Consider the following 271,659-nt stretch of genomic DNA (forward strand, 5'->3'; position numbering starts at 1 on the left):
CGGGATGGACCGGGATAAACGGAAACGGGCCGGGATGGACCGGAAAGGACCGGGATGGACCGGGATAAACCGGGATGATCTGGAACGGACAGGGATTACCCGGGATAAACCAGAACTGGCCGGGATAAATCGTGATAAACCGGACCGTACCGGGATAGACCGGGATGAACCGGAACCGACCGGGATGAACCGGAACGTACCGGGACGAACCGGGATGAACCGGGATGAACCGGGCTAAGCCGCAGCAAGCGGGGCTCTGGGGTCGGGTCAGGCTCAGTCCCCGCTCAGGGGGTGAGGGGGGGCCGGGGGTCATTGGGTCACTCCCAAGGGTCATTTTGGGGTCACTCGGGGCTCTTGGCCCGGGTGGGGGAGGGGTGTCACTGGGGGGGGGGAGGGGGTGGTGTCCCCTGTTGCCCCTCCCCCACCGCGGGACACCACGAGAGAAACGGAAAAAACCCAAAACCCCGGATTTTTAATAATTAAACAAAAAAAAAAATCAGCGCCGAGGTGGGAGCGGCCCCGGGACACGGCGAGGGTGGCACCGGCCCCGCGTGTCCCCAGCCCCGGGGCCACCGGCCCTCCTCACCCCGGCTGGCCCCGGCCGGCGGCCGGACCCGTGCTGGCCCCGGCCGGGGCTCAGGACACGTCCCCGGGGCTCAGGACACGTTCCCGGTGCTGTCCCCAGGCTCGGGCCGTGTCCCCGGTGCTGTTCCCGTGCTCAGGACACGCTCCCGGTGCTGTCCCCGTGCTCAGGACACGTCCCCGGTGCTGTCCCCGTGCTCAGGACACGCTCTCGGTGCCGTCCCGGGGCTCAGGACACGTCCCCGGTGCCGTCCCGGGGCTCGGGCCGTGTCCCCGCTGCTGTCCCCGCTCCCGCCCCCCGCTGCTGTCCCTCCCGGTCCGGTGCGTGTCCCGGTGCCGCCGCAGGTGCGGGGCTCCCGGTGCTCCCGGTGCGTGTCCCGGTGCTCCCGGTGCGTGTCCCGGTGCTCCCGGGGCTCCCGGTGCTCCCGGTGGCGCTGCAGGTGCCGCCGCAGGTGCGAGGCTCTCTTGAAGGCGCTCCCGGTGCGTGTCCCGGTGCTCCCGGTGCGTGTCCCGGTGCTCCCGGTGCGTGTCCCGGTGCTCCCGGTGCTCCCGGGGCTCCCGGTGGCGCTGCAGGTGCCGCCGCAGGTGCGAGGCTCTCTTGAAGGCGCTCCCGGTGCTCCCGGTGTGTGTCCCGGGGCTCCCGGTGGCGCTGCAGGTGCCGCCGCAGGTGCGAGGCTCTCTTGAAGGCGCTCCCGGTGCTCCCGGGGCTCCCGGTGCTCCCGGTGGCGCTGCAGGTGCCGCCGCAGGTGCGAGGCTCTCTTGAAGGCGCTCCCGCAGCGCGGGCAGCCGTGCGGTTTGTGCGGGGAGTGCGCGATGCTGTGGCGCCGCAGGTACGACAGGTACGGGAAGCGCCGCCCGCACTCGGGGCACGCCAGGCGCGCCCGGGGGCGCTCCCCGGGGCTCCCGCCGCCGTCCCCGGCCAGCAGCACCGAGAACGGCCGGCCCTGGCTGTCGATCAGCAGGAAGAGACCCCCGCCCGCGGGGGGAGGGGCGGCGCCGGGCGGGGGAGGGGGCGGCGGGCGGGGGGAGGGGCGGGGGGCGGCGTCCGGGGGGCTGCGGAGAGAGAAAGGGGGGGTTAGGGGGGATTTGGGGGGGTTTGGGTGGATTTGGGGGGGTTTGGAGGGGTTGGGGGGGGATTTGGGGGGGTTTGGAGGGGTTGGGGGGGGATTTGGGGGGGTTTGGAGGGGTTAGGGGGGGATTTGGGGGGGTTTGGAGGGGTTAGGGGGGGATTTGGGGGGGTTAGGGAGTTTGGGGGGGGTTCGGGGGGTTTCAGTCACATTTGGGGGTCCCAGTGGGGATTTGGGGGGGGTTCGCGGGGATTTGGGGGAGATTTGGGTGGGTTGGGGGGGGTTTGGGGCGGTCGGGGGGGATTTCGGGGGGTTGGGGGGGTTTGAGGGGATTTGGGGGGGTTAGGGGAGTTTGGGGGGGGATTGGGGGGGTTTGGGGAGACCCCCGAGGCTGGCGGGAATGGGGGGAGGGGATTCCCGGGAATGGGGGGAGGGGATTCCCGGGAATGGGGGGAGGGGTCCGGGGGGGTTTTGGGGATCCCAGGGGTGAGGGCGGATTTTTGGGAAGGGAAAAGGGGGGAGGGGAGAAATGTCCCGGGGGTGTCCCCGCCTCCCCCTCCCCTCCCCCGGTACCTCCCGGTGCCTCCCCCTCCCCTCCCCCGGTACCTCCCGCTGTCTCCGCCGCCCGGGTCCCCCTTCGGGCCCTTCATGGGCCCCGCTGCGCTCGCGCCGCCGCCGGGGGGGCTCCGCCGGCGGGGGGGGGCGCGGGGGGGGGAGGGGCTCCGCTCCGGGGTCCCGGAGGGGGGGGGGAGGGGCGGGGAGGGGGGGCTCGGGCCGAGCCGGTGTCGCAGCGTGTGGGGTCCGGCTGGAAACAACGCGCGCGCGTCCGTTCCTACCCCCCCGACACCGCCGGGACCCCCTCCCCAAATCCGGGACCCCCTCCCCACATCGGGGATCCACTCCCCAAATCGGGGACCCCTCCCCAAAATCCGGGAGCACCCCCAGGCAGCGGCGATCGGGGGGGGAGGGGCTGGTCCCTGTTTTTGGGGAGGGGTCTCCGGGATTGGGGGGCCCCGGTGTCCCGAACACCCCCTGAGACCCCCGGAGTTCCCCCATTTTCCCCAGTTTTCCCAGTTTTTCCCCCATTTTCCCCGTTTTTCCGCACTTCGGGCCGCTCCTTCGGGGTCCCCCGCGCCCCCAAATCCCCAATTTTCCCATTTTCCCATTTTCCCGTTTATTTCCCTCACTCCGGGGATCCCCAACATCAGCCCGGGAACACCCGGGAGTCCCAGATCCGCCCCCAGATCCCCTCCCGGCCCCCCGGGCTCACTCCGGGGGTCCCCGGGGGGAATTTTGAGGGAAAAACCGGGAAAAACCTCCCCAAAAAAGAGGCGAAAAGCGGCGAATAAACGGCGGCAAATCCCGCGAGATTTGGGCACCGCGCGAGAGTTGGCGGGGGCCGCCAGGGGGCGCCATCGCGGCCGCGGCTTCCCGCCAAAAGCGGCCCTGAGGGGAAAGGGGCGGGGCCAAACCGGAGCGGGCGGGGCCAACCGGGCTCGGTGTTACCGGCGGCGGCCGCCGGAAGTTGAGCGGGCTGGAAGTGACGTGGGGGACCGGGGGGGGGGGAAATCCAACAGGGACGGAAAGCGGCGAAAAGTGACGGAAAGCGGCGAAAAGTGACCCGAAAGGGGCGAGGAGTAACGGGAAAGCTCCGAGCGTGCGAACCGCGGCCGAAAACGGCGACCGGTGACGGAAAGATCCGAGCGCGGCCGGAAAGCGCCGAACCTCGGCGGAAAGGCACGAGGCGTGAGGGAAAGCGGCGAGCGCTGACGGAAAAAGCCGAGCGTCGCCGGAAAGCGGCGGAAAAACGCGAAGCGTGACGGAAAAGGCCGAGCTCCGGCGGAAAGGCGCCGAACGCCGGCGGAAAGCGCCGAGCGCGGCCCGAGCGGCGCCGGAAGTGGCCGAGCGCGGCGGCCGGAAGTGGCCGAGCGCAGACGAGCGCGGACGGAGGCGCCGCGGCCTGAGCGGGGCCGGGAGGGAGCGGGAGGCACCGGGAGGGGCCGGGAGGCGCCGGGAGGGCTCCGGGAGCGCCGCGCCGCGCCCGCCGCCATGTCCGACTTCGACGAGTTCGAGCGGCAGCTGAACGAGAACAAACAAGGTACCGGCGGCCGCGCCCCGCCCCCCCTCACGGGGACCCCCATTTTGAGGGGGGGGGAGGCCTGAGGGAGAGACCCCTCCCCCGCCTCCTCTGGGGGGGCTTCCCCTCCCTCACACCCCCTCCCCAATTCGGGGGTCCCCCCGGTTTGAAACCCCCCGGAATTTGGGGAGGGGGCGCGGCGCCCTCGTTTTAATTTTGGGGGGTCTGGGGGCTCCCCTCAGAACCCCCGGGGGGAGGGGGCGGCCCCGGTTTGGGGGCTCCGGGCCGGTTTGGGGGTTCGGGGCCCGTTTGGGGGTCCCGGGCCGGTCTGGGGGTGCCCGGGTGAATTTTGGGTGATTTTCGGGGTGATTTTGGGGTGATTTTGGCGGGGTTTCGGGGGTCGCTCTGGGTTTTTAGGGGAATTTCGGGGCTGTTTTTGGGGGCTCCTCCCGGGGGGTTTCGGGGTTCATTTGGGGCCGGTTCGGGGCGGTTCGGGGTTTATTTTCTGAGGGGATTCCGGGGTTATTTTCTGAGGGGATTCCGGGGTTATTCCGGGTGGGATTTTGGGGTCCTTTTGGGCCGTTTCGGGGCCGGTTCGGGTCCGTGCTGTCCCGGCCCGAGCCCCCGGTGCCGCTGGCGGAGCGGGGCCGTTCCGGGCCGGGGTTTTTTGGGGGGTTCGGGGTTTTTTGGGGGGGTTCGGGCCCCGCTGAGCCCCCGCTGCCGCCGGGCAGAGCGGGACAAGGAGAACCGGCACCGCAAGCGCTCCCACAGCCGCTCCCGCAGCCGCGATCGGAAACGCCGCAGCCGCTCCCGGGACCGGCGGAACCGAGACCAGCGCAGCGTGTCCAGGGACCGCCGGCGGCGCCGGTACCGGCAGCGCGGGGAGCTCCGGGAACCCCCTGGGAAATCCCTGGGAACCCCCCGGGAACCCCCCGGCAGCACCGGGAACCCCCTGGGAACCCCCCGGGAGCACCGGGAACCCCCTGGGAACCCCCCGGGAGCACCGGGAACCCCCCGGGAATCCCCCGGGAGCACCGGGAACCCCTCAGGGACCCCCTGGGACCCTTCCGAGAGCCCTTCGGGACCACCGAGGATCACCAGGAACCCTCTGGGAACCCTCTGGGACCAGCAGGATTGGGGTGGGACCCCCAAAAATGGGACTGGGACCCCCAAAAATGGGACTGGGACCCTCAAAAATGGGACTGGGACCCCCAAAAATGGGACTGGGACCCTCAAAAATGGGACTGGGACCCCCAAAAATGATAATGGGTACCTCAGAATGGGGTTGGGGACCCCCAAAAGAAAGCTGAGACCTCCAAAAATGGGAGTGGGACCCCCAAAATGGGAATGGGCACCCTCAAAAAGGGGTGTGGGACCCCCCTTGATCTCCCCACATCCCCTGGGATCCATCACAGAGCCCAAAAACGGGGCTGGGGACCCCCAGACAGGGCTTTGAAGCCCCCTAAAAGCACCTGGGACCCCCGGAATTGGGGTGGGGACCCCCGGAATTGGGGTGGGGACCCCCAAGTCGGGCTGGGGACCCCCAGGCCCAGGTGTAAAACCCCCTCCCCTCCTCACAGGTCACCCCTGAGCCTCTCGGGCCCCCTGAGGTGAGTCCGGGGGGGCGTTTTGGGGGGGTTTGGGGGGTTTTTGGGGGTCGGGGGGTGCAGCCCCCTCCCCAAACGCCCCCTGTGCCCCTCCCCAGCCGCTCCCCCCGGCACGAGAAGAAGAAGAAAATCCGCAAATATTGGGATGTGCCCCCCCCCGGCTTCGAGCACATCACCCCCATGCAGTACAAGGCCATGCAGGGTGAGACCCCTCCCCAAACCCGGCCAGGACCCCCAGACCCCCGTGGGACCCCCCCAGACCCCTCTGGGATCCCCCCATAACCCCTGGGACCCCCCCAGACCCCTCTGGGAGCCCCCAAATCCCTGTTAGAGACCCCAGACCCCTCCAAATCCCCACAAATACCTCAGGAACGCCCCCCAAACACCCTCAGGACCCCCCTGAAATCTCTCCTAGAAACCCAAAACCTTCTCAGGACCTCCCAGAACTTCTCCCAGACATCCCAAATCCCCCCCAAATTCCCCCCAGGACCCCCCAATCCCCCCTGAACCCCCTGTGACAGCCCTGTCTCTCAGCGGCGGGGCAGATCCCGGCCAGGACCCCCCAAATCCCCCCCAAACCCCCCTGAACCCCCCTGGTGACGGCCCTGTCTCTCAGCGGCGGGGCAGATCCCGGCCAGGACCCCCCCAAATCCCCCCCAAATCCCCCCCAATCCCCCCTGAGCCCCCCGTGACAGCCCTGTCTCTCAGCGGCGGGGCAGATCCCGGCCAGGACCCCCCCAAATCCCCCCCAAATCCCCCCCAATCCCCCCTGAGCCCCCCGTGACAGCCCTGTCTCTCAGCGGCGGGGCAGATCCCGGCCAGGACCCCCCAAATCTCCCCCAGGACCCCCCAATCCCCCTCAATCCCCCCTGAGCCCCCCGTGACAGCCCTGTCTCTCAGCGGCGGGGCAGATCCCGGCCAGGACCCCCCCAGGACCCCCCAAATCCCCCCCAATCCCCCCTGAGCCCCCCGTGACAGCCCTGTCTCTCAGCGGCGGGGCAGATCCCGGCCAGGACCCCCCAAATCCCCCCCAAATCCCCCCCAAATTCCCCCCAGGACCCCCCAATCCCCCCTGAACCCCCCTGGTGACAGCCCTGTTTCTCAGCGGCGGGGCAGATCCCGGCCAGGACCCCCCAAATCCCCCCCAAATCCCCCCAAACCCCCCTGAGCCCCCCGTGACAGCCCTGTCTCTCAGCGGCGGGGCAGATCCCGGCCACGGCGCTCCTGCCCACCATGACCCCGGACGGGCTGGCCGTCACCCCCACGCCCGTGCCCGTGGTGGGCAGCCAGATGACGCGGCAGGCGCGGCGCCTCTACGTGGGCAACATCCCCTTCGGCATCACCGAGGTGAGCGGGGGGCTCGGGGGGCTCGGGGGGGTTCCTTGGGGTTTTTGTGGGGTTATTTGGGGTTTGTATGGGGTTCCTTGGGGTTTGTATGGGGTTCTTTGGGGTTTTTATGAGGTTTTTTGGGGTTTTTATGGGGTTATTTGGGGTTTGTATGGGGTTATTTGGGGTTTGTATGGGGTTATTTGGGGTTTGTATGGGGTTATTTGGGGTTTTTATGGGGTTATTTGGGGTTTTTATGGGGCTATTTCAGGTTTTTATGGGGTTATTTGGAATTTTTTCGGGGTTATTTGGGGTTTTTATGGGATTATTTGGGGTTCTTATGGGGTTATTTGGGGTTTTTATGGGGTTATTTGGGGTTTTTATGGGGTTATTTGGGGTTTTTATGGCATTATTTGGGGTTTTTATGGGGTGATTTGGGGTCTTTATGGGGCTATTTCAGGTTTTTATGGGGTTATTTAGAATTTTGGGGGGGTGGTTTTGGGTTTTTACGGGGTTATTTGGGGTCTTTATGGGGTTATTTGGGGTTTTTGGGGGTTTTGGAGGGTTATTTGGGAATTTTATGGGGTTATTTGGAATTTTATGAGATCATTTGGGAATTTTACGGGGTTATTTGGGAATTTTATGGGGTTATTTAGAATTTTGGGAGATGGTTTGGGGGTTTTATGGGGTTATTTGGGGTCTTTATGGAGTTATTTGGGGTTTTCGGGGGTTATTTTGACTTTTTATGGGGTTATTTGGGGTTTTCAGGGGTTATTTCGATTTTTTATGGGATTACTTGGTGTTTTTGTGGGGCTATTTGGAATTTTTGGGGGTTATTTGGTGTTTTTATGGGGTTATTTGGGGTTCTTTCAGGGTTTTTTGGGTTTTTTTGGACTTTTTTTTAGTTTCTGGGCCATTTTTTGGGGTTTTTGGGCCATTTTTTGGGGTTTTTGGGCCATTTTTGGGATTTTTTACCAATTTCCCGGGGTTGTTTGGGGTTCTGGGGGGTCCCAGAGCTCAGGGGAGGTTTTTGGGAGTGGAAATTTTTTGTTTTTCTGTTTCTTTTCTAAGTTCCTGTTTTTATTTAATTTGCTTTTTACTGTTTCCTTCTGCTGCTACATTTTGCACCTATTTTGGTTTTTATTTAATGACTTTAATTTATTTTTGTTACATTTCCTTGAGCTTTATGTTTCTTTTTTTGTTTATTTTTAACTTGTTTCTCTTTTTCCTGAGTTACTCTTTCCGTTAACTTTTCCCTTTTATTTCCCTTTTTTTTTTTTTTTTTTTTTCTCAAATTTCACATTTCTTTGTTTTTCTCTTTTTTCTGTTATTTTTTACCCTTTTTCCCGCTTCTCCCCCCACTTCGGGGGGGTCTCCACCATCCCAGAGGGGCCCAAAAACCCCAAAACCTCACCCAAAAATGCCCAAAACTCCCATTTTTCCACCCAAAAATACCCAAAACTCCCATTTATTGACCCAAACCCCCAAAACTCCCATTTATTGACCCAAACCCCCAAAACTCCCATTTTTCCAACCCCAAACTCCCCAAATTCCCATTTTTTTACTCCAAACCCCCCAAACTCCCATTTTTAAACCCAAAACTCACATTTTTCTGACCCAAATTCCCATTTTTTCCACCCAAACCCCCATTTTTTGACCCAAATTCCCCTAAATTCCCATTTTTCTGACCCAAATTCCCATTTTTCCCACCCAAATTCCCATTTTTCCCCCCAAACCCCCATTTTTCGACCCCAAACCCCCAAAACTCCCATTTTTAACTCCAAAACTCCCGTTTTTCCCCCCAAACCCCCATTTTCCCCCCAAATTCCCGTTTTTCTGACCCGAATTTGCCGTTTTTCCCCCCAAACCCCCGTTTCCCCCCCAAATTCCCATTTTTCTGACCCGAGTTTGCCGTTTTTCCCCCCAAACCCCCGTTTTCCCCCCCAAATTCCCATTTTTCTGACCCGAATTTGCCGTTTTTCCCCCCAGGAGGCGATGATGGATTTCTTCAACGCTCAGATGCGCCTGGGGGGGCTGACCCAGGCCCCCGGGAACCCCGTCCTGGCCGTGCAGATCAACCAGGACAAGAACTTCGCCTTCCTCGAGGTGCCCGGGCCGCTTTTGGGGCAAATCCGGGGGGTTTGGGGTCGGGGGGGAGCGGGGAGACGGGATCGGGGTGCTCGGAGCTGGGGCTGGCCCAAAAAACCCAAAAATGGCACCAAAAAAACCCCAAAAATAGCACCAAAAAACCCAAATCTGCACCAAAAAACCCAAAAATGGCACCAAAAACCCAAAAATGGCACCAAAATAACCCAAATCAGCAGCAAAAAATCCCAAATCAGCACCAAAAAACTCCAAAAATAGCACCAAAAACCCCAAAAATAGCACCAAAAAACCCAAAATGGCACCAAAAAAACCCAAATCAGCACCAAAAACCCCAAATCTGCACCAAAAAACCCCAAATCTGCACCAAAAAACCCAAATCTGCACCAAAAAAACCCAAAATGGCACCAAAAGCCCCAGTTCTGACCCAAAAAAACCCCAATTCTGTCCCAAAAACCACAATTCTGACCCAAAAACCCCAATTCTGGGGTGATTTCGGGGTTCCTGGGTGGATTTTGGGGTGATTTTGGGGTTCCCTGGGTGTATTTCGGGGTTCCCTGGTCGGATTTCGGGGTTCCCTGGGTGTATTTTGGGGTGATTTCGGGGTTCCCTGCTGGATTTTGGGGTGATTTTGGGGTTCCTGGGTGTATTTTGGGGTTCCCTGGTCGGATTTTGGGGTTCCTGTGTGGATTTTGGGGTGATTTCGGGGTTCCCTGCTGGATTTTGGGGTGATTTCGGGGTTCCCTGCTGGATTTTGGGGTTCCCTGCTGGATTTTGGGGTGATTTTGGGGTTCCTGGCTGGATTTTGGGGTGATTTCGGGGTTCCTGGCTGGATTTTGGGGTGATTTCGGGGTTCCCTGGGTGGATTTTGGGGTTCCTGTGTGGATTTTGGGGTGATTTCGGGGTTCCCTGGGTGGATTTCGGGGTTCCCTGCTGGATTTTGGGGTGATTTCGGGGTTCCTGGCTGGATTTTGGGCTGATTTCGGGGTTCCTGTGTGGATTTTGGGGTGATTTCGGGGTTCCTGTGTGGATTTTGGGGTGATTTCGGGGTTCCTGTGTGGATTTTGGGGTGATTTCGGGGTTCCCTGGGTGGATTTTGGGGTTCCTGTGTGGATTTTGGGGTGATTTCGGGGTTCCCTGTGTGGATTTTGGGGTTCCTGTGTGGATTTTGGGGTGATTTCGGGGTTCCCTGGGTGGATTTTGGGGTTCCTGTGTGGATTTTGGGGTGATTTCGGGGTTCCCTGGGTGGATTTTGGGGTTCCTGTGTGGATTTTGGGGTGATTTCGGGGTTCCCTGGGTGGATTTCGGGGTTCCTGTGTGTATTTTGGGGTGATTTTGGGGTTCCTGGCTGGATTTTGGGGTGATTTCGGGGTTCCCTGGGTGGATTTCGGGGTTCCTGTGTGGATTTTGGGGTGATTTCGGGGTTCCTGGCTGGATTTTGGGGTGATTTCGGGGTGTTGCCGGCAGTTCCGCTCGGTGGACGAGACGACGCAGGCGATGGCGTTCGACGGGATCATCTTCCAGGGGCAATCGCTGAAAATCCGCCGGCCCCACGACTACCAGCCCCTGCCGGGGATGTCTGAGAACCCCTCGGTGTATGTACCGGGTGAGTGACCCAAAACTGCCCAAAATCACCCCAAAAACTGCCCCAAAATCACCCCAAAAACTGCCCCAAAAACTGCCTCAAAAACTGCCAAAAATACTGCCCCAAAATCACCCCAAATCACCCCAGCCGCTGCCGGGGATGTCTGAGAACCCCTCGGTGTATGTACCGGGTGAGTGACCCAAAATCACCCTAAAACTGCCCAAAATCACCCCAAAAACTGCCCCAAAAACTGCCCCAAAACCTGCCAAAAACTGCTCCAAAAACTGCCTCAAAAACTGCCAAAAATACTGCCCCAAAATCACCCCAAATCACCCCAAAACACCCCAGCCGCTGCCGGGGATGTCTGAGAACCCCTCGGTGTATGTACCCGGTGAGTGACCCAAAACTGCCCAAAATCACCCCAAAAACTGCCCCAAAATCACCCCAAAATCACCCCAAAAACTGCCAAAAATACTGCCCCAAAATCACCCCAAATCACCCCAAATCACCCCAAATCACCCCAGCCCCTGCCGGGGATGTCTGAGAACCCCTCGGTGTATGTACCCGGTGAGTGACCCAAAACTGCCCAAAATCACCCCAAAAACTGCCCCAAAATCACCCCAAAAACTGCCACAAAACTGCCAAAAATACTGCCCCAAAATCACCCCAAAAACTGCCCCAAATCACCCCAAAATCACCCCAAAAACTGCCCCAAAACCTGCCCCTAATCACCCCAAAAACTGCCAAAAATACTGCCCCAAAATCACCCCAAAACACCCCAAAAACTGCCCCAAATCACCCCAAAAACTGCCCCAAATCACCCCAAAAACTGCCCCAAATCACCCCAAAATCACCCCAAAAACTGCCAAAAATACTGCCCCAAAATCACCCCAAAATCAGGGATACTCCCAAATCCAGGAGGATTTTGGGGTTTTTGGGGATTTTGGGGGATTTTGGGGTGATCCAGGTGTGATTTGGGGTGATCCAGGTGTGATTTTGGGGTTTTTTGGGTGATTTTGGGGATTTTGGGGTGATCCAGGTGTGATTTGGGGGATTTTGGGGTGATCCAGGTATGATTTTGGGGTGATCCAGGTGGGATTTTGGGGTTTTTTGGGGGATTTTGGGGATTTTGGGGTGATCCAGGTGTGATTTTGGGGTGATCCAGGTGTGATTTCGGGGTTTTTGGGGGGATTTTGGGGGATTTTGGGGTGATCCAGGTGTGATTTGGGGTTTTTGGCCCCCCCAGGTGTGATTTTGGGGTTTTTGGGGTGATCCAGGTGTGATTTTGGGGATTTTGGGGTGATCCAGGTGTGATTTGGGGTGATCCAGGTGTGATTTTGGGGTGATCCAGGTGTGATTTTGGGGATTTTGGGGTGATCCAGGTGTGATTTTGGGGTGATCCAGGTGGGATTTTGGGGATTTTGGGGTGATCCAGGTGTGATTTGGGGTTTTTGGCCCCCCCAGGTGTGATTTTGGGGATTTTGGGGTGATCCAGGTGTGATTTCGGGGTTTTTGGGGGGATTTTGGGGGATTTTGGGGTGATCCAGGTGTGATTTGGGGTGATCCAGGTGTGATTTAGGGGATTTTGGGGTGATCCAGGTGTGATTTTGGGGTGATCCAGGTGTGATTTGGGGTTTTTGGCCCCCCCAGGTGTGGTGTCCACGGTGGTCCCGGACTCTGCGCACAAACTCTTCATCGGGGGCCTCCCCAATTACCTGAACGACGACCAGGTGAGGGGGGGAGGGGAAATTCCCAGGGTTCCCAAAAAAACCCCGGGAAACCGGACGGGAGACGCCCCAAAATATCCCAAAATTATCCCAAAAATACCCCAAAAATATCCCGAAAAATATCCCCAAAAAATCCCCAAAAATATCCCCCAAAAATCCCAAAAAATCCCGGGAAACCGGACGGGAGACGCCCCAAAATATCCCAAAAATAAATCCCCAAAAAATCCCCCAAAAAATCCCCAAAAATATCCCCAAAAAATCCCAAAAAATCCCGGGAAACCGGATGGGAGACGCCTCAAAATATCCCAAAATATCCCAAAAATCCCCCAAAAATGCCCCCAAAAATCCCCAAAAATATCCCCAAAAAATCCCCAAAAATCCCCCAAAAATACCCCAAAAAAATCCCAAAAAATAACCTTAAAAAAATCCCAAAAATATCCCAAAAAATCCCGGGAAACCGGGCGGGAGACGCCCCAAAATATCCCAAAAATATCCCAAAAATAAATCCCAAAAAAATCCCCCCAAAAAAATCCCCAAAAAAATCCCCCCCAACATCCCCAAAAATATCCCCCAAAAATCCCAAAAAATCTCAAAAAAATCCTCAAAAATATCCCCAAAAAATCCCCAAAAATATCCCAAAAAATATCCCCAAAAATATCCCCAAAAATATTCCAAAAAATCCCGGGAAACTGAATGGGAGATGTCCCAAAATATCCCCAAAAAATCCCCAAAAAAATCCCCCCAAAAATCCCCAAAATATCCCCAAAATCCCAAAAATCCTCCCTGGGGGGGGGGTTCCCCCATTCCAGGGGATTCCCGATCCCAGGGGGAATTCCCAAATCCCAAGGGAACCCCAGATCCCTTGGAATCCCCGGATCCCTCTGGAATTCCCGAACCCCCTGGAATTCCCGGATCCCCCCAGAATTCCCGAACCCCCGGAATTCCCAGATCCCTTGGGGGAATTCCCGAACTCCCGGAATTCCCGAACCCCCCGGAATTCCCAGATCCCCTGGGGGAATCCCCGGATCCCTTGGGGGAATTCCCGAACCCCCCGAATTCCCGAACCCCCAGAATTCCCGGATCCCTTGGGGGAATCCCCGATCCCCCAGATTCCCGAACCCCCGGAATTCCCGGATCCCCTGGGGGAATTCCCGGATCCCTTGGGGGAATCCCCGGATCCCTCTGGAATTCCTGAACCCCCCGGAATTCCCAGATCCCTTGGGGGAATCCCCGGATCCCTTGGGGGAATCCCCGAACCCCCGGAATCCCTGAACCCCCCGGAATCCCCGGATCCCTTGGGGGAATCCCCGGATCCCTTGGGGGAATCCCCGGATCCCTTGGGGGAATTCCTGATCCCCCCGGAATCCCCGAACCCCCCCGGAATTCCCGATCCTCCGGAATTCCCGTATCCCCGTATCCCGGTGCTCCCGTCCCCGCAGGTGAAGGAGCTGCTGACGTCCTTCGGGCCGCTCAAGGCCTTTAACCTGGTGAAGGACAGCGCCACCGGGCTCAGCAAGGGCTACGCCTTCTGCGAGTACGTGGACATCAACGTCACCGACCAGGTACGGCCCCCGGACACGCCTGGGACACCTGGGGACAGCTGGGGACAGCTGGGACAGCTGGGGACACACCTGGGACACACCTGGGACAGCTGGGACACACCTGGGATACACCTGAGATACACCTGGGACACACCTGGGACAGCTGGGGACAGCTGGGGACAGCTGGGGACACCTGGGACACACCTGGGGATACACCTGGGACAGCTGGGGACACACCTGGGACAGCTGGGACACACCTGGGGACACCTGAGATACACCTGGGACACACCTGGGACACCTGGGACACACCTGGGACAGCTGGGGACACCTGGGATACCTGGGACACACCTGGGACACACCTGGGACACACCTGGGGATACACCTGGGGACACACCTGGGATACACCTGGGACACACCTGGGGACAGCTGGGACACACCTGGGATACCTGGGACACACCTGGGACACACCTGGGATACACCTGGGACACACCTGGGAACAGCTGGGGACAGCTGGGGACACACCTGGGAACAGCTGGGGACACTTGTGGACACACCTGGGATACCTGGGATACACCTGGGACACACCTGGGAACAGCTGGGGACAGCTGGGACACACCTGGGACAGCTGGGGATACCTGGGACACCTGAAACACACCTGGGGGGCAGAGAATCCCTCTGGGGGAGTCACTGGGGGTGGCAGCCCCCCTGATTTGGGTCTGGGGTCCCCCCTGATTTGGGTCTGGGGTCCCCGATTTGGGTCTGGGGTCCCTGATTTGGGTCCAGGGTCCCCGATTTGGGTCTGGGGGCCCCGATTTGGGTCTGGGGTCCCTGATTTGGGTCTGGGGTCCCCGATTTGGGTCTGGGGTCCCCCCCCGATTTGGGTCTGGGGTCCGTCCCTGATTTGGGTCTGGGGTCCCCAGGCCATCGCGGGGCTCAATGGGATGCAGCTCGGGGACAAGAAGCTGCTGGTGCAGCGAGCGAGCGTCGGCGCCAAGAACGCCACCCTGGTGAGCCCCCTCCCCAAATTATCCCCCTGAGACCCCTCCCCAAATTATCCCTGAGCCCCCTCCCCAAATTATCCCTGAGCCCCCTCCCCAAATTATCCCCCTGAGACCCCTCCCCAAATTATCCCTGAGCCCCCTCCCCAAACCGCCCTGAGCCCCCTCCCCAAATTATCCCCCCTCAGACCCCTCCCCAAATTATCCCCCTGAGACCCCTCCCCAAATTATCCCTGAGACCCCTCCCCAAACTGCCCTGAGACCCCTCCCCAAATTACCACCCCTCAGACCCCTCCCCAAATTATCCCTGAGCCCCCTCCCCAAACCGCCCTGAGCCCCCTCCCCAAATTATCCCTGAGCCCCCTCCCCAAATTATCCCCCCTGAGACCCCTCCCCAAACCGCCCTGAGACCCCTCCCCAAATTATCCCCCTCAGACCCCTCCCCAAACCGCCCTGAGACCCCTCCCCAAATTATCCCCCTCAGACCCCTCCCCAAACCGCCCTGAGACCCCTCCCCAAATTATCACTCAGACCCCTCCCCAAATTATCCCCCCTCAGACCCCTCCCCAAATTAATTATCCCCCTGAGACCCCTCCCCAAATTATCCCTGAGCCCCCTCCCCAAACCACCCTGAGACCCCTCCCCAAATTAATTATCACCCTGAGACCCCTCCCCAAATTAATTATCACCCCTCAGACCCCTCCCCTAATTACCCTGAGCCCCTCCCCAAATCCCCCAGGGACCCCCGCAGGGGAGAATCGGGGGGGATTTGGGGATTTCGGGGAGGATTTGTGGATTTTGGGGAGGGGGTTTGGTGGGAATTTGGGGTTTTGGGGGATTTTGGGGAGGGGATTTTGGGGGATTTTGGGGTTTTGAGGGGAATTTGTGGATTTTGGGGAGGGGGTCTTGTGGGATTTTGGTGTTTGGGGGATTTTGGGGTGGGGGTTGAGGGACCCCGAATTTGGGGATTGTTTGGGTTCAGGTGGGGGCTCTCGGGGCCGGTTCTGGGGGGAATTGGGAAGATTTTGGGGTTTTTTGGGGGTTTGGGGCAGTTTTTGGGGGGAATTGGGATGATTTTGGGGTTTTTTGGGGGTTTGGGGCAGTTTTTGGGGGGAATTTGGATAATTTTGGGTTTTTTTGGGGGGTTTGGGGCAGTTTTTGGGGGGAATTTGGATAATTTTGGGTTTTTTTGGGGGGTTTGGGGCAGTTTTTGGGAATTTCCTGCAGGGAATTTGGGGCCGTTTTTGGGGGTCCCCGGGGTTGTTTTTTGGGGGGTCCTGGGGTGGGAGGGGAGGAGCCTTTGGGGGGGCCTCACCCGTGGGAGGGGTCCTGACCCCGGGGGGTTTTTTTATTTTCTCTGTTTTTTATCATTTCTCTCATTTTCATTTTTATTTTTTATTTCTTTTTAATTTTCCGCGATTTTCTTATTTTCCGTGGGGTTTTTTTTTTTAACTTGTTTTGTGTCTTTTATTTCCCCGTTTTTCCCCGTTTTCCACATTTCCCTGCATTTCCCCGTTCCCATCTCCATCCCCCCATCCCCATCCTCCCCATCTCCATCTCCCCATCTCCATCTCCATCTCCCCATTCCTCCCCATCTCCTCCCATTCCCATCTCCATCTCCCCATCCCCATCCTCCCCATCTCCATCTCCCCATTCCTGTCCCCCCATTTCCATCTCCCCATCTCCATCTCCACATCTCCATCTCCCCACACCCCCCATCTCTCCCCATTTCCATCTCCCCATCTCCATCTCCCCATTCCTGTCCCCCCATTTCCATCCTCCCCATCCCCATCTCCCCATCCCCATCTCCCCATCCCCATCTCTCCCCATTCCCATCTCCATCTCTCCCCATTTCCATCTCCCCATCTCCATCCTCCCCATTCCTCCCCATCTCCTCCATCTCCCCCATCTCCCCCATTCCCATCCTCCCCGTCCCCATCTCCCCCCATTCCTCCCCATCTCCTCCATCCCCCCATTCCCATCTCCCCCCATTTCCATCTCGCCCATTTCCTCCCATCTCTCCATCTCCCCAATCTCCATCTCCCCCATTTCACACCCCCATTTCCATCTCCCCACACCCCCATCTCCCCCCATTCCCATTTCCATCTCCCCCCATCTCCCCCATCCCCATCTCCCCCATCCCCATCTCCCCCATCCCCATCTCCCCAATCTCTACACCCCCATCTCCATCTCCCCATTTCCATCTCCCCCCATTCCCATTTCCATCTCCCCCCATCTCCCCCATCCCCATCTCCCCCATCTCCATCTCCCCATTCCCATCTCCCATTCCCATCTCCATCTCCCCCATCTCCATCCCCCCATCTCCCCAATCTCTACACCCCCATTTCCATCTCCCCGTCTCCATCTCCCCCCATCTCCATCTCCCCATTTCCATCTCCCCCATCTCCCCATCTCCACACCCCCATCTCCATCTCCCCCCATTCCCATTTCCCATTTCCATTTCCATCTCCCCCATTCCCATCTCCATCCCCCATCTCCATTTCCCCCCATCTCCCCCCACCCATCTCCCCCCACCCATCTCCCCCCATCTCCCCCCATCTCCCCCCATCTCCCCATCTCCATCTCCCCCCATCTCCCCATCTCCATTTCCCCCCATCTCCCCCATCGCCCCCCATCTCCCCCCGTCTCCCCCTCTCCCCCCGCGCTCAGAGCACCATCAACCAGACGCCGGTGACGCTGCAGGTGCCGGGGCTGATGAGCTCGCAGGTGCAGATGGGCGGGCACCCCACGGAGGTGCTGTGCCTGCTCAACATGGTGCTGCCCGAGGAGCTGCTGGACGACGAGGAGTACGAGGAGATCGTGGAGGACGTGCGCGACGAGTGCGGCAAGTACGGCACCGTCAAATCCATCGAGATCCCGCGGCCCGTCGACGGCGTCGAGGTGCCGGGCTGCGGAAAGGTGAGATACGGGGTTACCTGTGCTCAGGTGTGCTCAGGTGTGCTCAGGTGTGCTGGGAATGGGGTGGGAATGGAACAAATCCATCGAGATCCCGCGGCCCGTCGACGGCGTCGAGGTGCCGGGCTGTGGAAAGGTGAGATGTGAGGGGTTACCTGTGCCCAGGTGTGCTCAGGTGTGCTCAGGTGTGCTCAGGTGTGCTCAGGTGTGCTGGGAATGGGGTGGGAATGGAACAAATCCATCGAGATCCCGCGGCCCGTCGACGGCGTCGAGGTGCCGGGCTGCGGAAAGGTGAGATGTGAGGGGTTACCTGTGCTCAGGTGTGCTCAGGTGTGCAGATATGGGGTTACCTGTGTGCTCAGGTGTGCTCAGGTGTGCCAAGGTGTGCTCAGGTGTGCTCAGGTGTGCCCAGGTGTGCTCAGGTGTGCTGGGAATGGGGTGGGATGGAACAAATCCATCGAGATCCCGCGGCCCGTCGACGGCGTCGAGGTGCCAGGGTGCGGAAAGGTGAGAATTGTGAGATGTGAGGGGTTACCTGTGCCCAGGTGTGCTGGGAACGGGGCTGGGAGGGATGGGAATGGAACAAATCCATCGAGATCCCGCGGCCCGTCGACGGCGTCGAGGTGCCAGGGTGCGGAAAGGTGAGATACGGGGTTACCTGTGTGCTCAGGTGTGCCCAGGTGTGCAGGTATGGGGTTACCTGTGTGCTCAGGTGTGCTCAGGTGTGCTGGGAATGGGGTGGGATGGAACAAATCCATCGAGATCCCGCGGCCCGTCGACGGCGTCGAGGTGCCGGGCTGCGGAAAGGTGAGATACGGGGTTACCTGTGCTCAGGTGTGCCCAGGTGTGCCCAGGTGTGCAGATACGGGGTTACCTGTGCTCAGGTGAGCTCAGGTGAGCTCAGGATGTGCCCAGGTGTCCCCAGATGTTCCCAGATATCCCCAGGTATCCCCAGGTGTCCCCAGCTGTCCCCAGGTGTTCCCAGGTGTCCCCAGGTGTTCTCAGGTATCCCCAGGTGTCCCCAGGTGTTCCCAGGTGTTCTCAGGTATCCCCAGGTGTCCCCAGGTGTTCCCAGGTGTTCTCAGGTGTCCCCAGGTGTCCCCAGGTGTTCTCAGGTATCCCCAGGTATCCCCAGGTGTTCCCAGGTGTCCCCAGGTGTCCCCAGGTGTTCCCAAGTGTTCTCAGGTATCCTCAGGTGTCCCCAGGTGTGCCCAGGTGTCCCCGGAACAGGAAAGGTGACAGGAGCGGACAAAGGCATCACCTGAGTGCCCGGGACCTCCTGAATCCTCCCAAATCCCCCCAAAATGACCCCAAATTTTAATTTTTCCCAGATTTTCGTGGAGTTCACCTCGGTGTTCGACTGCCAGAAGGCTCTGGGGGTTCACCCATGACCCAAATCCCCCCGAAATGACCCCAAAACCCAGGAAATGACCCCAAAACTCAGGAAATGACCCAAATCCCCTGAAATGACCCAAATTCCCGTTTTTTTCCCCCAGATTTTCGTGGAGTTCACCTCGGTGTTCGACTGCCAGAAGGCTCTGGGGGTTCACCCATGACCCAAAACCCCCTGAAATGACCCCAAACCCCCCTGAATCCCCCCGAAATGACCCCAAATCCCCCCGAAATGACCCCAAACCCCAGGAAATGACTGAAATCCCCCGAAATGACCCAAATTCCCGGTTTTTATCCCCAGATTTTCGTGGAGTTCACCTCGGTGTTCGACTGCCAGAAGGCTCTGGGGTGTCCCCCTGTGCCTGTGTCCCTTCCCAGTGACCCCAAATCCCCCTGAAATGACCCCAAACCCCAGGAAATGACCCCAAAACTCAGGAAATGACCCAAATCCCCCGAAATGACCCAAATTCCCGTTTTTTATCCCCAGATTTTCGTGGAGTTCACCTCGGTGTTCGACTGCCAGAAGGCTCTGGGGGTTCACCCATGACCCAAATCCCCCAAAATGACCCCAAACCCCCCTGAATCCCCCCGAAATAACATAAATCCCCTGAAATGACCCAAATTCCCGTTTTTTTCCCCCAGATTTTCGTGGAGTTCACCTCGGTGTTCGACTGCCAGAAGGCCATGCAGGGCCTGACCGGCCGCAAGTTCGCCAACCGCGTGGTGGTCACCAAGTTCTGCGACCCCGACTCGTACCACCGCCGCGACTTCTGGTAGCCCCGGGGGTCCCCGGACCCCCCAGAAACCCCCAAAACCCCCCCAAAAAACCCCCCCACCCCCCCTCCCCCCGCTGGGTTCTCGTTGTAGCCGCCCCTCCCCCCCAAATCCCCTCCCCCACCCCGGTTTGGTATTGGAGAGAAGGGGGAGCGCCCCTCCCCCACCCCCAGACCCCCCCCCAAATAAAATAAAGGAGAAGGGGGAGGGGAAGCGCCCCCCCCTCCCCTCCCCCACCCGCCCCTCCCCCCCCCCCCCCCCCGAGCCCCCAGCCCCAATTAAATGATTTTTCCAGTTTTTGGTGTTTTTGTGGAATTTTTTTGGTTTGGGGTGGGGGAGGGGAGGGGGGATTGGGGATAAATCCTCTGGGTTTGGGTAAAAAAAAAATCATTCAGATTTGGGGATAAATCCTCTGGGTTTGGGAAAAAAAAAAATCATTCAGATTTGGGGATAAATCCTCTGGGTTTGGGTAAAAAAAAAATCATTCAGATTTGGGGATAAATCCTCTGGGTTTGGGTAAAAAGAAATCATCCAGATTTGGGGATAAATCCTCCAGATTTGGGGAAAAAATCCTCTGGGTTTTGGGGATAAATCCTCTGGGTTTGGGTAAAAAAATCCCCCAAGTTTGGGGATAAATCCCCCCAGGACTGGGGATAAAATCTCCCAGATTTGGGGAAAATTCCCCTGGGTTTGGGAAAAAAAAATCCTCCAGATTTGGGAAAAAAATCCCAGGGTTTGGGTAAAAAATCACCCAGATTTGGGGATAAATCCTCCAGGTTTGGGTAAAAAATCCCCTGGGTTTGGGTAAAAAATCCCCTGGGTTTGGGGATAAATCCCCCAGATTTGGGTAAAAAATCCCAGGGTTTGGGTAAAAAATCACTCGGATTTTGGGGATAAATCCTCCAGGTTTGGGTAAAAAATCCGCCAGGTTTTGGGGATAAAATCCCCAGATTTGGGTGTAAAAGCTCCGGATTTTGGGTAGAAAAGCTCCAGGTTTTGGGGAACAATCCCACCCCCCTCCGGATTTTGGGGTCCCCGAGGCGGCGCCGCTCTCCGCGCTCGGGGGGGGAATTGGGGGGAATTCTGGGGGTCCCGAGGGGGGCTGGAGACCCCCGGGAACGGGGGGCGGTGGGGACCAGGAGGAGCGCCCCGATTGTCCCCTGGGACCCCCAAAACCTCCCCAAAACCTCCCCAAAACCTCCTCGGGACCCCTAAAACCTCCCCAAAACCTCCCCAATTCCCTCGGGACCCCCAAAACCTCCCCAATTCCCCCTCGGGACCCCCAAACCCGCCCCTCTCACCGCGCCCGCGCGCCTCCCGCCGTTTGTCCCCTCGCGGCCGCCGTACCTCCCGTCCCCTCGCGCGCTCGTCCGTTACTTTGTCCCCCCGCGGCCGCCGTTGCCCCCGCCGCGCGCCACCCCCCACCCCCGCGCGCTCCCATTGGCCGGCGCCGGCGGCGCCAACCGGAAGCGGCGCCGTGAGGGAGGGAGCGCGCGGGCGGCGCCGCCATCTTGGCCCGGTGGCGGCCGTCGCGGCGCTCGGGATCCGCGGCGGCCCCGCCATGGCCGCGAACCTCGGCGACCAGCGCGAGTGGTGAGAGCGGCACCGGGAGGGCCGCGGGGAGGGAGGGACGGCGGGCAAGGGGAGCGCCCGGGCCGGGCCCGGCGTTGGGCTTTTCCCAGCGCCCCGTCCCGCCGCTCCCTCAGGGCCGCCCCGTTCGCGCTCGGGCCCGGCGCCGGCCCCGCGCGGGAGGAGCCGCCGGCACCCGCCGAGAACCCCGAGTGGGAGAAGGCCCGGCAGGCCCTGGCCAGCATCAGCAAAGCCGCGGCCGGAGGAGCCAAAACGGCGGCGGCGGCGGGCGGCGGAGCGCAGGTGAGGGCGGGGGGGGCTGAGGGAGCCTGAGGGGCTGGGGGGGATCCTGAGGGGCCGAGGGGTGTCTGAGGGGCTGGGGGGACGCTGGAGGGGGTCCTGAGGGCATCCTGAGGGGCCGGCGGGGGTCCTGAGGGGCCGGGGGAGGCGTTTGGGGGGGGTCTAAGGGGGCCCTGAAGGGTTGGGGGGGCTCTGAGGGGCCGGGGGGGCGCTGAGGGGATTCTGAGGGGCTTGGGGGGGTCCTGAGGGGCTGGGGGGGCGTTTGGGGGGGCTCTGAGGGGCCGGTGGGGTCCTGAGGGGCTGAGGGAGGTTCTGAGGGGCTCAGGGGGCGCTGGGGGGGATCCTGAGGGGCTGGGGGGTCCTGAGGGGGCTGGGGAAGGTCCTGAGGGGGTCCTGAGCGGCCGGGGGGGCGTTTGGGGGCCGGTTTGGGGGGCTCTGAGGGGTCGGGGGGGTCCTGAGGGGACCCTGAGGGGCTGAGGGGGGTCCTGAGGGGGCTCTAAGGGGCCGGGGGGTCCTGAGTGGGTCCTGAGGGGCTGGGGGGGCGTCTGGGGGGCTCTGAGGGGCTGGGGATGGTTCTGAGGGGGTCCTGAGGGGCTGGGGGGGCTCTGAGGGGCTGGGGGCCGGTCTGGGGGGCTCTGGGGCTGTCCGGGAGGGTTTGGGGGTCCCCAGAGGCCTTTGGGGGGAGCCGGGGGGGTTTGAGGGGAGGTCTCGGTGTTTTTTGGGTGTTCTGGGGGGGTTGTAAGGGCTTTTGTGGGGTTTTTGTGGGGTTTTTATGGGGTTGTCCGGGGTGGGGGTCTCTGGGGGGGGGTCTCTGTGTTTGGGGGGGGGTCTCTGTGTTTTGGGGGGGGTCTCTGGGAGGGTCTCTGTGTTTTGGGGGGTGGTCTCTGTGTTTGGGGGGTCTCTGTGTTTGGGGGTCTCTGTGTTTGGGGGGGTCTCTGACGTGCCGCCCCCCCCCCCAGTACGCCCCCCCCGCGCAGGGGGACCCCTCTCTGCAGCCGCAGCCCCCCCAGTACTACCAGTGGTACCAGCCCTACGGGGGGGGCTACTACCCCTACGGCTACTACTACCCGCTGGTGAGGGGGAAATGGGGCTGGGGGCTGGAAATGGGGCTGGGGGCTGGAAATGGGGCTGGGGGCTGGAAATGGGGCTGGGGGCTGAAATGGGGCTGGGGGCGCGAAATGGGGCTGGGGGCGCGAAATGGGGCTGGGGGCGCGAAATGGGGCTGGGGGCTGGAAATGGGGCTGGGGGCTGAAATGGGGCTGGGGGGGCTGAAATGGGGCTGGAGGAGGATCATTGCTTGTTCCATTTATTTTGGAGGGAGGGGTCTCTGATTAATCTGGGGAGGGGTCTCTGTCCCACAGGGGGTGTACCCCGGCTATGGGGGGGGGGGGTCTCTGGTTAATTGGGGAGGGGTCTCTGGTTAATTGGGGAGGGGTCTCTGTCCCACAGGGGGTGTACCCCGGCTATGGGGGGGGGGGTCTCTGGTTAATTGGGGAGGGGTCTCTGGTTAATTGGGGGGGTCTCTGGTTAATTGGGGAGGGGTCTCTGTCCCACAGGGGGTGTACCCCGGCTATGGAGGGGGTCTCTGGTTAATTGGGGAGGGGTCTCTGGTTAATTTGGGGGGGGTCTCTGGTTAATTGGGGAGGGGTCTCTGGTTAATTGGGGAGGGGTCTCTGTCCCACAGGGGGTGTACCCCGGCTATGGGGCGCCCACCGCCCCCTACGCCGCGGGGGGAGGGGGCTCCTACGCCGCCGCCCCCCCCCAGCAGCAGCCCCCCGCCCCCCCCCAGCAGCAGAGCGGCCTGGGCCAGGTGAGGGGGGCTCGGGGGGGGGTTTGGGGAGGGGTCTCCACCCCCGGGACCCCCCCCTGACCCCGTCTGTGCCCCCCCAGCAGCCCCCGGTGCCCGGCCTGGAGGAGGCGGCGCCGTTCGGGACCCCCCAGCCCCCCCCCGCCGCCCCCCCGCAGCCGCAGCCCCCTCCCCACGGCGCGGGGGGGGCGGGGGGGGGCGCGGGGACCCCCCCGGGGGGCTCCACCCCCTACCCCTCCCCCCACTACAGCGAGGGGCCCCCCCCGAAGGGCAAGAAGGGGGGGGGGCAGCTCTGGAGCCGCATGAAGCGTAAGAGACCCCCGGGGCTGGGGAGGGGGCTGGGGGGCGGGGGTCCTTCCCTAAACCCTCCCGAATTCTCCCCAAATTCCTGCCCCAAACTGCCCCAAATTCCTGCCCCAAACTGCCCCAAATTCACCCCAAATACCTGCCCCAAACTGCCCCAAATTCACCCCAAATTCCTGCCCCAAAGTCACCCCAAATTCCTGCCCCAAACTGACCCAAATTCCTGCCCCAAACTGCCCCAAATTCACCCCAAATTCCTGCCCCAAATTTACCCCAAATTCCTGCCCCAAACTGCCCCAAATTTACCCGAATTTACCCCATATTATTTTCCCAAGTTCACCCCCAAATTCCTGCCCCAAATTTACCCAAATTCACCCCAAATTCCTGCCCAGATTCTGCTCCCAAATCCCCCAATCTCCTCCAGTCTCCCCCAGACCCCCCAAATCCCCCCCAAATCCCCCCCAATCCCCCCCATCCCCCCCCAAATCCCCCCAAATCCCCCCAATCCCCCCCAGACCCCCCCCCAAATCCCCACCAAATGCCTTCCAAACTCCCCCAAATCCCCCCCAAACCCCCCCAGCCCCCCCAAACCCCCCCAGCCCCCCCAAATCCCCCCAATCCCGCTGTCCCCGCAGAGGCTCCGGGCTCGGGGGGTCTCAAGTTCCAGCTGCCCAAGCGCCCCTTCGTGCTGCCCCCCCCGGCCTTTGGGGAGCAGCCCCGGGGGGGCGGCGCCTTCGGGGGCCCCCCCGGCCCCGAGAAGCTGCACGGGGGGCACGGGTGAGTCCGGGGGGGACCCCAAAACCCGCCGGGGGCTGCGCAGGGACCGGCAGCCCCCAGACCCTGCCCTGACCCCACCCCGGGGACCCCAAAAATCCAACTGGGAACCCCAAAATACTGCTGGGAGCCCCAGAATCCACCCTGGGAACCCCAAAAATCACCCTGGGAACCCCAAAATACTGCTGGGAGCCCCAAAATCCACCCTGGGAACCCCAAAAATCACCCTGGGAACCCCCAAAAATCCTCTCTAGGAACCCCAAAATCCCCTCTGGGAACCCCCAAAATCCACCTGGGAACCCCAAAATCCACCTGGGACCCCCAAAACCCCTCTGGGACCCCCAAAACCCCACTGGGAAGCCCAGAAATCCCCCTGGGAGCCCCAAAAGCCCCAATGGGAGGCAACGGGAGCTCTGTGGGGTGACCCCAATTCCCCGTGGGTCACCCCAGCTGTGTCTCTGCCCCACAGGGAGCCCCGTGGGTCACCCCAAATCCCTGTGGGTCACCCCAGATGTTTCTCTGCCCCACAGAGAGCCCTGTGGGTCACCCCAGATCCCCGTGGGGCAGTCCTAGACATCTCTGTGCCCCATAGAGAGCCCTGTGGGGCGCCCCTGGAGCTCTGTGGGTCACCCCAAATCCCTGTGGGTCACCCCAGCTGTGTCACTGCCCCACAGGGAGCCCCGTGGGGCGGCGGGCAGGGGCAAGCCCGAGGACTGGCCCCCCGAGATGAAGGCTGTGGGTCACTGTGGGTCACCCCAGATGTGTCACTGCCCCACAGGGAGCCCCGTGGGGCGGCGGGCAGGGGGAAGCCCGAGGACTGGCCCCCGAGATGAAGGCTCTGGGTCACTGTGGGTCACCCCAGAGCTCTGTGGGTCACCCCACACATTTCTCTCCCCACAGGGAGCCCCGTGGGGCAGCAGGCAGGGGCAAGCCCGAGGACTGGCCCCCCGAGATGAAGGCGTACGTGCAGCGCTGCTTCACGGCCTGCGAGTCGGAGGAGGACAAGGACAGGACGGAGAAGCTGCTGAAGGAGCTGCTGCAGGCGCGGCTGCAGGACGGCTCCGCCTTCACCATCGACTGGAGCCGCGAGCCCCTGCCCGGGTGAGAGCCCCGGAGCACGGGGGAACGGGGCTGGGGACCCCGAAAACACCGGGGAAACGGGGCTGGGGAACCCCGAAAACACCGGGGGAACGGGGCTGGGGACCCCAAAAACACCGGGAGATCCTGCCCAGGATCCCCCCAGAAACACCGGGAAATCCTGCCCTGGGAACCCCCAAAAACACGGGGAAATCCTGCCCTGGGAACCCCCAAAAACACCGGGGAAGCAGGGCTGGGGAACCCCGAAACAGCGGGGAAACTGCCCTGGGAACCCCCAAAAACATCAGGAGAGGGGCTGGGGACCTCAAAACAGCGGGAGAGGGGCTGGGGACCCCAAACACTGGGAGAGGGGCTGGGGAACCCCCAAAACACCGGGAAATCCTGCCCTGGGGACCCCAAAACATGGGGGAAACTGCCCTGGGGACCCCAAAAACACCGGGAGGGATTTGGGGGGTCAGAGCTGGAATTCCAGGGGTTACAAGTGACATTTGGGGGGGATTCTGGGCAGGATTTCCCCGGTGTTTTTGGGGTTCCCCAGGGCAGGATTGATGGCAAGTGACCCCAGATCCCCCCAGACCCCCCAGGCTGACCCCAAACCCCCCCTGTCCCCCCAGGCTGGGCCGGGACGGCTCCTCCAGCCCCAAGAAGAAGCGCTGGGAGCTGCCCCCAGCCCGGCCCGGCCCGGCCCCGGGGCCGCCCCCGAGCCCCTCCCAGCGCCCCCCGGGCTCGGGGGGGCCGCCCCCCGCCCAGAGAGGGGGTCCCGGGGGGTCCCGGGCCCGCGGGGGCGGCGCCTTCCCCACCAAGTTCGGGAACCGGAACGTCTTCATGAAGGAGAACAGCTCCTCCTCCAGCGGCTCCCGCTCGCGCTCGCGCTCGTCCTCGCGCTCGCCGGGGCGCCGCTGCCGCCGCAGGTCAGACCCCAAACACACCCCAAACCCACCCTGAGACACCCCAAAAACACCAAACCCACCCCAAACACACCCCAAACACACCCTGAGACACCAAACCCACCCCAAACACACCCTGAGACCCCAAACCCACCCCAAACCCACCCCAAACCCTCCCGCTCGCGCTCCTCCTCGCGCTCGCCGGGGCGCCGCTGCCGCCGCAGGTCAGACCCCAAACACACCCCAAACACACCCTGAGACCCCAAACACACCCCAAACCCTCCCGCTCGCGCTCGCGCTCCTCCTCGCGCTCACCGGGGCGCCGCTGCCGCCGCAGGTCAGACCCCAAACACACCCCAAACACACCCCAAAAACACCCCAGAGACACCCCAAAAACACCCTGAGACCCCAAACCCACCCCAAACCAACCCCAAACCCACCCCAAACACACCCCAAACCCTCGCGCTCCTCCTCGCGCTCGCCGGGGCGCCGCTGCCGCCGCAGGTAACACCCCAAACACACCCTGAGACCCCAAACACACCCTGAGACACCCCAAACACACCCCAAACACACCCCAAACCCTCGCGCTCGTCCTCGCGCTCGCCGGGGCGCCGCTGCCGCCACAGGTGACACCCCAAACACACCCCAAACCCACCCCAAAAACACCCTGAGCCCCCCCAAAAACCCCAAGCCCTCCTCCCGTGTCCGGCTCCAATCCCGCTCCACCCCAGAACCCCCTCGGGACCGCCCTGAACCCCCCCAGTTCCCCCCTAAACCCCCCCAGTCCCCCCAGTCCCCCCAGTTCAGTCCCCCCAGTCGGGTCCCCCCAGTCCCCAGCTCCGCTGTCCCCGCAGTGACTCCGACTCGGACTCGTCGGCTTCGGGGGCCGAGCCCCGGCCCGGGGGGCGCCGGGGGGGCCCCCCCAAACCCCGCGGCCGGGGGGGACCCCTGGAACGGGGCCGGGCACGGGCCCAGCGCGGGAAGAGGTACTGGGGGGACTGGGGGGGACTGGGAATGGACTGGGGGGACTGGGAGGGGTTTGGGGGGGACTGGGGGTGACTGGGATGAACTGGGGGTGACTGGGATGAACTGGGGTGAACTGGGATGAACTGGGAGGGACTGGGGGGGTAGTGGGGTGAACTGGGATGAATTGGGATGAACTGGGATGAACTGGGATGAACTGGGATGGACTGGGATGAACTGGCGGGATAGTGGGGTGGCTGGGATGAACTGGGATGAACTGGGATGAACTGGGATCAATACTGGGATGGACTGGGATGGACTGGGGTGAACTGGGATGGACTGGGAATGAGCTGGGGGGATAGTGGGATGAACTGGGGTGAACTGGGATCAATACTGGGATGGACTGGGGGCACAGTGGGGTGTCTGGGACGAGGTGATTCCCCAAATCCCCGTTTCCCCCAGTCCCTCCCAGTTCATTCCCCGTTCCCGTCCCCCCCAGGCCGGAGCCGGGCCCCCCCCGCCGCGCCCGCCGCCGGCCGCCCCCCGACCCCGAGGACCCCGAGCGGGAGCTGCGGCGCCAGCGCCGGGCCCAGCGCTTCCAGGGGGGCGGCGCCGGGGGGGGACACCCCAAAAAGGCCCGGCCCAACCCCCCCCCGGCCCCGGGGAGCCCCCCCGGGCCCGGCCCCGCCGAGGGCCTGGACTGGGACCAGCTCAAGATCCTGGGCACCTGCCAGGAGGTGACCAAACGGTACCTGAGGCTGACCTGCGCTCCTGACCCGGCCACCGTGCGGCCCGTGCCCGTGAGTGACCTGAAACACCCCAGACACACCCTGAAACACCCCAGACACACCCCAAACCCACCCTGAAACACCCTGAAACACCCCAAACCCACCCTGAAACACCCCAAACCCACCCTGAAACACCCCAAATCCACCCTGAAACACCCCAAACCCCACCTGAGGCTGACCTGCGCTCCTGACCCGGCCACCGTGCGGCCCGTGCCCGTGAGTGACCTGGAACACCCCAAACACACCCCAAACCCACCCTGAAACACCCTGAAACACCCCAAACCCACCCTGAAACACCCCAAACCCACCCTGAAACACCCCAGACACACCCTGAAACACCCCAAACCCACCCTGAAACACCGCAACCCCACCCCAAACCCCACCTGAGGCTGACCTGCGCTCCTGACCCGGCCACCGTGCGGCCCGTGCCCGTGAGTGACCTGAAACACCCCAAACCCACCCTGAAACACCCCAAACCCACCCTGAAACACCCCAAACACACCCTGAAACACCCCAAATCCACCCTGAAACACCCCAGACACACCCTGAAACACCCGAAACCCACCCTGAAACACCCCAAACCCACCCCAAACACACCCCAACCCCACCCCAAACCCCACCTGAGGCTGACCTGCGCTCCTGACCCGGCCACCGTGCGGCCCGTGCCCGTGAGTGACCTGAAACACCCCAGACACACCCTGAAACACCCCAAACCCACCCTGAAACACCCCAAACACACCCTGAAACACCCCAAACACACCCTGAAACACCCCAAACACACCCTGAAACACCCCAAACCCACCCTGAAACACCCCAAACACACCCCAAACCCATCCTGAAACACCCCAAACACACCCCAAACCCACCCTGAAACACCCCAAACACACCCTGAAACACCCCAAACCCACCCTGAAACACCCCAAACCCACCCTGAAACACCCCAAACACACCCTGAAACACCCCAAACCCACCCTGAAACACCCCAAACACACCCTGAAACACCCCTAACACACCCTGAAACACCCCAGACACACCCTGAAACACCCCAAACACACCCCAGACACACCCCAAACACCCCAAATCCATCCAGATCCACCCCAAACCCATCCCAAACCCCCCAGACCCCCCCAACCCCACCCCAATCCCCCCTGACCCCCCGCCCCGTGCCCCCAGGTCCTGCGGCAGGCGCTGGCGCTGGTTCGCTCCCACTGGCAGCAGCACCGCGACTACGCCTGGGCCTGCGAGCAGCTGAAATCCCTGCGGCAGGACCTGACGGTGGGGACGGGGGCTGGGGGGGACTGGGGGGTCCTGGGGGGGGATTGGGGGGGGATTTGGGGGAGATTGGGGAGGATCTGAGGAGGTTTGAGGGGTGTTTGGAGGAATCTCAGGAGGTTTTAGGGGGTCTCAGGGGGTTTGGGGGGTCCAGGTGATTTTGGGGGGGGTCCCAGGTGATTTTTGGGGGGGTCCAGGTGATTGTGGTTGCCCTGGGTTGGCTCCCCTGGGTTTTGAGTTTCCCTGTTTCATTCTGGGACCCCTCCCCAAATCTGGGACCTCTCCCCATGTCCTGAGCCCCCTCCCCGTGTCCTGAGCCCCCTCCCCATGTTTGGGACCCCTCCCCATGTCCTAAGCCCCCTCCCCATGTTCTGAGCCCCCTCCCCATGTTTGGGACCCCTCCCCATGTCCTGAGCCCCCTCTCCGTGTCCTGAGCCCCCTCCCCGTGTCCTGTGCCCCCTCCCCGTGTCCTGAGCCCCCTCCCCATGTCCTGAGCCCCCTCCCCGTGTCCTGAGCCCCCTCCCCATGTCCTGTGCCCCCTCCCCGTGTCCTGAGCCCCCTCCCCGTGTCCTGAGCCCCCTCCCCGTGTCCTGAGCCCCCTCCCCATCTCCTGAGCCCCCTCCCCGCCCTGTGCCCCCGCAGGTGCAGGGCGTCCGCACCGAGTTCACGGTGGAGGTTTACGAGGCGCACGCCCGCATCGCCCTGGAGAAGGTGGGGCCGAGCTCGGGGGGGCTCCGGGGGGGCTCTGGGGACCCCCCCGGTTTGGGGAGGGGTCCCTGAGGGTCCCGGCCGCCCCCCCAGGGCGACCACGAGGAGTTCAACCAGTGCCAGACGCAGCTGAAGGCGCTGTACGGGGAGAACCTGCCCGGCTGCGTGGGCGAGTTCACGGCCTACCGCATCCTCTACTGCATCTTCACCAACAACTCCGGAGGTCAGAGGGGTCCCCGGAGCCCGGGGGGGTCCCCAAAACCTCGGGGGGGTCCCCAAACCCCTGGGAGGGGTCCCCAAACCCCCCAGGGGTGTCCCCGGAGCTCCAGGGGCTCCCCAGAGTTTGGGGGGCTCTCAGTGACCTCGCCAGAACCGTCCACTGAGGCTGGAGCTGCTGCCCCCGATGAGCTCAGGGTGACTTTGTCCCCAAAAGTGACCCCGACCTGTGACCTCAGTGACCCCAGAGTGATCTCAGTGACCCCGACCTGTGACCTCAGTGACCCCTGTGTCTGACCCCAGTGACCCCTGACTGACCCCTGTCTCTGACAGAACTGACCACGGAGCTGGCCCTGCTGCCCCCAGTGACCCCAGAGTGACCCCTGAGTGACCCCTGACCCCTCTGTCCCCCCAGAACTGACCACGGAGCTGGCCCTGCTGCCCCCCGCGCTGCGCCAGGACCCCGCCGTGTCGCACGCCCTGGCGCTGCTGTCCCCAGTGACCCCTCAGTGACCCCTCAGTGACCCCTGAGTGACCCCTGACCCCCCTGTCCCCCCAGAACTGACCACGGAGCTGGCCCTGCTGCCCCCCGCGCTGCACCAGGACCCCGCCGTGTCGCACGCCCTGGCGCTGCTGTCCCCAGTGACCCCTCAGTGACCCCTGAGTGACCCCTCAGTGACCCCTGACCCCTCTGTCCCCCAGAACTGACCACGGAGCTGGCCCTGCTGCCCCCGGCGCTGCGCCAGGACCCCGCCGTGTCGCACGCCCTGGCGCTGCGCGCCGCCTGGGCCCTGGGGCTCTACAGCCGCTTCTTCCGCCTGCACGGCTCGGCCCCGGCCATGGGCCCGCGCCTCATCGACCTCTTCGCCGAGCGCGAGCGGCGCCGCGCCCTGCGCGCCATCATCAAGGCGTAGGTGGGGCCGGGGGGCGCGGGGGGCGGGGGGGGCGGCCCCGAGGTGAGTGGGGGGCTCGGGGGGGGGAGGGGAGGGGATGCCAGGGGTTGTGTGTGAGGTGGGCGTGGGGAAACCCCCATATATGGGCATGGGGAAATCCCTGTGTGTTCCATGTATGGGCGTGGGGAAATCCCCCCTGTGTATTCCATATATGGGCATGGGGAAATCCCCCCTGTGTATTCCATATATGGGCATGGGGAAATCCCCCCTGGGGTGTCCATATATGGGCATGGGGAAATCCCCCTGGAGTGTCCATATATGGGCATGGGGAAATCCCCGCCTGTGTATTCCATATATGGGCATGGGGAAATCCCCCCTGTATTCCATATATGGGAATGGGGAAATCCCTGTGTATTCCATATATGGGCATGGGGAAACCCCTGTGTATTCCATATATGGGCATGGGGAAACCCCTGTGTATTCCATGTAAGGACATGGGGAACCCCCATTTGTGCCCCACATTGGGGTGAGGCTCCTGCTGAGCCCCGGCTTGTGGGGCTGAGCCCCCGTTAATGGGGCTGTGCCCCCACTGATGGGGCTGAACCCCAACTTATGGGGCTGGACCCCCAGTTATGGGGCTGTGCCCACACTTTTGGGGCTGTGCCCCAGTTACGGAGCTGAACTCCCTGAATTCTATGGGGCTGGACTCCCCGATCTGGGGTTGAGACCTCCTTTATGGGGTCCCAGTCCCCGCTGTGGGGTTGGACGGTGCTGAGCCCTTCTCTGTGGGGCTGAGCCCTCATCTGTGGGGCTGAGCCCTTCTCCATGGGGCTGAGCCCTCATCTGTGGGGCTGAGCCCTTCTCCATGGGGCTGAGCCCTCATCTGTGGGGCTGAGCCTTTATCTGTGGGGCTGAGCCTTTATCTGTGGGGCTGAGCCTTTCTCTGTGGGGCTGAGCCCTTCTCGGTGGGGCTGAGACCTCCTTTGTGGGCTGAGCCCTTCTCCATGGGGCTGAGCCTTTCTGTGTGGGGCTGAGCCTTCCTCTGTGGGGCTGAGACCTCCTTTGTGGGGCTGAGTCCTCATCTGTGGGGCTGAGTCCCACTGCTGTGGGGCGACGTGGGACCGGCTCCCTCTCCATGGGGCCGAGCCCCTCTCCATGGGGCCGAGCCCCCGCTATGGGGCCACAGCCCCGTCCCCGGGGGCCGCGGGTGCCCCCCGGGCTCCCCCGGCCCCCCGGCCTGACTTCCTTCTCTCCCCAGCTACCGCCCGGCGCTGCCGACGGCCCAGCTGGGCCCACTTATGGGGCTGGAGCCCCCCGAGCGCCGCCGCTTCCTGGGGGGGCTGCCCCTCACCTTCACCGGGCCCGACCGCGGCGCCATCGACTGCCGGCAGAGCCTGGCGGCCCTGCCCCACATCTGAGCCACCGCGACCCACGGCAGCCTCGGCGGGGCCGTGGGCACAGGGAGGGACCCGTGGGGCGCGAATCTGCCCCACGGCCGCTGCGGCTGCCCCACGGCTGCGGCTGCTGCCCCACGGCCGCTGCGGCTGCCCCACGGCTGCAGCTGCCCCATGGCCACAGCTGCGGCTGCCCCACGGCTGCGGCTGCCCCACGGCTGCGGCTGCTCTTCAGCCGCTGTGGAGGAGGAGATTTGGGGTGGGGGATTGATCTGTGGGGCTCGGATCTGCCCCACAGCTGCTGCCCCATAACCGCTGAGTACAGGATTGGGGGCGGGGGATTGACCTGTGGGGCCCAGATCTGCCCCACGGCTGCTGCCCCACGGCTGCTGCCCCACAACGAACCGCTGAGTACAGAATTGGGGGTGTGGGATTGACCCATGGGGCCCAGATCTGCCCCACGGCCGCTGCCCCACGGCCGCTGCCCCACGGCTGCTGCCCCATGACCTTCTCTTTCCCCCTCAGCAGCCACAGGAGGGGGGATTTGGGGTGGGGACCGACGTGTGGGGCCCGGATGTGCCCCATAACCACCTCCTGCCCCTCAGCAGCCGCCGGGAGGATGTGGGGCGGGGAGAGGGGCCCGGAGCCACCCCACTGCCCCCGGCTGGGGCGCTGCCCCATAGCGGCTGCCCCATAGCGGCCGCCCCATAGCGGCTTTGGGGGGGTCTCAGGGCGGGGCAGAGCCTCTGCTTGGGGGGGCAGAGTCGCCCCACATTTCCCCCCCCCTCCCCTCCCCCAGCTGCGTTTTTAACCGTGCCTCAGTTTCTCTCTCTTCTTCCTGCTGCCGAGGTCTCGTCCCCCCCCCCGGCGCCGCCGCCCCACGGAGAGACCCCCGCCCCACGGAGGAAGGAGAGACCCACGGAGAGACCCCCAGGCCGCGGCCCCGCCCCACACGGAGCCTCGACCCCACGGAGAAACCCCCCCCGGGACCCCCCCGCCGCCGCCGCCGCCCGCGGAGCCCCCCGCCCGCTCCCAGCCCCACAGCAGACTCGGGGGGCTCCCCCCGCGCCCCACAACCGCCCCGGGGGGGCTCGGGGACTCCGCCGCCGCCGCCGCCATCGCTTCTCCTCCTCCTCCCCTGGGTCTTTGCGCTGCTCAAACCCCCCTTTTTTTGGTTCGTATTTAATTTATTTCCACCCCTCCCCCCTCCCCCCTCCTCCTCCACCCCTCCCCCCTCGAATCCCTCTCCCCTCCCCCCACGTCTCTTTGCAGGTAAAAGTCGCCCCTCCCCCCTCCCCCTTTCCCCCCGCCCCCCTTCTCTCTCTTTTTTTAACCTTTTTTTGGACAGAATAAAGAAGGAAAAAGGACAAAAGTCGGGGTTGGAGTGATGGGTGGGGGAGGGGGCGGGGGAGGGGCGGGCTGTGGGGGAGGGGAATTTGTACCTACAGAGCTCTACAAATATATTTATATAAAAAAAAGGTCTGCGCCCCTCCCCCGCCTTTCGCCCTTTTTTAATCATTTTCCTCTTTTTTTACACAAAAATATTCGCAGGGGTGGGGGAGGGATGGGGTGGGCGGGGCACGAGGCGGCTCCGCCCCCCGCGGATCTGATTGGATGAACGGCATGTGATTGGCATGCGGGAAGAGGCAGGGGCGGGGCCTGGTGCTCACAGACCACACCCCCCTGGTTTGGCCACGCCCCTTTTGGCAGCTTCCACCTCAGTGCAATAAAATTGGCTCCGCCCCCCCCGCGGCTTTGGCCATGCCCCCCTCGGCACAGGCTCCGCCCACTCCTTCTGGCCACGCCCCTGGCACGTTTGGCTCCGCCCCCGCTGGGGGATTTTGGGCAGATTTTGGGGCGGATTTTGGCGGATTTGGGGTCGGGGTCACTTGGAGAGTTTGCTGATGACCCTGATGAGCGCCGCGTTCTCGTCCTTGAGCCGCTGGTTGTCGGCCCGAAGGTCCGACAGGGCCTGGGGAGCGTCCGGGGGTCAAAACCCGCCCCCCAAAACCCCCCAAAATCCCCCCAAAACCCCCCCGGGGCACACCAGGACCCCCCGGGAATGGGGAATGGGGGGCTCGGGGTCCCCCCGGTCACCTTCAGCTCCTCCTCCAGCTCAGCCGCCTTCAGCTCCAGCGCCCGGCGCTCCTGGGACACAGCAGGGCCAGAGGGAGGGGAAACGTGAGGGGAAATGGGAAACGGGGGGGGAAACGTGAGGGGAAATGGGAAACGTGGGGGGAAATGTGGGGGGAAATGTTGGGGGAAAAGGAGAAATTGGGGGGAAACGTGAGGGGAAACGCGAGGGGAATGTGAGGAGAAACTTAGGGAGAAAAATGCGGGAAACATGAGGGGAGAAAATGGTGGCCGGCGTGAGGGGAGAAAAAGGCGGGAAACCGTGAAGGGAGAAAAAGGCGGGAATGGTGAGGGGAATGGTGAGAGGAATCATGAGGGGAATCGTGAGGGGAAATGGTGAGGGGAATTTGAGGGGAATCATGAGGGAATGTGAGGGGAATCGTGAGGGGAAATGGTGAGGGGAATTTGAGGGGAATCATGAGGGAATGTGAGGGGAATCGTGAGGGGAAACATGAGGGGAATGGTGAGAGGAATGTGAGGGGAATGTGAGGGGAGAAAAGGGCGGGAAACCATGAAGGGAGAAAAAGGCGGGAATCGTGAGGGGAATGGTGAGAGGAATCATGAGGGGAATCGTGAGGGGAAATGTGGGGGGAAATGAGAGGGGAAAAGGGCAGGAAACGTGAGGGGAGAAAATGGCGGCCGCCGTGAGGGGAGAAAAGGGCGGGAAACCATGAAGGGAGAAAAGGGCGGGAATGGTGAGGAGAATGGTGAGGGGAATGTGAGGGGAATGTGAGGGGAATTGTGAGGGGAATTGTGAGGGGAAATGGTGGGGGGAAATGAGAGGGGAAAAGGGCAGGAAACGTGAGGGGAGAAAATGGCGGGAAACCGTGAAGGGAGAAAAAGGCGGGAATGGTGAAGGGAATGGTGGGAGAATCGTGAGGGGAATTGTGAGGGGAAACATGAGGGGAATGGTGAGGGGAATGTGAGGGGAGAAAAGGGCGGGAAACCATGAAGGGAGAAAAAGGCGGGAATCATGAGGGGAATGGTGAGGGAATGGTGAGGGGAATGTGAGGAGAATCCTGAGGGGAATCCTGAGGGGAATGTGAGGGGAATGGTGAGGGGAATGTGAGGGGAATCATGAGGGGAATCCTGAGGGGAATCCTGAGGGGAATCATGAGGGGAATCGTGAGAGGAATGGTGATGGGAATGGTGAGGGGAATCGTGAGGGGAATGTGAGGAGAATCCTGAGGGGAATCCTGAGGGGAATTGTGAGGGGAATCCTGAGGGGAATGGTGATGGGAATGTGAGGGGAATGTGATGGGAATGTGAGGGGAATGTGAGGGGAATCGTGAGGGGAACGGTGATGGGAACGGCGCCGAAGGCCGCGGGGCAGCGGGCGGGCAGCGTGAGGCGTTTCGTGTGGCGTTTTTGGGGTGACTCACGAATCTCTCCAGCTCCAGCCGTGCCGGCCGCTCGGCGCTGCGCTCCTGCCGCTGTGGGGAGGGAAAAGGGGGGGATGCCGCGAGTCTGGGGGGTCCCGGGCAGCCCCCGGGGCCCGAGGAGGGAGCGGCCACGGACCTGAGTGACCCTCTCGAGCTCCAGCCGGCTCTGGGTCAGCGCCAGCTCCGCCTCCTGCAGCTGCTCCCGGATCCGCTCGTTCTCCTCCCACAGCTCCTGGAACAGCTGGGGCGGCCGCGGGGAAGGTTCCGGAATGCCGGAATTCCCCCCGAAACGCGGCCCCGCCCCCCCGGGCCAGGCCCCGCCCCCCCAGCCACGCCCAGTTACCTGCTGGTAATCGAAGGGCGGGGCCGGGGGGGGGCGGAGCCCGTTGGGGGGAGCAGGGGCACGGCTGTGGGGGAGGGGAGGGGGTTGGGGGAGGGGCTGCGACTGCAGAGCCCCCCCCAAATCCCCCCCAAATCCCCCCCAAATCCCCAAAATTCCCCAAAATTCCCAAAAATCCCCCCTGGAATTTTTACCTGGGTGGGGGAGGGGCGTCCTCGGGCCCATCGCTCTCCGAGCCCTGGGTGGGGGAGGGGTGCAGAGGTTGGGGGGGGGTTCAGGGGGGTTTTGGGGGAGGGGGCTCCTCCTCCCCTCCCCCACCCCCCACGCCCCCCCCTCACCTGGGACAGGCTCCGCCCCCCCGGGGGCTTCGGCGGCTCCGGCCCTGAGGGACCCAAAGGGGGATTTTGGGAATGGGGGAGGGGTCGGGACCCCCTCGGGACCCCCCAAATTCCACTGGGGGGGGGAGGGGAGGGTGGGGGAGGGGGGCATCACTCACCTTTGGTCACCTGCGCGGGGGGGGCGGGGGGGGCGGGGAGCCGCGGGGGGTCCTGGGGTGGGGGAGGGGGGGTGAGAGAACGGGGAGACCCCAAAAACCTCCCCGGACCCCCCGAATCCCCCGAAGACCCCGCCCCAAACCCCAAAATCCCCCGGGAATCTTCCCAAAACTCCCCCCAAAATCTCCTGGGACCCCCCAAAAACCCCAAATCCCCCCCCAGGACCCCCCAAATCTCCCAAATTTCCTTGAAATTCCCCCAAAATCCCCCCCAGGACCCCCCAAATCTCCCCCAGATCTCCCAGATTTCCCCCAAAATCCCCTCCAGGACCCCCCAAATGTCCCCAAATTTCCCCCCTGGGGAACTCACGGCCGGGTCCCGCCTCCCCTCGTCCCTGATTGGCTGCTCCTGGCCACGCCCCTCGGTGGCTCGGCCAATCCCCTGCTCCGCCGCCCTCAGCTCCGTCAGGGTCACGCCCTGGGTGGGGCCGGGGTCACACAGGGGTCAAAGGTCACCGAGGGGTCACTGAGGGGTCACTGAGGGGTCACTCAGGGTCACTCAGGGGTCACTCTGGGGTCATTCAGGGGTCACTCAGGGGTCATTCAGGGGTCACTCAGGGGTCATTGGGGTCACTCAGTGGTCACTCAGGGGTCACTCAGGGTCACTCCGGGGTCACCTGGGGGTCACTCAGAAGGGTCATTTTGGGCTCACGGGGTTACTCGAGGTCATTCAGCGGAATTCGTGCTCGGGGTCACTCGAGGTCACTGCAGGGGTCACTTGAAGGTCACTCAAGGTCCCTTAGAGGTCACGGGGTTACTTGTGGTCATCCGAAAAATTTCTGATTTATTTTTTGGTCACTCGAGGTCACTGCAGGGGTCACTTGAAGGTCACTCAAGGTCACTTAGAGGTCATTCAAGGTCACTTAGAGGTCATGGGGTTACTTGAGGTCACTCGATAAAATTTTTTATCTTTTGGGGTCACTTGAGGTCACCCCAGGGGTCACTTGAAGGTCGTTCAAGGTCACTCAAGGTCACTCGAAGGTCATTTGGAGGTCAAGGGGTTACCTGAGGTCGTTCAGTAAAATTTTTGACTTTTTGGGGTCACCCCAGGGGTCACTTGAAGGTCACTCAAGGTCACTTCAAGGTCATTCAAGGTCACTTAGAGGTCACGGGGTTACTCAAGGTCATTCGGTAAAATTTTGGATCTCTTGGGGTCACTCGAGGTCGCCCCAGGGGTCACTTGAAGGTCACTTAGAGGTCATTTGGAGGTCACGGGGTTACTTGAGGTCGCTCGGGGTCTGGGGGGGATTTTGGGGAGATTTGGGGGGTTTGGGGGGGCCTGGGGGGGAACTGGGGAGGTTTTGGGGTGTCTGGGTGGATTTTGGGTGGATTTCAGGTGATTTTGGGGTATTTTGGGTATTTCAGGTGATTTTGGGGTGATTTCAGGTGATTTTGGGGTGATTTTGGGGTGTTTCAGGTGATTTGGGGTGATTTTGGGGTGTTTCAGGTGATTTCAGGTGATTTTGGGGTGTTTCAGGTGATTTGGGGTGATTTTGGGGTGTTTCGGGTGATTTCAGGTGATTTTGGGGTGTTTCGAGTAATTTCAGGTGATTTTGGGGTGTTTCAGGTGATTTCAGGTGATTTTGGGGTGTTTCAGGTGATTTCAGGTGATTTTGGGGTGTTTCAGGTGATTTGGGGTGATTTTGGGGTGTTTCAGGTAATTTCAGGTGATTTTGGGGTGCTTCAGGTGATTTCAGGTGATTTTGGGGTGTTTCAGGTGATTTCAGGTGATTTTGGGGTATTTTGGGTAATTTCAGGTGATTTTGGGGTGCTTCAGGTGTATTTCATCCCTCACCTGCGTGGCTCTGGGTGTATTTGGGTGTATTTGGGGTGATTTTGGGGTATTTGAGGTTTTTTTGGGTGTTTGGGGTGTTTTGGGTGCATTTTGGGTGTTTTTGGGTGCCTCACCTGCGTGGCTCTGGGTGGCTCTGGGTGTATTTGGGTGATTTTGGGTGATTTTGGGTGATTTTGGGAGATTTCAGGTGATTTCGGGGTGATTTCAGGTGATTTCAGGTGATTTTGGGTGTTTTTGGGGTGTTTTTGGGGTGATTTTGGGGTGATTTCAGGTGATTTTGGGGTGATTTTGGGTGTTTTTGGGTGCCTCACTTGCATGGCTCTGGGTGTATTTGGGTGTATTTGGGGTGATTTTGGGTGAATTTGGGTGTTTGGGGTGTATTTGGGTGATTTCAGGTGATTTTGGGGTGATTTTGGGGTGATTTTGGGGTGTTTTTGGGTGTTTTTGGGTGCCTCACCTGTGTGGCTCTGGGTGGCTCTGGGTGTATTTGGGTGATATCAGGTGATTTTGGGGTGATTTGGGTGTATTTGGGTGATTTCAGGTGATTTTGGGGTATTTTGGGGTGATTTCAGGTGTTTTTGGGTGTTTTTGGGTGCCTCACCTGCGTGGCTCTGGGTGTATTTGGGTGTATTTGGGGTGATTTCAGGTGTATTTGGGTGATTTCAGGTGATTTTGGGGTGAATTTCGGTGATTTTGGGGTATTTTGGGGTGATTTCAGGTGATTTTGAGGTGATTTCAGGTGATTTTGGGGTGATTTCAGGTGTTTTTGGGGTGATTTTGGGGTATTTTGGGGTGATTTCAGGTGATTTCGGGGTGATTTCAGGTGATTTCAGGTGATATCAGGTGATTTTGGGTGTTTTTGGGGTGATTTTGGGGTGATTTTGGGGTATTTTGGGGTGATTTCAGGTGATTTTGGGGTGATTTTGGGGTGATTTTGGGTGTTTTCGGGTGCCTCACCTGCGTGGCTCGCCGTGCCTGCCGCATCAGGCGGCTCCGGGCCTTGCGCTGCGACTCCGACTCCTCATCCCGGGCTTTGGGGGGCTGGAACGGCCTGGGGGGGCAAATCCGGGGTTTGGGGGGGAAAAATCGGGATTTGGGGGGGCAAATCCGGGGTTTGGGGGGGAAAATCCGGGGTTTGGGGGGGGCAAATCCGGGGTTTGGGGGGGAAAAATCGGGATTTGGGGGGGAAAAATCGGGATTTGGGGGAGAAATCTGGGATTTGGGGGGGAAATCTGGGATTTGGGGGAGAAAAATCGGGATTTGGGGGGGAAAATTCCAGATTTCGGGGTGGGATTTGGGATTTGAGGAGAAAATTTGGGATTTGGGAGGGGAAAATTTGGGATCTGGGGAGAGAATCCGGGATTTGGGGGAAAATCTGAGATTTTGGGGGGAAAAATCAGGATTTGGGGGTGGAATTTGGGATTTGGGGGGGAAAAGGGGATTTTTGGGGTGGATTTGGAGAAGGAAAGGCGATTTTGGGGAGATTGGAGGGGATTTTGGGGCGGTTTTGGGGATTTTGGGGCGGTTTTGGGGATTTTGGGGGGTTTTTGGGAGGGTTTGGGGGTTTTTGGGGGGGTTACAGGGGGATTTGAGGGGATCCCAGGGGGTTTTGGGGAGGTTTCGGGGAGATTTGAGGGATTTTTGGGGGTTTTTGGGGGGGTTTTTGGGTGGGGGAGGGGCCTCACCTGCGCAGCCGCTGCTCGGGGGGGTCCTGGGGGGGTGCGGGGGGGGCGGGGGGGCTGTGGGGGAGGGGCGGCAGTGTCAGCTCCTCCCCCTCTTCCAGCCCCTCCCCCTCTTCCAGCCCCTCCCCCTCTTCCAGCCCCTCCCCCTCTTCCAGCCCCTCCCCCTTTCCCACCCCCATTGAAGCCCCGCCCCTTTCAGCCCCTCCCCCCTCCGGGCTCACCTGGGGGGTCTCCGGGGGGGGGAGGGGCGGCCGGGAGCCTCCGGGGCCTGCAGGGGGGGGAGGGGCGTTAAGGGGGGCGTGGCTTGGCGGGAAAAGGGGGCGTGGCTTGGCGGGAGAAGGGGGCGTGGCCTCACCGTGGGCGGGGCCTGCAGCCGCGGGGAGGAGGCGGAGCGGCGCACGGGGGGCGGGGCCTGCGCGGGGGGCGTGGCCCGGGAGTGGCCTGGCCACGCCCCCAGGGATCCGGACCTGCAGAGAGCCCCGGGGGGGGGCTGGGGGGGCGGTGGGGGCGGGGCCGGGCCCAGGCCCCGCCCCTTTCGCCCGGCACTGGGGGGAGGGGGAGGGGCCTTACCGGCAGCGGGGGGGAGGGGCCGTTGGGGGGCGGAGCCTCGGGGGGTTCTGGGGGGGGGAAGGGAGAGGTCAGAGCCCCTCCCCCCCCCAAAAATCCCCATTTTTTACCCCCAAAATCTTCGGTTTTCCCCCAAAATCCCAATTCCCCCCCAAATCCCCATTTTCCCCAAATTCCCATTTTTTCCCCCAATAATTTCCATTTCTTCCCCCAAAATTCCCAATTTTTCCCCTCAAATTCCCATTTTTTTCCCCAAATCCCCCATTTTTTCCCCAAAATTTCCCATTTCCCCCCCCTCAAATCCCTATTTTTTCCCAAAATCCCTGTTTTTTTCCCCTAAATTCCCATTTTTCCCCAAATTCCCAATTTTTCCCCCAAAATTCCCATTTTTTTTCCCAAATCCCCCATTTTTTTCCCCAAATCCCCGTTTTTCGCCCCAATCCTCACCCCCCGGGGGGGGCTCCCCGTCGCTGCCCCCCCCCTCGTCGCTGTCGGGCTCCCCTCCCCCACCCGGGGGGCAGAGCGGGGGGGGCAGCGCCCCCTCCCCCACCCTGTCCCGGGCCTGCAGCGAGAGCTTCTCCCGGGAACTGCGGCGGCACACCGAGCTCCTGGGGGGAAAAACGGGATTTGGGGTGAAAAACCGCGATTTTGGGAAAAAAAATGGGGTTTGGGAAAAAAACGGGGAAAAAAACGGGGGAAAAACGGGGATTTTTGGGGGAAAAATGGGGATTTTTGGGGTCAGAGCTTCTCCCGGGAACTGTGGCGGCACACCGAGCTCCTGGGGGAAAATAAACCCATTTGGGGTGAAAAACCGCGATTTTGGGAAAAAAAATGGGGTCTGGGGAAAAAACGGGAAAAAAAACGGGGGAAAAATGGGGATTTTTGGGGGAAAAACGAGGATTTGGGGTGAAAAATGGGGATTTTTGGGAAAAAAACAAGAAAAACTGGGAAATTCAGGGAGAAAACAGGGAAAAATGGGGAAAAAATGGGAAATTCGGGGGGAAAAATGGGGGAAAACGGGAAATAATGGGGGGAAAATGGGGATTTGGGGAGAGAAAACCAAAGTTTGGGGAGAGAAAAACGAGATTTGAGGAAAAAATGGGATTTTAAGGGAAAAATGGGAATTTTGGGGGGATTTTGGGGGGATTTTGGGGGGATTTTGGGGGATTTGGGGGGTTTTGGGGGATTTTGGGGGATTTCGGGGTCTCACCGTCGGTGCCTGCCCCCCCCCACAGCCGGGGGGGCTCCGGAAGGTTCCGGTGCCGGGGGTGGGGGAGGGGCCCCCGGGTCCTTCTGGCTGCGGAGCTGGGGGTGGGGGAGGGGCGGTCAGGACCCCCCCCCCGGGACCCCCAAAATTGGGGGAGGGGTCCTGGGGGGGAGTTTGGGGATTTTTGGGGGATTTTTGGGGAAATTTGGGGTTTTTGGGGGGAATTTTGGGGATTTTGGGTTTTTTGGGGGAAATTTGGGTTTTTTTGGGTGAATTTTGGGGATTTTGGGTTTTTTTGGGGAAATTTGGGGTTTTTTGGGTGAATTTTGGGGATTTTGGGTTGGATTTTGGGGGTTTTGGGGGGGGTTTTGTGCATTTTTGGGTGGGATTCCGCAGATTTTGGCTGTTGTTTTTTGGGTGGGATTCCGCAGGTTTTGGGTGTTGTTTTTTGGGTGGGATTCCGCAGATTTTGGCTGTTTTTTGGGTGGGATTCCGCGGGTTTTGGGTGTTGTTTTTTGGGTGGGATTCCGCGGATTTTGGCTGTTTTTTGGGTGGGATTCCGCAGATTTTGGCCGTTTTTTGGGTGGGATTCCGCGGGTTTTGGGTGTTGTTTTTTGGGTGGGATTCCGCAGGTTTTGGCCGTTTTTTGGGTGGGATTCCGCGGGTTTTGGCTGTTGTTTTTTGGGTGGGATTCCGCAGGTTTTGGGTGTTGTTTTTTGGGTGGGATTCTGCAGATTTTGGCTGTTGTTTTTTGGGTGGGATTCCGCGGGTTTTGGCTGTTGTTTTTTGGGTGGGATTCCGCAGGTTTTGGGTGTTGTTTTTTGGGTGGGATTCTGCAGATTTTGGCTGTTTTTTGGGTGGGATTCTGCAGATTTTGGCTGTTTTTTGGGTGGGATTCCGCAGGTTTTGGGTGTTGTTTTTTGGGTGGGATTCTGCAGATTTTGGCTGTTGTTTTTTGGGTGGGATTCCGCGGGTTTTGGCTGTTTTTTGGGTGAGATTCTGCAGATTTTGGCCGTTTTTTGGGTGGGATTCCACGGGTTTTGGCTGTTGTTTTTTGGGTGAGATTCTGCAGATTTTGGCCGTTTTTTGGGTGGGATTCCACGGGTTTTGGCTGTTGTTTTTTGGGTGGGATTCCGCAGATTTTGGCTGTTTTTTGGGTGGGATTCCGCAGATTTTGGCTGTTTTTTGGGTGGGATTCCGCGGGTTTTGGGTGTTGTTTTTTGGGTGGGATTCCGCAGATTTTGGCTGTTGTTTTTTGGGTGGGATTCCGTAGATTTTGGGTGTTTTTTGGGTGGGATTCCGTGGGTTTTGGCTGTTTTTTGGGTGGGATTCTGCAGATTTTGGCTGTTTTTTGGGTGGGATTCCGCAGATTTTGGCTGTTGTTTTTTGGGTGGGATTCCGCAGATTTTGGCTGTTGTTTTTTGGGTGGGATTCCGCAGATTTTGGCTGTTGTTTTTTGGGTGGGATTCCGCGGGTTTTGGGTGTTGTTTTTTGGGTGGGATTCCGCAGATTTTGGGGAGGTTTCGGGGGTCTCACGTGGTGCTGGCGCCGCTGCAGCTCCTCCAGCAGGGGCAGGGTCTCCTCGTCCGCCAGGTCACAGGGACGCTGCCCCTGGGGGGACCCCAAAATGTCCCCAAATCCTCCCCAAATCACCCCAAAATGTCCCCAAAATGTCCCAAATCACCCCAAAACACCCCAAAATGTCCCCAAATCCTCCCCAAAACACCCCAAAATGTCCCAAATCCTCCCCAAAATACCCCAAAATAACCCAAAACACCCCAAAATGTCCCAAAATCCTCCCCAAATCACCCCAAAATAACCCAAAACACCCCAAAATGTCCCAAAAACCTCCCCAAATCACCCCAAAACACCCCAAAATAACCCAAAACACCCCAAAACGTCCCAAAAACCTCCCCAAATCACCCCAAAACACCCCAAAATAACCCAAAACACCCCAAAATGTCCCCAAATCCTCCCCAAAACACCCCAAAATAACCCAAAACACCCCAAAATGTCCCAAAAACCTCCCCAAATCACCCCAAAACACCCCAAAATAACCCAAAATGTCCCAAAAACCTCCCCAAATCACCCAAAATGTCCCCAAATCCTCCCCAAATCGCCCCAAAACACCCAAAAATCCTTCCCAAAATATCCCAAAATACTCCAAAATCCTTCCCAAAACACCCAAAATACCCCAAAATGTCCCAAAATCCCCCAAAATCCACTCAGATCCTTCCTAAATACCCAAAAATACCCAAAATGTCCCCGAATCTTTCCCAAAAACCCAAAAATTCCCCCCAAACCCCCCTCAAATTTCGGGTACCACGTTATTTTGGGGGCTCATGTCGCACAGGTGACCCCAAGGACACCCCAAAATCCCCAAAATCCCCCCCAAACCCCCCGATTTTGGGGTACCACGTTGTTTTGGGGGCTCATGTCGCACAGGTGACCCCTGGAACCCCCCCAAACCCCCCCAAATCCCCCCAAAATTCGGGTACCACGTTGTTTTGGGGGCTCATGTCGCACAGGTGACCCCCGAAACCCCCCAAAATCCCCCCCAAATTTTGGGGTACCACGTTATTTTGGGGGCTCATGTCGCACAGGTGACCCCTGGAACCCCCCCAAACCCCCCCAAATCCCCCCAAAATTCGGGTACCACGTTGTTTTGGGGGCTCATGTCGCACAGGTGACCCCCGAAACCCCCCCAAATCCCCGAATTTTGGGGTACCACGTTGTTTTGGGGGCTCATGTCGCACAGGTGACCCCCGAAACCCCCCCAAACCCCCCCAAATTTGGGGTACCACGTTATTTTGGGGGCTCATGTCACACAGGTGACCCCAAGAACACCCCAAAATCCCCTGAAACCCCCCGAAATCCCCCCAAATTTTGGGTACCACGTTGTTTTGGGGGCTCACGTCGCACAGGTGACCCCAAACCCCCCCAAATCCCCTGAAACCCCCCAAATTTTGGGGTACCACGTTGTTTTGGGGGCTCATGTCGCACAGGTGACCCCTGAAACCCCCCAAAATCCCCCCCAAATTTTGGGTACCACGTTGTTTTGGGGGCTCATGTCGCACAGGTGACCCCAAAACCCCCTGAAACCCCCCAAAACCCCCTGAAACCCCCCAAAATCCCCAAAATCCCCCCGAAATCCCCCCGATTTTGGGGTACCACGTTGTTCTGGGGGCTCATGTCGCACAGGTGACCCCCCAAACCCCCCCAAGCCCCCCCAAACCCCCCGATTTTGGGGTACCACGTTGTTTTGGGGGCTCATGTTGCACAGGTGACCCCAAGGACCCCCCGAACCCCCCCAAATCCCCGAATTTTGGGGTACCACGTTGTTTTGGGGGCTCACGTCGCACAGGTGACCCCCAAACCCCCCCAAACCCCCCAGTTTTGGGGTACCACGTTGTTCTGGGGGCTCATGTCGCACAGGTGACCCCCGAAACCCCCCCAAATCCCCTGAAACCCCCCGAATTTTGGGTACCACGTTGTTCTGGGGGCTCATGTCCCACAGGTGACCCCTGGAACCCCCCGAAATCCCCCCAAATTTGGGGTACCACGTTATTTTGGGGGCTCATGTCGCACAGGTGACCCCAAAACCCCCTGAAACCCCCCCAAAACCCCCCAAAATCCCCAAAAACCCCCCCAAACCCCCCGAAATTCGGGTACCACGTTGTTCTGGGGGCTCATGTCGCACAGGTGACCCCAAACCCCCCCAAATCCCCTGAAACCCCCCGAAATTCGGGTACCACGTTGTTCTGGGGGCTCATGTCGCACAGGTGACCCCTGAAACCCCCCGAAATCCCCCCCAAACCCCCCGATTTTGGGGTACCACGTTGTTTTGGGGGCTCATGTCGCACAGGTGCTCGCACAGCAGCCGGCACGCCTCCTCCACGCCCCAGTGCGCGGCCGCGTGCAGCGGGGTCCAGCCGTCCTTGTCCCGCACGTCGGGGTCGTAGCCCGCGGCCAGCAGCAGCCTGGGGGCACGGAGCAGACAAAAATCACAAAAACAGCACAAAATTACATGAAAACAGCCCAAAATTACACAGAAACAGACAAAAATCACAAAAACAGCCCCAAAATCACATGAAAACAGCCCAAAATTACAGGAACAGCCCCAAAATTACAGAAACAGCCCCAAAATTACACAGGAACAGACAAAAATCACAAAAACAGCCCCAAAATTACACAGGAACAGACAAAAATCACAAAAACAGCCCCAAAATCACATGAAAACAGCCCAAAATTACAGGAACAGCCCCAAAATTACAGAAACAGCCCCAAAATTACACAGGAACAGACAAAAATCACAGAAACAGCCCCAAAATTACACAGGAACAGACAAAAATCACAGAAACAGCACAAAAATTACACAGGAACAGCCCCAAAATCACAGAAACAGCCCCAAAATTACACAGGAACAGACAAAAATCACAAAAACAGCCCCAAAATCACATGAAAACAGCCCAAAATTACACAGAAACAGACAAAAATCACAGAAACAGCCCCAAAATTACACAGGAACAGACAAAAATCACAGAAACAGCCCCAAAATCACAGAAACAGCCCCAAAATCACAGAAACAGCCCCAAAATCACAGAAACAGCCCCAAAATCACAGAAACAGCACAAAATTACACAGGAACAGACAAAAATCACATGAAAACAGCCCCAAAATCACAGAAACAGCCCCAAAATCACAGAAACAGCCCCAAAATCACAGAAACAGCCCCAAAATCACATGAAAACAGCCCCAAAATGACACAGAAACACACAAAAATCACATGAAAACAGCCCAAAATTACACAGAAACACCCCAAAAAAATCATAAAAACAGCCCCAAAATCACATGAAAACAGCCCAAAATCCCACAAAAATCCCAGAAAAAATAACCAAAAAATAACCAAAAAATAACCAAAAAATCACCACAAAATCCACAAAAAATCACCAAAAAATAACCAAAAAAATAACCAAAAAAATAACCGAAATATCCCCTAAAAATAACAAAAAAAATCCCAGAAAAAATAACCAAAAAAACCACAAAAAATATTAAAAAAACACAAAAAAAATCCCAAAAAATCCCCCAAAAAATCCCCCCAAACGCCCACGCCCCCCCGTGTCCCCCCAGGTGTCCCCCCAGGTGTCCCCAGGTGTCCCCTGACCTCATGACCTCGATGTAGCCCTTGGCCGCCGCCACGTGCAGGGCGCTGGCCCCGGTGGCCGGGTGGGGACAGTCCCGGAGCTGCCCCGAGTCCAGCCAGAGCCGCGTGTCCCGCAGCATCCGCTCCTCCTCGGCGCGCTTGGCCGCGGTGACGTCCACACCTGGGGACAGGTGACACACCTGAGCACACCTGAGCACACCTGAGTGTACCTGGGGACACCTACAGTACACCTGGGGACACCTGGGGACACCTGGGGACACCCTGAGCGCAGCATCCGCTCCTCCTCGGCGCGCTTGGCCGCCGTGACATCCACACCTGGGGACAGGTGACACACCTGAGCACACCTGAGCACACCTGAGTGTACCTACAGTACACCTGGGGACACCCTGAGCGCAGCATCCGCTCCTCCTCGGCGCGCTTGGCCGCCGTGACATCCACACCTGGGGACAGGTGACACACCTGAGCACACCTGAGCACACCTGAGCACACCTGGGGACACCTGGATACACCTGGACACGCCCTGAGCACACCTGAGCACACCTGAGCACACCTGGATACACCTGGGGACACCTGGGGACACCTGGGGACACCTGAGTGTGCCTACAGTACACCTGGGGACACCTGGGGACACTTGAGTGTACCTACAGTACACCTGGGGACACCTGGGGACACTGGGGACACCTGGGGACACCCTGAGCGCAGCATCCGCTCCTCCTCGGCGCGCTTGGCCGCGGTGACATCCACACCTGGGGACAGGTGACACACCTGAGCACACCTGAGCACACCTGGGGACACCTGGGAACACCCTGAGCACACCTGGGAACACCTGGATACACCTGGACACGCCCTGAGCACACCTGAGCACACCTGAGCACACCTGGATACACCTGAGCACACCTGGGGACACCTGGATACACCTGGGGACACCTGGACACACCCTGAGCACACCTGGACACACCCTGAGCACACCTGAGCACACCTGGACACGCCCTGAGCACACCTGGGTACACCTGGGGGGGCACCGAGTGTCCGGCCACGCCCTGACCTGCCCCTCTCAGGCCCCGCCCCCCCAGGCCCCGCCCCCCCGTGGCCCCGCCCACCCCTGCGCTGAAGCTCCGCCCTCAGCAGCTCCTCCAGGGCCTCGTCCTCGGCCACCTCCAGCGGCAGCTCCAGGTCACTGGTGACGGCAGCGGCGTCGGCGCCGTGCTCCAGCAGGTACCTGAGACAGGTGAGATCAACAGGTGAGGGGTTTGGGGTGAATTCTGGGGGGTTTGGGGTGAATTCTGGAGGGTTTGGGGTGAGCTCAGGGGGGTTTGGGGGTCACTGGTGACGGCAGCGGCGTCGGCGCCGTGCTCCAGCAGGTACCTGAGACAGGTGAGAACAGGTGAGGTCAGGGGAGGGGTTTGGGGTGAATTCTGGGGGGTTTGGGGTGAATTCTGGGGGGTTTGGGGTGAATTCGGGGGGGTTTGGGGTGAGCTCAGGGGGGTTGGGGGTCACTGGTGACGGCAGCGGCGTCGGCGCCGTGCTCCAGCAGGTACCTGAGACAGGTGAGAACAGGTGAGGGGTTTGGGGTGAATTCTGGGGGGGTTTGGGGTGAATTCAGGGGGTTTGGGGGTCACTGGTGACGGCAGCGGCGTCGGCGCCGTGCTCCAGCAGGTACCTGAGACAGGTGAGGTGAGCTCAGGTGAGCTCAGGTGAGTTTGGAGTGAATTTGGGGAAATTTCAGGGATAATTTTGGGGTGATTTCGGAATAATTTTTGGGGATTATTTCGGGGTAATTTCGGGGCTGTTTCGGGGTTATTTTGATGTAGCTCGAGGGTAATTTCAGGGCTGGTTTTGGGTTAATTTGGGGTTATTTTGGGGCTGTTTCAGGGTAATTTCAGGGTAATTTCAGGTTATTTTCAGGGTAATTTCAGGGTTACTTCAGGGTAATTTCAGGGTAATTTCAGTGTTGTTTTGGGGTAATTTCAGGGTTGTTTCAGTGTTGTTTCAGGGTTGTTTCATTGGTAATTTCAGGGTAATTTCAGGGGTGTTTCAGGGTTATTTCAGGGTTGTTTGGGGGCAGTTTCGGGGGTAATTTCAGGGTAATTTCAGGGTTATTTCAGGGTTATTTCAGGGTTGTTTCAGTGTTGTTTTGGGGTAATTTCAGGGGTAATTTCAGTGTTGTTTCAGGGTAATTTCAGGGTTGTTTGGGGGCGGTTCCGGGCGGTTCCGGGCGGTTCCGGGCTCTCACTGGGCGATGTGCCGGCAGCCGCAGGCGGCAGCCACGTGCAGCGGGGTCCAGCCCTCGTTGTCGGCCTGGTTGACGTCGGCGCCGCTCTCCACCAGGAACTGCACCACCTCCATGTTCTCGTCGATGCAGGCCTGCGGCGGCACCGCGGCGGCTGGGGCGCCAATCCCGGCCCGAAACGGGCCCGAAACTGCCCCAAAACTGCCCCAAAACAGGCAAAAATCCCGGCCCGAAACCGCCCCAAAATAGGCACAAATCCCGGCCCGAAACGGGCCCGAAACCGCCCCAAAACCGCCCCAAAACGGGCAAAAATCCCGGCCCGAAACGGGCCCGAAACCGCCCCAAAACCGCCCCAAAACGGGCACAAATCCTGGCCCGAAACGGGCCCGAAACTGCCCCAAAACCGCCCCAAAACGGGCACAAATCCCGACCCGAAACTGGCCCGAAACTGCCCCAAAACCGCCCCAAAACGGGCACAAATCCCGACCCGAAACTGGCCCGAAACTGCCCCAAAACCGCCCCAAAACGGGCAAAAATCCCGACCCAAAACCACCCCAAAACCGCCCCAAAACGGGCGCCAATCCCGGCCCAAAACGGGCCCAAAACCGCCCCAAAACCACCCCAAAAACGGGCACAAATCCTGGCCCGAAACGGGCCCGAAACCGCCCCAAAATGGGCAGAACACCCGACCCAAAACCGCCCCAAAATGGGCACAAATCCCGGCCCGAAACGGGCCTGAAACCGCCCCAAAACCACCCCAAAATGGGCACAAATCCCGACCCAAAACCGACCCAAAATGGGCACAAATCCCGACCCGAAATGGCCCCAAAAACGCCCTGGAACTGCCCCAAAATGGGCCCAAAAATGTACCTGAAATGGCCCCAAAACGGCCCCGAATCGCCCCAAAATCTGACCCGAAACGGCCCCAAAACGGCCCCGAATGGCCCCAAAACCTTCCCGGGGACCCCCAAAGCTCCCACCCCGGCCCCGCCCCCTGCCAGCACAGCTGTCACTCACACACAAACCCCGCCCCTTTCAGCACTGGTCACGCCCCTTTAGACACCACCCAGCCAATCCACAGAGGTGGTGGTAGCGTTAACCCCGCCCCTTTCCGCAGGCTCCTCCCACCTCCAACAAGCGCGGTCCCTTTAAAACTGACCACGCCCCTTCGGCAGAACCCGCCCCTTTTCCTAAGCCACGCCCCTTTCACCGGGCCCCTCCCAACTCCCAGAGGCGGCTTTAAAGATCCCTTTAAAACTGACCACGCCCCTTTCTCCACCCCTTCCCCCCAAGCCCCGCCCACCTGGTGGAGCGCGCCGATCCCGTCCGCGTTGGCCCCGCCCCTTTCCCCGCCTCCCTTTCCCCCAAGCCCCGCCCACCTGGTGGAGCGCGCTGATCCCGTCCGCGTTGGCCCCGCCCAGCAGCGCGCGCCCCCCGCCCTCGGGCGCCATCACCATGGCGCGCGCCTCGGCCAGCTCTGCGCCTGCGCAGACGGCGCGGAACTCGGCCTGGCGCTCGAAGCGCACCCGGGCCGGGCCCGGCCGCTCCTCCCGCGGGGCCGGGGCCGCCGCCGCCGCCTCCTCCCAGCGCCGCAGCTGCTCCCGCCGCCGCTCCCGGGCCGCCGCCGCCGCCGCCGCCGCCGCCATCGCGGGGCCGCCGCCGCCGCCGCTCCGGGGCCGCCGCCGCCGCCGCCGCAGGGGGGGCGGGGCCGGAAGCGCGGGGGCGTGGTCGCCATGGCAACGGCGGGCGCGGGGGGTGATGGGAGATGTGGCGGTTTGAAAAAAAAAAAAAAACGACAAAGCGGACGTGACGCGGTTTGCGCGGTGACGTAATGGTTTTTATTGGCGTGACGCGGCGCGGTGACGTCACGGGGGGCGGGGTCACTTCCAGCGCCCGCCCACGCGGCCCTTGGTGACCTTCTTGCTGTGGGGGAGGGGCGGGGGCGGCTCAGACCCTCCGGGACCCCCCAAAAAACCCCAAAATCCACCCAAAAACCCCAAAACCACCCAAAAAACCAAAATCCCACAAAAAAACCCCAAAATCCACCCAACAACCCCAAAATTCCCCCCTAAAAACCCCCCAAAATCCCCAAAATCCACCCAAAAAACCAAAATCCCACAAAAAAACCCAAAATTCCCCCAAAAAACCCCAAAATTCCCCCCTAAAAACCCCCCAAAAACCCCCAAAAAACCCCAAAATCCACCCAAAAACCCCAAAATCCACCCAAAAAACCAAAATCCCACAAAAAAACCCCAAAATCCCCCAAAAAACCCCATAATCCCCCCCTAAAAACCCCCCAAAATCCCAAATTTCCCTCCAAAACCCTTCCAAAAACCCCCCAAAACACTCAAAATTCCCCCCAAAAAACCCCAAATTCCCCTCTAAAAACCCCCCAAAATCCAAAAAACCCAAAAATCTGAAAATCCTCCCCCAAAAGACCCAAAATCCTCCCCAAAAACCCCAAAATTCCTCCTAAAAACCCAAAATTCCCCCCCAAAACCCCAAATCCCCCCAAAACGCCCCAAATTTACAATTTCTGGGCGTGGCTGATCCGGTTGTACAGGACGTTGATCTGGGGGGAGGGGCTGGGCTGAGACCCCCAAAATTTGGGATTTTCCACCCAAAATGATCCCAAAAATGGGTCTGGGGGACCCAAAATGGGTCTGGGGGTCCTGAAATGGGTCTGGGGGGCCCAAAATGGGTCTGGGGGGGCCAAAATGGGTCTGGGGTGTCAGAATTGGGTCTGGGGGTGCTGGGCCCCCCCAAATTTGGGGTCTGGGGGATTCTGGGGGGTCCCAAGGCCCCAGATTTGGGTCTGGGGTCCCCAAGTTGGGTCTGGGGTCCCATGGGGTCTCCCTGATTTGGGTCTGGGGTCTCAGGGGGTCCCCAATTTGGGTCTGGGGTCCCCCCTGATTTGGGTCTGGGGTCTCTGATTTGGGTCTGGGGTCCCCCCTGATTTGGGTCTGGGGTCCCCATTTGTGTCTGGGGTCCCCGTGATTTGGGTCTGGGGTCTCAGGGGTCCCTGATTTGGGTCTGGGGTCCCCCCTGATTTGGGTCTGGGGTCTCAGGGGGTCTCTGATTTGGGTCTGGGGTCTCAGGGTCCCCGTGATTTGGGTCTGGGGTCCTGATTTGGGTCTGGGGTCTCAGGGGGTCCCTGATTTGGGTCTGGGGTCTCAGGGGGGATCCTGATTTGGGTCTGGGGTCTCTGATTTGGGTCTCAGGGGTCCCCAATTTGGGTCTGGGGTCCCTGATTTGGGTCTCAGGGTCCCCGTGATTTGGGTCTGGGGTCCTGATTTGGGTCTGGGGTCCCCATTTGGGTCTGGGGTCCCTGATTTGGGTCTGGGGTCCCCGTGATTTGGGTCTGGGGTCTCACCTCGTAGCGCTGCCGCCGCAGTTTCTCGCTGAGGTCGAACTTCTCCGACTCGAGCTGCTGGATCCACTGGTGGAGCTCGCGGGCCTTGGCCCTGGGAGGGGGGATTGGGGGGATTGGGGGGGTCCCAGGGGGATTTGGGGGGTCCTGGGGGGGATTTGGGGGGTTTGGGGGGTCCTGGGGGGGATTTGGGGGGTCTGGGGGGTCCTGGGGGGGATTTGGGGGATTTGGGGGGGATTTTGGGGGGTCCTGGATGGGTCTGGGGGCTTTTGGGTTCCCACTGGTGGAGCTCGCGGGCCTTGGCCCTGGGAGGGGGGAATTGGGGGGATTGGGGGGATTTGGGGGGTCCTGGGGGGGTCTGGGGGGATTTGGGGGGGATTTGGGGGGTCCTGGGAGGGTTTGGGGGAGTCCCAGGATGTTTTTTTGGGGTGATTTTGGGGTGTTTTTGGGGTGATTTTGGGGTGTTTTTGGGGTGATTTTGGGGTGTTTTGGGGTGTTTTTGGGGTCCCAGGATGGATTTTGGGGTGTTTTTGGGGTGTTTTGGGGTGTTTTTGCCCACCTGAGCTCGTCCTCGCGCAGGTTCTCGATGTCCAGCGGCCGTTTGGGGGGGTTTGGGGTGGGTTTGGGGTGTTTTGGGGTGTTTTTGGGGTGTTTTTGCCCACCTGAGCTCGTCCTCGCGCAGGTTCTCGATGTCCAGCGGCCGTTTCCGCTCGGCCAGCACGCGCAGTTTGGTCTCGCGCCCGGTTTGGCGCCGGCCCCGGCGCTGCTCGGCCTGGACGGGGAAATCCGGGGGGATTCGGGGGGTCTGGGGTCACTTTGGGGGGATTTGGGGGGTCTGGGGTCACTTTGAGGGGATTTGGGGGGTCTGGGGTCACTTTGTGGGGGTTTGGGGTCAGTTTGGGGGGTTTTGGGGGGAATTGGGGGGTCTGGGGTCACTTTGGGGGGATTTGGGGACAGTTTTGGGTCAGATTTGGGTCAGTTTGGGGTGGTTTGGGGCAGGTTGGGGGGATTTGGGGGGTTTGGGGTCAGTTTGGGGGGTTTTGGGGGGTTTGGGGGGTCTGGGGTCACTTTGGGGGGATTTGGGGACAGTTTTGGGTCAGATTTGGGTCAGTTTGGGGTGGTTTGGGGCAGGTTGGGGGGGTTTGGGGGGTCTGGGGTCACTTTGGGGGGTTTGGGGTCAGTTTTGGGAGGTTTGGGGAGGTCCAGGAGGGATTTGGGGTGAATTCAGGGGGTTTTTGGGGTCAGTTTGGGGGGTTTTGGGGGGTTTGGGGGGTCTGGGGTCACTTTGGGGGGATTTGGGGTCAGTTTTGGGTCAGTTTGGGGTGGTTTGGGGTCAGTTTGGGGGGATTGGGGGGTTTGGGGTCACTTTGGGGGCAGTTTTGGGTCACTTTGGGGGGATTTGGGGGATTTGGGGGGTCTGGGGTCAGTTTGGGGAGGTTCAGGAAGGATTTGGGGTGAATTCAGGGGGTTTTGGGTGTGGATTCTGGGGACAAGGGGCTCCCTATGGATCCCAGGGGGGTCCCAGGAGGGTCCCTGTGGGTCTGGGGGTTCCCAGGGGTTCCCAGGGGCTCCCTGTGGGTCTGGGGGCTCTCGGGGGTCCCTGTTGGGTCTGAGGGCTCCAGGGGGTCTCAGGGGTTCCCAGGGGTTCCCTGTGGGTCTGGGGGCTCCCAGAGGGGTCCCTGTTGGGTCTGGGGGCTCCCGGGGGCTCCAGGGGGTCTCAGGGGGTTCCCAGGGGCTCCCTGTGGGTCTGGGGTCTCCCGGGGGTCCCGGGGGTCCCTGTTGGGTCTGAGGGCTCCAGGGGGTCTCAGGGGTTCCCATGGGTTCCCTGTTGGGTCTGGGGGCTCCCGGGGGGGTCTCTGTGGGTCTGGGGGTCCCGGGGGTCCCTGTTGGGTCTGGGGTCTCTGTGGGTCTGGGGGCTCCCAGGGGGGTCCCTGTTGGGTCTGGGGGCTCCCGGGGCTCCTGGGGGTCCCTGTTGGGTCTGGGGGCTCCCTGTGGGTCTGGGGGCTCCCAGGGGGTCCCTGTTGGGTCTGGGGGCTCCCAGGGTGTCCCAGGGGCTCCCAGGGGTTCCCTGTGGGTCTGGGGGCTCCTGGGGGCTCCCTGTTGGGTCTGGGGGCTCCAGGGTGTCTCAGGGGGCTCCCATAGGGCTCCCTGTGGGTCTGGGGTCTCCCGGGGGTCCCGGGGGTCCCTGTTGGGGGTCCCACCTTGGCCAGGTACCCCCCGAAGTGGGGCATGGCCGACAGAACTTTCTTCTTCTTGGCGTCGTCCTCCGCTCTCTTCTTGGCCTCCTCCTCCTCCCTGCGCAGCTTCTCCTCCTGCGGGGGGATTTGGGGGGGTTTGGGGGGTCCCGGGGGGGGTTTGGGGGGGTTTGGGGGGGATTGGGGGGGTTTGGGGGGGATTGAGTCAGATTTGGGGGGATTGGGGGGGATTTGGGGGGGATTTGGGGGGGATTTGGGGGGCTCCCAGGGGGGTTGGGGGGGTTTGGGGGGGATTGGGTCAGATTTGGGGGGATCCCGGGGGAGATTTGGGGGGGATTGGGGGGGTTGGGGGGGGTTTGGGGGGGATTGGGGGGGATTGGGACACATTTGGGGGGTCCCAGGGGGGGTTTGGGGGGATTTTGGGACCCCAGAGGGGAACCTGAGGTATTTGGGGGGATTCAGGTCACATTTGGGGGGATTTTGGGGGGATTTTGGGGCTCCCAGATAATTTTTGGGGTTCCCAGATGGATTTTGGGGGTCCCAGGGTGATTTTGGGGCTCCCAGGGTGATTTTGGGGTTCCCAGGCTGATTTTGGGGTTCCCAAGGTGATTTTGGGGGTCCCAAGGTGATTTTGGGGTGCGTTTTGGGGTCTCCTCACCGCCAGCCTCGCCTGCCTCTCCCTCTCCTTCTCGGTCCTGGTGCGCAGCTGCTCGTTCCTCTCGGCACGGCGCCGCTCCTGCCACGTGGGGAGGGGTCTGAGAGCCCCAAAAACACCCCAAAAACATCCAAAAACACCCCAAAAACACCCAAAAACCACCCTAAAATACCCCAAAAACACCCAAAACCACCCCAAAATACCCCAAAATACCCCAAAACCCCCCATGATCCGGGAGCCCCTGCAGCTGCTCGTTCCTCTCGGCACGGCGCCGCTCCTGCTGTGCCCAGAGGGGTCTGAGACCCCCAAAAACACCCCAAAACACCCAAAAACACCCAAAAACCACCCTAAAATACCCCAAAAACACCCAAAACCACCCCAAAAACCCCCCATGATCCGGGAGCCCCTGCAGCTGCTCGTTCCTCTCGGCACGGCGCCGCTCCTGCCGCGTGGGGAGGGGTCTGAGACCCCCAAAAACACCCCAAAAACACCCAAAAACACCCAAAAACACCCAAAAACACCCTAAAAACACCCAAAATTACCCCCAAAACACCCTAAAATACCCCAAAACCACCCCAAAACCCCCCATGATCCGGGAGCCCCTGCAGCTGCTCGTTCCTCTCGGCACGGCGCCGCTCCTGCTGTGCCCAGAGGGGTCTGAGAGCCCCAAAAACACCCCAAAACACCCCAAAAACACCCAAAAACACCCCAAAAACACCCCAAAAACACCCAAAACACCCTAAAATACCCCAAAAACACCCCAAAAATACCCTAAAATACACTGAAACACCCCAAAACACCCCAAAAATACCCCAAAAATACCCCAAAACACCCAAAAACACCCAAAAACACCCCAAAAAAACTCCAAAAACACCCCAAAACACCCAAAAATACCCCAAAACACCCCAAAACCACCCCAAAACACCCCAAAAACACCCAAAATACCCCAAAATACACCAAAAACAGCCAAAAGCACCCCAAAACCACCCCAAAACACCCCAAAACCACCCCAAAAACACCCAAAAAACCCCAAAAACTCCCGAAAAGATCGCCCCCAAAAATCCAAAATAAATCTAAAAAATAAAAAAAATCCCCCCAAAAATCCTAAAAAATCAAAAAAAATAAAAAAAAATCCTAAAAAAATCCCCAAAATCCCCAAAAATCCCAGAAAACCCCCAAACCACCCGAAAAATCACAAAAAGGTCCCCCCAAAAAACCTAAAAAATAAAAAAAAATCCCCCAAAAAATCCTAAAAAAATCCAAAAAAAATAAAAAAAATCAAAAAAAATCCCCCAAAAATTCCAAAAAAATCCCCAAAAAATCCAAAATCCCCAAAAATCCCCAAAAAATCCCAAAAAAACCCAAAAGAATCACAAAAAGATCACCCTAAAAAACCTAAAAAATAAAAAAAAATCCCCCAAAAAATCCTAAAAAATCACAAAAAAATAAAAAAAAATAAAAAAAATCCCAAAAAATCCCCAAAAAAATCCCAAAAAAATCCAAAATCCCCAAAAATCCCCAAAAAACCCCAAATCACCCAAAAAAATCACAAAAAGGTCCCCCCAAAATATCTAAAAAATAAAAAAAATTCCCCAAAAAAATCCTAAAAAAATCCAAAAAAATCAAAAAAAATCCCCCAAAAATTCCAAAAAAATCCCAAAAAAATCCAAAATCCCCAAAAATCCCCAAAAAACCCCAAACCACCCAAAAAATCACAAAAAGGTCCCCCCAAAATATCTAAAAAATAAAAAAAATTCCCCAAAAAATCCTAAAAAATCCTAAAAAAATCCAAAAAAAAATAAAAAAAATCCCCAAAAATCCCCAAAAAATCCCCAAAAAATCCCAAAATCCCCAAAATGACCCAAAATGACCCAAAATGGCCCAAAATGGCCCAAAAACGCACGATTCTCTCCATCAGCCCCTGCAGCTCCTCCTCCTCGCGGCGCCGCTGCTCGAAGTGGGCGTCGATGAGGGTCTGCAGCTCCAGCAGGTCCTTCTCCATCCGCTTGCGGTGGATGTCCTGCGGACCCCAGACCCAAATTAACCCAAATTCACCCAAAAACAGCCAAATTAACCCAAAAACAGACAAAATCACCCCAAAAACCCCCCAAAACCCCCCCAAAAACCCCCCAAAATCACCCCAAATCACCCCAATAATCCCTTCTCCATCCGCTTGCGGTGGATGTCCTGCGGACCCCAGACCCAAATTCACCCAAATTCACCCAAATTAACCCAAAATCAGCCAAAATCACCCCCAAAACAGCCAAAATCACCCCAAAAACACCCCAAAAACAGCCAAAATCACCCCAAAATAACCCAAAACCACCCCAAATCACCCCAATAATCCCTTCTCCATCCGCTTGCGGTGGATGTCCTGCGGACCCCAGACCCAAATTAACCCAAATTCACCCAAAAACAGCCAAATTAACCCAAAAACAGACAAAATCACCCCAAAAACCCCCCAAAACCCCCCCAAAAACCCCCCAAAATCACCCCAAATCACCCCAATAATCCCTTCTCCATCCGCTTGCGGTGGATGTCCTGCGGACCCCAGACCCAAATTAACCAAAAACAGCCAAAATCACCCCAAAAACAGCCAAAATCACCCCAAAAACCCCCCAAAAACCCCCCAAAATCACCCCCAAATCACCCCAATAATCCCTTCTCCATCCGCTTGCGGTGGATGTCCTGCGGACCCCAGACCCAAATTAACCAAAATTCACCCAAAAACAGCCAAATTAACCCAAAAACAGACAAAATCACCCCAAAAACCCCCCAAAACCCCCCCAAAAACCCCCCAAAACCACCCCAAATCACCCCAATAATCCCTTCTCCATCCGCTTGCAGTGGATGTCCTGCGGACCCCAGACCCAAATTAACCCAAATTCACCCAAAAACAGCCAAATTAACCCAAAAACAGACAAAATCACCCCAAAAACCCCCCAAAACCCCCCCAAAAACCCCCCAAAATCACCCCCAAATCACCCCAATAATCCCTTCTCCATCCGCTTGCGGTGGATGTCCTGCGGACCCCAGACCCAAATTAACCCAAATTCACCCAAAAACAGCCAAATTAACCCAAAAACAGCCAAAATCACCCCAAAAACAGCCAAAATCACCCCAAAAACAGCAAAAATCACCCCAAAAACAGCCAAAAACAGCCAAAATCACCCCAAAAACCCCCCAAAACCCCCCCAAAAACCCCCCAAAACCACCCCAAATCACCCCAATAATCCCTTCTCCATCCGCTTGCGGTGGATGTCCTGCGGACCCCAGACCCAAATTAACCCAAATTCACCCAAAAACAGCCAAATTAACCCAAAAACAGACAAAATCACCCCAAAAACAGCAAAAATCACCCCAAAAACACCCCAGAAACAGCCAAAATCACCCCAAATCACCCCAATAATCCCTTCTCCATCCGCTTGCGGTGGATGTCCTGCGGACCCCAGACCCAAATTAACCAAAAACAGCAAAAATCACCCCAAAAACAGCCAAAATCACCCCAAAAACCCCCCAAAAACCCCCCAAAATCACCCCCAAATCACCCCAAAATCCCCCCCAAAATCCCCCCAGACCCCCCCAAATCCCCCAAAATCCCCCCAAATCCCCCCCAGCCCCCCCCCAAATCCCCCCAGCCCCCCCAAATCCCCCCCAAAATCCCCCCAGCCCCCCCAAATCCCCCCCAAAATCCCCCCAGCCCCCCCAAATCCCCCCCAGACCCCCCCAGCCCCCCCCAGCCCCCCAATCCCCGCTCACGTCGAAGTCCACGCGCTCTCCCTCGGGGATTTTGGGGGGCGCCAGCTGTGACACCATGGGGCTGGGGGGGTCCAGGGGGGTCCAGGGGGGTCAGGGGGGGTCAGGGGGGGTCAGGGACCCCCAAACCTGCTCCCCAAAAACCCCCCCTGAACCCCAAAACCCCCCTCACCGGGGCCGGGGCCGCTCCTCCTCTGCGGGAAAGAACGGGCTCAGGGAGGGGGGGATTTGGGGGGGATTTGGGGGGGTTTGGGGTCCTGGGGGGGCTCAGGGGGATTATTGGGAGGATTTGGGGGGATTTTGGGGGGATTTGGGGGGATTTGGGGGGGATTTGGGGGGGTCCTGGGGGGGTTTGGGGAGGCTCAGGGGGGATTTGGGGGGGATTTGGGGGGGTTTGGGGTCCTGGGGGATTTTGGGGGGATTTTTTGGGGGGCTCAGGGGGATTTTGGGAGGGATTTGGGATCCTGGGGGAATTTTTGGGGGGGATTTTGGGGGGGATTTGGGGGGGCTCAGGGGGATTTTGGGGGGATTTTGGGGGGTTCAGGGGGGTTTTGGGGGGATTTTGGGTTTTTTTGGGGGGATTTGGGGGGGCTCAGGGGGATTTTGGGGGGGGATTTGGGGTCCTGGGGGGATTTGGGAGGATTTTGGGGGGATTTTGGGGGTCCCAGGTGTTTTAGGGGAGGGTTTTGGGGGTCCCAGGTGTTTTTGGGGAGGATTTTGGGGGATTTGAGGGATTTTGGGGGTCCCAGGTGTTTTTGGGGGGGATTTTGGGGGTCCCAGTTGTTTTTTTGGGGGTCCCAGGTGTTTTTGGGGGGGTTTTTGGGGGATTTGAGGGATTTTGGGGGTCCCAGCTGTTTTTGGGGAGGATTTTGGGGGTCCCAGGTGTTTTTGGGGGGTCCCAGGTGTTTTTTGGGGGATTTGAGGGATTTTGGGGGTCCCAGGTGTTTTTGGGGGGGATTTTGGGGGTCCCAGGTGTTTTTGGGGGGGATTTTGGGGGATTTGAGGGGTTTTGGGGGTCCCAGGTGTTTTTTGGGGGTCCCAGGTGATTTTGGGGAGGATTTTGGGGGATTTGAGGGATTTTGGGGGTCCCAGGTGTTTTTGGGGGGGATTTTGAGGGTCCCAGGTGTTTTTTGGGGGTCCCAGGTGTTTTTGGGGGGGATCTTGGGGGTCCCAGGTGTTTTGGGGGGGGATTTTGAGGGTCCCAGGTGTTTTTTGGGGGTCCCAGGTGTTTTTGGGGGGGATTTTGGGGGTCCCAGGTGTTTTTGGGGGGGATTTTGAGGGTCCCAGGTGTTTTTTGGGGGTCCCAGGTGTTTTTGGGGGGGATCTTGGGGGTCCCAGGTGTTTTTTTGGGGGGGATTTTGGGGGATTTGAGGGATTTTGGGGGTCCCAGGTGTTTCTGGGGAGGTTTTTGGGGGTCCCAGTTGTTTTTTGGGGGGGATTTTGGGGGATTTGAGGGATTTTGGGGGTCCCAGGTGTTTTTGGGGGGTCCCAGGTGTTTTTGGGGGGGATTTTGGGGGATTTGAGGGATTTTGGGGGATTTGAGGGATTTTGGGGGTCCCAGGTGTTTTTGGGGAGGGTTTTGGGGGTCCCAGGTGTTTTTTGGGGAGGGTTTTGGGGGTCCCAGGTGTTTTTGGGGGGATTTTGGGGGTCCCAGGTGTTTTTTGGGGGGTCCCAGGTGTTTTTTGGGGGATTTGAGGGGTTTTGGGGGTCCCAGGGTTGGTTTTTTTGGGGTGGGGGTCTTACCTGGCTCCTCAGGAGGTTTGGGGGGCTGCGAGGCTGTGGGGGGAGGGGTCGCAATTTGGGTGGGGGGGTTTTTTTTGGGGGGGATTTCCCCAATTTTGGGGGTTTTATTTTTGGGTGGAAATCCCCCAAATTTGGGGTTTTTGGGGTTTTTTTTCCTTCCTCACCTTCCTCTTCCTCCTCCTCCTCCTCCGCCGCCTCCTCTGGGGGGGGGGGCAAAATTTGGGGAGGGGGAGGGGGGGGACAACCCCCCCCCCCCAATTAAGGAGGTGTTAATGAGCTAACATGCTAATTAACATGCTAATCAACAGACTAATTATGCTAATTAAGAGGGTGAATATGCTAATTAACCCCCCCAGCGCATTCTGGGGGGGGTTAATTTGAATTAAGGCGGGGTTAATTAACGGCCCCGGGGTTAATTAGCGGGTTAAGGAGGCGGGGCTGGCGCTAATTAGCGGGGGTTAATTAATTGGGGTCACTCGGGGGTCACTCACCCTCCTGCTGCTCCCTGGGGGGGGAAAAGGGGGTGAGGGGGGGGCGCTTTGGGGGGTCCTGGGGGGTCCCAGGGGGGATTTGGGGGGGATTTGGGGGTCCCAGGGTGAATTTGGGGTGATTTTGGGTGAATTTGGGGAGGTTTTGGGGGTCCCAGGGTGAATTTGGGGAGGTTTTGGGTGAATTTGGGGAGGTTTTGGGGGTCCCAGGGTGAATTTGGGGAGGTTTTGGGTGAATTTGGGGAGGATTTGGGGGTCCCAGGGTGAATTTGGGGAGGTTTTGGGTGAATTTGGGGAGGTTTTGGGGGTCCCAGGGTGAATTTGGGGAGGATTTGGGGGTCCCAGGGTGAATCTGGGGAGGTTTTGGGGGTCCCAGGGTGATTTTGGGGAGGTTTTGGGAGTCCCAGGGTGAATTTGGGGAGGTTTTGGGGGTCCCAGGGTGAATTTGGGGAGGATTTGGGGGTCCCAGGGTGAATCTGGGGAGGTTTTGGGGGTCCCAGGGTGAATTTGGGGAGGTTTTGGGGGTCCCAGGGTGAATTTGGGGAGGTTTTGGGTAAATTTGGGGAGGTTTTGGGGGTCCCAGGGGGGATTTGGGGAGGTTTTGGGAGGGTTTGAGTGAATTTGGGGAGGTTTTGGGGGTCCCAGGGGGGATTTTGGGGGTCCCAGGGTGATTTTGGGGAGGTTTTGGGTGAATTTGGGGAGGTTTTGGGGGTCCCAGGGTGATTTTAGGGAGGTTTTGGGGGTCCCAGGGTGAATTTGGGGTGATTTTGGGTGAATCTGGGGAGGTTTTGGGGGTCCCAGGGTGAATTTGGGGAGGTTTTGGGGGTCCCAGGGTGAATTTGGGGAGGTTTTGGGGGTCCCAGGGTGAATTTGGGGTGATTTTGGGTGAATCTGGGGAGGTTTTGGGGGTCCCAGGGTGAATTTGGGGAGGTTTTGGGGGTCCCAGGGTGAATTTGGGGAGGTTTTGGGGGTCCCAGGGTGAATTTGGGGTGATTTGGGGTGATTTTGGGGAGGTTTTGGGGGTCCCAGGGGGGGTCACTCACTCAAACTCCTCCTCGGGCTCCGACATGCCGGCGATTTTTTGGGTGGGGGGTCCTGAGAAGGGAGGGGGGGGGGGAGGGGGATCAGGGGGGGCTCCAGCCCCTCCCGACCCCCCCAAAACCCCCCAAAACCCCCTCCCCACCCCCCCCTCCCCCACCGCTCTCTCCTCTCCCGTGGGGGGGGTCCCGCTCGCGCCCCTCCCCCCCCTCGGGGGGCTCCCCTTTATCGGGGGCCGCCCCTCCCCCCGCGCGGTGACGTCACCGCCCCATTGTTCTCCCCTCCCCCCCCGGGAATGTCGCGACACCCGACACCGACAGGGGGGGTGGGGGAGGGGCCGCGACCCCCCCCAGGGCCATTTTTGGGTGAAAAGAACAAAAGGGGGTGGGGGAGGGGAGAGGGGGGGGGTGTGGCTGCCGGCGCTGACGTCACCGCGCGCCCCTCCCCCACCCCGCACCTGTCGCGGCTTTTTTGGGACCCCCCAAAAAAACAAAAGGGGGGGGGGAGGGGTCACCTTCACACCCCCCCCCCAAAAAAAAGCCCGTTTTTGTTCCAAATTCCTTTATTTTGGTACAAAACGCGCCCCCCGCCCCTCCCCCACAGCACCACGGACCCCTCCCCCACCCCCCCCAAAATCCCCCCCCCCCAAACGAGGGGGGCTCAAACCCCCCCCCCCCCCCCCAAAATCCGGGTACAAAAAACTTCGGGTTTGGGGGGGGCTGAGCCCCCACTTTAAATTTGGGTCTGGGGGTGAGGGGGGGGGGCTCAGCTCCTCCGGGGATGGGGAAAATGGGGAGGGGGCACCCCAAAAAATTCATTTCCGGACCCTAAAAGGGGGGTTCTAACCCCAAAAAATTCATTTCTGGACCCCAAAATTCATTTCCGGACCCTAAAAGGGGGGTTCTAACCCCAAAATTCATTTCCGGACCCCAAAACCAGCAGTAAAACCCCAAAAACTTCATTTCCAGACCTCAAAACAGGGGGGTTCTAACCCAAAAATTCATTTCCAGCCCCCCAAAAATTCATTTCCAGCCCCTAAAAGGGGGGTTCTTACCCCAAAATCCACACCCAAATCCCAAAAAAGGGAGTGGAAACCCCAAAAATTCATTTCCGGACCCCAAAACCAGCAGTAAAACCTTTAAAATTCGGGTGCAGGACCCCGAAAGGAGGGGTTTACACCCCAAAATCCACACCCAGACCCCAAAACCAGGGGTTCCAACCCCAAAAGTTCATTTCCAGCCCCTAAAAGGGGGGTTCCAACCCCAAAATCCACACACAGACCCCAAAAGGAGGGGTCTACACCCCAAAATCCATGCCCAGACCCCAAAAGGGGGGTTCTAACCCCAAAAATTCATTTCCAGACCCCAAAAGGAGGGGTTCCAACCCCAAGATCCATACCCAGACCCCAAAATTGGGGCTCCATCCCCCCTTTTTGGGTCTCAAACTCCCCTTTTTGGGACTCCAACCCCCCTTTTGGGGTCTCAAACCCCCCCTTTTGGGGTTTCCAACCCCCCTTTTGGGGTTCCAGCCCCCCTTTTGGGGTTCCATCCCCCCCTTTTTGGGGCTCCATCCCCCTTTTGGGGTTTCCATCCCCCCTTTTGGGGTTCCACCCCCCCTTTTGGGGTTCCACCCCCCCTTTTGGGGTTCCAGCCCCCCTTTTGGGGCGCCTCAGGGCTGGTTCAGCGGGGGCAGCGCCAGTGCCAGCCCCCCCTGCGTCACCACCAACCTCAGCCTGGGGGGGCTCCCAGCCCCCGCCTTGGGGACCCCCCCCCCTTTTTTGGGGACCCCCCCTCCCAGCCGCACGTGGGCGTAGAGCGACAGCTTGGGGTCGGGCTCGGGGGCTTTGGGGTGGCTTTTGGGGGGGCCGCTTTTGCGGGGGGCGCTTTCGGGGGTCCCCAGCAGCACCAGCGGGACCCCCCCGCGCAGGCGGCAGCCCCCCCCGCAGGACACGCAGTCGTGCAGGGCCACGCGGGGCTGGGGGCCGGGGGGCGCGGGGGGCGCGGGGGGCGCGGGGGGCTCGGCCCGCCGCTGCCGCCGCCCTTTCCTCCGCGGGAGCCGCTTCTTTCTGCTTTTGCCACGGCGCTGGGGAGGCTTTTGGGGGTCCCCCCCGGCCCCCCGGCGCAGCCTCACGTCCGTCTCGCGCAGCTCGTATTTCGGGGGGGGGTCCCGGAGAGGAGGGTGAGGAGGAGGATGAGGAAGGTGAGGAGGGGGCTCGGCCGCTTTGCCGCGCCGACGGAACGCGCCCTCGCCGCGCCTGAACGAGGAGAGGGGGACACCCAGAATGAACCCCAAAAATCGGGGGTTTAGCCCCAAATTCAGGCCGGATTGACGCTCCCGAATGAGGGAGCAGCCCCCAAAAATCGGGGGTTTAGCCCCAAATTGACGCCCTCCCGAAAGAGGCTGGGGGATTATTTTTACCCCTCTCTGCTTTAAAATCTCCTTTTGCACCCCCCACAATGAAGATTTCAGGGATTCCCTCCTGTATTTCAGGGATTACTGCTGTGTTTCAGGAATCCCTGCTGTGTTTTAGGGACCCCTGGTGTATTTTAAGGGTCCCCTCCCTTCAGGCTTTAACCTTCTCCCCGGTGTTTTTGGGCTCCCCTCAAGGTTTTTGGGGCTGTCTCTGAGTTTTGGGCCCTCCCCAAATACCCGTCCCACACCCCCCTCTAAATTTTGGGGTTTTCTCAGAGTTTTTGGCATCCCACCCACCCACCCCATGAGAAATTTGGGCTTTCTCACACCTGTTTTAGAATCTCCCCCCATTTTGGAGTCCCCCCCCATGGAAGTTTCTGGGGCCTTTCAAGGAGATTTTTAGAGTCTCCTCTGTGAGGTTCTCAGAGTCCATTCCCCTCTCCCCCTGAAGGTTTTTGGGCACCCTCTGAGGATTTTCGGGGTCCCCCGGAGGTTTTGGGGGTACCTCTCGCAGGTGCGGCACTCGCAGCCGCGGTTGCCCTCGCCGAAGAAGCCATCGCCGTAGAAACAGGTGATTTCTGCCCGGGGTGGGATGTCCCGCAGCGCCTGCACCCGCGCCCCGCCCGGGGCTGACACAAACTGCGCCCCAAAATACGTGAAACGCCCTCGTGAACCCCAAAAATAGGGATCCCAAACACGAGAGAGCCTCTTCTCCCCTCACGGCTCCCCGCCCTCTTCTCCCCTCACGGTTCCTGCCCTTTTTCTCCCCTCACGGTTCCCGCCCTTTTCTCCCCTCACGGTTCCCGCCCTTTTTCTCCCCTCACGATTCCCGCCCTTTTCCCCCCTCACATCTTTCTCTTTCTCCTCTCCTGTTTCTTGCCCTTTTTTTCCCCTCATGTTTTTCTTCTCTCTTCGCGTTTCGCAAGTTTCCCCTCTCAGGTCTTTCTTTTCACCCTCGTGTCTTTTTCTCCTCTCAGTTTCTTGCCCTTTTTTCGCCTCGTTTTTCTTTTCTCCTTTCACGTTTCCCACCCTTTCCTCCCCTCACATTTCCTGCTCTTTTCACTCCTCACAGCTTTCTTTTTTTCCCCTCACATTTCCCTCCTTTTTCTCCCCTCAAGTTTCCTGCCCTTTTCCTTCCCTCGTGTCCTTTTTCCCCTCAAGTTTCCCTCCCTTTTCTCCCCTCACGATTTTTCCTCCTCTCACGTTTCCAACCCTTTTCTCCCTCACGTTTCCCACCCACATTTTCCTCCTGTTCCACTCTATTTTCCTCCACGCTTTCTCTTATTTTCCTCTCCCGTTTTCCACCCTTTATCCCTCAAATTTCCCATTTTTCTTTCGTGTTTCCCACCACTTCTCCCCTCACGCCTCCTGCCATTTTCCCCCCATGTTTCCTGTCGTTTTCCCTCACACTCCCTGCATTTCTCCATTGCTTTTTACCACCATTTCCCCCTTCGGATTTCCCACCGCTTTTCCCCTCACGTTTCCCGCTCTTTTCCCCTCATGTTCTCCGCCATCTTTCCCTCACGTCCCCCAGCACAAACCACACCCCAAAACCCACCATTTCTCCCCCAAAAAACACCATTTCTCCCTCAAAAACCACCATTTCTCCCCCAAAAACCCTCCTGAAACTCACCCTGCAGTTGGGATGGCAATCTGAGGAGAACAAAAGAACCATCAGCGCCTGCTCAAGGACCGCCACGACAGCCAGGTGGGTCCCGAGGCTGCTCGGGGGGATTCCGGGGGGTCCCAGCGCAGGATTTTTGGGCTCGTGGCTGAGTTCCTGGGAGGTTTTAGGGTCCCACCGTGGTTGATGAAGGCCGCGGGCCCCAGCCAGAGCTGGGTTTTCCGGCGCCGTGTGGAGTACATGAGGCTGAAGTCGTTGTCGCCCGCCCGGAGCAGTGCCCGGTCCGAGCCCCGCAGCTCCACCCCGCAGCCCCCCAGCAGCTCCAGCGTCTCGTGCTTGCGCCTGGGGACGCACGAAGGGAAATTAAAATTAATTACCTTAATTAATTACCTTAATCCTCAGGGGTTTGGGTACCCGCCGTGTGCGGGAGGAGAGCCAGAGAGGGAAATTACACCCGATTCTGAGGGGAGTTTGGGTACCTGGACAGTCGGAAAGGGAAATTACACCCAATCCTGAGGGGTTTGTGTACCTGGACAGTCGGAAATGGAAATTACACCCAATCCTGAGGGGAGTTTGGGTACCTGGACAGTCAGAAAGGGAAATTACACCCGATTCTGAGGAGAGTTTGGGTACCTGGACAGTCGGAAATGGAAGTTACACCCAATCCTGAGGGGTTTGGGCACCTGTCATGTGTGGCTGTACAGCCAGAAAGGGAAATTACACCCAATCCTGAGGGGTTTGGGCACCTGGACAGTCGGAAATGGAAATTACACCCGATCCTGAGGGGTTTGGGCTGTCAGTGCCGTGGCTGTGGCGGGTTCAGGGGGGCTCGGTGTCCCCGGGGATTTTGGGGGGATTCTGGGGGGTTTTTGGGGGGATTCTGGGGGGTTTTGGGGGTGTTTTTGGGGGATTTTGGGCTCACCAGGCGCGGGTGGACACCACCCTGGCGCCGTTGGTGTCGCGGCTGTAGCGGGTGCAGCGCTGGATGCTGAAGCCGCTCTCGGGCAGGAGCGTCCGCAGGTACCGGAACACCTGCAGGGGACACCGGCCATTCCCCAAACCCCACAGACCCCGCGGCTCCCCCTCAGCGGCTCCTCCGCCCCTCAGAGACCCCCACCGAGCCCCACACGCCCCCCTCATCCCCCACAGACGCCCCCCTCACTCCCCCGGCACCCCCAAACCCTCCCCGGAGCCCCCCCAGCCCCTCCGTACGTGGTTCTTGAGCGCTGCCCGCTGCACCGGGCGCCGCTGGCGGAAGAACGCCGGGGCCCAGGCTGCGCTCAGCGTCCTCCAGGCCGCCTCCAGGTCCCGGCGCTGCCGGAAGGCCTCGATGGCCGCCCGCAGCTGGGCCCGGCGCCGCAGGGCGGGCAGGGGGCTGCGGGGGGGATAGAGAGCCTCGAGCCTGCGGCGCCTCACGGGGTTAAAACCGCCGGGGCTCGGTGCTTCCCCGCCGGTAACACCGAGCGGCTGCTGCCGGCCCCGTCCCGCCGCCCGCGGGGGTCCCGCTCCTCCCGCCCGGTGCCCCCCGGGCTCACCTGACCCCCATCTTGTGCGTGCGGAAGCCGAGCACCGAGTCCAGCACGAGGCTCGTGGCCAGGTCATCGTTCTCGCAGAGCTCCCGCGCCGTCACCGCCGTCAGCGGCGCCCGGGGCCGCATGGGCTGCCGCCGCCGCCTCCGCCGCCGCCGCGCCTGCGGCACCGGGAGCGTCACCGGGGGGTGCCGAGCACGGGGCGAGCCCCGAGAGCCCCGTCCCGGCCGTTACCGCAGCGCCGCGGGCGCGGCACCGCCCGGGGCCGCCGCCGGTACCGGGCCCGGCCCGGCCCCGCCGCCGCAGCCCGCCCGCTCCCGCCGCCCGCTTCGCCATCCCTATTGGCCGCCCGCCCCTCCGCGCCGCCGCTCCTATTGGCTGCCCGCGGGGAGTCCCGCCCCCGCCGTGAGGCGCTCGGCGATCCGATTGGTGCGGGCGGCGGCGCCTCCGCATTGGTCCGCGGCGTTTGGAGCTTGCTATTGGTCCAGAGAGAAGCCGGTCACGCTGTTCGAGCATTTCATTGGGTAAAACCGAGAGAGTCCCTCCTCTCTCCTCCTACTGGCCAAAAATCAACCGCCTCCCTGTGTTTTTATTGGCCGGTTCCCTCCCACTCTCTGCTCCCGTTGGCCGAGCGCGCTGTCACTCATCGCCGCCGGCTCACAATGAGCTCAGCGTGTGGCCGGCCATAAACAATGCGGGAGTGGCCACGCCCATTTCCGCCGCAGGCTCCGCCTTTTTCCGCCGCGTTGCTCCGCCCATTCCAAGATGGCGGCGGGAAGGCGCGGCGGGCGGCCTTAGGCGGTACCGGAGCGAGGCGGGGAGCGCGCCCCGGGCCGGGGCCGCTGCCATGGCGGCGGAGGAGAGCGGCGGGGCCCCGCGGGAGCCCCCGCACACGCTGCAGGGGCTGCTGGAGATGGCGGTGGTGGCCGGCGAGGCGCGGCCCGAGCCCCGGGAGCCGATAAGCGAGGAGGTGAGGGGGGAGCGGCGGGGCCGGGGGGTCCCTTTGGGGGTCTGGGGGAGTCACTGAGGGGATTTGGGGTCTGGGGGTGTCACTGAGGGCATTTTGGGGTCTGGGGGTGTCACTGAGGGGTCTGGGGGTGTCACTGAGGGGATTTGGGGGTCTGGGGGTGTCACTGAGGGGATTTGGGGGTGTCACTGAGGGGATTTTGGGGTCTGGGGGTGTCACTGAGGGGATTTGAGGGTCTGGGGGTGTCACTGAGGGGATTTTGGGGGTCTGGGGGTGTCACTGAGGGGTCTGGGGGTGTCACTGGGAGGATTTGGGGGTCTGGGGGAGTCACTGAGGGGATTTTGGGGTCTGGGGGTGTCCCTGAGGGGATTTTGGGGTCTGGGGGTGTCACTGAGGGGTCTGGGGGTGTCACTGAGGGGATTTTGGGGGTCTGGGGGTGTCCCTGAGGGGATTTTGGGGTCTGGGGGTGTCACTGGGAGGATTTGGGGGTCTGAGGGTGTCACTGAGGGGATTTTGGGGGTCTGGGGGTGTCACTGAGGGGATTTTGGGGTCTGGGGGTGTCACTGAGGGGTCTGGGGGTGTCACTGAGGGGATTTTGGGGGTCTGGGGGTGTCACTGAGGGGATTTTGGGGGTCTGGGGGTGTCCCTGAGGGGATTTTGGGGTCTGGGGGTGTCACTGGGAGGATTTGGGGGTCTGAGGGTGTCCCTGAGGGGATTTTGGGGGTCTGGGGGTGTCACTGAGGGCATTTTGGGGTTTGGGGGTGTCACTGAGGGGATTTTGGGGGTCTGGGGGTGTCACTGAGGGGATTTTGGGGTTTGGGGGTGTCACTGAGGGGTCTGGGGGTGTCACTGAGGGGATTTTTGGGGTCCTGGGGAGGCTCGGGAGGGTTCCCAGATGGTTTGGGGGGTCCCAGGGTTGGATTTGGGGTGATTTTGGCCCAGTTTGGGGTAATTCCGGTGCTGATTTTGGGGTAATTTCTGGGTAATTTCTGCCCGGTTCAGGGCTGATTTTGGGGCCGGTTTTGGGGTAATTTTGGGGTAATTTGGGTCCGGTTCGGGGCCAGTTTTGGGCCCGGTTCGGGGCCGGTTCTGGCTCGATTCGGGGCTGGTTTGGGGGTAATTTTGGGGTAATTTCTGGGTAATTTGGGCCCGGTTCAGGGCTGGTTCGGGGCTGGTTTTGGGGTCATTTTGGGGTAATTCGGGCCCGGTTCTGGCCCGGTTCTGGCCTGTTTGAGGGCTGATTTTGGGGTAATTTTGGGGTAATTTGGGCCCGGTTCCGGCCCGGTTCTGGCCTGTTTTAGGGCTGGTTTGGGGGTAATTTCTGGGTAATTTGGGCCCGGTTCCGGCCCGGTTCTGGCCTGTTTTAGGGCTGGTTTTGGGGTGATTTTGGGGTAATTTGGGCCCGGTTCTGGCCCGGTTCCGGCCCGATCCGCTCTCGGCCCCCGCAGAGGCAGCGCTGGCTCCACGCCGCCGTCACCGAGGCTTTGGGCAGCACCGGAACCGCCCGGGCCCAACTGCGGCGCTGCCTGCGGGCCCTGGGCCGGCCGGAACCGGAACCGGAACCGGGGAAACCGGAACCGGGGAAACCGGAACCGGGGAAACCGGAACCGGAACACAGCAAACCGGGACCGGGCCACCCGGAAGAGCCGGAACTGGAGCACAACAAACCCGGACCGGGACCGGGCCACCCGGAACAGCCGGAACTGGACCCGGAGCTGGCGGAACAGGCGCTGGCCGAGCTGGCCGAGCTCTGCGAGAGCCTGGACAACGCCATGGGTGCGGCCACTCGGGGGTCAGGGGTCACTCGGGGGTCAAAGGTCATCCTGGGGACACTCAGGGGTCATTGGGGTCACTCAGGGGTCACTCGGGGGTCACTCAGGTGTCACTGGGGTCACTCAGGGGTCACTGGGGTCACTCAGGGGTCATTGGGGTCATCCTGGGGTCACTCAGGGGTCATTGGGGTCATCCTGGGGTCACTCGGGGTCACTCAGGGGTCACTCAGGGGTCATTGGGGTCACTGGGGGTCATTGGGTCATCCTGGGGTCACTCAGGGGTCACTCAGGGGTCATTGGGGTCACTCTCTGGTCACTCGGTCACCCTGGGGTCACTCAGGGGTCACTGGGGGTCATTTGGGTCACTCACGGGTCACTCAGCGTCACTCAGGGGTCATTGGGGTCACTCTGGGTCACTCTGGGGTCAGGGGTCATTGGGGTCACTCAGGGGTCATTGGGGTCATCCTGGGGTCACTCAGGGTCATTGGGGTCACTCAGGGGTCACTTAGGGGTCATTGGGGTCACTTAGGGGTCATTGGGGTCACTCAGGGGTCACCCAGGGGTCACTTAGGGGTCATTGGGGTCACTCAGGGGTCATTGGGGTCACTCTGGGTCACTCAGGGTCACTCAGGGGTCACCCTGGGGTCATTCAGGGGTCTGGGGGCTCTCCTGCCCCTCCTGGCAGACCCCAGACCCAATTTTGGGGTTTTTCTCCCCAGATTTCTGCTCCCTGGGGGGGCTGGGGGCTCTCCTGCCCCTCCTGGCAGACCCCAGACCCAATCTCCGCGCCGGGGCCGCGCGGGCGCTGGGGGCTTGTGCCCAGAACCTTCCGGAAGCCCAGGCCCGGGCGCTGGCCCTGGGGGCGCTGCCGGCGCTGCTGGGGGGGCTCCGGGGGGACCCCGACCCCCAAGTGTCGCCTGCGCTGCTCTTCGCCGTCTCCTGTGAGTGATTTTGGGGTGAAAAACGGGGATTTGGGGTAAAAATGGGGATTTTTGGTCATTTCAGGGGGTTTTGGGGTGAATTTGGGGGATTTTGGGGTCATTTCTGGGGGTTTGGGGGTCTCTGGGGGGGCTCCGGGGGGACCCCGACCCCCAAGTGTCGCCTGCGCTGCTCTTTGCCGTCTCCTGTGAGTGATTTTGGGGTGAAAAACGGGGATTTGGGGTAAAAATGGGGATTTTTGGTCATTTCAGGGGGTTTTGGGGTGAATTTGGGGGGTTTTGGGGTCATTTCTGGGGGTTTTGGGGTCTCTGGGGGGGCTCCGGGGGGACCCCGACCCCCAAGTGTCGCCTGCGCTGCTCTTTGCCGTCTCCTGTGAGTGATTTTGGGGTGAAAAACGGGGATTTGGGGTAAAAATGGGGATTTTTGGTCATTTCAGGGGGTTTTGGGGTGAATTTGGGGGGTTTTGGGGTCATTTCTGGGGGTTTTGGGGTCTCTGGGGGGGCTCCGGGGGGACCCCGACCCCCAAGTGTCGCCTGCGCTGCTCTTTGCCGTCTCCTGTGAGTGATTTTGGGGTGAAAAATGGGGATTTGGGGTAAAAATGGGGATTTTTGGGTGAATTTGGGGGATTTTGGGTCATTTCTGGGGGTTTTGGGGTGAATTTGGGGGGTTTGGGGTGAATTCGGGGGATTTTGGGTGGTTTTGGGGTGATTTTGGTCAGTTTTGTGTGGATTTTTGGTGGTTTTGGGTGAATTTGTGTGGATTTTGTGTGGATTTTGGTCAGTTTTGTGTGAATTTTGTCTGGTTTTGGGTGGATTTTGGGTGATTTTGGGTGAATTTGTGTTGATTTTGGGTGGATTTTGGTCACTTTTGTGTGTTTTTGGGTGAATTTGTGTTGATTTTTGTTGATTTTGGTCAGTTTTGTGTGTTTTTGTGTGGATTTTTGTTGATTTTGGTCAGTTTTGTGTGTTTTTGTGTGGATTTTGGTTGATTTTGCTCACTTTTGTGTGTTTTTGTGTGGATTTTGGTTGATTTTGGGTGGATTTTGCTCACTTTTGTGTGTTTTTGTGTCCGTTTTAACCGATTCCGGCCGTTCTGCCCCCGTTTCCAGGCCTGGTGCGGGCGCAGCCGCAGGGGCTGCAGCAGCTGGAGGCTCTGGGGGGTCTGGGGGTGCTGGGGGAGGTTTTGGGGAGCCCCCAGCCCCCCCTGAGGGCTCGGGCGGCGTTTCTGCTGCACTGCCTGCTCCGGGAGCACCCCCGGCTGACGGGTGAGCCCCAAAAACACCCCGAAATCACCCAAATTCACCCAAAACACCCCAAAAACACCCCAAAACACCCCTAAATGCCCCAAAAACACCCTGAAATCACCCAAATTCACCCCAAATCACCCCAAATCACCCCAAAAACACCCAAAACACCCCAAAATTACCCAAAATCACCCCAAAACACCCCAAATCACCCCAAAACACCCCAAAATCACCCCAAAACACCCCAAATCACCACAAAATTACCCGAAATCACCCCAAAACACCCCAGGAACACCTCTAAATCACCCCAAAACACCCCAAAATCATCCAAATTCACCCCAAAACACCCCAAAATTACCCAAAAACACCCAAAACACCCCAAACCACCCCAAAATTACCCAAAATCCCCTGTAATGACCCAAACCCTCCTGATTTCCCCTCAAACCTCCCAAACTGACCCCAAATCTCTCAAATTCCCCCCAAACCCCCTGAACTGACCCCAAATTCCCCGGATTTCACCCCAAACTGACCCAAAATCCCCATTTTCACCCCAAACTGTCCCAAACTGACCCAAACTGACCCAAACTGACCCAAACTGACCCAAATTCCCCCATTTTCCCCCCAAACTGACCCAAAATCCCCATTTTCCCCCCAAACTGACCCAAAATCCCCGTTTTCCCCCCGAACTGGCCCAAATTCCCCGGATTTCGCCCCAAACTGACCCAAACTGACCCAAATTCCCCGGATTTCGCCCCGAACTGACCCGAATTCCCCGGATTTCGCCCCAATCCCGCAGAGCCGCTGCTGGCTCAGGGTTTGGTGCCGCGGGCGGCGGCGCTGCTGCGATCCCGACACGACGGAGCCCACGAGCACGGCCTGGGGACCCTCTGGGCGTGAGTCAGACCCCTCCCCAAATTCCCAAAAATCACCAAAATCCCAAAATTCCAGAAATTTCCCAAAATCCCAGAAATTCCCCCCAAAAATCCCGGGGAAAAAACTCAAAAATTGGGGGAAAAAATGAAAAATTGGGGTCAAAAACGGCCAGGAAAGGGAAAGGGGAGGGGGTGAGACCCTCTGGGCGTGAGTCAGACCCCTCCCCAAATTCCCAAAATCCCAAAATCCTTAAAATCCCAAAATTCCAGAAATTTCCCCCAAAAATCTGGGGAAAAAACCCCAAAAAATCCCGGGGAAAAACCCAAAAAATGAGGAAAAAAACCCAAAATTGGGGGAAAAACGGCCAGGAAAGGGAAAAGGGGAGGGGGTGGGGCGGTTTGGGGTCATTTTGGATGGTTTTGGGTAATTTTGGGCGGTTTTGGGTGGTTTTGGGGCAGTTTTGGGGTAATTTTGGGTGGTTTTGGGTCATTTTGGGGCATTTCTGGGTGGTTTTTGGGAGGTTTTGGGTTCTGGGCGGTTTTGGGGGGTTTTTGGGGTGGTTTCGGGTGGTTTTGGGCGGTTTTTGGGTGGTTTTAGATGGATTTTGGGTGGATTTGGGCAGTTTTAGATGGATTTTGGGCGGTTTTGGGCGGTTTTTGGGGTGGTTTCGGGTCATTTTGGGTGGTTTTTGGGGCGGTTTCGGGTCATTTTGGGTGGTTTTTGGGCAGTTTTAGATGGATTTTGGGTGGATTTGGGCAGTTTTAGATGGATTTTGGGCGGTTTTGGGCGGTTTTTGGGGTGGTTTCGGGTGGTTTTGGGCGGTTTTTGGGTGGTTTTAGATGGATTTTGGGTGGTTTTGGGCAGTTTTGGGGCGGTTTTGGGGGGATTTCGGGTGGTTTCGGGTGTTTTTGGGCGGTTTTAGATGGATTTTGGGTGGTTTCAGGCAGTTTTGGGCAGTTTTGGGGCGGTTTTAGATGGATTTTGGATGGTTTCAGGTGGTTTTTGGGTGGTTTTTGGCGGTTTTTGGGTGGTTTCAGGCGGTTTTGGGTGGTTTTAGATGGATTTTTGGTGATTTCGGGTGGTTTCGGGTGTTTTTGGGCGGTTTTAGATGGATTTTGGGTGGTTTCAGGCTGTTTTGGGCAATTTTTGGGCGGTTTTTGGGTGGTTTCAGGCAGTTTTGGGCAGTTTTGGGGCGGTTTTAGATGGATTTTGGGTGGTTTCGGGTGGTTTTGGGTGGTTTCGGGCGGTTTTTGGGTGGTTTCAGGCGGTTTTGGGTGGTTTTAGATGGATTTTTGGTGGTTTCGGGCGGTTTTGGGTGGTTTCAGGTGGTTTTAGATGGATTTTGGGTGGTTTCGGGTGGTTTTGGGTGGTTTCGGGCGGTTTTTGGGTGGTTTCGGGCGGTTTTTGGGTGGTTTCGGGCGGTTTTCGGGCGTTTTTCACGCTCCGGGCCAGCTCCAGAATGCGAATTTTCCCAAATCCCTGCGTTTTCGGGCCAGTTTGGCGTCGGGGAGCCCCGAGGGGCTGCGGCAGTGCCGGGACCCCGCGCTGGCGCTGGAGCCGCTGCTCCGGGAGCGCCGCCGGCTCCTGCGGGGCCTCGAGCAGTTCCAGGTGATTCTGGGGCAAAATCCCGGCGTTTCGGGCAAATCCCAGCGCGGTTTGGGGCGGGGAAAAACCACGGGGTCCTGGGGGAAAATCCCGGAGTTTTGGGGTAAATCCTCGGGAATTTGGGGTGGGAAATTTCACGGGGTTTTGGGGGAAAATCCCAGGGATTTGGGGGAGAGGAAAACAATGGGATTTTGGGGGGAAATCCCTGGAATTTTGGGGCAAATCCTTGGGAATTTGGAGTGGGAAATTCGTGGGATTTTGGGGAGAAATCCAGGGATTTTAAGGGGAGGAAATCCCTGGAATTTTGGGGCAAATCCTCGGGAATTTGGGGTGGGAAATTCGTGGGGTTTTGGGGGAAAATCCCAGGGATTTTGGGGCAAATCCCTGGGAATTTGGGGCAGGGAAACTCGCAGGATTTTGGGGGCAAATCCCTGGAATTTTGGGGCAAATCCTCGCAAGTTTGGGGTGGGAAATTTGTGGGATTTTGGGGGTAAATCTCTGGAATTTTGGGGCAGATCCCAAGGGTTTTGTTGGGGGGGGGGAAAGCCCAAGATTTTGGGGCAAATCCCAGGGATTTTGGGGCAGGAAATTCGTGGGGTTTTGGGGGAAAATCCCCGGAATTTCGGGTGGGAAATTCCCGGAGTTCAGGCGAGTTTTATCCGCGGCGTTTTAGAGGGGGAAACCTCGGGGATTTCGGGGAGAATTCGGGGGATTTTGGGTTAAAAAGCCCCTGGAGGTTTTTGGGCTGAATTCCCCAGGTTTTGGGGCTGACCCCCATCCCAAAATTCCCCCTTCCCTTGCAGGAAGAGCTGGAATTCTGCGAGCGGCTCCTGCAGCTCTGCTTCGAGCCCCCCCCCGAGGAACCCGCCATGGACCGGTGACCCCAAAACCGCCCGGAATCACCCCAAAAATCCCGCCCGGATCCCGGGACCCCCAAAAATCCCGCCCGGATCCCGGGAACCCCAAAAATCCCACCCGGATCCCGGGAACCCCCCCGGCCCGGGGGGAACGAACGCTCCGGGCCCGGCCCTGGCTGAGGATCGGGAAAATGAGGGAAAAAAGGGGAAAAATAAAAACCCCGAAATTCCCCAAATTCAGCGCCGGGCGCGAGGGGCGGGGTTATGCTAATAAAGAGGCGTGGTTTATGCTAATGAAGGCGTGGTTATGGTAATGAGCGCGTGTGGACTCGCCGTTGTTGCCGCGGCAACCGCGTCTCCCCGGTGGGCGGGGCTTCCCCGCCGCTCTCGCCTCTCATTGGCCCGCCCGCTTTTCCCGCCGCCGTTCTCGCTCCCCATTGGTCCGCGCGCGCCTCAGCGGCGCCGGTCGCGCTCGTGATTGGCCGGCGGCCGTTGCCGGGGCTCCGTGAGGGCTCCGTGAGGGCTCCGCCATGGCGGCCGCGCTGGAGGAGGCGGTGGGCACCGTGTGCTGGTGGGGGCTGTCCCCGGCCATCGATCTCCGCCTGCACCGTGAGCCCTCCACCCCTCCCCGGGCCCCCTCCCGCTCCTTCCCGCCCCTCCCGGTGACCGCGCTCCCCTCCCGGTGCCCGCAGTGCCGCCGGAACCGGACCCCGCGGCCGAGGCCTCGGTGCTGCTGGTGGGGGCGGCCGAGGGCCGGCACCTGCTGATGACGGCGGCCCGGGCCCGCCGGGGACCCCCGCGAGACATCACCGTACGGACCGGGACCGGGACCGGGACCGGGGGGGCACAGCGGGAGGGGACACCGGGACCGGGAGGGGACACAGGGAGGGGACACCGGGAAGGGATTCTGTGAGGGGACACCGGGCAGGGACACCGGGAGGGGACACCGGGAGTGTGAGGGGACACCGAGGGGCAGAGGAGGGGGCCCATCCCGGTTCCGGGGTCGCTGTGCCGGTACCGGCGGGCTCGGAGGGAACCGGGCCGGGCTCGCAGCTCCCGGGTTGGGCTCCTCCCGCTGTTACCGGGGCTCTCCCGGAGTTCCCCGAGTTCTCCCGGAGTTCCCCGAGTTCTCCCGGTGTTCCCGGGGGTCTCCCAGAGCTCTCCCGGTGTTCCCGGCGCTCTCCCGGAGCTCTCCCAGTGTTCCCCCGGTGTTACCGGAGCTCTCCCGCTGTTACCGGGGGTCTCCCAGGGCTCCTCCCGGTGTTCCCAGAGCTCTCCCGGTGTTACCGGGGATCATCCTGGGGCTCTCCCGGTGTTCCCCCGGTGTTCCCCCGGTGTTACCGGCGCTCTCCCGGTGTTCCCCCGATGTTACCGGAGCTCCCCCGGTGTTACCGGCGCTCTCCCGGTGTTCCCCCGGTGTTCCCGGGGATCATCCCGGAGCTCTCCCGGTGTTCCCCCGATGTTCCCGGTGTTCCCCCGCTGTTACCGGCGCTCCCCCGGTGCTCTCCCGGTGCTCTCCCGGTGTTCCCCCGGTGTTACCGGCGCTCTCCCGGTGCTCTCCCGGTGCTCTCCCGGTGTTCCCCCGGTGCTACCGGCGCTCTCCCGGTGCTCTCCCCCAGCTGTTCGTGCTCGAGCAGAGCCCCGAGCCCGTGGCCCGGCAGCTCCTGTTCCTCCTGCTGGCGCTGGAAGCTCCGGACCGGCCCAGACCGGAAGGTACCGGCACCGACCGCTGTCCCCCCGGGGTGTCCCCGGTGTCCCCCCGGTGTCCCCGGTGTCCCCGTGTGACCCCCCGGTGTCCCCAGCCCGCGCCGCCGCCATCCTGGAGCTGTTGGGTTCCGGGTCGCTCCGGGCCGGTACCGCCGCTCTGCTCCGCGGGGCCGCGGGGCGCCTCCGCCGCTGGGTCACTGCGGACCGGCACCGGGACCGGGACCAGGACCGGCACCGGGACCGGGACCGGGACCAGGACCAGGACCGGGACCGGGACGGGCCCGCCGACCTGCGGCTCATGAAGGTCAGAACCGGGACCGGGAGCCGGTACCGGGGGCACTGAGGGGAGCAGGGCCGGGAACCGGTACCGGGGACACTGAGGGGAGCGGGACCGGGAGCCGGTACCGGGGACACTGAGGGGAGCGGGACCGGGAGCCGGTACCGGGCTGGACGGGACCGGGGACTCCGCGGGATCGGGGCTGGGAACCGGTACCGGGGGGACGGAGAGGAGCGGGACCGGGATCCGGGACCCGGCACTGACCGGTACCGGGCTCTGGGCTCTGGGCTCTGGGCTCTGGCCGGTACCGGGCTCTGGGCTCTGGGCTCTGGGCTCTGGGCGGTACCGGGCTCTGGGCTCTGGCCGGTACCGGGCTCTGGGCTCTGGCCGGTACCGGGCTCTGGGCTCTGGGCTCTGGGCTCTGGCCGGTACCGGGCTCTGGGCTCTGGCCGGTACCGGGCTCTGGGCTCTGGCCGGTACCGGGCTCTGGGCTCTGGGCTCTGGGCTCTGGCCGGTACCGGGCTCTGGGCTCTGGGCTCTGGCCGGTACCGGGCTCTGGGCTCTGGGCTCTGGGCTCTGGCCGGTACCGGGCTCTGGCCGGTACCGGGCTCTGGGCTCTGGCCGGTACCGGGCTCTGGGCTCTGGGCTCTGGCCGGTACCGGGCTCTGGGCTCTGGGCTCTGGCCGGTACCGGGCTCTGGGCTCTGGCCGGTACCGGGCTCTGGGCTCTGGGCTCTGGGCTCTGGCCGGTACCGGGCTCTGGGCTCTGGGCTCTGGGCTCTGGCCGGTACCGGGCTCTGGGCTCTGGGCTCTGGGCTCTGGCCGGTACCGGGCTCTGGGCTCTGGGCTCTGGGCTCTGGGCTCTGGCCGGTACCGGGCTCTGGGCTCCGGGCTCTGGGCTCTGGGCTCTGGCCGGTACCGGGCTCTCCCCCCGCAGCACCGGGACCGGGACGCGCTGGAGGCGGTTCTGCGGCGCTGGGAGCGGGCGCTGCCGGAGCCGCTACCGGAGCCGGTACCGGAGGCCCGGGCGGTACCGGAGGCCCGGGCGGTACCGGAGGCCCGGGCGGTACCGGGGGCGGTACCGGGACCCCCGGGCTGGGACCGGCGGCTGCGGCGGCGCCTCGGGAGCCGCTACGAGTCCCGGGCGGCGGTGGCGGATTGGGAGCTGCGGATGGCGCTGCGGCCGCGGGGGGTAACGGGGACACCGGGGGGACATTGGGGACAGGGGGGACATTGGGGGGACACCGGGGGGACACGGGGGGGACATTGGGGACACCGGGGGGACACCGGGGGGACATTGGGGACACACCGGGGACACAGCGGGGGGACATTGGGGACACACCGGGGACACACCGGGGGGACACAGCGCGGGGGTCCCGGCCGGTACCCGGGGGTGGCACCGGGACACCCGGGAGAGCCTCGGGGACATCGCCCGGGGGAACTCCCGGGATCCCGGCGGGCTCCGTGTCCCCTCCCCCCTGTGTCCCCAATGTCCCCATTGTCCCCAATGTCCCCAGTGTCCCCAATGTCCCCAATGTCCCCTCCCCCCGTGTCCCCAATGTCCCTCCAATGTCCCCAATCCCCCCAATGTCCCCCCCGATGTCCCCAATGTCCCCAATCCCCCCAATGTCCCCAATGTCCCCATTGTCCCCCCAGTGTCCCCCCCATTGTCCCCCCAAGGCCACCTCGCTGTCCCCGATGTCCCCAGTGTCCCCAATGTCCCCCCAATCCCCCCCATTGTCCCCCCGGTGTCCCCAATGTCCCTCCCATTGTCCCCAAGGCCACCTCGCTGTCCCCAATGTCCCCAGTGTCCCCCCAATGTCCCCAGTGTCCCCCCAAGGCCACCTCGCTGTCCCCAATCCCCCCCAATGTCCCCAATGTCCCCAATGTCCCCAATGTCCCCCCCGTGTCCCCAATGTCCCCGATGTCCCCCATGTCCCCCCGATGTCCCCAATCCCCCCCAATGTCCCCCCCGATGTCCCCAAGGCCACCTCGCTGTCCCCAAGGTCCCCCCAATGTCCCCATTGTCCCCCCAAGGCCACCTCGCTGTCCCCGATGTCCCCAATGTCCCCAATCCCCCCCAATGTCCCCCCAGTGTCCCCCCAATGTCCCCAATGTCCCCAAAGTCCCCCCCATGTCCCCATTGTCCCCCCAATGTCCCCGATGTCCCCAATGTCCCCCCGATGTCCCCCCAAGGCCACCTCGCTGTCCCCGATGTCCCCAATCCCCCCCGATGTCCCCAATGTCCCCCCATTGTCCCCCCGATGTCCCCAATGTCCCCAAAGTCTCCCCCAATGTCCCCCCCGATGTCCCCATTGTCCCCCCGATGTCCCCAAGGCCACCTCGCTGTCCCCAATCCCCCCCAATGTCCCCAATGTCCCCCCCGATGTCCCCAAGGCCACCTCGCTGTCCCCGATGTCCCCAAAGTCCCCCCCAATGTCCCCAATGTCCCCCCCGATGTCCCCAATGTCCCCCCCGATGTCCCCAAGGCCACCTCGCTGTCCCCGATGTCCCCATTGTCCCTCCAATGTCCCCATTGTCCCCAATCCCCCCCAATGTCCCCAATGTCCCCGATGTCCCCATTGTCCCCCCGATGTCCCCCCGATGTCCCCAATGTCCCCCCCATGTCCCCCCAAGGCCACCTCGCTGTCCCCGGCCGAGTTCGGGCTCTGGCGCCAGAGCGGTGACGCCTTCGGGGGAGGGGGCGCGACCCCCAACCCGACCCTGCTGAGCGACCCCCGGCCCCGCGCCGTGAGTGGGGGAGGGGCGGGGTGCCGGGGGTGGGGGAGGGGCGCGGGGGGGGGGTCACTCACCCCCCTCCCCTCCCCTCCCCCCCAGGACGGGCGCTCGGTGTCACCCCCCGGCTTTTGGGGGGACACGGTCACCGGACCCTTCCTCAGCTTCGGCCTCCAGCCCCGCGCCCCCCGGAGCCCCCCGCAGGTCAGGGGGGGAGGGGAGGGGGGGGAGGGGTGGAGGAGGGGCGGGGGTCTCTGACGGGACCCCTCCCCCACCCCCAGACGGCCACCGAGGTGTCCCTGGCGGTGCTGGCGGAGCTGCTGCGGGAGCTGCTCACCGGGGACCCCCCCGGGGACCCCCCCGAGGGGCACCGGGACCCCCCCCCCGAGCACCGGGACCCCCCCCCGGGGCACCGGGACCCCCCCGAACACCGGGACCCCCCCGAGGGACACCGGGACCCCCCCGAGGGACACCGGGACCCCCCCGAGCACCGGGACCCCCCCCCGGGGCACCGCGACCCCCCCGGGGACCCCCCCGAGCACCGGGACCCCCCCCGTGAGGATTCGGACCCGCTGGGTGAGTCCCCCCCGTGCCCCCCCCCGGTGTCCCCGACACCCGCAGGACCCCCAAACACCCCCAGACCCCCCCGGGACCCCCCAAAACCCCCCCCAGATCCCCCCAGGGCCCCCCCAATCCCCTCCAGGACCCCCAAAACCCTCCCCAGGACCCCCAAAATCCCCCCAGACCCCCACCGTGCCCCCCCCAGGACCCCCCAGACCCCCCCCCATGACCTCCATCCCTGACCCCCCCTGACCCCCCCGTGCCCCCCGTGCCCCCCAGACCCCCCCCAGACCCCCATCCCTGACCCCCCCGTGCCCCCCGTGCCCCCCAGACCCCCCCCAGACCCCCATCCCTGACCCCCCCGTGCCCCCCGTGCCCCCCAGACCCCCCCCAGACCCCCCCTGGACCCCCCCGTGCCCCCCCAAACCCCCCCTGACCCCCCCAGACCCCCCAGACCCCCCCCCTGACCCCCCCGCGCCCCCCAGACCCCCCTGGACCCCCCCCCTGACCCCCCCGTGCCCCCCAGACCCCCCAGACCCCCCTGGACCCCCCCCCTGACCCCCCCGCGCCCCCAGGCCCCCCAGACCCCCCCAGACCCCCCCAGACCCCCCCAGACCCCCATCCCTGACCCCCCCGCGCCCCCCAGGCCCGCTGGCTCCGCTCCCGCTCCGGATCCGGTTCCTGCCCTTGGGGAGCCCCCCCGCGACCCCCGCCCGCCTCGGGGGGCTCTGCCGGCTGCTGGTGCTGGGCTGGAGGTGGGCGGGGGGCGAGGGGGGGCTGGGGGGCATTGGGGGGGTCTGGGGGGGATTTGGGGGGGATTGGGGGGGTCCTGGGGGGATTTTAGGGGTCCTGGGGGGGTTTTGGGGGGTCCTGGGGGGGTTTGGGGAGGATTTGGGGGGGATTTGGGGGGTCCTGGGGAGGCTCGGGGGATCGGGGAGGGGTCTTGGGGGGGTCCCGAAAGGACCCAGGGTCCCCCATTGGGTCTGGGGTCCCCCATTGGGTCTGGGGTCCCAGTCGAGTCTGGGGTCCCCAATTGGGTCTGGGGTCTCCCCAGGGCGCTGCCGTTGCTGACCCCCGAGCTGGGGGCTCTGGCGGCCCCCGGGGCGACGCTGCTGCTGGAGCTGCCCACGTGGGTACCGAGACCCCTCCCCAAATTGAGGAACCCCCTCCCCAAATTAAACAACCCCAAATTAAATAACCCCCTCCCCAGATTAAATAACCCCCTCCTCAAAACAACCCCCTCCTCAAAATAACCCCCTCCCCAAATTGAACAACCCCCTCCCCAAAACAACCCCCTCCCCAAAATAATCCCCCTCCCCAAATCCCCCCTGACGCCCCCTCCCCAATTCCAGGTTCATTCCCCTCCCCCCCTGACGCCCCCTCCCCAATTCCAGGTTCGTGCCCACCCTGCGCCCCCCCCAGCTCGGGGGTCTCCTGGCCCGGGCGGTGGCGCTGGCGCGGGCGGGGGGCTTCGAGCGCTGGGGGGGCCCCGGGGAGCCCCCGGCCCACGCGCGCTTCCGCAAGGGCCCCGAGACCCCTCCCCAAATTAACCCCAGAGCCGAGACCCCTCCCCAAAATAACCCCCAGAGCCCCCGAGACCCCTCCCCAAATTAACCCCTGAGACCCCTCCCCAAATTAACCCCCGAGAGCCGAGACCCCTCCCCAAAATAGCCCCCAGAGCCCCCGAGACCCCTCCCCAAAATAACCCCAGAGCTGAGACCCCTCCCCAAAATAGCCCCCGAGACCCCTCCCCAAAATAGCCCCAGAGACCCCTCCCCAAAATCCTCCCCAAATCCCCCTCCCAGTGCCCCAGACCCCTCCCCCAAATCCCCTCCGGGACCCCCAAATCCCCCCCGGGACCCCCAAATCCCCTCCAGGACCCCCAAATCCCCCCCGAGACCCCCCAAATCCCCCCCAGGACCCCCAAATCCCCGCCCCGATCTCTTTAAGCCCCGCCCATTCCCATTGCGATCAACACCCGGGGCCCCGCCCCCTCGAGGCCCCGCCCCCTCAAAGCCACGCCCCCTCCCATTCATAAAGCGCCGCCGCTTTCCCACGGCTCCGCTGCTGCAGGTACCGGGGGCGGGGGTCGCGTTTTGGGGGGGCGGGGGTCGCGTTTTGGGGGGTCCCGGGGGATTTTGGGGGTCCCGGGGGGGTCTCAGTGTCCTGGGAGGGGTCCCAGGAGGTTTTGGGGTGATTTGAGGGGTTTTTGGGGTGTTTAGGGGGGGTCTCAGTGTCCTGGGGGGTTCCTGAGAGGTTTTGGGGTGATTTGAGGGATTTTTGGGTGATTTCGGGGGGGGGGTCTCAGTATCCTGGGGATCCCCGGGTATTTGGGGAGGGGTCTCAATGTCCTGGGGGGTTTCCAGGAGGTTTTGGGGTGATTTGAGGGATTTTTGGGTGATTTCGGGGGGGGGTCTCAGTATCCTGGGGATCCCCGGGTATTTGGGGAGGGGTCTCGATGTCCTGGGGGGGTCCCGAGGGGTTTTGGGGTGATTTGAGGGATTTTTGGGTGATTTCGGGGGGGTCCCGAGGGGTTTTGGGGTGATTTGAGGGGTTTTTGGGGTGTTTAGGGGGGGTCTCAGTGTCCTGGGGGGTTCCTGAGAGGTTTTGGGGTGATTTGAGGGATTTTTGGGTGATTTCGGGGGGGGGTCTCAGTGTCCTGGGGACCCCCGGGTATTTGGGGAGGGGTCTCAATGTCCTGGGGGGGTTCCCAGGAGTTTTTGGGGTGATTTTGGGGCTGATTTGAGGGATTTTGGGGCTGTTCTTGTGTGACTTTTGGGGGGTCCCAGGTGTTTTTGGGGTGATTTGAGCGATTTTGGGGGTTATTTTGGGGGTTATTTTGGGGGGGGGTCTCCGTGTCCCGCGTGCCCTTGGGGTTGTTTTGGGTGGGGGGGGAGGGGGGAGGGGGGAGGGGCGGCCGTGTCCCCGCGGGGTGGGGGAGGGGCTGATAAGGGGCTATTTTTAGCTCCCCTCCTTTTCCCTTATCAACCCCGGCCCCAAATTAGGGGTGGGGGGTGTCCCGTGACCCCCCCCCATCACCTCACCGAGTCTTCCAGAAGCTTCCAGATGGCTGAAGAGTGAGTGGGGGAGGGGTCTCGGGGGGGGAGGGGGTGGGGGTCCCACCCAAATTTTAGGGATCCCCCCCCACCCCATTTCGGGGGTCTCTAACCGTTCTTTCCCCCCCCCCCACCAGGGAGGAGACGGCGGTGAGACCCCTCCCCAAATTCCCCTCTGTTTTTTGGGGGTGTGTCCCCCCCCCCGTTTAACCCCTCCCTCCCCGTGGCCCAGAGACCCCCCGAGGATGAGGAGGGGGAGGGTCCCGAGCCCCCCCCGCAGCCCCCTCCCCTCCGCCGCAAATCCTCGGCCAATTACCGCAGCTACGCCGTGGAGCCCCACGCCAAGGTGAGCCCGAAACGCGCCAAAATAACCCCAAAAAGCGGGAAAAACCACCCTGGGAACCCCAAAAAACCTCCGAATCCGCCTTAAAAACCCCTAAAACGGCCCAAAAATATCCAAATATCGCCTTAAAAACCCCTAAAACGGCCCAAAAATATCCAAATATCGCCATAAAAACCCCTGAAACGGCCCAAAAACCTCTGAACCTGCCTTAAAAACTCCTGAAACGGCCCAAAAACCTCTGAACCCGCCTTAAAAACCCCTAAAACGGCCCAAAAACCTCCGAATCCACCTTAAAAACCCCTGAAACGGCCCAAAAATATCCAAATATCGCCATGAAAACCCCTAAAACAGCCCAAAAACCTCTGAATCCACCTTAAAAACCCCTAAAACGGCCCAAAAACCTCCGAATCCGCCTTAAAAACATCCTCAAAACCACCCTGAAAATACAATATCACCCCAAAAACCTCCGAATCCGCCTTAAAAACCCCTAAAACAGCCCAAAAACCTCCAAATCCACCCTGGAAATACAAATCTGCCCCAAAACCCCCAAAAATCAGCATAAAACCACCCCCAAAACCACCCTGAAAATCCAAACTCACCCCAAAAACCTCCAAATCCACCCTGAAAATCCAAAACCCCTAAAACCACCCCCAAATTCACCCCGAAAATTCAAAACCACCCCAAAACTCTCCAAAATAACCCCAAAACCTGAAAAAACCCTCCCTGAAAATCCAAAATCCCCGAAGGCCCCGGGATCCCCACAGAACTCCCAAAGACACCAAAAAAACCAAAATATTTCCCCCCACAAAAGCCCCCAGACCCAAAAATCCTTCAATTGCCACACAAAATCCCTTTCCAAAACCTCCAAAAAACCCCAAAATCCCTCCCTAAAAACCCCAAAATCCCTCCCTAAAAACCTCAAAATCCCTCCAAAAAAACCCCAAAATCCCTCCCTAAAAACCCCAAAATCCCTCCCTAAAAACCCCAAAACCCCTCCCTAAAAACCCCAAAATCCCTCCCTAAAAACCCCAAAATCCCTCCCTAAAAAACCCCAAAATTCTTCCCTAAAAACCCCAAAATCCCTCCCTAAAAACCCCAAAATCCCTCCCTAAAAACCCCAAAATCCCTCAAAAAAAACCCCCAAAATCCCTCCCTAAAAACCCCAAAATTCCTCCCTAAAAACCTCAAAATCCCTCCCTTAAAACCTTAAAATCCCTCCCTAAAAACCCCAAAATCCCTCCCTAAAAAGCCCCAAAACCCCTCCCTAAAAGCCCCAAAACCCCTCCCTAAAAACCCCAAAATCCCTCCCTAAAAAATTCCAAAATCCCTCCCTAAAAACCCCAAAATCCCTCAAAAAAAACCCCAAAATCCCTCCCTAAAAACCCCAAAATCCCTCCCTAAAAACACCAAAATCCCCCCTAAAAACCCCAAAATCCCTCCCTAAAAACCCCAAAACCCCTCCCTAAAAACCCCCAGACCCCAAAATCCCCCCCAAACCACCCCTAAAAACCCCAAAAATCCTCCCCAAAAATCAGCCCACGAACCCCCAGACCCCAAAATCCCTCCCTAAAAACCCCAAAATCCCTCAGTTCCCAAATCCTGACCCCAAATTTCTCCCCTACCAGAGAAAATCCAAAATCTCAGCGTCTCGCAAGCTCCAGCTGAAGGTGAGGGGGAGGGGGGGGTCCCCAAAATTTTTGGGGTTTTACCCCCATCCCCAAAATCTCAAATGTCTCAGTTAAACCTGAGGGGTTTGTGACCAAATTTCGGGGCTTTTCCCCCAAATTTTGGGGAGGGGGGGATCCCCAAATTCCCCCCCCTCGCCCCCAGACGCTGCTGCTGCAGAGGGCGAAGCGGGAGCTGGAGAAGGAGGAGCAGGAGAAGGCGGCCGAGAAGATTCGGGTGGTGGGGGAGCTGTGCCCACCCCTGGCGGCCCTGGAGGGGATGGGGGTGACGGAGCTGCAGGTGAGGGGACGTTTGGGGACATTCGGGGGGTGTTTGGGGACATTCGGGGGGTGTTTGGGGACATTCGGGGGGTGTTTGGGGACAGGGAGGGGAGAAAATGGCGGCCGGAATGAGGGGAGAAAAGGGCGGGAATCGTGAGGGGACAAAATGGCGGCCGCTGTGAGGGGATAAAAGGGCGGGAATTATGAGGGGAGAAAAGGGCGGGAATCGTGAGGAGAGAAAATGGCGGCCGCTGTGAGGGGATAAAAGGGCGGGAATCCTGAGGGGAGAAAAAGGGCGGGAATCGTGAGGGGAGAAAAAGGGCGGGAATTGTGAGGGGAGAAAAAGGGCGGGAATTGTGAGGGGAGAAAATGGCGGCCGCTGTGAGGGGAGAAAAAGGGCGGGAATCATGAGGGGAGAAAATGGCGGCAATTGTGAGGGGAGAAAAAGGGCGGGAATCATGAGGGGAGAAAAGGGCAGGAATCATGAGGGGAAAAAAGGGCTGGAAACAGGACAAGGCTTAGGAGTGAGAGGCGAGGGGACACCGAGGACTTTGTGGTGACACCACGGCGTTCCCCAGGAGCTGTGCCGAGAGCTGCACGCCCGCGTGGCGCGCGTGGACGAGGAGCGCTACGACATGGGGACGCGCGTCAGCAAGAACGTCGCCGAGGTGAGGGCGCGCGGGGCGGGTGCCGGTGCGAACCGGGCCGTCCCGGTTATCCCCACGCGTCCCCGACGCCTCCCCGGTGTCCCCCCCCCGAAGCTGGAGGAGCTGCGGCGCCGCGTGGCCGCCGGGCGTTTCGTGAGGCCCAACCTGAGGAGGGTGAGGCTGTCGGCCGACGCCATGATGGCGGCGCTGCTGGGCACCAAACCGCGCGTGGGCACCGACCTGAGGGCCGGGCTGCGCCAGGTGCGCAAGGACGACGCCGAGAAGGTGAGAGGGAAAGCGGGGAAGCGCGCGGGGTGGGGTTTGGGGGGGTTTTAGTGGGGATTTTTGAGGGGTTTTGGTGGGGTTTTACTGGGGTTTTTTGCGGGTTTTTTAGGGGTGTTTTTAGTGGTTTTTTATGGATTTTTTTGTGGGGTTTTAGTGGGGTTTTAGTGCTTTATGCATGGATTTTTAGTGGTTTTTTGTGACTTTTTAGTGGTTTCTTTATGGGTTTTTTGTGGGTTTTTTTGTGACTTTTTAGTGGTTTCTTTATGGATTTTTTGTGGGGCTTTAGTGGGGTTTTAGTGGTTTTTTTTGTGTGGATTTTTAGTGGTTTTTTTGTAACTTTTTAGTGGTTTCTTTATGGATTTTTTGTGGGTTTTTAGTGGGGCTTTAGTCGGGTTTCTGGTGGGGTTTTACTGGGGTTTTTTGCGGGTTTTTTAGGGGTGTTTTTAGTGGGGTTTTTATGGATTTTTTTTGTGGGGTTTTAGTGGGGTTTTAGTGGTTTTTGTGTGGGTTTTTAGTGGGTTTTTTTGTGACTTTTTAGTGGTTTTTTAATGGATTTTTTGTGGGTTTTTAGTGGTTTTTTTGGTGTGTATTTAGTGGGGTTTTTTGTGACTTTTTAGTGGTTTTTTAATGGATATTTTGTGGGTTTTTAGTGTGGTTTTAGTGGGTTTTTTTGTTGGATTTTTAGTGGTTTTTTTGGTAACTTTTCAGTGGTTTCTTTATGGATTTTTTGTGACTTTTGTGGGTTTTTAGTGGTTTTTTTTTTGGTGGGTTTTTAGTGGTTTTTTTTGTAACTTTTTAGTGGTTTATTTATGGATTTTTTGTGGGTTTTTAGTGGGGCTTTAGTCGGGTTTCTGGTGGGGTTTTACTGGAGTTCTTTTGGAGTTTTTTAGTGGTGTTTTTAGTGGGGTTTTTATGGATTTTTTTTGTGGGGTTTTAGTGGGGTTTTAGTGGTTTTTGTGTGGGTTTTTAGTGGGTTTTTTTTGTGACTTTTTAGTGGTTTTTTAATGGATTTTTTGTGGGGTTTTAGTGGGGTTTTTTTTGTGGATTTTTAGTGGGGGTTTTTTTGTGGATTTTTAGTGGATTTTTTTGTAACTTTTTAGTGGTTTATTTATGGATTTTGGGTGGGTTTTTAGCAGTGTTTTAGTGGTTTTTTAGTGGGTTTTTAGTGGGTTTTTTTGTGACTTTTTAGTTGTTTTTAATGGATTTTTTGTGGGGTTTTAGTGTTTTTTGTGTGGATTTTTAGTGGGGGTTTTTTTAGTGGGTTTTTTAGTGTTTTTGTGACTTTCTAGCGGTTTTTTGTGGGTTTTTAGTGGTTTTTTGATGTGTTTCCAGAGGTGTTTTTGTGGTTTTTTTGGTGATTTTTTTGGCCTTTTTTTGGTGAGATTTCTGTGATTTTTTGGTGGATTATTTCTGGGCTTTTTGTTGGATTTTTAAACGAATTTTTGGTGAGATTTTAGTGGTTTTTTTGTGGTTTTCTTAACGTTTTATTTTGTGAAATTTTTTACGGGCTTTTGGGTGGATTTTTTATGTTTATTTAACGATTTTTTGGGTGAGCTTTTAGTGGTTTTATTATGGGTTTTTTAACATTTTTTTGCTATTTTTTTTTTATTTTTGCTATAATTTTTTTAACATTTTTTAGCAGCTTTTAGTGTTTTTTTTAATGTGGATTTTAGTGAATTTTTATCATTTTTTAATGAAGTTTTCAGTCCCGTTTTGGGTTGATTTTGGCGTCATTTTGAGGCGGTTTTTAGCTTTTTTGGGGGCTGTTTTGAGTAGGGGTTTTGTTGTTTTTGGGGTGTCGTTTCTGGCTGTTCCTGGGGTGTTTTTGGGGACGTTTTGGGACGTTTTGGGTCTCAGGAGAGTTACGAGGTCGGGGACTGGCGCAAGAACGTGGACGCCATGAGCGGCATGGAGGGGCGCAAGAAGAAATTCGAGGGGGCGGCGGCCTGAGGGTGAGACCCCCAAAAACCCCCAAATTCACCCCAAAATACACCAGAATTCACCCCAAAAAAACCCCAGAATTTACCCCAAAAAACCCCAGAATTCACACAAAAAAACTCCCAAAAATCACCCAAAAATATCTCAAAATTCACCCCAAAAAACCCCAGAATTCACATAAAAAATCCCCAGAATTCACCCAAAAAAACTCCCAGAAATCACCCAAAAATACCTCAAAATTCACCTAAAAAACCCCCAAATTCACCCCAAAAATCATCTAAAAAAACCCCCAAAATTCATCCCAAAAACCCCAATTCACCCCAAAAAAACCAAAAAAATCACCCAAAAATACCTCAAAATTCACCTAAAAAAAACCCAAATTCACCCTAAAAACCCCCTAAATTCACCCCAAAAATCACCTAAAAAACCCCCCAAAATTCATCCCAAAAACCCCCAAATTCACCCCAAAAACCCCCAGAATTTACCCCAAAACACCCCAGAATTCACACAAAAAACCTCCCAAAAATCACCCAAAAATACCTCAAAATTCACCCCAAAAAACCCCATAATTCACATAAAAAATCCCCAGAATTCACCCAAAAAAACTCCCAGAAATCACCCAAAAATACCTCAAAATTCACCTAAAAAACCCCCCAAATTCACCCCAAAATTCACCCCAAAAAATCCCCAAATTCACCCAAAAAACCCCAAAATTCACCCAAAAAAATCCCCCAAATTCACCCGAAAATTCAATAAAATTCCTAAAAATTTCCCAAAATTTTTCAAAAAAATCCCAAAAATTCCCTGAAAAATTCCCCAAAAAATTCCCCAAAAAATTCCCCAAAAAATTCCCTAAAAATTTGCCTAAAATTTCCCAAATTTCCAAAAAATTTCCTGCAGGAGGAGCCCCCACGGAGCCGAGCCTTCATCACCTTCATCATCATCATCATCATCATCATCATCATCGGCACGGGCACCGCCCCTCCCCAAATCCCCCCAAAATCCCCCCAAAATCCCCCAAAATCCCCCAAAATCCCCCAAATCCCCCAAAATCCCCCAAAATCCCCCCAAAATCCTCCCCAAAATCCCCCCAAAATCCCCCCAAAATCACCCAAAATCCCCCAAAATCCCCCCAAAATCCCCAAAATCTCCCAAAATCCCCCCAAAATCCCCAAAATCTCCCAAAATCCCCCCAAAATCCCCCAAATCCCCCCAAAATCCCCCAAAATCCCCCCAAAATCCCCCCAAATCCCCCCAAAATCTCCCAAAATCCCCCCAAAATCCCCCCAAAATCCCCCAAAATCCCCAAAATCCCCCAAAATCCCCCCAAAATCCCCCAAAATCCCCCCAAAATCCCCCCAAAATCCCCCCAAAATCCCCCAAAATCCCCAAAATCCCCCAAAATCCCCCAAAATCCCCCCAAAATCCCCCCAAAATCCCCCAAAATAAACCCTCCCCCCCCCCGTTCAGCATCAATTAACGGCGCCATTAATTAATGTTTATTAATTATCCCAATTAGGGGCGGGGTCCCGGGGGGGGGTGGGGAGGGGTTTGGGGGGGGGATTCCCCCTTTTTTTGGGGCAAATTTTCATCATTTTGGGACAATTTTGTTTCATTTTGGGTCAATTTTTCCATTTTTTGGGGTTCCTCACCCATTTTTTGGGGTGATTTTTCCAATTTTTGGGTCAATTTTTCTTCATTTTGGGGCGATTTTCTCATTTTTTGGGGTGATTTATCCTCTTTTTGGGGCTCCTCCTCCGTTTTTTGGGGCAATTTTCCCATTTTTTGGGGTGATTTTTCCACTTTCTGGGTCGATCTTTCCATTTTTTGGGGTTCCCCGTCCCGATTTTGGGGCGATTTCCCCCAATTTTGGGTCAATTTCCCCCATTTTTGGGGCTCCTCATCCTCATTTTGGGTCGATTTCCCCCATTTTTGGGTTGATCTTTCCATTTTTTGTGGTTCCTCCCCCTCATTCTGGGTCGATTTCCCCCGATTTTGGGTCGATTTTTCCATTTTTTGGGGCTCCTTCCCCGTTTTTTGGGTCGATTTTTCCATTTTTTGGGGTTCCCCATCCCGATTTTGGGGCGATTTCCCCCGGTTCTGGGGCAATTTCCCCCGATTTTGGGGCGATTTCCCCCGTTTTTGGGTCTCCTCCTCCATTTTCTGGGTCGATCTTTCCGTTTTTTGGGGTTCCCCATCCCGATTTTGGGGTGATTTTCGCCGATTTTGGGTCTCCTCCCCCATTTTTTGGGTCGATCTTTCTGTTTTTTGGGGTTCCCCGTCGGGATTTTGGGGCGATTTCCCCCGATTTTGGGGTGATTTCCCCCGATTCTGGGGCGATTTCCCCCGTTTTTGGGTCTCCTCCCCCGTTTTCTGGGTCGATCTTTCCGTTTCTTGTGGTTCCCCGTCGCGATTTTGGGGTGATTTCCCCCGATTCTGGGGCTCCTCCCAGGGGAAGGAGACGCCCAGGCCGCGCATGCGCTGGCGGTAAACGCGCTCGAAGCGCCGGCTCTGCTCCGCGCTCAGGTGGTTCCGCCAGTCCCCGGAGATGCCTGGAACGGGCAGAAAACGGGCGAAAATGGGAAAAAACCAACAGGAACGGGGAAAAAACGGGGAAAAATGGGAAAAAACCAGCAGGAACAGGCAGAAAACGGGCGAAAATGGGAAAAAACCAACAGGAACGGGGAGAAAACGGGCGAAAATGGGAAAAAACCAGCAGGAACGGGCAGAAAACGGGCGAAAATGGGAAAAAACCAACAGGAACGGGGAGAAAACGGGCGAAAATGGGAAAAAACCAGCAGGAACGGGGAGAAAACGGGAAAAAATGGGAAAAAACGAACAGAAACGGGGAAAAAACCAACAGGAACGGGGAGAAAACGGGCGAAAATGGGAAAAAACCAACAGGAACGGGCCCAAAACGGGGGAAAATGGGAAAAACCAGCAGGAACGGGGAAAAACGGGCAGAAAACGGGCGAAAATGGGAAAAAACCAGCAGGAACGGGGAAAAAACCAACAGGAACGGGGAGAAAACGGGCGAAAATGGGAAAAAATGAACAGAAACGGGGAGAAACCAACAGGAACGGGGAGAAATGAACAGGAACGGGGAAAAAATGAACAGAAACAGGAAAAAATGAACAGAAACGGGCCCAAAACGGGGGAAAATGGGAAAAAATGAACAGGAATGGGGAAAAAACGGGGGAAAATGGGAAAAACGTACAGAAACGGGGAAAAAATGAACAGAAACGGGGAGAAAACCAACAGGAACGGGCCCAAAACGGGGAGAAAATGGGGGAAAATGGGAAAAACCAACAGAAACGAGGAGAAAATGAACAGGAACGGGCCCAAAATGGGCGGAAATGGGAAAAACCAACAGGAACGGGGAGAAAATGAACAGAAACGGGGAGAAAACGGGGGAAAATGGGAAAAATGAACAGAAATGGGGAAAAAATGAACAGAAATGGGGAAAAACGGGGCGAAAACGGGGGAAAATGGTCAAAACCAAATGAAAATGGGGACTAAACAAACAGAAATGGGGAAAAAACACAAAAACGGGGAAAAAAAGGGGAAAAAATGGGAAAATAAACTGGAAAAAAGGGGAAAAATCTCCCCTCCGTGCGAAATTGTCCCTAAAATGTGTCCCCAAATGTCCCCAGGATGTCCCCAGGATGTCCCAAAGTGTCCCCAATGATGTCCCCAGGTGTCCCCAGTGTCCCCAGTGGTGTCCCCAATGATGTCCCCAGGTGTCCCCAATGTCACCTTTCCTGAGGAAGGGTCCCCGCCGGGGGTCCAGGATGAACAGGGGGGGTACCCAGGGTGTCCCCAATGATGTCCCCAGGTGTCCCCAGTGTCCCCAGTGTCCCCAGTGTCCCCATGGTGTCACCTTTCCTGAGGAAGGGTCCCCGCCGGGGGTCCAGGATGAAGGCCGGGCTGCGGCTGAAGTTGCTCATGGGGTTCTCCCTCATGGCCCCGAAGGAGGCGTTGGCCACCACGGCGTCCACGGCGGCCGCGCTCAAACGGCGACCCAGGAACGCGCAGAGCCGCTGGACACTGCCCCGCAGGTCCTGGGGGGGACATTGGGGACATTGGGGACATTGGGGACATCAGGGACATCATTGTCACAGTGTCACAGTGACCATCAGTGACCATCGGTGGCCACCACGGCGTCCACGGCGGCCGCGCTCAAACGGCGACCCAGGAACGCGCAGAGCCGCTGGACACTGCCCCGCAGGTCCTGGGGGGGACATTGGGGACATTGGGGACACTGGGGACACCATTGGGGACATTGTCACAGTGTCACAGTGTCACAGTGACCATCAGTGACCATCGTTGGCCACCACGGCGTCCACGGCGGCCGCGCTCAAACGGCGACCGAGGAACGCGCAGAGCCGCTGGACACTGCCCCGCAGGTCCTGGGGACAGTGGGGACATTGGGGACACCATTGGGGACACTGGGGACACTCGGGGGGGATTTGGGGACATTGGGGACACTCAAGAGAATTTTTGGGGACATTGAGGCGACATTGGGGTGACCCTGAGGTGACACCGGGGGTGATACTGAGGTGTCTCCAGGTGTCCCCAGGTGTCCCCAGCTGTCCCCAGGTGTCCCCAGGTGTCCCCAGGTGTGTCCATGATGTCCCCAGCTGTCCCCAGCTGTCCCCAGGCGTGTTTTTGGTGTCCCCAGGTGTCCCCAGGTGTGTTTTTGGTGTCCCAGCTGTCCCCAGGTGTCCCCCGGTGTCCCCAGGTGTCCCAGCTGTCCCCAGGTGTCCCCAGGTGTGTTTTTGGTGTCCCCAGGTGTCCCCAGGTGTGTTTTTGGTGTCCCCAGGTGTCCCCAGGTGTCCCAGGTGTCCCCAGGTGTGTCCCAGGTGTCCCCAGGTGTCCCCAGGTGTTCCCAGGTGTGTCCCCAGGTGTCCCAGGTGTCCCCAGGTGTCCCCAGGTGTGTTTTTGGTGTCCCCAGCTGTCCCCAGCTGTCCCCAGGTGTGTCCCCAGGTGTGTCCCCAGGTGTCCCCAGGTGTGTCCCCAGGTGTGTTTTTGGTGTCCCCAGGTGTCCCAGGTGTCCCCAGGTGTCCCCAGGTGTGTCCCCAGGTGTGTTTTTGGTGTCCCCAGGTGTGTCCCCAGGTGTATTTCAGGTGTCCCCAGGTGTCCCCACCTGCTGCAGCTCCTCGTAGCTGATCCAGAAGAAATTCTCGCGGCCGCGGAGCTGGAGCCACCCCCGGACGTGCTGGAACCACGACCCGAAGGGCACTGGGGACAGCGGGGGGACATTGGGGACACCCAGGGGACATCAGGGACACCCAGGGGACACCCAGGGGACACCCAGGGGACATCGGGGGGACATTGGCGGGACATTGGGGACACCCAGGGGACACCCAGGAGACACCCAGGGGACATCAGGGGGACATTGGGGACATCAGGGACACCCAGGGGACACCCAGGGGACACCCAGGGGACACCCAGGGGCACCAAACCCCCAAATCCTGACCCCAAAACCCCAAAATCCCCGTTCCAAACCCAAAAATCCCCGTTCCAAACCCCAAAATCTCCACCCCAAACCCCAAATCCTGACCCCAAACCCCTGGAAGTTCCCGTGTTTTCCACCCAAATTCTTTTAAATCCTGAAAATTCCCAATAAATCCCCCCCCAAAATCCCTGAATCTTCTCCAAAATCCCCAAATTTCTCCCCCAAAATCCCCAAATCTCCCCCAAATCCCCGAATTTCTCCACAAAAATCCCCAAATCTCCTCCCAAAATCCCTAAAAATCTCCCCCAAATCCCTGAAAATCTCCCAAAAATCCCCAAAAACCCCAAAAATTCCCCAAATTCCCCCCAAAATCCCTGAATCTTCTCCAAAATCCCCAAAATTCCCCCCAAAATCCCTCAAAATCCCCCCAAAATTCCCAAAATCCCTGAAAATCTCCCAACAACCCCCAAATCCCACCAAAATCCCCAAAATTTCCCCCAAAAATCTCCAAAATTCCCCCCAAAATCCCCAAAATACCCACAAAATCCCTGAAAATCTCCCAAAAATCCACAAAAACCCCACAAATTCCACAAATTCCCCCCAAAATCCCCCCAAAATTCCCCAAATCCCCCCAAAATCCCCAAAATTCCCCCAAAATTCCCCCAAAATCCCCAAAATCCCTGAAAATCTCCCAAAAATCCCCCCCAAACCCCCGAATTCCCCCAAATTCCCCCCGAAAATCCCCAGATCCCCCCCAGACTCCAGGTCCGGCACCGTCTCCCTCCAGGAATTTCTCCATGAACTCCTCGAGGCTCCCGGGGTCTTTGTAGGGCCGGAAGATCCGGGAGAAGTGGAACAGGGACACGAGGACGTCCTTGGGGTCCCTGACGGTGTAAATCACCTGCCACAACCCCAAAATTGACATTTCTCACCCCAAAACTGACAAAATTCCACCCAAAACCCGCATTTCTCACCCCAAAATTGACATTTCTCACCCCAAAACCCGCATTTCTCACCCCAAAACTGACAAAATTCCACCCAAATCCCGCATTTCTCACCCCAAAACCGGCATTCCTCACCCCAAATCCCGCATTTCTCACCCCAAAACCCGCATTTCTCACCCCAAAACCGGCATTTCTCACCCCAAAACCCGCATTTCTCACCCCAAAACCGGCATTTCTCACCCCAAAACTGACAAAATTCCACCCAAAACCCGCATTTCTCACCCCAAAACTGACAAAATTCCACCCAAAACCCGCATTTCTCACCCCAAAACCGGCATTCCTCACCCCAAATCCCGCATTTCTCACCCCAAATTCCGCATTTCTCACCCCAAAACCGGCATTTCTCACCCCAAAATTGACATTTCTCACCCCAAAACCCGCATTTCTCACCCCAAAACCGACATTCCTCACCCCAAAACTGACAAGATTCCACCCAAATCCCGCATTTCTCACCCCAAAACCGGCATTTCTCACCCCAAAACTGACAAAATTCCATTTTTCCCAAATTCCCATTTTTTCTCCCCAAATCCCCATTTTCCCCAAAAAAATTCACATTTTTTCCCCTAAAATTCACATTTTTTCCCCTATAATCTCCATTTTTTCCCCTAAAATCTCCATTTTTTCACCTAAAATCTCCATTTTTTTTTCCCAAATTCCCGTTTTTTGTGCCCAAACCTTGGCCCTGGAGCTGAAGAAGGCTCTGGGGAAGAGCTGCACGGGCAGGTGGGAGCTGATGATGCGGGGCCCAAAATCCCCATTTTTCACCCCAAAATCTCCATTTTTTCACCTAAAATCCCCATTTTTTCACCTAAAATTCTGGGGTTTTTTCCCATTTTCCCCAAATTCCCGTTTTTTCTCCCCAAATCCCCATTTTCCCCAAAAAAATTCACATTTTTTCCCCTAAAATTCACATTTTTTCCCCTATAATCTCCATTTTTTCGCCTAAAATCTCCATTTTTTCACCTAAAATCTCCATTTTTTTTCCCGTTTTTCCCAAATTCCCATTTTTTCTCCCCAGATCTCCATTTTCCCCCAAAAAATTCACATTTTTTCATGTAGAAATCCCATTTTTTCACCTAAAATCTCCATTTTTTCACCTAAAATCTCCATTTTTTCACCTAAAATCTCCATTTTTTTTCCCGTTTTTTCCCAAATTCCCGTTTTTTGTGCCCAAACCTTGGCCCTGGAGCTGAAGAAGGCTCTGGGGAAGAGCTGCACGGGCAGGTGGGAGCTGATGATGCGGGGCCGGGCGTTGCTCCGGGCGCGGCGCAGCCCCAGCAGCGTCTCCAGCCACGGCCCCCGCTCCCAGTTGGGAACCGAGCGGCACCACTGGGGGTCCCCGTCCTGCCGGATCAGGCTCAGGATCTCCAGCATCCAAACAGTTCCTGGACAGCGGGGGAGGTTTGGGAATTCCGGGGATTTTTTGGGAATTTTTGGGATTTTTTGGGAATTTTTGGGATTTTTTTTTTTGATTTTTTTTGGATTTTTTGAGATTTTTTTTTCTTTTTTTTTTTTGATTTTTTAGGGGTTTTTTAGGGGTTTTTGGCCCAAAAATCTCTTTTTTTTCCCCAAATTCACTTTTTTTTTGCCCCAAAAATATCCATTTTTTCCCCCAAAATCTCGTTTTTTCCCCCAAAACCTTTTTCCCCCAAAATCACAATTTTTTTCCACAAAATTTCAATTTTTTTCCCCCAAAATCACCTTTTTTCTCCAAAATCTCATCTCTTTTCCCATAATCTTATTTTTTCCCCCAAAATCTCAATTTTTTCCCCCAAATTCTCATTTTTTCCCCAAAAATCTCATTTTTTAACCCCTAAATCTCACTTTTTTCCCCCAAAATCTCTTTTTTCCCCCAAAATCTCAATTTTTTCCCCCAAATTCTCATTTTTTCCCCAAAAATCTCATTTTTTAACCCCAAAATCTCATTTTTTTTCCCCCCAAATCTCTTTTTCTCCTCCAAAATCTCAATTTTTTTCCCCAAAATCTCATTTTTTTCCTCCAAAATTTTTTTTTCCCCCAAAAATTTCATTTTTCCCCCAAAATCTCAATTCTTTTCCCCAAAATCTCAATTTTTTTCCCCAAATTCTCATTTTTTCCCCCAAAATCTCATTTTTTTCCCCCAAAATCTCCATTTTTCCCCCCAAATCTCAGTTTATTTTTCCCGAAATCCCCGTTTTTTCCCCCAAATCCGCGTCTCTGGCCCCGATCTCACCGGATTTCTGGTAGGTGACGTTGAAGACGTCGTCGTCCTCCACCGGGAACTCCCGGGCGGCCTCGAGGCCCCGGGGGGAGTAAAGGAGCCCCGGGAACGTCACCCCCTCGTGTTGGAAATACCCGCAGGACATCGGGGAAAAACCTGCCAAAATCACCCCAAAAATCACCCAAAAATCACCCCAAAATCATCCCAAAATCACCGCAAAAATCACCCCAAAATCTGCTAAAAAAACTGCCCAAAATTACCCCAAATCACCCCAAAATCACCCCGGGAACGTCACCCCCTCGTGCTGGAAATACCCGCAGGACATCGGGGAAAAACCTGCCAAAATCACCTGAAATCACCCCAAAAATCATCCCAAAAATCATCCCAAAATCACCCCCAAAATCATCCCAAAATCTGCTAAAAAAACTGCCCAAAATCACCCCAAAAATCACCCCGGGAACGTCACCCCCTCGTGCTGGAAATACCCGCAGGACATCGAGAAAAAACCTGCCAAAATCACCCCAAAATCACCTGAAATCACCCCAAAAATCATCCCAAAATCACCCCAAAATCTGCTAAAAAAACTGCCCAAAATTACCCCAAATCACCCCAAAAATCACCCCAAAATCACCTGAAATCACCCCAAAAATCACCCCAAAATCACCCCAAAAATCACCCCAAAATCATCCCAAAATCTGCTAAAAAAACTGCCCAAAATTACCCCAAATCACCCCAAAATCACCCCGGGAACGTCACCCCCTCGTGCTGGAAATACCCGCAGGACATCGGGGCTGAAACCTGCCAAAATCACCCCAAATCACCCCAAAAATCACCCCAAAATCATCCCAAAATCATCCCGAAATCACCCCAAAATCACCCCAAAAATCATCCCAAAATCACCCCAAAAATCACCCCAAAATCATCCCAAAAATCATCCCAAAATCTGCTAAAAAAATTGCCCAAAATTACCCCAAAATCACCCCCAAAATCATCCCAAAAATCACCCCAAAATCACCTGAAATCATCCCAAAATCACCTGAAATCACCCCAAAAATCACCCCAAAAATCACCCCAAAATCACCCCAAAATCACCCCAAAAATCACCCCAAAATCACCCCAAAATCACCCCAAAATCACCCCAAAATCTGCTAAAAAAACTGCCCCAAATCACCCCAAAATCACCCCAAAAATTACCCCAAAAACTCCCAAAATTCCCCCAAAAATTCCCCAAAAAAATCCTAAAATTTTTTGGGTTTTTTTGTGGGAATTTTGGGGGGATTTTTGGGAGAATTTGGGGAAATTTTTGGGGGTTTTTTTTGGTAATTTTGGGGGTTTTTTTATGGGAATTTTTGGGGTTTTTTGGGGTTTTTTTTTTGGTAATTTTTGGGTTTTTTTGGGGAAATTTTTTGCAGTTTTTTTGTGGATTTTTTTTGGGTTTTTTGTGGGAATTTTGGGGGGATTTTTTAGGGGGGAATTTGGGGTTTTTTGGGGTATTTTTTTGGGTTTTTTAATGGAAATTTTGGGGAGATTTTGGGCCTTTCTTTGATGCCGAATTTTGGGATTTTTCTGGAATTTTTCTGGAATTTTTTTGGGATTTTTGGGGGATTTTTTTGGGATTTTTTTTGAATTTTTTCGAGATTTTTTGGGGATTTTTTGGGATTTTTTGGGAAATTTTTTGGGATTTTTTTGGGAATTTTTTGGGATTTTTTTGGGAATTTTTGGGGGATTTTTTTGGGGAATTTTTTTTTATTTTTTCGGGATTTTTTTTTTATTTTTTTTGGGAATTTTTGGGGATTTTTTTTTGATTTTTTGGAATTTTTTGGGGATTTTTTTTTTATTTTTTTTGGGAATTTTTTGGGAATTTTTTTTGGGATTTTTTTCGGGACAATTCCGGGTTTGGCACCCGCGCCCCTCCCCCACCCCCCCAAAAACCCCCGGGGACAAAACCGCGGGGTGGGGGAGGGGCGGGACCCCCTGAAATGGGTGGGGGAGGGGCGGGACCCCCCGAGGGGGGGATGGGACCCCCTGAAATGGGTGGGGGAGGGGGGGAACCCCCTGAAGGGGGTGGGGGAGGGGTCCCGGCACCTCCCGCCCCTCCCCCACCCCCCCCCAAAACCCCTCCGGGAACAAAACCGCGGGGTGGGGGAGGGGCGGGACCCCCCGGGGGGGGTGGGGGAGGGGCGGGACCCCCCGGGGGGGGTGGGGGAGGGGCGGGAGGTGCCGGGACCCCTCCCCCACCCCCCAAAAATCCCCCCCTGCCCCTCCCCCACCCCTCACCTGCAGCCGCCGCCGCACCTGAGCCGAGCTGTGGGGGAGGGGCCACGCCCGACCCCGCCCGCCCCTCCCCCACCCCCGGCCCCTCCCCCACCCCCGCTTTACGCAACACCCCCCGGACCGGTTCCGCCCCTCCCCCACCCCCACCCCCCCCCAGCATTTTGGGGTTCCGCCCCTCCCCCCACACCCCAATAAAATAAAATCAAATAAAATTAAAAATAAAATAAAAATTGAAAATAAAATTAAAAATAAAAATAAAAATTAAAAATAAAATAAAAATAAAATAAAAATTAAAATTTGGGGTTTTTTTCCACCCCCCCCAAAAAAATAAAATAAAACCAAACAAAATAAAATAAAATAAAATTAAAAATAAAATAAAATTAAAATTTGAAGTTTTTGGGGTTTTTTTCCACCCCCCCCCAAAAAAATAAAAATAAAATAAACCAAATTAAAATAAAATAAAATTAAAACAAAATAAAGCAAAATAAACTAAAATAAACTAAAATAAAATAAGCCAAAATAAAATAAAATAATAATAAATAAAAATAAAATAAAATAAACCAAAATAAAATAAAATAAAATAAAATATAAATACATAAAAATAAAATAAACTAAAATAAACCAAAATAAAATAAACTAAACTAAAATAAACCAAAACAAAATAAAATAAAATTAAAAGAAAATAAACCAAAATAAAATAAACTAAAATAAAATAAAAATAAATAAAAATAAAATAAAATAAACGAAAATAAAATAAAAATAAATAAAAATAAAATAAAGTAAATCAAAATAAAATAAAATAAAACATAAATAAACCAAAATAAAATAAACTAAAAATATAAATAAATAAAAATAAACTAAACTAAGCTAAATCAAAATAAAATAAAATAAACCAAAATAAAATAAAATAAAATAAAATAAAAATAAAATAAGCCAAAATAAATTAAAATAAAATAAAATAAAATAAAAGAAAAGAAAATAAAATAAAAATAAAAATTTTTGGTTTTATTTTCTTGGGTGACCCCGGCCCCTCCCCCACCCCCGATTTTCGCTCCCCTCCCCCACCCCCGCCCCTCCCCCCCAGTGAGAGCCGCAGCCCCTCCCCCTTTATCGGATTTTATTCGATATAAAAACATAACTTACAAAGGGGTGGGGGAGGGGCGGCCCCAAAACCCCCCCAGAACCGGGGGAGGGGGGAGGGGCGGGGCCCAAAATCCTCCCCTCCCCCACCCCAAAAAAACCCCAAAATTTGGGGGAAAATGAGGAAAAAAAACCCCAAAATTTGGGGGGAAAAACTCAAAAATTTGGGTTTTAAACAGGGAAAAAAAAAAGCCCCAAAATTTGGGGGGAAAATGAGAAAAAAATCCCCAAATTTGGGGGGAAAATGACAAAAAAATCCCAAAATTTGGGGGGAAAAACTCAAAAATTTGGGTTTTAAACAGGGAAAAAAGCCCCAAAATTTGGGGGGAAAATGAGGAAAAAAAAACCCAAAATTTGGGGGAAAATGAGGGAAAAAACCCCAAAATTTGGGGGTTCTGGAAAAGGGAAAAAGCCCAAAAATTTGGGTGAAAACCCCCAAAAATTCGGGGTTTTTAAAGGGGGGGAAACCCCAAAAATTTGGGTGAAAAATGAGAATTTTGGGCTCAAAGAAAACCAAAAAAAAAACCCCAAAAATTCCCAAATTTGGGTCAAAATCCCCCCAAAACTTGGGGTGCAAAATGAGAATTTTGGGCTCCAAAAAAACAAAAAAAAACCCCAAATTTGGGTCAAAACCCCTCAAAACTTGAGGTGCAAAAAAAGCCCAAAAATAACAAAAAACCCCAAAATTTGGGTCGAAAAACCCCAAAATTTGGGTCAAAAAAACCTCAAAATTGGGGTCAAAAACTCCAAAATTTGGGTCAAAAAACCCCAAAATTTGGGTCGAAAACTCCAAAATTTGGGTCAAAATGCCCCAAAATTTGGGTCAAAAACTCCAAAATTTGGGTCAAAAAACCACAAAATTTGGGTCAAAAACTCCCAAAATTTGGGTGAAAAAACCCCAAAATTGGGGTCAAAAAAACCCAAAATTTGGGTCCAAACCTCCAAAATTTGGGTCAAAAAGCCCCAAAATTTGGGTCAAAAAACCTCAAAATTTGGGTGAAAAAACCCCAAAATTTGGGTCGAAAAACCCCAAAATTTGGGTCAAAAAACCTCAAAATTTGTGTCTAAACCTCCAAAATTTGGGTCAAAATGCCCCAAAATTTGGGTCAAAACCTCCAAATTTTGGGTCGAAAACCCCCAAAAACTCAAGGACAAAAATCCCAAAATTGAGAATTTTGGGGGGGATTTTTGGAGGCGAAAATCGGGGATTTTGGTGCCCCCAATTCTGGGGTTTTTTGGGGGATTTTTTGGGGTGATTTTGGGGTTTTTTGGGGGTTTTGGGGGCGGTTTTGGGGTGGTTTGGGGCGTTTTTGGGGTCCCTAACGCATGCGGTAGTCGGTGGAGCAGGAGAGTTCGCAGAGCTGCCCCTTGAAGTCCAGGTCGATGGTGAAATCCAGGTCGCGCTTTTGGGGGGAAAAAAGGAGATTTTGGGTCTTCTGGGAGTTCCTGACGTTTTTTTATCCATTCGAAATTTTTACCAGATTTTAACCCAAAACGAGCCCGGAAACCCAAAAATCCTCCCCTAAAAAAATCCCAAATTGATCCCAAAACCTCGATTTTGGTCTGAAATCCCCAATTTTGAGTCGAAAATCTCAAATTTGGGGGTCAAAAATCCCAATTTTGGGTCTGAAATCCCCAATTTTGGCCTGAAATCTCAAATTTTGGGTCTGAAATCCCCGATTTTGAGTCGAAAATCCCCAATTTTGGGTGTGAAATCTCAAATTTCGAGTCTAAAATCCCCAATTTTGGGTCTGAAAACCCCAATTTTGGGTCTGAAATCTTAAATTTGGGGGTCTAAAACCCCAATTTTGGTCTGAAATCCCCAATTTTGGGTCTAAAATCCCCAATTTTGGGTCTAAAATCCCCGATTTTGGGTTTCCAAACCCCGATTTGGGTCTGAAATCTCAAATTTTGGGTCTGAAATCCTCAATTTTGAGTCGAAAATCCCCAATTTTGGTTCTGAAATCCCCAATTTTGGGTTCCTAAACCCAAATTTTGAATCCTCAAACCCCAATTTTGGCTTTTCAAACCCAATTTTGGATCTCAAATGTCATTTTTCGGTCCCTCCACTTCTGATTTTGGGTCTAAAATTCCAAATTCTGGGTTCCTAACCCCAATTTTGTGTTCCCAACCCCAATTTTGGGTCCTCAAACCCCAATTTTGGGTCTCAAACTCCCGATTTTGGGTCAGAAACCCCCAATCTTTAATCCCAAACCCCAATTTCGGATTCCTGAACCCAAACTTTGGGTCCCAAACCCCAAATTTGGTCCCTAAACCCAAATTTTGGGTCCTCAAACTCCAATTTCGGGTCCCTAAACCCCAATTTTGGGTCAGAAACCCCAAATTTTGGGTCCCCACCCCAAGCAGGGATCCCCCTTTCAGCCAAACCCCCCCAAACTCAAGATTTAAATGAAAAAAAAACCCCAAAAATCAAAAAAAAAATCAAAAAAATCCCCCCAAAATTCCAAAAAAAATCCAAAAAAATTCCGAAAAAATCCCCAAAAATTCCCAAAAAATTCCCCAAAAATTCCCAACCCCCCCAGGCTCAGCCCCCCGGGCCCTGGCGCTCCTCACGTTGTTTTTGGCGTTGGGTTTCATGGTGATGGTGCCGAAAATCTCCTCCCCGCTCTTCACCGTCAGGTATTCCTCCATGTAGAACACCGTCTGCTTCCAGTGCGTGTACGGCGACTCGGGGCCTGCCAAACGCCTCAGCTCAGCCCCAAATCCACCCCAAATCCACCCAAAATCCACCCCAAAACTGACCCATTTCACCCTGATTTTTTAAGGGTTTTTTCTGATTTTTTTCTATTTTTTTTCTGATTTTTTTGGCATTTTTTTTCCAATTTTTTGGGCATTTTTTCTGATTTTTTAGCGATTTTTCCACCTGATTTTTAGCATTTTTCCCATGATTTTAAAAGCCATTTATTCTGTTTTTGTAGCCATTTTTTCCTGATTTTTTGGCATTTTTTCTGATTTTTTTGGCATTTTTTTTCCAATTTTTTTGGCATTTTTTCTGATTTTTTAGCGATTTTTCCGCCTGATTCTTAGCATTATTTCCATGATTTTTTAAGGCATTTATTCTGATTTTTTAGCCATTTTTTCCTGATTTTTTGACATTTTTTCTGATTTTTTTGGCATTTTTTTCCAGTTTTTTTGGCATTTTTTCCGATTTTTTAGCCATTTTTCCCCCTGATTTTTACCCTTTTTTCCATCATTTTTTTAAGCTTTTTATTCTGATTTTTTAGCCATTTTTTCCTTATTTTTTGCCCTTTTTTTACGACTTTTTTGTCATTTTTTCTGATTTTTCCACCAATTTTACTTGTGATTTTTAGTTTTTTTCCATGATTTTTTAAGTTGTTTATTCTGATTTTTTAGCCATTTTTTTCTGATTTTTTCACCTTTTTTCCCCGTGATTTTTAGCATTTTTCCCATGATTTTTTAGCCATTTTTTCCTGATTTTTAGGATTTTTTTCCAGTTTTTTTGGCATTTTTTCTGATTTTTTATCCATTTTTTCTCCTGATTTTTGTCCTTTTTTCAACGATTTTTTAAGTCATTTATTCTGATTTTTTAGCCATTTTTTCTTGATTTTTTTGCCCTTGTTTTCCAAGTTTTAGCCATTTATTCTGATTTTTTAGCCATTTTTTCCTGATTTTTTTGCCTTTTTTTGGCATTTTTTCTGATTTTTTCACCACTTTTACCTGTGATTTTTAGCTTTTTTTCTATGATTTTTAAAGTTGTTTATTCTGATTTTTTAGCCATTTTATCTCGATTTTTTGGCCTTTTTTTCCCCATTTTTTGGCCTTTTTTTCCCCATTTTTTGCAATTTTTTTCCGATTTTTTTTCACCTTTTTCCCCCAATTTTTTAAGCTCCTTTTCCCTGATTTTTTCACCCATTTCCCCCCAATTCTTTTCTATTTTTTTCCCATTTTTTCCCCTTTTCCCCCGTTTTTCCCCCATTTCCCAGACCCCAAAACCCCCTCAATAAATTTGGGCCGGGAAATAAAACAAAAAAAACCCCAAAAATCCCCCAAAATTTAATCCCAAAATTGGGAATCCTTTAAACCCCGCCCCCTTATTACACAATCCCCTTTAGGCCACGCCCCCACAGCGCGCCAATTAAGCCACGCCCCCTTTGCGGCGCGCCATTTAAGCCACGCCCCCATAGTGCGCTACTTAGGCCACGCCCCCTCTTAAAGGCCACGCCCCCTCCCTAGGGCGCCCCCTGCTGGCCAAACCCACCCGAACTCCAAATTCAACCCAAAAAAACCCAAAAAAATTCCAAAAAAAATCCCAAAAATTCCCAAAAAATTCCCAAAAAATTCCCGAGGTGCCCCGGGGTCCCGGGAAGGGCGGAATTGTCCCGGAATTACTGGTGGAGAAGCCGGTGCGCTTGTGGCAGCGCGTGAACTCGATGTTGAAGTAGGCGACCAGGGCGTGGACGTAATCGTTGCGCTTCACCTGCAGGCAGAAGGGCGCCGTGAAGGTCAGCTCCTCCACCTTGACCGTGTAGATGTCAACTTCCTGGGGGGAAAAACGGGGAGATTGGGGAAAAACGGGGGAAAAACGGTGAAAAACGGTGAAAAAACGGTGAAAAACGGTGAAAAAACGGTGAAAAACGGTGAAAAAATGGTGAAAATCGGTGAAAAAATGGTGAAAATCGGGGAAAAAATGGCCTGGAAATGGAGGAAATGGAATCAGAAATGGCCTAAAATGACCCAAAATTGAGCCCAAGCCCGGCTCTGACACCTTGATCGTGTTGATGTTCAGGTTTTGGGGAGAAAAATGGGAAAATTGGGAAAAAATGGTGAAAATCAGTGAAAAAATGACCAAAATTGGGTCAGAAATGGCTCAAAAATGGTGAAAATTGGGTTAGAAATGGCCTAAAATGACCCAAAATTGAGCCCAAGCCCGGCTCCTCCACCTTGACCGTGTTGATGTTCAGGTTTTGGGGGAAAAATGGGGAAATTGGGAAAAATGGTGAAAAAATGACCAAAAATGGTGAAAAAATGACCAAAAATGGTGAAAAAATGACAAAAAATGGTGAAAAAATGACAAAAATCAGTGAAAAAATGACCAAAATCGGGTCAGAAATGGTCTAAAAATGGAGAAAATGGAATCAGAAATGGGTTAAAAATGGGGAAAATTGAGAAAAGATGGATCAGGAATGTCCCAAAATCTGGGAAAAATGAATCAGAAATGTCCCAAAATCCCAGAAAATTGGGAAAACTGGGAAAAAACGGATCAGAACCATCCCAAAACCCGTGAAAAAATCCAAAAAAACCCCAAAAAGTCCCGGAAAAATCCCAGAAAAATCCAAAAAAATCCTGGAAAAATCCCGGAAAAATCTCGGAAAAATCCCAAAAAATCCCCAAAAAATCTCGGAAAAATCCCAGAAAAATCTCGGAAAAATCCCAAAAAATCCCCAAAAAATCCCGGAAAAATCCCAGAAAAATCCCAAAAAATCCCGGAAAAATCCCAAAAAAATCCTGGAAAAATCCCAAAAAAAATCCCCAAAAATCCCGGAAAAATCCCGGAAAAATCCCAAAAAATACGGAAAAATCCTGGAAAAATCCCAAAAAAATCCTGGAAAAATCCCAAAAAATCCCAGAAAAATCCTGGAAAAATCCCGGAAAAATCCCAAAAAATCCTGGAAAAATCCCAAAAAATCCCAAAAAAATCCTGGAAAAATCCCCAAAAAATCACGGAAAAATCCAAAAAAACCCCCAAAAAATCCCAGAAAAATCCCAAAAAAATCCCGGAAAAATCCCAAAAAAATCCTGGAAAAATCCCAAAAAATCCCAAAAAAATCCCCAAAAAATCCCGGAAAAATCCCAAAAAAATCCCAAAAAATCCTGGAAAAATCCCAAAAAATCCCAAAAAAATCCTGGAAAAATCCCCAAAAAATCACGGAAAAATCCAAAAAAACCCCCAAAAAATCCCAGAAAAATCCCAAAAAAATCCTGGAAAAATCCCGGAAAAATCCCAGAAAAATCCCAAAAAATCCCAAAAAAATCCCGGAAAAATCCCAAAAAAATCCTGGAAAAATCCCAAAAAATCTCGGAAAAATCCAAAAAAATCCCGGAAAAGTCCCAGAAAAATCCCGGAAAAATCCCAGAAAAATCCCAAAAACCCCCGGAAAAATCCCAAAAAATCCCAGAAAAATCCTGGAAAAATCCCAAAAAATCCCAGAAAAATCCTGGAAAAATCCCCAAAAAATCACGGAAAAATCCAAAAAAACCCCCAAAAAATCCCAGAAAAATCCCAAAAAAATCCCAAAAAAATCCTGGAAAAAATCCCGGAAAAATCCCAAAAAATCCCAGAAAAATCCCAGAAAAATCCCGAACCCCCCCCCCAAATCCGTGATTTTCCCCCAGCCCCGTTCCCGCCGTTTTTTCCCGGTTTTTTTTTGGGAATTCCCACCTTGATGAGGCAGGCGTTGGTCACCAACTGCTTGGGGTCCACCACGTCCACCAGCGGCTCCTTGATGGCCACGTCCTTGATGCAGGACATGTCGAAGCCGTAAACGTTCTCCCACCCTGAAAAAATCCGGGAATTTCGGGAAAAAACCCCGGGAAAACATCGGCAAAAAAATCCCCGGGCTCCAGACCCCAAAATTCCAGTTTTTATCCCTTTTTTTTTGCCCATTTTTCCTATTTTTTTCTCCCAAAAACTCCCAAAAAAACCCCCAAAACCCCCCCCAAACCCCCCAAAATGTTCCCAAAAAATTCCTCCAAAAATCCCAAAAACTTCCCCAAAAATCCCCAAAAATCCCTCCAAAAATTCCAAAAAAAACCCCAAAATATTCCCCAAAAATCCCCCCAAAATATTCCCAAAAATCCCAAAAAATCTGCAAAAAATTCCCAAAAATCCCCCCAAAATGTCCCAAAAAATCCCAAAAAATTCCCAAAAAACCCCCAAAAATATTCCCAAAAATCCCCAGAAATCTGCAAAAAATCCCCCCAAAAATTCCAAAAAACCCCAAAAATATTCCCAAAAAAATCCCCAAAAATTCCCAAAAAATCCCCAAAAGTTCCCCCAAAAACCTCCAAAAATTCCCTAAAAAAACCCCAAAAATATTCCCAAAAATCTGCAAAAAATTCCCAAAAAAACCCCAAAAAATCCCCAAAAGATCCCCAAAAAAATCCCAAAATATTCCCCAAAAATCCCCCAAAAATCCCAAAAAATCCCCAAAAAATTCCCCAAAAATCCCCAAAAAATCCCAAAAAATTACCAAAAAATCCCCAAAGCTTCCCCAAAAAACCCTCAAAAAATTCCCAAAAAAACCCCAAAAATATTCCCAAAAATCTGCAAAAAATTCCCAAAAAACCCCAAAAAATCCCCAAAAAAACCCCAAAAAAATCCCAAAATATTCCCAAAAAACCCTCAAAAAATTCCCAAAAAACCCCCAAAAATATTCCCAAAAATCTGCAAAAAATTCCCCAAAAAAACCCCAAAAAATCCCCAAAAAATCCCCAAAAATTCCCAAAAATTCCCCAAATTTCCCCATACCCCCCCCCTCCATCCCAGCATTCCCAAAGCCCCGGGAATTCCGGGAATTCCGGGAATTCTGGTGCTCACAGTGGATTTTGTAGTCCTTGTACTGCCGGTCCTCGATGGCCGTCACGTAGAGCGTGGCGCGGTCGGGGAAGATCAGCCCGTCCGGGGTCTGCAGAATTCCCAAAATTCCCAAAATTCCCAAAATTCCCAAAATTCCCAAGGCTTTTTGGGGCTCCCCGGGATGCTCAAGGTCCAGGGGAATTCCAGGATTTTTTTTTTGGGAATTTTTAAGGCGGGATTTGGTGGATAAAGGGAGATTTAAAGGGAAAAATGAGATTTTTTGGGGGTTTTTTGGGGATTTTTACCAAATTTTTGGGGATTTTTCCCAAATTTTTGGGGATTTTTCCCAAATTTTTGGGGGATTTTTCCCAAATTTTGGGGGATTTTTCCCAAATTTTTGGGGGATTTTTTCCCAAATTTTTTGGGGATTTTTCCCAAATTTTTGGGGATTTTTCCCCAAATTTTTAGGGATTTTTTCCCAAATTTTTGGGATAAATTCCTGGGATTTTGGGTGTGAATTCCCAGGATTTTTGGGCTGAATTCCCAGGATTTTTAAGATAAATTCCCAGGATTTTTAGGATAAACTCCCAGGATTTTTGGGATAAATTCCCAGGATTTTTGGGCTGAATCCCCAGGATTTCTGTGATGACTCCCAGGATTTTTAAGATAAATTCCCAGGATTTCTGGGATAAATCCCCAGGATTTTTGGGCTGAATTCCAAGGATTTCTGGGCTGAATCCCCAGGGTTTTTGGGCTGAATCCCTGGGATTTTTGGGATAAATTCCCAGGATTTTTGGGATAACTCCCGTGGTTTTTGGGATAAATTCCCGGGGTTTTGGGGCTGAATCCCCAGGATTTCTGGGCTGAATCCCCAGGATTTCTGGGCTGAATCCCCAGGATTTTTGGGCTGAATCCCCAGGGTTTTGGGGCTCACCAGCCACTTGTCCCGGGCGTAGATGACGCTGTGAACTCCCACGATTTTTGGGATAACTCCCAGGATTTTTGGGCTGAATCCCCAGGATTTTTGGGATAACTCCCAGGATTTTTAGGATAAATTCCCGGGATTTTTGGGCTGAATCCCCAGGGTTTTTGGGCTGAATCCCCGGGGTTTTGGGGCTCACCAGCCACTTGTCCCGGGCGTAGATGACGCTGTGAACTCCTGGGATTTCTGGGCTGAACCCCCAGGATTTTTGGGCTGAATCCCCAGGATTTCTGGGCTGAATTCCCGGGATTTTTGGGCTGAATTCCCAGGATTTTTGGGCTGAATCCCCAGGGTTTTTGGGTTAAATCCCCAGGATTTTGGGGCTCACCAGCCACTTGTCCCGGGCGTAGATGACGCTGTGAACTCCCACGATTTTTGGGCTGAACCCCCAGGATTTTTGGGATAACTCCCAGGATTTTTAGGATAAATCCCCAGGATTTTGGGGCTGAATCCCCAGGATTTTGGGGCTGAATCCCCAGGATTTTTGGGTTAAATCCCCAGGGTTTTGGGGCTCACCAGCCACTTGTCGCGGGCGTAGATGACGCTGTGAACTCCCACGATTTTTGGGATAACTCCCAGGATTTTTAGGATAAATTCCTGGGATTTTTGGGCTGAATCCCCAGGATTTCTGTGATGACTCCCAGGATTTTTAGGATAAATCCCCAGGATTTTTGGGTTAAATCCCCAGGGTTTTGGGGCTCACCAGCCACTTGTCCCGGGCGTAGATGACGCTGTGAACTCCCACGATTTTTGGGATAACTCCCAGGATTTTTAGGATAAATTCCTGGGATTTTTAGGATAAATCCCCAGGATTTTTGGGATAACTCCCAGGATTTTTAGGATAAATTCCCAGGATTTTGGGGCTGAATCCCCAGGATTTTGGGGCTGAATCCCCAGGATTTTGGGGCTGAATCCCCAGGATTTTTAGGATAAATCCCCAGGATTTTTGGGCTGAATCCCCGGGGTTTTGGGGCTCACCAGCCACTTGTCCCGGGCGTAGATGACGCTGTGAACTCCCAGGATTTTTATGATAAATTCCCGGGATTTTTGGGCTGAACCCCCAGGATTTTTGGGATAACTCCCAGGATTTTTAGGATAAATTCCTGGGATTTTTAGGATAAATCCCCAGGATTTTTGGGATAACTCCCAGGATTTTTAGGATAAATTCCCAGGATTTTGGGGCTGAATTCCCAGGATTTTTATGATAAGTTCCTGGGGTTTTTGGGCTGAATCCCCAGGATTTTTGGGCTGAATCCCCGGGGTTTTGGGGCTCACCAGCCACTTGTCGCGGGCGTAGATGACGGTGTTGAGCATGGACTCGTAGAACAGACAATATCCCATCCACTCACTGATGATGATGTCCACCTTCTCCACCGGCAGCTCCACCTCCTCCACCTTGCCCTTGATGATGGAAACCACTGGAAAAACGGGAAAAATGGGAATGCTCGGGAAAGGGGAGGGAGTTGGGAGCGGCTGGGGGGGTTGGGGGAGTTTTTGGGGTTTTTTTGGGATTTTTTGGGGGTTTTTTTGGGATTTTTTTTGATTTTGAAGGAGTTTTAAAAGGGATTTTTGGGGGGATTTTTTTGGGTTTTTTTGGGATTTTTTTAGGGATTTTTAAGGGGTTATTTGGGATTATTTTGGGTTTGTTTTTGGGATTTTTTTGGGATTTTTTTTGGATTTTGAAGGGATTTTTTTTGTGTTTTTTTGGATTTTGAAGGGGTTTTAAAAGGGATTTTTTGGGGGATTTTTTTGGGATTTTTTTAGGGATTTTTAAGGGGTTATTTGGGATTTTTTTGGGTTTTTTTAATGGGATCTTTTTGGGATTTTTTTTGGATTTTTTTTGGGGGTTTTTTTGGATTTTGATGGGGTTTTAAAAGGGTTTTTTTGGGGGATTTTTTTGGGGATTTTTTGGGTTTTTTTGGGATTTTTTAAGGGATTTTTAAGGGGTTATTTGGGATTTTTTTTGGTTTTTTTGGGGGAATTTTTTTTGATTTTTTTTTTGGATTTTTCTTTGGTTTTTTTTGGATTTTGAAGGGGTTTTAAAAGGGATTTTGGGGGGAGTTTTTTTTTTTATTTTTAAGGGATTTCTTTTAATTTTTTTTTGGATTTTGAAGAGGTTTTAAAAGGGTTTTTTTGGGGGAATTTTTTGAGGATTTTTTGGGGTTTTTTGGGGATTTTTTCAGGGATTTTTAAGGGGTTATTTGGGATTTTTTTGGGTTTTTTGGGGGGATTTTTTTGGGATTTTTTTTTGGATTTTGAAGGGATTTTTTTTTTGGTTTTTTTTGGATTTTGAAGCGGTTTTAAAAGGGTTTTTTTGGGGGGATTTTTTGGGGTTTTTTTGGAATTTTTTTGGATTTTTTAGGGATTTTTAAGAGGTTATTTGGGATTTTTTTGAGATTTTTTTTGGTTTTTTGGGGGGATTTTTTGGGATTTTTAAGGGGTTTTTAAAGGGTTTTTTTGGGGATTTTTTTGGGGATTTTGGGGGATTTTTTGTTTTTTTTCGGAATTTTTTGGGGTTTTTTTGTGATTTTTAATGGATTTTAAGGTTTTTTTTTTAATTTTTAAGGGGTTTTTAAACGTTTTTTTTGGGGGTTTTCTGAGGTTTTTTGGGGATTTTTTGGGGGTTTTTCTTGGATTTTTGGGGGTTTTTTAAGTTTTTTTTTTTAATTTTTTGTATTTTTTTTTTTAAGTTTTTTTTGGGATTTTTTGGGATTTTTTGAAGGTTTTCTTGAGATTTTTGGGGGATTTTTTTGGATTATTTTTTTTAATTTTTGGGGGTATTTAAAAAGCTTTTTTGGGGTGATTTTTGGGGTGATTTTGGGGTGATTTTTGGGGTGTTTTTGGGGTGATTTTTGGGGTGATTTTGGGAGTTTTTGGGCTCTCACCGTGGTCCAGTTTGTTGGCCTTGACGATCTTGACGGCGTAGTCGGAAATGCTCGAGCACTCGATCTGCGGGAGGGGCAGCGTGGGACCCCAAAATCCACCCCAAAACACCCCAAAATCACCCCAAAAACCCCCAAAATCACCAAAAAAACCCCAAAATCTACCCAAAAACCACCAAAATCCACCCAAAACACCCCAAAATCACCCCAAAAAACCCCAAAAACCCCCAAAATCCACCCCAAACACCCCAATCCACCCAAAAACCCCAAAAAAACACCTAAAAACCACCCAAATCCACCCAAAAACCACCAAAATCCACCTAAAAACCCCAAAATCCACCCAAAAAACACCAAAATCCCCCAAATTTCACCCAAAATCCCCCAAATTCACCCCAAATCTGCTCCAAATTCCCCAAATTTCACCCAAAAGCTCCCAAATCTCCCCGAAATCTCCCCCAGAGATGCTCTGGCTTTGCCAGGACACCGAAATCTGCTCCAAAATCCCCCAAATTTCACCCAAAAATCCTCCAAATTTCACCCAAAATCCTCCAAATTTCTCCCAATTTTTTCCCAAAACCCCCCAAATTCACCCCAAATCTCCCAAATTTCTCCCAAAATCCCCCAAATCTCCCCGAAATCTCCCCCAGAGAAGCTCCGGCTTTGCCAGGACACCGAAATGTGCTCCAAAATCCCCCAAATTTCACTCAAAAATCCCCCAAATTTCACCCAAAATCCCCCAAATTTCACCCAATTTTTTCCCAAAACCCCCCAAATTCACCCCAAATGTGGGCTCACCCCGATGACCCTCCTGGCGCCCGCCTTGGCAGCGAACATGCAGAGGATGCCGGTGCCGCTGCCCACGTCCAGCACCCCAAACCCCCCTGGGACCCCCAAAACCCCCCAAAACCTGCTCCAAACTGACCCAAAACCCCCCAAATTCACCCCAAATCTGCTCCTGGCTCCCCAAATTCCTCCTAAAATCCCCCAAAAGCTCCCAAATCTCCCCGAAATCTCCCCCAGAGAAGCTCCGGCTTTGCCAGGACACCAAAATGTGCTCCAAAATCCCCCAAATTTCACCCAAAAATCCTCCAAATTTCACCCAAAATCCTCCAAATTTCTCCCAATTTTTTCCCAAAATCCCCCAAATTCACCCCAAATCTCCCAAATTTCTCCCAAAATCCCCCAAATCTCCCCGAAATCTCCCCCAGAGAAGCTCCAGCTTTGCCAGGACACCGAAATCTGCTCCAAAATCCCCCAAATTTCACCCAAAAATCCCCCAAATTTTACCCAAAATTCCCCAATTTTTTCCCAAAACCCCCCAAATTCACCCCAAATGTGGGCTCACCCCGATGACCCTCCTGGCCCCCGCCTTGGCAGCGAACATGCAGAGGATGCCGGTGCCGCTGCCCACGTCCAGCACCCCAAACCCCCCTGGGACCCCCAAAACCCCCCAAAACCTGCTCCAAACTGACCCAAAACCCCCCAAATTCACCCCAAAACCCCCCAGATTTGGGGCTCACCCCGATGACCCTCCTGGCCCCCGCCTTGGCAGCGAACATGCAGAGGATGCCGGTGCCGCTGCCCACGTCCAGCACCACCTTGTCCTTGAACAGGTGGCGGTTGTGGAACATGGAATTGCGGTAGGTGAGAGTGCGAACCTCGTCCTTCAGCATCTCCTGCAGTCAGTTTGGGGTGAAAAAACTGAATTTGGGGTGCTCAAAATTGAATTTGGGGGGTTAAAATGTACCTGGGGACACCCAAAATTCACCTGGGGACACCCAAAATTGAATTTGGGACACCCAGAATTGAATTTGGGACACCCAAAAATACCTGGGGACACCCAAAATTGAATTTGGGATGCCCAAAAATACCTGGGGACACCCAAAATGTACCTGGGGACACCCAGAATTGAATTTGGGGGGTCAAAAAGTACCTGGGGACACCCAAAATTGAATTTGGGACACCCAAAATTGAATTTGGGACACCCAAAAATACCTGGGGACACCCAAAATTGAATTTGGGACACCCAAATTAAACTGGGGACACCCAAAATTGAATTTGGGACACCCAGAATTAAGTTTGGGGTGCTCAAAATTGAATTTGGGGGGTCAAAATGTACCTGGGGACACCCAAAATTGAATTTGGGACACCCAAAATTGAATTTGGGACACCCAAAAATACCTGGGGACACCCAGAATGTACCTGGGGACACCCAAAATTCACCTGGGGACACCCGAAATTGAATTTGGGACACCCAAATTAAACTGGGGACACCCAAAATTGAATTTGGGACACCCAAAATTGAATCGGGGACACCCAAAATTCACCTGGGGACACCCAAAATTAAACTGGGGACACCCAAAATTGAATTTGGGGGGGTCAAAATGTACCTGGGGACAATCAAAATTCACCTGGGGACACCCAAAATTCACCTGGGGACACCCAAAATTCACCTGGGGACACCCAAAATGTACCTGGGGATGCCCAAAATTAAACTGGGGACACCCAAAAATTGGAATTCCCAGCGAATTCTGTCGGATTTTTATGGGAATTTGATGGAATTCCAGTGAAATTTGATGGAATTCTGTAAAAATCCAATGGAATTCCAGCAAAATTTGGTGAAATTCAAACAAAATTTAATGGAATTCCAGTGGAATTTATGGAATTGCAGAGGGATAAATTTGGGATAAATTTGGGATAAAATTTGGATAAATTTGGGGTAAATTTGGGATAATTTTGGGATAAATTTGGGGTAAATTTAAGATAAATCTGGGATGGATTTGGGATAAATTTGGGATAAATTTGAGATGGATTTGGGATAAATTTGGGATAAATTTGAGATGGATTTGGGATAAATTTGGGATAAATTTGAGATGGATTTGGGATAAATTTGGGATAAATTTGAGATGGATTTGGGATAAATTTGGGATAAATTTGGGATAATTTTGGGATAAAATTTGGATAAATTTGGGGTAAATTTGGGATAAATTTGGGGTAAATTTAAGATAAATCTGGGATGGATTTGGGATAAATTTGGGATAAATTTGAGATGGATTTGGGATAAATTTGGGATAAATTTGGGGTAAATTTGGGATAATTTTGGGATAAATTTGGGATAAATTTGGGATAATTTTGGGATAAATTTGGGGTAAATTTAAGATAAATCTGGGATGGATTTGGGATAAATTTTGGATAATTTGGGATGAATTTGAGAAAAAATTGGGATAAATTTGGGATAAAATTGGGATGGATTTGGGATAAATTTAAGATAAATTTGGGATAAATCTGGGATAAATTTGGGATAAAATTGGGATAAATTTGGGATAAAATTGGGATAAATCTGGGATAAATTTAGAATAAAATTGGGATAAATTTGGGATAAATTTGGGATAAATTTGGGATAAATTGGGATAAATTTGGGATAAATTGGGATAAATTTGGGATAAATTTGGGATAAATTTAAGATAAATTTGGGATAAAATCGGGATAAATCTGGGATAAATTTGGGATAAATTTGGCAAAAAATTGGGATAAATCTGGGATAAATTTGGGATAAAATTGGGATGGATTTGGGATAAATTTGGGATAAAATCGGGATAAATTTGGGGTAAATTTAAGATAAATCTGGGTTGGATTTGGGATAAATTTGGGATAAAATTGGGATAAAATTGGGATAAATTTGGGATAAATTTAAGATAAACTTGGGATAAATTTCAGATAAATTTAGGATAAAATTGGGATAAATTTAAGATAAATTTGGGATAAATCTGGGATAAATTTGGGATAAAATTGGGATAAATTTGGGATAAATTTGGGATGAATCTGGGGTGGATCTGGGATGAATCTGGGGTGGATTTGGGGTGGATCTGGGGTGGATTTGGGATAAATTTGGGATGGATTTGGGATAAATTTGGGATGAATCTGGGGTGGATCTGGGGTGGATTTGGGGTGGATCTGGGGGATTTTGGTACCTCGTGGATCCCGAAGTGAGCGTAGGAATCGAAGTAATAATCCTTGGAGGTCATGTCCTCGGCCGAGGGTTTGGCGCTGCCCTCCCCGGGGGGGCACGAGACCTGCGGGGGGCAGAGCACGGCTTGGGGGGGCCCCTGGGACCCCCCCGGGGCCCTCAGATCCCAAAATCCCCAAATCCCGGGAAAAAAACCCGGAATTCCCACGGAAAACCCAGAATTCCCACGGAAATCCCAACAAAATCCCCGAAATTCCCGCGAAAATCCCATTAAAAACGCCCAAATCCCAATAAATTCCCCCAAATTTGGAGGTTTTGGGCTCCTGGGACCCCCCCAAGGTCCCTCAGATCCCAAAAATCCCCAAAAATTCCCAAATCCTGGGAAAAAATCCTGGAATTCCCACAAAAAACCCGGAATTCCCACAAAAATCCCTGGAATTCCCACGGAAATCCCACTAAAAACGCCCAAATCCCAATAAATTCCCCCAAATTTGGAGGTTTTGGGGTCCTGGGACCTCCCCTTGATCCCTCAGATCCCAAAAATCCCCAAATCCCGGGAAAAAAACCCGGAATTCCCACGGAAATCCCGGAATTCCCACAAAAATCCCCGGAATTCCCACGGAAATCCCACTAAAAACGCCCAAATCCCAATGAAATCCCAATAAATTCCCCCAAATTTGGAGGTTTTGGGGTCCTGGGACCTCCCCTTGATCCCTCAGATCCCAAAATCCCCAAATCCTGGGAAAAAACCCGGAATTCCCACGGAAATCCCGGAATTCCCACGGAAATCCCAACAAAATCCCCGAAATTCCCACAAAAATCCCACTAAAAACACCCAAATCCCAATAAATTCCCCCAAATTCGGAGGTTTTGGGGTCCTGGGACCTCCCCTTGATCCCTCAGATCCCAAAATCCCCAAAAATCCCCAAATCCTGGGAAAAAATCCTGGAATTCCCACGAAAAACCGGAATTCCCACAAAAATCCCCGGAATTCCCACGGAAATCCCACTAAAAACGCCCAAATCCCAATAAATTCCCCCAAATTTGGAGGTTTTGGGGTCCTGGGACCTCCCCTTGATCCCTCAGATCCCAAAAATCCCCAAATCCCGGGAAAAAAACCCGGAATTCCCACGAAAATCCCGGAATTCCCACAAAAATCCCCGGAATTCCCACGGAAATCCCACTAAAAACGCCCAAATCCCAATGAAATCCCAATAAATTCCCCCAAATTTGGAGGTTTTGGGGTCCTGGGACCCCCCCTTGATCCCTCAGATCCCAAAAATCCCCAAATCCTGGGAAAAAAAACCGGAATTCCCACGGAAATCCCTGGAATTCCCACAAAAATCCCCGGAATTCCCATAAAAATCCCATTAAAAACACCCAAATCCCCCTAAAATCCCAAAAATTTGGAGATTTTTGGGCTCCTGGGACCCCCCCAGATCCCAAAAATCCCCAAAAATCCCCAAAAACTCCCAAAATTCCAACAAAAAAACCCCAAAAAATTCCCACAAAAACCCCTAAAAAATCCCATTTCCCCCCAAAATTTTCTTGCATTTTGGGAAAGATTCCCCCTAAAAAAATCCGGGAAAAGCCAAAAATTCCCAAATTTTTCGGGAATTGACCCAAATCCTCTCCCTGTCTGCTCCTGGGGCCGAGTTTTGGGGCGTTTTCCTGGGATTTGGGGGAAATTTTGGTGGATTTTTCCAAGATTTTGGGAATTTTTTGGGGGAATTTTTTGGGATTTGGGGAAAAATCTCCCGGAATTCCCTCCCTGGCCTCGTCCTGGGGTCGAGTTTGGGGTTTTTCCCTGGAATTTTGAGGGGTTTTGGGTGGGGTTTTTTTGGGATTTGGGATTTTTTTGGGATTTGGGTTTTTTTGGGATTTATTTGGGATTTTTTGGGGATTTTTTTTGGGATTTTTTGGGGGGATTTTGGATTTTTTGGAGATTTTTGAGCATTTTTTGAGAGGATTTGGGAATTTTTTTTTGAGGATTTGGGGTTTTTTTGGGGGGGATTTGGGTTTTTTTGGGATTTGGGGTTTTATTTAGGATTTATTTGGGATTTATTTGGGAATTTTTTGGGGGGATTTTGGATTTTTTGGGGATTTTTGAGGATTTTTTTAGGGGATTTTTGTATTTTTTTTTGAGGATTTGGGGTTTTATTTTGGGATTTGGGGTTTTATTTTGGGGTTTTTGGGGGGATTTAGGATTTTTTTGGGATTTGGGATTTTATTTGGGATTTTTTGGGGGGATTTGGGATTTTTGGGGGGATTTAGGATTTTATTTGGGATTTTTTTGGGATTTTATTTGGAGTTTTTTTGGGATTTGGGGATTTTTTTGGGGGGATTCAGGATTTAAAATTTGGGATTTTTTTGGAAATTTAGGATTTTTTTCGGGGGGATTTGGGATTTTATTTGGGGTTTTTTTGGGATTTGGGATTTTTTTGGGATTTGGGATTTTATTTGGGATTTTTTTTTGGATTTGGGGATTTTTTTGGGATTCAGGATTTGAAATTTGGGATTTTTTGGGGGGGATTTGGGATTTTATTTGGGGTTTTTTTGGGATTTGGGATTTTTTTAGGATTTAGGATTTTTTTTGGGGGGGGGATTTGAAATCTGGGATTTTTTTGGGATTTTTTTGGGATTTAGGATTTTTTTTGGATTTGAAATTTGGGATTTTTTTGGAATTTAGGATTTTCCCTCATTTCCCAAACCCCCAAATCCTCCTGCACTTGGGGCCGTTTTGGGGCCGATTTTTGGGGCTTTTCCCCAGGAATTCCTCTCATTTTTGGGGTTTATTTTTTGTTATTTTTCCTGGGAATTTGGGGATTTTTTTGGGGGGAGATTTTGGGGTTTTTGGGGCTCGGATTTTGGGGGGATTTTGGGAATATTTACATCTTCCTGAGGCGACTGCAGGCTCATCCAGCTAGCCAGGGTGGCTACAAAACTCTGGGGAAAGAGGAACGGAGAGAGGTCACCCAAAAATGGGGCTGGGGTCCCAAAAATTGGGGCTGGGGGTCCCTAAAATGGGATTTGGGGTCCCTAAAATGGGGTTGGGGGTCCCTAAAATGGAGTTTTGGGGGCAAAAATGGGGTTGAGAGCCTCAAAATTGGGTGGGGGGTCCTTAAAATTGGGATGGGGGTCCCTAAAATGGGGTTGGGGTCCCAAAAATTGGGGCTGGGGGTCCCTAAAATGGGATTTGGGGTCCCTGAAATGGGGTTTTGGGTCCCTAAAATGCGGTTGGGGGTCCCTAAAATGGAATTTGGGGTCCCTAAAATGGAATTGGGGGTCCCTAAAATGGAATTGGGGGTCCCTAAAATGGGGTTGGGGGTCCCTAAAATGGAGTTTTGGGGGCAAAAATGGGGTTGAGAGCCTCAAAATTGGGTGGGGGGTCCTTAAAATTGGGATGGGGGTCCCTAAAAGGGCCAGGGGGGAGCCTAAAACAGAATTTGGGGTGCCAAAAATGGGTCTGGGGGTCCCTAAAATGGGTCTGGGGGTGATCAAGACCCCAAAATTGGGGGGCCAGAGGGGATTTAGGGGGCTCAGACCCCAAATTTGAGGGGATTTGGGAGGATTTGGGGGGCTCCAAACCCAAATTTTGGGGTTCCCTGAGAACCTGGGGGGGTCCCTGAGCCCAAATTTGGGGTCTCGGAGGATTTGGGGGGGGTCTCAACCTCTAATTTAGGGGTCGCCCCCCGATTTTGGGGGGGGTCCAGCAGCTCCTGCGTCCCCCCCGATCACGACACCCCCTAAATATCGCGACAGGCCCCGCCCCTATCGCTCCCCCCACCCCAAATTGGGGATTTGGGGGGGGGGGGGGGTCCGGACTCTCCACGTGGCTCCGGAGTCACGTGGACCCCCAAAAAATCCCCCCAAAAAATCCCCCAGACCCCAAAAATGTCCCAAAGGAGCCCCCAGACTCATTGAAGCTCCCCCGGGACCCTCAAAGTCTCCTCAAAACCTCCCTAAAGCCTCCCCCAGACCCAATTCGAGCCCTCAGGCCCCTCAGGCCTCACTAAACTCCCCTCAGAGACCCCCTCAAAACACCCCCAAATACCCCAAAACCTCCCTAAAACCCCCTCAGAGCCCCCCCAAACCTCACCAACCCCCCCCAAAGCTCATTTAAACACCACCAAACCTCCTTAAAAACCCCCAAAACCTCATTAAACCCCCCCCAAACCTCATTAAAACCTCCCGGCCCCCTCAGCGGCCCCTCAGCGCCGCCCCCCCCCCGCCTGAGCGCCCCTCACAGTCCCCCCCCACCCCCCTCACGCCGCTTCTCAGCCCGTTTCCCGCCGCTCCGGGACCGTTTTTCCCTCAGGCCCGCCGGATTTTTGCCCGATTTCGCCCTTTTTCGCCCCATTTTCGCCGCTTTCCCGCGGAGCCCCGCTCACCTCCATGATACAATTGGACGCCTCCGCCATCTTGTGAGCGCGAGGAGCGGCCCCCACCTCCCCGCCCTTTTATAGCGGGGGCGGGGCCGCCGCGCGCCCCCCGCGCCTTCCCATTGGCCGCCTCTTCCCGGTTACCGCCTCCTCATTGGACAGCGGCAACGCCTATCAATGTTAATCCACGCCCACAGCGCTGATTGGGCGGGATGCTGTCAATCACGAGTCGCCGCCAGACCACGCCCACAAGGCGGAAAGAAAGCGCTCGTTCCGCGCTCTGATTGGTCGAGAGCCGCGTCAATCACCAAGCCACGCCTCCACACCCCAAATTTCCATTAAAAATCCCCCAAAACCCCCAAAATCCCTTAAAATCACCCCAAAAAAACCGCCCAAAAAATCCCCAAAAATCACCCAGCGACCAAAAAAACCACAAAAAACCAAACCTTTATTAAATTTCCCATACAAAACCGGGGGGGGGGGGGATAAAAAACTCATCCAAACTCCCAAAAACGCCGGGATTTTTTCTTTTTTGGGGATTCCCGGAATTTTTTTTTTGGGATTTTGGGATTTTTGGGGGTGGGATCATCACCAGTCGGGCACCCCGAAGCGTTTGAGGAGCTCCTGCTGCGCCTCCAGGTCCTTCTGCACTTTGCGGCGCATGTAGAAAATGGGGCAATCCCGGCTGGGGGGAGGAAGAAATTGGGAATTTTTTTTTATTTTGGGAATTTTTTGGGGAGTTTTTGGGGTTTTTTGGGGGTTTTTGGGAGGCTCACCTGGTGCAAAGAACGTCCTGGAGCAGGGAGCCCTGGCAGCGCTGGCACTGGCTCCAGAGGCGGGAGAAGCTGCGCTCCAGGTGCCACACCTGGGACACCTGGGGGGACAGAAACGGCACAAAATGACCCAAAATCGGGGTTTGGGACCTCAAAATTGGGATTTGGGACCCCAAAAAACCCCAAAATCGGGGTTTGGGACCCCAAAATTGGGATTTGGGACCCCAAAAAACCCCAAAATTTGGGTTTGGGATCCCAAAAACCTCCAGGTGCCACACCTGGGACACCTGGGGGGACGAAAACGGCACAAAATGACCCAAAATCGGGGTTTGGGACCCCAAAATTGGGATTTGGGACCCCAAAAAACCCCAAAATTTGGGTTGGGGGTCCCAAAAAACCCCAAAATCTGAATTTGGGGTCCCAGAAAACCCCAGGTGCCACACCTGGGACACCTGGGGGGACAAAAACGGCCCAAAATGACCCAAAATCAGGGTTTGGGACCCCAAAATTGGGATTTGGGACCCCAAAAACCCCAAAATCCAACTCAGGACACAACGAACTCCCAAAAATCCCAAAATTTGGGATCCCAGAACCCCAAACCCCCCCCCAAATCCCAAAAAAATTCCCCCAAATCCCCCCAAAATTCCCCCCAAAGTCCCCCCCAAAAAATCCCAAAAATGCCCCAAAAAATCCCCCAAATTCCCCCCAAAATCCCCCCAAAAATTCCCCCCCAAAATCCCCCAAAATTCCAAAAAAAAATCCCAAAAAATCCAAAAAAATCCCTCAAAAATTCCTGCAAAATTCCCCAAAAATTCCCCCAAAATTCCCCAAAAAATCCCCAAAATCCCCCCCAAAATCCCCCCCAAAAATCCGCCCAAAATTCCCAAAAAATTCCCCAAAATCCAAAAAAAATCCCCCCCAAATTCCAAAAAAAATTCCCCCAAAATTCCAAAAAAAATCCCAAAAAATCCCCAAAAAATCAAAAGAAATCCCCAAAAATTCCCCAAAAAATCCCAAAAAAAATCCCAAAAATCCAAAAAAATCCCTCAAAAATTCCCACAAAATTCCCAAAAAATTCCCCCCAAAATTCCAAAAAAAATCCAAAATCCCCCCCAAAAATGCCCCAAAATTCCCCCAAAAATTCCCAAAAATCCCAAAAAATCCCTCAAAAATTCCTACAAAATTCCCCAAAATTTCCCAAAAAAATCCCCCAAAAATCCCCCCAAAATCCCCCCAAAATTCCCAAAAATTCCCAAAAAATTCTCCAAAATCCCCCCAAAAATCCCCCCAAATTCCCAAAAAAATCCCCCAAAATCCCCCCAAAAATTCCTAAAAATCCCCCCAAAAATTCCCAAAAAATTCCCCAAAATCCAAAAAAAATCCCCCCCAAATTCCAAAAAAAATCCCCAAAAAAATCCCAAAAAATTCCCCAAAAAATTCCCAAAATTCCCCCAAAATTCCCAAAAAATCCCCCCAAAATTCCCCAAAAATTCCCCAAAAATTCCCCAAATTCCCCCAAAATTCCGGGAATTGCTCCCCCACCTCCTTCTGGTAGAGCTCGGACTCCCTCTGGCGGCAGAAATCACAAACAGCTCCTGGGGGGGGAGGAAATTTTGGGGGAAATTCGGGGAATTTTGGGGCTCCCGGAGCCAAAATTTTGGGATGAAATTCCCGAATTTCCCAGGGGAGGGAATTTGGGGAGGGGGCTCGGATTTTGGGGAGGAATCCGCTGAATTCGGAGGATTTTGGGGTTCTAAACTCCATTTTTTTGAGATAAAAAATTAATTTCTGATTTAATTTTGGGATATTAATTAGATTTGGGGTCATTAATTAGGGTTGGGGTCATTAATTAGGGGAGGGGGCTTTAATTAGGGGGATTTGGGGGTCTCTGATCCCGATTTTTGGGGAGAAATCCCCAGAATTTTGAAGATTTTGGGTCTCCCAACCCCATTTTTTTGGGGATTAAAAGCAAATTTCTGTGTTAATTTGGGGTTTTGGGTCATTAATTAGCATTGATCTCATTAATTAGGGGAGGGAGCTTTAATTAGGGGGATTTGGGGGTCTCTGATCCCGATTTTTGGGGAGAAATCCCCAGAATTTTGAAGATTTTGGCTCTCCCAACCCCATTTTTTTGGGCTAAAACCCCAAATTTCTGGATTAATTCCAACCTGGACTTATTAATTACGGCCTGAGCTCATTAATTACCACCAACCTCATTAATTAGTGAGAGGAACCCTCCATCCAAACCGCCCCTCCCTCCATTTTTGGGGCGTTTTGGGGCGTTTTGGGCCCTTTTGGAGCCGGGTTTTTTGGCCTGGGCGGCTCCATCCCGGCCTGGGGGGGGTTAATTAGGAGTTAATTAGGGGTTAATTAGTTAATTAGGGCTGGGACTCACCGTGGTGGGGCAGGAGGGCCCGGCAGCCCACGCAGCTGCTGCGTTTGGAGGTGAAGGCCGAGAGCCCCCCGGATTTGGAGGTCAGGAGGGTTTTGCAGCGCGTGTGTTCCCCCTCTGTGGGGGCAGAGAATTCCCGAAATTCCTCAAATTCCCGGCCCCAAAATCCCGGAATTCCCAGCCCGGAAAATCCCCGGATTCCTGGGAGTCGCAAAAACCCCGGAATTCCCAAAAAAATCCAGCCCAAAATGCCGAAAATATGAAAATTTCCACCCCAAAATATCAAAATTTCATCCCAAAAATCCCAAAATTCCTCAAATTCCCGGCCCCAAAATCCCAGAATTCCCAGCCCCAAAAAACCCCAAATTCCTGGGAGCCCCAAAAACCCCGGAATTCCCAAAAAAATCCAGCCCAGGATGCCAAAAATCCCAAAATTCCCACCCAAAATCCCGAAATTCCTCAAATTCCCGGCCCCAAAATCCCAAAATCCCAGCCCCAAAAATCCCCGGATTCCTGGGAGCCCCAAAAACCCCGGAATTCCCAAAAAAATCCAGCCCAGGATGCCAAAAATCCCAAAATTCCCACCCAAAATCCCGAAATTCCTCAAATTCCCGGCCCCAAAATCCCAAAATCCCAGCCCCAAAAATCCCCGGATTCCTGGGAGCCCCAAAAACCCCGGAATTCCCAAAAAAATCCAGCCCAAAATGCCGAAAATATGAAAATTTCCACCCCAAAATGTCAAAATTCCCACCCAAAATGTCAAAATTTCATCCCAAAAATCCCAAAATCCCATCGTGAAAAATGCCCAAATTCCTGGGAATCACCAAAACCCCGGAATTCCCAAAAAAATCCAACCCAGGACTCAAAAAATCCCAAAATTCCACCCCAAAATCTCAAAATTTCATCCCAAAAATCCCAAAATTCCTCAAATTCCCGGCCCCAAAATCCCGGAATTCCCAGCCCCAAAAATCCCCGGATTCCTGGGAGCCCCAAAAACCCCGGAATTCCCAAAAAAAATCCAGCCCAGGATGCCAAAAATCCCAAAATTCCCACCCAAAATCCCGAAATTCCTCAAATTCCCGGCCCCAAAATCCCAAAATTCCAGCCCCAAAAATCCCCGGATTCCTGGGAGCCCCAAAAACCCCGGAATTCCCAAAAAAATCCAGCCCAAAATGCCGAAAATATGAAAATTTCCACCCCAAAATGTCAAAATTCCCACCCAAAATGTCAAAATTTCATCCCAAAAATCCCAAAATCCCATCGTGAAAAATCCCCAAATTCCTGGGAATCACCAAAACCCCGGAATTCCCAAAAAAATCCAGCCCAGGACTCAAAAAATCCCAAAATTCCACCCCAAAATGTCAAAATTTCATCCCCAAATCCCAAAATTCCTGAAATTCCCGGCCCCAAAATCCCGGAATTCCCAGCCCCAAAAATCCCCGGATTCCTGGGAGTCGCAAAAACCCCGGAATTCCCAAAAAAATCCAGCCCAGGACGCCAAAAATCCCAAAATTCCCACCCAAAAATTCCAAAATTTCATCCCCAAAATCCCAAAATTCCCCCAAAATCCCCAAAATTCCCCAAAAAATCCCCAAAATTCCCCCAAAATCCGGGATTTGGCACAACCCAGGGTGGATTTTCCTCCAGTTTTTTTCTGGGATTTGGGGAATTTTTTTGGGAATTCTTTGGAATTCCGGGAATTTTCCGGAATTTGTGACAAAATCGTGGATTCTGATCCCATTTTGGGCGGATTTGGGTGAATTTTGGTGAAATTTTGCTCCATTTTTGCTCGGTTTTCGCCGTTTTTGGCCCAATTTTGATGCGGTTTTTTGGGAATTTTCAGGAATTCCGGGAATTTTCAGGAAATTTCGGGAATTTGTGACAAAATCCTGGATTTCAATTCCATTTTGGCTGAATTTTGCTCAAATTTCACTCAATTTCGCTCCATTTTCGCCGTTTTTGGCCCAATTCGGACGCGGTTTTTTGGGAATTCCGGGGATTTTTGGGAATTCCGGGGATTTCCCGGGAATACTCACGCAGCAGCCCCGCCCACACCCAGAATGGGCTCAAAACTCCTCATTTTGGGGCAAATTTGGGTAAATTTTGCTCAAATTTCACTCAATTTTTCTCAATTTTTGCTCCATTTTCGCCGTTTTTGGCCCAATTTTGATGCGGTTTTTTGGGAATTTTCAGGAATTCCGGGAATTTTCAGGAACTTTCGGGAATTTGTGACAAAATCGTGGATTTTGATCCCATTTTGGCTGAATTTTGCTCAAATTTCACTCAATTTTGCTCCATTTTCACTCAATTTTTGCCCAATTTTCGCTGTTTTTGATCTGATTTTGATGCGGTTTTTTGGGAATTTTTGGGAATTCCAGGAATTTTCCGGAATTTGTGACAAAATCCTGGATTTTGATCCCATTTTGGCTGAATTTTGCTCAAATTTCACTCAATTTCGCTCAATTTTCGCTCCATTTTCGCCGTTTTTGGCCCGATTCGGACGCGGTTTTTTGGGAATTCCGGGGATTTTTTGGGAATTCCGGGGATTTCCCGGGAATACTCACGCAGCAGCACCGCCTGGGCCCGGCCCTCGCCCAGGATGGGCTCGAAGATCCTCAGCAGGGGCCGGCTCAGCTGCTGCTCCAGGTAGTAGCGGGTGTCGATGGGCAGGTTCTGCTCCAGGGCGAACACCGGGTCCTGGATCCGGAAATTCGGGGGAAGTCGGGGATTTTGGAGATTTTTGGGGAATTTTAGGGGATTTTTTAAGAATTTTTGGGAATTTTTTGGAATTTTTTTGGAATTTTTTTGGAATTTTTTTGAATTTTGGGGGATTTTTTGGGGAATTTTTGGGCAATTTTTTTGAATTTTTCGGGTTTTTTTTGGAATTTTTGGGGATTTTGGGGGGATTTTTTTGGAACTTTTTGGGGAATTTTTGGGGATTTTTGGGGATTTTTTTGGAACTTTTTGGGGAATTTTTTTGGATTTTTTTGGAATTTTTTGGGATTTTTTTGGGAATTTTTTTGGTTTTTTTTGGAATTTTTTGGGATTTTTTTTTTAATTTTTTGGGGAATTTTTGGGAATTTTTGGGGAATTTTTGGGGATTTTTTTGGGGTATTTTGGGAATTTTTTGGGAATTTTTTTTGAATTTTTCGGAATTTTTTTGGGAATTTTTGGGGATTTTGGGGGGAATTTTTTGGGGGGATTTTGGGGATTTTTTTGGAATTTTTTGGGAATTTTTTTTTTAATTTTTTGGGGTGTTTTGGCAATTTTTTTGGGAATTTTTGGGAACTTTTTTGGAATTTTTTGGAATTTTTTGGGAATTTTTTTAAAATTTTTTGGGGTATTTGGGGAATTTTTTGGGGAATTTTTTTGGGAATCTTTTTGGGAATTTTTTGGGAATTTTTTTTGGAATTTTTTTTAAATTTTTTGGGAATTTTTTTGGGGTATTTTGGGGTATTTTGGGGTTTTTGGGAGGGTTCAGGGCAGGGGATTCCGGGCAGGAGGGAAAAGAAAGCCCAAAAAGGTCGGAATTCCCAGAAAAATCCGGGCTGGGGGGGGGGAATTCCCAAAATTTCCACCCCAGGAACCCAAAATTCCCAAAATTCCGACCCCAAAACCCCAAAATTCCCAAATTTCCCCCAATTCTCCCAGATTTTGGTGTCCCTGACCCCTGAGTGACTGCAGTGACCCCTGAGTGACCCCTGAGTGACCCCAGAATGACCCCAATGACCCCTGAGTGACCCTGAGTGACCCTGAGTGACCCTGAGTGACCCCTGAGTGACCCCAATGACCCCGAGTGACCCCAATGACCCCTGAGTGACCCCTGAGTGACCCTGAGTGACCCTGAGTGACCCCTGAGTGACCCCAATGACCCCGAGTGACCCCAATGACCCCTGAGTGACCCTGAGTGACCCCAGGATGACCCTGAGTGACCCTGAGTGACCCCTGAGTGACCCTGAGTGTCCCCAGAGTGACCCCCGAGTGACCCCCGAGTGACCCCAATGACCCCTGAGTGACCCTGAGTGACCCCAAGTCCCCGAAATGACACAAATTTCCCCACTTTTGGTGTTTCTTGACCCCAGGATGACCCCAAGTGACCCCAGGCTGACCCCAATGACCCCAGGATGACCCCAGGATGACCCCTGACCCCTGACCTCTGAGCGGGTGTAGGCGGCCTGGCCGCGGGCGTCGCTGACGATGACGTACGGGACGCGGTCCCCGAGTGACCCCTGACCCCTGAGTGACCCCAATGACCCCGAGTGACCCCTGAGTGACCCCAGGATGACCTTTGACCCCTGACCTCTGAGCGGGTGTAGGCGGCCTGGCCGCGGGCGCCGCTGACGATGACGTACGGGACGCGGTCCCCGAGCGAGGGGGCGCTGCCGGGGTCCCTGCGCCGCAGCCTGGGCGGGAAAACGGACACGGGATTGGGGGAAAAACAGCCGGAATTGGGCAAATATCAGAATTGGGGCAAAAACAGCCGGAATTGGGGAAAAACGGACACGGGATTGGGGCAAAAACAGCCGGAATTGGACAAAAACAACGGGAATTGGGGAAAAACAACGGGAATTGGGGAAAAACGGACACAGGTTTGGGGCCAAAACAGCCGGAATCGGGAAAAAACAGCCGGAATTTGGGAAAGAACAGCTGGAATTGGGGATAAACAGCCGGAATTGGGGAAAAAACCAACGGGATTTGGGGAAAAACAACGGGATTTGGGGAAAAACAGCCGGAATCGGGAAAAAACAACGGGAATTGGGGGAAAAACAACGGGAATTGGGGAAAAAACAGTCGGAATTGGGGAAAAAACAGCTGGAATTGGGAAAAAATATCAGAATTGGGGAAAAACAGCCGGAATTGGGGAGAAACAGACACGGGTTTGGGGCCAAAACAGCCGGAATCGGGAAAAATATCAGAATTGGGGAAAAAACAGCTGGAATTGGGAAAAACAACGGGAATTTGGGGGAAAAACAGCCGGAATTGGGGAAAAAACCAACGGGATTTGGGGAAAAACAGCCGGAATTGGGAAAAAAACAGCCAGAATTGGGAAAAAACCCCATTCCCATGGGATTTTACCCCATTTCTGTGTATTTTTTCCCCGTTTTTTCCCATTTCTGGGTGTTTTCACCCCATTTTGCCCCCTCACCTCTCGGCCAGAGCCACGTGAGCCTGCGGGGCGCTGTAGGCGCTGGCACTGGTTTTATCCCCATTTTTTACCCCATTTCCGTGCAGTTTTTTCCCGTTTTTTCCCATTTCTGTGCCATTTTTTCCCGTTTTTGCCTGTTTTCACCCCAATTTTGCCCCTCACCTCTCGGCCAGAGCCACGTGAGCCTGCGGGGCGCTGTAGGCGCTGACAGTGCTTTTTTTCCCATTTTTTACCCTATTTCTGTGCAGTTTTTTCCCATTTCTGTGCATTTTTTCCCCGTTTTTTCCCGTTTTTGCCTGTTTTTACCCCATTTTCTCCCCTCACCTCTGGGCCAGAGCCACGTGAGCCTGCGGGGCGCTGCAGGCACTGACAGTGCTTTTTTTCCCATTTTTTACCCCATTTCTGTGCAGTTTTTTCCCATTTCTGTGCATTTTTTTCCTGTTTTTTCCCATTTTTGCCTGTTTTCACCCCAATTTTGCCCCCTCACCTCTCGGCCAGAGCCACGTGAGCCTGCGGGGCGCTGTAGGCGCTGACACTGGTTTTATCCCCATTTTTTACCCCATTTCTGTGCAGTTTTTTCCCGTTTTTTCCCCGTTTTTCCCGTTTTTTCCCGTTTTTTCCTGTTTTCACCCCATTTTCTCCCCTCACCTCTCGGCCAGAGCCACGTGAGCCTGCGGGGCGCTGTAGGCGCTGGCACTGGTTTTATCCCCATTTTTTACCCCATTTCTGTGCAGTTTTTTCCTGTTTTTTCCCATTTCTGTGTATTTTTTCCCCGTTTTTTCCCGTTTCCGGGTGTTTTCACCCCATTTTCTCCCCTCACCTCTCGGCCAGAGCCACGTGAGCCTGCGGGGCGCTGTAGGCGCTGGCGGCGCGCGTCAGCTCCTTGGTGATGACGAGCTGGGAGATGTCGATGCGGTTACAGAGCAGGTCTGAGATCACTTCCTGAGCGTGAGCCACGGCACCCATGGGGTCCCTGGGGAGAGACCCAAAATCACCCAAAATCAACCCAAAAACTGACCCAAAATCAGCCAAAAACTGCCCCAAAAACTGACCCAAAATCAGCCAAAATCACCCCAAAAACTGACCCAAAATCACCCCAGAATCACCTCCTGAGCGTGAGCCACGGCACCCATGGGGTCCCTGGGGAGAGACCCAAAATCACCCAAAATCAACCCAAAAACTGCCCCAAAATCAGCCAAAAACTGCCCCAAAAACTGACCCAAAATCGGCCAAAATCACCCCAAAAACTGCCCCAAAATCACCCCAGAATCACCTCCTGAGCGTGAGCCACGGCACCCATGGGGTCCCTGGGGAGAGACCCAAAATCACCCAAAATCAACCCAAAAACTGACCCAAAATCAGCCAAAAACTGCCCCAAAAACTGACCCAAAATCAGCCAAAATCACCCCAAAAACTGCCCCAAAATCACCCCAGAATCACCCCAAAAACTGCACCAGAAACTGACCCAAAATCACCCCAAAATCACCTCCTGCGCGTGAGCCACGGCACCCATGGGGTCCCTGGGGAGAGACCCAAAATCACCCAAAATCAACCCAAAAACTGACCCAAAATCAGCCAAAAACTGCCCCAAAAACTGACCCAAAATCAGCCAAAATCACCCCAAAAACTGCCCCAAAATCACCTCCTGAGCGTGAGCCACGGCACCCATGGGGTCCCTGGGGAGAGACCCAAAATCACCCAAAATCACCCCAAAAACTGACCCAAAATCACCCCAAAAACTGCACCAGAAACTGACCCAAAATCACCCAAAATCACCCCAAAAACTGCACCAGAAACTGACCCAAAATCACCCCAAAACTCCCCTAAAACCAGCTCCAAAATCACCCCAAAACTGCACCAAAAACTGCCCCAAAATCACCCCAAAATCACCTCCTGAGCGTGAGCCACGGCACCCATGGGGTCCCTGGAGAAACAGGCCCAAAATCACCCAAAATCACCCCAAAAACTGCTCCAAAATCAGCCAAAAACTGCCCCAAAAACTGACCCAAAAACGGCCCCAAAATCACCCCAAAATTTGCCCCAAAATCACCTCCTGCGCATGAGCCACGGCACCCATGGGGTCCCTGGGGAGAGACCCAAAATCACCCAAAATCAACCCAAAAACTGACCCAAAATCAGCCAAAAACTGCCCCAAAAACTGACCCAAAATCAGCCAAAATCACCCCAAAAACTGACCCAAAATCACCCCAGAATCAGCTCCTGCGCGTGAGCCACGGCACCCATGGGATCCCTGGGGAGAGACCCAAAATCGGCCAAAATCACCCCAAAAACTGCACCAGAAACTGACCCAAAATCACCCCAAAATCACCCCAAAAACTGCACCAGAAACTGACCCAAAATCAACCCAAAATCACCCCAAAAACGGCCCCAAAATCACCCCAGAATCACCTCCTGCGCGTGAGCCACGCCACCCATGGGGTCCCTGGGGAGAGACCCAAAATCACCCAAAATCAACCCAAAAACTGACCCAAAATCAGCCAAAAACTGCACCAGAAACTGACCCAAAATCAGCCAAAATCACCCCAAAAACTGCCCCAAAATCACCCCAGAATCACTTCCTGAGCGTGAGCCACGGCACCCATGGGGTCCCTGGGGAGAGACCCAAAATCACCCAAAATCAACCCAAAAACTGACCCAAAATCAGCCAAAAACTGCCCAAAATCACCCCAAAAACTGACCCAAAATCAGCCAAAAACTGCCCCAAAAACTGCCCCAAAATCAGCCAAAATCACCCCAAAAACTGCCCCAAAATCACCCCAAAATCACCTCCTGCGCGTGAGCCACGGCACCCATGGGGTCCCTGGGGAGAGACCCAAAATCACCCAAAATCAACCCAAAAACTGACCCAAAATCAGCCAAAAACTGCCCCAAAAACTGACCCAAAATCGGCCAAAATCACCCCAAAAACTGCCCCAAAATCACCCCAAAAACTGACCCAAAATCACCCCAGAATCACCTCCTGCGCGTGAGCCACGGCACCCATGGGATCCCTGGGGAGAGACCCAAAATTGGCCAAAATCACCCCAAAAACTGCCCCAAAATCAGCCAAAAACTGACCCAAAATCAGCCAAAATCACCCCAAAAACTGCCCCAAAATCACCCCAGAATCAGCTCCTGAGCGTGAGCCACGTCACCCATGGGGTCCCTGGAGAAACAGACCCAAAATTGGCCAAAATCACCCCAAAAACTGCCCCAAAATCGGCCAAAATCACCCCAAAAACTGACCCAAAATCACCCCAAAAACTGCCCCAAAAACTGACCCAAAATCGGCCCAAATCACCCCAAAAACGGCCCCAAAATCACCTCCTGAGCGTGAGCCACGGCACCCATGGGGTCCCTGGGGAGAGACCCAAAATCAGCCCAAATCACCCCAAAAACTGCACCAGAAACTGACCCAAAATCACCCCAAAATCACCCCAAAAACTGACCCAAAATCACCCCAAAATCACCCTAAAAACTGCACCAAAAACTGCTCCAAAATCACCCCAAAAACTGCCCCAAAACCACCCAAAATCACCCCCAAAACTGCCCAAAAATCACCCCAAAATCACACCAAAAACATCCCCAAAAATCACCCCAAAACCACCCAAAATCACCCTAAAACTGCCCTAAAACCGGCTCCAAAATCACAAAACTGCACCAAAATCACCCCAAAAATGCCCCAAAATCATCCAAAACTGCCCCAAAAACTGCCCCAAAATCACCCCAGAATTGACCCCAAAACTGCCCCAAAAACCGGCTCCAAAATCACCCCAAAACCACCCCAAAATGACCCCAATTCACCCCAAAAACTGCTGCAAAAATCACCCCAAAAACTGCCCCAAAATCACCTCAAATCACCCCAAAAATCTCCCAAATCCGCCCCAATCTCGGCATCCTCAGGGGCCGAACCCGGCCTGAATTTTCCCTTTTCTTTCCCAATTTTTCCCATTTTTCCACCACTTTTCCATTGGTTTGCTCCATTTTTCACCATTTTCCCATTTTTCACCATTTCTTGCCATTTTTCACCATTTCTTGCCATTTTTAACCATTTTTTGTAATTTTTTCACCGTTTTTTCACCGTTTTTTGCCATTTTTTCACCGTTTTTCGCCATTTTTCACCATTTTTTGCCATTTTTTCACCGTTTTTCACCGTTTTTTCACAGTTTTTCACCGTTTTTCCCCGTTTTCTCCCCATTTCCCACCCGTGCAGCAGGATCCAGCACAGCCAGGCCGTCACTCGGGGTAAAACCCTCTCATTTTGGGGCATTTTCCCCATTTTTAACCATTTTCCAGTCATTTTTTACCCATTTTTCACCATTTTTCACCATTTTTTCTCCATTTTTCACCGTTTTTTCACCGTTTTTCCCATTTTCCCCCGTTTTCTCCCCATTTCCCACCTGTGCAGCAGGATCCTGCACAGCCAGGCCGTCACTCGGGGTAAAACCCTCTCATTTTGGGGCCATTTCCCCATTTTTAACCATTTTCCCCATTTTTCAGCCATTTTTTACCCGATTTTCACCATTTTTTCACCGTTTTTCACCGTTTTTTCACCGTTTTTCACCGTTTTTCCCCATTTTCTCCCCATTTCCCACCTGTGCAGCAGGATCCAGCGCAGCCAGGCCGTCACCAGGTTGGCAGCCAGGGTAAAACCCTCTGATTTTGGGGCATTTTCCCCATTTTTAACCATTTTTAACAATTTTTAACCATTTTCCAGCCATTTTTTACCCGATTTTCACCATTTTTTCACCGTTTTCCCCCGTTTTCTCCCCATTTCCCACCCGTGCAGCAGGATCCAGCACAGCCAGGCCGTCACTTGGGGTAAAACCCTCTCATTTTGGGGACATTTCCCCATTTTTAACCATTTTCCCCATTTTCTCAGCCATTTTTTACCCGATTTTCACCATTTTTTCACCGTTTTTCACCGTTTCTCCCCGTTTTTTCCCGTTTTCTCCCCATTTCCCACCTGTGCAGCAGGATCCTGCGCAGCCAGGCCGTCACTCGGGGTAAAACCCTCTCATTTTGGGGCCATTTCCCCATTTTTCCCCATTTTTCAGCCATTTTTTACCCGATTTTCACCATTTTTTCACCATTTTTTCACCATTTTTTCACCGTTTTTCACCGTTTTCCCCCGTTTTCTCCCCATTTCCCACCTGTGCAGCAGGATCCTGCGCAGCCAGGCCGTCACTCGGGGTAAAACCCTCTCATTTTGGGGCCATTTCCCCATTTTTCACCATTTTCCCCATTTTTCAGCCATTTTTTCACCGTTTTTCACCACTTTTTCACCTTTTTTCACCGTTTTTCACCGTTTCCCCCCGTTTTTCCCCGTTTTCTCCCCATTTCCCACCTGTGCAGCAGGATCCAGCACAGCCAGGCCGTCACCAGGTTGGCAGCCAGGGTAAAACCCTCTCATTTTGGGGCCATTTCCCCATTTTTAACCATTTCCCCCATTTTTCAGCCATTTTTTACCCGATTTTCACCATTTTTTCACCGTTTTTCACCATTTTTTCACCGTTTTTCCCCGTTTTCTCCCCATTTCCCACCTGTGCAGCAGGATCCTGCGCAGACACGCCGTCACCAGGTTGGCAGCCGGGGTAAAACCCTCTCATTTTGGGGCATTTTCCCCATTTTTAACCATTTTTAACAATTTTTAACCATTTTCCAGCCATTTTTTACCCGATTTTCACCATTTTTTCACCGTTTTTCACCATTTTTTCACCATTTCTCCCCGTTTTCTCCCCATTTCCCACCTGTGCAGCAGGATCCTGCGCAGACACGCCGTCACCAGGTTGGCAGCCAGGGGACAGTTGTCCCTCCTGACGGCCTCCAGCCCCTTGCAGTCCAGCCGGGGCTCGGCGCCGCCGGCGAAGCAGAGCCCGGCGTAGCGCTTCTTGCTGATCAGCAGGTAGGGCAGGTACACCTGGCCAGGTGTGACAGCGTCACCCCCGCCCTCAATCCCATTGAGCCTTTGCCCTGCTTCTTTCGACTTTTTATCCCCAATTTTTACCCTTTTTTTACATTTTTTTCCCCATTTTTTAGCCATTTTTTCACGTTTTTAAGGGTTTTTTTTCCCCATTTTTTCCCTCTTTTTTAGCAATTTTTTCATAATTTTTCCCCATTTTTGCCCCCAATTTTTCAGCTTTTTATTCCCATTTTTTCACCATTTTTCCCATTTTTTCCCTCTTTTTTAGCAATTTTTTCCTAATTTTTTCCCCATTTTTGCCCCCATTTTTTCAGCTTTTTATTCCCAATTTTTAGCCATTTTTCCCTATTTTTTAGCAATTTTTTCTTAATTTTTTTCTCAATTTTTCCCCATTTTTCCCACTTTTTTTAGTCTTTTTTTCCCATTTTTTAAGATTTTTGCCCTATTTTTTAGCAATTTTTTTCTAATTTTTCCCCATTTTTGCCCCCATTTTTTCAGCTTTTTATTTCCATTTTTTAGCCATTTTTTCCCTATTTTTTCCCTATTTTTTAGCAATTTTTTCTTAAATTTTTCTCCATTTTTCCCCATTTTTCCCACTTTTTTTAGTCTTTCCCATTTTTTTAAGATTTTTGCCCCATTTTTTAGCAATTTTTTCCTAATTTTTCCCTATTTTTTCCCCCATTTTTTCAGCTTTTTATTCCCACTTTTTAGCCATTTTTCCCATTTTTTCCCTCTTTTTTAGCAATTTTTCCTAATTTTTCCCCATTTTTGCCCCCATTTTTTCAGCTTTTTATTCCCACTTTTTAGCCATTTTTCCCATTTTTTCCCTCTTTTTTAGCAATTTTTTCTTAATTTTTTTCTCATTTTTTCCCCATTTTTCCCACTTTTTTTAGTCCTTTTTTCCCATTTTTTTAAGATTTTTGCCCTATTTTTTAGCAATTTTTTTCTAATTTTTCCCCATTTTTGCCCCCATTTTTTCAGCTTTTTATTCCCATTTTTTCGCCATTTTTCCCATTTTTTCCCTCTTTTTTAGCAATTTTTCCTAATTTTTCCCCATTTTTGCCCCCATTTTTTCAGCTTTTTATTCCAAATTTTTAGCCATTTTTTCCCCATTTTTTTGCAATTTTTTCTTAATTTTTTTCTCAATTTTTCCCCATTTTTCCCACTTTTTTTAGTCTTTTTTTCCCATTTTTTTAAGATTTTTTCCCTCTTTTTTAGCAATTTTTTTCTAATTTTTCCCCATTTTTGCCCCCATTTTTTCAGCTTTTTATTCCCATTTTTTAGCCATTTTTTCCCTATTTTTTCCCTATTTTTTAGCAATTTTTTCTTAAATTTTTTCTCAGTTTTTCCCCATTTTTCCCACTTTTTTTAGTCTTTTTTTCCCATTTTTTTAAGATTTTTGCCCCATTTTTTAGCAATTTTTCCCTGCTTTCTCTTAATTTTTTCCCCATTTTACCCCATTTTCCCCTATTTTTTAGCCATTTTCCCCCCATTTTTAGCTTTTTTACCCATTTTTCCCCTATTTTTTAGCCATTTTTTCCCAAATTTTTCCATTTTTTAGCCTTTTTCCTATTTTTCCCTCTATTTTTAGCCATTTATTAGCATTTTTCCCCAATTTCTCTCAATTTTTTTGTCATTTTTCCCACTTTTTAACCTTTTTCTCTTATTTTTCTCCCATTTTTCCCGTATTTTTCAGCCATTTTTTCCCAAATTTTTTTCCCTTTTTTTTAACAAGCTTTTCCTATTTTTTCCTCTTTTTTTAGTCATTTTTTCCCATCTTTTCCCTCTTTTTTTCCCATTTTCCCCCATTTTTTAGCTCTTTTTTTCCCATTTTTTTCCCCATTTTCCACCCATTTTTAACCTTTTTTTGTCTCTATTTCCCCCAAAAAACCCCAAATTCCCCCCCCCACAAATTTTGATTCCCCTCAAATTTTGGGCCCCTCCCCCCCCAATTTTGGGGCCCCTCCCCCCAAATTTTGACCCCTCCCCCCATTTTGGGCCCCTCCCCCCACCCCTATTTTGGCTCCTCCCCCCAATTTTTGACCCCACCCCCAATTTTGGGCCCCTCCCCCCAATTTTGGCTCCCCCCACCCCAATTTTGGGACCCCTCCCCCCCAAATTTTGGCCCCTCCCCCAAATTTTGGGCCCCTCCCCCCAATTTTGGCCCCTCCCCCCCATTCTGGGCCCCTCCCCCCCGTTTTGGCCCCTCCCCCCATTTTTGGCCCCATCCCCCCCGTTTTTGGCCCCTCCCCCCCGTTTTGGCCCCCCGTTTTTGGCCCCTTCCCCCCGTTTTTGGCCCCTCCCCCCCCGTTTTGGCCCCACCTTCTCGAACTCCAGCCGGATGGGGGAGGGGAAGTGGCCGGACACCCAGGTGGCCACTTCGCGTCCCAGCGCGGCCGCCTCGGCCACCGAGGCCACGCCCAGGCGGCACATCACCGAGTCCGTGTCCCCGTACACCACCTGGGGACCCCAAAATCCCATTAAAACACCCCAAAACTCCCCCCAGGTGACATCACCGAGTCCGTGTCCCCGTACACCACCTGGGGACCCCAAATTCGGCATCAGGACCCCAAAAAACCCCAAAAACCACCCCAAAAACCCCAAAACTGCATTGAAATACCCCAAAATCTCATTAAAATACCCCAAAACTGCACTGAAATACCCCAAAATCTCATTGAAGTACCCCAAAACTCCCCCCAGGTACAGCCCAGGTGACATCACTGAGTCCGTGTCGCCGTACACCACCTGGGGACCCCAAATTCAGGATTGGGGACCCCAAATTCGGCATCAGGACCCCAAAAAACCCCAAAAACCACCCCAAAAACCCCAAAAACCTCACTGAAATACCCCAAAATCTCATTAAAATACCCCAAAATCTCATTAAAATACCCCAAATCTCATTAAAATACCCCAAAATCTCATTGAAATACCCCAAAACCCCCCCAGGTGACGTCACCGAGTCCGTGTCGCCGTACACCACCTGGGGACCCCAAATTCAGCATCAGGACCCCAAAAAACCCCAAAATCCACCCCAAAAACCCCAAAAACCTCACTGAAATACCCCAAAATCTCATTGAAATACCCCAAAATCTCATTAAAATACCCCAAAACTCCCCCCAGGTGACGTCACCGCATCTGTGTCCCCGTGCAACACCTGGGGACCCCAAAAATCACCCCAAAAACCCCATTGAAATACCCCAAAACTTCATTAAAATACCCCATAAACCTCATTCAAATACCCCAAATTCGGGATTGGGGACCCCAAAAACCCCAAAACTGCCCCAAAATCCCCATTAAAAATTCCCTGAGTGTCCCCAGGTGTCCCCAGCTCCCCAGGTGTGTCCCAGGTGTCCCCAGGTGTCCCCAGGTGTGTCCCAGGTGTGTCCCAGGTGTCCCAGGTGTCCCAGGTGTCCCCAGGTGTGTCCCAGGTGTATTTCAGCTGTCCCCAGGTGTCCCCAGGTGTCCCCAGGTGTGTCCCAGGTGTCCCCAGGTGTCCCCAGGTGTGTCCCAGGTGTCCCCAGGTGTGTCCCAGGTGTCCCAGGTGTGCCCCAGGTGTGTCCCAGGTGTCCCCAGGTGTCCCAGGTGTGTCCCAGGTGTGTCCCAGGTGTCCCCAGGTGTCCCAGGTGTGTCCCAGGTGTCCCCAGGTGTCCCCAGGTGTCCCCAGGTGTGTCCCAGGTGTCCCCAGGTGTCCCCAGGTGTGTCCCAGGTGTCCCAGGTGTGTCCCAGGTGTCCCCAGGTGTCCCAGGTGTGTCCCAGGTGTATTTCAGATGTCCCCAGGTGTCCCCAGGTGTGTCCCAGGTGTCCCCAGGTGTCCCCAGGTGTGTCCCAGGTGTCCCCAGGTGTCCCCAGGTGTCCCCAGGTGTATCCAGGTGTGTTTTGGGTGTCCCCAGGTGTGTCCCCAGGTGTCCCCAGGTGTCCCCAGGTGTCCCCAGGTGTCCCAGGTGTGTCCCAGGTGTATTTCAGGTGTCCCCAGGTGTGTCCCAGGTGTTCCCAGGTGTCCCAGCTGTCCCCAGGTATTCCCAGGTGTGTCCCAGGTGTCCCCAGGTGTGTCCCAGGTGTGTCCCAGGTGTCCCCAGGTGTGTCCCAGGTGTGTCCCAGGTGTCCCCAGGTGTCCCCAGGTGTGTCCCCAGGTGTCCCCAGGTGTGTCCCAGGTGTGTCCCAGGTGTCCCCAGGTGTGTCCCAGGTGTGTCCCAGGTGTCCCCAGGTGTCCCCAGGTGTCCCCAGGTGTATTTCAGCTGTCCCCAGGTGTGTCCCAGGTGTATTTCAGATGTCCCCAGGTGTCCCCAGGTGTCCCCAGGTGTCCCCAGGTGTGTCCCAGGTGTCCCCAGGTGTATCCAGGTGTGTCACCTGCACATCCGGGTATTTGCTCTCCACCAGCTGCTTCGTTCTCTCGATCATCTGGCGCCCGAAGCCGGTCACGCTCTGCGGGGACACAGGTGAGGCTCAGGTGTGCACAGGTGAGACTCAGGTGTGCACAGGTGAGGTTCAGGTGTGCACAGGTGAGCTCAGGTGAGCACAGGTGAGCCCAGGTGAGCTCAGGTGTGCACAGGTGTGGTTCAGGTGTGCACAGGTGTGGTTCAGGTGTGCACAGGTGTGGTTCAGGTGTGCACAGGTGAGCTCAGGTGAGCTCAGGTGTGCACAGGTGAGCTCAGGTGTGCTCAGGTGTGCACAGGTGAGCTCAGGTGAGCTCAGGTGTGCACAGGTGAGCTCAGGTGTGGTTCAGGTGAGCCCAGGTGTGGTTCAGGTGTGGTTCAGGTGAGCACAGGTGTCCACAGGTGAGCTCAGGTGTACACAGGTGTGGTTCAGGTGAGCCCAGGTGTGGTTCAGGTGTGCACAGGTGAGGTTCAGGTGTGCACATGTGTGCACAGGTGAGGTTCAGGTGCATTTCACCTGTCCCCAGGTGTCCCCAGGTGTCCCCAGGTGTCCCCAGGTGTGTCCCAGGTGTCCCCAGGTGTGTCCCAGGTGTCCCCAGGTGTGTCAGTGTCTATCCCAGCTGTGTCTCACCTGTCCCCAGGTGTCCCCAGGTGTGTCCCTGTCCCCAGGTGTCCCCAGGTGTCCCCAGGTGTGTTTACCTGGGATATCTCCAGGCAGGGCAGTTTTCCCGCCTGCGCTCCGGTGTGTCCCTGTCCCCAGGTGTGTCCCCAGGTGTCCCCAGGTGTCCCCAGGTGTTCCCAGGTGTCCCCAGGTGTCCCCAGGTGTGTCTCACCTGTCCCCAGGTGTCCCAGGTGTGTCTCACCTGTCCCCAGGTGTGTTACCTGGGATATCTCCAGGCAGGGCAGTTTTCCCGCCTGCGCTCCGGTGAATCCGTAGACGGAATTTGCGCTGACCTTGAGCGCGAGCTGCCGCCCGTCCAGCACCTGCCGCCGCTCGGGGTCCTGCTCCTGCGCCAGCGCCGCCTTCACCCTGCGGGGACGGCAGGTGAGCGCACCTGGGCACAGCTGGGCACACCTGGGCACACCTGGGAACAGCTGGGAACAGCTGGGATCCAAAATTCCCACAAAAATCCCAAAATCCCCGCAAAAACCCCAGCTCGGGTCCTGCTCCTGCGCCAGCGCCGCCTTCACCCTGCGGGGACGGCAGGTGAGTGCACCTGGGCACAGCTGGGCACACCTGGGCACACCTGGGAACAGCTGGGATCCAAAATTCCCAAAATTCCCACAAAAATCCCCAAAATCCCCGCAAAAATCCGCACAGAAATCCCCAAAATCCTAACAAAAATCCCAGCTCGGGTCCTGCTCCTGCGCCAGCGCCGCCTTCACCCTGCGGGGACGGCAGGTGAGCTCACCTGGGCACACCTGGGGACACCTGGGCACAGCTGGGCACACCTGGGGACACCTGGGATCCAAAATTCCCACAAAAATCCCAAAATCCCCGCAAAAATCCGCACAGAAATCCCCAAAATCCCCAAAATCCTAACAAAAACCCCAGCTCGGGTTCTGCTCCTGCGCCAGCGCCGCCTTCACCCTGCGGGGACGGCAGGTGAGCACACCTGGGCACACCTGGGAACAGCTGGGCACACCTGGGAACAGCTGGGATCCAAAATTCCCACAAAAATCCCAAAATCCCCGCAAAAATCCCAAAATCCCCGCAAAAATCCCAAAATTCCCACAAAAATCCGCACAGAAAACCCCAAAATCCCCAAAAATTCACTCAAATCCCCCAGCTCAGTTCCTGCTCTGATCCCTGATCCTGATCCTGATCCCATCAATCCCGATATTCCCGATATTCCCAGAATTCCCGATGTTATTCCCGGAATTCCCGGTGTTATTCCCGGTGTTATTCCCACCTGCTCCGTGCGGCCAGCAGCCCCCGCAGCACCCGGGGCAGGACCCCGCTCCCGATCCCATAAATCCCATAAATCCCACAATTCCCAGAATTCCCGGAATTCCCAGAATTCCCGATGTTATTCCCAGAATTCCCAGAATTCCCGGTGTTATTCCCAATGTTATTCCCATTATTCCCACCTGCTCCGTGCGGCCAGCAGCCCCCGCAGCACCCGGGGCAGGACCCCGCTCCCGATCCCATAAATCCCACAATTCCCATAAATCCCGTTATTCCCAGAATTCCCGGTGTTATTCCCAGAATTCCCGGTGTTATTCCCGATGTTATTCCCGTTATTCCCACCTGCTCCTGGCGGCCAGCAGCCCCCGCAGCACCCGGGGCAGGACCCCGCTCCCAATCCCATAAATCCCATAAATCCCATAAATCCCACAATTCCCAGAATTCCCAGAATTCCCAGAATTCCCGGTGTTATTCCCAGTGTTATTCCCGGAATTCCCGGTGTTATTCCCGGTGTTATTCCCAGAATTCCCGGTGTTATTCCCAGAATTCCCGATGTTATTCCCAGAATTCCCAGTGTTATTCCCACCTGCTCCTGGCGGCCAGCAGCCCCCGCAGCACCCGGGGCAGGACCCCGCTCCCAATCCCGATATTCCCAGAATTCCCGATATTCCCGGTATTCCCGGAATTCCCAGAATTCCCGGAATTCCCGGTGTTATTCCCAGAATTCCCAATGTTATTCCCGTTATTCCCACCTGCTCCGTGCGGCCAGCAGCCCCCGCAGCACCCGGGGCAGGACCCCGCTCCCGATCCCATAAATCCCATAAATCCCATAAATCCCACAATTCCCGTTATTCCCGTTATTCCCAGAATTCCCGATGTTATTCCCGGTGTTATTCCCGGAATTCCCGGTGTTATTCCCATAAATCCCACAATTCCCAGAATTCCCGGTGTTATTCCCGGTGTTATTCCCACCTGCTCCGTGCGGCCAGCAGCCCCCGCAGCACCCGGGGCAGGACCCCGCTCCCGATCCCATAAATCCCACAATTCCCGGAATTCCCAGAATTCCCAATCCCAGAATTCCCGGTGTTATTCCCGGTGTTATTCCCGGTGTTATTCCCACCTGCTCCTGGCGGCCAGCAGCCCCCGCAGCACCCGGGGCAGGACCCCGCTCCGCACCCTCGGACTCACGAAGAGCTGCCCCGTGGGCGTCCGGATGAAATCCTCGGGGCCCAGCCTGCGCCACGCACCAGGACCGACCAGTAAAAACCAGTTCGGACCAGTAAAAACCAGTTCGGACCAGTAAAAACCAGTACGGACCAGTAAAAACCAGTTCAGACCAGTAAAAACCAGTTCGGACCAGTAAAAACCAGTACAGACCGGTACGGACCAGTAAAAATCAGTACGGACCAGTAACAACCAGTTCAGACCAGTAAAAACCAGTACAGACCGGTACAGACCAGTAAAAACCAGTACGGACCAGTAAAAACCAGTTCAGACTGGTACGGACCAGTAAAAACCAGTTCAGACCAGTATAGACCAATATAGACCAGTATAAACCAGTGCAAACCAGCCCAAACCAGTTCCCCCAGTTCCCATTCCCAGTGCTCCCAGTAGCTCCCAGTGCCCCCAGTGCCCATTCCCTGTAGCTCCCAGTGCTCCCAGTGCTCCCAGTTCCCATTCCCAGTAGCTCCCAGTGCCCCCAGTGCTCCCAGTGCCCCCAGTGCCCATTCCCAGAGCCCCCAGTAGCTCCCAGTGCCCCCAGTTCCCATTCCCAGTGCCCCCAGTTCCCATTCCCAGTTCCCGTTCCCAGTAGCTCCCAGTAGCTCCCAGTGCCCCCAGTTCCCATTCCCAGTGCCCCCAGTTCCCGTTCCCAGTAGCTCCCAGTGCTCCCAGTTCCCATTCCCAGTGCTCCCAGTAGCTCCCAGTGCCCCCAGTGCCCCCAGTTCCCATTCCCAGTGCTCCCAGTGCCCCCAGTTCCCGTTCCCAGTGCTCCCAGTAGCTCCCAGTGCCCCCAGTGCCCATTCCCAGTGCTCCCAGTGCCCCCAGTTCCCGTTCCCAGTGCTCCCAGTAGCTCCCAGTGCCCCCAGTGCCCATTCCCAGTGCTCCCAGTGCCCCCAGTTCCCATTCCCAGTGCTCCCAGTAGCTCCCAGTTCCCATTCCCAGTGCTCCCAGTAGCTCCCAGTGCTCCCAGTTCCCATTCCCAGTGCTCCCAGTGCCCCCAGTGCCCCCAGTTCCCATTCCCAGTGCTCCCAGTTCCCATTCCCAGTGACCCCAGTGCCCCCAGTTCCCGTTCCCTGTAGCTCCCAGTGCTCCCAGTAGCTCCCAGTGCCCCCAGTTCCCGTTCCCAGTGCTCCCAGTAGCTCCCAGTAGCCCCCAGTGCCCACCCGAGGCGCTGGGCGGCGCCGGGGCCCAGCAGGGTGCTGTAGCAGAGGTTGTGGGCGATCATGATGGACGGGTACAGCGAGGAGAAATCCAGCGTGGCGATGGGAGCGTCGTAGTACCTGAGCAAGCAATTCCGGAACGTTCCGGAACCTTCCGGGGAACCCGCGGCGTGGGGGATGGGCAAGGGGATGGGGGGGGGGGTTGGGGATTTTTTTGGGGATTTTTTGGGATTTTTTTGGATTTTTTTGGGATTTTTTTGGGATTTTTTGGGATTTTTTTGGGGATTTTTTTGGAATTTTTTTGGATTTTTTTGGATTTTTTTTGGATTTTTTAGGGATTTTTTGGGATTTTTTTGGAATTTTTTGGGATTTTTTTGGGATTTTTTTTGAATTTTTTGGGGATTTTTTGGGATTTTTTTGGGATTTTTTGGGGATTTTTTGGGATTTTTTTTGGATTTTTTTTGATTTTTTTGGGATTTTTTGGGGGATTTTTTTGGAATTTTTTTGGAATTTTTGGGGGATTTTTTGGGATTTTTGGGGGATTTTTTGGGGATTTTTTTGGATTTCTTGGGGATTTTTTGGGATTTTTTTGGGGATTTTTTTGGAATTTTTTTGGATTTTTTGGGGATTTTTTGGGATTTTTTGGGAATTTTTTGGGATTTTTTTGGAATTTTTTGGGATTTTTTTGGGATTTTTTTTGGATTTTTTTTGATTTTTGGGGGATTTTTTGGGATTTTTTTGGGGATTTTTTGGGGATTTTTTGGGGATTTTTTGGGATTTTTTGGGGGATTTTTTGGGGATTTTTTGGGATTTTTTGGGGGATTTTGGGGGGGATTTTTTGGGATTTTTTTGGGGATTTTTTTGGAATTTTTTTGGATTTTTTGGGGATTTTTTGGGGGATTTTTTGGTAATTTTTTTGAATTTTTTGGGATTTTTTGGGATTTTTTTGGGATTTTTTTGGGATTTTTTTGGGATTTTTTGGGAATTTTTTGGGATTTTTGGGGATTTTTTGGGGATTTTTTGGGTTTTTTTGGTGTTTTTTTCAGGGATTTTTGGAATTTTGTTGGGGGATTTTTGGGGGTTTTTTCAGGGATTTTTGGGGGTTTTTTGGGAATTTTTTTCTGGGATTTTTTTTGATTTTTGGGGGATTTTTGGGGGGTTTTTTCAGGGATTTTTTTGGATTTCTTCAGGGGTTTTTTCAGGGGTTTTTTTGAGATTTTTTTCAAGGATTTTTTGGGGTTTTTTTCAGGGTTTTTTTAGGTTTTTTTCCAGAATTTTTGGGGTCTTTTTGGTTTTTTTTCAGGGATTTTTGGAGGATTTTTTCAGGGATTTTCTGGGTTTTTTCCAGGTCTGTTTAGGGAGTTTTTCAGGGAAATTTGGGGAATTTTGGGGCTTTTTTTGTGCCCCCCACTCACCCCTTGATGGGCTCGATCACCGTGGCCCCCTCAAAATCCTCTCCCCCCTCCGACTTCACCACCGGCAGCAAAAAATCCTCCTGCATGGCCTGGCAGGGACAAAATTCACCCCAAAATGTCACAAATTCACCCCAAAAAAGCCAACCTCAAAACCCCAGAAAAATCCCATTTAAAAAGAAAAACCCTAAAATTCCCCCAAAAATTACCTCAACATCCTCTCCCAAAATCCCTAAAAAACTCCTTCCCAAAATTCCACCCCACAACAGCCCCAGGTGTCCCTAAGGTCCCCTCACCTGCAGCTCTGTCACCTCCAGACATTTTCTCCCCTCACGCCGGCCGCCATTTTGTCCCCTCACGTTTTCCCGCTCTTTTTTCTCCCCTCACGTTTTCCCGCTCTTTTTCTCCCCTCACGTTTTCCCGCTCTTTTTCTCCCCTCACGTTTTCCCGCCCTTTTCTCCCCTCATAATTGCCACCATTCTGTCCCCTCAAGTTTTCCACCTTTCTCCCTTCACATTTCCCACCATTTTCCCCTCGTGTTTCTTGCTCTTTTCCCCTCAGGTTCCCTGCTCTTTTTCCCCTCACATTTTCTACCCTTTTCCCCTCAAAACTGCTGCCATTTCCCCCTCACATTTCCCACCATTTTGTCCACTCACGAGTGCCGCCATTGTCTCCCCTCACATTTCCCACCCTTTTCCCCTCACATTTCTCTCCTTTTCCCCCTCACATTTCCCTCCCTTTTCCCCTCACATTTCTCTCCTTTTCCCCCTCACATTTCCACCGTTTTCCCCTCACATTTCTCTCCCTTTCCCCCTCACATTTCCACCGTTTTCTCCTCACATTTCTCTCCCTTTTCCCCTCACATTTCCCACCCTTTTCCCTTCACATTTCCCTCCCTTTCCCCTTCACATTTCTCTCCCTTTTCCCCTCACATTTCCCACCCTTTCCCCCTCACATTTCCCTCCCTTTCCCCCTCACATTTCCACCGTTTTCCCCTCACATTTCTCCCTTTCCCCCTCACATTTCCACCGTTTTCCCCTCACATTTCTCTCCCTTTTCCCCTCACATTTCCCACCCTTTTCCCCTCACATTTCTCTCACTTTCCCCCTCACATTTCTCTCCCTTTCCCCCTCACATTTCCCTCTCTTTTCCCCTCACTTTTCCCTCCCTTCTCCCCTCACATTTCCCTCCTTTTTCCCCTCACATTTCCCTCCTTTTTCTCCCCACATTTCCCACCATTTTCTCCCCTCACAAGCGCCACCGTTTTGTCACAAGTGCCACCATTTTGTCCCCTCAGGTTTCCCGCTCTTTTCTTCCCTCATGTTTCCCACTCTTTTCTCCCCTCACGTTTCCCACCCTTTTCTCCCCTCATGATTGCCACCATTTTCTCCCCACATTTTCCACCCCTTTTATCCCCTCACGCCGGCCGCCATCTTGTCCCCTCACGTTTTCCCGCTCTTTTCTCCCCTCACGAGCGCCGCCATTTTGTCCCCTCACATTTTCCACCATTTTGTCCCATTTCCCACTGTTTCATCCCCTCGTGTTTCCCTCCCCGTGTCCCCTCCCCGTGTCCCCTCCGGCCGGGCCTCACCTGCCGCAGGAGCTGCGCCACCACCTTGACCTGCTGTCCCCGTGTGAGCAGGTAACTGAGGGGCACGGCCGTCACCCGCGCCATCTCCACCAGCGTCACCAGCGTCATCAGGCGCTCGAGCAGCCGCAGCGGCAGCACCGCGTCCTTCAGGCAGTACAGGGCCAGGCGGCGCCGCGTCTGCGCGTCCCCGTTCTGAGGGGACACGGGGACACTGGGGTGAGGGGACAGGGGGACACCTGGGGACATCAGGGTGAGGGGACAGGAGGACACCTGGGGACACCGGGGTGAGGGGACAGGGGGACACCTGGGGACATCAGGGTGAGGGGACAGGGGGACATTGGGGGGTGAGGGGACAGGGGGACACCTGGGGACATCAGGGTGAGGGGACAGGGGGACACCTGGGTGAGGGGATGTGGGGACACCTGGGGACACCTGGGGACACCTGGAATACCTGGGGACATGGACCCACCTTGGGGACATGGGGACACCTGGGGAAAGCTTTAGGGACACGGTGACACTCCCAGGTGACGTTTTGGGCCATTTTGGGGCCATTTTGTGCCCCACCTGTGACTGCAGCTGACCCAGGTGTCCCCAGGTGTCTCCCAGGTGACACAGGTGACACACAGGTGACCCCAGACTCACCTGCAGCTCGGTGATGATGCCGTGGGGGACACAGGTGACCCCCAGGTGACACAGGTGACACCCAGGTGACCCCAGGTGACCCCAGGTGACACAGGTGACACAGACTCACCTGCAGCTCGGTGATGATGCCGTGGGGGACACAGGTGACCCCCAGGTGACCCCAGGTGACCCAGGTGACCCCAGGTGACCCAGGTGACCCCGAGGTGACCCCAGGTGACACAGGTGACCCCCAGGTGACCCCCAGGTGACCCCAGGTGACCCCAGGTGACCCCAGGTGACACAGACTCACCTGCAGCTCGGTGATGATGCCGTGGGGGACACAGGTGACCCCCAGGTGACACAGGTGACACCCAGGTGACCCCAGGTGACCCAGGTGTCCCCAGGTGACCCCAGGTGACACAGACTCACCTGCAGCTCGGTGATGATGCCGTGGGGGACACAGGTGACCCCAGGTGTCCCCAGGTGACCCAGGTGACACAGGTGACCCCAGGTGACCCCAGGTGACACAGGTGACACAGACTCACCTGCAGCTCGGTGATGATGCCGTGGGGGACACAGGTGACCCCCAGGTGACCCCAGGTGACACAGGTGACCCCAGGTGACCCCAGGTGACACAGACTCACCTGCAGCTCGGTGATGATGCCGTGGGGCACACAGGTGACCCCCAGGTGACCCCAGGTGACCCAGGTGTCCCCAGGTGACCCAGGTGACACAGACTCACCTGCAGCTCGGTGATGATGCCGTGGGGGACACAGGTGACCCCAGGTGACACAGGTGACCCAGGTGACCCCAGGTGACCCCAGGTGACCCAGGTGACCCCCAGGTGACCCCCAGGTGACCCCAGGTGACCCCAGGTGACCCAGGTGACACAGGTGACACTCACCTGCAGCTCGGTGATGATGCCGTGGGGGACACAGGTGACCCCAGGTGACACAGGTGACACAGGTGACACAGACTCACCTGCAGCTCGGTGATGATGCCGTGGGGGACACAGGTGACCCCCAGGTGACCCCAGGTGACACAGGTGACCCCAGGTGACACAGGTGACCCAGGTGACACAGACTCACCTGCAGCTCGGTGATGATGCCGTGGGGGACACAGGTGACCCCCAGGTGACCCCAGGTGACCCCAGGTGACACAGGTGACCCAGGTGACACAGGTGACACAGGTGACACAGACTCACCTGCAGCTCGGTGATGATGCCGTGGGGGACACAGGTGACCCCCAGGTGACCCAGGTGTCCCCAGGTGACCCCAGGTGACCCCAGGTGACACAGGTGACACAGGTGACCCAGGTGACCCAGGTGACCCAGGTGACCCAGGTGACACAGGTGACACAGGTGACACAGGTGACACAGGTGACCCAGGTGACCCAGGTGACACAGGTGACACTCACCTGCAGCTCGGTGATGATGCCGTGGGGGACGTCCTCCTTCTGCTCGTGCAGGAAGTGAGCGCTGACGGCGTTCAGGGAGTACGAGCGCAGTTTGTGTTCCCTCAGCAGCACCTGCGGGACCCAAAACTCCCCAAAATTACCCCAAAATTATCCCAAATTATCCCAAAATTATCTCAAATTTATCCCAAATCCATCCCAAATTTATCCCAAAACATCCCAAATTGTCCCAAATTTATCCCAAAATTATCCCAAAATTATCCCAAATTTATCCCAAATCCATCCCAAAATTATCCCCAAATTATCCCCAAATTATCTCAAATTTATCCGAAATTATCCCCAAATTTATCCCAAAATGATCCCAAATTTACCTGGGGACACCTGGGAGGGGTTTGGGGTGACCTGGGGGGATTTTTGGGTTGCCCAGGTGTCCCCAGGTGTGTCCCCATGTCCCCAGGTGTGTCCCAGGTGTATCTCAGGTGTATCTCAGGTGTCCCCAGGTGTGTCCCAGGTGTCCCCAGGTGTGTCCCCTCACCTGCAGCATGTCCAGGGTCACCCTCCCAGGTGTGTCCCCATGTCCCCAGGTGTGTCCCCAGGTGTATCTCAGGTGTCCCAGGTGTATCTCAGGTGTCCCCAGCTGTCCCCAGCTGTCCCCTCACCTGCAGCATGTCCAGGGTCACCCTCCCAGGTGTGTCCCCAGCTGTCCCCAGGTGTGTCCCCAGCTGTATCTCAAGTGTCCCCAGGTGTGTCCCCTCACCTGCAGCATGTCCAGGGTCACCCTCCCAGGTGTGTCCCCATGTCCCCAGGTGTATCTCAGGTGTATCTCAGGTGTCCCCAGGTGTGTCCCAGGTGTCCCCAGGTGTGTCCCCATGTGTCCCCAGGTGTCCCCAGGTGTGTCCCCAGGTGTCCCCAGGTGTGTCCCCAGGTGTCCCCAGCTGTCCCCTCACCTGCAGCATGTCCAGGGTCACCCTCCCAGGTGTGTCCCCATGTCCCCAGGTGTCCCCAGGTGTCCCCAGGTGTCCCCTCACCTGCAGCATGTCCAGGGTCACCCTCCCAGGTGTGTCCCCAGCTGTCCCCAGGTGTCCCCTCACCTGCAGCATGTCCAGGGTCACCCTCCCAGGTGTGTCCCCAGGTGTCCCCAGGTGTATCTCAGGTGTGTCCCCAGGTGTATCTCAGCTGTCCCAGGTGTCCCCAGCTGTCCCCTCACCTGCAGCATGTCCAGGGTCACCCTCCCAGGTGTGTCCCCATGTCCCCAGCTGTCCCCAGGTGTCCCCAGGTGTGTCCCCTCACCTGCAGCATGTCCAGGGTCACCCTCCCAGGTGTGTCCCCATGTCCCCAGGTGTGTCCCCAGCTGTCCCCAGGTGTCCCCAGCTGTCCCAGGTGTGTCCCAGGTGTATCTCAGGTGTCCCCAGGTGTCCCCAGGTGTGTCCCAGGTGTCCCCAGGTGTCCCCAGGTGTATCTCAGGTGTCCCCAGGTGTCCCCAGGTGTGTCCCCTCACCTGCAGCATGTCCAGGGTCACCCTCCCAGGTGTGTCCCCATGTCCCCAGGTGTGTCCCAGGTGTATCTCAGGTGTCCCCAGCTGTCCCCAGGTGTCCCCAGGTGTATCTCAGGTGTCCCAGGTGTATCTCAGGTGTCCCCAGGTGTCCCCAGGTGTGTCCCAGGTGTCCCCAGGTGTCCCCAGGTGTGTCCCAGGTGTATCTCAGGTGTCCCCAGCTGTCCCCAGGTGTCCCCAGGTGTGTCCCCTCACCTGCAGCATGTCCAGGGTCACCCTCCCAGGTGTGTCCTCAGGTGTCCCCAGGTGTGTCCCCATGTCCCCAGGTGTCCCCAGCTGTCCCCAGCTGTCCCAGGTGTGTCCCAGGTGTGTCCCCAGCTGTCCCCAGGTGTCCCCAGGTGTGTCCCCTCACCTGCAGCATGTCCAGGGTCACCCTCCCAGGTGTGTCCCCATGTCCCCAGGTGTCCCCAGGTGTCCCCAGCTGTCCCCAGGTGTCCCCAGGTGTGTCCCCTCACCTGCAGCATGTCCAGGGTCACCCTCCCAGGTGTGTCCCCATGTCCCCAGGTGTGTCCCCAGCTGTCCCCAGGTGTCCCCAGGTGTATCTCAGGTGTCCCAGGTGTCCCAGGTGTATCTCAGGTGTCCCCAGGTGTCCCAGGTGTCCCCAGCTGTCCCCTCACCTGCAGCATGTCCAGGGTCACCCTCCCAGGTGTGTCCCAGGTGTATCTCAGGTGTCCCCAGGTGTCCCCAGGTGTGTCCCCATGTCCCCAGCTGTCCCCAGGTGTGTCCCCAGGTGTATCTCAGGTGTCCCAGGTGTATCTCAGGTGTCCCCAGGTGTCCCCAGGTGTCCCCTCACCTGCAGCATGTCCAGGGTCACCCTCCCAGGTGTGTTCACCACCTTCCCCTCCCTGCGGCCGAGCTGCCGGGACTGGAACGCCGAATCCTTCACCTGCGACGGGACCCCCCGGACACGGCCCAGGTACGGGAACGACGGCACCTGAGCGGGGAGGGGACAGGTGAGACCAGGGAGGGGACAGGGGAGACCGGGGAGGGGACAGGTGAGACCGGGGAGGGGACAGGTGAGACCGGGCTGGGGACAGGTGAGACCGGGGGCTGGGGACAGGTGAGACCAGGGGAGACCGAGGAGGGGACAGGGGAGACCAGGGGAGCTCAGGTGAGCCCAGGTGAGCCCAGGGAAGCTCAGGTGAGATCAGGGGGAATCAGGTGAGACCAGGGGAGGGGTCTGGGGACACCTGGGGGGCTCCAGGTGAGCTCAGGTGAGATCAGGGGAGCTCAGGTGAGCCCAGGGGTGGGGTCTGGGGATACCTGGGGGGCTCAGGTGAGACCAGGTGAGCTCAGGTGAGATCAGGGGGGATCAGGTGAGATCAGGGGAGGGGTCTGGGGACACCTGGGGGGCTCCAGGTAAGCTCAGGGGGTTCCAGGTGAGCTCAGGTGATCCCATGGGGGGGTCAGGTGAGACCAGGGAGGGGACAGGTGAGACCAGGTGAGACCAGGGGAACTCAGGGGAGGGGTCTGGGGACACCTGGGGGGTTCCAGGTGAGCTCAGGGGGGGCCAGGTGAGCTCAGGTGAGCCCAGGGGAGCTCAGGGGGGATCAGGTGAGACCAGGGGAGCTCAGGTGAGATCAGGGGAGGGGTCTGGGGACACCTGGGGGGCTCCAGGTGAGCTCAGGTGAGCTCAGGTGAGCTCAGGGGGGGCCAGGTGAGGACAGGGAAGGGGTCAGGGGAGGGGTCTGGGGACACCTGGGGGGTTCCAAGTGGGCTCAGGGGAGCTCAGGTGTATCCCAGGTGTCCCCAGGTGTGTCCCAGGTACCCCAGGTGTGTCCAGGTGTGTCCAGGTGTATCTCAGGTGTATCCCAGGTGTCCCCAGGTGTGTCCCAGGTGTCCCCAGGTGTCCCAGGTGTCCCCAGGTGTCCCAGGTGTCCCAGGTGTGCCCCAGGTGTCCCCAGGTGTCTCAGGTGTCCCCAGGTGTCTCAGGTGTGTCTCAGGTGTCTCACCTGCAGCACCTGGGCTCTCTGGATCAGGTAGGGCAGGTCGAAGTTGTGGATTTTGGGGGGGATTTGGGGTTTTTGGGGGTTCCCAGGTGTGTCCCAGGTGTCCCCAGGTGTCCCCAGGTGCCCCCAGGTGTGTCCCAGGTGTCCCCAGGTGTCTCAGGTGTGTCTCAGGTGTCTCACCTGCAGCACCTGGGCTCTCTGGATCAGGATTTTGGGGGGGATTTGGGGTTTTTGGGGGTTCCCAGGTGTGTCTCAGGTGTCCCCAGGTGTCTCAGGTGTCCCCAGGTGTCTCAGGTGTCTCACCTGCAGCACCTGGGCTCTCTGGATCAGGTAGGGCAGGTGGGAGTTGTGGATTTTGGGGGGGATTTGGGGATTTTGGGGGTTCCCAGGTGTCCCCAGGTGTCCCCAGGTGTCCCCAGGTGTCCCCAGGTGTCTCAGGTGTCCCCAGGTGTGTCCCAGGTGTCCCCAGCTGTCCCCAGGTGTGTCCCCAGGTGTCCCCAGGTGTCCCCAGGTGTCCCCAGGTGTCCCCAGGTGTCCCCAGGTGTCTCAGGTGTCTCACCTGCAGCACCTGGGCTCTCTGGATCAGGTAGGGCAGGTGGGAGTTGTGGATTTTGGGGGGGATTTGGGGATTTTGGGGGTCCCAGGTGTCCCCAGGTGTGTCCCAGGTGTCCCCAGGTGTCCCCAGGTGTCTCAGGTGTCTCACCTGCAGCACCTGGGCTCTCTGGATCAGGTAGGGCAGGTCGAAGTTGTGGATTTTGGGGGGGATTTGGGGTTTTTGGGGATTTTGGGGGTTCCCAGGTGTCCCAGGTGTGCCCCAGGTGTCCCCAGGTGTCTCAGGTGTCTCACCTGCAGCACCTGGGCTCTCTGGATCAGGTAGGGCAGGTCGAAGTTGTGGATGTTGTACCCGGTCACCACGTCGGGATCCACGATCCGAACAAACTCCGCCCACGACTGCGGGGGGAGGAGCCAAACTCACCTGGGCCCCGCCCAGAAACTCCCAGAAATCCCAAAAATCCCCCCAAAAATCCCCAAAAATCCCCCCAAAAATCCCCCCAAAAATCCCTCCCAAAAATCCCAAAAATCCCCCCAAAAATCCCCAAAATCTCCTCAAAAAATCCCAAAATCCCCCCAAAAATCCCCCAAAAATCCCCAAAATCTCCTCAAAAAATCCCAAAAATCCCCCCAAAAATCCCCCAAAAAATCCCCAAAATCTCCTCAAAAAATCCCCCCAGAAATCCCCCCAAAAATTCCCAAAATCCCCCCAAAAATCCCCAAAATCTCCTCAAAAAACTCCCCTCAAAAATCCTCCAAAATCCCCAAAAATCTCCCCAAAATCCCCCCAAAAATCCCCAAAATCCCCCCAAAAATCCCCAAAAATCCCCCCAAAAATTCCCTCAAAAAATCCCCTCAAAAATCCCCAAATCCCATCAAAATGCCCCAAAAATCCCCTCAAAAACCCATCCAAAAATCCCAAAATCTCCCAAAAAATCCCCAAAAATCTTCTCCAAAATTCCCAAAATCCCCCCAAAAAATCCCAAAAAATCTCAAAAAAATCCCAAAAAAATCCAAAAAAAATCCCCAAAAATCCCAGAAAATTCCGGAATTTCCCAAAATCCCGATTTTTCACCCCAAAGCCTCACCTGGAGCAGCTCCCTCTCGCAGGAGAAGCTCCTGACGGTGCCTCAAAACCACCCCCAAAATCCCCTCAAAATACCCCAAAAAATCCCCAAAAAATCCTCAAAAAAAATCCCAAAAAAGTCCCCAAAAATCCCCAAAAAATCCCCAAAAAATCCCCCAAAAATCCCCAAAAAATCCCCAAAAAATCCTCAAAAAAAAACCCCAAAAATCCCAAAAAATCCCCAAAAAATCCCCAAAAATCCCAAAAAATCCCCTCAAAATGCCCCAAAATATCCCAAAAAAATCCAAAAAAAATCCCAAAAAAGTCCCCAAAAATCCCCAAAAAATCCCCAAAAAAATCCCAAAAAAGTCCCCAAAAATCCCCAAAAAAATCCCAAAAAATCCCAAAAAATCCCAAAAAATCCCCAAAAAATCCCAAAAAATCCCAGAAAATTCCGGAATTTCCCAAAATCCCGATTTTTCACCCCAAAGCCTCACCTGGAGCAGCTCCCTCTCGCAGGAGAAGCTCCTGACGGTGGCTCCTCGCAGCGGGGCGCACTCCTGGAGGGTGAAGACCACCCTGAGGAACGGCTCCCGCGCGCCCTGCCGCAGCGCCACGGCCGCGATGGCGATCACCGGGTCCTGCTGCGCCTCGGGGAACACCCCTGGGACCCCAAAAACGGCAAAATTCACCCCAAAATTCACTTCAGGAACCCCAAAAACCCCAAAAACCGCCCTAAAAACCCCCAAATCAGCCCAAAATGTCCCGGCCGCAGCGCCACGGCCGCGATGGCGATCACCGGGTCCTGCTGCGCCTCGGGGAACACCCCTGGGACCCCAAAAACACCAAAATTCACCCCAAAATCACCAAAATTCACCCCAAAATTGGGTTCAGGAACCCCAAAAACCCCGAAATTCACCCTAAAATTGGGTTCAGGACCCCAAAACCCCCGAAATTCACCCCAAAATCCACTTCAAGAACCCCAAAAACACCAAAATTCACCCCAAAATTGGGTTCAGGACCCCAAAACCCCCGAAATTCACCCCAAAATCCACTTCAAGAACCCCAAAAACACCAAAATTCACCCCAAAATTGGGTTCAGGAACCCCAAAAACCCCGAAATTCACCCCAAAATCCACTTCAGGAACCCCAAAAACACCAAAATTCACCCCAAAATTGGGTTCAGGAACCCCAAAAACCCCGAAATTCACCCCAAAATCCACTTCAAGAACCCCAAAAACACCAAAATTCACCCCAAAATTGGGTTCAGGAACCCCAAAAACCCCGAAATTCACCCCAAAATCCACTTCAGGAACCCCAAAAACCCCGAAATTCACCCCAAAATTGGGTTCAGGAACCCCAAAAACCCCGAAATTCACCCCAAAATTGGGTTCAGGAACCCCAAAAACCCCAAAATTCACTTCAGGAGCCCAAAAACCCCTTCCCAGTCCATCCCAGTTAATCCCAGTGCTCCCAGTTCCCGTTCCCAGTGACTCCAGTGCTCCCAGTTCCCGTTCCCAGTCCCTCCCAGTTTATCCCAGTTTATCCCAGTCCATCCCAGTCCATCCCAGTCCATCCCAGTCCATCCCAGTCCATCCCAGTTTATCCCAGTTTATCCCAGTCCATCCCAGTTTATCCCAGTTTATCCCAGTCTCTCCCAGTCCATCCCAGTCCATCCCAGTCCCTCCCAGTCCATCCCAGTCCATCCCAGTCCCTCCCAGTCCATCCCAGTCCATCCCAGTTTATCCCAGTTTATCCCAGTTTATCCCAGTCCCTCCCAGTCCATCCCAGTCCATCCCAGTGTTCCCAGTCCATCCCAGTCCCTCCCAGTCCATCCCAGTCCATCCCAGTGTTCCCAGTCCATCCCAGTCCATCCCAGTTTATCCCAGTGTTCCCAGTCACCTTTCCTCCCCGCGCACTCGATGTCCAGGCTCAGCACCCGCAGGGGGGGCAGCCCCAGTGACCCCAGTGACCCCAGTTCCCATTCCCAGTCCCTCCCAGTATATCCCAGTGACCCCCAAACCCTCTCCCAGTCCATCCCAGTCCATCCCAGTCACCTTTCCTCCCCGCGCACTCGATGTCCAGGCTCATCACCCGCAGGGGGGGCAGCCCCAGTGACCCCAGTTCCCGTTCCCAGTTTATCCCAGTTTATCCCAGTTTATCCCAGTGTTCCCAGTCACCTTTCCTGCCCGCGCACTCGATGTCCAGGCTCAGCACCCGCAGGGGGGGCAGCCCCAGTGACCCCAGTGACCCCAGTTCCCGTTCCCAGTGACCCCAGTGACCCCAGTGACCCCAGTTCCCATTCCCAGTGACCCCAGTTCCCATTCCCAGTTTATCCCAGTCCATCCCAGTCCATCCCAGTCCATCCCAGTCCATCCCAGTTTATCCCAGTCCATCCCAGTCACCTTTCCTGCCGGCGCACTCGATGTCCAGGCTCAGCACCCGCAGGGGGGGCAGCCCCAGCCAGGGCCCCTCGGGGGGGTGACCCCGCAGCCCCCCCCAGGCGGCGTCGGCCTCCAGCTGGCACAGGGTGGCCTTGGGGGGGTTTGGGGGGACCCCAGGGGGGTTTGGGGGGTCCCAGAGGGGCTTTGGGGGGTCCTGGGGGGGCTTTGGGGGGTCCCAAAGGGGCTTTGGGGGGTCCCCAGGGGGGTTTGGGGGGTCCCAAAGGGGGTTTGGGGTGGCCTTGGGGGGCTTCGGGGGGTCCCAGAGGGGCTTCGGGGGGTCCCCAGGGGGGTTTGGGGGGTCCTGGGGGGGGTTTGGGGCGTCCCAAAGGGGGTTTGGGGTGGCCTTGGGGGGCTTCGGGGGGTCCCAGAGGGGCTTTGGGGGGTCCCCAGGGGGGTTTGGGGTGACCCCGGGGGGGTTTGGGGGGTCCAAAAGGGGCTTTGGGGGGTCCTGGGGGGGATTTTGGGAATTTTGGGGGGCGTTTGAGGGGTCATGGGAGGGATTTGAGGGGTCCTGGGTGGGGTTTGGGGGGTCCTGGGGGGGATTTGAAGAATTCTGGGGGGGATTCGGGGGGTCCTGAGGGGATTTTGGGGGGCTTTGGGAGGATTCTGAGGAATTTTGGGATGATTTTGGGGCGTTTTGGGTGGAATTTGGGGCGTTTTGGGTGGATTCTGGGGTATTTTGGGGTGATTCTGGGGGGTTTTGGGGTGATTTTGGGGCGTTTTGGGTGGAATTTGGGGTGTTTTGGGGTGATTTTGGGGTGTTTTGGGTGGAATTTGGGGTGTTTTGGGGTGATTTTAGGGGGTTTTGGGGTGATTTTGGGGTGTTTTGGGTGGAATTTGGGGTGTTTTGGGGGTCCCCCCGCCAGCGGAAGCTCCCCGGGGGCAGCTCCACCCAGGAGCAGCCGACGAGCCCCGAGTCAGCCATGAACCTGCGGGGAAATCGGGGAAAGTTCCGGAAAGTTCCGGGAAATTCCGGAAAATTCCGGGAAATTCCGGGAGATTCCGGAAAATTCCCGAAAATTTGGGGGCTTTGGGGGAAATCTGGGGGGTTTGGAAAAGTCTGGGGTGGGAAAATTCGAATTTTGGGGGAAAAATTTGGGGGGGTCTGGGAGGGGTTTGGGGCAGGAAGAGGAAAAAATGGGAATTTTGTGGATTTTGGGGAATTTTGGGGAAATTTTGGGGGAATTTGGGGAATTTTGGGGGGATTTGGGGAATTTTGGGGGAATTTGAGGAATTTTGGGGGGAATTGGGGAGAATTTGGGGTGAATTTGGGAAATTTGGGGGGAATTTGGGGTGAAATTCTGGGGGTTTGGGGGTGAATTTTGCAGGAATTTTTTGGGGTGAATTCCAGGGATTTTGGGGTGAATTTGGGGGAATTTTTGGGGTGAATTTGGGGGAATTTTTGGGGTGAATTTGGGGGAATTTTTTGGGGTGATTTCTGGGGATTTTGGGGTGAATTCCAGGGGAGTTCCTGTGCTGCTTTTTGGGGTGAATTCCCGGGATTTTGGGGATAATTTTGGGGATAACCCCATGTATTTTGGGGATGTTTTTGGGCTGAATTCCGGGTGTTTTTTGGGGACAATCCCGGGTGTTTTGGGGATGTTTTTGGGCTGAATTCCCTGGATTTTGGGGCCAATCCTGGGTGTTTTGGGGTGATGTTTTTGGGGTGAATTCCCGGGATTTTGGGGATAATTTTGGGGTGAATTCCCTGGATTTTGGGGATGTTTTTGGGGTGAATTCCGGGTGTTTTTTGTGGATGTTTTTGGGGATAACCCCATGTATTTTGTGGATGTTTTTGGGGTGAATTCCCTGGATTTTGGGGCCAATCCCGGGTGTTTTGGGGTGATGTTTTTGGGGTGAATTCCCTGGATTTTGGGGATGTTTTTGGGCTGAATTCCGGGTGTTTTTTGGGGATGTTTTTGGGGATAATCCCCATGTATTTTGGGGATGTTTTTGGGCTGAATTCCGGGTGTTTTTTGGGGATGTTTTTGGGGTGAATTCCGGGTGTTTTTTGGGGACAATCCCGGGCGTTTTGGGGTGATGTTTTTGGGGTGAATTCCGGGTGTTTTTTGGGGATGTTTTTGGGGATAATCCCCATGTATTTTGGGGATGTTTTTGGGGTGAATTCCCTGGATTTTGGGGCCAATCCCGGGCGTTTTGGGGTGATGTTTTTGGGGTGAATTCCCGGGATTTTGGGGATGTTTTTGGGGTGAATTCCCTGTGTTTTGTGGATGTTTTTGGGGTGAATTCCCGGGATTTTGGGGTGATGTTTTTGGGTTGAATTCCCGGGATTTTGTGGATGTTTTTGGGCTGAATTCCCTGTGTTTTGTGGATGTTTTTGGGGTGAATTCCCGGGATTTTGGGGATGTTTTTGGGGTGAATTCCCTGTGTTTTGGGGCCAATCCCGGGTGTTTTGGGGTGATCTTTTTGGGGCCAATCCCATGTATTTTGTGGATGTTTTTGGGCTGAATTCCCTGCGTTTTGGGGCCAATCCCGGGCGTTTCGGGGATGTTTTTGGGGATAACCCCATGTATTTTGTGGATGTTTTTGGGCTGAATTCCCTGTGTTTTGTGGATGTTTTTGGGGTGAATTCCCGGGATTTTGGGGTGATATTTTTGGGGTGAATTCCCTGTGTTTTGGGGATGTTTTTGGGCTGAATTCCCTGTGTTTTGTGGATGTTTTTGGGCTGAATTCCCTGCGTTTTGGGGCCAATCCCGGGCGTTCTGGGGCTGTACCTGATCTCGAAGTCGATGTTGGCCTCGTAGGGGGGCGCGGGCTGCACCCCCAGCTCCCCCCAGCGCAGCCCCCGCTCCAGGAGGCGCCGGGCGGGCGGGACCAGGCGGGGCAGGGAGAGCCGGACGCGGACGAACGGGGACAGGGAAGCGCCCTGGAAACCCAGGATACCTGCCGGGAAACACGGGGGAAAATCGGGAAAAACTCGGGGGAAACACGGGAGAAAATCGGGATAAACTCGGGAAAAATCCGGGAGAAAATCGGGGAAAAATCTGGGAGAAAATCAGGGGAAACACGGGAGAAATTTGGGAGAAAATCGGGAGAAAATCGGGAAAAACTCGGGGGAAACACGGGAGAAACTCGGGAAAAATCCGGGAGAAACTCGGGAAAAATCTGGGAGAAACTCAGGAAAAATCTGGGAGAAAATCGGGGAAAATCCGGGAGAAACTCGGGAAAAACTCGGGGGAAACACGGGAGAAAATCCGGGAGAAAATGGGGATAAACTCGGGAAAAATCCGGGAGAAACTCGGGAAAAATCCGGGAGAAAATTGGGCAAAATCCGGGAAAAACTCAGGGAAAATCCGGGAGAAAATTGGGATAAACTCGGGAAAAATCTGGGAGAAAATTGGGGAAAAATCTGGGAGAAACTCAGGATCAACTCAGGGGAAAATTGGGAAAAATTTGGGAGAAATTTGGGAAAAGTTCGGGAAAAAATTGGGAAAAATCCAGGAAAAAATCGGGAAAAAATCGGGAAAAGTTCCGGAAAAATCAGGGAAAGTTTGGGAAAAATATGGGAAAAAATTGGGAAAAGTTCGGGAAAAAATCGGGAAAAATCCAGGAAAAGTTTGGGAGAAATTTGGGAAAAGTTCAGGAAAAATTTGGGAAGAATTCAGGAGAAATTTGGGAAAAATTCAGGAAATTTGGAAAAAATCCCCAAATCCCAAATTTTGGGACCCCAGGACCAATCCCAGCCTCCCCAAATCCCGGATTTTGGGCTCCCAAAATCCCCAAATCCCAAATTTTGGGACCCCAGGACCAATCCCAGCCTCCCCAAATCCCGGATTTTGGGCTCCCAAAATCCCCAAATCCCAAATTTTGGGACCCCAGGATGAATTTTGGGCTCCCAGGACCAATCCCAGCCTTCCCAACATTCCCAAATCCCAAATTTTGGGCTCCCAAAATTCCCAAATCCCAAATTTTGGGCTCCCAAAATTCCCAAATCCCAAATTTTGGGACCCCAGGACCAATCCCAGCCTTCCCAGCCTCCCCAAATCCCAAATTTTGGGATCCCAGGATGAATTTTGGGATCTCAGCATTCCCAAATCCCGGATTTCGGGCTCCCAGCATTCCCAAATCCCAAATTTTGGGCTCCCAGGATCAATCCCAGCCTTCCCAAAATTCCCAAATCCCGGGTTTTGTGCTCCCGGGGCCGTTTCCCGAGGGAATCCCGGGGTTTTTTGGGATCTCACTTTGCTTCCAGAGCAGCTCCAGCCCCAGGGTGAATTCTGGGATCCCAAAATTCCCAAATCCCGGATTTTGTGCTCCCAGGACCAATCCCAGCATTCCCAAAATTCCCAAATCCCAAATTTTGGGATCCCAAAATTCCCAAATCCCAAATTTTGGGACCCCAGGACCAATCCCAGCATTCTCAGCCTCCCCAAATCCCAAATTTTGGGAATCCAGGATGAATTTTGGGCTCCCAGCCTCCCCAAATCCCGGATTTTGTGCTCCCAGGGTGAATTCTGGGATCCCAAAATTCCCAAATCCCGGATTTCGGGCTCCCAGCCTCCCCAAATCCCGGGTTTTGTGCTCCCGGGGCCGTTTCCCGAGGGAATTCCGGGGTTTTTTGGGATCTCACTTTGCTTCCAGAGCAGCTCCAGCCCCAGGGTGAATTCTGGGATCCCAAAATTCCCAAATCCCGGATTTTGGGCTCCCAGGACCAATCCCAGCCTTCCCAAAATTCCCAAATCCCAAATTTTGGGCTCCCAGGACCAATCCCAGCATTCCCAGCCTCCCCAAATCCCAAATTTTGTGCTCCCAGCCTCCCCAAATCCCGGATTTCGGGCTCCCAGCCTCCCCAAATCCCGGGTTTTGTGCTCCCGGGGCCGTTTCCCGAGGGAATCCCGGGGGTTTTTGGGATCTCACTTTGCTTCCAGAGCAGCTCCAGCCCCAGGGTGAATTTTGGGATCCCAAAATTCCCAAATCCCGAATTTTGGGCTCCCAAAATTCCCAAATTTTGGGACTCAAGGATGAATTTTGGGATCCCAAAATTCCCAAATCCCGAATTTTGGGACCCCAGGACCAATCCCAGCATTCCCAGCCTCCCCAAATCCTGGATTTTGGGCTCCCAGCCTCCCCAAATCCCGGGTTTTGTGCTCCCGGGGCCGTTTCCCGAGGGAATTCCGGGGTTTTTTGGGATCTCACTTTGCTTCCAGAGCAGCTCCAGCCCCAGGACGTTTTTGGGGGGCCGGAGTTTGGGGCTCCCCCCTCCCCCGCGCTGCTCCCGGCTCAGCTCCCGCTCCAGCTCCCGCTCCAGCGGCTCCAGGTGCTCCCGGCCGGCCCCTGGCGACGACAGTTCCCAAAAATCCCGCTGGGATCCCACAGAATTCCCAAAAATCCCCCTGGGATCCCGCAGAATTCCCAAAAATTCCCAAAAATCCCGCTGGGATCCCAAAAAATTCCCAAAAATCCCACTGGGATCCCAAAAAATTCCCAAAAATTCCCAAAAATCCCGCTGGGATCCCAAAAAATTCCCACAGAATTCCCAAAAATCCCGCTGGGATCCCAAAAAATTCCCAAAAATCCCACCCAAATCCCAAAAAATCCCACCCAAATCCCAAAAAATCCCACCCAAATCCCAAAAAATTCCCAAAAATCCCACCCAAATCCCACAGAATTCCCAAAAATCCCACTGGGATTCCACAGAATTCCCAAAAATCCCACTGGGATTCCACAGAATTCCCAAAAATCCCACCCAAATCCCGCAGAATTCCCAAAAATTCCCAAAAAATCCCGCTGGGATCCCACAGAATTCCCAAAAATTCCCAAAAATCCCACCCAAATCCCACAGAATTCCCAAAAATACCACTGGGATCCCACGGAATTCCCAAAAATTCCCAAAAATCCCACTGGGATCCCAAAAAATTCCCAAAAATCCCACCCAAATCCCGCAGAATTCCCAAAAATTCCCAAAAAATCCCGCTGGGATCCCACAGAATTCCCAAAAATCCCGCTGGGATCCCGCAGAATTCCCAAAAATCCCACCCAGATCCCAAAAAATCCCACCCAAATCCCACAGAATTCCCAAAAATCCCACTGGAATCCCAAAAAATTCCCAAAATCCCGTTGGGATCCCACAGAATTCCCACAAAATTCCCCCAAATCCCACCCAAATCCCAAAAAATTCCCAAAAATCCCCCTGGGATCCCAAAAATTCCCACGGAATTCCCAAAAATCCCAATCCGAGCACGGAATTCCCCAAAATCCCACCCAAATCCCCCCGGAATTCCCAAAATTCCCCCAAAATCCTTCCCCAAAACGCAGATTTTTGTGGGAATTTCGGGATTTTTTTGGGAATTTTTGCTGGAATTTTGGGATTTTTTTGGGAATTTTTACTGGAATTTTAAGATTTTTTTTATGGGAATTTTGGGATTTTTTGGGAATTTTTTTGGGAATTTTTGCGGGAATTTTGCCATTTTTATGAGATTTTTTCGGGGAATTTTGGGATTTTTTTGGGGATTTTTTTGGGAATTCCGGGATTTTCCCCCCCAGGCATTTTTGGGGTGAATCCCTGAGGTTTTGGGGTCTCACCTGGGGACTCCAGGATGTCAATTTTTGTGGGAATTTTGGGATTTTTGGGGGAATTTTGGGATTTTTTTGCAGAAATTTTGCCATTTTTTTGGGAATTTTGGGATTTTTTTGGGGATTTTTTGGGGAATTCCGGGAATTTGGACCCCAGGGATTTTTGGGGTGAATCCCTGAGGTTTTGGGGTCTCACCTGGGGGCGCCAGGACGTAGAAGTAGGGGGTGAAGCCGTGCAGGTGCACGCAGACGCTCAGCCCCTCCCCCGTCACCCCGAACATCCGCAGGATGGGGGAGGGGCGGGGCCAGCCCGGGAAGCCGGGGGGGGGAATTCCTGGGAAAAACCAAAATTCGGGAATTGGGGGGGGCTGGGGGGGATTGGGGGGGATTTGGGGGGATTGGGGGGGATTTGGGGGGGATTGGGGGGCATTGGGGGGGATTGGGGGGGATTTGGGGGGGATTGGGGGGGATTTGGGAGGGATTTGGGGGGGATTGGGGGGGATTGGGGGGGATTTGGGGAGGATTTGGGGGGATTGGGGGGATTTGGGAGGGATTTGGGGGGGATTTGGGGGGATTTGGGGGGATTTGGGGGGATTTGGGGGGGATTTGGGGGGGATTGGGGGGCATTGGGGGGGATTTGGGGGCATTGGGGGGGATTTGGGGGCATTGTGGGGGATTTGGGGGGATTGGGGGGGATTGGGGGGGGATTTGGGGGGGATTTGGGGGGGACTGGGGGGGATTTGGGGGGATTTGGGGGGCATTGGGGGGGATTTGGGGGGGATTGGGGGGGATTTGGGGGGGGATTTGGGGGGGATTGGGGGGGATTGGGGGGGATTTGGGGGGGCTGGGGGGGATTTGGGGGGGCTGGGGGGGATTTGGGGGGGATTTGGGGGGGATTGGGGGGATTTGGGGGGGATTTGGGGGGATTGGGGGGGATTGGGGGGGATTTGGGGGGGATTGGGGGGGATTGGGGGGGATTGGGGGGGATTTGGGGGGGATTTGGGGGGGATTGGGGGGGATTTGGGGGGGGCTGGGGGGGATTGGGGGGGATTTGGGGGGGATTTGGGGGGCTGGGGGGGGATTTGGGGGGATTTGGGGGGGATTTGGGGGGATTGGGGGGGATTTGAGGGATTTTGGGGGGGTTTTGGCAAAATTAGAGGGAATTTGGGGGGATTTTGAAGGGGTTTTGGGGGGATTTGGGGAAATTTTGGGGAGATTTTGGGAAAATTGGAGAAATTTGGGAAAATTTGAGGGAATTTGGGGGGATTTTGAGGGATTTGGGGGGATTTGAGGGATTTTGGGGGATTTTGGGGGGATTTTGGGGGAATTTTGGGAAAATTTGAGGGAATTCAGGGGAATTTTGGAGGAATTTGGGAAAATTTGGGGGAATTTGGGAAAATTGGAGGGGATTTGGGTGGATTTGAGGGATTTTGGGGGGATTTGGGGGGGATTTGGGGAAATTTGGGTGGATTTGGGGGGATTTTGGAGGGGTTTGGGGGGAAATTTTAGGGAATTTGGGGGGCTTTGAGGGATTTGGGGTTTCCCCGAGGGATTTTGGGGGTCCCAGGAGGGATTTGGGGGTCCCAGGGTGGATTTTGGGGTTCCCAGGGTGGATTTTGGGGTCCCAGGGTGGATTTTGGGGGGATTTTGGGGTCCCAGGGTGGATTTTTGGGGGTCCCAGGAGGGATTTTGGGGGGATTTTGGGGTCCCAGGAGGGATTTTGGGGGTCCCAGGAGGGATTTTGGGGGGATTTTGGGGGTCCCAGGGTGGATTTTTGGGGGTCCCAGGGTGGATTTTGGGGGTCCCAGGGTGGATTTTGGGGATCCCAGGGTGGATTTTGGGGGTCCCAGGGTGGATTTTGGGGGTCCCAGGGTGGATTTTGGGGGGATTTTGGGGTCCCAGGGTGGATTTTTGGGGTCCCAGGGTGGATTTTGGGGGTCCCAGGGTGGATTTTGGAGGTCCCAGGGTGGATTTTGGGGTTCCCAGGGTGGATTTTGGGGGTCCCAGGAGGGATTTTGGGTGGATTTTGGGGGTCCCAGGGTGGATTTTGGGGGTCCCAGGGTGGATTTTGGGGTCCCAGGGTGGATTTTGGGGGTCCCAGGAGGGATTTTGGGATCCCAGGGTGGATTTTGGGGGGATTTTGGGGGTCCCAGGGTGGATTTTGGGGGGATTTTGGGGGTCCCAGGGTGGATTTTGGGTGGATTTTGGGGGTCCCAGGGTGGATTTTGGGGGGGATTTTTGGTGTTTTTCGGGTCCGTTGGATGTGAGGGGATTTGGGCTTTCCCCAGGGGGGTTTTTGGGGTGGATTTGGGGGATTTTGGGGCTCCTCACCCACGTAGTGGTCGATGTCCATCTGCAGGAAGGTGAGAGTTTCGGGGGGCTGCGGGGGAGGGGCGGGGCGGCGCCACTTGGGGGGCACCTCCCCCACAAAGAGGGACCCTGGGGGGGGGGAAAAGAGCCAAAATCAGCCCAAAATCACCCAAAAACAGGCAGGAAATGTCCAAAAACCAGCCCAAAACAGCAAAAAACACCCCAAAACCACCCAAAACAAACTGAAAATGTCTAAAAAACACCCGAAATCAGGAAAAAAACACCCAAAATCAGCAAAAAACACCCAAAAAACACCCAAAAACACCCCAAAACAGGCAGGAAATGTCTAAAAACCAGCCCAAAACAGCAAAAAACACCCCAAAATCCCCCAAAACAAACTGAAAATGTCTAAAAAACACCCGAAATCAGGAAAAAAAACACCCAAAAACACCCAAAAACACCCAAAAAACAGGCAGGAAATGTCTAAAAACCGCCCCAAAACAGCAAAAAACACCCCAAAATCCCCCAAAACAAACTGAAAATGTCTAAAAAACACCTGAAATCAGGAAAAAAACACCCAAAAACCACCCAAAACAAACTGAAAATGTCTAAAAAACCCCAGAAATCAGGAAAAAAACACCCAAAATCAGCAAAAAAACACTCAAAAACCACCCAAAACAGGCAGAAAATGTCAAAAGAACACCCAAAATCAGCAAAAAACACCTAAAAACACCCAAAAACCACCCAAAACAGGCAGAAAATGTCCAAAAACCAGCCCAAAACAGCAAAAAACACCCCAAAATCCCCCAAAACAAACTGAAAACGTCTAAAAACATCCCAAAATCAGCAAAAAACACCCAAAAACCACCCAAAATCACCCCAAAACAGCCCCAAAATCACCTCAAATAACCCAAATAAATTAAATAACACCCAAATAATCCCAAATGACCCAAAATCACCCCGAAACAACCCCAAAACAGCCCCAAATTCACCTCAAATAACCCAAATAATATAAATAACACCCAAAATGACCCAAAATCACCTGAAATTACCCCAAAACAGCCCCAAATTCACCTGAAAGAACCCAAATAAATCAATTAACACCCAAATAACCCCAAAAACAAACCTAAAACAACCCCAAATCACCCCAAAATCACCCCAAAATCACCCCAAAACAGCCCCAAATTCACCTCAAATAACCCAAATAAATTAAATAACACCCAAATAACCCCAAAATGACCCAAAATCACCCCGAAACAACCCCAAAACAGCCCCAGAAACACCTCAAATAACCCAAATAACACCCAAATAACCCCAAAAACAAACCTAAAACAACCCAAAATCACCCCAAAACAGCCCAAAATCACCTCAAATAACCCAAATAAATTAAATAACACCCAAATGACCCAAAATCACCCCAAAATCACCTGAAATAACGCAAATAAATCAATTAACACCCAAAATGACCCAAAATCACCCCAAAATCACCTCCACTCACCCCAAAACAGCCCCAAATTCACCTGAAATAACCCAAATAAATTAAATAACACCCCAAATGACCCCAAAAAAACCCCAAAATCACCCCAAAATCACCCCAAAATCACCCCAAAATCACCTGAAATCACCCCGAAACAGCCCCAAAACACCTCAAATAACCCAAATAAATTAATTAACACCCCAAATGACCCAAAATCACCCCAAAATCACCCCAAAATCACCCCAAAACAGCCCCAAATTCACCTCAAATAACCCAAATAAATTAAATAATAACCAAAATGACCCAAAATCACCCCAAAACAACCCCAAATCCCCCCAAAATCACCTGAAATAACCCAAATAAATTAAAGAACACCCCAAATGACCCAAAATCACCTCAACTCACCCCAAAAACACCTCAAATAACCCAAATAACACCAAAATAACCCCAAATCCCCCCAAAATCAACCCAAAACAGCCCCAAAATCACCTCAAATAACCCAAATAAATTAACACCCCAAATGACCCAAAATCACCCCAAAATCACCCCAAAATCACCTCCACTCACCCCAAAACAGCCCCAAAAACACCTCAAATAACCCAAATAAATTAAATAACACCCAAATAACCCCAAAAAAGCCCCAAAATCACCCCAAAATCACCCCAAAATCACCCCAAAATCACCTCCACTCACCCCAAAACAGCCCCAAAATCACCTGAAATAACCCAAATAAATTAAATAACACCCAAAATGACCCAAAATCACCTCAACTCACCCCAAAACAGCCCCAAAAACACCTCAAATAACCCAAATAAATTAAAGAACACCCAAAATAACCCCAAAATCACCCCAAAATCACCTGAAATCCCCCCAAAACAGCCCCAAATTCACCTGAAATAACCCAAATAAATTAAATAATACCCAAAATGACCCAAAATCACCTCAAAACAGCCCCAAATCCCCCCAAATTCACCTCAAATAACCCAAATAAATTAAATAACACCCCAAATGACCCCAAAAAAACCCCAAAATCACCCCAAAATCACCTGAAATCCCCCCAAAACAGCCCCAAATTCACCTCAAATGAACCAAATAAATTAAAGAACACCACAAATGACCCAAAATCACCTCAACTCACCCCAAAAACACCTCAAATAACCCAAATAAATTAAATAACACCCAAAATGACCCAAAATCACCCCAAAATCACCTGAAATCCCCCCAAAACAGCCCCAAATTCACCTGAAATAACCCAAATAAATTAATTAACACCCAAATGACCCAAAATCACCCCAAAACAACCCCAAAAACACCTCAAATAACCCAAATAGATTAAATAACACCCAAAATCATCCAAAATCACCCCAAAACAACCCCAAATCCCCCCAAAATCACCCCAAAACAGCCCCAAAATCACCCCAAAACAGCCCCAAATTCACCTCAGATAACCCAAATAAATTAAATAACACCCAAATGACCCAAAATCACCCCAAAATCACCTGAAATAACCCAAATAAATTAAATAACACCCAAATGACCCAAAATCACCTCAACTCACCCCAAAAACACCTCAAATAACCCAAATAACACCAAAATAACCCCAAATCCACCCAAAATCACCCCAAAACAGCCCCAAAATCACCTCAAATAACCCAAATAAATTAAATAACACCCAAAATGACCCCAAATGACCCAAAATCACCCCAAAACAGCCCCAAATCCCCCCAAAATCACCTCAAATAACCCAAATAAATTAAATAACACCCAAATGACCCCAAAAAAACCCCAAAATCACCCCAAAATCACCCCAAAATCACCTGAAATTACCCCAAAACAGCCCCAAATTCACCTCAGATAACCCAAATAAATTAAATAACACCCAAATGACCCCAAATGACCCAAAATCACCCCAAAATCACCTGAAATCCCCCCAAAACAGCCCCAAAATCACCTCAAATAACCCAAATAAATTAAATAACACCCAAATAACCCCAAATGACCCAAAATCACCCCAAAACAGCCTCAAAATCACCCCAAAACAGCCCCAAATTCACCTCAAATAACCCAAATAAATTAATTAACACCCAAATAACCCCAAAAAAACCCCAAAATCACCCCAAAGTCACCCCAAAATCACCTCCACTCACCCCAAAACACCCGCAAAAACACCTCAAATAACCCAAATAAATTAAATAACACCCAAATGACCCAAAATGACCCAAAATCACCCCGAAACAGCCCCAAAAACACCTCAAATAACCCAAATAGATTAAATAACACCCAAAATCATCCAAAATCACCCCAAAACAACCCCAAATCCCCCCAAAATCACCCCAAAACAGCCCCAAAATCACCTGAAATAACCCAAATAAATTAAATAACACCCAAATAACCCAAAATCACCCCAAAATCACCTGAAATAACCCAAATAAATCAATTAACACCCAAAATGACCCAAAATCACCCCAAAATCACCTGAAATAACCCAAATAAATTAATTAACACCCAAAATCACCCCAAAATGACCCAAAATCACCTCCACTCACCCCAAAACAGCCCCAAATTCACCTCAAATAACCCAAATAAATTAATTAACACCCAAATAACCCCAAAATGACCCAAAATCACCCCGAAACAACCCCAAAACAGCCCCAAATTCACCTGAAATAACCCAAATAAATTAAATAACACCCAAATGACCCAAAACAACCCCAAATCCCCCCAAAATCACCTGAAATAACCCAAATAAATCAATTAACCCCCCAATGACCCCAAATCCCGGGAATTTTCCCCAGTCTCACCGCTGGGCTGGCTCTGGGGGTCCGGGGGGGGCCCCTCGGCCGTTTCCAGCTCCTCCTCCAGCTCCTCCAGTTCTCCCAGTTGGGCCAATTCCTCCTCAAACTGGGACGGGGCTTTGGGACCCCCCCGGAATTTTTTGGGACCCCCGGGGGGACCCCCGGGAGCTCCCGGGCGCTTCGGAGCTTCCATGGGACTGGAATTAGAAAAATAAATTAATTTGGGGATTTTTTTTTTTTTTTGGGGGGGGGGGGGGTTTTGAGGAGTCTCAAATGGCAAAAAAAAAACCCAGATTTTTCCTGGAAATTCCGTAATTTTCCAAAGGAATTCCTTAAATCCCACCCAAAATTCCCTCAGAGAGCCCCAAATCCCCTCAGAGAGCCCCAAAATCCACTCAGAGCCCCAAAATCCACTCGGAGACCCCAAAATCCCCTCAGAGAGCCCCAAAATCACCTCAGAGAGCCCCAAATTCCCCTCAAAGAGCCCCAAAATCCACTCGGAGACCCCAAAATCCACTCAGAGCCCCAAAATCCACTCGGAGACCCCAAAATCCCCTCAGAGCCCCAAAATCACCTCAGAGAGCCTCAAATCCCCTCAGAGAGCCCCAAATCCCCTCAGAGAGCCCCAAAATCTCCTCAGAAACCCCACAATCGCCTCGGAGAGCCCCAAATCCCCTCAGAAACCACAAAATCCCCTCAGAGAGCCCCAAAATCCCCTCGGAGAGCCCCAAATTCCCCTCAGAGAGCCCCGAAATCCCCTCAGAGCCGCCCCCCCCTCCCCTCACGATTCCCGCGCCGCTTCCGCCTCCCTCATTTTCCCCCAAATCCCCCCAAAAACTGCGCGGGGACCCCCCGAGATCCCGCTAAAGCTCCCAAAGATCCCAGGAAACCCCGAAATTCCAAAGAAAAACCCCAAATTCCCCAAATTTCCCCTCAGGAAGGGTCCGACCGCCCTCACCTCGCTGAGGATCTCCCGCCAATGGCGGACCCGCCCCGGCAGTGCGCTCCGATTGGTTGATTTTGACCCACGTGACGCGACGCTGACGTACTACGCAAACCTAAACCCGCCAAACGGGAGCCGCCATATTGAAAAGGGAAGAGCGGCAGCTCATGGGCGCCGCCATCTTGGTGGAACCGTAAGTCTCTCCGCAAGGGCGCCGCCATATTGAGAGTGGCGCGAACCGGAAGTTCCCCATGGGCGCCGCCATATTGAGAAGGGCCTCAATCCCACCCTAAATTTGGGATAAAATCCCAGAATATCCCAAATTTCCCAAAACTCCGGGATTTTCTTCCCAAAACAACAAAGCAAGAGACTTTATTTTTTTTTTTAATTAATCGAATTTTTATTGGCAGGAATTTCCCCTCTCCGCCCTCCCCACACCGAATTCCGGGTGGCGTCAACCTGGAAATAAAATTAAATTATTAAAAAAGGGTTAATTCCACCCAAAAATTCCCCCAAAAAATTCCCAAATTCGACGTTTGGGGCCCCCTCAGACCCTCCCCGAGTGGGGGAGGGGCACAGGAATCCTTCAGGGGGGGTCAGAGCCCAGTGCTGCCATCACGGGGGGCCCCAAACCCCAAAATTCCCATTTTTTACCCTCAAAAATAAATCCTCTAAAAATCCCTTTTTTCCCCAAAAAAACCCTTGATTTTTCCCCAAAAATCTCCATTAAAAATCCCATTTTTTTTCTACAAAATCCCAAAAAAATCCCATTTTTCCCCCTAAAAAATCCCATTTTTTCCCCAAAAAATCCCCAAAAAATCCCATTTTTCCCCTAAAAAAATCCCGATTTTTCCCCAAAAAATCCCATTTTTCCCCCAAAAAATCCCGATTTTTCCCCAAAAAATCCCATTTTTTCCCCAAAAAAATCCCAATTTTTCCCCCAAAAATCCCCTAAAAATCCCACTTTTTCCCCTAAAAATCCATTAAAAATCCCATTTTTTCCCCCAAAAAATCCCCTAAAAATCCCATTTTTCCCCTAAAAATCCCCTAAAAATCCCATTTTTCCCCTAAAAATCCCCTAAAAATCCCATTTTTTCCCCTAAAAAATCCATTAAAAATCCCATTTTTCCCCAAAAAATCCCCTAAAAATCCCATTTTTTCCCCTAAAAAATCCCCTAAAAAATCCTCTAAAAATCCCATTTTTTCCCCCTAAAAATCCCATTTTTTCCTAAAAAAATCCCCAAGAAATCCCATTTTTTCCCAAAAAAATCCCAAAAAAATCCCCTAATAATCCCATTTTTCCCCCAAAAATTCCCATTTTTTTCCCAATGCTCACCAAAGCCCGGGAATTCCCGTTTTTCCCGCGGAAGGCTCAATCCTCCTCCTCATCCTCGCCGCCTCCCGCCCCTCCCTGGCCCTTCTTGGCGTTTTTCCTCTCCCAAAAATCCCCTAAAAATCCCAATTTTTCACCCCAAAAATCCCCTAAAAATCCATTAAAAATCCCATTTTTTCCCCAAAAAATCCCCTAAAAAATCCATTAAAAATCCCATTTTTTTCCCTAAAAATCCCATTTTTTTCCCCTAAAAATCCCCTAAAAATCCCATTTTTTCCCCAAAAAATCCTCTAAAAATCCCATTTTTTTTCCAAAAAATCGCATTTTTCCCCGAAAAAAATCCCCTAAAAATCCCATTTTTTCTACTAAAAAATCCCTTAAAAATCCCATTTTTCCCCCAAAAAATCCTATTTTTTCCCTTAAAAAAATCCCATTTTTTCCCCAAAAAAATCCATTAAAAATCCCATTTTTTTCCCCTAAAAATCCCATTTTTTCCCAAAAAAATCCCAAAAAAATCCACTAAAAATCCCATTTTTCCCCCAAAAAATCCCATTTTTTTCACTAAAAAATCCCCAAAAAATCCCATTTTTCCCCAAAAAATCCCCAAAAAATCCCACTTTTTCCCCCAAAAATTCCCATTTTTTTCCCAATCCTCACCAAAGCCCGGAAATTCCCGTTTTTCCCGCGGAAGGCTCAATCCTCCTCCTCATCCTCGCCGCCTCCCGCCCCTCCCTGGCCCTTCTTGGCGTTTTTCCTCTCCCAAAAATCCCATTAAAATCCCAATTTTTCACCCCAAAAATCCCCTAAAAATCCATTAAAAATCCCATTTTTTCCCCTAAAAAATCCCCTAAAAATCCCATTAAAAATCCCATTTTTCCCCTAAAAACCCCCTAAAAATCCCATTTTTCCCCCAAAAAAATCCATTAAAAATCACTTTTCCCTAAAAAAATCGCCTAAAAATCCCATTTTTCCCCCAAAAATCCCTTTTTTTTCCCCTTAAAAAAATCCCATTTTTCCCCCAAAAAATCCCCTAAAAATCCCATTTTTTCCCCAAAAAATCCCCTAAAAAATCCCACTTTTTCCCCTAAAAAATCCCCTAAAAATCCCATTTTTCCCCCAAAAAATCCCCTAAAAAATCCATTAAAAATCCCTTTTTTTTCTCTAAAAAATCCCCTAAAAATCCCATTTTTTCCCCTAAAAATCCCATTTTTTCCCCTAAAAAATCCCCTGAAAAATCCATTAAAAATCCCATTTTTCCCCAAAAAATCCCCTAAAAATCCCATTTTTTTCCCCCAAAAAACCCATTTTTTCCCCAAAAAATCCCCTAAAAAATCCATTAAAAATCCCATTTTTTTCCCTAAAAATCCCATTTTTTTCCCCTAAAAATCCCATTTTTCCCCCCAAAAAATCTCCTAAAAATCCCATTTTTTCCCCAAAAAATGCCCTAAAAATCCCATTTTTTCCCCTAAAAAGTCTCCTAAAAAATCCATTAAAAATCCCATTTTTTCCCCCAAAAATCCCCTAAAAACCCCATTTTTCCCCCCAAAAATCCCATTTTTTTTCCCCAAAACCCCAAATTTTCCCCCCAATCCTCACCAAACCCAGGAATTCCAGTTTTTCCCGCGGAAGGCTCAATCCTCCTCCTCATCCTCGCCGCCTCCCGCCCCTCCCTGGCCCTTCTTGGCGTTCTTGCGCTTGACGCGGCCGGGCCGGCCGCCGCCGTAGGGCGAGCGCAGCGAGAAGTCGATGTGCTTCTGCGAGTCCAGGCGCACGATGAACGACGGGATGTTCACCACCTGCTTCCGCACCCTGAATCCCAAAAAACACGGAGTCTGTATCCCAAAACTGGGAATTTTCATGGGAAAAATGGGGTTTTTTTAGGGGATTTTTTGGGGATTTTTTGGGGGAAAAATGGGATTTTTTAGGGGATTTTTTGGGGGAAAAATGGGATTTTTTGGGGGAAAAATGGGATTTTTATGGGATTTTTTGGGAGGGAAAAATGGGATTTTTTGGGGATTTTTTTGGGGAATAATGGGATTTTTTAGGAGATTTTTTGGGGGAAAAATGGGATTTTTATGGGATTTTTTGAGGGAAAAAATGGGATTTTTAGGGGATTTTTGGGGGGAAAAATGGGATTTTTAGGGGATTTTTTGGGGGAAAAATGGGATTTTTAGGGGATTTTTTGGGAGAAAAATGGGATTTTTAGGGGATTTTTTAGGGGGGAAAAATGGGATTTTTAGGGGATTTTTTGGGGGAAAAAATGGGATTTTTAGGGGATTTTTTGGGGAAAAATGGGATTTTTAGGGGGAAAAATGGGATTTTTAGGGGTTATTTTGGGGGAAAAATGGGATTTTTTTGGGGAAAAAATGGGATTTTTAGGGGATTTTTTGGGGAAAAAATGGGATTTTTAGGGAATTTTTTGGGGGAAAAATTGGGATTTTTACGGAATTTTTTTGGGAAATACATGGGATTTTTAGGGGATTTTTTAGGAAAAAATGGGGTTTTTTAAAGGGAAAAAATAGAATTTTTTAGGGGAAAAATGGGATTTTTTGAGGATTTTTTAGAAAAAAAATGGGATTTTTAATGGCTTTTTTGGGGAAAAATAGGGGTTTTTTTTGGGGAAAAATGGGATTTTTTGGGGATTTTTTGGGGGAAAAATGGGATTTTTAGGGGATATTTTGGGGGAATAATTGGGATTTTTTGGGGGAAAAATGGGATCTTTTTAATGGAAAAAATACGATTTTTTAGGGGAAAAAATGGGATTTTTAGGGGATTTTTTAGGGGATTTTTTAGGGGGGGAAAATGGGATTTTTTGGGGGGAAAATGGGATTTTTAGGGGATTTTTTGGGGATTTAAGTCAGGAATTTCGGGAAAAACATCCCAGAAACCATCTGAAATATGTGGAAAATCCCAAATTTGGGGAAAAAACCCCAAAATTTGGGAAAAAACACCAAAATTTGGGACAAACTTTACCTGAAAATTGCTGCGAAAATCCTTGGAAAAACGATAAAAAATTCCGCAAAAACCCAAAATTTGGGATTTAACCCCGGAATTCTGGGATGAACATCCCAGAAACCATCTGAAATATGGAGAAAACCCCAAAATTTGGGAAGAAACACCAAAACTTGGAACAAAATCCCAAAAATTTTGGACAAACTTGACCTGAAAATTGCTGCGAAAATCACTGGAAAAACGATAAAAAATTCCGGAAAAAACCCAAAATTTGGGATTTAACCCCAGAATTTTGGGATGAACATCCCAGAAACCATCCCAAAAACATGGAAAACCCCAAAATTTGGGGAAAAAACACCAAAAATTTTGGACAAACTTTACCTGAAAATTGCTGCAAAAATCGCTGGAAAAACGATAAAAAATTCCGGAAAAAACCCAAAATTTGGGATTTCACCCCGGAATTTTTTTCTGCACCCCAAAACCATCCCAAAAAAACCCCTGGAATTCCCTGGGAATTTTTACCTGGACCTGAGCCCTGCTTTAGGCCCCCTCTTCGCAAGGTGTACGGCAGAGCCGCAGTGAAGCCTTGCCGAGAGCCGGCGTGGAAATTTTGGGAATTCTCACCCAAAATTTGGGAATTCTCACCCAAAATTTGGGATTTAACCCCGGAATTTTGGGATGAACATCCCAGAAACCAGCCCAGAAACGTGGAAAACCCAAAAATTTGGGAAGAAACACCAGAATTTGGGACAAAAATCCCAAAAATTTTGGACAAACTTTACCTGAAAATTGTTGTGAAAATCCCTGGAAAAATAATAAAAAATTCCGGAAAAAACCCAAAATTTGGGATTTAACCCCAGAATTTTGGGATGAAGATCCCAGAAACCATCTGAAATATGTGGAAAACCCCAAAATTTGGGAAAAAACACCAAAATTTGGGACAAAACACCAAAAATTTTGGACAAACTTCACCTGAAAATTGCTGCGAAAATCCTTGAAAAATGATAAAAAATTCCGGAAAAAACCCAAAATTTGGGATTTCACCCTGGAATATTTTTCTGCACCCCAAAACCATCCCAAAAACCCCAAAAACCCCGGAATTTCCAAGTTTTACCTGGACCTGAGCCCTGCTTTAGGCCCCCTCTTCGCAAGGTGTACGGCAGAGCCGCAGTGAAGCCTTGCCGAGAGCCGGCGTGGAAATTTTGGGAATTTGCGGCGGGAATTGCGGGAATTTCGGGAATTCCGGGGCGGGCACGCACCGGATGTGGCGCTGGCGGATCAGCACTCGGGCGTGGTGGATGGATTTGGCCAGCCCCAGTTTGAACACCTGGGTTTGCAGGCGGCGCTCCAGGAAATCCTCGATTTTCAGCCCCAAAATGTAATCCAGCTTCATCTTGCCCTCGTCCAGCACGCCGATGCGCACCAGGCGGCGCAGGAGGGCGTTCCCTGGGGGAAACAACGGGGGGAAATGGGGTTATTATAGGGGAAAATGGGGGGAAATGGGGTTATTCTGGGGGAAAATGGGGTTATTCATGGGGAAAATGGGGAAAAAAATGGGATTATTCATGGGGAAAAACAGCAGGAAAAATGGGGTTATTCCGGGGGAAAAATGGGATTATTCATGGGGGAAAATGGGATTATTCATGGGGAAAAACAGCTGGGAAAATGGGGAAAAAAATGGGATTATTCCAGGGGAAAACAGCTGGAAAAATCAGGTTATTCATGGGGAAAAACAGCAGGAAAAATGGGATTATTCATGGGGAAAACAATGGGAAAATGGGGTTATTCTGGGGGGAAATGGGGTTATTCTGGGGGAAAACAGCAAGAAAAATGGGGTTATTCATGGAGAAAAACAGCTGGAAAAATGGGGTTATTCCAGGGGAAAAACACCTGGAAAAATAGGGTTATTATAGGGAAAAACAGCTGGAAAAACGGGGTTATTCATGGGGGAAAACAGCTGGAAAAATGGGATTATTCATGGGGAAAATGGGGGAAAAAATGGGATTATTCATGGGGAAAAACAATGGGGAAATGGGGTTATTCTGGGGGAAAAATGGGGAAAAAAATGGGATTATTCATGGGGAAAAACAATGGGGAAATGGGGTTATTCTGGGGGAAAAATGGGGAAAAAAATGGGATTATTCATGGGGAAAAACAGCTGGAAAAATCAGGTTATTCATGGGGAAAACAGCAGGAAAAATGGGATTATTCATGGGGAAAAATGGGGAAAAAATGGGATTATTCATGGGGAAAAATAGCAGGAAAAATGGGATTATTCATGGGGAAAATGGGGAAAAAAATGGGATTATTCATGGGGAAAAACACCTGGAAATATGGGGTTATTCCAGGGGAAAAATGGGATTATTCATGGGGAAAACAGCTGGGAAAATGGGGAAAAAAATGGGATTATTCCAGGGAAAAATGAGGAAAAAATGGGGTTATTACAGGGAAAAACGGGAAAAAAATGGGGTTTTTATCCCAGAAAATATGGGGAGGAAATGGGGTTCTATTGTGGGAAAAATGGGGGGAAAAATGAAATTATTCCAGGGAAAAATGGGGGAAAATTGGGGAAAATTGGGTAAAAATTGGGGAAAATTCTGGAATGAAAAGGAAGGAGAAAAAAGGTAAAAAAATACCAAAAAATAAGGAAAAAGGGAAAAAAAATCTAAAAAAAATTTTAAAAAAATCTTTAAAAAATCCTAAAAAATTTTTAAAAAATCCTAAAAAATTCAAAAAAATTCAAAAGAAATTCCAAAATATTTTTTAAGAAACCCTAAAATTTTTTTTAAAAAACTCAAAAAAATAAAATAAAAAATTCTAAAGAATTTTAAAAAAACTCCTATAACATTCAAAAAAAATCCTAAAAAACTCAAAAAAAATCCTAAAAAATTAAAAAAAATTCTGAATATTTTTAAAAAATCCTAAAAAATTTAAAACAAAAATTCTTAAAAAATAAAATAAAAAAAATCCTAAAAAATTAAAAAAAACTCCTAAAAAATGAGAAAAAAAACCCTAAAAAATTAAAAAAAACTCCTAAAAAATTCAAAAAAAAACTCCTAAAAAATTCAAAAAAAATCCTAAAAAATTCAAAAAAAATCCTAAAAAATCCCCAAAAAATCGGGGAAAATTCCATGAAAATAAAGAGATGGAAAAGAAGGAATTTGATGGATAAAAAGCGGGATTTAGGGATGGAACTGACCCTCAAAGAGGCGCCTCGGGTCCTTCTCGTCCAGGGTGAGCAGCTCCCTCGCGGCCTTGCGGATCTTGGCCAGGGTAAACTTCACCCTCCACACTTCTCGCTTATTCCTCAGCCCATACTCCCCTAAAAACCGGCAATTCCGAACATTCCAAACTTTTCTCGGCTTCCAAAAATCTCTTTAAGCCCTAAAAATCTTTTTTTTTGCCCGTAAAAAAACTGGGTTTTTTTCCCCATAAATCGCATTTTCCGCACCCCCCACAATCTCAATTTTTCCTCTAAAAACTTCATTTTTTCTTCTCAAAATCCACTTTCTTCACCTCAAAATCCTCATTTTTCCCTCAAAATTCATTTTTTCCCTCCAAAATCCCAATTTCCCCCCTCATAATCATTTCTTTTTCCCCTCAATCCCTCATTTCCTTTCTCCCAAATCGCTCTTTTCCCCCCCATGATCCATTTTTCCCCCCCAAAATTCCGGTTTTTCCACCAAATCCTCTCGTTCCCCTTAAAATCCCTTTTTTTTCCCCTCAGAATTCCCAAAAAATTCCGGTTTTCCCCCTCATTTTACCGATCAGTTTTAACTCCTGGTCGAGCCGCGACTTCTCGAAGGGGCGCCTCGGGGTCACGTAGGTTTTGCGACACACCCAGCTCCGCGCCACCGGCATCGCGACTGCAGGAGGAGCATATCGCGATATCCCACCGGGAATTCCCAAAAAAATTCCCAAAATCCCCCCCAAAATTCCCGAAATTCCCCAAATCCGCGCGCCCCCTCAGAGCACGTGGCGCGCTCTGCGCATGCGCGGTCACCCCGCCCGCCAGGGGGCGCCAGCGCCGCGCTTGCGCCCTCAGAGCCCCGCGCAGGCCGCAAAGCCTCAACCCCGCCTAAAAGCGATTCCGCCGCTCCCGGTAAATCCCGGAGAGATGCCCCTGAGGAACGGGAAGGCTCCGGGAGCGGCTGCGGGGGAATTCCCGGTATCGGCGGCGAGCGCGGCCTCACCTCAGTTCAGCCGCGTTCGCCGGCACGGAAAGAAAGGCGCGGCCGCCAGCGTCTCCTTATATATCCCGGTGAAGAACGCCACGCCCGGTTTCTTTCCGCCAGCCAATCAGAAGGCGCGGCGGAGGCGGTGTCGACCAATGGGAGGGCGGGGCGGAGGAACCATAGAGAGGAGGAGAGGCCGCGGTGGGCGCCGCCATGTTAGCGGGAGGGCGGGGGGTGAGCGCGGGGTCCTCCAAGGGGGGAGCGCGGGGATTTTGGGGCGATTTCGGGCGATTTTGGGCGATTTTTGTGGATTTTGGGGCTCGCGCGCCTTTCCAGGGGCGTCTCCAGACGTCCCTGAGGGTTGGCTCCGTTTTCCCGTCGCTCGATATCCCAAAAATCCCCCCAAAACCGCCGCCCAAACCCGCCCGAAATTCCCTTAAAATCCCCGCGCGCCACCCGGACGTCCCCAAAAATTCCCCAAAATTCCCAAAAAATTCCCAAAAAAATCCCAAAAAACCCCAAAAATCCCACAAAACGCCCGTTCCTTCATCCCCCTGTTGCCATGACAACGGCGGAGAGCCCCCCCCGCCCCGCCCTTCTTGCTGTTGATTGACAGCCACTTCAGCCAATCAGTGCCGGCTCCTGCCTGGGCGGGACCATTCCCTCAGCTCGTCGCGGGGGGGGCCGGGGGGTAGGGGGGGGGTCGCCGTCGGTCGCGATCGGTCGCGACAGCGACGCCTCGACCGCCTCCGCACCCGGAGACCCCCCCGCGACCCCCCCCAACCTTTTGGTACCGCCCCCTCCCCTTTTTTCCACCCCCCCTCTTTGTATCCCCCCTCCCCTCCCCCCCCCTCCCCTCACGGAATTCCCGCTTTTCCACCCTCTTTTTTTCCCAATTTTTTTAATTTTTTCCCGTTTTTTCCCCTCCCTCAAATTCCCTTTTTTTCTCCTCTTCAATTTCCCCCCCTCAAACCCCGCCCGAAATTCCCTTTTTTCCCATTTTTCCCTCATTTCCCCTCCATTTAAATCCCCGTTTCTTCCCCCTTTTTTCCCCTCCCCGTTCCCCCCCTTTCATTCCCAATTTTTCCCGATTTTTCCCGATTTTTCCCGATTTTCCCCTCCCAAATTCCCTTTTCCCGCTCATTTCTCCCTCCCGTTAAATTCCCATTTTCCCCCCCACGTTTTTCCCAATTTTCCTCATTTTAATTCCCATTTTATTCCCAATTTATTCCCGTTTAATTCCCCTTTAATTCCCATTTTATTCCTAATTTATTCCTGTTTATTCCCATTTTAATTCCCATTTATTCCTAATTTATTCCCATTTATTTCCCCCTTTAATTCCGATTTATTCCCATTTTATTCCCGTTTAATTCCCCTTTAATTCCCAATTTATTCCTGTTTATTCCCATTTTAATTCCCATTCATTCCTAATTTATTCCTGTTTATTCCCATTTTAATTCCCATTTATTTCCCATTTTTTCCCATTTTATTTCCATTTAATTCCATTTTATTCCCATTTTTATTCCCCTTTAATTCCCATTTTATTCCCCTTTAATTCCCAATTTATTCCTATTTTATTCCCATTTTACTCCCATTTATTTCCCGTTTTATCCTGATTTAATTCCCATTTTATTCCCATTTATTTCCCCTTTAATTCCCATTTTTATTCCCATTTATTCCCATTTATTCCTATTTTAATTCCCCTTTAATTCCCCTTTAATTCCCCTTTAATTCCCATTTTATTCCCATGCCCCGCCCCTCCCCTCCCCCCCCCCGCTGACCCCTCCCCCCCGCTGGGGGCGGGGCCTGGCGATGCCATCGATCGGCTATCGGCTATCGATTATCGGCTATCGGCTATCGATTATCGGCTATCGGGGGGCGGGGCCGCCCCTCCCCCCCCTGCTGGCGGCCATGGCCTCGCTGGGACCCCCCGGGGCGCTGGGTGAGTGATCGATTATCGGTTATCGATTATCGGCTATCGATTATCGGCTATCGATTATCGGCTATCGGTTATCGGTTATGGATTATCGGTTATCGATTATTGGGTATCGGTTATAGGGTATCGGTTATCAGTTATCGGTTATCGATTATCGGTTATTGGCTATCGGTGATCGGTTATCGGGTATCAATTATCGGGTATCGGTTATCGATTATCGGGTATTGGTTATCGGTTATTGGGTATCGATTATCGGTTATCGGCTATCGATTATCGGGTATCGGTTATCGGCTATCAATTATCCATTATCGGGTATCAATTATCAGCTATCGGTTATCGGCTATCGATTATCAAGTATCGGTTATCGGCTATCGATTATCAAGTATCGGTTATCAGTTATCGGTTATGGATTATCGGTTATCGATTATCGGGTATCGGTTATCGGCTATCGATTATCCGTTATCAGGTATCAATTATCGGGTATCGGTTATCGATTATCGGGTATCGGTTATCGGCTATCGATTATCGGTGATCGGTTATCGGCTATCGATTATCGGGTATCGGTTATCGGCTATCGATTATCCGTTATCAGGCATCAATTATCGGTTATCAGGCATCAATTATCGGTTATCAGCTATCAATTATCGGTTATGGATTATTGGTTATCGGGTATCAGTTATCGGTTATCGATTATCGGGTATCGGTTATAGGGTATCGGTTATCGGTTATTGGCTATTGGCGATCGGTTATCGGGTATCGATTATCAGCTATCGGTTATTGGCTATCGATTATCCGTTATCAGGTATCAATTATCGGTTATCAGCTATCGATTATCAAGTATCGGTTATCAGTTATCGGTTATGGGTTATCGATTATCGATTATCGGGTATCGGTTATCGGCTATCGATTATCCGTTATCAGGTACCAATTATTGGCTATCGGTTATCGTCTATCGGTTATCGGTTATTGATTATCCGTTATCGGCTATCGGTTATCGGCTATCGATTATCAGCTATCAATTATTTGGTACCAATTATCGGTTATCGGTTTTTGGCTATCGATTATTGGTTCTTGGTTATTGATCAGCGACTATCGGTTATCGATTAGCAGCTATCAGCCATTGGTTATTGATCAGCAGCTATCGGTTATTGATCAGCAGTTATCGGTTATTGATCAGCAGTTATCAGTTATCAGTTATTGATCAGCAGCTATCGGTTATTGATCAGCAGCTATCGGTTATTGATCAGCAGCTATCGGTTATCAGTTATTGATCAGCAGCTATCGGTTATTGATCAGCAGCTATCGGTTATTGATCAGCAGTTATCAGGTGTCCGTCTGTCCCCCCAAAATCCCCAAATTTTTCCCGCCAAAATCCCCAATTTTTCCCGCCAAAATTCCCAATTTTTCCCGCCAAATCCCATTTTTCCCGCCAAATCCCATTTTCCCCGTTTTTCCCCATTTCCCCCCATTTTTCCCCATTTTTCCCCCGTTTTTCCCCATTTTTTCCCCGTTTTTTCCCCTTTTTTTTAACTTTCCCATTTTTCCCGTTTTTCTCCTCATTCCAGGTTTCCCCAAAATCCCATTTTTCCCCCAAAATCCCATTTTTTCCCCAAAAAATCCCATTTCTTCCCATTTTTCCCCCGTTTTTCCCCAATTTTTGCCATTTTTTACCCTTTTTTTTCCAATTTTCTCATTTTTTTTAATTTTCCCGATTTTCCCATTTTTCTCCCCATTCCAGGCTCCCCCAAAATCCCTTTTTTTCCCATTTTTCCCCCAAAAAATCCCATTTTTTCTTCATTTTTCCCCAAAAATCCCATTTTTTCCACGTTTTTTCGCCGTTTTTCCCATTTTTTTTAATTTTCCCGATTTTCCCGTTTCTCTCCCCATTCCAGGCTCCCTAAAATCCCATTTTTCCCCAAAAAATCCCATTTTTTCTTCATTTTTCCCCCCAAAATCCCATTTTTTCTTCATTTTTTCCCCCAAAAATCCCATTTTTTCCCATTTTTCCCCCAAAAAATCCCATTTTTTCTTCATTTTTCCCCCCAAAATCCCATTTTTTCCCATTTTTCCCCCCAAAAATCCCATTTTTTTCCATTTTTCCCCCCAAAAAATCCCATTTTTTCCACTTTTTTCGCCGTTTTTCCCATTTTTTTTAATTTTCCCAATTTTCCCGTTTCTCTCCCCATTCCAGGCTCCCTAAAATCCCATTTTTCCCCCCAAAAATCCCATTTTTTCCCATTTTTCCCCCCAAAATCCCATTTTTTCCCACGTTTTTTTGCCGTTTTTCCCATTTTTTTTAATTTTCCCATTTTTCCCATTTTTCTCCCCATTCCAGGCTCCCTAAAAATCCCATTTTTTCCCATTTTTCCCCCCAAAAATCCCATTTTTTCCCCCCAAAATCCCATTTTTTTCCACGTTTTTTCGCTGTTTTTCCCATTTTTTTAAATTTTCCCGATTTTCCCGTTTTTCTCCCCATTCCAGGCTCCCCCCCCGCGGGCCGGGGGCCGCTCCCTCCCCCCTCGGCCGCTCTGCTCCTCTCGTGCTCGGGGCTCGTGGCCTTCGTCCTCCTCCTCCTCACCTGCCTGTGCTGCCGGCGCGGCGACCTCGGCTTCAAGGTGAGACCCGAAACCGCCCCAAATCACCCAAAATCAGCCCAAAATCACACGAAATCAGCCCAAAATCAGCCAAAATCAGCCCAAATCAGCCCAAAATCACCCCAAAATCAGCCCAAAATCACACGAAATCAGCCCAAATCAGCCCAAAATCAGCCAAAATCACCCGAAACCAGCCCAAATCGCCCCAAAATCAGCCAAAATCACCCGAAATCAGCCCAAAATCACCCGAAATCAGCCAAAATCAGCCCAAATCACCCCAAAATCACCCCAAAATCGCCCCAAAATCAGCCCAAAATCAGCCCAAAACCGCCCAAAATCGCCCAAAAACGGGAAAAACCGACCCCGGAACAGCAAAACTCGCCCAAAATCACCCCAAAATCACCCAAAATCACCCAAAATCACCCCGAAATCACCCAAAATCACCCCAAAATCACCCAAAATCACCCAAAATCACCCAAAATCACCCAAAATCACCCCAAAATCACCCAAAATCACCCAAAATCACCCAAAATCAGCCCAAAATCACCCAAAATCAGCCCAAAATCGCCCAAAATCACCCCAAAATCAACCCAAAAATCCAAAAATTCCCAAATCCCAAAAAGATCCCAAAAAAATCCCAAAAATCCATAAAAAATATTCCCAAAAAATTCCCAAAAAAATTCCCCAAAAATCCAAAAAAAATCCCCCAAAAATTCCCAAAAAATCAAAAAAATCCCCAAAAAAATTCCCAAAAAATCCCAAAAAAATCCAAAAAAATCCCCCAAAATCCCCGGATTTCCCGGATTTCCCGGATTTCCCTGGCAGGAGTTCGAGAACCCCGAGGGGGACGAAGATTCCGGGGATTTCAACCCAAAAAATCCCAAAAAATCCCCCAAAAAATCCCCAAAAAATCCCCAAAAATTCCAAAAAAATTCCAAAAAAATCCCCAAAAATTCCCAAAAATTCAAAAAAAATCCCAAAAAATCTCCAGAAATTCCCCAAAAAAATCCCCCAAAAATTCCCCAAAAATCCCCAAAAAATCCCAAAAAATCCCAAAAAATCCCAAAGATCCCGGAAAAAATATTCCCTCAAAATCTCAAAAAAGTCCCCAAAAATCGCCAAAAAATCCCAAAAAATCCCCAAAAAATCCCAAAAAATTCCCAGAAATTCCCAAAAAATCCCCAAAAAATCCCAAAAATCCATAAAAAATATTCCCAAAAAGTTCCCCAAAGATCAAAAAAAAATTCCCAAAAAATCCCCAAAAAATCCCAAAAAAAATCCCAAAAAATAAAAAAAATCCCCAAAAATCCAAAAAATCCCAAAAATCCATAAAAAATATTCCCAAAAATTCCCCCCAAAAATCCCAAAAAATCCCCAAAAATTCCCAAAAAATTACCAAAAAATCCCAAAAAATCCCCCCAAAAATTCAAAAAAAATCCAAAAAAAAATCTCAAAAAATTCTCAAAAAATCAAAAAAAATTCCCAAAAAATTCTCAAAAAATCCTCTAAAAAATCCCAGAAAATCCCAAAAAAATCCCAAAAAATAAAAAAAAAATCCCAAAAATATCCCAAAAAAATCCAAAAAAATCCCAAAAAACTCCCAAAAAAATCCAAAAAAATCCAAAAAAATCCAAAAAAATCCCAAAAATAATCCCAAAAAAATCCCCCAAAATTCCCGGAATTCCCGGATTTCCCGGAATTCCCGGATTTCCCTGGCAGGAGTTCGAGAACCCCGAGGGGGACGAAGATTCCGGGGATTTTTCTCCTCATCCCGAGGATTCCTCCTCATCCTCGCCCTCCCCTCCCCCCGAGGTGTTCGTGGTGCCCCTGGAGCCGCCCCCGGGTACGGAAAAACGGGGAAAAAACGGGAAAAATGGGAAAAACGGGAAAAAAACGGGGGGAAAATGGGAAAAACGGGAAAAAAACGGGGAAAAAACGGGAAAAATGGGAAAAACGGGAAAAAAACGGGGGGAAAATGGGGAAAATGGGGAAAAAACGGGAAAAAACGGGAAAAACGGGAAAAACGGGAAAAAAATGGGAAAAAACAGGAAAAATGGGAAAAAACGGGAAAAACGGGAAAAACGGGGAAAAACGGGAAAAACGGGAAAAAAATGGGAAAAAACAGGAAAAATGGGAAAAAACGGGAAAAACGGGAAAAAACGGGAAAAATGGGGAGAAAATGGGGAAAAAACGGGAAAAACGGGAAAAACGGGAAAAACGGGGAAAAAACGGGGGGAAATGGGGAAAAATGGGGAAAAATGGGGAAAAACGGGGAAAAAATCTGAAAAAATGGGAGAAAATGGGGAAAAATGGGAAAAAATGGGAAAAAATGGGAATTTGGGAGGGAAAATTGGGAAAAATGGGAATAATGGGGAAAAATGGGAAAAATGGGGAAAAAACGGGGAAAAAATAGGAAAAAATGGGAAAAAATGGGAAAAGAACGGGGGAAAATGGGAAAATCGGAAATTCGGGAGGGAAAATGGGGGAAAAATGGGAAAAAATGGGGAAAAACAGGGGAAAACGGGAAAAAATGGGAATTTGGGAGGGAAAATGGGGGAAAAATGGGGAAAAATGGGAGAAAATGGGAGAAAATGGGGAAAAAATGGGAAAAAATGGGGAAAAAATGGGGAAAATTGGGAAAAAATGGGGAAAAATGGGGAAAATGGGGGGAAATGGGGGGAAAACGGGGAAAAATGGGAAAAAAATGGGGAAAAATGGGGAAAAATGGGGAGAAATGGGAATAATGGGGAAAAAACGGGGAAAAATGGGGGGAAAATGGGAAAAAATGGGAGAAAATGGGGAAAAAATGGGAGAAAATGGGGAAAAATGGGGAAAAATGGGGGAAAAACGGGGAAAAAATGGGGAAAATGGGGAAAAAACAGGAAAAAAATGGGAAAAAACGGGGGAAAAACGGGGAAAAATGGGGAAAAACGGGGAGAAATGGGAAAAAATGGGAAAAAAACGGGGAAAAACGGGAAAAATGGGGGAAAAATGGGGAAAAAACGGGGGAAAATGGGGAAAAATGGGGGAAAAATGGGGAAAAATGGGGGAAAAATGGGGAAAAACAGGGAAAACGGGGAAAAATGGGGAAAAACAGGAAAAAAATTGGAAAAAATGGGGGAAAATGGGGAAAAAATGGGAAAAAATGGGAGAAAATGGGGAAAAAATGGGAAAAAAACAGGGAAAAATGGGGAAAAACGGGGAAAAATGGGGAAAAATGGGAAAAAATGGGAAAAAAATGGGGAAAAATGGGGAAAAAATGGGGAAAAATGGGGGAAAAATGGGAAAAAACGGGGGGAAATGGGAAAATCGGAAATTCGGGAGGGAAAATGGGGGAAAAATGGGGAAAAAACGGGAAAAATGGGAAAAAACGGGAAAAATGGGGAAAAACGGGGGGAAATGGGGAAAAATGGGAAAAAATGGGGGAAAAATAGGGAAAAATGGGAAAAAATGGGAATTTTGGGGGGAAAATGGGAATTTGGGAGGGAAAATTGGGGAAAATGGGAAAAAATGGGAAAAATTTGGAAAAAATGGGAAAAAAATGGGAGTTTTGGAGGGAAAAATGGGAATTTGGGATGGGAAAATGGGAGAAATGGGAGAAAATGGGAATTTGGGAGGGAAAAATGGGAAAAAATGGGGGAAAATGGGCAAAAATGGGGAAAAATGGGAATTTAGGGGGAAAAAATGGGAAAAAAATGGGAAAATTGGGGGGAAATGGGAAAAAAATGGGAATTTGGGTTGGGAAAATGGGAATTTGGGAGGGAGAAAATGGGAATTTAGGGGGGAAAATCAGGATTTTGGGGTGGAAAAATTACAGGATTTTGGGGATTTGGGAATTCTGGTTGGAAAATGGGGAATTCTGGGTGGAAAATGGGGAATTTTGGGTCAAAAATGGGGAATTTTGGGTGGAAAATGGGGAATTTTGGGTGGAAAATGGAATTTTGGGTGGAAAATGGGAATTTTGGGTGGAAAATGGGAATTTTGGGTGGAAAATGGGGAATTTTGGGTGGAAAACCGGGAATTTTGGGTGGAAAACCGGGAATTTTGGGGGGAAAATGAGGAATTTTGGGTGGAAAATGGGGAATTTTGGGTGGAAAATGGAATTTTGGGTGGGAAATGGGGAATTTTGGGTGGAAAATGGGGAATTTTGGGTGGAAAATGGGGAATTTTGGGTGGAAAATGGGGAATTTTGGGTGGAAAACCGGGAATTTTGGGTGGAAAATGGGGAATTTTGGGTGGAAAATGGGGAATTTTGGGTGGAAAATGGGGAATTTTGGGTGGGAAATGGGAATTTTGGGGGAAAATGGGGAATTTTGGGGGGGAAAATGGGGAATTTTGGGTGGAAAATGGGAATTTTGGGTGGGAAATGGGGAATTTTGGGTGGAAAATGGGAATTTTGGGTGGAAAATGGGGAATTTTGGGTGGAAAATGGGGAATTTTGGGTGGAAAATGGGGAATTTTGGGTGGAAAACCGGGAATTTTGGGTGGAAAATGGGGAATTTTGGGTGGAAAATGGGAATTTTGGGTGGAAAATGGGGAATTTTGGGTGGAAAATGGGAATTTTGGGTGGAAAATGGGGAATTCTGGGTCGAAAATGGGGAATTTTGGGTGGAAAACCGGGAATTTTGGGTCAAAAATGGGGAATTTTGGGTGGAAAATGGGGAATTTTGGGTGGAAAATGGGAATTTTGGGTCAAAAATGGGGAATTTTGGGTCAAAAATGGGGAATTTTGGGTGGAAAATGGGAATTTTGGGTGGAAAATGGGAATTTTGGGTGGAAAACCGGGAATTTTGGGTGGAAAATGGGGAATTTTGGGTGGGAAATGGGGAATTTTGGGTGGAAAATGGGAATTTTGGGTGGAAAATGGGAATTTTGGGTGGAAAATGGGAATTTTGGGTGGAAAATGGGGAATTTTGGGTGGAAAATGGGGAATTTTGGGTGGAAAATGGGGAATTTTGGGGGAAAATGGGGAATTTTGGGTGGAAATGGGGAATTTTGGGTGGAAAATGGGAATTTTGGGTGGAAAATGGGGAATTTTGGGTGGAAAATGGGGAATTTTGGGTGGAAAATAGGAATTTTGGGTGGAAAACCGGGAATTTTGGGTGGAAATGGGGAATTTTGGGTGGGAAATGGGGAATTTTGGGTCAAAAATTGGGAATTTTGGGTGGAAATGGGGAATTTTGGGTGGAAAATGGGGAATTTTGGGTGGAAAATGGGAATTTTGGGTGGAAAACCGGGAATTTTGGGTCAAAAATGGGGAATTTTGGGTGGAAAATGGGGAATTTTGGGTGGAAAACCGGGAATTTTGGGTGGAAAACCGGGAATTTTGGGTGGAAAATGGGGAATTTTCGGTGGAAAATGGGGAATTTTGGGTGGAAAACCGGGAATTTTGGGTGGAAAATGGGGAATTTTGGGTGGAAAACCGGGAATTTTGGGTGGAAAATGGGGAATTTTGGGTGGAAAATGGGGAATTTTGGGTCAAAAATGGGGAATTTTGGGTGGAAAATGGGAATTTTGGGTGGAAAACCGGGAATTTTGGGTGGAAAATGGGAATTTTGGGTGGAAAACCGGGAATTTTGGGGGAAAATGGGAATTTTGGGTGGAAAATGGGAATTTTGGGATTTTGCCAGCGCCGCCGGGGCTGCGGCAGCAGCTGAGCTTCCTGCAGGAAATCGGCACCGGATGGTTCGGAAAGGTCGGGAATCTTCCGGAATGTTCCGGAACCTTCGGGAATTTTCAGGATTTGGGGGGATTTTTTGGGGATTTTTTGGAATTTGGGGGGATTTTTTGGGAATTTTCAGGGAAATTTGGGAATTTTGGGAGGAAATTGGGAATTTTGAGGGGGGATTTTGGATTTTTTTGGGATTTTCCAGGGGATTTTTGGGGGGGTTTTTAACGGGGTTTTTTTGGGAATTTTTAATGGGAATTTTTGGGGGATTTTGGGGCTTTTTTGGGGGGATTTTCCAGGGGATTTGGGGGGAATTTTTAACTGGAATTTTTGAGGGATTTTGGGGTTTTTTTGGGGGGATTTTCCAGGGGATTTTTGGGTGGAATTTTGGGGATTTTTGGGATTTTCCAGGGAATTTTGGGGGGGAATTTTTAACCGGATTTTTTTGGGATTTTTGGGGTTTTTTTGGGATTTTCCAGGGGATTTTGGGTGGAATTTTGGGGGTTTTTTGGGGGATTTTGGGGGGATTTTGGGGGGAATTTTTAACAAGATTTTTGGAGGGATTTTGGGGGTTTTTTTGGGATTTTTGGGGGGATTTTGGGGGGATTTTGGGGGGAATTTTTAACCAGATTTTTGGGGGATTTTGGGGTTTTTTTGGGATTTTTGGGGGGATTTTGGGGGGAATTTGGGGGGAATTTTTAACCGGATTTTTGGGTGGAATTTTGGGGATTTTTTTTTATTTTCCAGGTGATTCTGGGGGGATTTGGGGGGAATTTTTAACCGGATTTTTTGGGGGATTTTTGGGGTTTTTTTGGGATTTTCCAGGGGATTTTGGGGTGGAATTTTGGGGTTTTTTTGGGATTTTCCAGGGGATTCTGGGGGAATTTGGGGGGAATTTTTAACAAGATTTTTGGAGGGATTTTGGGGGTTTTTTTGGGATTTTTGGGGGGATTTTGGGGGGAATTTTGGGGGAATTTTTAACCGGATTTTTTTGGGGATTTTGGGGTTTTTTTGGGATTTTTGGGGGGATTTTTGGGGGGATTTTGGGGGGAATTTTTAACCGGATTTTTTGGGGGATTTTGGGGTTTTTTTGGGATTTTCCAGGGGATTTTGGGGGGATTTTGGGGGAATTTTTAACCAGATTTTTTGGGGGATTTTGGGGGGATTTTGGGGGGAATTTTTAACTGGATTTTTTGGGGGATTTTGGGGTTTTTTTTGGGATTTTTTGGGGGATTTTGGGGGGATTTTGGGGGGAATTTTTAACCGGATTTTTTGGGGGATTTTGGGGGGATTTTGGGGGGAATTTTTTGGGGGATTTTGGGGGGATTTTGGGGGGAATTTTTAACCAGATTTTTTGGGGGGATTTTTGGGTTTTTTTGGGATTTTCCAGGTGATTCTGGGGGAGCTGAGGGGGGGTCCCGGCCCCGCCCAGGTGGTGGTGAAGGAGCTGCGGGCGGGGGCCGGGACCCCCGAGAGGAGGCGGTTCCTGGCTGAGGCTGAGCCCTACAGGTACCCAAAAACACCCAAAAACACCCCAAAAACACCCCAAAAACACCCCAAAAACACCCCAAAATTACCCAAAAACACCCCAAAAACATCCCAAAAACACCCAAAAACACCCCAAAACACCACAAAACACCCCAAAACATCCCAAAACACCCAAAAACAACCAAAAACACCCCAAAAACACCTAAAAACACCCAAAAACATCCCAAAAACACCCAAAAACACCCCAAAACCACCCAAAATTACCCAAAAACACCCCAAGAACACCCCAAAAACACACCAAGAACACCCCAAAAGCACCCCAAAACACCCAAAAACACCCCAAAAACACCTCAAAAACACCCCAAAACACCCCAAAATACCCTGAAAATACCCCAAAGCCACCAAAAACATCTCGGTAACACTCCAAAAACAACAAAAAACACCCAAAATTCACCAAAATCACCCCAAAAACACCCAAAGCAGCCAAAATACTCCCAAAACACCCCAAAAACACCAAAAAAACCCCACCTGGAATGTCCCAAAATATCCCAAAACCACCCCAAAAATGGAATTTGGGTGGAATTTCCTGCGGAATTCCCGGATTTGGGGCTCCCTGGGGCCGGGACCCCTGGGAATTTTGGGAATTTGGGGAAAATTTGGGAATTTGGGGAATTTTGGGTGGAATTTGAGGATTTTGGGGGTCCCTGGCTGGAATTTGGGTGGAATTTTGGGAGAATTTTGGGATAATTTTGGGTGTTTTGGGTGAAATTTCCTGCGGAATTCCCGGATTTGGGGCTCCCCGGGGCTGGGACCCCTCGGAAATCCGGGAATTTTGGGGAAATTTGGGAAAATTTGGGAAAATTTGGGAAAATTTGGGAATTTTGGGGAATTCCGGGGGGAATTTTGGGCAGAATTCCCGGATTTTGAGCCTTCCCAGGGCTGAATTTGGGGTGTTTTGGGTGGAATTTCACCCGGAATTCCCGGATTTGGGGCTCCCCGGGGCCAGAAATTTGGGAATTTTGGAAAAATTTTGGAAAAATTTGGGGAATTTTGGGTGGAATTTGAGGATTTTGGGGGTCCCTGGCTGGAATTTTGGGTGGAATTTTGGGAGAATTTGGGGAGAATTTGGGGTGTTTTGGGTGAAATTTCACCCGGAATTCCCGGATTTGGGGCTCCCCGGGGCCGGGACCCCTGGGAAATTCGGGAATTTTGGGGAAAATTTGGGAATTTTGGGGAAATTTGGGAATTCTGGGCCCCTCAGGACCCTTCGCCACCCGAATTTGCTGCGGTGCCTCGGGGGGTGCCGGGAGCGGCCGCTGCTGCTCGTCATGGAATATTGCCAGATGGTGAGCGCGGAATTCCCGGCGCTTCCGGAACCTTCCGGGACCTTCCGGAACCTTCCGGGGATTTCTGGGAATTTCTGGGAATTTCGGGGATTTTTGGGGACTTTTTGGGATTTTTGGGGGGATTTTTGGGGGGATTTTTGGGGATTTTGGAGGGATTTTGGGGATTTTTGGGAATTTCCAGGAATTTCTGGGAATTTCGGGGATTTTTGGGGATTTTTTGGGGATTTTTTGGGATTTTTGGGGGGATTTTTGGGGGGATTTTTGGGGATTTTGGAGGGATTTTGGGGATTTTTGGGAATTTCCGGGAATTTTGGGGAATTTTGGGGGGAATTTTGGGGGATTTGGGGGGAGATTTTTAGAAATTTGGGAGGATTTGGGGAATTTTTGGGAATTTCTGGGAATTTCTGGGATTTTGGGGGGGAATTTTGGGGGATTTTGGAGGGATTTTGGGGAATTTTTTGAAATTTCTGGGAATTTTGGGGGGAATTTTGGGTTATTTTGGGGCTGTTTTTTGGGTTATTTTGGGGCTGTTTTGGGTTATTTTGGGGCTGTTTTTTGGCTGATTTGGGGCTGTTTTTTGGGTTATTTTGGGGCTGTTTTTTGGGTTATTTTGAGGCTGTTTTTTGGCTTTTTTGGGGCTGTTTTGGGTTATTTTTGGGCTGTTTTGGGTTATTTTGGGTTATTTTGGGGCTGTTTTTGGGGCTGTTTTGGGTTATTTTGGGGCTGTTTTGGGTTATTTTGGGGCTGGTTTTGGGTTGGTTTTTGTCTGTTTTTTGTCTGTTTTTTGTCTGTTTTTGGGGCTGTTTTGGGGCTGTTTTTTGGGTTATTTTGGGGCTGTTTTTTGGGTTATTTTGGGGCTGGTTTGGGTTATTTTGGGGCTGTTTTTTGGGTTATTTTGGGGCTGTTTTGGGGCTGGTTTTTTGGCTGTTTTGGGGCTGGTTTTTGGGTTATTTTGGGGCTGTTTTTTGGGTTATTTTGGGGCTGTTTTGGGTTATTTTGGGGCTGTTTTGGGGCTGTTTTTGGGGCTGTTTTGGGGCTGTTTTTTGGGCTGTTTTGGGTTATTTTGGGTTATTTTGGGGCTGTTTCAGGGGGACCTGAAGCGTTACCTGCGGGCGCAGCGGGGGCAGGGTGGGGGAGGGGCGGCCCCTCCCCCGCTGCCCCCCCGGGATTTGGGGACCCTGCAGCGTTTGGCCCTCGAGGTCACCCGGGGGCTGCGGCACCTGCACCGCCACGGATTCGTGCACAGGTACCCCCAAAATCCCGGGAATTCAACCCAAAAAAAATCCCGGGAATTCCACCCAAAAATCCCGGGAATTCAACCCAAAAATCCTGGGAATTCCACCCAAAAATCCCGGGAATTCAACCCAAAAAAATCCCGAAAAAATCCACCCCAAAATCCCCGAAAAAATCCCCCAAAATCCCGGGAATTCCACCCAAAAATCCCGGGAATTCCACCCAAAAATCCCGGGAATTCCACCCAAAAAAATCCCCAAAAAAATCCCCCCAAAATCCCCGAAAAAATCCCCCCAAATCCCGGGAATTCCACCCAAAAAAAATCCTGGGAATTTCACCCAAAATCCCGGGAATTTCACCCCAAAAATCCCGGGAATTTCACCCCAAAATCCCGGGAATTCAACCCAAAAATCCCGGGAATTCCACCCAAAAAAATCCCCGAAAAAATCCCCCCAAAATCCCGGGAATTCAACCCAAAAAATCCCGGGAATTCCACACAAAAATCCCGGGAATTTCACCCAAAAAAATCCCGGGAATTCAACCCAAAAAAATCCCGGGAATTTCACCCAAAAATCCTGGGAATTCCACCCAAAAAAATCCCCGAAAAAATCCACCCCAAAATCCCGGGAATTCCACCCAAAAAAATCCCGGGAATTTCACACAAAAATCCCGGGAATTTCACCCAAAAAAAATCCCGAAAAAATCCCAAAAAAACCCCTCAAAAAACGGCAAAATTCCCATAAAAATCCAGAAAAATTCCCATAAAAATCCCAAAAATTCCACCCAAAATCCTGGGAATTCCACCCAAAAATCTCGGGAATTCCACCAAAAAAAATTCCCCAAAAAATGGCAAAATTCCCATAAAAATCAAAAAAATTCTGCCCAAAAATCCCGGGAATTTCAACCCAAAATCCCAGGAATTTCCCCCAAAAATCCCGGGAATTTCACCCAAAAAAATCCCCCAAAAATAAAAAAAAAAATCCCCAAAAAATCCCTCAAAAAATGGCAAAATTCCCATAAAAATCCATAAAAATTCCCATAAAAATAAAAAAAAAATTCCCATAAAAATCAAAAAAATTCCCATAAAAATAAAAAAAAATTCCCATAAAAATCAAAAAAATTCTGCCCAAAAATCCCGGGAATTCCACCCAAAAAAATCCAAAAAAAATTCCCGCGAAAAACTGAAAAATTCCCATAAAAATCCATAAAAATTCCCATAAAAATCAATAAAATTCTGCCCAAAAATCCCGGGAATTCCACCCAAAAAATTCCCATTTCCCCCCCATAAAATTCCCATTTTCCCCCCAAATTTCCCCCATTTCCGCCAAAACCCCCCCCGGAATTTTCTGGAATTTTTTTTTTTTTTTTAATAATTTTATTTTATTTTATTTTATTTTTTTTTCCCCTCTTTTAAAATCCTTTGGGAATTTTTTCCCGGCGGGAATTGGGCGGGCAGCGACCTGGCGCTCCGGAACGTTCTGCTGAGCTCGGAGCTGACGGCGCGGATCGGGGACTACGGGCTGGGCCCCGCCAACTACCGGGTACGGGACGGCGGGAATGCGGGGGGAAAAGAGGGAAAAACGGGAAAAACGGGGGGGAAAAGCGGGAAAAACGGGAAAATCGGGCGGGAAAAACGGGAATTTGGGGGAAAAACGGGAAAAACGGGAAAAACGGGCGGGAAAAACGGGAAAAACGGGGGGGAAAAACGGGAAAAACGAGCGGGAAAAATGGGAAAAACGGGCGGGAAAAATGGGAATTCGGGGGGAAAAGAGGGAAAAACGGGAAAAACGGGCGGGAAAAGCGGGAAAAACGGGAAAAACGGGGGGAAAAGCGGGAAAAACGGGCGGGAAAAGCGGGAAAAACGGGAATTCTGGGGGGAAAAGCGGGAAAAACGGGGAAAACGGGGGGAAAAGCGGGAAAAACGGGAAAAACGGGGAAAACGGGAAAAACGGGCGGGAAAAATGGGAAAAACGGGCGGGAAAAGCGGGAAAAACGGGAATTCTGGGGGGAAAAGCGGGAAAAACGGGAAAAACGGGCGGGAAAAATGGGAACTCCGGGGGGAAAAACGGGAAAAACGGGAAAAACGGGCGGGAAAAGCGGGAAAAACGGGAAAAACGGGCGGGAAAAGCGGGAAAAACGGGAAAAACGGGCGGGAAAAATGGGAATTTGGGGGGAAAAACGGGAAAAATGGGAAAAACGGGCGGGAAAAACGGGAATTCGGGGGGAAAAGAGGGAAAAACGGGGAAATCGGGGGGAAAAATGGGAATTCGGGGGGAAAAGCGGGAAAAACGGGAAAAACGGGCGGGAAAAGCGGGAATTTGGGGGGAAAAGAGGGAAAAACGGGGAAATCGGGGGGAAAAATGGGAATTCGGGGGGAAAAGCGGGAAAAACGGGAAAAAAATGGGGTTTGGGGGGGAAAAATGGGATTTTGGGGAGAAGAATTGGGATTTTGGGGGGAAAAAATGCGAATTTTGGGGGGAAAACAGGGAAAAATGGGAAAATCAGGGGAAAAAATGGGGTTTGGGGGAAAAAATGGGAAATTTGGGGGGAAAAAATGGGAATTTGTGGGGGAAACGACGGGAATTCCGGGGGGAAAACCGGGAAAAACGGGGAAAAACGGGGGAAAAATGGGAATTCGGGGGGAAAAACGGGAAAAACGGGAAAAAAATGGGGTTTGGGGGGGAAAAATGGGATTTTGGGGAGAAGAATTGGGATTTTGGGGGGAAAAAATGGGAATTCCGGGGGGAAAACAAGGAAAAACAGGAAAATTGGGGGGAAATGGGGTTTGGGGGGAAGAAAAATGGGGTTTTGGGGGAAAAAATGGGATTTTGGAGGGGGAGAATGGGAATTTCGGGGAGAAAATTGGGAATTTGGGAGGGAAAAATGGGAATTTGGGGAAAACAAACGGGATTTTGGAGGGGAAAAATGGGAATTTGGGGGGAAAATTGGGAATTTTGGGAATTCCGGGACATTTGAAGCGGCTTTGGGGAGGATCCGCGGGAATCTGGGGAGGGGGCGGGGCCAACTTTTGGCGGGAATCCTGAGGCGGGGCGTGGTTTTGGCGGGAATCCCGCCGTGTGGTTGGGGACGGGGCCAAGTTTTGGCGGGAATCCTGGAGCGGGGGCGGGGCCGGGTTTTGGCGGGAATCCCAGGTTGGAGGCGGGGTTTTGGCGGGAATCGCGGGGGAGAGGGCGAGGCGTTTTGGCGGGAATCCTGCAGTGTGGGCGTGGCTCAGCTGGGGTGGGGGGGGGGTTTTGGCGGGAATCCCGCGGGGGTGGGGGGGGTGGGGGGGGGGTGTCCGGGTTTCCCTCGGGGTTTCCGGCCCCCGCGTGACGTCACCGCTGACGTCACAGGAGGATTATTACGTCACGGCGGAGCGGGCGCTGGTGCCCCTGCGCTGGGTGGCCCCGGAGCTGCTGAGGGAGCCCCAGGGGGGGCGAGGGGGGCTCAGGGTGGAGCCGCAGAGCCCCGAGAGCAACGTCTGGTCAGGAACCGGGGGGTCCTGGGGGGGTTTGGGTGGGATTTGGGGGGTCCTGGGGGTCCTGGGGGGGATTTGGAGGGGATTTTGGGGGGTCCTGGGGGGATTTTGGGGGGTCCTGGGGGCGTTTGGGGTGGATTTGGGGGGGTTTGGGGGGTCCTGGGGGGGATTTGGGGGGTCCTGAAGGGGTTTGGGAGAGTTTTTGGGGGGCTCTGAGGGAGATTTGGGGACTTTGGGAACACCAGGGTGGGTTTGGTGACCCCAATGACCCCTGGGTGACCCCTGAGTGACCCCAGGATGACCCCAAATGACCCCAGAGTAACCCCAGAATGACCCCAGGATGACCCCAAATGACCCCTGAGTGACCCCAGAATGACCCCAATGACCCCTGAGTGACCCTGAGTGACCCAGATGACCCCTGGGTGACCCCAAAGTGACCCCAGGGTGGGTTTGGTGACTCCAGGGTGACCCCAATGACCCCTTGGTGACCCCCGGGTGACCCCCGGATGACCTCTGACCCCTGGGTGACCCCACAGGGCGCTGGGGGTGACCCTGTGGGAGCTGCTGGAGTGGGGGGCTCAGCCCCTCCCCCACCTCTCGGACCGGCAGCTTTTGGGGCGACTCCGGAGCCGCCGCCCCCCGGAGCTGCCCCCGCCCCGGCTGCAGCTGCCCCCGCAGTGGTGAGGGGGATTGGGGGGATTGGGGGGATTTTGGGGGGTTTGGGGGGATTTGGGGGGATTTTGGGGGGAATTTTGGGACATTTGAGAGGGATTTTGGGAGGAATTGGGGGGATTTTGGGGGATTTTGGGGGATTTTGGGGGGATTTTGGGAGGAATTGGGGGGATTTTGGGGGGATTTTGGGGGGTTTGGGGGGATTTGGGGAGGATTTGGGGGGATTTGGGGGGATTGGGGGGGTTTGGGGGGATTTTGGGGGATTTTGGGACATTTGAGGGGGATTTGGGGGGATTTTGGGACATTTTGGGGGGATTGGGGGGGATTTTGGGGGATTTTGGGACATTTGAGAGGGATTTTGGGAGGAATTGGGGGGATTTTGGGGGGATTTTGGGGGGTTTGGGGGGATTTGGGGAGGATTTGGGGGGATTTTGGGACATTTTGGGGGGTTTTGGGGGGTTTTGGGGGGGTTTTGTGGAGGGAGCTGCCCCCGCCCCGGCTGCAGCTGCCCCCGCAGTGGTGAGGGGGATTTGGGGGGGTTTGGGGGGATTTTGGGGAATTTTGGGACATTTGAGGGGGATTTTAGGGGATTTGAGGGGATTTTGGGAGGATTTGGGGGGATTTTGGGACATTTTGGGACATTTTGGGGGGATTGGGGGGGATTTTGGGACATTTGAGAGGGATTTTAGGAGGAATTGGGGGGATTTTTGGGGCATTTTTGGGGCATTTTGGGGGGATTTGGGGGATTTTGGGACATTTGAAGGGGATTTTAGGGAGATTTTGGGGGATTTGGGGGGATTTGGGGTGATTTGGGGAGGATTTGGGGGGATTTTGGGACATTTGACGGGGATTTGGGGGGATTGGGGGGATTTTTGGGGATTTTGGGGGAATTTGGGGGGATTTGGGGGGATTTGGGGGGATTTTGGGACATTTGAGAGGGATTTTGGGAGGATTTGGGGGGATTTGGGGGATTTTCGGGGATTTTTGGGGGGATCCAAATCCCCCCCAAAATTCCCTCAAATGTCCCAAAATCCCCCCAAAATCCCCCCAAAAAATCCAAAAAAATCCCAAAAAATTCCCCCAAAAATCCCAAAAAATTCCCAGAAAATTCCAAAAAAATTCCCCAAAAATTCAAAAAAATTCCCAAAAAAATCCAAAAATCCCCCCAAAAATCCCCCCAAAAATCCCAAAAAATTCCCCAAAAATCAAAAAAAATCCCAAAAAATTCCCCCAAAAATCCCAAAAATCCCCCCCAAATCCCCAAAAATTCCCCAAAAGTCCCCCAAAAAATCCCCCAAAAATTCCCCAAAAATTAAAAAAAATTCCCAAAATTCCCCAAAATGCCCCAAAATGCCCCAAATCCCCCCAGGCTGGAGCTGCTCCGTTCCTGTCGCCGTCCCCCGGCCGAGCGCCCGACGCTGGAGCAGCTCCACGGGCGCCTCTCGGCCCTGCTGGGCCGACCTTTGACCCCGGCTCCGGCCGCTCCGGCCGCGCTGACCCCTGCCCCGGTCACTGCTCCGGCCGCGCTGACCCCTGCCCCGGTCACTCCTCCGGCCGCTCTGACCCCTGCCCCGGTCACTGCTCCGGCCGCGCTGACCCCTGCCCCGGTCACTGCGGTCACTCCTCCGGCCGCGCTGACCCCTGCCCCGGTCACCGCGGTCACTCCTCCGGCCGCGCTGACCCCTGCCCCGGTCACTGCTCCGGCCGCGCTGACCCCTGCCCCGGTCACTGCGGTCACTCCTCCGGCCGCGCTGACCCCTGCCCCGGTCACCGCGGTCACTCCTCCGGCCGCTCCGGCCACGCCGTTCCCGCTGCTGGAGCCGCTGCCGGACACCGAGGACGTGCTGACGGTCACTCAGGGCCGGGGGGGCGGCCTGGCCTTGGAGTGCGCCTGGCAGCGCGGCCGGAGCGGCCGGAGTGACCGCGGTGACCGCAGTGACCAGGCTGGCTGGAGTGGCTGGAGTGACCGCAGTGACCGCAGTGACCAGGGTGGCTGGAGTGGCTGGAGTGACCGCGGTGACCGCGGTGACCAGGGTGGCTGGAATGGCTGGAGTGACCGCGGTGACCGCGGTGACCGGAGCAGCCGGAGTGGCTGGAGTGGCTGGAGTGACCACGGTGACCGGAGTGACCACAGTGACCGGAGTGGCTGGAGTGGCTGGAGTGACCGCGGTGGCCGGAGTGATTGGAGGGACTGGAGTGACCACGGTGACCGGAGTGACCACGGTGACCGGAGTGGCTGGAGTGGCCAGAGTGGCCATGGTGGCCTGAGTGACCGCGGTGACCGTGGTGGCTGGAGTGACCAGAGTGGCCGGAGTGACCAGAGTGGCCGGAGTGACCAGAGTGGCCGGAGTGACCACAGTGACCAGAGTGGCCGGAGTGCCTGGAGTGACCAGAATGACCGGAGTGACCGCGGTGACCAGAGTGACCGGAGTGACCAGAATGACCAAGATGACCAGAGGAACCGGAATGACCAGAACGACCACAGTGGCCGTAATGACCACAATGACCGGAGTGACCACAATGATTGGAGTGTCCACCATGGCCAGAGTGTCCAGAGTGACCACAGTGACCAGAGTGGCTGCAGTGGCCGCAGTGGCTGGAGTGACCACACTGACCACACTGACCGCAGTGGCCGCAGTGGCCAGAGTGACCACACTGACCGCAGTGGCCGCAGTGACCACACTGACCACACTGACCACACTGACCAGAGTGGCCGCAGTGGCCGCAGTGGCCGCAGTGGCCGCCCCCAGCTGTCCCCGGGGGTGCTGCCGGTGCTGGGGGCCCGAAGCCCCTCGGGGGGCTCCGAGTTCTTCGTGCGATTGGAGGAGCGGGGGGTGACGTCACAGGTGACATCACAGGTGACATCACAGGTGACGTCACAGGTGACACCACAGGTGACGTCACAGGTGACCTCGCAGGTGACGTCACAGGTGACATCACAGGTGACGTCACAGGTGACCTCACAGGTGACGTCACAGGTGACGTCAGAGGTGGCGAAAGCCGCCCCGGACAGGATGGGGGGAGGGGCCGGAGTTTTGGCGGTGGTGGCGTGGGGGAGGGGCCGGACGTTGGGGCAGGAGGGGTCAGCGATGGGTCAGGAGTGGACATCGAGCCAGGACCGGTCATCGGTGACCCAGGACCGGACACTGACCCCGGACCGGTCAGTGATGGGTCAAGAGGGGTCATCGAGACAGGACCAGACACTGACCCAGGACCGGACACTGACCCTGGACCGGTCACCGTTGGGTCAAGAGGGGTCATCAGTGACCCAGGACCGGACACGGATCCAGGACTGGACACGGACCCAGGACCGGTCATCGGTGACCCAGGACCGGACACTGACCCTGGACCGGTCATCGTTGGGTCAAGAGGGGTCATCGGTGACCCAGGACCGGACACGGACCCAGGACCGGACACTGACCCCAGACCGGTCACCGGTGACCCAGGACCGGACACTGACCCTGGACCGGTCATCGTTGGGTCAAGAGGGGTCATCGAGACAGGACCGGACACTGACCCCAGACTGGTCACCGGTGACCCAGGACCGGACATTGATCCCAGACCGGTCACCGTTGGGTCAAGAGGGGTCATCGGTGACCCAGGACCGGACACGGATCCAGGACTGGACACGGACCCAGGACCGGTCATCGGTGACCCAGGACCGGACACTGAGCCAGGACCGGTCATCGTTGAGCCAGGACCGGTCATCGTTGGGTCAAGACCGGGCACTGAGCCCAGACCGGTCAATGTTGAGCCAGGACTGGACATCGCTGAGCCAGGACTGGACATCGCTGAGCCAGGACTGGACATCGCTGAGCCAAGCAAGGCCAACGGCCCAAGAGGCGTCACCGCTGTCCCTGGAGATGACCCCGTGGGGACAAAACCGGACACTGACCCCAAACCGGACACTGAGCCCAAACCGGACACTGACCCCAGACCGGACACTGACCCCAGACCGGACACTGACCCCAGACCGGACACTGAGCCAGGACCGGTCACTGAGCCCAAACCGGACACTGAGCCAGGACCGGACACTGACCCCAGACCGGACACTGACCCTAAACCGGACACTGAGCCAGGACCGGACACTGACCCCAGACCGGTCACTGACCCTAAACCGGACACTGACCCCAAACCGGTCACTGACCCCAGACCGGACACTGAGCCAGGACCGGTCACTGACCCTAAACCGGACACTGACCCCAGACCGGACACTGAGCCAGGACCGGACACTGAGCCAGGACCGGTCACCACTGACCCCAGACCGGTCACTGACCCTAAACCGGACACTGACCCCAGACCGGTCACTGACCCTAAACCGGTCACTGACCCCAGACCGGACACTGACCCCAGACCGGACACTGACCCTAAACCGGTCACTGACCCCAGACCGGACACTGACCCCAGACCGGACACTGACCCCAGACCGGACACTGAGCCAGGACCGGACACTGACCCCAGACCGGACATCGCTGACCCAAGCGGGGTCGGTGGCCCAAGAGGCGTCACCGCTGTCCCTGGAGATGACCCCGTGGGGACAAGGCCGGACATTGAGCCAGGACCGGTCACTGACCCCAGACCGGACACTGACCCCAGACCGGTCACTGTCACCTTTGTCCCCAGAGGTGGCGCCTTGGGGACAAAACTGGACATTGCTGGCCCAGGACCGGACATTGACCCCGGACCGGTCATCGCTGACCCAAGCGGGGTCGGTGGCTCAAGAGGCGTCACCGCTGTCCCTGGAGATGACCCCGTGGGGACAAGGCCGGACACTGAGCCAGGACCGGTCACTGTCACCTTCGTCCCCTGAGGTGGCGCCTTGGGGACAAAACCGGACATCGGTGACCCCAGACCGGTCACCGTTGGGTCAAGAGTGGACACTGACCCCGGACCGGTCACTCCTGACCCCGGACCGGTCACCAGCAACCCCGGAGCCGCCCCCGGTGCCCCCCAGGACGTCGCCGTTGTCACCGGCGGTGGCACCTTGGGGACGAGGGACGACCCCTCTGACCCCGGCCATGTCCCCGAGGCCACCAGAGGGGTCACCAAGGCCACCAAAAGGGTCACTAGGGCCACCAGAGATGTCCCCAAGGCCACCAGAGATGTCCCCAGGGCCACCAGAGATGTCCCCAGGGCCACCAGAGGGGTCACCAAGGCCACCAGAGATGTCCCCAAGGCCACCAGAGATGTCCCCAGGGCCACCAGAGATGTCCCCAGGGCCACCAAAAGGGTCACCAAGGCCACCAGAGGGGTCCCTGAGGCCACCAGAGATGTCCCCAAGGTCACCAGAGATATCCCCAGGGCCACCAGAGATGACCCCAGGGCCACCAAAAGGGTCACCAAGGCCACCAGAGATGTCCCCAAGGCCACCAGAGATGACCCCAGGGCCACCAAAAGGGTCACCAAGGCCATCAGAGATGTCCCCAGGGCCACCAGAGATGTCCCCAGGGCCACCAGAGATGTCCCCGAGGCCACCAGGAGCTGGGGACCCCCTTGGGGACACCCCCAGGGACCCCTTGGGTGGCACCCTGCTGGGGGGGTGTCCCCAAATGCCCCCAAAAGTGTCCCCAGAAGTGTCCCCGATGTCCCCAAAAGTGTCCCCGATGTCCCCAGAGGGGTCCCAGATCCCCCAAATGTCCCCAGAGGGGTCCCCAGTGTCCCCCAAATCCTCTCCGATGTCCCCAGGGGGGTCCCCGATGTCCCCAGGGGGGTCCCCGATGTCCCCAGGGGGGTCCCCGATGTCCCAAATGTCCCCGGGGGGGTCCCTGATGTCCCAAATGTCCCCAAAACTGTCCCAAATGTCCCCAAAATCGTCCCCAAAGGGGTCCCCGAGGAGGAGCCCCAAGTCCCCCGGGAGGTCCCCAAAAACGGGCAGGGGGTCCCCGAGGAAACGCCGCGAGGTGACCCCGAAAACGTCCCCGAAATGCCCCGAAATGTCCCCAAAAAAGTCCCCGAGGGGACAGAGGGACCCGTCCCCAAAAATGTCCCCAAAACGCTCCGAGGTGGCCCCGAAAACCTCCCCAAAAAAGTCCCCAAAAAACCAAGAAATGGCCCAAAAAAAATCCCAAAAAATGTCCCCAAAAAACCAAGAAATGTCCCCAAAAAAATCCCCAAAAATGTCCCCAAAATGCCCCGAAATGTCCCCAAAAAAATCCCCAAAAATGTCCCCAAAAAACCAAGAAATGTCCCCAAAAAAATCCCCAAAAATGTCCCCAAAAATGTCCCCAAAAAACCAAGAAATGTCCCCAAAAAAGTCCCAAGAAATGTCCCCAAAACATCTCGAGATGTCCCCAAAAACCCCAGAAATGTCCCCAAAAATCCCCCAAATGTCCCCAAAACATCTCGAGATGTCCCCAAAAACCCCGGAAATGTCCCCAAAACGCCTCCAAACCTCCCCAAAAACGTCCCCGAGGAGCTCCCCGAGACATCCCAAAATGTCCCCAAAACCCCCGGAAATGGCCCCAAAAACGTCCCCGAAAACGTCCCCGAGGGGCTCCGGGACACGTCACGAGATGGCCCCAAAAATGTCCCCAAAAACCCCGGAAATGTCCCCAAAAACCCCGGAAATGGCCCCAAAAACCCCGGAAATGGCCCCAAAAACCCCAAAAATGGCCCCAAAAACCCCTGAAATGTCCCCAGGCGTGTCTGTGACGTCATCAGGTGTGTCTGTGACGTCATCAGGTGTGTCTGTGATGTCATCGGGTGTGTCTGTGACGTCCCCAATGTCCCCAGGTGTGTCTGTGACGTCACCAGGTGTGTCTGTGACGTCATCAGGTGTGTCTGTGATGTCATCAGGTGTGTCCCCATGCCCAGGTGTGCCCCCAGGTGTGTCTGTGATGTCATCAGATGTATCCATGACGTCACCAGGTGTGTCTGTGACGTCACCAGGTGTATCTGTGACATCATCAGGTGTGTCTGTGACGTCATCAGGTGTGTCTGTGATGTCATCAGGTGTGTCCCCATGCCCAGGTGTGTCCCCAGGTGTGTCTGTGACGTCATCAGATGTATCCGTGACGTCACCAGGTGTGTCTGTGACGTCCCCAATGTCCCCAGGTGTGTCTGTGACGTCACCAGGTGCGTCCCCAATGTCCCCAGGTGCGTCAGTGACATCATCAAGTGTGTCCATGACAACACCAGGTGTGTCTGTGACATCATCAAGCGCGTCTGTGACGTCACCAGGTGTGTCCATGATGTCCCCAATGTCCCCAGGTGTGTCTGTGACGTCACCAGGTGTGTCTGTGACGTCACCAGTGTCCCCAGGTGTGTCCCCAGGTGTGTCAGTGACGTCACCAGGTGCGTCTCTGACGTCCCCAATGTCCCCAGGTGCGTCTCTGACGTCCCCAATGTCCCCAGGTGTGTTACCGTGCCCGGGTGTGTCCCCAGGTGTGTCCCCAATGTCCCCAGGTGTGTCTGTGACATCACCAGATGTGTCTGTGACATCACCAATGTCCCCAGGTGTGTCTGTGACGTCACCAGGTGTGTCTGTGACATCCCCAATGTCACCAGGTGTGTCTGTGACGTCACCAGTGTCCCCAGGTGTGTCCCCAATGTCCCCAGGTGTGTCTGTGACGTCACCAGGTGTGTCTGTGACATCCCCAATGTCCCCAGGTGTGTCTGTGACGTCACCAGTGTCCCCAGGTGTGTCCCCAGGTGTGTCCCCGTGCCCGGGTGTGTCCCCAGGTGTGTCCCCAGGTGTGTCCCCGTGCCCGGGGGCGTGGCCGGTGGCCCGCGAGCGGCTCCAGGTGTCCCTGAGCGAGGCCGTCTCGGTCTCGCGGCGCCTCCCGGGGGGAGGGGGGGAGGGGCGCCCCTCCCCCACCCGCGGCTCCAGCGCCGACATCCGAGGTGGGGGAGGGGCAGAGCCCGGCTTCTTTTGGGGGGAAAAAATGGGATTTTGGGGATTTTATTGGGAATTTTGGGGGAAATTTGGGGATTTATTGGGAAATTTGGGGGAAAAAATGGGATTTGGGGATTTATTGGGAAATTTGGGGGAATTTGGGGGATTTATTGGGAAATTTGGGGGAAAAAATGGGATTTTGGGGGATTTATTGGGAAATTTGGATAAAAAAATGGGATTTTGGGGATTTATTGGGAAATTTGGGGGAAATCTGGGGATTTATTGGGAAATTTGGGGGAATTTGGGGGATTTATTGGGAAATTTGGAGAAAAAAATGGGATTTTGGGGATTTATTGGGAAATTTGGGGGGAAATTTGCGTTTTAGGGGGGGAAATTTCAGGATTTGGGGGGAAAATTTGGGGATTTTGGGAGGGAATTTGGGGATTTTACCCTCCCCAAATCCAAATTTTTCCCTTCTGGGCCTCACCCTGACGCTCTTGCCCCGCTTTTTTCCCTCATTTTTCTTCACTTTTCCCTCATTTTCCTCATTTTTACCTCATTTCACCTCATATTTCTCTCATTTTCCTCTCATATTTCCCTAATTTTCCCCATTTTTCCCTCATTTTCCCAATTTTCCCCTCATTTCACCTCACATTTCCCTCATTTTCCCCTCATTTCTTCTCATATTTCTCTCCTTTCACCTCATATTTTCCCCATTTCCCCTCATCTCACCTCACATTTCCCCTCATTTTCCCCATTTTTCCCCATTTCCCCCTCATTTCACCTCACATTTCCCTCATATTTCCCTCATTTCACCTCATATTTCCCCATTTTCCCCCATTTCCCCCTCATTTCACCTCACATTTCCCACATTCCCCCTCACATTCCCCCATTTTTCTCTCACTTTCCCCATTTTCCCTTCATTTTTCCCCATTTTCACCTCATATTTCCCCATTTTCCCTCATTTTCCCCTCATTTCCCCTCACATTTCCCTCACATTTCTCTCATTTCACCTCATATTTCTCCATTTTCCCTCATTTTCCCCTCATTTCCCCTCACATTTCCCTCACATTTCCCTCACATTTCTCTCATTTCACCTCATATTTCTCCATTTTTCCCTCATTTTCCCGCTCCTCCCCTCAGCCAAGGCCTCCCGCCTCTCGCTGCCGCTGCCGCCTCTGGCCCTGCGGCCTCTCCCGCTGCGCTGGGGCGCGCCCGAAACCTCTCGGGGGGATCCGGACGAGGACGACGAGGACGAGGAGGACGAGGAAGAAGCGGCGGGACCCGAGGAGGCCTCGGCGGAGCCCGTCCCGCTCGTGGTTTCGCGCTGGGACGGCCGCGGCCTCCGCGGCCTCCTGAAACCTCCGCGCCGCCCGCCGGAAGTTGGACTGAGCTCCAACCGGAAGCGAAAAGCTGTATCCTTCTTCGATGACGTCACAGTCCACCTATTCGATCAGGTGATTGGTCCGGCGGTTTGATTGACGGCTCCGCTGGCCAATCGGAAGCTGAGAGCCGCCATTTTGTTTGCAGGAGACGCCGACCAACGAGTTGAGCGGGCAGAGCGGCCCCGAGGAGCCCGCGGCGATGGCGCCCCCCGATGGCTTGGGTGGGTTTGGCGGGAATTTGGGAAAAATTGGGAATTTTGGGGAAAACTTGTGGAGAAATTTGGGATTTGAGGGAAAACTTGAGGAGAAATTTGGGATTTGAAAGAAATTTGAGGAGAAATTCGGGGATTTGAGGGGTTTTTTGGGGGTCCTGATGTGGTAAAGTTGGGAATTTTGGGGAAGGCCTGGGGGGTAAATTTGGGAATTTGAGGGAAAACTTGAGGAGAAATTTGGGATTTTATGGAAATTTAAGGAAAAATTTGGGATTTTATGGAAATTTGAGGAGAAATTTGGGATTTGGGGGAAAACTTGAGGAGAAATTTGGGATTTTTTGGAAAACTTGAGAAGAAATTTGGGATTTTGAGGGAAAACTTGAGGAGAAAATTGGGATTTTATGGAAAATTTAAGGAAAAATTTGGGGATTTGAGGAGAAATTTGGGAATTTGGGGGAAAACTTGAGGAGAAATTTGGGAATTTGGGAGGCTCCGGGATTTGGGGAGATTTTGGGGTGAATTTAAAGGGAATTTGGAGGGAAAATCCGAGGAAAAATTGCGAACTTGGGGGGAGAAATTTGGGAATTTTTGGGGGAGGGAATTTCGGGATCCTGAGGGGAAAATCTGGGGGATTTGGGGAAGAAAAACTCGAGGACAAAAAAATCAGGAATTTTTTTTCGGGATTTTCCTTCCGCAGCCGCCGTCGAGAACTGACCCCGGGGGAGGGGGAGGGGCGGGGCCGAAGCCCCTCCCCCTTTCCCTTGGCCCCGCCCTCTTTCCCTGGCCCCGCCTCCACTTTGGGGGTGGGGGAGGGGCGGAAATTTGGGGGGGGGGGAGGGGCAATAAAGAATTCCAGGCTTCCTGGATTTTACTGGGAATGGGCGGAGTCGGAGTGGTTTGTACTGGTTTGGACTGGTTTGGACTGGGTTGGACTGGTCTGGACTGGTTTGGACTGGTTTGGACCGGTTTGGACTGGTCTGGACCATTTTGGACTGGTCGGGACCGGTTTGGACTGGTTTGGACCGGTTTGGACTGGTTTGGACCGGTTTGGACTGGATTGGACTGGTCTGGACTCGTTTGGACTCGTTTGGACTCGTTTGGACTCGTTTGGACCATTTTGGACTGGTCGGGACCGGTTTGGACTGGATTGGACTGGTCTGGACTGGTTTGGACCGGTTTGGACGGGTTTGGACTGGTTTGGACTCATTTGGACTGGTTTGGACTGGTTTGGACCGGTTTGGACTGTTTTGGACTGGTTTGAACCGGTTTGGACTGGTTTGGACTGGTTTGGACTGGTTTGGACCGGTTTGGACTGGTTTGGACTGGTTTGGACTGGTTTGGACTGGTTTGGACCGGTTTGGACTGGTCTGGACTGGTTTGGACCAGTTTTTGGGCTGAATTTGGGATTTTTTGGGATTAAATTTGGGATTTTTTGGGGCTGAATTTGGGATTTTTTGGGGCTGAATTTGGGATTTTTTTGGGCTGAATTTGGGATTTTTTGGGATTAAATTTGGGATTTTTTTGAGGCTGAATTTGGGATTTTTTTGGGTCTAAATTTGGGATTTTTTGGGCTGAATTTGGGATTTTTTGGGGCTGAATTTGGGATTTTTGGGGCTGAATTTGGGATTTTTTTGGGGCTGAATTTGGGATTTTTTTGGGCTGAATTTGGGATTTTTTGGGGCTGAATTTGGGATTTTTTGGGGCTGAATTTGGGATTTTTTTGGGGCTGAATTTGGGATTTTTTTGGGCTGAATTTGGGATTTTTTTTGGGGCTGAATTTGGGATTTTTTGGGGCTGAATTTGGGATTTTTTTGGGGCTGAATTTTTCGTCTCCTCCCCCTCCCCCTTTTATTTTCCCCTCTTTTTTTTTTTTTTTTTTGGTGGGGGGGGGGGAGGGGAGGGAAAGGATCCCAAAAATCCCCAAAATCCCCCCCAAAAAAATTTTAGGAATTCCCCTCCCCCCCCCTCCCCCACACCTTAAATGGGTGGGGGAGGGGCGGGGCCGGCTGCGCGGTCCCTTTAAGAGCGGCCGCGGTGACGTCACGCGGTGGCCGCGCGCGGGGGGGAGGGGGGGGGGAAGGTTTGGAGCCCATCCCCCACCCCCCCCACCCATCCCCCCACCCATCCCCCCCCCCCCCCAAACCTTCCCCTCCCCCCGCGCGTCCGTCTGTCCGTCCCGCGCCTCCGGCCCGGCCGCAGCGGCGCCCGGGGTCCGTCTGTCCGTCCGTCTGTCCGTCCGTCTGTCCGTCCGTCTGTCCGAGGGTCCGAGTGTCCGTCCGTCCGTCCGTCCGTCCGAGGGGTCCCCGCTGTCCGTCTGTCCTTCCATCCCCATCCCCCCCCCGTGTCCGTCTGTCCGTCCTTGCCGCATCTCCGCATCCATCCCCGCGTGTCCGTCTGTCCGTCCATCCATCCATCCATCCCCTCCCTGCGTCCTCCGGGTGTCCGTCTGTCCTTCCATCCCCCCCCCCGTGTCCGTCTGTCTGTCTGTCCTTCCTGCATCTCCGTATCCTCCCCGCGTGTCCGTCCGTCCGTCCGTCCGTCCATCCATCCATCCCCTCCCTGCGTCCTCCGGGTGTCCGTCTGTCCTTCCATCCCCCCCCCGTGTCCGTCCGTCCGTCTGTCCTTCCTGCATCTCCGTATCCTCCCCGCGTGTCCGTCTGTCCTTCATCCCCTCCCTGCATCCTCCGAGTGTCCGTCTGTCCGTCCACCCATCCATCCATCCCCGCGTGTCCGTCTGTCCTTCCATCCCCGCCGGTGTCCGTCCGTCTGTCCTTCATCCCCATCCCTCCCCTCCCCGTGTCCGTCTGTCCTTCCACCCATCCATCCCCGCGTGTCCGTCTGTCCTTCATCCGCTCCCGCATCCTCCGCGCGTGTCCGTCTGTCCTTCATCCCCCTCCCCGTGTCCGTCTGTCCTTCCGGCATCTCCGCATCCTCCCCGCCTGTCGTGTCCGTCTGTCCTTCCATCCATCCATCCCCCCCTCCCCGTGTCCGTCTGTCCTTCCTCCGTCCCCGCATCCCCCCCGTGTCCGTCTGTCCTTCATCCCCGTCCCCGTGTCCGTCTGTCCTTCCTCCATCCCCCCCCCCCGTGTCCGTCTGTCCCTCCGTGTCCCCCCCGTGTCCGTCTGTCCGTCCGTTCCCCATCCCCATCCCCCACCCGTGTCCGTCTGTCCGTCCGTTCCCATCCCCCCCCCGTGTCCGTCTGTCCTTCATCCCCATCCCCCCCCCCGTGTCCGTCTGTCCGTCCGTTCCCCATCCCCATCCCCCCCCCCCGTGTCCGTCTGTCCCTCCATCCCCCCGTGTCCGTCTGTCCTTCCATCCCCCCCCGTGTCCGTCTGTCCGTCCGTCCGTTCCCATCCCCCCCCCGTGTCCGTCTGTCCGTCCGTTCCCCATCCCCATCCCCCCCCCGTGTCCGTCTGTCCGTCCGTCCGTTCCCCATCCCCCCCCCGTGTCCGTCTGTCCGTCCGTCCCCGCCCCCCCCCAGCTCCGATGGCGCCCCAGGCCCGGGGGGCAGCGCCGGCTCCGTGAGCGGGTGAGGAATTTTGGGGAGAAATCCGGGAATTTCGGGAGTTTCGGGAATTTTTGGGGGGTTTTTTGGGGAGGGGGAGGGGCGTGGGAAGGGACCGGGGGTGGGGGAGGGGGAATTTGGGGAGGGGGGAATTTTGGTCTTGGAGCTTCCCCTCCCCCACGCAAGGAAAGAGACCCGAAATTGGCCCGAATTCATCCCAAAAATCCCCAAAATTTAACCCCAAAACTCCCAAAAATCTCCAAAATTTAACCCCAAAACTCCCAAAATTCATCCCAAAAATCTCCCAAAATTTAACCCCAAAATGCCCCAAAATTCCCCAAAATTTAACCCCAAAATTCATCCCAAAATGCCCCAAATTCATCCCAAAAATCTCCCAAAATTTAACCCCAAAACTCCCCAAAATTCATCCCAAAAATCCCCAAAATTTAACCCCAAAACTCCCAAAAATCTCCCAAAATTCATCCCAAAACTCCCAAAATTCATCCCAAAAATCTCCCAAAATTTAACCCCAAAATGCCCCAAAATTCCCCAAAATTTAACCCCAAAATTCATCCCAAAATGCCCCAAATTCATCCCAAAAATCCCCAAAATTTAACCCCAAAACTCCCAAAATTCATCCCAAAAATCTCCCAAAATTTAACACCAAAACTCCCAAAATGTATCCCAAAAATCTCCCAAAATTCATCCCAAAATTCAAAAAAAATTCCCCAAAATTGAACCCCAAAACTCCCAAAATTCATCCCAAAATTCATCCCCAAATGCCCCAAAATTCCCCCAATTTTAACCCCAAATTCCCCCAAATCCAACCCCAAAATTCCCAAAAAATTCCCCAAATCCAACCCCAAAATCCCTGAAATTCCCCCCAAAATCCAACCCCAAAATCCCCCAAAAAATTCCCCAAAATTCCCCAAAATCCCTGAAATTCCCCCAAAATTCCCCAAATCCAACCCCAAAATTCCCCAAAAATTCCCCAAAAATTTCCATTCCCGAACCTTTTTTCCCATTTTCCCCCATTTTTCCCATTTTTTCCCATTTTCCCCCATTTTTCCCATTTTTTTCCATTTTTAACCCCAAAATTCCCTCAAATTTTCCCAAAATTCCCCAAAATTCCCAGCCCGGATTTGGCCCCGCCCCCTTTTAACCCTTTCGCTCCCCGCACCCCCCAAAAATCCCCAAAAAATGAGAAAAAATCCCCAAAAAAATCCCAAAAAAAATCCCAAAAATTCCCAAAAAATTCCCAAAATTCCCCCCAAAAATTCCCAAAATTCCCATCCCGGTCTCTTCCCATTTTTAACCCTTTCAGCTCCAGCACAACCCCATAAAAACTCTTTAAAAACCCAAAAAAAGGGCCCAAAAAATGCTAAAAATTCTCCAAAAAATCACTCAAAACCCCAAAAATTCCCCAAAACCCCCCAAAATTCCCAAAAAATTCCCAAAAAATTCCCAAAAAATTCCCAAAAAATTCCCAAGAATTTTTAAATCCCCATTCCAGCCACTTCCCATTTTTAACCCCTTCATCCCCTCACCTCTCCACAACCACCCCTTAAAAAACCCTTAAAAAATCCCCCCAAAAATCCCAAAAATTCAAAAAAAATTCCCCAAAAATTCAAAAAAAATCCCCAAAATTCCCAAAAAAATTCCCAAAAAATTCCCATAAAATTCCCATAAAATTCCCAGCCACTTCTCACTTTTAACCCCTTCAACACCGCATTGCTCCAACACAACCCCCTTTAAAAATCAAAAAAAACCCGCTTAAAAAATCCAAAAAAAATAAAAAAAAAACCCTTAAAAAATCCCAAAAAAAATCCAAAAAAAATCCTTAAAAATCAAAAAAAAAATCCAAAAAAAATCCTTAAAAAATAAAAAAAAAATCCAAAAAATAAAAAAAAAATCCAAAAAAAATCCAAAAAAAATCCAAAAAAAATCCAAAAAAACCCCTTAAAAAATCCAAAAAGAATCCAAAAAAAATCTCAAAAAAATCCAAAAAAAATCCAAAAAAATAAAAAAAATCCCAAAAAAATCCCAAAAAAATCCAAAAAACATCCAAAAAAAATTCAAAAAAAATCCAAAAAAATTCCAAAAAAAAATCCAAAAGAAATAAAAAAAAATTCCAAAAAAAATCCAAAAAAAATCCAAAAAACCCCTTAAAAAATAAAAAAAAAAATCCCAAAAAAATCCCAAAAAATTCCAAAAAAAATCCAAAAAAAATCCAAAAAAACCCCAAAAAATTCCCAAAAAATTCCGGACAAATTCCCGTGCAGGTTCCAGGATGAGCTCGTGCAGCTCGCGGGCGCTGACGCTGCTGAGCAGCGTTTTCGGGGCCCCTTAAACAACCCCAAAAAAACCTCACAAAAAACTCCCCGAAAAATCCCAAAAAAATTCAAAAAATTCCCCAAAAAATTAAAAAAAAAATCCCAAAAAATTCCCATAAAATTCCCAAAAAATTCCCAAAAAATTCCCAAAAAAATTCCCGAAAAATTCCCGAAAAATTCCCGTGCAGGTTCCAGGATGAGCTCGTGCAGCTCGCGGGCGCTGACGCTGCTGAGCAGCGTTTTCGGGGCCCCTTAAACAACCCCAAAAAAACCTCACAAAAAACTCCCCAAAAAATCCCAAAAATTCCCCAAAAAATTAAAAAAAAATCCCAAAAAATTCCAAAAAAATTCCCATAAAATTCCCATAAAATTCCCATAAAATTCCCAGCCACTTCCCGCTTTTAACCCCTTCAACACCGCATCGCTCCAACAGAACCCCCTTTAAAAATCAAATAAAAACCCTAAAAAAACTTCAAAAAATCCAAAAAAAATCCAAAAAAAACCCTTAAAAAACCCCTTAAAAAATCCAAAAAAAATCCAAAAAATTCCCAAAAAATTCCCAAAAAATTCCCAAAAAATTCCCGAAAAATTCCCGTGCAGGTTCCAGGATGAGCTCGTGCAGCTCGCGGGCGCTGACGCTGCTGAGCAGCGTTTTCGGGGCGTGCGGGCTGCTCCTGGTGGGAATCGCCGTCTCCACGGATTATTGGCTCTACATGGAGGAGGGGGTGGTGTCCCCCCAGAACCAGAGCACCGAGGTGCGGATGGCGCTGCACGCCGGCCTCTGGAGAGTCTGCTTCTTCGCAGGTATTCCCCAAATAGCAGGGAGAAAAAAAAGCTTGGGAATGTTGGGAAATATTTGGGAATGTTGGGAAATATTTGGGAATGTCGGGGAAAAAATTTGGGATCTCTGGGAAAAAAAATGAGGGAGATATGTGGGTTTTAAGGGGAAAAAATCCGATTTTTCCAGGTTTTTTTGGGTCACAGATAATCCCAAAAATCCTGGAAAAAAATTTGGGAATGTTGGAAAATATCTGGGAATGCTGAGGGAAAAAATTTGGGATCTATAGGAAAAGTTTGGAGGGAGATATTTGGGTTTTAAGGGGAAAAAATCCGATTTTTTGGGGTTTTTTTGAATTTTTTTGGGTCACAGATAGTCTCAAAAATCCTGGAAAAAATTTGGGAATGTGGGAAATATTTGGGAATGTCGGGGAAAAAATTTGGGATCTCTAGGAAAAAAAATGAGGGAGATATTTGGGTTTGAAGGGGAAAAAATCCGATTTTTTGGGGTTTTTTTGAATTTTTTTGGGTCACAGATAATCCTAAAAATCCTGGAAAAAATTTGGGAATGTTGGGAAATATTTGGGAATGTCGGGGAAAAAATTTGGGATCTCTAGGAAAAAAAATGAGGGAGATATTTGGGTTTGAAGGGGAAAAAATCCGATTTTTTGGGGTTTTTTTGAATTTTTTTGGGTCACAGATAATCCTAAAAATCCTGGAAAAAATTTGGGAATGTGGGAAAATATTTGGGAATGTCGGGGAAAAAATTTGGGATCTCTGGGAAAAAAAATGAGGGAGATATTTGGGTTTGAAGGGGAAAAAAGTGGATTTTTCGGGGTTTTTTTGAGTTTTATTGGGTCACAGATAGTCTGAAAAATCCTGGAAAAAATTTGGGAATGTGGGAAAATATTTGGGAATGTCGGGGAAAAAATTTGGGATCTCTAGGAAAAGTTTGGAGGGAGATATTTGGGTTTAAAGGGGAAAAAAGTGGATTTTGGGGGGTTTTTTTGAGATTTATTGGATCACATTCAATCACAAAAATCCTGCAAAAAATTTGGGAATGTGGGAAAATATTTGGGAATTTTGGGGAAAAAATTTGGGATCTATGGAAAAAAAATGAGGGAGATATTTGGGTTTTAAGGGGAAAAAATCCGATTTTTGGGGGTTTTTTCGGGTTTTTTTTTGGTCACAGATAATCCTAAAAATCCTGGAAAAAATTTGGGAATTTTGGGGAAATTTTGGGAATTTTGGGGAGAATTTTGGATCTTGAGAGAAATTTGGGGAATCCCTGCATAAAATTTGGGGGGAAAATTGGGATTTTGGGGTGAAAATTTGTGGTTTTGAAAGAATTTTGGGCATTTTAGGTAAAAATTTTGGATTTTGGGTGGAAATTTTGGAATTTTGGGGGCAGAACTTGGATTTTTTGGGGTGAAAAATCAGATTTTGGGGGAATTTTTGGCGTTTTGGGTGGAAATTTTGGAATTTTGGGGGCAGAACTTGGATTTTTGGGGGATTTTGGGGTGAAAAATCGGATTTTTGGGGGAATTTTTGGCGTTTTGGGAGGAAATTTTGGAATTTTGGGGGCAGAACTTGGATTTTTGGGGGATTTTGGGGTGAAAAATCAGATTTTGGGGGAATTTTTGGCGTTTTGGGTGGAAATTTTGGAATTTTGGGGCAAAACTTGGATTTTTTTTGGGATTTTGGGGTGAAAACTTGGATTTTTGGGGGAATTTTTGGCGTTTTGGGTGGAAATTTTGGCGTTTTGGGGGCAGAATTTGGATTTTTTGGGGATTTTGGGGTGAAAAATCGGATTTTTGGGGGAATTTTTGGCGTTTTGGGTGGAAATTTTGGTGTTTTGGGGGCAGAACTTGGATTTTTGGGGGATTTTGGGGCGAAAACTTGGATTTTTGGGGGAATTTTTGGCGTTTTGGGTGGAAATTTTGGCATTTGGGGGCAGAACTTGGATTTTTTGGGGTGAAAAATCAGATTTTTGGGGGAATTTTTGGCGTTTTGGGTGGAAATTTTGGAATTTTGGGGGCAGAACTTGGATTTTTGGGGGATTTTGGGGTGAAAACTTGGATTTTTGGGGGAATTTTTGGCATTTTGGGTGGAAATTTTGGTGTTTTGGGGGCAGAACTTGGATTTTTTGGGGTGAAAAATCGGATTTTGGGGGAATTTTTGGCGTTTCGGGTGGAAATTTTGTCATTTTTGGGGCAAAACTTTGCGTTTTCGGCTGATTTTGGGGGCTCTGGGATAAACTTTGGGATCCCAAATGGATTTTTGGGATCATTTTGGGATAATTTTGGGGTTTTTTGGGTCCCCCCAGGACGGGAGAAGGGAAGATGCGTGGCCTCCGAATATTTCCTGGAGCCGGAAGTGAATTTGGTGACGGAAAACACCGAAAACATCCTCAGTAAGGGGGAAATTTGGGAATTTTGGGGGAAATTTGGGAATTTTGGGGGGAAATTTTGGGAATTTTGGGGGAAATTTTGGGAATTTTGGGGGGAATTTTGGGGAAAAATTTGGGAATTTTGGGGGGAAATTTTGGAGTTTTGGGGGGAAATTTGGGAATTTTGGGGGAAAATTTGGGAATTTGGGGGGAAATTTGGGAATTTTGGGGGGAATTTGGGAGTTTTGGGGGAAATTTGGGAATTTTGGGGGGAAATTTGGGAATTTTGGGGGGAATTTTGGGGGAAAATTTGGAATTTTGGGGGAAATTTGGGAATTTTGGGGGAAAATTGGGAATTTTGGGGGGAAATTTGGGAATTTTGGGGGGAAATTTTGGGAATTTTGGGGGAAAATTTGGAATTTTGGGGGAAATTTGGGAATTTTGGGGGGAATTTTGGGGGAAAATTTGGAATTTTGGGGGGAAATTTTGGGAATTTTGGGGGGAAATTTGGGAATTTTGGGGGGAAATTTGGGAATTTTGGGGGAAATTTGGGAATTTTGGGGGGAATTTTGGGGGAAATTTGGGAATTTTGGGGGGAAATTTGGGAATTTTGGGGGGAAATTTGGGAATTTTGGGGGAAATTTGGGAATTTTGGGGGGAAATTTGGGAATTTTGGGGGGAAAATTTGGAATTTTGGGGGAAATTTTGGGAATTTTGGGGGGAAATTTGGGAATTTTGGCAAAGATTTGAAAGAATTTTGGGGTTTTTTTTTGGCTCTCTGGAAATTCCGGGGATTTTTTTGAGGGGAATTTTGGGGGTTTTTTTGGGGATTTTGGGGTCTGGAAATTTTGGGTTTTTTTTTTTTTTTGGGAGGTGAATTTGGGGGAATTTGGGTGAAATTTGGGATGAATCCGAAAGGTTTGGGAGGATTTTTGGGTGTTTTTAGGGCAATTTTGGGGCTCTGGGGACATCTGGAAATTCCAGCTTTTTTGGGGGAGGGGTCCCGAGAGTCTTGGGGTGAATTTGGGGTGAATTTGGGATAAATTTGGGGCAAATCTGGGGGAAATTTACGCAGAATTTTGGGATGATTTGAGAGATTTTTTTTGCGTTTTTTGGCGTTTTTGGAGGGCTGGAAATTCCGGGATTTTTTTTGGGATGGCACCTGAGGTTCTCAGGGTGATTTTGGGGTGATTTGTGGTGATTTTGGGGGTGTTCCCAACCTTTTTTTTGGGTTTTCCAGAGACGGTGAGGACGGCCACGCCCTTCCCCATGGTCAGTCTGTTCCTGGTCTTCACCGCCTTCGTCATCAGCAACGTGGGGCACATCCGGCCCCAGAGGACCCTCCTGGCCTTCGTCTCGGGCATCTTCTTCATCCTCTCGGGTGAGGGAGAACCCCCAGAAGATGAAAAACACCAAAAAAATCTGATTTTACCCCAAAAATCTGCGGCAAAATCAACCCCGGACCCGCCCGTTCCACCCATTGGCTTTCATTGTCTTCTTCAGGGTTGGAGCTCCAAAATTGGCACAAATTCACCTAAAATTGGCTCAAATTCCCCCAAAACTCACCCAGAGATAGACCTGGGATTCCCCAGAAGATGAAAAACCAAAAAAATTCTGATTTTACCCCAAAAATCTGCGGCAAAATCGGCCCCGGACCCGCCCGTTCCACCCATTGGCCTTCGTTGTGCTTTTCAGGGTGGGAGCTCCAAAATTGGAACAAATTCACCCAAAATCGGCACAAATTCCCCCAAAATTGACTCAAATCCTCCCAAAACTCACCCAGAGAGCCCCAGGGATCCCTCTGAAAGGAAAAAAAACCCCCAAAAATCTGATTTTCCCCCCAAAATCCTCCCCTCTGTCTCAAAATCCTCTCAAATTCCCCCCAAATTCTCCCAAATACCAAAATTCTCCCCAAACTCTCCCAAAAATCCCCCAAATCCCTCCCAAACTCTCATTTCTTCCCCAAAACTCCTCAAAATCTCCCCAAATTCCTTCCTAAAATCCAAATTTTCCCCCCAAACCCTCCCTAAACCCCCCCAAACTCTCATTTCTCCTCATTTCTCCCCCATAACTCCTCAAAAACCTCCCCAAACCTCCTGGAATTTTCCGGAAATCTTCCTGAAAATCCCGAATTTTCCCGCTTTTCCCAGGCCTGTCTCTGGTGGTGGGGTTGGTTTTGTACATCTCGAGCATCAACGACGAGGTGATGAATCGCCCCGGCGGCTCCGAGCAATATTTCCAGTACCGCTACGGTTGGTCCTTCGCCTTCGCCGCCTCCTCCTTCCTCCTCAAAGAGGTGAGTTCCAAACAAAAAAAACCACAATTCCCAAAAAATTCCGGAATTTTTTGCCGAGAAAACGAAATTTTTGTTGAAAAAACTGAATTTTTCGGTGGAAAAACGGTGTTTTTAGGAGAGAAAATGTCATTTTTACGCCCCAAAAATGTTGGTTTTTCCCTGGGAAAAAAATCAGGTTTTAGTAGAATAATCCCAGTTTCCTCCCCGCAAAAAAAAAAAGGGTTTTTTTCCTGGGAGAATGTGATTTTTTTTAGGTAGAAATTAGGGGTTTTTTGCTCAAAAAATGGGCGTTTTTGAGAAAAATTTAGGTTTTCTCCTAAAATGCACTTTTTTTCCCACTCAAAAAATCAGTTTTCTTTAAAATAATCCTGAGTTTTCCCCCTAAAATCAGATTTTATCCTGAGGGTGGGAGATGTGAGGGGAGAAAAGGGCGGGAAAACGTGAGGGGAGAAAAAGGGCGGGAAAACGTGAGGGGACAAAATGGCGGCAATCATGAGGGGAGAAAATGGCGGCCGGTTTGAGGGGAGAAAAAGGGGCGGGAAACCTGAGGGGAGAAAAGAGCGGGAAATGGGAGGGGAGAAAATGGCGGCCGGCATGAGGGGGGAGAAAAGGGTGGGAAATGTGAGAGGACAAGATGGCAGCAATCGTGAGGGGAGAAAAGAGCGGGAAACCTGAGGGGAGAAAATGGCAGGAAATGTGAGGGGACAAGATGGCGGCAATTGTGAGGGGAGAAAAAGGGCGGGAAACCTGAGGGGACAAAATGGTGGCAATTGTGAGGGGAATAAAAGAGGGGGAATCGTGAGGGGAGAAAAGAGTGGGAAACATGAGGGACAAAAAAGAGCGGGAAATGTGAGGGGACAAAATGACGTCTGGCATGAGGGGAGAAAATGGCGGCAATCGTGAGGGGAAAAAGGGCGGGAAACCTGAGGGGAGAAAAGGGCGAGAAACGTGAGGGGACAAGATGGCGGCCAGCGTGAGGAGAGAAAAGGGTGGAAAAGGTGAGGGGACAAAATAGTGGCAATTGTGAGGGGAGAAAAGAACAAGAAACGTGAGGGGAGAAAAGGGCGAGAAACCTGAGGGGACAAAATGGTGGCAATCGTGAGGGGAAAAAAGGGCAGGAAACCTGAGGGGAGAAAAGGGCGGGAAATCTGAGGGGAGAAAAAGAGCGGGAAACCTGAGGGGAGAAAATGGCAGCCAGCATGAGGGCGAAAAAAGGCTGGGAAACCTGAGGGGACAAAATGGTGGGAAACATGAAGGGAGAAAAGAGCCAGAAACCTGAGGGGACAAAATGGTGGGAAACATGAAGGGAGAAAAGAGCGGGAAACGTGAGGAGACAAGATGGCGGCCAGCGTGAGGGGAGAAAAGGGTGGAAAAGTTGAGGGGACAAAATGGCGGCTGGCATGAGGGAAAAAAGGGCGGGAAACGTGAGGGGACAAAATGGTGGCGCTTGTGAGGGGAGAAAAGAACAGGAATCATGAGGGAAGAAAGGAGTGGGAAACGTGAGGGGAAAAAAGGGTGGGGAACGTGAGGGGAGAAAATGGCAGCAATCGTGAGGGGGAAAAGGGCGGGAAATGTGAGGGGGAAGAGGGCGGGAAACGTGAGAGGAGAAAAGGTGGGAGATGCAAGGGGAAAAAGGGCAGGAAACGTGAGGGGGAAATGGAGGCAATCGTGAGGGGAAAAAAAGGGAGGGAAACCTGAGGGGAGAAAAGGGCGGGAAACCTGAGGGGACAAGATGGCAGCAATCGTGAGGGGAGAAAAGAGCGGGAAACCTGAGGGGGGAAAAGAGCAGGAAACATGAAGGGAGAAAATGGTGGCCGGTGTGAGGGGGGAGAAAAGGGCGGGAAACCTGAGGGGAGAAAAGAGCGGGAAACCTGAGGGGACAAAATGGCGGCCGGCATGAGGGGGAAAAAAGGGCGGGAAACCTGAGGGGACAAGATGGCAGCAATCATGAGGGGAGGAAAGAGCGGGAAACCTGAGGGACGAAAAAGGGAGGGAAACGTGAGGGGAGAAACAAACGGGAATCAAGAGGGGAGAAAAGAGTGGGAAACGTGAGGGGAGAAAAAAAGCAGGAAATGTGAGGGGACAAAATGGCAGCCAGCAATCGTGAGGGGGGAAAAAGGGCAGGAAACATTAGGGGACAAAATGGCGGCCAGCATGAGGGGGAAAAAAGGGCGGGAAACGTGAGGGGACAAAATGGTGGCAATCATGAGGAGAGAAAAGGGCAGGAAACCTGAGGGGGGAAAAGAGCAGGAAACATGAAGGGAGAAAATGGTGGCCGGTGTGAGGGGGGAGAAAAGGGCGGGAAACCTGAGGGGAGAAAAGAGTGGGAAACCTGAGGGGACAAGATGGCGGCCGGCATGAGGGGGGAAAAAAGGGCGGGAAACCTGAGGGGACAAGATGGCGGCCAGCATGAGGGGGGGAAAAAAGGGCGGGAAACCTGAGGGGACAAGATGGCAGCAATCGTGAGGGGAGAAAAGGGCGGGAAACCTGAGGGGACAAAATGGTGGCAATTGTGAGGGGAATAAAAGAGGGGGAATCGTGAGGGGAGAAAAGAGTGGGAAACACGAGGGACAAAAAAGGGCGGGAAACCTGAGGGGACAAGATGGCAGGCGTCACCGAGGTGTGACAGTCGCCGCCCCGGTCGCCCCACCCCGGGCGTCCGTCTGTCCTTCCGCAGGGCGCGGGCGTGATGTCGGTGTACCTGTTCACCAAGCGCTACGCCGAGGAGGAGCTGTACCGCGCGCCGCCTCACCTGCTGCGGCCGCGCCTCAGCACCTGCTCGGGGCTGTCGGGGCAGTTCCTGCAGCCGCGGGCGTGGCCCCGCGCCCGCAGCCCCTCGGACGCCTCCTCCGACGTCTCCATCCAGATGACGCAGAATTACCCGCCCGCCATCAAGTACCCCCAGAGACCCCCCCCGCACCCGCACCTGTCCACGTCGCCGTGTTAGGGGGGGAATGGGGGGGCTGGGGACACCTGGGGACACCTGGGGACAACTGTGGGTAAGTGGGGACACACCTGAGATACACCTGGACACACCTGGGGACAGCTGGGACACACCTGAGATACACCTGGACACACCTGGGGACATCTGGGGACACCTGGGGACATCTGGGGACACCTGGGGACACCTGGGGGGAACTGGGGACACACCTGGGGACACCTGGACACACCTGGGGACACCTGGGGACATCTGGGGGGAACTGGGGACACACCTGAGATACACCTGGACACACCTGGGGACACCTGGGGCACCTGGACACACCTGGGGACACCTGGGGGGAACTGGGGACACACCTGAGATACACCTGAACACACCTGGGAACATCTGGACACACCTGGGAACATCTGGACACACCTGGGGACACCTGGGGACACCTGGGGACACCTGGGGACACACCTGGGAACACCTGAGGGCAACTGGGGGGAACTGGGGACACCTGGGGACACACCTGAGGAACATGGGACACACCTGGGATACACCTGAACACACCTGAACACACCTGGGGACACCTGGGGACATCTGGACACAACCTGAGCACACCTGGGGGGAACTGGGGACACACCTGGGGACATCTGGGGGGAACTGGGGACACACCTGGGGACATCTGGAGACACCTGGGGACACACCTGAGGGACATGGGATACACCTGAGATACACCTGGACACACTTGAGGGACACCTGAGACACACCTGGGCACACCTGGGGACACCTGGGGACACCTGGGGACACCTGGGACACACCTGGACACACCCGGACACACCTGGAAAACACCTGGAGCCATTTGGGGACGTCAAGGCCCAACCCCCGGCCGCCATCTTGGCGATTTATTTGGCTCGGAAGCAGCAGCCAATCAGAGGGCAGGATGGGCTCGGCAGCCATTTTGAAAGGCAGCGACAGCCAATGAGAGATGAGGATCAGCTCAGCGGCCATCTTGGATCGGTGGCCATTTTGTCCTGTCAGCGACAGCCAATGAAGGACCAGGAACAGCTCGGAGGCCATTTTGGCTCGGCGGCAGCCAATGAGAGACAAGGATCGCCCTGGTGGCCATTTTGGCTGGGCACTGTGACCAATGAGAGACAAGGATCACCTCGGCGGCCATCTTGGCTGGGCACTCTGACCAATGAGAGACAAGGATCACCTCGGCGGCCATCTTGGCTGGGCATTGTGACCAATGAGAGACAAGGATCACCTCGGCGGCCATCTTGGCTGGGCATTGTGACCAATGAGAGACAAGGATCACCTAGGCGGCCATCTTGGCTGGGCACTGACCAATGAGAGACAAGGATCACTTTGGCGGCCATTTTGAGTGGGCAGGACCATCCAATGAGAGACAAGGATCACCTCGGCGGCCATCTTGTCCCCTCCACACCACTCGGGGGCGGGTCCCGTGACCCCTCCGCGTCCCCCACCAAGTTTTTCCCGCCCTTTTTTTTTGGCTCCACCCAAATTCCAGGGGGTGTCCCCGGCCCTGCCCCTCCCCCGCGTGGCTGGTCCACGGTGGGGTCCCCCCATCGCCCGCGAGCACAAATGGGGGGGGCAGGGGGGGTCCCGGGGGGGTGGGGGAGGGGCTTGGGGAAGGGGGAGGGGCTTGGGGAAGGGGGAGGGGCGGGGATGGCGTCCCCTCCCCCGAAATAATTACTGTGGCAATAAAACGGCTCCGATATGTAGCGACCCCTCCCCCCAAAATAATAATTAATAATAATATTAATATTAATAGTAATTAAAACAATATAAATTAAAAAAAAAAAAAATGGGGGGGGAGGGGTAAAAAAAAAAAACCAAAAAGCCAAAAAAATAAAATAAAATAAAATTTAAAAAAATATATAAAAATAAAAATTGGGGGGGTGGGGAGGGGAGGGGGGAGGGGTCACGGCCCTTCCCCCCCTTTTCAAGATGTATGATATGTAAATAAGGGATCACGTGACCTCAATAAAGAATTTCAAACTGTTCCGGGTGGGGGTGAGAGCTCTGAAATTATCCTGGGATTCCAAAAAATCATCCTGGGGTCACAAAAATCATCCTGGGATCCTCAAAAATCATCCTGGGATTCCAAAATTCATCCTGGGGTCACAAAAATCATCCTGGGATCCCAAAAATCATCCTGGGATCCCAAAAATCATCCTGGGGTCACAAAAATCATCCAGGGATCCCAAAAATCGGCCCAGGATTCTCAAAAAAATCATCCTGGGATCCCAAAAATCATCCTGGGATCACAAAAATCATCCTGGGGTCACAAAAATCATCCTGGGGTCAAAAAAATCATCCTGGGATCCCCAAAAATCATCCTGGGATCCCCAAAAATCATCCTGGGGTCCCAAAAATCATCCTGCGGTCACAAAAATCATCCTGGGATCCCCAAAAATCATCCAGGGATCCCAAAAATCATTCTGGGGTCACAAAAATCATCATGGGGTCAAAAAAATCATCCTGGGATCCCAAAAATCATCCTGGGATTCCTAAAAATTATTTTGGGATCCCAAAAATCATCCTGGGGTCACAAAAATCATCCCGAGATCCCAAAAATCAGACTGGGATCCCAAAATTCATCCTGGGATCCCAAAAATCATCCTGGGATCCCCAAATTCATCCTGGGATTCCAAAAATCATCCAGGGATCCCAAAATTGATCCTGGGATCCCCAAAAATCATCCTGGGGTTAAAAAATTCATCCAGGGATCCCAAAATTCATCCTGGGATCCCAAAAATGATCGTGGGGTCAAAAAAATCATCCTGGGATCCCAAAAATCAAACCAGGATCCCCAAAATTCATCCAGGGATTCCCAAAAAATCATCCAGGGATCCCAAAAATCATCCTGGGGTCACAAAAATCATCCTGGGATCCCAAAAATCATCCTGGGGTCACAAAAATCATCCTGGGGTCACAAAAATCATCCTGGGATCCCAAAAATCATCCTGGGGTCACAAAAATCATCCTGGGATTCCCAAAATTCATCCTGGGATCCCAAAAATCATCCAGGGATCCCAAAAATCATCCAGAAATCCCAAAAATCATCCTGGGATCCCAAAAATCATCCTGGGATCCCAAAAATCATCCTGGGATTCCTAAAAATTATTTTGGGATCCCAAAAATCATCCTGGGGTCACAAAAATCATCCTGGGATCCCCAAAAATCATCCTGGGGTCACAAAAATCATCCTGGGGTCACAAAAATCATCCAGGGATCCCAAAATTCATCCAGGGATCCCAAAATTCATCCAGGGATCCCAAAAATGATCCTGGAACCCCAAAAATCAAACCAGGATTCCCAAAAATCATCCTGGGATCCCAAAAATCATCCCGAGATCCCAAAAATCAGACTGGGATTCCCAAAAATGATCCTGGGATCATAAAAATCACCCTGGGGTCACAAAAATCATCCTGGGGTCCCAAAAATCATCCTGGGATCCCAAAAATCAAACCAGGATCCCAAAAATCATCCTGGGGTCACAAAAATCGGCCCAGGATTCCCAAAAATCTTCCTGAGATTCACAAAATCATCCTGGGGTCAAAAAAATCATCCCGAGATCACAAAAATCAGACTGGGATCCCAAAAATGATCCTGGGATCCCAAAAATCATCCTGGGATCCCAAAAATCATTCTGGGGTCACAAAAATCATCCTGGGGTCACAAAAAATCATCCTGGGGTCACAAAAATCATCCTGGGATCATAAAAATCATCCTGGGATCCCCAAAAATTATCCAGGGATCCCCAAAATCGGCCCAGGATCTCAAAAAATCATCCTGGGATCCCAAAAATGATCGTGGAGTCACAAAAATCATCCTGGGATCCCCAAAATCAAACCAGGATTCCAAAAATCGGCCTGGGATCCCAAAAAATGAGCCCAGGAATCCAAAAATCAGTCTGGGATTCCCAAAAATCATCCTGGGATTCCAAAAAATCATCCAGGGATCCCAAAATTCATCCTGGGATCCCAAAAATCATCCTGGGATTCCCAAAAATCATCCTGGGACCCCAAAAATCATTTTGGGATTCCTAAAATGATCCTGGGATCCCCAAAAATTAAACCGGGATTCCCAAAAATCTTCCCCAGATCCCAAAAGATCGCTCTGGGATGCCCCAAAAATTGATCCCGGAATTCCAAAATTATCCCGGGATTCCCAAAAATCATCCCAGGATTCCCAAAAATTCATCCTGGAATCATAAAAATCACCCTGGGATTCCCAAAAATCATCCCAGGATTCCCAAAAATTCCTCCCCCGGACCTCCCCAAACCCTGGGGGATTAATTAGGGCGGTCTGGGGGGGGTAATTAGTGCCGGGGAGGTTAATTAGGGGGTTTAATTAGGGGCTGGGGGGTTAATTAGGGGCTGGCAACTTGATTGGGGAGGAGTGGGAGGGTTAATTAGGGCCTGGCCAGATTAATTAGGGTGGTCTGGGGGGTTAATTAGTGCTTGGGGAGTTAATTAGGGTGGTCTAGGGGGTTAATTAGTGCCTGGGGGGTTAATTAGGGTGGTCAGAGGGGTTAATTAGTTGGTCTTGGGGGTTAATTAGTGCCAGGTCAGGTTAATTGGTGTGGTCTGAGTGGGTTAATTAGTGCCGGGGGTGATTAATTAGTGCCAGGGGGGTTAATTAAGGTGGCCTGGGGGGTTAATTAGTGCCGAGGGAGTTAATTAGGCTGCTCTGGGAGGGTTAATTAGCGCCTGAAGGGGCGTGGCTTAACTCGGAGGCGTGGCCTATCCCGCGGGGGGCGTGGCCTCCCCGTTACCCCGGAAACGGCGCCGCTTTCCCGTTCCCATGGAAACCGCGCGCGCGGGAGGGGGGGCGGGGCCAAAACCCCCCCAAAACCCCGCGGCTCCGGGCCCCGCCCAGCGCTGACGTCACCGCAGAACCTTCCAGGCCCCTCCCCCTTTCCCCCCTCCCCCCCCCTCATCGGAGCCCCCCCCAATTTTCCCCTCCCCCCCCCCCAAACGTCGCAGCCGAACCCGGGACCGGCACCGGCGGCGGGGACCCCCCAAAACCCCCCCGGGACCCCCCAAAAATCCCCAAAACCCCCCCGGGACCCCCCAAAAATCCCCAAAACCCCCCCGGAAACCCCAAAAATCCCCCCCGGGGACCCCCCAAAAATCCGGGGGACCCCCCCCTCCCCAAAATAAAATTGGGGGGGGTGAGGAGGGGGCGGGGGGGGTCCCAAAATCCACGCCTGGACCCCCCCGAATCGGAGCCGGGACCCCCAAAATTTGGAATCGGCGACTGAGGAGGTAAAAAAAGGGGGGGGGGGGGGTCGGGGGTTTTGGGGGGTCCTGGGGTTTTTATTGAGGGGTCCCGAGGGGCTTTTGGGGGGATTTGGGGGTCCCCGGGGGGGATTTGGGGGGGTCTTGAGGGGATTTTTGGGGGGTCCCGGAAGGTTTTGGGGGGTCCTGGGGAGATCTGGGGGGTCCTGAGGGGATTTTGGGGGGTCTAGAGGTGATTTGGGGGGGTCCCGGGGGGTTTTTGGGGGGATTTGGGGGGTCCTGGGATGATCTGGGGGGTCCTGAGGGGATTTTGGGGGGTCTAGAGGTGATTTGGGGGGAGTCCCGGGGGGTTTTTGGGGGGATTTGGGGGGGTTCTGAAGAGATTTTGGGGGGGTCTTCAGGTGATTTGGGGGGGTTTTGGGGGGTCCCGGGGGGTTTTTGGGGGGATTTGGGGGGTCTTGAGCGGATTTTGGGGGGTTCCGGGGGGGTTTCGTTGCCTTGGAGGGGGGGGGAGGGGCGATCCCGGACCCCTCCCCAATTTCCCCCCCCCTCCCCCCGCTTTGGTACGCCCCATTTTTTTTTGGGGGGGGGGTTTAATTTAAGACCCCTCCCCCCCCCCCGTTTCTCCACAGCTGATTGGCCGAGACCGAGGAGCCCCTCCCCCACCAGCACCTGAGACCCCCCCCCCCGCTTCAAATCCCGGGACCCCTCCCCCAAAATCCCCCCCAAATTCCTTTAAACCTCCCCTCCCCCACCCTTAAACCCCCCCAAAAAACCCCTCCCCCACCCCTCAAACCCCCCCAAAACCCCTCCCCCACTCCCCAAACCCCCCCAAAACCCCTCCCCCACCCCTCAAACCCCCCAAATCCCCTCCCCCACTCTTAAAACCCCCCTCCCCCACCCCTAAATCCCCCCAAATCCCCCCTCCCCCACTCCCCAAACCCCCTCCCCCACTCCTAAATCCCCCCCAAAACCCCTCCCCCACTCCCCAAACCCCCCAAATCCCCTTCCCCATTCCCCAGACCCCCCTCCCCCACCCTTAAACCCCCCCAAATCCCCCCTCCCCCACCCTTAAACCGCCCAAATCCCGCCTCCCCCACCCCCAAACCCCCCAAATCCCCTCCCCCACTCCTCAAACCCCCTCCCCCACCCTTAAACCCCCCCTCCCCCACTCCCCAAACCCCCCAAATCCCCTTCCCCATTCCCCAGACCCCCCTCCCCCACCCTTAAACCCCCCCAAATCCCCCCTCCCCCACTCCCCAAACCCCCTCCCCCACCCTTAAACCCCCCCTCCCCAAACCCCCCCCTCCCCCCACCCTGGGCATCCTCACCCTGTGGGGGGGCGGGGCCTCCTCGGGGGGTCCCCCCGCCCCCTCCCCCACCCTCCCCCCTCCCCCCCCTTCCCCGGGCGCGGGGGGGGGCAGCCCCTCCCCCCCCCCGCGGGGCCCGTGGGGGCAGCTGAAGCTGTGGGGGGGTGGGGGAGGGGCGGGCTGGTGCGAGCGGGGGGCTCAGGTGCTGCTGACGGCCGTGGGGGCCTTCGCGGCCTTCGGCCTCATGGCCATCGCCATCGGCACCGACTACTGGCTCTACGCCCGCGCCCGCGTCTGCAACGGCACCAACGGCACCGGAAGCGGAAGCGGAACCGGAAGCGGAAGTGGCGCGGCGGGGACAGGCGCGGGGACGGGAGGAGCGGAGCGCAGGGAGCACGGGGGGATGACGCACTCGGGGCTGTGGAGGGTGTGCTGCCTGGAGGGTACGGGGGTACCGGGGACACAGCTGGGGACACCTGGGGGGGTCTGGGACACAGCTGGGGACACACCTGGGGACACCTGGGGGTACCTGGGATACACCTGGGGACACCTGGGGACACCTGGGATACACCCAGGGTACATGGGGACACACCTGGGGACACCTGGGGGTACCTGGGGACACCTGGGGGTACCTGGGGGGGTCTGGGGACACTCCTGGGGACACCTGGGGATACCTGGGGATACACCTGGGGACACCTGGAAACACCTGGGACACACCTGGGGACACCTGGGGACACCTGGGGGTACCTGGGACACACCTGGGGATACACCTGGGGGTACCTGGGACACACCTGGGGACACCTGGGGGTACCTGGGACACACCTGGGGACACCTGGGGGTACCTGGGACACACCTGGGGACACCTGGGGACACCTGGGGGTACCTGGGACACACCTGGGGACACCTGGGGACACCTGGGGGTACCTGGGACACACCTGGGGATACACCTGGGGGTACCTGGGACACACCTGGGGACACCTGGGGACACCTGGGGGGGTCTGGGACACACCTGGGGACACCTGGGGGTACCTGGGACACACCTGGGGACACCTGGGGGTACCTGGGACACACTCTGGGGACACCTGGGGACACTTGGGTTAGCTCAGGATACACCTGGGGACACCTGGGGGGGTCTGGGACACACCTGGGATAGCTGGGGACACCTGGGATACACCTGGGGACACCTGGGATACACCCAGGGTACATGGGGACACACCTGGGGACACTTGGGGACAGCTGGGGGCACCTGGGGACACTTGGGGACACACCTGGGGTGGTCTGCGACACTCCTGGGATAGCTGGGGGTACCTGGGGACACACCTGGGGGGGTCTGGGGACACCTGGGGACACACCTGGAGCCATTTGGGGACATCACTTGGGGCTTCAGGGTCAGTCAGGGACACCTGTGACGTCACCAGGGACAATGGTGGCGTCACTGGGGACATCTGTGACATCACCGGGGACACCTGTGACGTCACCAGGGACACCTGTGACGTCACCGGGGACACCGCTGGCCCTGCTGGGGACACCTGAGGTGTCCTTGATGCCCCCAAAATATCCCCAAATGTCCCCAAAATATCCCCAAATGTCCCCAAAATATTCCCAAATGTCCTGAAATGTCCCCAAAATGTCCTGAAATGTCCCCAAAATGTCCTGAAATGTCCCCAAAATATCCCCAAATGTCCCCAAAATGTCCTGAAATGTCCCCAAAGTGTCCCCAAACGTCCCCAAACGTCCCCGCTGTCCCCCCAGGGCTGAAGCGGGGGCTGTGCCTGCGCATCAACCACTTCCCTGAGGACCTGGAGTACGACCACGACAGCGCCGAGTACCTGCTGCGTGAGTTACCATGGCAACCGTGTGCCTGTCACCATGGCAACCGTGTCATTGTCACCCTGTCACCATGAGAACCGTGTCAGGGTCACCATTGTCACCGTGTCATTGTCACCACGACAGCGCCGAGTACCTGCTGCGTGAGTTACCATGGCAACCGTGTCACTGTCACCGTGTAACCATGGCAACCGTGTCACTGTCACCGTGTAACCATGGCAACCATGTACCTGTCATCATTGTCACCATGGCAACTGTGTACCTGTCACCATTGTCATCATTGCCACCGTCTCATTGTCACCAGGACAGCACCGAGTACCTGCTGCGTGAGTTACCATGGCAACCGTGTGCCTGTCACCATGGCGACCATGTCACTGTCACCGTGTAACCATGGCAACCATTTCACTGTCACCGTGTAACCATGGCAACCGTTTACCTGTCACCATTGTCATCATTGTCACCATGACAGCGCTGAGTACCAGCTGCGTGAGTTACCATGGCAACCGTGTACCTGTCATCATTGTCACCATGGCAACCATGTCATTGTCACCCTGTAACCATGGGGACCTTTCTATTGTCACCACAACAGCACCGAGTGCCTGCTGCGTGAGTTACCATGGCAACCGTGCCATTGTCACTCCGTAACCACGGGAACCGTGTCATTGTCACCATGGCAACTGGGTCATTGTCACTCCGTAACCACGGGAACCGTGTCATTGTCACCATGGCAACTGGGTCATTGTCACTCCGTAACCACGGGAACCCTGTCACTGTCACCATGACAACCGTGGCATTGTCACTCCGTAACCATGGGAACTGTGTCACTGTCACCATGACAACCGTGGTGACCGCACCGTTGTCACCCCCCCCGTCACCACAGGAACGGTGTCGCCGTCATCCCCTGTCTCCATGGCAACCGCGTCTCCATCTCCCCCCTCCTGTCTCGCCCTGCCGGCGTTGCCACGGCGACGCTCCCGGCATCCTCCCGGAGCCCGGCCGGGCGTTTCCATGGCAACCGCGCTGCCGCTTCCAGCCTTGTCTCCATGGAAACGCCCTTGGCGCCCTCCCGGCGCCGCCGTCGCCTTGGAAACGCCCCCGTGACCGCCCTGGCAACCGTCCCGGCCGTTCCCATGGCAACCACGCCCTGCTTCCTGATTAGTTCCCAGCCCCTGAGCTGTGATTGGCTGGAGGTGGTGGATCCCTCCTCATTCCTGGTCTCTGATTGGTTGGAGGGATCGGCTCCCACTCCCTAATTGGCTCCCAGCTCCTGAGCTCTGATTGGCCAGAGGTAGCGGATCCCAGTCTCCAAAGCCGCTGCCTGATTGGTCAGAACTCCCCCCCACAACGCTGCTCCCTGATTGGCTCCCATCCCAGGGCTCTGATTGGCCAGAGGTAGCGGATCTCGTCTCCAAAGCCGCTCCCTGATTGGTCAGAACTCCCCCCTCCAACGCTGCTCCCTGATTGGCTCCCATCCCAGGGCTCTGATTGGCCGGAGGTAACGGATCCCAGCCTCCAACGCCGCTCTCTGATTGGCTCCCGCTCCCTGCTCTCCCATTGGCTGGAGATAAGAGACCCAGCCTCCAATGCTTCTCTCTGATTGGCTCCCATCCCCGGGCTCTGATTGGCTGGAGGTGGCAGATCCCAACCTCCAACGCTGCTCTCTGATTGGTCAGAACTCCCTTGTCCCCCTTCCAACACTGCTCCCTGATTGGTTCCCAGCTCCCAGGCTCTGATTGGTTGGAGGTAGCGGATCCCAACCTCCAACGCTGCTCCCTGATTGGTTCCCGCTCCCTGCTCTCCCATTGGCCGCTCTCAGCCCCCGCCGCGCTCTGATTGGCCGGTTTTGTCTCGGTAGGCGTGGTCCGGGCCTCCAGCATTTTTCCGATCCTCAGCGCAGTGCTGCTGCTGCTGGGGGGGCTCTGCGTGGCCGCGTCGCGCCTGCAGCGCGCCAGGACCAGCCTCGTGCTCGGAGCCGGCATCCTCTTCGTGGCTGCTGGTACGTGGGGGGACAAAATCCCAAAATTCATCCCAAAAACCCCAAAATCCATCCCAAAATCCATCCCAAAAACCCCAAAATCCATCCCAAAATCCATCCCTGAATCCTCTTCGTGGCTGCTGGTACGTGGGGGGACAAAAACCCCCAAATTCATCCCCAAAACCCCGAAATTCATCCCAAAAACTCCAAAATTCATCCCAAAAACCCCAAAATCCAGCCCAAAATCCATCCCTGAATCCTCTTCGTGGCCGCTGGTACATGGGGGGATAAAAACCCCAAAATTCATCCCAAAAACCCCCAAATTCATCCCAAAATCCCCAAAATCCATCCCTGAATCCCCAAAATTCATCCCAAAATCCATCCCTGAATCCCCAAAATCCATCCCAAAATCCATCCCTGAATCCTCTTCGTGGCCGCTGGTACGTGGGGGGATAAAAATCCCAAATTCATCCCAAAAACCCCAAAATTCATCCCAAAATCCATCCCTGAATCCCCAAAATCCATCCCAAAATCCATCCCTGAATCCTCTTCGTGGCCGCTGGTACGTGGGGGGATAAAAACCCCAAAATCCATCCCAAAATCCCCAAAATTCACCCCAAAAACCCCAAATTCATCCCAAAAACCCCAAAATCCATCCCTGAATCCCCAAAATCCAGCCCAAAATCCATCCTTGAATCCCCAAAATCCATCCCAAAATCCATCCTTGAATCCTCTTCGTGGCTGCTGGTACGTGGGGGGATAAAAAACCCCAAATTCATCCCAAAAACTCCAAAATTCATCCCAAAAACCCCAAAATTCACCCCAAAAACCCCAAAATCCATCCCAAAAACCCCAAAATTCATCCCAAAATCCATCCCTGAATCCTCAAAATTCATCCCAAAATCCATCCCTGAATCCTCAAAATCCATCCCAAACCCCCATTTTTCCCCCCCTTTATTTCCCCTTTATTCCCCCAATTTTTTCCCTTTTCCCCACAATTTTATCCCTTTAATTCTCCCATTTTTAATTCTTTTTCCCCCAATTTTTTCTCCATTTTCCCCCCAAATTTTTTCAATTTTTCCCCAATTTTTTCCCTTTATTTCCCCCATTTTTTTTTTCTTTTTCCCCCCAATTTTTTCTCCATTCCCCCCAATTTTTTTCAATTTTCCCCCAATTTTTTCCCTTTATTTCCCCCATTTTTTTAAAAATTTTCCTCTCTTTTCCCCCCATTTTTTTCTCTTATTTCCCCCCAATTTGTTTCAATTTTTCCCCAATTTTTTCTCCATTTTCCCCCATTTTTTTTCTTTTTCCCCCAATTTTTTCCCTTTATTTCCCCCAATTTTTTCCTCTTTTCACCCCAATTTTTTCCTTTTTTCCCCAATTTTTTCCCTTTATTTCCCCCATTTTTTTTAAAATTTTCCTCTCTTTTTCCCCCAATTTTTTCCCATTTTCCCCCCAATTTTTTTCATTTTTTTTTAATTTCCCCACATTTTTTTTATCCTTTCCCCTTTATTTCCCCTTTATTTCCCCTTTATTTCCCCCAATTTTATCCCTTTATTTCCCCCATTTTTAATTCTTTTTCCCCCAATTTTTTTTCTTTTTCCCCCAATTTTTTCTCCATTTTCCCCCCAATTTTTTTCAATTTTTTTTTTAAATTTCCCCCAATTTTTTTTTTATCCTTTCCCCTTTATTTCCCCTTTATTTCCCCCAATTTTTTTCCCTTTTCCCCACAATTTTATCCCTTTAATTCTCCCATTTTTAATTCTTTTTCCCCCAATTTTTTCTCCATTTTCCCCCCAAATTTTTTCAATTTTTCCCCAATTTTTTCCCTTTATTTCCCCCATTTTTTTTTTCTTTTTCCCCCCCAATTTTTTCTCCATTCCCCCCAATTTTTTTCAATTTTCCCCCAATTTTTTCCCTTTATTTCCCCCATTTTTTGAAAAATTTTCCTCTCTTTTCCCCCCAATTTTTTCCCATTTTTCCCCCAATTTTTTTCAATTTTCCCCCAATTTTTTTCAATTTTTTTTTAAATTTCCCCCCATTTTTTTTTATCCTTTCCCCTTTATCTCCCCCAATTTTTTTCCCTTTTCCCCACAATTTTATCCCTTTAATTCTCCCATTTTTAATTCTTTTTCCCCCAATTTTTTCCCATTTTCCCCCCAATTTTTTTCAATTTTTTTTTTAAATTTCCCCCATTTTTTTTTTATCCTTTCCCCTTTATTCCCCCTTTATTTCCCCTTTATTTCCCCTTTATTTCCCCTTTATTTTCCCTTTATTTCCCCTTTATTTCCCCCAATATTTTTCCCTTTTCCCCACAATTTTATCCCTTTAATTCCCCCATTTTTAATTCTTTTTCCCCCATTTTTTTTTCTTTTTTCCCCCAATTTTTTCCCTTTATTTCCCCCAATTTTTTCCTCTTTTCCCCCCAATTTTTTCCTTTATTTCCTCAATTTTTTCCCTTTATTTCCCTCATTTTTTTTTAAATTTTCCTCTCTTTTTCCCCAATTTTTTTCAATTTTTTTTTTAAATTTCCCCCATTTTTTTTTATCCTTTCCCCTTTATTCCCCCTTTATTCCCCCTTTATTTCCCCTTTATTTCCCCTTTATTTCCCCCAATTTTATCCCTTTATTTCCCCCATTTTTAATTCTTTTTCCCCCAATTTTTTTTCTTTTTCCCCCAATTTTTTCTCCATTTTCCCCCCAATTTTTTTCAATTTTTTTTTTAAATTTCCCCCATTTTTTTTTTTATCCTTTCCCCTTTATTTCCCCTTTATTTCCCCTTTATTTCCCCTTTATTTCCCCCAATTTTTTTCCCTTTTCCCCACAATTTTATCCCTTTAATTCCCCCATTTTTAATTCTTTTTCCCCCATTTTTTTTCAATTTTTCCCCAATTTTTTCTCCATTTCCCCCCAATTTTTTTTTATCCTTTCCCCAATTTTTTCCCTTTATTTCCCCCATTTTTTTTAAAATTTTCCTCTCTTTTCCCCCCAATTTTTTCCCATTTTCCCCCCAACTTTTTCCCATTTCCCCCCAATTTTTTTCATTTTTTTTTTAAATTTCCCCCCATTTTTTTTTCTTTTTTCCCCCAATTTTTTCCTTTATTTCCCCAATTTTTTCCCTTTATTTTCCTCATTTTTTTTTAAATTTTCCTCTCTTTTCCCCCAATTTTTTTCAATTTTTTTTTTAATTTCCCCCCGATTTTTTTTTATCCTTTCCCCTTTATTTCCCCTTTATTTCCCCTTTATTTCCCCTTTATTTCCCCTTTATTTCCCCTTTATTTCCCCTTTATTTCCCCTTTATTTCCCCTTTATTTTCCCTTTATTTCCCCTTTATTTCCCCCAATTTTTTTCCCTTTTCCCCACAATTTTATCCCTTTAATTCTCCCATTTTTAATTCTTTTTCCCCCAATTTTTTCTCCATTTTCCCCCCAAATTTTTTCAATTTTTCCCCAATTTTTTCCCTTTATTTCCCCCATTTTTTTTTTCTTTTTCCCCCCAATTTTTTCTCCATTCCCCCCAATTTTTTTTTATCCTTTCCCCAATTTTTTCCCTTTATTTCCCCCATTTTTTTTAAAATTTTCCTCTCTTTTCCCCCCAATTTTTTCCCATTTTCCCCCCAATCTTTTTCAATTTTCCCCCATATTTTTTTCAATTTTTTTTTTAAATTTCCCCCCATTTTTTTTTTATCCTTTCCCCTTTATTTCCCCTTTATTTCCCCTTTATTTCCCCTTTATTTCCCCCAATATTTTTCCCTTTTCCCCACAATTTTATCCCTTTAATTCCCCCATTTTTAATTCTTTTTCCCCCATTTTTTTTTCTTTTTTCCCCCAATTTTTTCCCTTTATTTCCCCCAATTTTTTCCTCTTTTCCCCCCAATTTTTTCCTTTATTTCCTCAATTTTTTCCCTTTATTTCTCTCATTTTTTTTTAAATTTTCCTCTCTTTTTCCCCAATTTTTTTCAATTTTTTTTTTAAATTTCCCCCATTTTTTTTTTATCCTTTCCCCTTTATTTCCCCTTTATTTCCCCTTTATTTCCCCTTTATTTCCCCTTTATTTCCCCTTTATTCCCCCTTTATTTCCCCTTTATTTCCCCTTTATTTCCCCTTTATTTCCCCCTTTTTTCCCCTTTATTCCCCCTTTATTTCCCCTTTATTTCCCCTTTATTTCCCCTTTATTTCCCCTTTATTCCCCCTTTATTTCCTCTTTATTTCCCCTGTATTTCCCCTTTATTTCCCCTTTATTTCCCCTTTATTTCCCCTTTATTTCCCCCTTTTTTCTCCCCCCTTCCCAAGGCCTCTCCAACATCATCGGCGTCATCGTTTACATCTCCTCCAACTCCGGCGAGGGCTCCGCGGGGGGTCTCCCCTCCCCCCGCCGCGACGGCGACCGCCGCCCCTCCCCCTACTCCTACGGCTGGTCCTTTTATTTCGGGGGGGTCTCCTTCATCCTGGCCGAGGCCATCGGGGTCCTCGCCGTCAACCTTTACATCGAGCGGCACCGCAAAGCCCCTCCCCCACCGCCCCCCGCCCCTCCCCCCCCGCCCCCTCCCCGCTCCGCCCCTCCCCCCGCGCTGCCGCGGCCCCGCCCCCCCCCGCGCCGCCGCTCGCGCTCGGGCTCGCGCTCCAGCGGGCGGCGCTCGCGGGACCCCTCCCCCCCTCCCCCACCCCGCGGGAAACCCCCCGCCTCCCCTCCCCCACCCTCCGCCCCTCCCCCGCCCGAGATTTCCATGTACACCCTGAGCCGGGGTGGGGGAGGGGTGGAAGCCACGCCCCCTCCTCCCCCCACCCCCGCCGCGCCCCTCCCCCCGCCGCAGCCCCCTCCCCCACCCGGCACGCCCGGTGCCCCTCCCCCACCCCCCGCCTTCCTGACGCTGCAGGGGGGAGGGGGTGGGGGAGGGGAGACCCCCGGGGGGGGCACCGGGACCCTCAATAGGAAAACGACCCCGGTGTGAAATGGGGGGGGGGGAGGGGAACCCCAAAATTATCCCGGAATTATCCCGGAATTATCCTGGAATTATCCCAGAATTATCCCGGAATTATCCCAAAATTATCTCGGAATTATCCCAAAATTATCCCGGAATTATCCTGAAATTATCCCGAAATTATCCCGGAATTATCCTGAAATTATCCTGAAATTATCACGAAAATATCCCGGAATTATCCTGGAATTATCCCAGAATTATCCTAAAATTATCACGAAATTATCCCGAAATTATCCCAAAATTATCTTGGAATTATCCCAAAATTATCCTGAAATTGTCCCGGAATTATCTTGGAATTATCCTGGAATTATCCTGAAATTACCAGAAAATTATCCCGGAATTATCCCGGAATTATCCCGAAATTATCCCAAAATTATCCCGGAATTATCCCGAAATTATCCTGGAATTATCCCAAAATTATCCCGAAATTCACAGGGATAATCCCAAAAAATCCTCCAAAAATTCCCTAAAATTCACCTCAGGATGTTCCCAAAAATCCCCAAAAATTATCCCAAAAATCCCCCAAAATTCCCCAAAAGAATATCCCAAAATCCCCAAAATTCGCCCCAAAAATTCCCAAAAAATTCCCAAAAAATTCCCCAAAAATTCCCCAAAAATTCCCAAAAAATTCCCAAACATTCCCCCAAAAAATCCCCCAAAATTCCCAAAAATTCCCCCCAAAAATCCCCCCCAAAATCCCCCAAAAATTCCCAAAAAATTCCCCAAAATTCCCCCAAAATTCCCCCCAAAAATCCCCCAAAATCCCCAAAATTCCCCCCAAAAATTTCCCCAAAAATTCCCAAAAAATTCCCCAAAAAATTCCCAAAAAATCCCAAAAAATTCCCAAAAAAATCCCCCCAAATCCCCAATTTTTGGGAATAAAATTCCCAAATTTTCCCTTCCCGGGGGGTCCCAAAATTCGCCTTTTTTGCCCCTCCCCCCCCCAACCCCCGGGGGGTCCCAGTGCCTTAAAGGGGGGGGCTGGGACCCCGGGATGCCCCCACCAGTACAAACCAGTACGGACCAGTTTGGGTCAGTTTGGACCAGTCTGAACCATTTTGGGTCACTTTGGACCAGTTTGGACCAGTTTGGGCCACCTTGGACCACTTAGGATCAGTTTGGCCCAGTTTGGCCCAGTACAGACCAGTTTGGCCCAGTTGGGACCAGTTTGGACCAGTCTGAACCATTTTGGTTCACTTTGGACCAGAACGGACCAGTTTGAACCAGTTTGGCCCAGTTTGGCCCACTTTGGACCAGTTTGGACCAGTCTGAACCATTTTGGGCCACTTTGGCCCAGTTTGGACCAGTCTGGACCAGTTTGGGCCACTTTGGCCCAGCTTGGCCCACTTTGGACCAGTTTGGACCAGTCTGGACCATTTTGGGCCACTTTGGACCAGTTTGGACCAGTTTGGACCACTTTGGCCCAGTCTGAACCAGTCTGAACCATTCTGGACCAGTTTAGCCCAGTATCTCTGAGTTCCCTGGACCAGTCTGAACTGGTTTGGACCAGTCCAGACCAGTTTGGGCCAGTAATTCCCAGTTTCCCTGGACCAGTCCGGACCAGTCTGGACCAGTTTGGACCAGCTTGCTCCAGTTCCCCTGACCAGTATCCCCCAGTCCCCTGGACCAGTCCGGACCAGTTTGGCCCAGTTTGGACCCAGAATTCCCAGTTCCCTGGACCAGTCCGGACCAGTTTGGACTCGCAATTCCCAGTTCCCTGGGCCAGTTTGGACCACTTTGGACCAGTTTGGACCCAGAATTCCCAGTTCCCCTGGACCAGTCCGGCCCAGTTTGGCCCAGTTTGGCCCAGTTCCCCTGGACCAGTCTGGACCACTTTGGGCCAGTTTGGGCCAGTAATTCCCAGTTTCCCTGGACCAGTCCGGACCAGTTTGGCCCAGTTTGGCCCAGTTCCCCTGGACCAGTTTGGGCCAGTTTGGACCCAGAATTCCCAGTTCCCTGGACCAGTCCAGACCAGTTTGGACCCAGAATTCCCAGTTCCCCTGGACCAGTCCAGACCAGTTTGGCCCAGTTTGGCCCAGTTGCCCTGGACCAGTTTGGCCCAGTTTGGACCCAGAATTCCCAGTTCCCTGGACCAGTTTGGACCAGTTTGGACCAGTCCAGACCAGTCTGGACCAGTTTGGGCCCAGAATTCCCAGTTCCCCTGGACCAGTCCGGACCAGTTTGGCCCAGTTTGGCCCAGTTTGGCCCAGTTCCCCTGGACCAATCCATTCCCAGTCCATCCCAGTCCATCCCAGTTACCGAACGCGAGGGGGGAGGGGGGGGCTGGGATCATTGGGAGCCCCCCCGGGACCGCCCAGGCCCCGCCCCCTTTAACAAACCCCGCCCCTTTCCCACTTAAACCACGCCCCTTCAAACCGCGCCCGGTTCCCGCTCAGACCACGCCCCCATTTCCACCCAAAACCACGCCCCGCCTTTAAGCCCCGCCCCTCCGCGCCAAGCCCCGCCCACCCCGGCCTGGCCCCGCCCCCCGCATGCGGATTTTTACGGGAATTTCGCTCTTTCCAATAAAAACGAAGCGTGAAAAATCGGGAATTTCGGAGGGGGAGGGGCCTCTGGAATTTTTGGGGGGTCGGGGGGGGGATTTGGGGGGGGTCTGGGCCCTTTCTGGGGAATTTTGGGGAATTTTGTGGGAAAACGGGACTTTCTGGGCGGAATTTTGGGAATTTGGGGTCATTTGGGAACATTTTGGGGACCTGGAAGGGACACGCAGAAATCCGGGGGAGATATTAATATTAATGAAGCGCATTAATATTAATAAGCTCATTAATATTAGCAAGGGAACAGATAAAAGCCAATCAAAGGGTCAAGTCCCGCCTCCTCAGCGATTTCCCCCTTGCTATTGGCTGAGCTGGCTGTCATTCATAATAAACCCCGCGGCCACACCTTAGACGCTCTCCATTGGCCAACGCTCCTGCCAATCTCGCAGCCGCACGCTCTCATTGGCCAAGGCTTTGAGCCCGCCTTTTTCCACATGCTATTGGTTGCGTCGCCTGTCAATCATGGCGAGCGCGGCGCTGATTGGCGGAATCGGCGGCGAGGGGCGGAAGGAGCCGTGTGGCGGAGCCGGAGCGGGCCCGGGGCCCGGCGGGGCGGGCGGAGCGGCCGAAGCGGAGCGGCCCCGGCCCCGCCATGGAGGACGGAGTTTACGGTGAGGCCGCCGAGGGCTGAGGGGAGCGGGGCGGGAACCGGAGAGCGAGGCGGGAACCGGAAAAAGGGCGGGAAAGGTGTGAGGGGAAGGTGAGGGTTGGGGGAGGGGTGGGGGGGGGGTGCTTCGTGAGGCGGCGGCCATTGGCGGAGCGAGCAGCGGTCACGTGATGGGCGCGGCGGGAAAAAAGGGCGGGAGGGCATCACGTGACTGGGCGGAACCAATCCCCGCGGGGGGCGGTGACAACTCCGTGAGGGAAAATTCGACCACGCCCCCTTTGTGGTGGGCCACGCCCCATAAAATGCAAATTAGACCACACCCTTTCCCACCAACACCTTATAAGGAAAGGCCACGCCTCTTCAGGCCAGACCACACCCCAATTTCTATTTATGGGCAAAGGGGCGTGGCCGGTGAGGGGTTTAATGAGAAGGCGGGGCTTGTTTTAAAAGAGGCGTGGTCATGTGAGAAGTGGGCGTGACCAAGGACCGGGATCACCCAATCTGGCATTGCTGGGGGGGGGGGGGTCCCGTGAGGAAGGGGCGTGGACATGTGTGAGGTGGGCGTGGTCTGGAGGAATGTGGGCGTGGCCAGGGACTGGGACCCCTCAATCTGGCGTTGCTTGGGGGGGGTTCCATGAGGAAGGGGCGTGGCCAGGCCTGAAGTGGGCGTGGCCAAGGACCGGGATCTTCCAATCTGGCCTTGCTGGGGGGGGTTCCCTTGAGGAAGGGGGCGTGGCCATGAGGAAGGGGGCGTGGCCAGGTGCAGCCAGGTGAGGTTCAGGTGTCGGGCAGTGCCCCCGGACCTGACGCCGGAAGAGCGGCGGGAGCTGGAATCCATCCGGCGCCGGAAGCAGGAGCTGCTGGGGGAGATCCAACGGCTCCGCGACGAACTCAGCGAGGCCATCAGCGAGGTCGAGGGGCTCGAGGCCAACGAGGGCAGGTGAGGAGGCTCAGAATTCCCCAAAATCCCCCAAATTTCCTCAAAATTCCCAAAAACTTATCAAAATTCCCCAAAATTCCAAGCCAAAAGCATCAAAAAACTCAAAAATTCCCCAAAATTCCCCAAAATTCCAAGCCAAGAGCATCAAAAACATCAAAAATCCCCCAAAGATTCCCCCAAAATTCCTCAAAAGTCCCCAAAATTCCCCAAAATTTCCCAAAAGTCTCCAAAATTCTCAAAAAATTCAAACCCAAGAGCATCAAAACCTCAAAAATCCCACAAAATCCCCCAAAATGCCCCAAAAGTTCCCAAAATTCCTCACAATTCCCAAAAACTTATTAAAATTCCCCAAAATTCCCAAAAAATTTCAAGCGAAGAGCATCAAAAAAATCAAAAATCCCCCAAAATCCCCCAAAATTCCCCAAACTCCCCCAAAATTCCCCAAAAATTCCCCAAAACTTACCAAAATTCCCCAAAATTCCTCAAAATCCCCCAAAATTCCCAAAAAATTTCAACCCAAGAGCATCAAAAACATCAAAAATCCCACAAAATCCCCCAAAATGCCCCAAAAGTTCCCAAAATTCCTCACAATTCCCAAAAACTTATCAAAATTCCCCAAAATTCCCAAAAAATTCCAAGCCAAGAGCATCAAAAAACTCAAAAATTCCACAAAATCCCCCCAAAATGCCCCAAAAGTTCCCAAAATTCCTCAAAATTCACCAAAATTCCAAGCCAAGAGCATCAAAAACATCAAAAATCCCCCAAAAATTCCCCCAAAATTCCTCAAAAGTCCCCAAAATTCCCCAAAATTTCCCAAAAGTCTCCAAAATTCTCAAAAAATTCAAACCCAAGAGCATCAAAACCTCAAAAATCCCACAAAATCCCCCAAAATTCCCCAAACTCCCCCAAAATTCCCCAAAAATTCCCCAAAACTTACCAAAATTCCCCAAAATTCCTCAAAATCCCCCAAAATTCCCAAAAAATTCCAACCCAAGAGCATCAAAAAACTCAAAAATTCCCCAAAATCCCCCCAAAATGCCCCGTAAGTCCCCAAAATTCCCCAAAATTTCCCAAAAGTCTCCAAAATTCTCAAAAAATTCAAACCCAAGAGCATCAAAAACATCAAAAATCCCCCAAAATCCCCCAAAATTCCTCAAACTCCCCCAAAATTCCCCCAAAATTCCCCAAAACTTATCAAAATTCCCCAAAATTCCCCAAAATTCCTCAAAATCCCCCAAAATTCCCAAAAAATTCCTCCCAAATTCCCAAAAATTCCCAAAAATTCCCCAAAATTCCCCCCAAATTCCCAAAATTTCCCCAGAATTCCCCAAAATGCCCCAAAATTCCAAAAAATTCCCAAAAGTTCCCGCAAAATTCCCAAAATTCCCCCAAAATTCCCCCAAAATTCCCCCAAAATTCCCCCAAAATTCCAGCAAAACGCTGCAGAGGAACCGGAAAATGGGGATGGGACGGAAGAAATTCAACATGGATCCCAAAAAGGTGAGCGGGAATTCCGGGAATTCCGGGAATTCCGGGAATTTTGGGGGAAATTTGGAGGAAATTTGGGGAATTTTGGGAATTTTTTGGGGATTTTTGGGGAAATTTTGAGAAGTTTTGGGATTCCAAGAGTTGAAATTCCCAAATTTTGGGGGTTTGGGGGGTCCTGGGATGGAATTTTTGGGAATTTTTGGGAATTTTTGGGAATTTTGGGGTTGAAATTCAGGAATTTTTGGGGTTTTTGAGCATCAAAAATGGGAATTTTTTTGCTCGTTTTGATGTAAAAAATGGGGAATTTTGGTGTGTTTGGCTGGGGATTTTTGGGAATTTTTGGGAATTTTTGGAATTTTGGGAATTTTGGGAATTGTGTCCCTTCCCAGGGGATGAAATTTGGGAATTTGGGGGGAATTGAGAACCAAAAATGCGAATTTTTAATGCAAAAAATGCAATTTTTCGCTATAAAAATGGGGGATTTTGCTGTTTTTGACCGGGGATTTTTGGGAATTTTTGGGTATTTTGGGAATTTTGGGAATTTTGGGGAATTTGGAGGGAATTGAGAACCAAAAATGCGAATTTTTAATGTAAAAACCGCAATATTTCGCTATAAAAATAGGGAATTTTGGTGGTTTTGGCCAGGGATTTTTGGGAATTTTTGGGAATTTTGGGAATTTTGGGAATTCTGGGGAATTTTTGGGAATTCAGGGTCTTTTGAGTACCAAAAATGTGAATTTTTAATCTAAAAACCGCAATTTTTTGCTATAAAAATGGGGAATTTTGGTGTTTTCGGCCGGGGATTTTTGGGAATTTTTGGGAATTTTTGGGAATTTTTGGGAATTTGGGGAATTCTGGGGAATTTTTGGGAATTCTGGGGAATTTTTGGGAATTCAGGGTCTTTTGAGGACCAAAAATGTGAATTTTTAATGCAAAAAACGCGAATTTTCGCTATAAAAAATGGGAATTTTGTTGTTTTCGACCGGGGATTTTTGGGAATTTTTGGGAATTTTTGGGAATTTTTGGGAATTTTGGGAATTTGGGGAATTCTGGGGAATTTTTGGGAATTCAGGGTCTTTTGAGTACCAAAAATGTGAATTTTTAATCTAAAAACCGCAATTTTTTGCTATAAAAATGGGGAATTTTGGTGTTTTTGACTGGGGATTTTTGGGAATTTTTGGGAATTTTTGGGAATTTTTGGGAATTTTGAGGAATTTTGGGAATTTGGGGAATTCTGGGGAATTTTTGGGAATTCAGGGTCTTTTGAGGACCAAAAATGCGAATTTTTAATGCAAAAACCGCGGATTTTCGCTATAAAAAATGGGAATTCTGTTGTTTTCGGCCGGGGATTTTTGGGAATTTTTGGGAATTTTTGGGTATTTTGGGAATTTTGGGAATTTTTGGGAACTTGGGGGGATTTGAGAACCAAAAATGCGAATTTTTAATGTAAAAACCGCAATTTTTCGCTATAAAAATGGGGAATTTTGGTGTTTTCGACCGGGGATTTTTGGGAATTTTTGGGAATTTTTGGGAATTTTTGGGAATTTTTGGGAATTTTGGGAATTTGGGGAATTCTGGGGAATTTTTGGGAATTCAGGGTCTTTTGAGGACCAAAAATGCGAATTTTTAATGCAAAAAACGCGGATTTTCGCTATAAAAAATGGGAATTTTGTTGTTTTCGGCCGGGGATTTTTGGGAATTTTTGGGAATTCCGGGAATTCCGGGAATTTTGGGAATTTTGGGAATGGTGTCCCTTCCCAGGGGATCCAGTTCCTGGTGGAGCAGGAGCTGCTGCGGCACACGGCCGAGGACATCGCCCGCTTCCTCTACAAGGGGGAGGGGCTGAACAAAACGGCCATCGGGGACTACCTGGGGGAGAGGTACTGGGGACACTGGGGGGGACTGGGGGGACTGGGAATGGGATTGGGGGGGACACTGGGGGGGACTGGGAGGGACTGGGGGGACTGGGGGGGAAACTGGGGGGACTGGGAATGGACTGGGAGGGAAACTGGGAGGGACTTGGAGGGACTGGGAATGGATTGGGGGGCACTGGGAGGGACTGGGGGGGCACCAGTGAGTGACTGGGAGGGGACTGGGGGGACTGGGGGGGACTGGGAATGGATTGGGGGGCACTGGGAGGGACTGGGGGGGCACCAGTGAGTGACTGGGAGGGACTGGGGGGAACTGGGAGGGGATTGGGGGGACTGGGAATGGACTGGGAGGGACTGGGAGAGGTTAAACGGGGACTGGGGGGACTGGGAGGCACTGGGAGAGATTGGAAATGGATTGGGGGGGACTGGGGGGGACTGGGAATGGATTGGGGGGCACTGGGAGGGAAACTGGGGGGACTGGGATGGACTGGGGGGGACTGGGAGGCACTGGGAGAGATTGGAAATGGATTGGGGGGGACTGGGGGGGAAACTGGGGGGACTGGGAATGGGATTGGGGGGGACTGGGATGGACTGGGAGGGGATTGGGGGGAACTGGGAATGGATTGGGGGGGACTGGGAGGGACTGGGAGGGGATTGGGGGGAACTGGGATGGACTGGGAGGGGATTGGGATGGGATTGGGATGGGCTGGGAGGGGATTTGGGGCACTGGGATGGACTGGGACAAACTGGGATGGACTGGGAGAGGTTAAACGGGGACTGGGGGGGACTGGGAGTGGACTGGGAGGGAAACTGGGATGGACTGGGAGGGGATTGGTTGGGACTGGGAATGGATTGGGAATGGATTGGTTGGGACTGGGATGGATTGGGAATGGATTGGTTGGGACTGGGAGTGACTGGGAATGGATTGGTTTGGATTGGGATGGGCTGGGAGCGACTGGGAGGGAGATTTTTGGGGTCACAGATGATTGACAGCCAGTGGGCGGAGCTTATCCCAACCTCTGGGTGTGGCCAAGCCCCATCCCAGCATGATTGACAGGGGGTGGGCGTGGCCTGGCAGTTTTCTCGTGTGGGCGTGGCTAGGCAGGTGATTGACAGGTTCAGAGTGGGTGTGCTAATGATTGGCGGTAATTATAATTGTGGTAATTGATTGGCGGGGTGGGCGTGGCCAGGGGTGATTGACAGGTTAAGAGTGGCTGTTGTAATGGTTTGATTGGTGTGGTGGGCGTGGCCAGGGGTGATTGACAGGTTAATAACGTATGTGGTAATGGTTTGATTGGCTGGGTGGGTGTGGCCAAGGATGATTGACAGGGTAATAGGGGCGTGGCCAGGGGTGATTTACAGTGCACTGGGGGCGTGGCTGGGGATGATTGACAGTGCAATGGGGCGTGGCCAGGGGTGATTGACAGTGTAATGGGGGCACGGCCAGGGATGATTGACAGTGCAATGGGGGCGTGGCTGGGGATGATTGACAGTGCAATGGGGGTGTGGCAGGGGATGATTGACAGTGTAATGGGGGCGTGGCCAGGGATGATTGACAGTGCAATGAGGGCGTGGCCAGCAGTGATTGACAGCCTGGCCCCGCCCCTCAGGGAGGAGTTTAACCTGGGTGTGCTCCACGCCTTCGTGGACCTGCACGAGTTCACCGACCTGAACCTGGTACAGGCGCTCAGGTGAGCACAGCTCGACACACCTGGACACACCCAGACACAGCTGGACACACCTGGACACAGCTGGGGTACACCTGGGGTACACCTGGACACAGCTGAACACACCTGGGGTACACCTGGGGTACACCTGGGGTACACCTGGGGTACACCTGGACACAGCTGGACACACCTGGATACACCTGGGGGGGCTGGGGACACACCTGAGCACACCCGGACACAGCTGGGACACACCTGGGGACACCTGGACACAGCTGGATACACCTGGCGGGGCTGGGGACATACCTAGACACACCTGGGATACACTTGGGAACACCTGGACACAGCTGGACACACCTGGGACACACCTGGGCACACCTGGGACACACCTGGAGGGGCTGGGGACACACCTGGACACACCTGGGATCCTCCCTGGTGTATTTTTGGGCACATTCCGGGTGTATTTTTTGGGCACATTCCGGGTGTATTTTTTGGGAACATTCCAGGTGTATTTTTGGGCACATTCCGGGTGTATTTTTTGGGAATTCCGGGTGTATTTTTGGGCACATTCCCGGTGTATTTTTGGGAGCATTCCGGGTGTATTTTTGGGAATTCCGGGTGTATTTTTGGGCACATTCCGGGTGTATTTTTGGGAATTCCGGGTGTATTTTTGGGCACATTCCGGGTGTATTTTTGGGCACATTCCGGGTGTATTTTTGGGAATTCCGGGTGTATTTTTGGGAATTCCGGGTGTATTTTTGGGCACATTCCGACTGTATTTTTGGGAATTCCGGGTGTATTTTTGGGCACATTCCGGGTGTATTTTTGGGAATTCCGGGTGTATTTTTGGGCACATTCCGGGTGTATTTTTGGGAATTCCGGCTGTATTTTTGGGCACATTCCGGGTGTATTTTTGGGAATTCCGGGTGTATTTTTGGGCACATTCCGGGTGTATTTTTGGGCACATTCCGGGTGTATTTTTGGGAATTCCGGGTGTATTTTTGGGCACATTCCGGGTGTATTTTTGGGAATTCCGGGTGTATTTTTTGGGAATTCCGGGTGTATTTTTGGGAACATTCCGGGTGTATTTTTGGGAATTCCGGGTGTATTTTTGGGAATGTTCCGGGTGTATTTTTGGGCACATTCCGGGTGTATTTTTGGGAATTCCGGGTGTATTTTTGGGCACATTCCGGGTGTATTTTTGGGAATTCCGGGTGTATTTTTGGGAACATTCCGGGTGTATTTTTGGGAACATTCCGGGTGTATTTTTGGGAATTCCGGGTGTATTTTTGGGGAATTCCGGGTGTATTTTTGGGCACATTCCGGGTGTATTTTTGGGAATTCCGGGTGTATTTTTGGGCGCATTCCGGGTGTATTTTTGGGAGCATTCCGGGTGTATTTTTGGGGAATTCCGGGTGTATTTTTTTTGGAATTCCGGGTGTATTTTTGGGCACATTCCGGGTGTATTTTTGGGAATTCCGGGTGTATTTTTGGGGAATTCCGGGTGTATTTTTGGGCACATTCCGGCTGTATTTTTGGGCACATTCCGGGTGTATTTTTGGGAATTCCGGCTGTATTTTTTTGGGAATTCCGGGTGTATTTTTTTGGGAACATTCCGGGTGTATTTTTGGGAATTCCGGGTGTATTTTTGGGCACATTCCGGGTGTATTTTTTGGGAATTCTGGGTGTATTTTTTGGGAATTCCGGGTGTATTTTTGAGAGCATTCCGGGTGTATTTTTGGGCACATTCCGGGTGTATTTTTAGGAACATTCCGGGTGTATTTTTGGGAATTCCGGGTGTATTTTTGGGCACATTCCGGGTGTATTTTTGGGAGCATTCCGGGTGTATTTTTTGGGAATTCCGGGTGTATTTTTGGGAATTCCGGGTGTATTTTTTGGGAATTCCGGGTGTATTTTTTGGGGAATTCCGGGTGTACTTTTGGGAATTCCGGGTGTATTTTTGGGCACATTCCAGGTGTATTTTTGGGAATTCCGGGTGTATTTTTGGGAATTCCGGGTGTATTTTTTTGGGAATTCCGGGTGTATTTTTGGGAATTCCGGGTGTATTTTTGGGCACATTCCGGGTGTATTTTTGGGCACATTCCGGGTGTATTTTTTGGAACATTCCGGGTGTATTTTTGGAACATTCCGGGTGTATTTTTGGGCACATTCCGGGTGTATTTTTGGGCACATTCCGGGTGTATTTTTGGGAACATTCCGGGTGTATTTTTGGGCACATTCCGGGTGTATTTTTTTGGGAATTCCGGGTGTATTTTTGGGCACATTCCGGGTGTATTTTTGGTAATTCCGGGTGTATTTTTTTGGGAATTCCGGGTGTATTTTTGGGAATTCCGGGTGTATTTTTGGGAACATTCCGGGTGTATTTTTGGGCACATTCCGGGTGTATTTTTGGGAATTCCGGGTGTATTTTTTTGGGAATTCCGGGTGTATTTTTGGGGAATTCCGGGTGTATTTTTGGGCACATTCCGGGTGTATTTTTGGGCACATTCCGGGTGTATTTTTGGGCACATTCCGGGTGTATTTTTTTGGGAATTCCGGGTGTATTTTTGGGGAATTCCGGGTGTATTTTTGGGCACATTCCGGGTGTATTTTTGGGAATTCCGGGTGTATTTTTGGGAATTCCGGGTGTATTTTTGGGAATTCCGGGTGTATTTTTGGGATTGTTCCAGGCAGTTCCTGTGGAGTTTCCGGCTGCCGGGGGAGGCGCAGAAGATCGATCGGATGATGGAGGCGTTCGCCCAGCGCTACTGCCTCTGCAACCCGGGGGTGTTCACCTGCACAGGTAACCACACCTGGGCACACCTGGGGACACCTGGGGACAGCTGGGGACAGCTGGGGACACACCTGGGGACACCTGGGGACAGCTGGGGACAGCTGGGGACACCTGGGGACACACCTGAGATACACCTGGGGACACCTGGGGACAGCTGGGACACACCTGGGGACAGCTGGGGACAGCTGGGGACACCTGGGGACACCTGGGGACACCTGAGATACACCTGGGGACACCTGGGGATACCTGGGGACACCTGGGGACACCTGAGATACACCTGGGCACACCTGTGGACACCTGGGCACACCTGGGACACACCTGGGGACACCTGGGGACACCTGAGATACACCTGGGGACACCTGGGGACACCTGGGGACAGCTGGACACACACCTGGGCACACCTGGGGACAGCTGGGACACACCTGGATACACCTGGGGACACCTGGGCACAACTGGGCACACCTGGGCACAACTGGGCACACCTGAGATACACCTGTGGACACCTGGGGACAGCTGGGGACACCTGGGCACACCTGAGATACAACTGGGCACACCTGGGCACACCTGGGGACAGCTGGGGTCATCTGGGGACACCTGGGGACACCTGAGATACACCTGGGCACACCTGGGGACAGCTGGGGACACCTGAGATACACCTGGGGACACCTGGGGACACACCTGTCACACACCTGTCACACACCTGTCCCACACCTGTCACACACCTGTCACACACCTGTCACACACCTGTCACACACCTGTCACACACCTGTCACACACCTGTCACACCTGTCCCACAGACACCTGTTACGTGCTGTCCTTCGCGGTGATCATGCTCAACACCAGCCTGCACAACCCCAACGTTCGGGACAAGCCGTCGGCCGAGCGCTTCGTGGCCATGAACCGCGGCATCAACGACGGCGGCGACCTGCCCGAGGAGCTGCTCAGGGTGGGCGGGGCCTGGGGGGGCGGGGCCAGGCGTGGGGGGAGGGGCCAGGTGTGGGGGGAGGGGCTCGGGGGTGAAATCCCGGGAAAAAACGGGATAAAAATGGGAAATTCGGGAGGTTTTGGAGGGGTTTGGAGCCATTTAGGGGCGTGGTTTGTGTCATTTTGGGGGCGTGGTTTGTGTGGGTGTGGTCGGTGGGCGGGGCCAGGTGTGGGGGAGGGGTCCAGAGGTGAAATCCTGGGAAAAAATGGGCGAAAAATGGGATTTTGGGAGGTTTTGAAGGGTTTTCGAGCCATTTAGGGGCGTGGTTTGTGTCATTTGGGGGGCGTGGTTTGTGTGGGTGTGGTCGGTGGGCGGTGCCAGGTGTGGGGGGAGGGGTCCAGAGGTGAAATCCCGGGAAAAAACGTGGGGAAAATTGGATTTTGGGAGGTGTTGAAGCCACTTGGGGGCGTGGTTTGTGTAATTTTAGGGGCGTGGTCTATTTGGGTGTGGTCAGTGGGCGTGGCCCGGTGCCGGGGAGGGGCTTGGGGGTGAAATCCCGGGGAAAAACGGGATAAAAATGGGAAATTCGGGAGGTTTTGGAGGGATTTGGAGCCGTTTAGGGGCGTGGTTTGTGTCATTTTGGGGGCGTGGTTTGTGTGGGTGTGGCCGGTGGGCGGGGCCAGGTGTGGGGGGAGGGGTCCAGAGGCGAAATCCTGGGAAAAAATGGGCAGAAAAAGGGATTTTGGGAGGTTTTGAAGAGTTTTGGAGCCATTTAGGGGCGTGGTTTGTGTCATTTTGGGGGCGTGGCTTATGTGGGTGTGGTCAGTGGGCGTGGCCAGGTGTGGGGGAGGGGCCCAGAGGTGAAATCCCGGGAAAAAACGTGGGGAAAATTGGATTTTGGAAGGTGTTGGAGCCACTTGGGGGCGTGGTTAGTGTCATTTTGGGGGCGTGGTTTGTGTGGGTGTGGTCGGTGGGCGTGGCCAGGTGTGTGGGGAGGGGCTTGGGGGTGAAATCCCGGGAAAAAACGGGATAAAAATGGGAAATTCGGGAGGTTTTGGAGGGATTTGGAGCCGTTTAGGGGCGTGGTTTGTGTCATTTTGGGGGCGTGGCTTATGTGGGTGTGGTCGGTGGGCGTGGCCAGGTGTGGGGGAGGGGTCCAGAGGCGAAATCCCGGGAAAAAATGGGCGGAAAATTGGATTTTGGGAGGTTTTGAAGAGGTTTTGGAGGGATTTGGGGGTGTGGCTTTTGTGGGTGTGGTCGGTGGGCGGGGCCAGGTGTGGGGGAGGGGTCTGAGGGTGAAATCCCGGGAAAAAACGGGGGGGAAATGGGAATTTTGGGAGGGGTTTGGGGGCGGGGTTTATTTTATCCCAAATCCCCAAATTTCCACCTGAAATTCCCCCCCAAAATCCCCCCAAACCCTCCCAAATCCCCCCCAAATTCCCAAATTTCCCCCCCAAATTCCCCAAAATTCCCCCCAAATCCCAGAATTTCCTCCCAAATCTTCCAAAAACCCCGGAATTATTCCAAAAATCCCAGGATTGTCCCCGTAATTCCCCAAAATGCCCAAATTTCCCCCCGAAATTCCCCAAAATCTTCCTCAAATCCCAGAATTTCCTCCCAAAATCCCCAAATTTCCACCTGAAATCCCCCCAAAATCCCCCCAAATCCCCCAAGCCCTCCCAAAATTCCCGAATTCCCCCAAAATTCCCCAAAATTCCCCTCAAATCCCAGAATTTCCTCCCAAATCTTCCAAAAACCCCCAGAATTCTCCCCATAATTCCCCCAAAATCCCCAGATTTCCACCTGAAATTCCCCCAAAATCCCCCCAAATCCCCCCAAACCCTCCCAAAATTCCCGAATTTCCCCCAAAATTCCCAAATTTCCCCCAAAATTCCCGAATTCCCCCCAAAATTCCCCAAAATTCCCCTCAAATCCCAGAATTTCCTCCCAAAATCCCCAAATTTCCACCTGAAATCTCCCCAAATCCCCCCAAACCCTCCTGAAATTCCCAAATTCCCCCCAAAATTCCCGAATTCCCCCCGAAATTCCCCAAAATCTTCCTCAAATCCCAGAATTTCCTCTCAAAATCCCCAAATTTCCACCTAAAATCCCCCCAAAATCCCCCCAAACCCTCCCAAATCCCCCCAAAATTCCCGAATTCCCCCCAAAATTCCCCAAAATTCCCCTCAAATCCCAGAATTTCCTCCCAAATCTTCCAAAAACCCCCAGAATTCTCCTCAAAATCCCAGAATTCTCCCCATAATTCCCCCAAAATCCCCAAATTTCCCCCCGAAATTCCCCAAAAACTTCCTCAAATCCCAGAATTTCCTCCCAAAATCCCCAAATTTCCACCTGAAATCCACCCAAATCCCCCCAAAATCTCCAAATTCCCCCCCAAATCCCCAAATTTATCCCCAAAATTCCCCAAAATCTTCCTCAAATCCCAGAATTTCCTCTCAAAATCCCCAAATTTCCACCTGAAATCCTCCCAAAATCCCCCCAAACCCTCCCAAATCCCCCCAAAATTCCCCAAATTCCCCCAAATTCCCCCCAAATCCCAGAATTTCCTCCCAAATCTTCCAAAAACCCCGGAATTATTCCAAAAATCCCAGAATTCTCCCCATAATTCCCCCAAAATCCCCAAATTTCCCCCCGAAATTCCCCAAAATCTTCCTCAAATCCCAGAATTTCCTCCCAAAATTCCCAAATTTCCACCTGAAATCCACCCAAAATCCCCCCGAAATTCCCCAAAATCCCCCTCAAATCCCAGAATTTCCTCCCAAAATCCCCAAATTTCCACCTAAAATCCTCCCAAATCCCCCCAAACCCTCCTGAAATTCCCGAATTCCCCCCAAAATTCCCAAATTTCCCCCCGGAATTCCCGAATTTCCCCCAAAATTCCCCAAAATCTTCCTCAAATCCCAGAATTTCCTCCCAAAATCCCCAAATTTCCACCTGAAATCCCCCCAAAATCCCCCCAAACCCTCCCAAAATTCCCCAAAATTCCCAAATTCCCCCCAAAATTCCCGAATTCCCCCCAAAATTCCCCAAAATCCCCCTCAAATCCCAGAATTTCCTCCCAAAATCCCCAAATTTCCACCTGAAATCCCCCCAAAATCCCCCCAAACCCTCCCAAACCCTCCCAAAATTCCCCAAATTCCCCCAAATTCCCCCCAAATCCCAGAATTTCCTCCCAAATCTTCCAAAAACCCCGGAATTATTCCAAAAATCCCAGAATTCTCCCCATAATTCCCCCAAAATCCCCAAATTTCCACCTGAAATCCCCCCAAATCCCCCCAAACCCTCCCAAAATTCCCGAATTCCCCCCAAAATTCCCGAATTCCCCCTGGAAATTCCTCAAAAACTTTCTCAAATCCCAGAATTTCCTCCCAAAATCCCCAAATTTCCACCTGAAATCTCCCCAAATCCCCCCAAACCCTCCCAAAATTCCCGAATTTTCCCCAAAATTCCCGAATTCCCCCCGAAATTCCCGAATTCCCCCCGGAATTCCCGGGATTTCAGAACCTCTACGAGAGCATCCGCTCGGAGCCCTTCAAGATCCCCGAGGACGACGGCAACGACCTCACCCACACCTTCTTCAACCCCGACCGCGAGGGCTGGCTCCTGAAGCTGGGTGAGCCCCGCCCCCCTCACCTGGGCCACGCCCACCTCGCCTGGGAGAGGCCACGCCCCCAAATTCCAAAAAAAATCCCAAAAAAATCCCGGTGGAAATCCACAAAAATCCCAATTTTTGGGCGTTTTTTGATGATTTTTGGGGTTTTTTTTGGTCTGGGAGGGGGTGGGATTTAGGCTTGGCCACGCCCACCGCGCTTAGGCCACGCCCGCCTCGCCTGGGAGAGGCCACGCCCCCAAATTCCAAAAAAAATCCCAAAAATTCTGGTGGAAATCCACAAAAATCCCAATTTTTGGGCGTTTTTTGATGATTTTTGGGGGTTTTTTTGGTCTGGGAGGGGGTGGGATTTAGGGTTGGCCACGCCCACCATGCTTAGGCCACGCCCACCTCGCCTGGGAGAGGCCACGCCCCCAAATTCCAAAAAAATTCCGGTGGAATTCCACAAAAATTCCAATTTTTGGGCGTTTTTGGGGCCTTTTTGTTGCTTTAATTGTGTGGGGGTTGGGTTTGGCCACGCCCACCGCGCTTAGGCCACGCCCGCCTCACCTGGGAGAGGCCACGCCCCCAAATTCCCAAAAAATTCCGGTGGAAATCCACAAAAATCCCAATTTTTGGGCGTTTTTTGATGATTTTTAGGGCTTTTTTAATTCTGGGAGGGGGTGGGATTTAGGGTTGGCCACGCCCACCATGCTTAGGCCACGCCCACCTCGCCTGGGAGAGGCCACGCCCCCAAATTCCAAAAAAATTCCCAAAAATTCTGGTGGAATTGGACAAAAATCCCAATTTTTGGGCATTTTTTGGCTTTAATTGGGTGGGGGTTGGGTTTGGCCACGCCCACCGCGCTTAGGCCACGCCCACCTCGCCTGGGAGAGGCCACGCCCCCAAATTCCAAAAAAATTCCGGTGGAATTCCACAAAAATCCCAATTTTGGGGCGTTTTTGGGTCTTTTCGTTGCTTTAATTGGGTGGGGGTTGGGTTTGGCCACGCCCACCGCGCTTAGGCCACGCCCACCTCGCCTGGGAGAGGCCACGCCCCCAAATTCCCAAAAAAATTCCCAAAAAATTCGGGTGAAATTCCTCAAAAATCCCCATTTTTGGAGTTTTTTGGGAGCTTTATTGGGGTCATGGCCACGCCCACCCCCTTGGCCACGCCCACCTGACATGACCACGCCCACCTGATGTGGCCACGCCCCCTCACGTGGCCACGCCCCCTCCCAGTTCCCCCCAGTCTCTCCCAGTCGGATTTTGTCGAATTTTAACGGAATTTTTTCCTCTTTTTTTCCATTTTCTTTCCCTAAAAAATCCCCAAATCCATCCTGGAATTCCCAAAATTCCCGAAATTCCCAAAATTCTCCCAAAATTCCCAAAATTCTCCCAAAATTCTCCCAAAATTCCCAAAATTTTGCTCCAAATCCCCCCAAAATTCCCCAAATTCCTCCCAAATCCCCACAAAAATCCCCCCAAAATTCCCAAATCCTCCCCAAATTCCCCCAATTTTTTTCCAATCTCCCTTAAATTCCCTCGAAATTCCCAAAATTCCCCCAAAATTCCCAAAATTCCCACGAAATTCCGGAATTTTCTCCCCCCCTTTGTGCTGCCATTGGGACCCCCCCAGGAGGTGAGTGCTGGAGTGGGGGAGGGGCAGAGCTTGAGACCCCCAAAATCCTCCCCAAAATTCCCAAAATTCCCCCAAAATTCCCAAAATTCCCCCAAAATTCCCCCAAAATTCCCAAAATTCCCCCAAAATTCCCCCCAAATTCCCCCAAAATTCCCCCAAAATTCCCAAAATTCCCCCCAAAATTCCCCAAATTCCCCAAATCCACCCCCAAATTCCCCCAAAACCCCAAAATTCCCCCCAAAATCCCCCAAATCCACCCCAAAATTCCCCAAAAATTCCCAAAAATTCCCAAAATTCCTGAAATTCCCCCAAAATCTCCCCAAAATCTCCCCAAAAACCCCCAAAATTCCCCAGAAGTTCCCCCAAAAATTCCCCAAATCTCCCCAAAAATTCCCAAAATTCAAAAAAAATTCCCCAAATCCACCCCAAAATTCCTGAAATCCCCCCCAAAAACCCCCCAATAACCCCAAAATTCCCCCCCAAAATTCCCCAAATTCCCCAAATCCACTCCAAAATTCCCAAAATCTCCCCAAAAATTCCCAAAATTCCCCAAAAATTCCCAAAAATTCCCCCAAATTCCTCCAAAATCCCCCAAATCCACCCCAAAATTCCCAAAATTCCCCTAAATTTCCCAAAATTCCCCCCAAAAACCCCCCCAAAATCCCCAAAATTCCCCCAAATTCCCCAAAAATTCCCAAAATTCCCCAAAATTCCCCCAAATTCCCCAAATTCCCCCGGATCCGCAGGCGGGCGGGTGAAGACGTGGAAGCGCCGCTGGTTCATCCTCACCGACAACTGCCTCTACTACTTCGAGTACACCACGGTGAGCGCCCAGAATCCACCAAAATCACCCGAAATCAGCCCAAAATCACCCCAAAATCACCCCAAATCAGCCAAAATCACCCAAAATCACCCAAAATTCACCCCAAATTCATCGAAATCACCCAAAATTCATCAAAATCCAACAAAATTCAACAAAATCACCCAAAAATCACCCAAAAATCATCCAAAATCAGCCAAAATCCACCCAGAATCCACCAAAATCACCCAAAATTCACCCAAAATTCATCAAAATCAGCCCAAAATTCATTAAAATCCAACAAAATTTAACAAAATCACCCAAAATTCACCCAAAATTCATCAAAATCCAACAAAATTCAACAAAATCACCCAAAATTCACCCAAAATTCATCAAAATCCAACAAAATTCAACAAAATCACCCAAAATTCACCCAAAATCCACCCAAAATCCCAAAAATTCACCCCAAAATCCCCAAAAATCTCCCAAAATTCCCCCCAAATCCCCAAAAATTCCCCAGAAATTCCCAAAAATTCCCCAGAAATTCCCAAAATTCCCCAAAATCCCCCAAAATCCCCAAAAATCTCCCAAAATTCCCCCAAAATTTCCCCCAAATCCATCAAAATCCATCAAAATTCTCCCAAAATCCCACAAAAATTCCCCAAAATCCCCCAGAATCCCCCCAAACCTCCTGGAATTCCCCAAATTCCCGGATTTCTGCTGTGAAATCCCAAAAATTCCAAAAAATTCCCAAAAAATTCCCAAAAAATTCCCAAAAATTCCCCAAAATTCCCCCAAAAATTCCCCAAAAATTCCCAAAAATTCCCCAAAATCCCCCCAATCCCCCTGGAATTCCCCAAATTCCCGGATTCCTGCCGGAATTCCTGCATTTCCCAGGACAAGGAGCCCCGCGGGATCATCCCCCTGGAGAACCTGAGCATCCGCGAGGTCGAGGATCCCCGCAAGCCGGTGAGCCCCGGAATTCCCAGAAAAACCCGGAATTCCCGGAAAAAACCTGGAATTCCTGGAAAATATCCTGGAATTCCCAAAAAAATCCTGGAATTCCCAAAAAAACCTGGAATTCCTGGAAAAAAACCCCGGATTCCCAAAAAAACCCTCTGGAATTCCCAGAAAAAACACGGAATTCCCGGAAAAAAATCCTGGAATTCCTGGAAAAAAACCCCCAAATTTCCTGAAAAAAACCCCCGAATTTCCCCAAAAACTCCCGGAATTCCCAAAAAAACCTCTGGAATTCCCAGAAAAACCTCTGGAATTCCTGGAAAAAAACCCAGAATTCCCAAAAAAATCCTGGAATTCTCAAAAAAAACTCCCAAAAAACCACAGAATTCCCAAAAAAACACGGAATTCCCAAAAAATATCCTGGAATTCCTGGAAAAAACCCCCTAGATTTCCCCCAAAACTCCCGGAATTCCCAAAAAACCACGGAATTCCCTCAAAAAATCCTGGAATTCCTGAATAAAACCTGGAATTCCCAGAAAAAAACCCCGGAATTCCTGAAAAAATGCTGGAATTCCCCAAAAAAACCCGGAATTCCCCCAAAAAATCCGGGAATTCCCAGAAAAAACCGGAATTCCTGAAAAAACCCAGAATTCCCAAAAAAACCCTCTGGAATTCCCAAAAAATCCTGGAATTCCCCGAAAAAACCTGGAATTCCCAAAAAAAACTCCCCCAAAAACCCCAGAATTCCCAAAAAATATCCTGGAATTCCCAAAAAAACCCCTGGAATTCCCAAAAAATCCTGGAATTCCTGGGAAAAAACCCCCAAATTTCCTGAAAAAAAACCCCAAATTTCCCCAAAAACTCCCGGAATTCCCAAAAAAACCCTGGAATTCCCAGAAAAAAACCCCAGAATTCCTGGAAAAAAACACCCAAAATTCCCAAAAAACCCCCCGGAATTCCCAAAAAATCCTGGAATTCCCAGAAGATATCCTGGAATTCACAAAAAAAAACTGGAATTCCCAGAAAAAAACTCCCAAAAACCCCCAGAATTCCCAAAAAATATCCTGGAATTCCCAAAAAAAACTCCCAAAAAAACACGGAATTCCTGAAAAAAACCTGGAATTCCCAGAAAAATCCTGGAATTCCCCCAAAAAACCCTGGAATTCCTGAATAAACCCAATTTTTCCTCATTCCCAAACCACTCCAACCCAAAAAAAATCCCAAAAAATCCCCAAAATCCCATTTTTTTCCCCATTTTTTCTCCTTTTCCCCTGGAATTTTTTTCCTGGATTTCTCCGGATTTTCCCATTTTTTTCCCGTTCCCAACCCCCAAAAAATCCCAAAAAAAATCACAAAAAATTCACAAAAAATTCCAAAAAAATCCCCAAAAATCTCATTTTTTCCGGATTTTTTTTCTTTTTTTCCCCCAAATTCCCAGGAATTTTTCCCAGGAATTCCCGGGATTTTTTCCCATTTTTCCCTCATTCCCAAACCACTCCAACCCCCAAAAATCCCCCAAAAAATCCCCAAAAAAACCCCAAAAATTCACAAAAAAATCCCCCAAAAATTCACAAAAAAATCCCAAAAAATTCACAAAAAATTCCAAAAAAAATCCCAAAAAAATCCCCAAAAATCCCATTTTTTTCCTCATTTTTTCTCCTTTTCCCCTGGAATTTTTTTCCTGGATTTCACCGGATTTTCCCATTTTTTTCCCATTCCCAACCCCCAAAAAATCCCCAAAAAAATCTGAAAAAAATCCCAAAAAATCCCCAAAAATCCCATTTTTCCCAGATTTTTTCCCGGATTTTTTTCCCCAAATTCCCAGGAATTTTTCCCAGGAATTCCCAGGATTTTTCCCTCATTCCCAAACCACTCCAACCCCCAAAAATCCCCAAAAAAACCCCAAAAATCCCCAAAAACCTCAAAAAAATCCCAAAAAATCCCATTTTTCCCGGATTTTTTCCCGGATTTTTTTTCCCCCAAATTCCCAGAATTTCCCCTGGATTTTCCCATTTTTTTCTCCTTCCCAAACCACTCCAACCCCCAAAAATCCCCCAAAAAATCCCCAAAAATCCCCAAAAAAACCCCAAAAAATTCACCAAAAAAATCCCAAAAAAATCCCATTTTTTCCGGATTTTTTTCCCTTTTTTTTTTCCCAAATTCCCATGAATTTTTCCCAGGAATTCCCAGGATTTTTCCCTCATTCCCAAACCACTCCAACCCCCAAAAAATCCCCAAAAAAACCCAAAAGTTCACAAAAAAATCCCAAAAAAATTTACAAAAAATTCCAAAAAAAATCCCAAAAAATCCCCAAAATCCCTTTTTTTTCCTCATTTTTTCTCCTTTTCCCCTGGAATTTTTTTCCTGGATTTCTCCGGATTTTCCCATTTTTTTCTCATTCCCAAACCTCTCCAAACCCCAAAAAATCCCAAAAAAAATCCCCAAAAATCCCCAAAAATCCCATTTTTCCCGGATTTTTTCCCGGATTTTTTTACCCAAATTCCCAGGAATTTTTCCCAGGAATTCCCAGGATTTTTCCCTCATTCCCAAACCACTCCAACCCCCAAAAATCCCCAAAAAAACCCAAAAGTTCACAAAAAAATCCCAAAAAAATTTACAAAAAATTCCAAAAAAAATCCCAAAAAATCCCCAAAAATCCCATTTTTTTCCTCATTTTTTCTCCTTTTCCCCTGGAATTTTTTTCCTGGATTTCTCCGGATTTTCCCATTTTTTTCCCGTTCCCAACCCCCAAAAAATCCCCCAAAAAATCTCAAAAAAAATCACAAAAAATTCACAAAAATTCCCAAAAAAATTCCAAAAAAATCCCCAATAATCTCATTTTTTCCGGATTTTTTTTCTTTTTTTCCCCCAAATTCCCAGGAATTTTTCCCAGGAATTCCTGGGATTTTTTCCCATTTTTCTCTCATTCCCAAACCACTCCAATCCCCAAAAATCCCCAAAAAAACCCCAAAAATTCACAAAAAAATCCCCAAAAATTCACAAAAAATCCCAAAAAACCTCAAAAAAATCCCAAAAAAATCCCCAAAAATCCCATTTTTTTCCTCATTTTTTCTCCTTTTCCCCTGGAATTTTTTTCCTGGATTTCTCCGGATTTTCCCATTTTTTTCCCGTTCCCAACCCCCAAAAAATCCCAAAAAAAATCACAAAAAATTCACAAAAAATTCCAAAAAAATCCCCAATAATCTCATTTTTTCCGGATTTTTTTCCCTTTTTTTTCCCCCAAATTCCTAGGAATTTTTTCCAGAAATTCCTGGGATTTTTTCCCATTTTTCTCTCATTCCCAAACCACTCCAACCCCCAAAAATCCCCCAAAAAACCCCAAAAAACCTCAAAAAATTCACAAAAAAATCTCAAAAAAATCCCAAAAATTCACCAAAAAAATCCCAAAAAAATCCCATTTTTTCCGGATTTTTTTCCTTTTTTTTTTCCTCAAATTCCCATGAATTTTTCCCAGGAATTCCCGGGATTTTTCCCTCATTCCCAAACCACTCCAACCCCCAAAAAACCCCCAAAAATTCCCCAAAAATCCCCAAAAAACCTCAAAAAAATCCCAAAAAATCCCATTTTTCCCGGATTTTTTCCCGGATTTTTTTCCCCCAAATTCCCAGAATTTCCCCTGGATTTTCCCATTTTTTTCTCCTTCCCAAACCACTCCAACCCCCAAAAATCCCCCAAAAAACCCCAAAAAACCTCAAAAAATTCACAAAAAAATCCCAAAAAATCCCCAAAAATCCCATTTTTTCCCGGATTTTTTCCCGGATTTTTTTCCCCAAATTCCCAGGAATTTTTCCCAGGAATTCCCGGGATTTTTCCGTGTTTTTCAGCACTGCTTCGAGCTCTACATCCCCAACAACAAGGGCCAGCTGATCCTTTTTTCTTCATTTTTTTCCCATTTTTTTCCCATTTTTTTCCCATTTTTTGCGGATTTTTTTCCCTTTTTTTTCCCCCAAATTCCCAGGAATTTTTTCCAGAAATTCCTGGGATTTTTTCCCATTTTTCCCTCATTCCCAAACCACTCCAACCCCCAAAAATCCCCCAAAAAACCCCAAAAAACCTCAAAAAATTCACAAAAAAATCCCAAAAAAATCCCAAAAATTCACCAAAAAAATCCCAAAAAAATCCCATTTTTTCCGGATTTTTTTCCCTTTTTTTTTTCCTCAAATTCCCAGGAATTTTTCCCAGGAATTCCCAGGATTTTTCCCTCATTCCCAAACCACTCCAACCCCCAAAAAACCCCCAAAAATTCCCCAAAAATCCCCAAAAAACCTCAAAAAAATCCCAAAAAATCCCATTTTTCCCGGATTTTTTCCCGGATTTTTTTCCCCCAAATTCCCAGAATTTCCCCTGGATTTTCCCATTTTTTTCTCCTTCCCAAACCACTCCAACCCCCAAAAATCCCCAAAAAAATCCCCAAAAAAACCCCAAAAAATTCACAAAAAATTCCAAAAAAATCCCCCAAAAAATCCCATTATTTCCCAGATTTTTTCCCTTTTTTTCCCCAAATTCCCAGGAATTTTTCCCAGGAATTCCTGGGATTTTTCCCTGATTCCCAAACCTCTCCAACCCTAAAAAATCCCCCAAAAAACCCCAAAAATTCACAAAAAAATCCCCAAAAATTCACAAAAAATCCCAAAAAACCTCAAAAAAATCCCAAAAAAATCCCCAAAAATCCCATTTTTTTCCCCATTTTTTCTCCTTTTCCCCTGGAATTTTTTTCCTGGATTTTTCCGAATTTTCCCATTTTTTTCCCGTTCCCAACCCCCAAAAAATCCCCAAAAAAATCTGAAAAAAATCCCAAAAAATTCACCAAAATTCCCAAAAAAATCCCCCTAAAAATCCCCAAAAATCCCATTTTTCCCGGATTTTTTCCCTTTTTTTCCCCCAAATTCCCAGGAATTTTTCCCAGGAATTCCCAGGATTTTTCCCTCATTCCCAAACCACTCCAACCCCCAAAAATCCCCAAAAAACCCCCAAAAATTCACAAAAAAATCCCCAAAAATTCACAAAAATTCACCAAAAAAATCCCAAAAAAATCCCATTTTTTCCCAGATTTTTTTCCCTTTTTTTCCCCAAATTCCCATGAATTTTTCCCAGGAATTCCCGGGATTTTTCCCTCATTCCCAAACCACTCCAACCCCCAAAAAACCCCCAAAAATTCCCCAAAAATCCCCAAAAAACCTCAAAAAAATCCCAAAAAATCCCCAAAAATCCCATTTTTCCCGGATTTTTTCCCGGATTTTTTTTCCCCCAAATTCCCAGAATTTCCCCTGGATTTTCCCATTTTTTTCTCCTTCCCAAACCACTCCAACCCCCAAAAATCCCCCAAAAAATCCCCCAAAAAACCTCAAAAAATTCCAAAAAAAATCCCAAAAAAATCCCAAAAAATCCCCAAAAATCCCCAAAAATCCCATTTTTTCCCAGATTTTTTTCCCCAAAATTCCCAGGAATTTTTCCCAGGAATTCCCGGGATTTTTCCGTGTTTTCCAGCACTGCTTCGAGCTCTACATCCCCAACAACAAGGGCCAGCTGATCAAGGCGTGTAAGACGGAGGCGGACGGGCGCGTGGTGGAGGGGAACCACGTCGTTTATCGCATCTCCGCCCCCAGCCGGGAGCAGAAGGACGAGTGGATCAAATCCATCCAGTGAGGGGAAATTCCAGGGAATTCCAGGGAAAAATTCCGGAAAAATCCGCGGGAAAATTCCCGGGAATTTTGGGGAATTTTGGGGAATTTTTGGGAATTTTTGGGAATTTTTGGGAGGGGTTAAACGGGGTTTAAAGGGTTAAAAATGGGGTTTAAAGGGTTAAAAGTGGGATTTTAAGGGTTAAAAATGGGGCTTAAAGGGTTAAAAAATGAGATTTTAAAGGGTTAAAAAATGGGGTTTTAAGGGTTAAAAATGGGATTTTTTTTGGGGTTGAAAATGGGATTTAAAGGGTTAAAAATGGGATTCTTGGGGGGATTTTTTGGGATCAAATCCATCCAGTGAGGGGAAAATTCCAGGGAATTTCCAGGGAAAAATTCCGGAAAAATCCGCGGGAAAATTCCCAGGAATTTTGGGGAATTTTGGGGAATTTTTGGGAGGGGCTTGAAGGGTTAAAAATGGGATTTTAAGGGTTAAAAATGGGATTTTAAGAGTTAAAAATGGGGTTTAAAGGGTTAAAAAATGAGGCTTAAAGGATTAAAAATGGGATTTTTTAAGGGTTAAAAATTGCATTTTTAAGGGTTAAAAATGGGGTTTAAAGGGTTAAAAAATGAGATTTTTGGGGGTAAAAATGAGATTTTTTTAAGGGTTAAAGATGGGATTTTAAGGGTTAAAAAATGGGATTTTTTTTGGGATCAAATCCATCCAGTGAGGGGAAAATTCCAGGGAATTCCAGGGAAAAATTCCGGAAAAATCCGCGGGAAAATTCCCGGGAATTTTTGGGAATTTTTGGGAGGGGTTAAATGGGGTTTAAAGGGTTAAAAATGGGGATTAAAAGGTTAAAAGTGGGATTTTAAGGGTTAAAAATGGGGCTTAAAGGGTTAAAAAATGAGATTTTAAAGGGTTAAAAAATGGGGTTTTAAGGGTTAAAAAATGAGATTTTTTTGGGGTTGAAAATGGGATTTAAAGGGTTAAAAACGGGATTTAAAGGGTTAAAAAACGGGATTTTTAAGGGTTAAAAAATGGGGTTTTAAGGGTTAAAAAATAGGAGTTAAAGGGTTAAAAAATGGGGCTTAAAGGGTTAAATATGGGATTTTTTAAGGGTTAAAAATGGAATTTAAAGGGTTAAAAATGGGATTTAAAGGGTTAAAGATGGGATTTTAAGGGTTAAAAATGGGGCTTAAAGGGTTAAAAATGGGATTTTTAGGACTGAATTGGTCCTGGAATTCCCGGGAAAATTCCTGGAATTATTCCCTAAAAAATCCCCCCAAAATTCCCAAATTTCCCCCAAAATTCCCCCAAAAAATCCCCAAAAATTCCCCAAAAATTCCCAACGTTTTCCCCCCTCCCAAAATTCCCAAAAATTCCCAAAAATTCCCAAAGTTCCTGGAATTCCCACCCAAAATTCCCTCAAAAATCTCCTAAAATTCCCCAAAAAATTCCCAAAATCCCCTCAAAAATCCACCAAAAGCCCCCAAAAAACCCCAAAACTCCCCTAAAAAAATCCCCAAAAATTCCCAAAAAATTCCCAAAAAATTCCCAACTTTTCCCCCCTCCCAAAATTCCCAAAAATTCCCAAAAAATTCCCCAAATTCCTGGAATTCCCACCCAAAATTCCTTCCAAAATCTTCCAAAATTCAAAAAAAATCCACCAAAAACCCCCCAAAAACCCCAAAACTCCTCTAAAAAAATCCCAAAAAATTCCCAAAAAATTCCCAAAAAATTCCCAAGTTTTTTCTCCTCCCAAAATTCCCAAAAATTCCCAGAATTCCCTCAAAAATCCACCAAAAACCCCCAAAAAACCCCAAAACTCTCCTAAAAAAATCCCAAAAAATTCCCAAAAAATTCCCAAAAATTCCCAAAAAATTCCCAACTTTTCCCCCCTCCCAAAATTCCCAAAAATTCCCAGAATCCCCCAAAAAATTCCCAAAAAATCCACCAAAAATCCCCCAAAAAAACCCAAAACTCCCCTAAAAAAATCCCAAAAAAATCCCCAAAAATTCCCAAAAAATTCCCAAAAAATTCCCAACTTTTCCCCCCTCCCAAAATCCCCAAAATTCCCAAAATTCCTGGAATTCCCACCCAAAATTCACTCCAAAATCTCCCAAAATCTCCCAAAAAATCCACCAAAACCCCCCCAAAAAAACCCAAAACTCCCCCAAAAAAATCCCAAAAAAATCCCAAAAAATTCCCAAAAAAATTCCCAATAAATTCCCAAGTTTTTTCTCCTCCCAAAATTCCCAAAAATTCCCAGAATTCCCTCAAAAATCTCCCAAAATTCCAAAAAAATTTCCAAAAATCCCCTCAAAAATCCACCAAAAACCCCCAAAAACCCCCAAAACTCCCCTAAAAAAATCCCAAAAAAATCCCAAAAAATTCCCAAAAAATTCCCAACTTTTCCCCCCTCCCAAAATCCCCCAAAAATCCCCAAAAATTCCCAAAATTTCTGGAATTCCCACCCAAAATTCCCTCCAAAATCTCCCAAAATCTCCCAAAAAATCCACCAAAAACCCCCCAAAAAACCCAAAACTCCCCTAAAAAAAATCCCAAAAATTCCCAAAAAATTCCCAAAAAATTCCCAGCTTTTCTCCCCTCCCAAAATTCCCAAAAAATTCTCAGAATCCCCAAAAAAAGCCCAAAAAATCCACCAAAAACCCCCCAAAAAACCCCAAAACTCCCCTAAAAAATCCCCAAAAAATCCCAAAAAATTCCCAAAAAATTCCCAAAAAATCCCCAACTTTTCCCCCCTCCCAAAATCCCCCAAAATTCCCGGAATTCCCACCCAAAATTCCTTCCAAAATCTCCCAAAATCTCCCAAAAAATCCACCAAAAACCCCCCAAAAACCCCAAAACTCCCCTAAAAAAATCCCAAAAAATTCCCAAAAAATTCCCAAAAAAATTCCCAATAAATTCCCAAGTTTTTTCTCCTCCCAAAATTCCCAAAAATTCCCAGAATTCCCTCAAAAATCTCCCAAAATTCCCAAAAAAATTCCCAAAATCCCCCCAAAAACCCCAAAACTCCCCTAAAAAAATCCCAAAAAATTCCCAAAAAATTCCCAAAAAATTCCCAAAAATTCCCAACTTTTCCCCCCTCCCAAAATCCCCAAAAATCCCCCCAAAATTCCCAGAATTCCCAGGAAATTCCCGGAATTCCGCAGGGCCGCTGTGAGCGTGGATCCGTTCTACGAGATGCTGGCGGCGCGGAAAAAGCGAATTTCAGTCAAGAAAAAGCCGGAAAATCCCTAAAAAAAACCTCGGAAAAGGGGGCGGGACCCCCGGAATTCCCACCCAAAACCTCCCAGAATTCCCAGAATTTGGGGAATTCCCAAAAAAAAATAAATAATAAAATTCCCCTCCCCCACCCTCGGGACTGGGAGGGGACGAGGGAGCAGCGGGAGCCTCCGGAATCGGCGCCGGATTCCCCGGAATTCCCAAAAATTCCCCCCCTGGGAGCCCCAGAATTCCCAAAATTCCCTTGGGGAGCCCCAGAATTCCCAAAATTCCCTTTGGGAGCCCCAAAATTCCCAAATTTCCCTCTGGGAATCCCAAAAATTCCCAAAATTCCCTCTGGGAGCCCCAAAATTCCCTTTGGGAGCCCCAGAATTCCCAAATTTTCCTTTGGGAGCCCCCAAATTCCCAAATTTCCCTCTGGGAATCCCAAAAATTCCCAAAATTCCCTCTGGGAGCCCCAAAATTCCCCCCCTGGGAGTCTCAGAATTCCCAAAAATCCCCTTGGGAATCCCAAATTTCCCCCTGGGAATCCCAAAAATTCCCAAAATTCCCTTTGGGAGCCCCAAAATTCCCCAAATTCCCTTTGGGAGTCTCAGAATTCCCAAAATTCCCCTTGGGAATCCCAAAATTCCCCCCCTGGGAATCCGAAAAATTCCCAAAATTCCCTTTGGGAGCCCCAAAATTCCCAAATTTCCCCTTGGGAATCCCAAATTTCCCCCTGGGAATCCCAAGAATTCCCAAAATTCCCTTTGGGAGTCTCAGAATTCCCAAAATTCCCTTTGGAATTCCCAAAATTCCCTTTGGGAGCCCCAGAATTCCCAAAAATCCCCTCGGGAATCCCAAAAATTCCCAAAAATCCCTTTGGGAGCCCCAAAATTTTCCCTGGGAATCCCAAAAATTCCCAAAATTCCCTTTGGGAATTCCAAAAATTCCCAAAATTCCCTTTGGGATTCCCAAAAATTCCCAAAATTCCCCCCTGGGATTCCCAAAATTCCCCAAATCCCCCCCAGTAATCCAAAAAAATTCCCAAAATTCCCCTTGGGAACCCCAAAATTCCCCCCCCAGGGATTCCCAAAATTCCCAAATTTCCCAAAATTCCCAAATTTCCCCCTGGAATTCCCAAATTTCCCAAAATTCCCAAATTTCCCCTCCCATTTTGGGGCTCCCGGGGGCTCCCGGCCCCTCCCCCCCCTCCCCCCCATCTTTATTTATGGTCCCCAAATAAAAAACGGAGAAATTCCAGAGGAATTCGGGAATTTTCGTGTTTTTTTGGGAATTCGGGAAGGGTCGGGATGTTGGGGGGGGAGGGGGGGGAGGAGACGATTTTTGGGAATTTTTGGGAATTTTGGGGGTTTTTTTGGGAATTTTTTGGGAATTTTGGGGAATTTTGGGGAATTTTTGGGGATTTTTTTGGAATTTTTTGGGATTTTTTTGGGGATTTTTTGGGAATTTTTTTGGGATATTTTGGGAACTTTTTGGGAATTTTTTGGGAATTTTTGGGGATTTTTTTTGGAGTTTCTGGGGAATTTTTGGGGATTTTTTTTTTTGGAATTTTTTGGGAATTTTTTGGGAATTTTTTGGGAATTTTTGGGGGATTTTTTGGGAATTTTTTGGGGAATTTTTGGGAATTTTGGGGGGATTTTTTGGGATTTTTGGGGGGATTTTTGGGGGAATTTTTGGGGGAATTTTTGGGGGAGTCTGGAGCAACTTTTGGGGGAAATTTTGGGAATTTGGGGGGTTCCAGGTGAGTTCCAAGCGTGTCCAGGTGTCCCCAGGTGTATCCAGGTGTATCTCAGGTGTCTCCAGGTGTTCCCAGGTGTTCCCAGGTGTGTCTCAGCTGTGCCCAGGTGTGTCCCAGGTGGCTCCAGGTGTATCCAGGTGAGTTTCCAGGTGTTCCCAGCTGTATCCAGGTGTCCCCAGGTGTCTCCAGCTGTATCCAGGTGTCCCCAGGTGTATCTCAGGTGTCTCCAGGTGTCTCCAGGTGTATCCAGGTGTCTCCAGGTGTCTCTAGGTGTATCTCAGGTGTCTCCAGGTGTATTTCAGGTGTCTCCAGGTGTATTTCCAGGTGTCCCCAGGCGTCCCCAGGTGTCCCCAGGTGTCCCCAGGTGTCCCCAGGTGTCCCCAGGTGTCCCCAGGTGTCCCCAGGTGTGTCTCAGCTGCAGGGCCGGAAGGGCCGGGCGGTGACGCCCCCGTGCAGCTCCAGCCCCGCCCTGGCCCAGGCCAGCAGGTCCCCGCGTGCGGGTGACGCACACCTGGCCAGCGCCGCCACCTCGGGCGGGGCCAGGGCGCGGCTCCACAGGTGGAACTCGGCCAATTCACCCACGAACGCCTGGGTGGCGTCAAAGCGACCCCCGAGGGAGTCCTGGGGGAGAGAGACAGGTGAAACACACCTGGGACAGGTGAAACACACCTGGGGAGGGGTGAAACACACCTGGGGAGGGGTGAAACACACCTGGGGAGGGGTGAAACACACCTGGGGAGGGGTGAAACACACCTGGGACAGGTGAAACACACCTGGGGAGGGGTGAAACACACCTGGGACAGGTGAAACACACCTGGGACAGGTGGAACACACCTGGGACAGGTGAAACACACCTGGGGAGGGGTGAAACACACCTGGGGATGGGTGAAACACACCTGGGAGGGGTGAAACACACCTGGGGAGGGGTGAAACACACCTGGGACGGGGTGAAACACACCTGGGGAGGGGTGAAACACACCTGGGACAGGTGAAACACACCTGGGAGGGGTGAAACACACCTGGGGAGGGGGGAAACACACCTGGGACAGGTGAAACACACCTGGGGAGGGGTGAAACACACCTGGGACAGGTGAAACACACCTGGGACAGGTGAAACACACCTGGGACAGGTGAAACACACCTGGGGAGGGGGGAAACACACCTGGGAGGGGTGAAACACACCTGGGACAGGTGAAACACACCTGGGACAGGGGAAACACACCTGGGGAGGGGTGAAACACACCTGGGACAGGTGAAACACACCTGGGACAGGTGAAACACACCTGGGGAGGGGTGAAACACACCTGGGACAGGTGAAACACACCTGGGGAGGGGTGAAATACACCTGGGGAGGGGTGAAACACACCTGGGGAGGGGTGAAACACACCTGGGACAGGTGAAACACACCTGGGGAGGGGTGAAACACACCTGGGGAGGGGTGAAACACACCTGGGGAGGGGTGAAACACACCTGGGACAGGTGAAACACACCTGGGGAGGGGTGAAACACACCTGGGAGGGGTGAAACACACCTGGGGAGGGGTGAAACACACCTGGGGAGGGGTGAAACACACCTGGGACAGGTGAAACACACCTGGGACGGGGTGAAACACACCTGGGGAGGGGGGAAACACACCTGGGGAGGGGGGAAACACACCTGGGGAGGGGGGAAACACACCTGGGACAGGTGAAACACACCTGGGGAGGGGTGAAACACACCTGGGACAGGGGAAACACACCTGGGGAGGGGTGAAACACACCTGGGGAGGGGTGAAACACACCTGGGGAGGGGGGAAACACACCTGGGACAGGTGAAACACACCTGGGGAGGGGGGAAACACACCTGGGGAGGGGTGAAACACACCTGGGACAGGTGAAACACACCTGGGGAGGGGTGAAACACACCTGGGGAGGGGTGAAACACACCTGGGACAGGTGAAACACACCTGGGACAGGTGAAACACACCTGGGGAGGGGTGAAACACACCTGGGACAGGTGAAACACACCTGGGGAGGGGTGAAATACACCTGGGGAGGGGTGAAACACACCTGGGGAGGGGTGAAACACACCTGGGACAGGTGAAACACACCTGGGGAGGGGTGAAACACACCTGGGGAGGGGTGAAACACACCTGGGGAGGGGTGAAACACACCTGGGACAGGTGAAACACACCTGGGACGGGGTGAAACACACCTGGGGATGGGTGAAACACACCTGGGACAGGTGAAACACACCTGGGGAGGGGTGAAACACACCTGGGACAGGTGAAACACACCTGGGACAGGTGAAATACACCTGGGGAGGGGGGAAACACACCTGGGGAGGGGGGAAACACACCTGGGACAGGTGAAACACACCTGGGACAGGTGAAACACACCTGGGGAGGGGTGAAACACACCTGGGGAGGGGTGAAACACACCTGGGACAGGTGAAACACACCTGGGACAGGTGAAACACACCTGGGGAGGGGTGAAACACACCTGGGACAGGGGAAACACACCTGGGGAGGGGTGAAACACACCTGGGGAGGGGTGAAACACACCTGGGACAGGTGAAACACACCTGGGGAGGGGTGAAACACACCTGGGACAGGGGAAACACACCTGGGGAGGGGTGAAACACACCTGGGGAGGGGTGAAACACACCTGGGGAGGGGGGAAACACACCTGGGACAGGTGAAACACACCTGGGGAGGGGGGAAACACACCTGGGGAGGGGTGAAACACACCTGGGACAGGTGAAACACACCTGGGGAGGGGTGAAACACACCTGGGACAGGTGAAACACACCTGGGACAGGTGAAACACACCTGGGGAGGGGTGAAACACACCTGGGACAGGTGAAACACACCTGGGAGGGGTGAAACACACCTGGGAGGGGTGAAACACACCTGGGGAGGGGTGAAACACACCTGGGACAGGTGAAACACACCTGGGGAGGGGGGAAACACACCTGGGACAGGTGAAACACACCTGGGGAGGGGTGAAACACACCTGGGGAGGGGTGAAACACACCTGGGGAGGGGTGAAACACACCTGGGACAGGTGAAACACACCTGGGACAGGTGAAACACACCTGGGGAGGGGTGAAACACACCTGGGGAGGGGTGAAACACACCTGGGAGGGGTGAAACACACCTGGGACAGGTGAAACACACCTGGGGAGGGGTGAAACACACCTGGGACAGGTGAAACACACCTGGGGAGGGGTGAAACACACCTGGGACAGGTGAAACACACCTGGGGAGGGGTGAAACACACCTGGGGAGGGGTGAAACACACCTGGGACAGGTGAAACACACCTGGGACAGGTGAAATACACCTGGGGAGGGGTGAAACACACCTGGGACAGGTGAAACACACCTGGGGAGGGGTGAAACACACCTGGGACAGGTGAAATACACCTGGGGAGGGGTGAAACACACCTGGGACAGGTGAAACACACCTGGGGAGGGGTGAAACACACCTGGGGAGGGGTGAAACACACCTGGGGAGGGGTGAAACACACCTGGGACAGGTGAAACACACCTGGGACAGGTGAAACACACCTGGGGAGGGGGGAAACACACCTGGGACAGGTGAAACACACCTGGGG

The 271,659-nt window shown here is 52.4% G+C and overlaps 18 protein-coding genes, 3 long non-coding RNA genes and 1 other non-coding gene across 45 annotated transcripts in view; 12 read left to right on the forward strand and 10 right to left on the reverse strand.

Annotated features, from left to right (window-relative positions):
- The first annotated feature begins 3,221 nt into the window (after window positions 1–3,221).
- Window positions 3,222–19,756, forward strand: U2AF2 (U2 small nuclear RNA auxiliary factor 2). Of its 2 annotated transcripts, none has more exons than XM_086871601.1 (12): window positions 3,222–3,747; window positions 4,458–4,593; window positions 5,307–5,336; window positions 5,432–5,535; window positions 6,529–6,680; window positions 8,649–8,765; window positions 10,230–10,368; window positions 11,998–12,077; window positions 13,514–13,636; window positions 14,536–14,622; window positions 17,284–17,532; window positions 19,564–19,756. In XM_086871601.1, exons 1-12 carry the CDS (start codon window positions 3,699–3,701, stop codon window positions 19,696–19,698), a joined length of 1,401 nt encoding a protein of 466 aa, XP_086727727.1. In that variant the 5' UTR covers window positions 3,222–3,698; the 3' UTR covers window positions 19,699–19,756. The 2 variants fall into 2 exon arrangements, with proteins under 2 accessions (XP_086727727.1, XP_086727728.1); XM_086871602.1 differs by lacking the exon at window positions 19,564–19,756 and adding an exon at window positions 18,861–19,545.
- A 1,379-nt stretch (window positions 19,757–21,135) lies between these two features.
- LENG8 (leukocyte receptor cluster member 8) lies at window positions 21,136–34,039 on the forward strand. Of its 3 annotated transcripts, XM_086871592.1 has the most exons (15): window positions 21,136–21,288; window positions 21,402–21,567; window positions 22,524–22,637; window positions 23,249–23,374; window positions 23,455–23,680; window positions 24,310–24,451; window positions 25,349–25,549; window positions 26,161–26,457; window positions 27,288–27,419; window positions 27,896–28,196; window positions 29,358–29,459; window positions 30,099–30,167; window positions 30,258–30,387; window positions 31,083–31,290; window positions 32,532–34,039. In XM_086871592.1, the coding sequence occupies exons 1-15, from the start codon at window positions 21,257–21,259 to the stop codon at window positions 32,689–32,691; spliced, it is 2,406 nt and encodes an 801-aa protein (XP_086727718.1). In that variant the 5' UTR covers window positions 21,136–21,256; the 3' UTR covers window positions 32,692–34,039. The 3 variants fall into 3 exon arrangements, with proteins under 3 accessions (XP_086727718.1, XP_086727719.1, XP_086727720.1); XM_086871593.1 differs by lacking the exons at window positions 31,083–31,290; window positions 32,532–34,039 and adding an exon at window positions 30,796–31,074; XM_086871594.1 differs by lacking the exons at window positions 31,083–31,290; window positions 32,532–34,039 and adding an exon at window positions 30,714–30,789.
- A 110-nt stretch (window positions 34,040–34,149) lies between these two features.
- Window positions 34,150–51,366, reverse strand: PPP1R12C (protein phosphatase 1 regulatory subunit 12C). The gene is made up of 19 exons (XM_086871537.1): window positions 51,100–51,366; window positions 49,724–49,854; window positions 48,591–48,709; window positions 47,491–47,650; window positions 46,162–46,306; window positions 42,343–43,937; window positions 41,567–41,727; window positions 41,123–41,169; window positions 40,556–40,662; window positions 39,828–39,921; window positions 37,386–37,493; window positions 37,019–37,070; window positions 36,861–36,904; window positions 36,717–36,760; window positions 36,526–36,589; window positions 36,319–36,423; window positions 36,183–36,233; window positions 34,765–34,815; window positions 34,150–34,639 (listed from the first exon to the last, which is right to left on the reverse strand). The coding sequence occupies exons 1-19, from the start codon at window positions 51,364–51,366 to the stop codon at window positions 34,553–34,555; spliced, it is 3,432 nt and encodes a 1,143-aa protein (XP_086727663.1). The 3' UTR covers window positions 34,150–34,552.
- Window positions 51,367–51,535: 169 nt separating this feature from the next.
- On the reverse strand, window positions 51,536–65,969 carry TNNT1 (troponin T1, slow skeletal type). 2 transcript variants are annotated; one of them, XM_086871577.1, is made up of 13 exons: window positions 65,883–65,969; window positions 62,971–63,022; window positions 61,604–61,639; window positions 61,440–61,472; window positions 59,869–59,890; window positions 59,700–59,760; window positions 57,844–57,960; window positions 55,944–56,021; window positions 55,292–55,402; window positions 53,753–53,862; window positions 53,094–53,184; window positions 52,252–52,292; window positions 51,536–51,643 (listed from the first exon to the last, which is right to left on the reverse strand). In XM_086871577.1, exons 6-13 carry the CDS (start codon window positions 59,754–59,756, stop codon window positions 51,601–51,603), a joined length of 648 nt encoding a protein of 215 aa, XP_086727703.1. In that variant the 5' UTR covers window positions 59,757–59,760; window positions 59,869–59,890; window positions 61,440–61,472; window positions 61,604–61,639; window positions 62,971–63,022; window positions 65,883–65,969; the 3' UTR covers window positions 51,536–51,600. The 2 variants fall into 2 exon arrangements, with proteins under 2 accessions (XP_086727703.1, XP_086727705.1); XM_086871579.1 differs by lacking the exons at window positions 59,869–59,890; window positions 62,971–63,022; window positions 65,883–65,969 and having other exon boundaries at window positions 61,604–61,640.
- KMT5C (lysine methyltransferase 5C) lies at window positions 64,544–68,881 on the reverse strand. The gene is made up of 8 exons (XM_086871574.1): window positions 68,765–68,881; window positions 68,537–68,691; window positions 68,214–68,376; window positions 67,924–68,033; window positions 67,180–67,343; window positions 67,011–67,030; window positions 65,883–66,016; window positions 64,544–65,219 (listed from the first exon to the last, which is right to left on the reverse strand). Exons 1-8 carry the CDS (start codon window positions 68,864–68,866, stop codon window positions 64,634–64,636), a joined length of 1,434 nt encoding a protein of 477 aa, XP_086727700.1. The 5' UTR covers window positions 68,867–68,881; the 3' UTR covers window positions 64,544–64,633.
- On the forward strand, window positions 66,939–77,080 carry HSPBP1 (HSPA (Hsp70) binding protein 1). Of its 2 annotated transcripts, none has more exons than XM_086871575.1 (7): window positions 66,939–67,085; window positions 69,256–69,500; window positions 70,946–71,273; window positions 71,989–72,210; window positions 73,317–73,472; window positions 74,248–74,344; window positions 76,733–77,080. In XM_086871575.1, the coding sequence occupies exons 2-7, from the start codon at window positions 69,378–69,380 to the stop codon at window positions 77,055–77,057; spliced, it is 1,251 nt and encodes a 416-aa protein (XP_086727701.1). In that variant the 5' UTR covers window positions 66,939–67,085; window positions 69,256–69,377; the 3' UTR covers window positions 77,058–77,080. The 2 variants fall into 2 exon arrangements, with proteins under 2 accessions (XP_086727701.1, XP_086727702.1); XM_086871576.1 differs by lacking the exon at window positions 66,939–67,085 and adding an exon at window positions 75,821–75,932.
- Window positions 77,081–77,166: 86 nt separating this feature from the next.
- DNAAF3 (dynein axonemal assembly factor 3) lies at window positions 77,167–83,937 on the forward strand. The gene is made up of 12 exons (XM_086871538.1): window positions 77,167–77,395; window positions 77,479–77,597; window positions 78,406–78,499; window positions 78,589–78,797; window positions 79,707–79,961; window positions 81,407–81,520; window positions 81,608–81,709; window positions 81,787–81,882; window positions 81,994–82,081; window positions 82,713–82,821; window positions 83,121–83,195; window positions 83,461–83,937. The coding sequence occupies exons 1-12, from the start codon at window positions 77,317–77,319 to the stop codon at window positions 83,678–83,680; spliced, it is 1,560 nt and encodes a 519-aa protein (XP_086727664.1). The 5' UTR covers window positions 77,167–77,316; the 3' UTR covers window positions 83,681–83,937.
- Window positions 83,938–84,050: 113 nt separating this feature from the next.
- TNNI3 (troponin I3, cardiac type) lies at window positions 84,051–91,757 on the forward strand. 4 transcript variants are annotated; one of them, XM_086871582.1, is made up of 10 exons: window positions 84,051–84,139; window positions 85,072–85,143; window positions 85,260–85,272; window positions 85,355–85,468; window positions 87,091–87,132; window positions 87,296–87,430; window positions 87,990–88,079; window positions 88,173–88,343; window positions 90,201–90,295; window positions 91,182–91,757. In XM_086871582.1, exons 2-9 carry the CDS (start codon window positions 85,133–85,135, stop codon window positions 90,291–90,293), a joined length of 669 nt encoding a protein of 222 aa, XP_086727708.1. In that variant the 5' UTR covers window positions 84,051–84,139; window positions 85,072–85,132; the 3' UTR covers window positions 90,294–90,295; window positions 91,182–91,757. The 4 variants fall into 4 exon arrangements, with proteins under 4 accessions (XP_086727708.1, XP_086727709.1, XP_086727707.1 ...); XM_086871583.1 differs by having other exon boundaries at window positions 84,052–84,139; window positions 85,123–85,143; XM_086871581.1 differs by having other exon boundaries at window positions 84,060–84,139; window positions 85,032–85,143.
- A 4-nt stretch (window positions 91,758–91,761) lies between these two features.
- Window positions 91,762–94,366, reverse strand: LOC147647530 (uncharacterized). Its single transcript, XM_086871584.1, has 2 exons — window positions 94,162–94,366; window positions 91,762–92,833 (listed from the first exon to the last, which is right to left on the reverse strand). The coding sequence occupies exons 1-2, from the start codon at window positions 94,241–94,243 to the stop codon at window positions 91,797–91,799; spliced, it is 1,119 nt and encodes a 372-aa protein (XP_086727710.1). The 5' UTR covers window positions 94,244–94,366; the 3' UTR covers window positions 91,762–91,796.
- Window positions 94,367–94,425: 59 nt separating this feature from the next.
- LOC111944211 (uncharacterized) lies at window positions 94,426–99,296 on the reverse strand. 2 transcript variants are annotated; one of them, XR_015281475.1, is made up of 5 exons: window positions 98,956–99,296; window positions 97,419–98,128; window positions 96,514–96,640; window positions 95,428–95,522; window positions 94,426–94,512 (listed from the first exon to the last, which is right to left on the reverse strand). It is a non-coding gene; the product is annotated as an uncharacterized LOC111944211 (long non-coding RNA). The 2 variants fall into 2 exon arrangements; XR_015281474.1 differs by lacking the exon at window positions 94,426–94,512 and adding an exon at window positions 94,606–94,690.
- Window positions 99,297–102,319: 3,023 nt separating this feature from the next.
- Window positions 102,320–122,225, reverse strand: PRMT1 (protein arginine methyltransferase 1). Of its 5 annotated transcripts, XR_015281481.1 has the most exons (12): window positions 122,138–122,205; window positions 120,639–120,692; window positions 117,751–117,852; window positions 115,300–115,455; window positions 113,783–113,846; window positions 112,173–112,315; window positions 109,937–110,024; window positions 108,779–108,894; window positions 106,729–106,879; window positions 104,932–105,053; window positions 103,471–103,760; window positions 102,320–103,427 (listed from the first exon to the last, which is right to left on the reverse strand). XR_015281481.1 is itself a non-coding variant. In XM_086871595.1 (11 exons), the coding sequence occupies exons 1-11, from the start codon at window positions 122,165–122,167 to the stop codon at window positions 103,677–103,679; spliced, it is 1,110 nt and encodes a 369-aa protein (XP_086727721.1). In that variant the 5' UTR covers window positions 122,168–122,205; the 3' UTR covers window positions 102,320–103,676. The 5 variants fall into 5 exon arrangements, 3 of the variants coding, with proteins under 3 accessions (XP_086727721.1, XP_086727723.1, XP_086727722.1); XR_015281482.1 differs by lacking the exon at window positions 120,639–120,692 and having other exon boundaries at window positions 122,138–122,225; XM_086871595.1 differs by having other exon boundaries at window positions 102,320–103,760.
- A 332-nt stretch (window positions 122,226–122,557) lies between these two features.
- POLD1 (DNA polymerase delta 1, catalytic subunit) lies at window positions 122,558–171,975 on the reverse strand. The gene is made up of 27 exons (XM_086871509.1): window positions 171,700–171,975; window positions 170,748–170,938; window positions 166,491–166,598; window positions 164,356–164,493; window positions 162,783–162,920; window positions 160,361–160,529; window positions 158,480–158,554; window positions 157,587–157,723; window positions 155,679–155,845; window positions 154,410–154,514; window positions 152,408–152,548; window positions 150,066–150,176; window positions 148,029–148,220; window positions 146,441–146,529; window positions 145,029–145,145; window positions 143,765–143,878; window positions 141,618–141,765; window positions 140,710–140,784; window positions 138,685–138,822; window positions 136,190–136,359; window positions 131,260–131,412; window positions 129,594–129,696; window positions 127,858–127,990; window positions 125,297–125,410; window positions 124,444–124,496; window positions 122,905–123,002; window positions 122,558–122,813 (listed from the first exon to the last, which is right to left on the reverse strand). The coding sequence occupies exons 1-27, from the start codon at window positions 171,903–171,905 to the stop codon at window positions 122,717–122,719; spliced, it is 3,480 nt and encodes a 1,159-aa protein (XP_086727635.1). The 5' UTR covers window positions 171,906–171,975; the 3' UTR covers window positions 122,558–122,716.
- On the forward strand, window positions 151,186–151,783 carry LOC147647531 (uncharacterized). Its single transcript, XR_015281472.1, has 3 exons — window positions 151,186–151,227; window positions 151,454–151,546; window positions 151,682–151,783. It is a non-coding gene; the product is annotated as an uncharacterized LOC147647531 (long non-coding RNA).
- LOC147647532 (uncharacterized) lies at window positions 152,273–153,556 on the forward strand. The gene is made up of 3 exons (XR_015281473.1): window positions 152,273–152,302; window positions 152,365–152,385; window positions 153,509–153,556. It is a non-coding gene; the product is annotated as an uncharacterized LOC147647532 (long non-coding RNA).
- An 80-nt stretch (window positions 171,976–172,055) lies between the features above and the next one.
- RPS9 (ribosomal protein S9) lies at window positions 172,056–180,273 on the reverse strand. The gene is made up of 6 exons (XM_086871508.1): window positions 180,163–180,273; window positions 179,734–179,835; window positions 179,169–179,291; window positions 177,229–177,415; window positions 174,614–174,826; window positions 172,056–172,143 (listed from the first exon to the last, which is right to left on the reverse strand). The coding sequence occupies exons 2-5, from the start codon at window positions 179,828–179,830 to the stop codon at window positions 174,649–174,651; spliced, it is 585 nt and encodes a 194-aa protein (XP_086727634.1). The 5' UTR covers window positions 179,831–179,835; window positions 180,163–180,273; the 3' UTR covers window positions 172,056–172,143; window positions 174,614–174,648.
- LOC111944071 (small nucleolar RNA SNORD88) lies at window positions 172,225–172,311 on the reverse strand. The gene has a single exon (XR_002871155.1). It is a non-coding gene; the product is annotated as a small nucleolar RNA SNORD88 (small nucleolar RNA).
- A 718-nt stretch (window positions 180,274–180,991) lies between the features above and the next one.
- Window positions 180,992–208,868, forward strand: LOC111944066 (uncharacterized). 10 transcript variants are annotated; one of them, XM_086871514.1, is made up of 15 exons: window positions 180,992–182,086; window positions 184,562–184,695; window positions 186,394–186,517; window positions 190,305–190,369; window positions 191,733–191,851; window positions 193,092–193,176; window positions 194,265–194,422; window positions 195,866–195,950; window positions 197,763–197,893; window positions 198,424–198,567; window positions 199,929–206,137; window positions 206,210–206,401; window positions 207,537–207,850; window positions 207,924–207,999; window positions 208,688–208,868. In XM_086871514.1, the coding sequence occupies exons 1-15, from the start codon at window positions 181,957–181,959 to the stop codon at window positions 208,702–208,704; spliced, it is 7,983 nt and encodes a 2,660-aa protein (XP_086727640.1). In that variant the 5' UTR covers window positions 180,992–181,956; the 3' UTR covers window positions 208,705–208,868. The 10 variants fall into 10 exon arrangements, with proteins under 10 accessions (XP_086727640.1, XP_086727638.1, XP_086727639.1 ...); XM_086871512.1 differs by lacking the exon at window positions 208,688–208,868 and having other exon boundaries at window positions 199,929–206,035; window positions 206,066–206,137; window positions 207,924–208,594; XM_086871513.1 differs by lacking the exon at window positions 208,688–208,868 and having other exon boundaries at window positions 199,929–205,942; window positions 206,015–206,137; window positions 207,924–208,594.
- Window positions 208,868–213,868, forward strand: LOC147647533 (uncharacterized). Its single transcript, XM_086871539.1, has 3 exons — window positions 208,868–208,885; window positions 210,071–211,519; window positions 213,778–213,868. The coding sequence occupies exons 1-3, from the start codon at window positions 208,868–208,870 to the stop codon at window positions 213,787–213,789; spliced, it is 1,479 nt and encodes a 492-aa protein (XP_086727665.1). The 3' UTR covers window positions 213,790–213,868.
- A 519-nt stretch (window positions 213,869–214,387) lies between these two features.
- On the forward strand, window positions 214,388–222,398 carry CACNG7 (calcium voltage-gated channel auxiliary subunit gamma 7). The gene is made up of 5 exons (XM_023946883.2): window positions 214,388–214,632; window positions 216,932–217,018; window positions 218,235–218,375; window positions 219,145–219,290; window positions 221,968–222,398. Exons 1-5 carry the CDS (start codon window positions 214,437–214,439, stop codon window positions 222,235–222,237), a joined length of 840 nt encoding a protein of 279 aa, XP_023802651.1. The 5' UTR covers window positions 214,388–214,436; the 3' UTR covers window positions 222,238–222,398.
- A 6,598-nt stretch (window positions 222,399–228,996) lies between these two features.
- Window positions 228,997–238,847, forward strand: CACNG8 (calcium voltage-gated channel auxiliary subunit gamma 8). The gene is made up of 5 exons (XM_086871541.1): window positions 228,997–229,236; window positions 230,546–230,629; window positions 232,476–232,616; window positions 236,887–237,339; window positions 238,783–238,847. Exons 1-5 carry the CDS (start codon window positions 229,038–229,040, stop codon window positions 238,845–238,847), a joined length of 942 nt encoding a protein of 313 aa, XP_086727667.1. The 5' UTR covers window positions 228,997–229,037.
- A 1,773-nt stretch (window positions 238,848–240,620) lies between these two features.
- CYTH2 (cytohesin 2) lies at window positions 240,621–267,572 on the forward strand. 2 transcript variants are annotated; one of them, XM_086871661.1, is made up of 12 exons: window positions 240,621–240,744; window positions 241,533–241,680; window positions 243,114–243,180; window positions 244,930–245,048; window positions 246,650–246,730; window positions 249,394–249,506; window positions 250,295–250,443; window positions 253,945–254,056; window positions 256,420–256,496; window positions 257,370–257,441; window positions 262,941–263,095; window positions 266,252–267,572. In XM_086871661.1, the coding sequence occupies exons 1-12, from the start codon at window positions 240,726–240,728 to the stop codon at window positions 266,337–266,339; spliced, it is 1,200 nt and encodes a 399-aa protein (XP_086727787.1). In that variant the 5' UTR covers window positions 240,621–240,725; the 3' UTR covers window positions 266,340–267,572. The 2 variants fall into 2 exon arrangements, with proteins under 2 accessions (XP_086727787.1, XP_086727786.1); XM_086871660.1 differs by lacking the exons at window positions 240,621–240,744; window positions 241,533–241,680; window positions 243,114–243,180; ... (6 more) ...; window positions 257,370–257,441; window positions 262,941–263,095 and adding an exon at window positions 263,221–263,801.
- A 361-nt stretch (window positions 267,573–267,933) lies between these two features.
- LOC147647535 (neuronal pentraxin-1-like) overlaps window positions 267,934–271,659 on the reverse strand; it is an 8,257-nt gene continuing 4,531 nt past the window's right edge. Inside the window, exon 4 of the mRNA XM_086871542.1 lies at window positions 267,934–268,686. Coding sequence (XP_086727668.1) covers window positions 268,477–268,686 — 210 coding nt within the window. The 3' untranslated portion in view covers window positions 267,934–268,476. The remainder of the gene's footprint in view (window positions 268,687–271,659) is intronic.

Source organism: Cyanistes caeruleus, chromosome 36 (assembly GCF_971803275.1).
Source record: "Cyanistes caeruleus chromosome 36, bCyaCae1.hap1.1, whole genome shotgun sequence".
NCBI classification, from domain to species: Eukaryota; Metazoa; Chordata; class Aves; order Passeriformes; family Paridae; genus Cyanistes; species Cyanistes caeruleus.

Bases quoted from the DNA above. Each gene is read 5' to 3' on its own strand.
- U2AF2 (XM_086871601.1), top strand. From the start codon at position 3,699: ATGTCCGACTTCGACGAGTTCGAGCGGCAGCTGAACGAGAACAAACAA. The intron at 4,594-5,306 runs GTACCGGCAGCG...CCCTCCTCACAG, and splicing joins AGGGACCGCCGGCGGCGCCG to GTCACCCCTGAGCCTCTCGG. The intron at 14,623-17,283 runs GTGAGCCCCCTC...CCCCGCGCTCAG, and splicing joins GCGCCAAGAACGCCACCCTG to AGCACCATCAACCAGACGCC.
- LENG8 (XM_086871592.1), top strand. From the start codon at position 21,257: ATGGCCGCGAACCTCGGCGACCAGCGCGAGTG. The intron at 25,550-26,160 runs GTGAGAGCCCCG...CTGTCCCCCCAG, and splicing joins AGCCGCGAGCCCCTGCCCGG to GCTGGGCCGGGACGGCTCCT. The intron at 27,420-27,895 runs GTACTGGGGGGA...CGTCCCCCCCAG, and splicing joins CGGGCCCAGCGCGGGAAGAG to GCCGGAGCCGGGCCCCCCCC.
- PPP1R12C (XM_086871537.1), bottom strand. From the start codon at position 51,366: ATGGCGGCGGCGGCGGCGGCGGCGGCGGCCCGGGAGCGGCGGCGGGAG. The intron at 41,170-41,566 runs GTGAGGATTGGG...TCCCCCCCCCAG, and splicing joins CGGGGAGCCCCCCCCGGGGG to AACCCCCCGAGGCTCCGCCC. The intron at 34,816-36,182 runs GTGAGTCACCCC...GCTGTGTCCCAG, and splicing joins GGCTGGAGCTGGAGAGATTC to GAGCGCCGGGCGCTGGAGCT.
- TNNT1 (XM_086871577.1), bottom strand. From the start codon at position 59,756: ATGGTGTCACAGCTGGCGCCCCCCAAAATCCCCGAGGGAGAGCGCGTG. The intron at 53,185-53,752 runs GTGGGCAAAAAC...CCCCCCTCCCAG, and splicing joins CTGCGCGAGGACGAGCTCAG to GGCCAAGGCCCGCGAGCTCC. The intron at 52,293-53,093 runs GTGAGACCCCAG...CCCTCCCCCCAG, and splicing joins TGCGGCGGCAGCGCTACGAG to ATCAACGTCCTGTACAACCG.
- KMT5C (XM_086871574.1), bottom strand. From the start codon at position 68,866: ATGGCGAAGCGGGCGGCGGGAGCGGGCGGGCTGCGGCGGCGGGGCCGG. The intron at 68,692-68,764 runs GTAACGGCCGGG...CCGGTGCCGCAG, and splicing joins GCCGCGCCCGCGGCGCTGCG to GCGCGGCGGCGGCGGAGGCG. The intron at 67,344-67,923 runs GTGAGCCCAAAA...GTGCGTCCCCAG, and splicing joins GTGGTGTCCACCCGCGCCTG to GCGCAAGCACGAGACGCTGG.
- HSPBP1 (XM_086871575.1), top strand. From the start codon at position 69,378: ATGGCGGCGGAGGAGAGCGGCGGGGCCCCGCGGGAGCCCCCGCACACG. The intron at 71,274-71,988 runs GTGCGGCCACTC...TTTTCTCCCCAG, and splicing joins GAGCCTGGACAACGCCATGG to ATTTCTGCTCCCTGGGGGGG. The intron at 74,345-76,732 runs GTGAGTCAGACC...CTTCCCTTGCAG, and splicing joins GGCCTGGGGACCCTCTGGGC to GAAGAGCTGGAATTCTGCGA.
- DNAAF3 (XM_086871538.1), top strand. From the start codon at position 77,317: ATGGCGGCCGCGCTGGAGGAGGCGGTGGGCACCGTGTGCTGGTGGGGG. The intron at 78,798-79,706 runs GTCAGAACCGGG...CTCCCCCCGCAG, and splicing joins CCGACCTGCGGCTCATGAAG to CACCGGGACCGGGACGCGCT. The intron at 81,883-81,993 runs CCCCCCCCCGAG...GACCCCCCCGAG, and splicing joins CCCCCGAGGGGCACCGGGAC to CACCGGGACCCCCCCCCGGG.
- TNNI3 (XM_086871582.1), top strand. The intron at 85,469-87,090 runs GTGAGCCCGAAA...CTCCCCTACCAG, and splicing joins CCGTGGAGCCCCACGCCAAG to AGAAAATCCAAAATCTCAGC. The intron at 87,133-87,295 runs GTGAGGGGGAGG...CCTCGCCCCCAG, and splicing joins CTCGCAAGCTCCAGCTGAAG to ACGCTGCTGCTGCAGAGGGC.
- LOC147647530 (XM_086871584.1), bottom strand. From the start codon at position 94,243: ATGAGGGAGAACCCCATGAGCAACTTCAGCCGCAGCCCGGCCTTCATC. The intron at 92,834-94,161 runs GTGACACCATGG...TGCCCGTTCCAG, and splicing joins GGGACCCTTCCTCAGGAAAG to GCATCTCCGGGGACTGGCGG.
- PRMT1 (XM_086871595.1), bottom strand. From the start codon at position 122,167: ATGGCGGAGGCGTCCAATTGTATCATGGAG. The intron at 117,853-120,638 runs GTAAATATTCCC...TGCCCCCCGCAG, and splicing joins TGCAGTCGCCTCAGGAAGAT to GTCTCGTGCCCCCCCGGGGA. The intron at 113,847-115,299 runs GTGAGCCCCAAA...CCCCTCCCGCAG, and splicing joins GGGCCAGGAGGGTCATCGGG to ATCGAGTGCTCGAGCATTTC.
- POLD1 (XM_086871509.1), bottom strand. From the start codon at position 171,905: ATGGCGGCGCCCTTGCGGAGAGACTTACGGTTCCACCAAGATGGCGGC. The intron at 145,146-146,440 runs GTGAGTGGGGGG...TTGCTTGCTCAG, and splicing joins GTGATCGAGCCCATCAAGGG to GTACTACGACGCTCCCATCG. The intron at 131,413-136,189 runs GTGGGAAATGGG...GTCTCTCCCCAG, and splicing joins CGCAGGATCCTGCTGCACAG to GGACCCCATGGGTGCCGTGG.
- RPS9 (XM_086871508.1), bottom strand. From the start codon at position 179,830: ATGCCGGTGGCGCGGAGCTGGGTGTGTCGCAAAACCTACGTGACCCCG. The intron at 177,416-179,168 runs GTCAGTTCCATC...TGTTTCCCCCAG, and splicing joins CCCGAGGCGCCTCTTTGAGG to GGAACGCCCTCCTGCGCCGC. The intron at 174,827-177,228 runs GTGCGTGCCCGC...TTTGGGATTCAG, and splicing joins ATCCGCCAGCGCCACATCCG to GGTGCGGAAGCAGGTGGTGA.
- LOC111944066 (XM_086871510.1), top strand. From the start codon at position 181,957: ATGCCATCGATCGGCTATCGGCTATCGATTATCGGCTATCGGCTATCG. The intron at 186,518-190,304 runs GTACGGAAAAAC...GGATTTTGCCAG, and splicing joins GCCCCTGGAGCCGCCCCCGG to CGCCGCCGGGGCTGCGGCAG. The intron at 206,138-206,209 runs GTGTGTCTGTGA...GTGTGTCCCCAG, and splicing joins TGTGTCTGTGACGTCACCAG to GTGTGTCCCCGTGCCCGGGT.
- CACNG7 (XM_023946883.2), top strand. From the start codon at position 214,437: ATGAGCTCGTGCAGCTCGCGGGCGCTGACGCTGCTGAGCAGCGTTTTC. The intron at 218,376-219,144 runs GTGAGGGAGAAC...CGCTTTTCCCAG, and splicing joins CATCTTCTTCATCCTCTCGG to GCCTGTCTCTGGTGGTGGGG. The intron at 219,291-221,967 runs GTGAGTTCCAAA...GTCCTTCCGCAG, and splicing joins CCTCCTTCCTCCTCAAAGAG to GGCGCGGGCGTGATGTCGGT.
- CACNG8 (XM_086871541.1), top strand. From the start codon at position 229,038: ATGGCCATCGCCATCGGCACCGACTACTGGCTCTACGCCCGCGCCCGC. The intron at 229,237-230,545 runs GTACGGGGGTAC...CTGTCCCCCCAG, and splicing joins GAGGGTGTGCTGCCTGGAGG to GGCTGAAGCGGGGGCTGTGC. The intron at 237,340-238,782 runs GTGGGGGAGGGG...ACTTTGGACCAG, and splicing joins CATGTACACCCTGAGCCGGG to AACGGACCAGTTTGAACCAG.
- CYTH2 (XM_086871660.1), top strand. From the start codon at position 263,682: ATGGGGTTTAAAGGGTTAAAAAATGAGATTTTTGGGGGTAAAAATGAG. The intron at 263,802-266,251 runs GTGAGGGGAAAA...GGAATTCCGCAG, and splicing joins TTTGGGATCAAATCCATCCA to GGCCGCTGTGAGCGTGGATC.